This window comes from Ranitomeya imitator, chromosome 2 (assembly GCF_032444005.1).
Source record: "Ranitomeya imitator isolate aRanImi1 chromosome 2, aRanImi1.pri, whole genome shotgun sequence".
NCBI classification, from domain to species: domain Eukaryota; kingdom Metazoa; phylum Chordata; class Amphibia; order Anura; family Dendrobatidae; genus Ranitomeya; species Ranitomeya imitator.
This window is the reverse complement of record NC_091283.1, coordinates 507,264,685-507,553,042: the sequence shown is the minus strand read 5'-3', so window position 1 is coordinate 507,553,042 and position 288,358 is coordinate 507,264,685. Positions and strand designations below refer to the sequence as shown.

General features: G+C 44.4%; 1 protein-coding gene across 3 annotated transcripts; it reads left to right on the top strand.

Moving 5' to 3' along the window:
- The first annotated feature begins 140,015 nt into the window (after nucleotides 1-140,015).
- GRB7 (growth factor receptor bound protein 7) lies at nucleotides 140,016-284,038 on the top strand. Of its 3 annotated transcripts, XM_069751642.1 has the most exons (16): nucleotides 140,016-140,554; nucleotides 149,871-149,940; nucleotides 254,061-254,244; nucleotides 254,595-254,727; nucleotides 255,339-255,495; nucleotides 257,343-257,464; nucleotides 259,591-259,668; nucleotides 259,947-260,084; nucleotides 264,439-264,549; nucleotides 264,641-264,739; nucleotides 265,322-265,396; nucleotides 273,167-273,283; nucleotides 275,279-275,339; nucleotides 276,882-276,969; nucleotides 278,570-278,663; nucleotides 283,279-284,038. In XM_069751642.1, the coding sequence occupies exons 1-16, from the start codon at nucleotides 140,384-140,386 to the stop codon at nucleotides 283,423-283,425; spliced, it is 1,845 nt and encodes a 614-aa protein (XP_069607743.1). In that variant the 5' UTR covers nucleotides 140,016-140,383; the 3' UTR covers nucleotides 283,426-284,038. The 3 variants fall into 3 exon arrangements, with proteins under 3 accessions (XP_069607743.1, XP_069607746.1, XP_069607745.1); XM_069751645.1 differs by lacking the exons at nucleotides 140,016-140,554; nucleotides 149,871-149,940 and adding an exon at nucleotides 169,204-169,447; XM_069751644.1 differs by lacking the exons at nucleotides 140,016-140,554; nucleotides 149,871-149,940 and adding an exon at nucleotides 253,655-253,776.
- Nucleotides 284,039-288,358: the final 4,320 nt, after the last annotated feature.

The following is a 288,358-nucleotide window of genomic DNA, read 5'->3' as shown; positions in this document are numbered from 1 at the left end:
AGTCATGTAGTATATTGCCCAGTTATGTAGTATATTGCCGAGTGACGTAGTATACAGCACAGAGCCACGTAGTATATTGCACAGCAAAGTAGTATACAGCACAGAGCCACGTAGTATATTGGCCAGTCACGTAGTATATTGGCCAGTCACGTAGTATATTGCCCAGCCACGTTTGTCACAGGTTAAAAAAAAACAAAAAAACATATACTCACCTTTCCGAGGGCCCGTTGTAGTCCACGGCAGCTTCCGGTCCCAGGGTTGGTATGAGCGCAGGACCTGTGATGACGTCGCAGTCACATGACCGTGACGTCATGGCACGTCCTTCTCGCGCAGGGCCTGGGACACACAGGGTTACACAGGGATAATAGCGGCGGTAACGGAGTTACCGCCAGCATTAACCCTGTGTTAGCGGTGACTGGAGGGGAGTATGCAGGCGACAGGCACTGACTGCGGGGAGTAAGGAGCGACCATTTTCTTCCGGACTGTGCCCATCGCTGATTGGTCGTGGCAGCCATGACAGGCAGCTGGCGAGACCAATCAGCGAATGAATAACCGTGACAGAAAGACAGACAGACAGAAGGACAGACGGAAGTGACCCTTAGACAATTATATAGTAGATTGCTGCAAAGAAGCCAATCTTTACTATGGTTTGATAGCACAAAAAAAATTTACATTTTGACTTAACAGCCATGTCTTTATGACACACAGAGATAGTGTGTCATAAACACACTACGAAACACACAGAGATAGCATTCTCATGGTATGTTTATCCAGCCAGCTCTGCTGCTGTCTGTCTATGAAGTGCACATAATTACATCACCCAGCTTTCCACACAGACTTTCCTCTGCTCCTAGCATTCTCATGGTATGTTTATCCAGCCAGCTCTGCTGCTGTCTGTCTATGAAGTGCACATAATTACATCACCCAGCTTTCCACACAGACTTTCCTCTGCTCCTAGCATTCTCATGGTATGCTTTTCAGCTAACCCCAGCTTACCCTGTGATATTTATGACCTTGTTTACTCTGGCCTGATTGTATGCATCTGGTCCACTCTTAATTCTCTGACCAAGATGAGCAGAGATCACTCCCCTCTGCTTCACACCTGAACGCACTTAGTTTGCCATATATTGCATAGTAGAAGCCTGCATGGGCTTCAGTCTGCAGTGTGATCCCTTAGAAGTGTGTCCTTAAAAGTGTGGATTACAGTAGAATTAAAACCTGAATTGAACCTGAAGGGAACTGCAGGTAACTGGCCAGTCACTGCAAACAATGTTTCTGTTTGTTTTCACTTTCACCCCTATAATCTTTCACTTTCTGCTACCTCCCCCAATCCCCACACCAAGTAAGGAACTGTTCATCTCCTCTTCAATCCTCCCCATCCACCTCACCTCCTCCTCAGAACTGTTCCTTAACATACAATCCTCTGTCTCCAAGCACAGACAGCCCCCTCATGCCCTCTCCTGCTCCCACCTGCTAACACTTTCTCTGCTCCTTCTTACTGCTGGTGATATCTCTCCAAATCCTGGTCCTCCTCACCATATTCCCACAATCATTTCTACCTCCCACCCACGCTCTAGCACAAACTTCCGTAACCTCTCTAACCTTATACCCATTTGCCCAGCCCCCGCCTCCCCAGTCCCACTAACAGGAGCTCTGTGGAACGCCCGCTCTGTCTGCAACAAGCTCTCCTACATCCATGATCTCTTTGTTACTACCAAACTTTCCTTCCTCGCCATCACCGAAACCTGGCTCACCCCTTCTGACTCAGTCTCCCCTGCTGCACTCTCTTACGGTGGCTTCCACCTTTCCCACACACCCCGCCCCAGCAGCAAACATGGCGGAAGACTTGGTTTTCTCCTGTCAGATAACTGTTATGAAAGGTAATTCAGTACCACAATGGACATAGAGGTCAGCGCACACACAGTGACCTGGCAATAACCTAAAAAACAAGAACAAGCTCTGAGACGTGGGAACTCTGTTGACCGCAATCCCTAATCCTCTCAAACCACACTAAAGGCAGCCGTGGATTGCGCCTAACGCTCCCTATGCAACTCGGCACGGCCTGAGAAACTAGCTAGCCTGAAGATAGAAAATAAGCCTACCTTGCCTCAGAGAAATACCCCAAAGGAAAAGGCAGCCCCCACATATAATGACTGTGAGTTAAGATGAAAAGACAAACGTAGAGATGAAATAGATTTAGCAAAGTGAGGCCCAACTTTCTGAACAGAGCGAGGATAGGAAAGGTAACTTTGCGGTCAACACAAAACCCTACAAAAACCACGCAAAGGGGGCAAAAAGACCCTCCGTACCGAACTAACGGCACGGAGGTACACCCTCTGCGTCCCAGAGCTTCCAGCAAGCAGTAAAAAACAAATTGACATGCTGGACAGAAAAAAACAGCAAACAAATAGCAAAGAGGAACTTAGCTATGCAGAGCAGCAGGCCACAGGAACGATCCAGGAGGAAACAGGTCCAATACTAGAACATTGCTTGGAAGCCAGGATCAAAGCACTAGGTGGAGTTAAATAAAGCAGCACCTAACGACTGCACCACATCACCTGAGGAAGGAAACTCAGAAGCCGCAGTACCACTTTCCTCCACCAACGGAAGCTCACAGAGAGAACCAGCCGAAGTACCACTTGTGACCACAGGAGGGAGCTCTGCCACAGAATTCACAACAGTACCCCCCCCTTGAGGAGGGGTCACCGAACCCTCACCAGAGCTCCCAGGACGACCAGGATGAGCCATATGAAAGGCACGAACAAGATCGGGAGCATGGACATCAGAGGCAAAGACCCAGGAATTATCTTCCTGAGCATAACCCTTCCACTTAACCAGATACTGGAGTTTCCGCCTTGAAACACGAGAATCCAAAATCTTCTCCACAATATACTCCAACTCCCCCTTCACCAAAACCGGGGCAGGAAGATCAACAGATGGAACCATAGGTGCCACGTATCTCCGCAACAATGACCTATGGAATACGTTATGTATGGAAAAAGAATCTGGAAGGATCAGACGAAAAGACACAGGATTAAGAACCTCAGAAATCCTATACGGACCAATAAAACAAGGTTTAAACTTAGGAGAGGAAACCTTCATAGGAATATGACGAGAAGATAACCAAACCAAGTCCCCAACCCGAAGTCGGGGACCCACACCGCGTCTGCGATTAGCGAAACGTTGAGCCTTCTCCTGGGACAAAGTCAAATTGTCCACTACATGAGTCCAAATCTGCTGCAACCTGTCCACCACAGTATCCACACCAGGACAGTCCGAAGACTCAACCTGCCCTGAAGAGAAACGAGGATGGAACCCAGAGTTGCAGAAAAACGGTGAAACCAAGGTAGTCGAGCTGGCCTGATTATTAAGGGCGAACTCAGCCAAAGGCAAAAAGGACACCCAGTCATCCTGATCAGCAGAAACAAAGCATCTCAGATATGTTTCCAAGGTCTGATTGGTTCGTTCGGTCTGGCCATTAGTCTGAGGATGGAAAGCCGAGGAAAAAGACAAGTCAATGCCCATCCTACCACAAAAGGCTCGCCAAAACCTCGAAACAAACTGGGAACCTCTGTCAGAAACTATATTCTCTGGAATGCCATGTAAACGAACCACATGCTGGAAAAACAATGGCACCAAATCAGAGGAGGAAGGCAATTTAGACAAAGGTACCAAATGGACCATCTTAGAGAAGCGATCACAGACCACCCAAATGACTGACATCTTTTGAGAGACGGGAAGATCTGAAATAAAATCCATAGAGATATGTGTCCAAGGCCTCTTCGGGACCGGCAAGGGCAAAAGCAACCCACTGGCACGAGAACAGCAGGGCTTAGCCCGAGCACAAATCCCACAGGACTGCACAAAAGTACGCACATCCCGCGACAGAGATGGCCACCAAAAGGATCTAGCCACTAAATCTCTGGTACCAAAGATTCCAGGATGACCAGCCAACACCGAACAATGAACCTCAGAGATAACTTTATTCGTCCACCTATCAGGGACAAACAGTTTCTCCGCTGGGCAACGATCAGGTTTATTAGCCTGAAATTTTTGCAGCACCCGCCGCAAATCAGGGGAGATGGCAGACACAATTACTCCCTCTTTGAGGATACCCGCCGGCTCAGATACACCCGGAGAGTCGGGCACAAAACTCCTAGACAGAGCATCCGCCTTCACATTTTTAGAGCCCGGAAGGTATGAAATCACAAAGTCAAAACGGGCAAAAAACAACGACCAACGAGCTTGTCTAGGATTCAACCGCTTGGCGGACTCGAGATTAGTCAAGTTCTTATGATCAGTCAAGACCACCACGCGATGCTTAGCTCCTTCAAGCCAATGATGCCACTCCTCGAATGCCCACTTCATGGCCAGCAACTCTCGATTGCCCACATCATAATTTCGCTCAGCAGGCGAAAACTTCCTGGAAAAGAAGGCGCATGGTTTCATCACCGAGCAATCAAAACTTCTCTGCGACAAAACAGCCCCTGCTCCAATCTCAGAAGCATCAACCTCGACCTGGAACGGAAGCGAAACATCTGGTTGACACAACACAGGGGCAGAAGAAAAACGACGCTTCAACTCTTGAAAAGCTTCCACCGCAGCAGAAGACCAATTGACCACATCAGCACCTTTCTTGGTCAAATCGGTCAATGGTTTAGCAATACTAGAAAAATTGCAGATGAAGCGACGATAAAAATTAGCAAAGCCCAGGAACTTTTGCAGACTTTTCAGAGATGTCGGCTGAGTCCAATTATGGATGGCTTGGACCTTAACAGGGTCCATCTCGATAGTAGAAGGGGAAAAGATGAACCCCAAAAATGAAACCTTCTGAACACCAAAGAGACACTTTGATCCCTTCACAAACAAAGAATTAGCACGCAGGACCTGAAACACCGTTCTGACCTGCTTCACATGAGACTCCCAATCATCCGAGAAGATCAAAATGTCATCTAAGTACACAATCAGGAATTTATCCAGGTACTCTCGGAAGATGTCATTCATAAAGGACTGAAACACTGATGGAGCATTGGCAAGTCCGAATGGCATTACTAGATACTCAAAATGGCCCTCGGGCGTATTAAATGCAGTTTTCCACTCATCGCCTCGCTTAATACGCACAAGATTATACGCACCACGAAGATCTATCTTGGTGAACCAACTAGCCCCCTTAATCCGAGCAAACAAATCAGATAACAATGGCAAGGGGTACTGAAATTTAACCGTGATCTTATTTAGAAAGCGGTAATCTATACAAGGTCTCAGTGAACCATCCTTCTTGGCTACAAAAAAGAACCCTGCTCCTAATGGCGACGATGACGGGCGAATATGCCCCTTCTCCAAAGACTCCTTCACATAACTCCGCATAGCGGCGTGCTCAGGCACAGATAAATTAAACAGTCGACCTTTTGGGAATTTACTACCAGGAATCAAATCGATAGCACAATCACAATCCCTATGCAGAGGTAGGGTATCGGACTTGGGCTCATCAAATAAATCCCGGTAATTAGACAAGAACTCAGGAACCTCAGAAGGGGTGGATGACGAAATAGTCAGAAATGGGACATCACCATGTACCCCCTGACAACCCCAGCTGGACACAGACATGGATTTCCAATCTAATACTGGATTATGGACTTGTAGCCATGGCAACCCCAACACGACCACATCATGCAGATTATGCAACACCAGAAAGCGAATAACCTCCTGATGTGCAGGAGCCATGCACATGGTCAGCTGGGTCCAGTACTGAGGCTTATTCTTGGCCAAAGGCGTAGCATCAATTCCTCTCAATGGAATAGGACACTGCAAGGGCTCCAAGAAAAACCCACAACGCCTAGCATACTCGAAGTCCATCAGATTCAGAGCAGCGCCTGAGTCCACAAATGCCATGACAGAATACGATGACAAAGAGCAGATCAAGGTAACAGACAGAAGAAATTTTGACTGTACCGTACCAATGGTGGCAGACCTAGCGAACCGCTTAGTGCGCTTAGGACAATCAGAGATAGCATGAGTGGAATCACCACAGTAGAAACACAGCCCATTCAGACGTCTGTGTTCTTGCCGTTCAACTCTGGTCCAAGTCCTATCGCACTGCATAGGCTCAGGTTTAAGCTCAGGTAATACCGCCAAATGGTGCACAGATTTACGCTCGCGCAAGCGTCGACCGATCTGAATGGCCAAAGACATAGACTCATTCAGACCAGCAGGCATGGGAAATCCCACCATGACATCCTTAAGGGCTTCAGAGAGACCTTTTCTGAAAATAGCTGCGAGCGCACCTTCATTCCACTGAGTGAGTACGGACCACTTTCTAAATTTCTGACAATATACCTCTATTTCATCCTGACCCTGACACAGAGCCAGCAAATTCCTCTCTGCCTGATCCACAGAATTAGGCTCATCGTACAGCAATCCGAGCGCCAGGAAAAATGCATCGATATTACTTAATGCAGGATCTCCTGACGCAAGAGAAAATGCCCAGTCCTGAGGGTCGCCACGCAAAAAAGAAATAACGATCCTAACTTGTTGAACTGGGTCACCAGAGGAGGGAGGTTTCAAAGCCAGAAATAGTTTACAATTATTTTTGAAACTCAGAAATTTAGTTCTATCTCCAAAAAACAAATCAGGAATAGGAATTCTCGATTCTAACATAGAATTCTGAACCACAAAGTCTTGAATACTTTGTACTCTTGCAGTGAGCTGATCCACACATGAAGACAGACCTTTAATGTCCATTGCTACACCTGTGTCCTGAACCACCCAAATGTCTAGGGGAAAAAAAAGGCAAAACACAGTGCAAAGAAAAAAAAATGGTCTCAGAACTTCTTTTTTCCCTCTATTGGGAATCATTAGTACTTTTGGCTTCCAGTACTGTTATGAAAGGTAATTCAGTACCACAATGGACATAGAGGTCAGCGCACATAAAGTGACCTGGCAATAACCCAAAAAACAAGAACGAGCTCTGAGATGTGGGAACTCTGTTGACCGCAATCCCTAATCCTCTCAAACCACACTAAAGGCAGCCGTGGATTGCGCCTAACGCTCCCTATGCAACTCGGCACGGCCTGAGAAACTAGCTAGCCTGAAGATAGAAAATAAGCCTACCTTGCCTCAGAGAAATACCCCAAAGGAAAAGGCAGCCCCCACATATAATGACTGTGAGTTAAGATGAAAAGACAAACGTAGAGATGAAATAGATTTAGCAAAGTGAGGCCCAACTTTCTGAACAGAGCGAGGATAGGAAAGGTAACTTTGCGGTCAACACAAAACCCTACAAAAACCACGCAAAGGGGGCAAAAAGACCCTCCGTACCGAACTAACGGCACGGAGGTACACCCTCTGCGTCCCAGAGCTTCCAGCAAGCAGTAAAAAACAAATTGACAAGCTGGACAGAAAAAAACAGCAAACAAATAGCAAAGAGGAACTTAGCTATGCAGAGCAGCAGGCCACAGGAACGATCCAGGAGGAAACAGGTCCAATACTAGAACATTGACTGGAAGCCAGGATCAAAGCACTAGGTGGAGTTAAATAAAGCAGCACCTAACGACTTCACCACATCACCTGAGGAAGGAAACTCAGAAGCCGCAGTACCACTTTCCTCCACCAACGGAAGCTCACAGAGAGAACCAGCCGAAGTACCACTTGTGACCACAGGAGGGAGCTCTGCCACAGAATTCACAACAGATAACTGCTTCTTCACCCCAATCCCACTGCCACCCTCTGTTACCCTCCCTTCCTTTGAGGTGCACTCTGTGCGCATCTATTCCCCCACCAACCTCCAGCTGGCTGTCATTTACCACCCCCCAGGGCCAGCCACCATCTTCTTTGACCACTTCACCACCTGGCTACTTCATTTCCTTTCTGCGGACATCCCCACTATCATCATGGGCGACTTCAACATACCCATTGACACTTCCCTCTCAGCTGCCACTAAACTTCTAACTCTCACTTCCTCCTTCGGCCTCACTCAATGGTCTTCTGCAGCCACTCACAAAGACGGTCACACACTGGACCTCATCTTCACCCGCTTCTGCTCTCTATCTAACCTCTCTAACTCACCTCTTCCACTCTCTGACCACAACTTTCTCACATTCTCATCTCTCTCCACTCCATGTCTACAATCCCCACCCCACAAACTTTCACACCCTCGCAGAAATATTAAACATCTTGACCTACATTCATTCTCTGAATCCCTCCTCCCCCTCACAGGCATAAGTTCCATACACAATGCGGATGACGCTGCTGCTCTATATAACAAAACAATAGCTGTAGCTTTGGAATCTGCTGCCCCACTTACACATACCAAAGCTCGCAAAATCAACAGACAGCCCTGGCACACCAGCCTGACCAAAGAACTGAGGCGAGCTTCCAGGGCTGCTGAGCGCAGATGGAAAAGATCCCACTCCAACGAGCACTTCATCGCATTCAAACAGTCCCTCACTACTTTCAAGACCACACTCGCCACAGCTAAACAAACCTACTTCTCATCTCTCATATCCTCTCTCTCTCACAACCCTAAACAGTTATTCAACACCTTCAATTCTCTCCTCCGTCCCCCAGCACCTCCTCCCTCCCCACTTATCTCTGCTGAAGACTTTGCCTCATTTTTCAAGCAGAAGATTGATAGCATTAGAGACAGTTTTGGTCAACAACCCTCAGAGCTCTTCCTCCCGATTTCCCAGCCCTCCACCTCCAAAACCAACTTCTCCACCATTACAGAAGATCAACTCTCCACTCTACTCTCAAGATCACATCTCACCACCTGTGCACTTGACCCACTCCCATACCACCTCATCCCAAACCTCACCACAATCTTCATCCCAACCCTAACCCATCTCTACAACCTATCACTAATAACTGGTGTTTTCCCCTCAAGCTTTAAACATGCCTCCATCACACCTACCTCAAAAAGCCCTCTCTTGACCCATCCTCTGTATCTAGCTATCGCCCTATATCACTTCTCCCCTATGCCTCAAAACTACTGGAACAACACGTCTACCTTGAACTGTCCTCCCATCTCTCTTCATGCTCCCTCTTTGACGGCCTACAATCTGGCTTCCGGTCACACCATTCCACCGAAACTGCCCTAACTAAAGTCACCAATGACCTCTTAACCGCCAAGAGCAAGCGACACTACTTTGTCCTCCTCCTCCTCGACCTGTCGGCTGCCTTTGACACAGTGGACCATTCCCTATTATTACAAACCCTCTCATCCCATGGCATCGCAGACTTGGCCCTATCCTGGATCTCATCATACCTAACAGACCGGACATTCAGCGTCTCCCACTCACACACCACCTCCTCACCTCGCCCCCTATCTGTCGGAGTCCCACAAGGTTCAGTCCTTGGGCCCTTGCTCTTCTCCATTTACACCTTTGGCCTGGGACAGCTCATAGAATCTCATGGCTTTCAGTATCACCTCTATGCTGATGACACACAGATCTACATCTCTGGACCAGATATCACCTCCCTTCTAACCAGAATCCCTCAATGTCTGTCCACTATTTCATCCTTCTTCTCCGCTAGATTTCTGAAACTTAACATGGACAAAACAGAATTCATCATCTTTCCCCCATCTCACGCGACCCCCCCAACGAACCTATACATTACAGTAAATGGCTGCCCACTCTCCCCAGTCCCACAAGCTCGCTGCCTCGGGGTAATCCTTGACGCTGATCTCTCCTTCAAACCACATATCCAAGCCCTTTCCACTTCCTGCCGACTTCAACTCAAAAATATTTCACGAATCCGTTCATTCCTCAACCATGAATCTGCAAAAACCCTAGTCCATGCCCTCATCATCTCTCGCCTTGACTACTGCAACCTCCTGCTCTGTGGCCTCCCCTCCAACACTCTCGCACCCCTCCAATCTATTCTAAACTCTGCTGCCCGACTAATCCACCTGTCCCCCCACTATTCCCCGGCCTCTCCCCTCTGTCAATCCCTCCACTGGCTCCCCATTGCCCAGAGACTCCACTACAAAACCCTAACCATGACGTACAAAGCCATCCACAACCTGTCTCCTCCATACATCTGTGACCTCGTCTCCCGGTACTTACCTACCCGCAAACTCCGATCCTCACAAGATCTCCTACTCTACTCCCCTCTTATCTCCTCTTCGCACAATCGTATACAAGATTTCTCTCGCGTATCACCCCTACTCTGGAACCCTCTACCACCACACGTCAGACTCTCGCCTACCATCGAAACCTTCAAAAAGAACCTGAAGACCCACCTCTTCAGACAAGCCTACAACCTGCAGTTACCAACGATCGACCAAACCGCTGCATGACCATCTCTACCCTCACCTACTGTATTCTCACCCATCCCTTGTAGATTGTGAGCCTTCGTGGGCAGGGTCCTCATTCCTCCTGTACCAGTTATGACTTGTATTGTTTAAGATTATTGTACTTGTTTTCATTATGTATACCCCTCCTCACATGTAAAGCGCCATGGAACAAATGGCGCTATAACAATAAATAATAATAATAATAATAGTGAGAGGATAGTTTCTATATGTGTGCTCCCCAGGGTGAAGCATGGAGGGGGATGTGTGGTGGTGCTTTGCTGGTGTTGTGATTTATTCCAAATTTAAGGCTAGAGATAATTGACCAGCACTCTTTGTTTTTGGTAATGAATAGTGATGAGCGAGTGTACTCGTTGCTCGGTATTTGATTACATGTGAGGATTCCCTAGCAACCAGGCAACCCCCACATGTACTCAGGCTGGCTAACAGATGTAAATCATTCAGCTGTGACAATGAAAACTTAATCTCCGAACACTAACAAATACTCGGAGGACACCTGAGCGTGCTCGGGAAAGCCGAGCAACGAGTATATTTGCTCATCACTAGTAATGAAAGGTTCTTTATTTCGTGAAGACAAAAAAAATAAAGGTGGCTGTGAAATATGCGACAAAGTAAGGACGTTTCGACACCACCGGGGACTTTATCATAATGTCATTGCAAGAGAAGAAGACAGTATAAGTGAACATTATGATAGTGACAGGGCATAAATCAACGGTATATATTAGATATCCCATAAGATATAAAGGAATAAATAATGTGCTATACAGACGTATATTATATACAAGCAAAAATAACAGTCATGCAAACAAAGTAAAAATAAAAATATATTAAGCAAACAGGGTGACAAAGTCGGAGACATCACATGATAAGGCAATTAGCCTGAGGGGTTCAAATGGAGCATGACATATAGTGTCATAATGCTGTCATGTGCATATACATAGCATACAGATATAGCAATATTCAAGTATTTAAACCAGCCTCAGGTTAAGGGATTACACAGCAAAAAATGCAGGTAAATACAGTACAGACCAAACGTTTGTATACACAGTCATCAAAGCAAAAGGTGGCTACTTTGAAGAACCTAGAATATAAGACATAATTTCAGTTGTTTCACACTTTTTTGTTAAGTATATAATTCCACATGTGTTAATTCATAGTTTTGATGCCTTCAGTGTGAATTTACAATTTTCATAGTCATGAAAATACAGAAAAATCTTTAAATGAGAAGGTGTGTCCAAACTTTTGCTCTGTACTGTATACGAAGCTATGAAGAAGACTTACTTTGTAATAGAAGGGGTATGTTTGAAGAAGGTTGCAGTTAATGCTGTAAGGGAAGGACAATTTGTGAGACATGCATCAAGTTTTTGGCATCTCAGCTAATACTCAAACCGTCTTGCAGTACAGTAGTTACCTGCGTTGTCATGATTCCACGTGTTGCTCCCACGCCTACGTTTTCCTGCTGGGTGGTTGCCATTTGGGGCTGTATGGCCTGTTTAACCCCTTTCTGCCAGCTGACAGAATAGTACGTCAGCTTGCAGTATCCCCCGCTTTGAGGTGGGCTCCGGCGGTGAGGCCACCTCAAAGCCGCGACATGTTAGCTGTTTTCAACAGCTGACATGTGCCAGCAATGGGCGTGAGCTGAATCGCCTCATGTAGGATATTGAAGCATGCCAAAAAATTTAAAAAAATTGTTTAAAAATATAAAAAAACCTAAAAGTTCAAATCACCCCCCTTTTGCCCCAATCAAAATAAAACAATAAAAAATTCAAACATGCACATATTTGGTATCGCCGAGTACAGAATTGCCCGATCTATCAATAAGAAAAAGGATTAACCTGATCGCTAAACGGTGTAGCAAGAAAAAAAATCAAAACTCCAAAATTATGTTTTTTTGGCCGCCGCGACATTGCATTAAAATGCAATAACGTGCTGATACGTTCTTTTGATCGCCCAGTAGTGGTATAATTAAAAACGTCAGCTCGATACACAAAAAATAAGCCCTCACATAACCCCAGATCACAAAAATGGAGACGTTACCGGGATCGGAAAATTGCGCAATTTTTCTTTTCGCAAATTTTGGAATTTTTTTTACAACTTAGATAAAAGAGAACATATACATGTTTGGTGTCTATGAACTCATAATGACCTGGAGAATTATAATGGCAGGTCAGTTTTAGCATTTAGTGACCATGGTAAAAAAGCCAAACAAAAAACAAGTGTGGGATTGTACTTTTTTTTGCAATTTCATCGTGCTTGGAACATTTTTCCTGTTTTCTGTTACACGACATGGTAAAACCAATGGTATCGTTCAAAAGTACAACTCGTCCCACAAAAAATAAGCCCTCACATGGCCATATTGACAAAAAAATAAAAAAGTTATGGCTCTGGAAAGAAGGGGAGCGAAAAACGAAAAAAGCTCTGGGGGTTAAATATCAGTGTTGTAACGAATGGAAGCAGAGCCACAGGTGGTGAAGTTCACATTCGGTTTTTATTGATATTTTTGTGGAACCTCGGGACCACGGTCTGGGGGCTCCGAAGACGGCGTGACTATGTGAGCCCCAAACACCCATGGTAAGACCCCTCGTACAGGGTCGGAATGGAATGCCTGGGGGACACGGGTGGTACCTCCAGTTAGATCCCGGACACGTGGCAGCTGTCCCAGCGAGACAGCCGGACAAGCAGAGTTAACAGATGTCGTGGAGCTGACACAGGTGGTACTGGCATTGTCCAGAGGTGCAGATGGCTGAATGGCGGGACGTGATGGAACTGGCGTAGACAGAACGGTCGTCGTCCAGGATAGCCAGGCAACAGGTAGCTGATAGTCTGCTGAGACAAACAATGTAAGCGGAACACTGGGAGAACACTTCAGAAGCTAAAGCACACACTAGCCGAAACTGGAAGCTAGCAACAGAGGACACTTGTTGCTCCGGCACCCTCCCTATGGCGGAGGGGCTAGAAATAGTAATTACTAACACACCATTGGTCAGAAGTACTTTTGAAAAATGCGTGCTGCGTCTTTAAGAGACCGGGAGAGCTCGTGCATGACCTAAGCACTCTACCCGAGGACCTGCTGGCCGCGCCTCAGGAAGCAGGGGAAGAGAGGAAGCAGGGGCTGCAGCAGGACATCGCAGGGCCGGCACAGAGCGGGAGTCCCGTTGGGGATCCCGCAAAGGTACAGGACCGGGACTGGGTGTAACAAGTATGTACTGCTGGACTGGAAGTGCGTCACGGGGGTGTCGCCCACCAGAAGTGACATCAACCGCGGTGATGTGGTCTGATTGGATATATGTGTGTGCATGTTGCCATTGGACCATTCTATGGATTTTGTGTTTCTTCCTTTTTTTACGCCCACCCCCCCAACCTCACCAATTTTTCCCCATCCATTTGTGTCCTCTCTATGGAGATGCGATTCAATTTTAGCCCTGAGCATCTTGGGTATATTTCTTTATAAAACATTCATTGTTTTTTGCTGGATCCTAATAATCTCACATAATCACTTTACATGCCTAAATTCCTAGTAGCTATACTACGATCACTCTTACACTCAGATGGTTTATTTACATACATAGGAGTGCTGTGGCTCCCATAGCAATGGCCATATACAGACACATCAGATCTGCATTATGTGATCGCCAGTGATGCCATTTCCAACCCTGGGGAGCGTCTCTGCTCCCATGGCAACATGCACACACATATATCCAGTAATGTCGCATCACCAAGGGTGACTTCACCTCCGTTGGGAGTCACCCCCGTGACGCACTTCCGGTTCAATGATACACGCCGATATTTAACCCGTTAACCCCCAAGGGTGGTTTGCATGTTAATGACCAAGCCAATTTTTACAATTCTGACCACTGTCTCTTTATGAGGTTATAACTCTGGAACGCTTCAACGGATCCTGGAGGTTCTGACACTGTTTTCTCATGACATATTGTACTTCATGTTTGTGGTAAAATTTCCTTGACAATACTTGCGTTTATTTGTGAAAAAAATGGAAATTTGGCAAAAATTTTGAAAATTTCGCAATTTTCCAAATTTGAGTTTTCATGCCCTTAAATCACAGAGATACGTCAAACAAAATACTTAATAAGTAACATTTCCTACATGTCTACTTTACATCAGCACAATTTTGAACCAAAATTTTATTTGTTAGGGAGTTATAAGGGTTTAAAGTTGACCAGCAATTTCTCATTTTTACAACACCATTTTTTTTAGGGACCACATCACATTTGAAGTCACTTTGAGGGGTCTATATGATAGAAAATACCCAAGTGTGAACCCATTCTAAAAACTGCACCCCTCAAGGTGCTCAAAACCACATTCAAGAAGTTTATTAACCCTTCAGGTGCTTCACGGGAATTTTTGGAATGTTTTAAAATGTTTAGAATTGAGAGTCCTCAGTGGTTCATACCTTTTAATGGCTAACTGAAAAGATGGTAACAAATTGCAAGCTTTCGAGACTACACAGGTCTCTTCATCAGGCAAAGACTAAAAGAAATTCTGAAGAATCACATATTTATGCACATCATAGCACAGAAAAAAACCAAACAAAAAAAAACATGGATAAGACAGGTGACATGAAGCAGAATTACCATGAGTGATAAACAGTTATGTCCATAAATGTTGGACCAGTTCTTAGATAAGGAATGTTTTATTGTCCTCTGATTGGGGTCTGGTTCTGTTGTGATGACCCCTCATAGTCTGAGGGGCAAGTTCCGTAGTTGATGTAAAAAGACAAATCCATGCGACACATTAATTCCTGCACTAAGACTGTCAAAGATCGTCATCAGCTTATATTCCCATACTCTTCTTTCTCTTTTAGATTTGAAGCTACCTTTAAATACCTTCAAGTAATTTCATGTCCATAATGTTATGATTTGGAAGACAAAAATGTATTGCCACAGGTAGATCCATTCTTTTTTCTCTTATTGTGTGGCGTTGAGAATTCATTCTTGTTCTAAGCTTTTGCCCTGTCTCCCCCACATACAGACCCCCAGTTGGACATTTAGTACAAATAATTAGGTACACCACATTAGAAATGTCGCAGCTGAGAGTACCTGATATCTTGTAGTCCTGATGTGAATTGGGGATCTTTATCTTGCCCGTGGTCATAATAAATGGACAGGTTTTACATTTTTTCTGATTGCGAGGAAAGTTTCCTGCAGCTGTTGGAGAGGACAGGGAGCTCTTGGCAATGATGCTTCTTAGATTTGGGGGCTGCCTAAAACACAGTAGTGGGGGTCTGGGAAAATGGATTGTAATCGGGCATCTTTTTGCAGTAAAGGTTGTAATTTCTGTGCAGCTCCCCTTAGCACCTCCAGATTTGGATTGTAGGTAACTACTAGAGGCACCCAGTTATTGTCTTCTTTAGCTTTGTAATGTAGCAGGTGATTCCTTGATATTCTGGTGGCTCTTGTAATCTGGTTTTCAATTGTTCTTGGATGGTAGCCCTGATTCAAAAAGGTCTTTCTGAGGTGACCAAGGTGTTCATCCGTATCCATGGGGTGGGAACATATACGATTGTATCTGATGGCTTGGCTGTAGACAATGGAGTTTTTTATGTGTTTTGGATGGAAACTGTCCCATTTAAAGTATGTTGGATGGTCAATTAGCTTCTGATACAGGGATGTCTCTAATTTATTATTCTGCAGCTTAATGATGGTGTCCAAAAAGTTAATTTCAGTACAGGAGTAGTTGAGTGTCAAGTTGATGGTCAAGAACTCGTCCAATACTTATGGACATAACTGTTTATCACTCATGGTAATTCTGCTTCATGTCACCTGTCTTATCCATGTTTTTTTTTTTGTTTTTTTTTCTTTGCTATGTTGTGCATAAATATGTGATTCTTCAGAATTTCCTTTAGTATTTGCCTGATGAAGAGACCTGTGTAGTCTCGAAAGCTTGCAATTTGTTACCATCTTTTCAGTTAGCCATTAAAAGGTATCAACCACTGAGGACTCTCAATTCTAAATATTTTTCTATCTACTGGCTAACACGGTACCAAGATATATATCTTTCCTGTATGAAAAAAATGAACATTTAACTTTTTTTCACAAAAAATTTACTTCAGATCCAATTTGTTACATTTTGCCAAGGGTAACAGGAGAAACTGGACCTCAAAAGTTGTTGTACAATTTTTCCTGAGTACGCAGATACCCCAGAGCTCGGAAGGGAAGGAGCACCGTTTGACTTTCCAATGCGAAATTGACTGGAATTGAGATAGGAAGCCATGTCGCGTTTGGAGAGCCCCTGATGTGCCTAAACAGTGAAAGCCCCCATAAGTGACACCATTTTGGAAAGTAGACTCCCTAAGGAACTTATCTAGATGTGTGGTGAGCACTTTGAACCCCCAAGTGCTTCACAGAAGTTTATAATGTGGAGCCATAAAAATAAAAAATCATATTTTTCACAAAAATGATCTTTTCGCCCCCAATTTTTTATTTTCCTAAGGGTAACAGGAGAAATTAGACTTCAAAAGTTTTTGTGCAATTTGCCATGAGTATGCTGATACCCCATATGTGGGGGTAAACCACTGTTTGGGCGCACCGCAGAGCTTGGAAGTGAAGGAGCACCGTGTGACTTTTCAATGCAAAATTGACTGGAATTGAGTTAAGACGCCATGTTGCGTTTGCAGAGCCCCTGATGTGCCTAAACAGTGAAACCCCCCCACAAATGACACCATTTTGGAAAGTAGCCTCCCTATGGAACTTATCTAGATGTGTTGTGAGAACTTTGAACCCCCAAGTGTTTCACTACGGTTTATAACGCAGAGCCGTGAACATAAAAAATCTTTTTTTTCCACAAAAATTATATTTTAGCCCCCAGCTTTGTATTTTCACAAGGGTAACAGGAGAAATTGGACCCCAAAAGTTGTTGTCCAATTTGTCCTGAGTATGCTGATACCCCATATGTGGGAGAGAACCACCGTTTGGGCGCATGGCAGAGCTCGGAAGGGAAGGAGCGCCGTTTGGAATGCAGACTTAGATGAAATGGTCTGCGGGCATCACGTTGCGTTTGCAGAGCCCCTGATGTACCTAAACAGTAGAAACCTCCCACAAGTGACCCCACATTGGAAACTAGACCCCCCAATGAACTTATCTAGATGTGCTGTGAGAACTTTGAACCCTCAAGTGTTTCACTACAGTTTATAACGCAGAGCCGTGAAAATAAAAAATCTTTTTCCACAAACATAATTTTTTAGCACTCAAATTTTTATTTTCCCAATGGTAACAAGAGAAATTGGACCACAAAAGTTGTTGTCCAATTTATCATGAGTACGCTGATATCGCATATGTTGGGGTAAACCTCTGTTTGGGCGTACGGGAGAGCTCAGAAGGAGCACTGTTTTACTTTTGCAACGCAGAATTGGCTGGAATTGAGATCAGACACCATGTCGCATTTGGAGAGCCCCTGATGTGTTGTGAATTCTGTTGTCGGGCTCCCTCCTGTGGTCATGAATGGTACTTCGGCTGGTTCTGTCCATGGACTTCCTGTGGTGGGTGTTTCTGAGTTTCCTTCCTCAGGTGACGAGGTTAATTCGTTAGCTGGCTGCTCTATTTAACTCCACTTAGATCTTTGCTCTTAACCACCAGGTCCATTATTGTCCTGACCACCAGGTCATAACACTGATGTGTCCAAACAGTGGAAACCCCCCAATTCTAACTCCAACCCTAACTCCAATACACCCCTAACCCTAATCCCAACCCTAACCACACCTGTAACCCCAACACACCCCAACCCTAATCCCATCCCTAACCACACCCCTAACTCCAACACACCCCTAACCCTAATCCCAACCATAACCCTAACCACACCCCTAACCCTGACACACCCCTAACCTAATCCCAACCGTAAATGTAATCCAAACCCTAACCCTATCTTTAGCACCAACCCTAACCCTAACTTTAGCCTTAACCCTAACTGTAGCCCTAACCCTAACTTTAGCCCTAACCCTAATGGGAAAATAGAAATAAATACATTTTTTTCATTTGATTATTTTTCCCTAACTAAGGCGGTAATAAAGGTGGGTTTGATTTCCTATTTATAGGGGTTTTTTTATAGCAGGTTTTTATGTTCGGCAGCTGTCACACACTAAAAGACGCATTTTATTGCAAAAAATAGTTTTTGCGTTACCAAATTTTGAGAGCTATAATTTTTCCAGATTTTGGTCCACAGAGTCATGTGTTGTCTTGTTTTTTGCGGGATGAGTTGAGGTTTTTATTGGTACCATTTTTTGGCACATGTCATTTTTTGATTGCTTTTTATTCCGATTTTTGTTAGGCAGAATGAACATAAACCAGAAGAAATTCATGAATTTCTTTTTTTTTTTTTTTTGTGGGGGGGGGGGGGGGTAACGTTTATACCGTTCCGCGTTTGGCAAAATTGATAAAGCAGTTTTATTCTTCGGGTCAATACGATTACAGCGATACCTTACTTATATAATTTTTTATACAATAATAATAATTTTATAGAAAAATAATTATTTTTGCATCACTTTATTTTGAGAGCTGTAACTTTTTATTTTTTCACTGATGATGCTGTATGGCGGCTCGTATTTTGCGGGACAAGATGACGTTTTCAGTGGTACCATGTTTATTAATATCCGTCTTTTTGATCGCGTGTTATTCCACTTTTTGTTCGGCGGTATGATGATAAAGCATTGTTTTTTGCCTCGTTTTTTTTTACGGTGTTCACTGAAGGGGTTAACTAGTGGGACAGTTTTATAGGTAGGGCCATTACGGACGCGGCGATACTAAATATGTGTACTTTTATTGTTTTTTTCATTTACATAGAGAAATGTATTTATTAGAGCAATATATATATATATATATATATATATTTTTTTTTTTTTTTTTTTTCTTTATTTAGGAATTTTTTTTTACACATGTTAATTTTTTTTTTTTTTTTACTTTCTTACTTTGTCCCAGGGTGGACATCATTGTATAGTGTCAGATCGCTGATCTGAGGCCGGCGTCACACTCAGCGTAGGGAAATACGGTCCGTTTTTTACGGCCGTAATACACAGAAATGTTCCCAAAAAAGTGATCCATATGTCATCCGTAGGCAGGGTGTGGCAGCGTATTTTGCGCATGTCATCATCCGTATATGTAATCCGTATGGCATTTGTACTGCGAGAGTTTCTCGCCGGCTTGCAAAACGGACATATAATGGATCCATGGGCTCAAATATTCGTTAAAACATATATACTGTCTCTCTCTCTCTCTCTCTCTCTCTCTCTCTCACTCTATATATAATTCTAACGCATCGGGTATTCTAGAATATGCATGTCCACGTAGTATATTGCCCAGCCAACGTAGTATATTTCACTAACACGTAGTATATTGCCCAGTCACGTAGTATATTGCCCAGCTACGTAGTATATTGCCCAGTCACGTAGTATATTGCACATCCACGTAGTATATTGCCCAGTCACGTAGTATATTGCCCAGTCACGTAGTATATTGCCCAGTCACGTAGTATATTGCCCAGCTACGTAGTATATTGCCCAGTCATGTAGTATACAGCACAGACACGTAGCATATTGCCCAGCTACGTAGTATATTGCCCAGTGACGTAGTATACAGCACAGACACGTAGTATATTGCCCAGTCACGTAGTATATTGCCCAGTCACGTAGTATATTGCCCAGCGATGTAGTATACAGTACAGAGCCACGTAGTATACAGCACAGAGCCACGTAGTACATTGCCCAGTCACGTAGTATATTGCCCAGTCACGTAGTATATTGCCCAGCCACGTAGTATATTGCCCAGTCACGTAGTATATTGCCCAGTCACGTAGTATATTGCCCAGCTACGTAGTATACAGCACAGAGCTACATAGTATACAGCACAGAGCCACGTAGTATACTCCTCAGAGCCACGTAGTATACAGCACAGAGCCACGTAGTATATTGCCCAGCCAACGTAGTATATTTCACTAACACGTAGTATATTGCCCAGCTACGTAGTATATTGCCCAGTCACGTAGTATATTGCACATCCACGTAGTATATTGCCCAGTCACGTAGTATATTGCCCAGTCACGTAGTATATTGCCCAGTCACGTAGTATATTGCCCAGCTACGTAGTATATTGCCCAGTCATGTAGTATACAGCACAGACACGTAGCATATTGCCCAGCTACGTAGTATATTGCCCAGTGACGTAGTATACAGCACAGACACGTAGTATATTTCCCAGTCACGTAGTATATTGCCCAGTCACGTAGTATATTGCCCAGCGATGTAGTATACAGTACAGAGCCACGTAGTATACAGCACAGAGCCACGTAGTACATTGCCCAGTCATGTAGTATATTGCCCAGTCACATAGTATATTGCCCAGCCACGTAGTATATTGCCCAGTCACGTAGTATATTGCCCAGTCACGTAGTATATTGCCCAGCTACGTAGTATACAGCACAGAGCTACATAGTATACAGCACAGAGCCACGTAGTATACTGCTCAGAGCCACGTAGTATACAGCACAGAGCCACGTAGTATATTGCCCAGTCACGTAGTATATAGCACAGCCCACGCAGTATATAACAGTGGCCACGTAATATATAGCACAGCCCACGGAGTATATAACACTGCCTATGTAATATACAGCACAGAGCCACGCGGTATGTAACACAGCCCACGTAGTATACAGCAGTGTGTTATGATTAGGTAATTCAGAACCACAATGGACCTTGAAGTTCAGAGCACACAAAGTGACCTGACAATAACCAAAAGACATAGGACGAGCTCTGAGACGTGGGAACTCTGCTGACCGCAATCCCTAATCCTATCCAACCACACTAGAGGCAGCCGTGGATTGCGCCTAACGCTCCCTATGCAACTCGGCACAGCCTGAGAAACTAGCTAGGCCTAAGAAAGAAAAACAAGCCTACCTTGCCTCAGAGAAATACCCCAAAGGAAAAGGCAGCCCCCCACATATAATGACTGTGAGTAGAGGTGAAAATACAAACGCAGAGATGAAATAGATTTAGCAAAGTGAGGCCCAACTTACTGAACAGACCGAAGATAGGAAAGATAACTTTGCGGTCAACACAAAACCCTACAAACAACCACGCAGAGGGGCAAAAAGACCCTCCGCACCGACTAACGGTACGGAGGTGCTCCCTCTGCGTCCCAGAGCTTCCAGCAAGCAAGAAAAACCAATTAAGCAAGCTGGACAGAAAAAATAGCAAAACAAAAATAACACAAGCAAAACTTAGCTAATGCAGAGCAGACGGCCACAGGAACGATCCAGGATGAAGCAAGACCAACACTAGAACATTGACTGGAGGCCAGGAGCAAAGCACTAGGTGGAGTTAAATAGAGCAGCACCTAACGACTTCACCACATCACCTGAGGAAGGAAACTCAGAAGCCGCAGTACCACTCGTGACCACAGGAGGGAGCTCTGCCACAGAATTCACAACAGCAGTGTGGGCACCATATCCCTGTTAAAAAATAATTAAAATAAAAAATAGTTATATACTCACCTCCTGGGATAAAGCGGAGCTCCGGCGATATGCGCGCGGCTGCCGCCATGTTCCGTTCCCAGGATGCATTGTGAAATTGAGACCGCTAAGACTTCTGGGTAATTTTGCAATGCATCGCCGGGAACGGAAGATGGCGGCAGGCGCGAGCGGCTCATCGGACAACGGAGGGTGATAATAGCAGGTTTTTTTTATTATTATTATTATTTTTAATATTACATTTTTTTACTATTGATGCCGCATAGGAAGCATCAATAGTAAAAGGTTGGGGACACACAGGGTTAATAGCGGCGGTAGCAGAGTGCGTTGCCCGCGGCATAACGTGGTCCGTTACCGCCGGCATTAACCCTGTGTGAGCGGTGACCGAAGGGGAGTATGCGAGCGCCGGCCACTGACTGCGGGTAGTAAGGAGCGGCCATTTTCTTCCGGACTGTGCCCGTCGCTGATTGGTCGTGGCTGTTTTGCCGCGACCAATCAGTGACTTGGATTTCCAGGACAGACAGAGGCCGTGACCAATAAATATCCGTGACAGAACAGACAGAAAGACAGACAGAAAGACAGAAGTGACCCTTAGACAATTATATAGTAGACTAGATGGTGGCCCGATTCTAACACATCGGGTATTCTAGAATATGCATGTCCACGCAGCCACGTAGTATATTGCCCAGCGACGTAGTATATTGCCCAGCGACGTAGTATATTGCCCAGTAATGTAGTATATTGCCCAGCGATGTAGTATATTGCCCAGCCACGTAGTTTATTGCCCAGCCACGTAGTATATTGCCCAGCCACGTAGTATACAGCACAGAGCCACGTAGTATATTGCCCAGCCACATAGTATATTGCTCAGCCACGTAGTATATTGCCCAGCCATGTAGTATATTTCCCAGCCATGTAGTATATTGCCCAGCCACGTAGTATACAGCACACAGCCACGTAGTATATTGCCCAGCCACGTAGTATATTGCCCAACCATGTAGTATATTGCCCAGTCACGTAGTATATTGCCCATTCACGTAGTATATTGCCCAGCCACGTAGTATATTGCCCAGCCACATAGTATATTGCCCAGTGACGTAGTATATTGCCCAGCCACGTAGTATATTGCCCAGCCACGTAGTATATTGCCCAGCGACGTAGTATATTGCCCAGTAATGTAGTATATTGCCCAGCGATGTAGTATATTGCCCAGCCACGTAGTATACAGCACAGAGCCACATAGTATATTGCCGAGCCACATAGTATATTGCCTAGCCACGTATGTCACCGGTTAAAAAATAAAAAATAAACATACTCACCTTTCGATCCTAGGGCCCCTTGTAGTTCTGTCTCCTGTGCGAGGTACAGGCGGCAGCTTCCTTGCGCAGGCGTGTACTATGGAGGACAGAGAATGAACTTCAATCCAATATTGCAGCCAGCATGCAGCCGGCGGGTAAGGAAAGGGTGAATCAAACACCCGAAAACCCCGCCCTTATGGCTGAAGATTGTTCCCTCCAAATTCAGGTGACAGAGTCCCTTTAAGCCAGGTTAATAATGGAGAGGCGTCAATTATGACACCTATCCATTATTAATCCAAAAGTACGAAATGGTTAATAAAACACACACACATTATTGAAAAGTATTTTAACCCCTTTCTGACCTTAGACGTACTATCCCATCGAGGTGACCTGGGCCTATCTGACCCTCGACGGGATAGTATGTCATAGCGATCGGCCGCGCTCACAGGGGGAGCACGGCCGTTCGCGGCCGGGTGTCAGCTGCCTAACTGTTGTGAATTCTGTTTTTGGGCTCCCTCTGGTGGTTACTGATGGTACTGGGTGATTTGTGTTCTGCTGTCTCTGGTGTCCACCTGTTCTATTAGGATTTGGGAGTTTCCTATTTTACCGGGCTTTCTTGTCATTTCCCTGCCGGCTATCAAGGTTATCAGAGTGTTTTGTTACCTCAGCTTCTGGCTTCAGTAATCTTCAGGACAAGCTAAGTTTTTGATTTTCTTGTTCCACGTTTTGATTTATTTTTGTCTTGTCCAGCTTGCATATAATTGTTTCTTTGCTGCTGGTTGCTCTAGTGGGCTGTAATTGCTCCTCATGTTCCATGAGTTGGAACATGAGTTCAAGTAATTACAGGATGGGTTTTTGAAGGGTTTTTTGCTGACTGCGCAGTTTACTTTTGTATCCTCTGCTATCTAGTTTTAGCGGGCCTCATTTTGCTGAATCTGATTTCATACTATGTATGTGCCTTCCTCTCATTTCACCGTCATTATATGTGGGGGGCTGCTATTTCTGTGGGGTATTTCTCTGGAGGCAAGAGAGGTCTGTGTTTCTTCTAATAGGGGAAGTTAGATCTTCGGCTGGTGCGAGACGTCTAGGATCAACGTAGGCACGTTCCCCGGCTATTGTTATTTGTGTGTTCAGGTTTAGGGTCGCGGTCAGCTCAGGTTCCATCACCCTAGAGCTCGTTGGTGCTTGTCCTTTTGTGATTCCCTGCCATTGGAATCATGACAGTATAGCCGGCCACAAAATGTTTGGGCTGAAGTAGGAGGAAAAGTAGTCTGAGGAAGTTTTTTTTTTTTTTTTCTCCTCTGAGGTTGCTGCCTAGCCCTAATTGCAGCCTGGCTGATTTTTTTTTTTCCTCCTCTTAATCCTTGAATGGCTCTGACCTTAGCTGTTTATCATGGACGTCCAGAGTTTAGCTTCCAGCTTGAATAATCTTGCTGCTAAGGTTCAAAATATACAAGATTTTGTTGTACATGCTCCTATGTCTGAACCTAGAATTCCTATTCCAGAGTTCTTTGCTGGAGATAGATCTAGTTTTCTGAATTTTAGGAACAATTGCAAGCTGTTCCTTTCTTTGAAATCTCGCTCTTCTGGAGACCCTGCTCAGCAGGTTAAGATTATTATATCTTTCCTGCGGGGTGACCCTCAAAATTGGGCATTTGCATTGGCACCAGGGGATCCTGCGTTGCTTAATGTGGATGCGTTTTTTCTGGCATTGGGTTTGCTCTATGAGGAACCTAACCAAGAGATTCAGGCTGAAAAAGCTTTATTAGCTCTCTCTCAGGGACAAGATGAAGCTGAAATATATTGTCAAAAATTTCGGAAATGGTCAGTGCTTACTCAGTGGAATGAGTGCGCCCTGGCTGCAAAGTTTAGAGATGGCCTTTCTGAGGCCATTAAAGATGTTATGGTGGGGTTCCCTGCGCCTACGGGTCTGAATGAGTCTATGACTATGGCTATTCAGATTGATCGGCGTTTACGGGAGCGCAAACCTGTGCACCATTTGGCGGTGTCTTCTGAACAGGCACTTGAGACAATGCAATGTGATAGAGTTCAGTCTAGAAGTGAACGGCAAAACTATAGGCGGAAAAATGGGTTGTGCTTTTATTGTGGTGATTCAGCTCATGTTATATCAGCATGCTCTAAACGCACAAAAAAGGTTGATAAGTCTGTTGCCATTAGTACGTTACAGTCTAAGTTCATTCTGTCTGTGACTCTGATTTGCTCATTATCATCCATTTCCGTCGATGCCTATGTAGATTCAGGCGCTGCCCTGAGTCTTATGGATTGGTCATTTGCCAACCGCTGTGGGTTTAGTCTGGAGCCTCTGGAAGTCCCTATTCCTTTGAAGGGAATTGACTCTACACCTTTAGCTATGAATAAACCTCAGTACTGGACACAAGTGACCATGCGTATGACTCCCGTTCATCAGGAGGTGATTCGCTTCCTGGTATTGTATAATTTACATGATGTTCTAGTACTTGGTCTGCCATGGTTACAAACTCATAATCCAGTCCTTGACTGGAAAACAATGTCTGTGTTAAGCTGGGGATGTCAGGGGGTTCATGATGATGCACCTCCGATTTCTATCGCTTCATCTACTCCTTCTGAGGTTCCTGTATTTTTGTCGGATTATCGGGATGTTTTTGAGGAGCCTAAGCTCAGTTCGCTTCCTCCTCACAGGGATTGCGATTGTGCTATAGATTTAATTCCTGGTAGTAAATTTTCTAAAGGTCGTTTGTTCAATCTGTCAGTGCCAGAGCATACTGCTATGCGGGATTATGTTAAGGAGTCCTTGGAAAAGGGACATATCCGTCCATCTTCGTCCCCTTTGGGAGCAGGTTTTTTTTTCGTGGCCAAGAAAGATGGGTCCTTGAGGCCTTGTATAGATTATCGTCTTTTGAATAAGATTACCGTAAAATATCAGTATCCTTTGCCTTTGTTGACTGATTTGTTTGCTCGCATTAAGGGGGCTAAATGGTTCACTAAGATTGATCTCCGGGGTGCGTATAATCTTATACGAATAAAGCAAGGTGATGAGTGGAAAACCGCATTTAATACGCCTGAGGGCCATTTTGAGTATTTGGTAATGCCTTTCGGACTTTCTAATGCTCCTTCAGTCTTCCAGTCCTTTATGCACGATATTTTCCGTGAATATCTGGATAAATTTATGATTGTGTATTTGGATGATATTTTGGTTTTTTCTGATGACTGGGAGTCTCATGTTCAGCAGGTCAGGAAGGTGTTTCAGGTCCTGCGGGCTAATTCCTTGTTTGTAAAGGGCTCAAAGTGTCTCTTTGGAGTCCAGAAGATTTCTTTCTTGGGGTATAATTTTTCCCCTTCTACTATTGAGATGGATCCCGTTAAGGTTCGGGCTATTTGTGACTGGACGCAGCCTGCATCTCTTAAGAGTTTGCAGAAGTTCTTGGGCTTTGCTAATTTCTATCGTCGTTTTATAACTAATTTTTCTAGTGTTGTTAAGCCTTTGACGGATTTGACTAAGAAGGGTGCTGATGTTGCTGATTGGTCTCCTGCGGCTGTGGAGGCCTTTCAGGAACTTAAACGCCGGTTTTCTTCTGCTCCTGTGTTGCGTCAGCCTGATGTTTCGCTTCCTTTCCAAGTTGAGGTTGATGCTTCCGAGATTGGAGCGGGGGCGGTTTTGTCACAGAGAAGCTCCGATTGCTTGGTGATGAAGCCATGTACGTTCTTTTCTAGAAAATTTTCGCCCACTGAGCGGAATTATGATGTGGGTAATCGGGAACTTTTGGCCATGAAGTGGGCATTTGAGGAGTGGCGTCATTGGCTGGAGGGTGCTAGACATCGTGTGGTGGTCTTGACTGATCACAAAAATCTGATTTACCTTAAGTCTGCCAGGCGTCTGAATCCTAGACAGGCTCGTTGGTCACTGTTTTTCTCTCGTTTCAATTTTGTGGTTTCATACCTGCCAGGTTCAAAGAATGTGAAGGCGGATGCTCTTTCTAGGAGTTTTGTGCCTGACTCCCCTGGAAATTCTGAGCCCACTGGTATCCTTAGGGATGGGGTGATTTTGTCGTCCGTCTTCCCAGACTTGCGACGTGCTTTGCAGGAGTTTCAGGCGGGTAAACCTGATCGTTGTCCGCCTGAGAGACTGTTTGTTCCGGATAGTTGGACCAGTAGAGTCATCTCCGAGGTCCATTCTTCTGCGTTGGCAGGTCATCCTGGAATATTTGGTACTAGAGACTTGGTGGCCAGGTCTTTTTGGTGGCCTTCCTTGTCGAGGGATGTGCGTTCTTTTGTGCAGTCTTGTGAGGTTTGTGCTCGGGCTAAGCCTTGCTGTTCTCGAGCCAGTGGATTGTTGTCACCTTTGCCTATCCCGAAGAGGCCTTGGACGCACATTTCCATGGACTTTATTTCGGATCTCCCTGTCTCTCAAAAAATGTCCGTCATCTGGGTTGTGTGTGACCGCTTTTCTAAAATGGTTCATCTGGTACCTTTGCCTAAGTTGCCTTCCTCCTCTGAGTTGGTCCCTCTGTTTTTCCAGAACGTGGTTCGTTTGCATGGGATTCCGGAGAACATCGTTTCTGACGGGATCCCAGTTTGTGTCTAGATTTTGGCGGACGTTCTGTGCTAAGATGGGCATTGATTTGTCCTTTTCGTCTGCATTCCACCCTCAGACGAATGGCCAGACGGAGCGAACTAATCAGACCTTGGAAACTTATTTGAGGTGTTTTGTTTCTGCTGATCAGGATGACTGGGTTACCTTTTTGCCGCTGGCCGAGTTTGCCCTTAATAATCGGGCTAGTTCTGCTACCTTGCTTTCTCCTTTCTTTTGTAATTCGGGGTTTCATCCTCGTTTTTCCTCTGGTCAGGTGGAGCCTTCTGATTGTCCTGGAGTGGACATGGTGGTGGATAGGTTGCATCAGATTTGGAGTCATGTGGTGGACAATTTGAAGTTGTCCCAGGAGAAGGCTCAGCAGTTTGCTAATCGCCGTCGCCGCATGGGTCCTCGACTTCGTGTTGGGGACTTGGTGTGGTTGTCTTCTCATTTTGTTCCTATGAAGGTCTCTTCTCCTAAGTTCAAGCCTCGGTTCATCGGTCCTTATAGGATCTTGGGAATTCTTAACCCTGTGTCGTTTCGTTTGGATCTCCCGGAATCGTTTGCTATTCATAATGTGTTCCATCGGTCGTTGTTGCGGAGGTATGAGGTACCTGTTGTTCCTTCGCTTGAGCCTCCTGCTCCGGTGCTGGTGGAGGGAGAATTGGAGTATGTTGTGGAGAAGATCTTGGATTCTCGTGTTTCCAGACGGAAACTCCAATATTTGGTCAAGTGGAAGGGTTATGGTCAGGAGGATAATTCTTGGGTGGTTGCCTCTGATGTTCATGCTGATGATTTGGTCCGCGCTTTTCATAGGGCTCATCCTGGTCACCCTGGTGGTTCTCGTGAGGGTTCGGTGACCCCTCCTCAAGGGGGGGGTACTGTTGTGAGTTCTGTTTTTGGGCTCTCTCTGGTGGTTACTGATGGTACTGGGTGATTTGTGTTCTGCTGTCTCTGGTGTCCACCTGTTCTATTAGGATTTGGGAGTTTCCTATTTTACCGGGCTTTCTTGTCATTTCCCTGCCGGCTATCAAGGTTATCAGAGTGTTTTGTTACCTCAGCTTCTGGCTTCAGTAATCTTCAGGACAAGCTAAGTTTTTGATTTTCTTGTTCCACGTTTTGATTTATTTTTGTCTTGTCCAGCTTGCATATAATTGTTTCTTTGCTGCTGGTTGCTCTAGTGGGCTGTAATTGCTCCTCATGTTCCATGATCAAACATGATCGCAGTGTGCCGGCGGTATAGGGAAGCATCGCGCAGGGAGGGGGCTCCCTGTGGGCTTCCCTGAGACCCCCTGTTATGATCTGGTGGCCTAGGAGCAGCATGAGACGTACTCTGGAGAAGGTGGTACCTTTACTGACCGCAAACCCTGAACTAGCAGCGCAACTAGAAGTAGCCGTGTGGGGTACCTAACACTCCCTAGACCCCTCGACACAGCCTAAGAACTAACTACCCCTAAAGACAGAAACGGGAAAACTATCTTGCCTCAGAGAAAATCCCCAAAGGATAGACAGCCGCCCACAAATATTGACTGTGAAAGGAGAGGGAAATAACATACGCAGACATGAAATCAGGATTTAGCATAGGAGGCCATACTAGCTAAAAAGAAGAATAGGACAGAGTACTATGCGGTCAGTATTAAAACACTAGAAAATATCCACCACAGAAAATACAAAACACCACATCTGACTAAAGACATGGAGGGTATATCTGCATCTCCAGAGACAAAGCTAGGCTGCAAAAAATCCTTCACAGACAAAGCTGGACAAAACAAAACAAGAAAATGCACAGACTATAAGGTCCAGAGCAGGTGGACAGAAAAAACAAGGCCAGAACTTATCTTTGAAGAAATGAACAGCAGACCAGGAGAGACCAAGTATGGATGTGAATCCCTCAAAAACAATGGACAACTGGCACTGACTAAAGGATAAAGCAGGACTTAAATAGCCCAGCCCAAATTGCAAAAAATGGATACACCTGATACATGCTGCGATCCAACTACCGCAGCACTACCACTCATAACCACCGGAGGGAGCCCAAGAGCAGAGTTCCCTACCTCCTTGCAGGCCTGGATCCAAGATGGCTGCGGCATCTGGGTCCTGCAGGGAGGTGGCTTCACTGCGCCTGCTCAGAGTAGGCGCCTGGAAGCATAGGAAAAGTGCACGTCAGATCGCTGATCTGACACAGTGCACAGCAAAACCAGGGATTCAAGCTTGAGGAGGCTAATTTGCATATTCCAGGTGCCTTCTGGGAAAAGCGAAGAGTCTCCCTAAGTTAGAAGATCGTTGGGTACAGCCGGGACCAGCTGCTTGGAAAGAATCACCAAACCAGGGATTCAAGCTTGAGGAGGCTAATTTGCATATTCCAGGTGCCTTCTGGGAAAAGCGAAGAGTCTCCCTAAGCTAGAAGATCGTTGGGTACAGCCGGGACCAGCTGCTTGGAAAGCATCACCAATTTTTGCCTGTAGGACATTATTGCAAGAGAGCTTGGCTGAGTAGATTACACAAGAAGGAAAACACACAGCAAGTCAGCAGGATCTAGGAGCAACATGGCAGATGTGACAACCTACATGGTGAGCTGCAGCATGTGCTACATGTTCACAGATCGACCAGAAGAAGAATCAAATTTCACCTGTCAGAAGTGTAGACTAGTGGCCCTTTTAGAAGAAAAGGTGCGGGGTCTGGAAGAAAGAATAGCAACTTTGAAACTCATCAAAGAGAATGAAGACTTTCTAGACAGAACAGAAGCATCCCTACTGGTCACAGAAGGTGAAAAAAGTGTCAGAGAACCTCCAAAAGCAGATGAGTGGAAGCATGTGACCAAAAGAAGCAAGAAGACCATGGAGAAATCACCAACCACACAACTGAAGAACCGATATCAAATCTTTGTAGAGGATGAAGATGGCACACCTAAGGATGAAGCAATACCAGCAAGCAAAAAAGAAAAGGGCACACAGCAACAAGTGACAGCAAAAAGTACAGCCAAGAAGCAACGAAGAGTGGTGGTGGTGGGAGACTCACTACTGAGAGGCACAGAAGCAGCCATCTGCAGACCGGACATAACTGCAAGAGAAGTATGCTGCCTTCCAGGTGCGATGATCAAGGATGTGACCGATAGGATACCAAAGCTCTTCAACTCCAAGGACGTCCACCCATTTCTTCTGATACATGTTGGCACCAATGACACGGCAAGGAAGGACCTACCGACAATCTGCAAAGACTTTGAAGAGTTGGGGAAGAAAGTAAAGGAACTGGATGCACAGGTAGTTTTTTCTTCTATCCTTCCAGTAGACGGGCATGGCACCAGGAGATGGAACAGGATCCTTGATGCAAACAACTGGCTAAGACGATGGTGCAGACAACAAGGATTCGGATTCCTGGACCACGGTGTGAATTACTTGTACGATGGGCTCCTCGCCAGAGATGGACTACACCTCAACAAACCTGGGAAACACACATTCGCCAGAAGACTCGCTACACTCATCAGGAGGGCGTTAAACTAGAAGAAGAGGGGACGGGAAGAAAAACATTAGACTTGAACAAAGAAGATCCAGGAAAACATACTCAGAAGGGAGGTAAGAACATTTCTAAAACAATCCACAGCGAGGAGATTGGAACAAAACAAAATCCTCTAAACTGCATGCTCGCAAACGCCAGAAGCCTGACAAACAAGATGGAAGAACTAGAAGCAGAAATATCTACAGGTAACTTTGACATAGTGGGAATAACCGAGACATGGTTAGATGAAAGCTATGACTGGGCAGTTAACTTACAGGGTTACAGTCTGTTTAGGAAAGGATCGTAAAAATCGGAGAGGAGGAGGGGTTTGTCTCTATGTAAAGTCTTGTCTAAAGTCCACTTTAAGGGAGGATATTAGCGAAGGAAATGAGGATGTCGAGTCCATATGGGTCGAAATTCATGGAGGGAAAAATGGTAACAAAATTCTCATTGGGGTCTGTTACAAACCCCCAAATATAACAGAAACCATGGAAAGTCTACTTCTAAAGCAGATAGATGAAGCTGCAACCCATAAAGAGGTCCTGGTTATGGGGGACTTTAACTACCCGGATATTAACTGGGAAACAGAAACCTGTGAAACCCATAAAGGCAACAGGTTTCTGCTAATAACCAAGAAAAATTATCTTTCACAATTGGTGCAGAATCCAACCAGAGGAGCAGCACTATTAGACCTAATACTATCTAATAGACCTGACAGAATAACAAATCTGCAGGTGGTCGGGCATCTAGGAAATAGCGACCACAATATTGTGCAGTTTCACCTGTCTTTCACTAGGGGGACTTGTCAGGGAGTCACAAAAACACTGAACTTTAGGAAGGCAAAGTTTGACCAGCTTAGAGATGCCCTTAATCTGGTAGACTGGGACAATATCCTCAGAAATAAGAATACAGATAATAAATGGGAAATGTTTAAGAACATCCTAAATAGGCACTGTAAGCAGTTTATACCTTGTGGGAATAAAAGGACTAGAAATAGGAAAAACCCAATGTGGCTAAACAAAGAAGTAAGACAGGCAATTAACAGTAAAAAGAAAGCATTTGCACTACTAAAGCAGGATGGCACCATTGAAGCTCTAAAAAACTATAGGGAGAAAAATACTTTATCTAAAAAACTAATTAAAGCTGCCAAAAAGGAAACAGAGAAGCACATTGCTAAGGAGAGTAAAACTAATCCCAAACTGTTCTTCAACTATATCAATAGTAAAAGAATAAAAACTGAAAATGTAGGCCCCTTAAAAAATAGTGAGGAAAGAATGGTTGTAGATGACGAGGAAAAAGCTAACATATTAAACACCTTCTTCTCCACGGTATTCACGGTGGAAAATGAAATGCTAGGTGAAATCCCAAGAAACAATGAAAACCCTATATTAAGGGTCACCAATCTAACCCAAGAAGAGGTGCGAAACCGGCTAAATAAGATTAAAATAGATAAATCTCCGGGTCCGGATGGCATACACCCACGAGTACTAAGAGAACTAAGTAATGTAATAGATAAACCATTATTTCTTATTTTTAGGGACTCTATAGCGACAGGGTCTGTTCCGCAGGATTGGCGCATAGCAAATGTGGTGCCAATATTCAAAAAGGGCTCTAAAAGTGAACCTGGAAATTATAGGCCAGTAAGTCTAACCTCTATTGTTGGTAAAATATTTGAAGGGTTTCTGAGGGATGTTATTCTGGATTATCTCAATGAGAATAACTGTTTAACTCCATATCAGCATGGGTTTATGAGAAATCGCTCCTGTCAAACCAATCTAATCAGTTTTTATGAAGAGGTAAGCTATAGGCTGGACCACGGTGAGTCATTGGACGTGGTATATCTCAATTTTTCCAAAGCGTTTGATACCGTGCCGCACAAGAGGTTGGTACACAAAATGAGAATGCTTGGTCTGGGGGAAATTGTGTGTAAATGGGTTAGTAACTGGCTTAGTGATAGAAAGCAGAGGGTGGTTATAAATGGTATAGTCTCTAACTGGGTCGCTGTGACCAGTGGGGTACCGCAGGGGTCTGTATTGGGACCTGTTCTCTTCAACATATTCATTAATGATCTAGTAGAAGGTTTACACAGTAAAATATCAATATTTGCAGATGATACAAAACTATGTAAAGCAGTTAATACAAGAGAAGATAGTATTCTGCTACAGATGGATCTGGATAAGTTGGAAACTTGGGCTGAAAGGTGGCAGATGAGGTTTAACAATGATAAATGTAAGGTTATACACATGGGAAGAAGGAATCAATGTCACCATTACACACTGAACGGGAAACCACTGGGTAAATCTGACAGGGAGAAGGACTTGGGGATCCTAGTTAATGATAAACTTACCTGGAGCAGCCAGTGCCAGGCAGCAGCTGCCAAGGCAAACAGGATCATGGGGTGCATTAATAGATGTCTGGATACACATGATGAGAGCATTATACTGCCTCTGTACAAATCCCTAGTTAGACCGCACATGGAGTACTGTGTCCAGTTTTGGGCACCGGTGCTCAGGAAGGATATAATGGAACTAGAGAGAGTACAAAGGAGGGCAACAAAATTAATAAAGGGGATGGGAGAACTACAATACCCAGATAGATTAGCGAAATTAGGATTATTTAGTCTAGAAAAAAGACGACTGAGAGGCGATCTAATAACCATGTATAAGTATATAAGGGGACAATACAAATCTCTCGCTGAGGATCTGTTTATACCAAGGAAGGTGATGGGCACAAGGGGGCATTCTTTGCGTCTGGAGGAGAGAAGGTTTTTCCACCAACATAGAAGAGGATTCTTTACTGTTAGGGCAGTGAGAATCTGGAATTGCTTGCCTGAGGAGGTGGTGATGGCGAACTCAGTCGAGGGGTTCAAGAGAGGCCTGGATGTCTTCCTGGAGCAGAACAATATTGTATCATACAATTAGGTTCTGTAGAAGGACGTAGATCTGGGGATTTATTATGATGGAATATAGGCTGAACTGGATGGACAAATGTCTTTTTTCGGCCTTACTAACTATGTTACTATGTTACTATGTAAAGTGTCAGATGAGCGATCTTACACTATAACATGATGCCCCCCCCCCTGGAGCAATGTTATAGTGTAAAAAAAAATATTCCAATGTGTAAAAAAAATGTAAAAAAATTCCCCCCAAAAAAATATATTGTTCCTATAAATACATTTCTTTATCTAAATAATAAAAAAAAAAACAATAAAAGTACACATATTTAGTATCGCCGCGTCCGTAATGGCCCTACCTATAAAACTGTCCCACTAGTTAACCCCTTCAGTGAACACCATAAAAAAAGAGGCAAAAACAACGCTGTATCATCATACCGCCAAACAAAAAGTGGAATAACGTAATCAAAAAGACAAATATAAATAAACATGGTACCGCTGGAAACGTCATCTTGTCCCGCAAAAAACGAGCTGCAGTACAGCATCATCAGCAAAAAGATAAAAAAGTTATAGTCCTCAGAATAATGCGATGCAAAAATTATTATTTTTTCTATAAAATAGTTTTTATCGTATAAAAGCGCCAAAACATAAAAAATGATATAAATGAGGTATCGCTGTAATCGTACTGACCCGAAGAATAAAACTTCTTTATCAATTTTACCAAACGCGGAACGGTATAAACACCTCCCCCAAAAGAAATTCATGAATAGCTGGTTTTTGGTCATTCTGCCTCATGAAAATCGGAATAAAAAGCGATCAAAAAATGTCACGTGCTCGAAAATGTTACCAATAAAAACGTCAACTCGTCCCACAAAAAACAAGACCTCACATGACTCTGTGGACTCAAATATGGAAAAATTATAGCTCTCAAAATGTGGTAACGCAAAAAATATTTTTTGCAATAAAAAGCATCTTTCAGTGTGTTACGGCTGCCAATCATAAAAATCCGCTAAATAGCCCGCTATAAAAGTAAATCAAACCCCCCTTCATCGCCCCCTTAGGGAAAAATTAAAAAAATGTATTTATTTCCATTTTCCCATTAGGGTTAGGGCTAGGATTAGGGTTAGGGTTAGGACTAGAGTTAGGGTTAGGGTAAGGGTTAGGGCTAGGGTTAGGGCTAGGGTTAAGGCTACAGTTAGGGTTGGGGCTAACGTTAGGGTTAGGGTTGGGGCTTAGGGTTAGGGGTGTGTCTGGGTTAGAGGTGTGATCAGAGTTACCATTGGGATTAGGGTTAGGGGTGTGTTTGGATTAGGGTTTCAGTTATAATTGGGGGGTTTCCACTGTTTAGGCACATCAGGGGCTCTCCAAACGCGACATGGCGTCTGATCTCAATTCCAGCCAATTCTGCGTTGAAAAAGTAAAACAGTGCTCCTTCCCTTCCGAGCTCTTCCGTGTGCCCAAACAGGGGTTTGCCCCAACATATGAGGTATCAGCGTACTCAGGACGAATTGGACAACAACTTTTGGGGTCCAATTTATCCTGCTACCTTTGGGAAAATACAAAACTGGGGGCTAAAAAATAATTTTTGTGGGAAAAAAAGGATTTTTTATTTTGACGGCTCTGCGTTATAAACTGTAGTGAAACACTTGGGGGTTCAAAGTTCTCACAACACATCTAGATAAGTTCCTTGGGCAGTCTGGTTTCCAATATGGGGTCACTTGTGGGGGGTTTGTACTGTTTAGGTACATTATGGGCTCTGCAAATGCCATGTGACGCCTGTAGACCAATCCATCTAAGTCTGCATTCCAAATGATGCTCCTTCTCTTCCGAGCTCTGCTATGCGCACAAACGGTGGTTCCCCCCACATATCGGGTATCAGCGTACTCAGGACAAATTGGACAACAAAATTTAGGGTCCAATTTCTTCTGTTACCCTTGGAAAAATACAAAACTGGGGGCTAAAAAATAATTTTTGTGTAAAAAAAAATATATATATTTTTTATTTGCATGGCTCTGCGTTATAAACTGTAGTGAAACACTTGGGGGTTCAAAGCTCTCACAACACATCTAGATGAGTTCCTAAGGGGGTCTACTTTCCAAAATGGTATCACTTGTGGGGGGTTTCTACTGTTTAGGTACATTAGGGGCTCTGCAAACGCAATGTGACGCCTGCAGACCATTCCATCTAAGTCTGCATTCCAAATGGCGCTCCTTCCCTTCCGAGCCCTCCCATGCGCCCAAACGGTGGTTCACCCCCACATATGGGGTATCAGCGTACTCAGGACAAATTGGACAACAACTTCTGGGGTCCAATTTCTCCTGTTACCCTCGGGAAAATACAAAACTGGGGGCTAAAAAATAATTTTTGTGGGAAAAAATTTTTGTTTTATTTTTACGGCTCTGCATTATAAACTTCTGTGAAGCCCTTGGTGGGTTAAAGTGCTCACCACACATCTAGATAAGTTATTTAGGGGGTCTACTTTCCAAAATGGTGTCACTTGTGGGGGGTTTCAATGTTTAGGCACATCATTGGCTCTCCAAATGCAACATGGCGTCCCATCTCAATTCCTGTCAATTTTGCATTGAAAAGTCAATTGGCGCTCCTTCCCTTCCGAGCTCTCCCATGTGCCCAAACAGTGGTTTACCCCCACATATGGGGTATCAGCGTACTCAGGACAAATTGTACAACAACTTTTGGGGTCCAAGTTGTTCTCTTACCCTTGGGAAAATAAAAAATTGGGGGCAAAAAGATAATTTTTGTGAAAAAATATGATTTTTTATTTTTACGGTTCTGCATTATAAACTTCTGTGAAGCACTTGGTCTGTCAAAGTGCTCACCACACCTCTAGATAAGTTCCTTAGGGGGTCTACTTTCCAAAATGGTGTCACTTGTGGGGGGTTTCAGTGTTTAGGCACATCAGTGGCTCTCCAAATGCAACATGGCGTTCCATCTCAATTCCTGTCAATTTTGCATTGAAAAGTCAAATGTCGCTCCTTCGCTTCCGAGTTCTGTCATGCACCCAAACAGTAGTTTACCCCCACATATGGGGTATCGGCGTACTCAGGACAAATTGTTCAACAACTTTTGCGGTCCATTTTCTCCTGTTACCCTCGGTAAAATAAAACAAATTGGAGCTGAAATAAATTTTTTGTGAAAAAAAGTTAAATGTTCATTTTTATTTAAACATTCCAAAAATTCCTGTGAAACACCTGAAGGGTTAATAAACTTCTTGAATGTGGTTTTGAGCACCTTGAGGGGTGCAGTTTTTAGAATGGTGTCACACTTGGGTATTTTCTATCATATAGACCCCTCAAAATGGCTTCAAATGAGATGTGGTCCCTAAAAAAAAATGGTGTTGTAAAAATGAGAAATTGCTGGTCAACTTTTAACTCGAGTCACGGTGATGCACCCTCTGCTGGATGAACTCATATGAACTCGAGCCTAGGAACTTTTCAGAATATTTTCCCACGCTCGAGTTCATATGAGTTCATCCAGCAGAGGGAGCATCACCGCGATGCGAGGTAACTACAGGACATTCCCCTGCATTCCATTCATTCACCAAGTTTTACAGCTAGGAGCACAGCTGCATTAGCAGAGTTCCTGGGTGTAAAATGATTTAACCCCTTCAGATGGATTTACAGCATGGGACAAGACTGAACGACGGAAGGTATGGAATTTTGTTGTTTGTTTTTTTAACTTTGTTTCAGATGACAAGGGTCTTCAGGTGGATTAAGAGTATAATAAAATATTAAAGCACCATGTGTCTTTATTTCATTAAAATACTTTTTAATAATGTGTGTGTGTTTTATTAACCATTTCGTACTTTTGGATTAATAATGGATAGGTGTCATAATTGACGCCTCTCCATTATTAACCTGGCTTAATGTCACCTTACAATAGCAAGGTGACATTAACCCTTTGTTACCCCATATCCCACCGCTACACGGGAGTGGGAAAAGAGTGGCCAAGTGCCAGAATAATAATAATAATAATTTTTATTTATATAGCGCCAACATATTCCGCAGCGCTTTACAAATTATAGAGGGGACTTGTACAGACAATAGACATTACAGCATAACAGAAATACAGTTCAAAACAGATACCAGGAGGAATGAGGGCCCTGCTCGCAAGCTTACAAGCTATGAGGAAAAGGGGAGACACGAGAGGTGGATGGTAACAATTGCTTTAGTTATTCGGACCGGCCATAGTGTAAGGCTCGGGTGTTCATGTAATGCTGGATGAACCAGTTAACTGCCTAAGTATGTAGCAGTACATCTTACAGATGTGCCTTTTCTGGGGTGGCTGGGGGCAGATGTTTTTAGCCAGGGGGGGAGGCAATAACCATGGTCCCTCTCTAGGCTATTAATATCTGCCCTCAGTCACTGGCTTTACTATTCTGGCGGAAAAAAAATGCGCGGGAGCCCACGCCAGTTTTTTCCGCGATTTATTTTAACAGCTAGAGTCCCCAAATTTGGCACACATACACTTATAACATTAGTAGTGAGGAATATGTAAAAAAATGGGATATGAAATGGTTTACTGTATGTAAATCATGTCTCATATCCTGTCGAGTTTGGGAAGGAGATAGCAAAAGCCGGCAATTGAATTACCGGCTTTTCTGCTATCTAGCGCTGCATGAAATATACATATATACAGGTCCTTCTCAAAAAATTAGCATATAGTGTTAAATTTCATTATTTACCATAATGTAATGATTACAATTAAACTTTCATATATTATAGATTCATTATCCACCAACTGAAATTTGTCAGGTCTTTTATTGTTTTAATACTGATGATTTTGGCATACAACTCCTGATAACCCAAAAAACCTGTCTCAATAAATTAACATATCAAGAAAAGGTTCTCTAAACGACCTATTACCCTAATCTTCTGAATCAACTAATTAACTCTAAACACATGCAAAAGATACCTGAGGCTTTTATAAACTCCCTGTCTGGTTCATTACTCAAAACCCCCATCATGGGTAAGACTAGCGACCTGACAGATGTCAAGAAGGCCATCATTGACACCCTCAAGCAAGAGGGTAAGACCCAGAAAGAAATTTCTCAACAAATAGGCTGTTCCCAGAGTGCTGTATCAAGGCACCTCAATGGTAAGTCTGTTGGAAGGAAACAATGTGGCAGAAAACGCTGTACAACGAGAAGAGGAGACCGGACCCTGAGGAAGATTGTGGAGAAGGACCGATTCCAGACCTTGGGGAACCTGAGGAAGCAGTGGACTGAGTCTGGTGTGGAAACATCCAGAGCCACCGTGCACAGGCGTGTGCAGGAAATGGGCTACAGGTGCCGCATTCCCCAGGTAAAGCCACTTTTGAGCTACAGAGAAGCAGCACTGGACTGTTGCTAAGTGGTCCCAAGCACTTTTTTCTGATGAAAGCAAATTTTGCATGTCATTTGGAAATCAAGGTGCCAGAGTCTGGAGGAAGACTGGGGAGAAGGAAATGCCAAAATGCCTGAAGTCCAGTGTCAAGTACCCACAGTCAGTGATGGTGTGGGGTGCCATGTCAGCTGCTGGTGTTGGTCCACTGTGTTTCATCAAGGGCAGGGTCAATGCAGCTAGCTATCAGGAGATTTTGGAGCACTTCATGCTTCCATCGGCTGAAATGCTTTATGGAGATGAAGATTTCATTTTTCAGCACGACCTGGCACCTGCTCACAGTGCCAAAACCACTGGTAAATGGTTTACTGACCATGGTATTACTGTGCTCAATTGGCCTGCCAACTCTCCTGACCTGAACCCCATAGAGAATCTGTGGGATATTGTGAAGAGAAAGTTGAGAGACGCAAGACCCAACACTCTGGATGAGCTTAAGGCCGCTATTGAAGCATCCTGGGCCTCCATAACATCTCAGCAGTGTCACAGGCTGATTGCCTCCATGCCACGCCGCATTGAAGCAGTCATTTCTGCCAAAGGATTCCCGACCAAGTATTGAGTGCATAACTGAACATTATTATTTGTTGGTTTTTTTGTTTGTTATTAAAAAACACTTTTATTTGATTGGATGGGTGAAATATGCTAATTTATTGAGACAGGTTTTTTGGGTTATCAGGAGTTGTATGCCAAAATCATCAGTATTAAAACAATAAAAGACTTGACAAATTTCAGTTGGTGGATAATGAATCTATAATATATGAAAGTTTAATTGTAATCATTACATTATGGTAAATAATGAAATTTAACACTATATGCTAATTTTTTGAGAAGGACCTGTATATATACCATATATATATATATATATATATATATATATATATATATGTGTCTCACTGACATATATATGTATATATATATATATATACATACAGTATATATGTTTTAACGAATATTTGAGCCCATGGATCCATTGTATGTCCGTTTTGCAAGCCGGCGAAAAAATCTCGCAGTACGGATGCCATACAGATTACATACGGAGGATGACATGAGCAAAATACGCTGCCACACCCTGCCTACGGATGACATACGGATCACTATTTTGGGAACATTTCTGTGTATTACGGCCGTAAAGCACGGACCGTATTTCCCTACGCTGAGTGTGACGTCGGCCTAAAAGCCAGCAATGCCCTATCTAACAATTTGTGAACAGACATATATGCTGACAAGGGACAACTGAAGACTGGACTGGACGTGGCTGCTGACATTTGTGTCTGTGCAACTGCAGGTTGTTTGCAAGAGGCATCAGCGCCTCCTTCCTGGACAGCAAATTGGGAAGGGTGTAACACAGGGGAATTGAATTACTCCATGCATTTAAATCAGGTACATAAAGCAACCATCCGGAGTTACTTAATTGATGCCAGAAATGCAATTTGTAAAACAGTAACAGACCTACATAGTGTCCTGATGGTACCGAAAAATGCTATGCTGATGTGGTGCCCCTTAGGGTCCAGTCGCCACAGAGGCACTGCACCTCATTCAGAGGTGTGGTGCCCCAACCCTCTGGTAAGGAGGGGACACTGTTCAGAACCCTAACACTAGCTCCCAACACCAGACCTTCCCAGGTCAGGGAGGGATTAGGTAGAAGGTGTGGGTGGAGAGTGAGTTGTCATGGGAGACAGGAGGGAGGAATCAGTGAGTTGGTGAGAAGTAGAGCAGACATGTGGGTCTGAAGCTCCTGACAGTCTGAGTGAGAATTTGGAACAGGGGACTGGAGCTGTGAGGAGCTCGTCCCAGGTACACGTTCCCCATCCTGGTAAAAGTCCCCCATCCTTGTACATGTCCCCCATCCTGGTACATGACCCAACTCCTGGTATATGACCCCCATTATTTATTTATTTATTTATCATGCTTTGCTTATATAGCGCTATCATATTCCACAGCGCTTTACAGACATTATCATCGCTGTCCCCATTGGAGCTCACAATCTAGATTCCCTATCAGTATGTCTTTGGAGTGTGGGAGTAAACCGGAGTGCCCGGAGGAAATCCACGCAAACACGGGGAGAACATACAGATTCTTTGCAGATGTTGTCTTTAGTGGGATTTGAACCCAGGACCCCAGCGCTGCGAGTGTTTACCACTGAATCACCGTGCTGCCCTGTGGCTGGCGTTCATTGCAGATGATTATTTCTGCTTAAAAAAAGTTTTAAAAAATATTTTAAAAATTTAATAGATATAAAAGTTCATATCACCCCCCTTTTGCCAAATTTTCACAAGAAAACAAAATAAAAAATACACATTTGGTATCGCTGTGTTCAGAAAAACCCGATTTTGAAAATATAAAAAGAATTAATCCGATCAGGAAACAGCGTAATGAGAAAAAAAAATCAAAATGCCAGAATTAGTTTTTTGGATGCCGCAACTTTGCAATAAAATGCAATAGCAGATGATCAAAATAATGTATCTTCCCCAAAATGGTATAAAAATGTCAGCTTGCCGCACAAAAAATAAGCCCTCACCCAGCCCCAGGTCATGAAAAAGGGAGCAGCTATGGGTCTCAGAAAATGTACCTTTTTTTAAACAAAATTTGGAATTTTTGTTTTTCAACATTCAAGGGGTTTTTCCCCAAACAGAAATTAATTTTAATCAACAGCACTCTGAATAATCATAATTTCCACAATTGGATGTTTTTAAATCCCCTAGCCAGGAGCTGTGGTATGATCAGACCATGTCCCTGTACGGTCAGACACAGCAATTACACAGTACACAGCAACGGACATTTATAAGATTATCTCAGCACAGGAACATTTTATTTAAACACATCCAATTGGGGAAGTTATTATTATTCCAAGATCTATTGATTAAAATGAACTTTTGTTTGTGGGAAAACCCCTTTAAATAAATAGAACCTATACATTTTTGGACTTGTAATGACCTGGAGAATCATAATGGCTGGTCAGTTTTAGCATTTAGTGAACTTGGGAAACAAAAAAAAAAAAAAAACAGTTGTGGAATTGCACTTTTTTGCAATTTCATTTTTCCCTCGTTTTACAGTACACTAGATGGAAAAACCAATAGTGTCATTGAAAAGTACAACTCGTTCCGCAAAAACAAGCCGTCACATGGCCATATTGAAAGAAAAATAAAATAGTTATGGCTCTGCGAAGTGGAGCAAAAACGAAACTCAAAATCAGAAAATCCCAAGGTGGTGAAGGGGTTAAAGTCTCGCTCACACCAGCGTCTACATTGGACGAGTTCTACCAATTTTTTTATCGGATTCCATTTGGACCAATGTTATGTAATGTGGTAGCGCTGATGCCCGATTGTTTTCACTGGCAGAATATGCATGGGGCGATTTCACTCTGAAATCAGATGCCACTCACCCATTCAATCTATGAGTGCGTGGAAATCATAGGACTGTACTTGGATGACATCTGAGTGCAGAGTGATTTCCACAGACTCACACAATGGAGAAGATGGAGACATATTGCAATGTGAGAGAACCGGATCACACTATGCTAATACTCTGATCAAACTCGTATCAGAGTTTGATCAGAGTGTCAGTAACATCGACCCGATTCTCTTGGATGAGAAAATCTTCGCTCGCGTAACCCCAGCCTAATGGCTCGCTCCTACTTAATAATAATAATAATTTATTTTTATATAGCGCTAACATATTTCGCAGAGCTTTACAGGTTGCACACATTATCATCACTGTCCCCGATGGGGCTCACAATCTAAATTCCCTATCAGTATGTCTTTGGAATGTGGGAGAAAACCGGAGAACCCAGAGGAAACCAACGCAAACACGGGGAGAACATACAAACTCTTTGCAGATGTTGTCCTTGGTGGGGTTAGCACCTAGGACTCCAGCGCTGCAAGGCTGCTGTGCTAACCACTGCGCCACCGTGCCGCCCACACTACTTGCAATTAAATCGGACTAATGAATCCAATAAAAATCGGATTGTATTTGTACCAATTTAATCCTATGCCTCTGTTCTCAGTGGTGTTTTTTTTCTCCTGCTCCAATCAGATCACAATTGGACAGAAAAAAATTGCAACATGCTGTGATTGCATGCTGAATTTGGATCGTACGCACCCATATAAGTCTATGGGTGCATTTGAAACATCACACTGCACTGTGATATCACCCGAGTGCAGTGCGATTCCCGCCGGAAGCAGAGGAGATGGAGAGATAACTTTCTCTGTCTCCTCCGCAGATGTGCTGTGATTCTCTCATGCTAAAGGATCGGAGCACAGAGCACTGACACTCGGTTCAGGGTCGCAGCACAGCTGGTGTTCTGCCCATCTTGATGTGCAGAAAGTTAATTATCATGTTATTCAAGTTGTTGCCACTGGAGGTCATCAGTTGCCTACTTTTCATGTTGTTTACCAACCTTTCCCTCCTAAGAGCAATGTCTTATGGGTTAGTTCCGCCCACATTCTTCTTGTGAAGACAAGCTTCAGTAGCCATTTTTCCTCAGATCTGAACAGAGGCACACGTGCTCCTGTCTCGCTTACTTCCTTACCCCTGTCCTAACAGATCTCGGTACGTTTATAAAGGTTTAATGCATCTTATGTTTTGTGTTAGTATTTAAGCCTTATGCAGCTCCTATAGTCAGATATAGTTAGGCAGATGTGCTTTGCAGCTTGCAGTTAGGTTCAGGTGTACTCTGCATGTAGATAGATGCATTCTTGTATAGAATAGGGCAGTGCTGTTAGAGTTACTGTGTAATGCACTCTGTATAATTCTTGCTGTAATGTCCCAGTTATGTGATTGCACCCTGTATGTGCATATTCTGATATGCTGTTATTCTTTACAGTTTTTCACCAGTCATCCACTATGATCAGTCATCCACTATGATCAGTCATCCACTATGATCAGTCATCCACTATGATTAGTCATCCACTATGATTATTCACTGAACATCCACCTTGTACATCAACTGTTGTGAATTCTGTTTTCGGGCTCCCTCCTGTGGTCATGAATGGTACTTCGGCTGGTTCTGTCCATGGACTTTCTCTGGTGCCTGTGGGTGTTTCTGAGTTTCCTTCCACAGGTGGCGAGGCTAATTCGTTAGTGGGCTGCTCTATTTAACTCCGCTTGGATCTTTGCCCCATGCCAGCTGTCAATGTTGTAGCATTGGTCTAGTTCGCTCCTGGATCTTTCTGGTTACCTGCTGTTTCCTCCAGCAGAAGCTAAGTTTCGCTTTGCTTTTTTTTTGTTTGCTATTTTTTCTGTCCAGCATGCTTATGTGAATTTTGCCTTGCTTGCTGGAAGCTCTGGGACGCAGAGGGGCGCCTCCGCTCCGTTAGTCGGTGCGGAAGGTATTTTTCCCTGCACTCTCTGTGTGGTTTTTGTAGGGTTTTGTGCTGACTGCAAAGTGACCTTTCCTATTTTCTGTCAGTTTAGTAAGTCGGGCCTCTCTTTGCTAAATCTATTTCATCTCTGTGTTTGTGATTTCATCTTACTCACAGTCAATATATGTGGGGGGCTGCCTTTTCCTTTGGGGAATTTTCTCTGAGGCAAGATGGGCTTATTTTTCATATCTCTAAGGCTAGCTAGTTCTGAGGCTGTGACGAGGCGCCTAGGTCATGATAGCGAGCGCTCCACGGCTATTTCTAGTGTGCGTGATAGGATTAGGGATTGCGGTCAGCAGAGGTTCCACTTCCCAGAGCTTGTCCTGTGGTAATGTACTATCAGGTCTTTCCTGGTGCTCTAACTACCAGGTCCACTATTTGTCCTAACCACCAGATCATAACAGTACAGCTGGCCCAAAAGTATTGATGCATCTCAATAGAGGGATAAGTGAAGCTCTGAGACCATTTTTTTTTCTTTGCAGCGTGTTCTGTCTCACTTTTCCCCTTTACCTCTGGGTGGTTCTGAACACAGGTGTAGACATGGACATTCAAGGTCTGTCCTCTTGGATGGATAATCTCACTACAAGGGTACAAAACATTCAAGATTTTGTGGTTCAGAATCCGATGTCAGAGCCTAGGATTCCAATTCCTGATTTATTTTTTGGTGATAGATCTAAGTTCTTGAATTTCAAAAATAATTGTAAATTGTTTCTAGCTTTGAAACCTCGCTCCTCAGGTGATCCTGTTCAACAAGTAAGGATCATTATTTCTTTGTTACGTGGTGATCCTCAAGACTGGGCATTTTCCCTTGCGCCAGGAGATCCGGCATTGCGTGATGTGGATGCGTTTTTCCTGGTGCTCGGATTGCTTTATGACGAACCTAATTCAGTGGATCAGGCAGAGAAAATCTTGCTGGCTCTGTGTCAGGGTCAGGATGAAGCAGAGATATATTGTCAGAAGTTTAGAAAGTGGTCTGTGCTCACTCAGTGGAATGAATGTGCCCTGGCAGCAATCTTCAGAAAGGGTCTCTCTGAAGCCCTTAAAGATGTCATGGTGGGATTTCCCATGCCTGCTGGTCTGAATGAGTCTATGTCTTTGGCTATTTAGATCGATCGGCGCTTGCGTGAGCATAAAACTGTGCACCATTTGGCGGTACTATCTGAGCATGGGCCTGAGCCTATGCAGTGTGATAGGACTTTGACCAGAGCTGAACGGCAGGAACACAGACGTCGGAATGGGCTGTGTTTTTACTGTGGTGATTCCACTCATGCTATCTCCAATTGTCCTAAGCGCACTAAGCAGTTTGCTAGGTCTGCCACCATTGGTACGGTACAGTCAAAATTTCTGTTGTCCGTTACTCTGATTTGTTCTTTGCCTTCCTACTCTGTTATGGCATTTGTGGATTCAGGCGCTGCCCTGAATTTGATGGACTTGGAGTATGCTAGGCGCTGTGGTTTTTTCTTGGAGCCCTTGCAGCATCCTATTCCATTGAGAGGAATTGATGCTATGCCTTTGGCCAAGAATAAGCCTCAGTACTGGACCCAATTGATCATGTGCATGGCTCCTGCACATCAGGAGGATATCCGTTTTTTGGTGTTACATAATCTGCATGATGTGGTCGTTTTAGGGTTACCATGGCTACAGGTCCATAATCCAGTATTGGACTGGAAATCTATGTCTGTGTCCAGCTGGGGTTGCCAGGGGGTACATGGTGATGTTCCATTTTTGTCAATTTCGTCTTCTACTCCTTCTGAAGTTCCGGAGTTTTTGTCGGATTATCAGGATGTATTTGATGAGCCCAAAGCCAGTGCCCTACCTCCTCATAGGGATTGCGATTGTGCAATTAATTTGATTCCTGGTAGTAAGTTTCCTAAGGGCCAATTGTTCAATTTATCTGTGCCAGAACATGCCGCTATGCAGAGTTATATAAAGGAATCCTTGGAGAAAGGCCATATTCGCCCATCGTCATCACCGTTGGGAGCAGGGTTCTTTTTTGTGGCCAAGAAGGATGGTTCTTTGAGACCTTGTATTGATTACCGCCTTCTTAATAAAATTACTGTCAAATTTCAGTATACTTTGCCGTTGCTGTCCGACTTGTTTGCTCGTATTAAAGGGGCTAGTTGGTTTACCAAGATAGACCTTCGAGGGGCGTATAATCTTGTGCGTATTAAACGGGGCGATGAATGGAAAACAGCATTTAATACGCCCGAGGGTCATTTTGAGTACCTGGTGATGCCATTCGGGCTTTCCAATGCTCCATCAGTATTTCAGTCCTTTATGCATGACATCTTCCGAGAGTACCTGGATAAATTCCTGATTGTGTATTTGGATGATATTTTGGTCTTTTCGGATGATTGGGAGTCTCATGTGAAGCAGGTCAGAATGGTGTTCCAGGTCCTTCGTGCTAATTCCTTGTTTGTGAAGGGGTCAAAGTGTCTCTTTGGAGTTCAGAAGGTTTCATTTTTGGGGTTCATTTTTTCCCCTTCTACTGTCGAGATGGACCCTGTTAAAGTCCAGGCCATTCATGATTGGACTCCGCCGACATCTGTGAAGAGCCTGCAAAAGTTCCTGGGCTTTGCTAATTTTTATCGTCGCTTCATCGCTAATTTTTCTAGTGTTGCTAAACCGTTGACTGATTTGACCAAGAAGGGTGCTGATGTGGTCAATTGGTCTTCTGCGGCCGTGGATGCTTTTCAGGAATTGAAGCGTCGTTTTTCTTCTGCCCCTGTGTTGTGCCAGCCAGATGTTTCGCTCCCGTTTCAGGTTGAGGTTGATGCCTCTGAGATTGGAGCAGGGGCTGTTTTGTCGCAAAGAAGTTCTGATGGCTCGGGAATGAAGCCATGTGCTTTCTTTTCTAGAAAGTTTTCGCCTGCTGAGCGCAATTATGATGTTGGTAATCGAGAATTGTTGGCCATGAAGTGGGCATTCGAGGAGTGGCGTCATTGGCTTGAAGGAGCCAAGCATCGCGTGGTGGTCTTGACAGATCACAAAAATTTGACTTATCTTGAGTCTGCCAAACTGTGGAATCCGAGACAGGCTCGATGGGCGTTATTTTTCTCCCGTTTTGATTTTGTGGTTTCGTACCTTCCGGGCTCTAAGAATGTGAAGGCTGATGCCATGTACAGGAGTTTTGTGCCTGACTCTCCGGGTGTTTCTGAGCCGGCAGGTATTCTCAAAGAGGAGATAATTTTGTCTGCCATCTCCCCTGATTTGCGGCGGGTGCTGCAAAAATTTCAGGCTGATAGACCTGACCGTTGCCCAGCAGAGAAACTGTTTGTCCCTGATAAATGGACTAGCAGAGTTATCTCTGAGCTTCATTGTTCGGTGTTGGCTGGGCATCCTGGAATCTTTGGTACCAGAGATTTGGTGGCTAGATCCTTTTGGTGGCCTTCTTTGTCACGGGATGTGCGTTCTTTTGTGCAGTTCTGTGGGACTTGTGCTCGGGCTAAGCCCTGCTGTTCTCATGCTAGTGGGTTGCTTTTGCCCTTGCCGATCCCGAAGAGGACCTGGACGCATATTTCTATGGATTTTATTTCGGATCTCCCCGTCTCTCAAAAGATGTCAGTCATTTGGGTGGTTTGTGATCGCTTTTCTAAGATGGTCCATTTGGTACCCTTGTCTAAATTGCCTTCCTCCTCTGATTTGGTGCCATTGTTTTTCCAGCATGTGGTTCGTTTACATGGCATCCCGGAGAACATCATTTCGGACAGAGGTTCTCAGTTTGTTTCGAGGTTTTGGCGATCCTTTTGTGCTAGGATGGGCATTGATTTGTCTTTTTCCTCGGCTTTCCATCCTCAGACAAATGGCCAAGCCGAACGAACTAATCAGACGTTGGAAACATATCTGAGATGCTTTGTTTCTGCTGATCAGGATGATTGGGTGTCCATTTTGCCGTTTGCTGAGTTTGCCCTTAATAATCGGGCCAGCTCGGCTACTTTGGTTTCGCCGTTTTTCTGCAATTCTGGTTTCCATCCTCGTTTCTCTTCAGGGCAGGTTGAGTCTTCGGACTGTCCTGGTGTAGATACTGTGGTGAATAGATTGCAGCAGATTTGGACTCATGTGGTGGACAATTTGACATTGTCCCAGGAGAAGGCTCAACGTTTCGCTAACCGCCGGCGCTGTGTGGGTCCCCGACTTCGTGTTGGGGATTTAGTTTCGTTGTTTAGTTATGTTCCTATGAAGGTTTCCTCTCCTAAGTTTAAGCCTCGTTTCATTGGTCCGTATAAAATTTCTGAGGTTATCAATCCTGTGTCATTTCGTTTGGCCCTACCAGATTCTTTTGCCATCCATAATGTGTTCCATAGGTCGTTATTGCGGAGATACGTGGCGCCTGTGGTTCCATCCGTTGACCCTCCTGCTCCAGTGTTGGTTGAGGGGGAGTTGGAGTATGTGGTGGAGAAGATTTTGGATTCTCGTATTTCGAGACGGAAACTCCAGTACTTGGTCAAGTGGAAGGGTTATGGTCAGGAGGATAATTCCTGGGTTTTTGCCTCTGATGTTCATGCGGCCGATCTGGTTCGTGCCTTTCATTTGGCTCATCCTGGTCGGCCTGGGGGCTCTCGTGAGGGTTCGGTGACCCCTCCTCAAGGGGGGGGGGGTACTGTTGTGAATTCTGTTTTTGGGCTCCCTCCTGTGGTCATGAATGGTACTTCGGCTGGTTCTGTCCATGGACTTTCTCTGGTGCCTGTGGGTGTTTCTGAGTTTCCTTCCACAGGTGGCGAGGCTAATTCGTTAGTGGGCTGCTCTATTTAACTCCGCTTGGATCTTTGCCCCATGCCAGCTGTCAATGTTGTAGCATTGGTCTAGTTTGCTCCTGGATCTTTCTGGTTACCTGTTTCCTCCAGCAGAAGCTAAGTTTCGCTTTGCTTTTTTCTTGTTTGCTATTTTTTCTGTCCAGCATGCTTATGTGAATTTTGCCTTGCTTGCTGGAAGCTCTGGGACGCAGAGGGGCGCCTCCGCTCCGTTAGTCGGTGCGGAAGGTATTTTTCCCTGCACTCTCTGTGTGGCTTTGTAGGGTTTTGTGCTGACTGCAAAGTGACCTTTCCTATCTTCTGTCTGTTTAGTAAGTCGGGCCTCTCTTTGCTAAATCTATTTCATCTCTGTGTTTGTGATTTCATCTTACTCACAGTCAATATATGTGGGGGGCTGCCTTTTCCTTTGGGGAATTTTCTCTGAGGCAAGATGGGCTTATTTTTCCTATCTCTAGGGCTAGCTAGTTCTGAGGCTGTGACGAGGCGCCTAGGTCATGATAGGAGCGCTCCACGGCTATTTCTAGTGTGCGTGATAGGATTAGGGATTGCGGTCAGCAGAAGTTCCACTTCCCAGAGCTTGTTCTGTGGTAATGTACTATCAGGTCTTTCCTGATGCTCTAACTACCAGGTCCACTATTTGTCCTAACCACCAGATCATAACAATCAACATCATTCACTATTCGATCATCTACTATGAATACTGTCCACCATTGTTGTTCAACGTTATAGTTTTAGTTATCATCACCCTAATAAATAAGACTTAAGCATCAACACAGTCTGTTTACTGGGATGTGGATGAAGGTTTAGCCGTATGTTGGAATCCACACAGCATCCTACGTTGAGGAAGACAGAACAGTGAAAAACGAGACCGCCAGTCGCAGGCGGTGATTGTAAAGTAAGAACAGATTAGCTGCCTTCAGTGAAACTGATAGCCGGTCGCAGGCTGTAGTTGATCAGACTGTACGGAACCGCTAACACCCACACTGCTCTGCATTCGGGTATCACAGCAGCCGCCATACAGCCGCAGGACTATACTGCAGCCCGCCAAGAGGAGCTACATCATTCCCGCCACGCGGAAGCTCACCGCACATAGACTCAGTTTCCCGCCAAAACACTCAGCAGTACGCAGCTAAGCGCACAATGTCTCGAAACAGCACATCCTCACTCAAGACGAGGTCACGAGCAAGCTCGAGCAGGTCATCATTAGCAGAGCTGGCTGCTGTCGCTCGTGCTGAAGCTGAAGCAGCCAAATCGAGGTCTTCCTTCGCCGAGAAAGAAATGCATCTAAAGCTGAGACAAGCAGAGCATGAATCAGAAAATGCACGTTTGCGGGCAGAGCATGAAGCAGAAAATGCACGTTTGTGGGCAGAGCATGAAGCAGAAAATTCACGTTTGCAGGCTGAAACCGCACGTTTGCGGGCAGAGCAAGAAGCAGAAGGTGCGCGCCTGCAAGTGTCTCTAGAAAGACTTATGGTAGACAAAGAGGCAGCAGCTGCAATAGCTAAGGCAGAGTACTTGGAAGCCATGAAGGATCCTGATTATGAGGGACGCAGCAACGTTCTTGGAACAGATCTAGAGCAGCAAGGTATGGTGATGCACCACACACTAGACATGGCTATAACATACCGGCTCGTACCAACACTGATCAAGCCACCATAGACTTAGCAAAGTTCTTTGCCCGCCGAGAACTGGTAACAAAAGGACTTGTAAAGTTCACTGACAAAGCCGAAAACTACAGGTCGTGGCGAGCTTCGTTCCAGAACGCCATTCAGGGACTGGACCTTTCTAGTAGTGAGGAGTTAGATCTCCTGGTAAAGTGGCTTGGAACTGAATCGGTCGAGCATGCTAAAAGTCTAAGAGACATTAACATAGAATACCCACACATAGGTTTACGTAAAGTGTGGGAAAGACTTGACGAACGCTATGGGTCCGTAGAAGTAATAGAGAATGCTTTATTCAAAAGAATTGATGATTTCCCTAAAATAGGGCCCAAGGGTTATCAAAGACTTAGAGAATTGAGTGATTTATTGATAGAGTTACAGGTCGCCCAGAAGGAAGGTCACTTGGCTGGATTGGCATTCTTAGACACTGCTAGGGGTGTCAATCCAATAGTACAAAAACTTCCTTACAATCTTCAAGAAAGCCATACCACAAAAACCCACATAAATCCGGGGCATCTGAACTAGAAATACTATCACAACACTGAAAAAAACCAGTATACAATGCCAGTATCAAAAAACCTGAAATTTTATTAAACATAAATACAGATTAAAATCACAATTACAAAGCAAGGTAACTACAACGAAAGCAGGGATCAAGCCACTCTTGGTGTATAGCTAATACCAGGTCTAGTAAGGAGCCTACAATACTAATAGTTTACACAAGACTTGTGTCCGCAATGCTACAGACTATCCAGTGTAGGGGCACCATATATAGCCCTAGTAACCAACTAATAGCATTGACATAGACATAACACTCATAACATAAGTAGGCACTTACATGTAATCCTATCTTTGTGTGGCGTCCCTGCCGCCCCAACGCACGTTTCGCTTCTTCGTCAGGAGGCCTCCTGACGAAGAAGCGAAACGTGCGTTGGGGCGGCAGGGACGCCACACAAAGATAGGATTACATGTAAGTGCCTACTTATGTTATGAGTGTTATGTCTATGTCAATGCTATTAGTTGGTTACTAGGGCTATATATGGTGCCCCTACACTGGATAGTCTGTAGCATTGCGGACACAAGTCTTGTGTAAACTATTAGTATTGTAGGCTCCTTACTAGACCTGGTATTAGCTATACACCAAGAGTGGCTTGATCCCTGCTTTCGTTGTAGTTACCTTGCTTTGTAATTGTGATTTTAATCTGTATTTATGTTTAATAAAATTTCAGGTTTTTTGATACTGGCATTGTATACTGGTTTTTTTCAGTGTTGTGATAATCTTCAAGAAAGGTGGATTATACATGGTTCACGGTATAAACAAATTCATAACATACCATTCCCTCCTTTTACTGTATTTGTTGAGTTTGTCATTCAGCAAGCCAAGATCAGAAATGACCCTAGTTTTGATTTCACTCTGTCATGTTCCACTACCCCTGGTGTCAAACCCAGTAAGACACCCGTGGCAGTCCATAAAACTGATATTGATTCCACAGGTCCTCCACACAAGACAACTAAGCCCCCTACGGAAGAGAGCAAACCTCAGGATGTCAGTAAGCAGTGTCCTCTACACAGGAAACCACATCCTCTACTAAAGTGCAGAGCTTTCAGGGAGAAGATTTTAGAGGATTGCAAAGGTTTCCTCAAGGAAAACAACATCTGCTTCAAATGCTGTGCTACAACCTCTCACTTCGCCAGGAACTGTGGAGCAAGCGTGAAATGTGCAGAATGCAGCAGCACGGATCACAATACAGCCTTGCATCCTGGATCACCTCCAGGAGTGTTGTCACAAGCAGAGGAGCACGATGAGAAACAGAAGAACACCGACGAAGACACCCCTGCGGTCACCTCTCAATGTACGGAGATCTGTAAGGCTACGTTCACATTAGCGTCGCGTCGCCGTTGCGTCGGCGACGCAGCGGCGACGCACGGAAAAACGCGCGCAAACGCGCGCAAAAACGCGCGCGTTTTGCGACGCGTGCGTCGTTTTTGACGAAAATCGGACGCACAGAAAATGCTACATGTAGCGTTTTCTTGCGTCCGACGCTAGCGTCGGAAACGACGCACGTGGCGAAAAACGCCACCAAAACAACGCACGCGTCCCCTATGTTAAACATAGGGGCGCGTCGCCGCTGCGTCGCCGCTGCGTCGCCGACGCAACGGCGGCGCAACGCTAATGTGAACGTAGCCTAAGGGACTCAAGGGAGGAAGATCCTGCTCAAAAATCTGCCTTGTCCGAGTCTATCCAACAGGCCACAGAGACAAAGCGCTCAAGATATATGCAATCCTAGATGACCAAAGTAATAGGTCTTTAGCCAGGTCCATCTTCTTTGACAACTTCAACATTGTAGGCCCCGGTTCTCCCTACTCCCTTAGGACATGTTCAGGTACCGTCGAAACGGCGGGGAGGAAAGCAACCGGATACAAAGTGGAGTCCATAGATGGCCAGACCTGTCTGTCTCTACCGACCATCCTGGAGTGCAACCAGATTCCTGACAACAGGTCTGAGATACCTTCACCAGAGGTGGCAACGTATCACCCCCACCTGAAGCGTATAGCCCACCTGATACCTGAGTTGGAACCAGAAGCGCCAATAGCTTTACTTCTGGAAAGAGATATACTACGAGTCCACAAGACTAGAGAATATATCAACGGCTCACGGAATGCTCCATACGCGCACAGGCAAGACCTTGGATGGGTCATTGTAGGAGATGTCTGTCTAGGAGGAGCACACAAGCCGGTCTCAGTCAACAGTATGCTTACCAGCACACTAGAAAATGGATGTCCATCTTTCTTCCAGCCGTGTCACAATAGTCTGCTGGTAAAGGAACTACTGAGCAGCACTCCCCTACCTTGCCCTTTCTCAGTTCCTATCAACGAAGACCACGCCTGTGAAGGTGAACAAGACCACATAGGATGTACAGTCTTCCACAGGACGAAGGAAGACAACAAGGTAGCGATGTCTATAGAAAACAAGATATTCCTGGACATCATGGACGAACAAATAGTCAAGGATACGTCGAATAGTTGGGTCGCACCTCTACCATTTCGACCTCAGAGGAGATGCCTACCCAACAACAAGGAATTGGTCTACAGCAGATTCATCTCCCTAAGACACAAGCTTCAGAAGTCACCTGAGACGAAGGAACATTTCTTTACCTTCATGGGAAAGATATTCCAGAACAACCACGCAGAGATTGCACCTGCACTTCGACACGGAGAGGAGTGCTGGTACCTGCCCATCTTCAGAGTGTACCATCCTAAGAAGCCAGGTCAAATTAGAGTGGTATTCGACTCAAGTGCCAAATGCGAAGACGTGTCATTGAATGATGTCTTACTGTCGGGCCCAGACCTCAACAACAGACTTCTGGAAGTATTACTCTGTTTCCGTAGAGATTCAGTGGCATTTATGGCTGACATACAACAGATGTTCCACTGTTTTCTCGTCAAAGAGGAACACAGAAACTACTTGAGGTTCTTCTGGTACCGTGACAACGACCCGGACGAAGACATTGCAGAGTACCGGATGCGGGTACACATCTTTGGGAACAGTCCTTCCCCAGCGGTCGCAATCTACGGCCTCCGACATTCTGCCAAAAAGGGTGAAGAAGAGTATGGCTCGGACGTCAGGTCCTTTGTGGAAAAGGATTTTTACGTGGACGACTGTTTGAAGTCCACACCGACAAGTGAGGGCGCAATCAGTCTACTAAAGAGGACTCGTGACATGCTCGCTCAGTCTAACCTAAGGTTACACAAGATTTCTTCCAACAGCCGAGAGTTGATGGAAGCCTTTCCCTCTGAAGACTATTCCAGCGATCTAAAGGATTTAGACCTCAGCATCGACCCCCTTCCCATGCAGCGGAACCTTGGATTGCTGTGGGACCTGAAGACAGATACCTTCACCTTTCAGATCAGCAAGGATGAGAAACCCTTCACGCGCAGAGGAGTTCTTTCCTTCATGAATAGTTTATACGACCCCTTGGGGTTCGTAGCTCCAGCAACCATCCAAGGGAAGCTGATGCTCAGGGACTTCACCCAAGACACTACTGATTGGGATGATCCACTTCCAGCGGGAAAGGCTGACCTGTGGGCAGAGTGGAGGAAGTCTCTTGAAGCCCTGACCAACCTTCGTGTGAAACGACCGTATGCTCCTGTGCCATCCACAGAGGTCAAAACACAAAGACTTTGTATTTTCTGTGATGCATCAGTCAAAGCGATTGCAGCAGTAGCGTACCTCAAAACCATAGACGTAAGTGGACAATGCCATATCGGGTTCGTTATGAGCCGGACGAAATTGGCGCCACTTCGTGAACACACTATACCCAGACTGGAACTCTGTGCTGCTGTCCTTGCAGTTGAGTTGGCTGAACTGATCTCGGATGCGATGAGTCTGAAGATCAAGGATGCAGAGTTCTACACCGATAGCAAGGTGGTACTGGGGTACATCTGTAACGAGACACGACGCTTCTACGTCTACATCAGCAACCGGGTACTTCGGGTAAGAAGATCCACCGGCCCTAATCAGTGGCACTACGTACCTACTCACCACAATCCCGCAGACCACGCGACTAGATCCGTTGCTCCCAGTCATCTGAAGGACACTTCATGGTTCACAGGTCCTACCTCTTTGTACCGTTCGATGCCCCACATCAGCAGGCCTGAAACTTTCGAACTAGTGGGTCCAGACACAGACGAAGAGATCCGACCTCAAGTGTCTGCTCTACATACAGAGATTTTAAGCTGCCACCTCGAATCTCACCGGTTCAGCAGGTTCTCCACCTGGAAGTCACTTGTTCGAGCTATAGCTTGTCTATCTCATGTAACCAAGTCCTACAAGTCAGCACTACCTGATAGCCAGAGACCTTGTAAAGGTTGGCATCACTGCAGGCTTGCCTTTACTGCTCCCGACCTGGAAAGAGCCAAGGTTATAATACTTCGTGTCGTACAAAGAGAAACCTATGGCAGAACTTGTGTCCCGAAAGCTCCACTCGAAGAATTCAATGACAAAGACCTCTACAGACGACAATGGAGGCAAGTACAAAGCGTGTCCAACGTCTTCTGGGATAGATGGAGGAAACAGTATCTCTCCACTCTCCAAACCAGGACAAAGTGGCAGAAAGACCGTCCAAACATTCAATCTGGCGATGTTGTACTCGTCAAAGACAGTCAGTCACATTGGAACGAGTGGCCACTCGGCCTAGTCATTAAGACCCTTCCCAGTAAAGATGGGAAAGTGCGGAAAGTAGAGGTCAGAGTGTGCAAGCTTGGAGAAAACAAACTGTTCCTCAGGCCCGTTACCGAGCTTGTATTATTATTTTCCCCAAAAGAACCTAATTGTGGCATCTGTTGACGCCAAGTGGGGAGTGTTCTGCCCATCTTAATGTGCAGAAAGTTAATTATGTTATTCAAGTTGTTGCCACTGGAGGTTATCAGTTGCCTACTTTTCATGTTGCTTACCAACCTTTCCCTCCTAAGAGCAATGTCTTATGGGTTAGTTCCGCCCACATTCTTCTTGTGAAGACAAGCTTCAGTAGCCATTTTTCCTCAGATCTGAACAGAGGCACACGTGCTCCTGTCTCACTTACTTCCTTACCTCTGTCCTAACGGATCTCAGTATGTTTATAAAGGTTTAATGCATCTTATGTTTTGTGTTAGTATTTAAGCCTTATGCAGCTCCTATAGTCAGATATAGTTAGGCAGATGTGCTTTGCAGCTTGCAGTTAGGTTCAGGTGTACTCTGCATGTAGATAGATGCATTCTTGTATAGAATAGGGCAGTGCTGTTAGAGTTACTGTGTAATGCACTCTGTATAATTCTTGCTGTAATGTCCCAGTTATTTATGTGATTGCTATGATCAGTCATCCACTATGATCAGTCATCCACTATGATCAGTCATCCACTATGATTATTCACTGAACATCCACCTTGTACATCAACATCATTCACTATTCGATCATCTACTATGAATACTGTCCACCATTGTTGTTCAACGTTATAGTTTTGGTTATCATCACCCTAATAAATAAGACTTAAGCATCAACACAGTCTGTTTACTGGGATGTGGATGAAGGTTTAGCCGTATGTTGGAATCCACACAGCATCCTACGTGGAGGAAGACAGAACAGCTGGAGCTAACTATTTGCGCCAATTGTCATTTAAGGACATTATTTCACAAAACTGGCATAGTAGATTTATTTCTTCATGGGGGAAAATCACTGATGAAACTGGATGAAACACTGATGTGAAAACAGACACATTGACCCAATACTGAAGAAAGGAGTGCTCAACAGTTACGCCAAGCAGGTAGCACAAGAGCATTCAGCTAGAAGATTGACTGCAGCGGTCACGTTCAGTTGTTGTGATATCATCACCGATGCTGCCTGTCAACAAAGACCACGGGGCAGGGCTGGGGTGGAAGATGTAAGGGTATGTGTCCATGGGGCATATTGGCAGCGCTTTGGATGCAGCGGATACCCCGCTCTGCCCAAAGCCCTGCCCCCTTTTGTAAGCATGGTGATTCCGCATGTGTTCATTGAACACATATAGAATCACTGCATCGTATTCGTATTCACCGCAAGATAGACATGTTGCAGTCTATAAAGACGAGCCACATGTCAGTTTACGCAGGGTTGCGGGATACGGCCCTGCACGCCTAGTGAAGCAGGTTGAGGGGTTCATTAACAGGAATCAGGTTCTCCTCGCAGGGAGGAAGCAGTGGGAAATAACTAGCAATAAAACAGTGCAAAAATATGGGAGTCAAATGATGTAACAGAAGTAAGCAAGATTTCTTGAGAAACGAACACTTATCAGTCTGATGAGGACTTGCTTGAAGGGTCGTCTTCTCCAACGTAGGCGCCGAGAAACAGCGGCACTTGTCGTCCCTCTGTTGTCCGTGGGCTGAGTAGTCTCTAGGAGCCTGCTGCCTGGGGTTTTCGGGAGTTAATGTGGTATGCAGAGGCTCTGAGTCTTTAGCTTTTACAGCACAGCCAGGAATCAGGGGCTCTGCACTGTTAAGTCTCTGTACCAGGAATCACAGTCTCTGTACTGATACCGCGGAGACCAGCGGATAGAAGTCTCTTCTCTGTCTCCTGGAAGCTATGGGGTTAAGCATCTGCAGCCTGTTCTCCCTGTACAGCTGGAAGCAGGAAGTCACACAGCCACTCTGCTGGGATATCAGGCCGACAGTCTCTCTCTCTGCAGCACGAACACACACACACTGAGCAGTTTCCTTAGTCACACTCAGGGGTCCTGGCTTGTCAGTGCGGTAACTGGGGCTGTGCGCTCAGGTCACTGTAGGGGGGATATGTCGTCTCAGATTATGGAGGCTTACAAGTCCCTACTCTCACTCCAGCCTTAGTGCCCTCACGGGGAGCACTCTGTCATGGGGAGCGCGGCGCTGCAGCCTGCTTTCTCTCTGTGCAGCTGTCCCCTCTATCTGGCGCGCTCTGCTCTCCCGCACTTTTCTGATCACACCCCCGTCTCTTCCTCTCTGCCCCAGCCGTCCCATGGTCCCTTCTGTCCAGGGCAGAAAGTCTTCCCCCCGACAACCCAGCTGTCTGACTAAGTGGTTCCAGGTAAGGAGCAGGGAAAGCAACCTCCTTACATTGGGATTTCATAAAATCCCCTCCACTATGCTGTAACATCTGGACGCTACGGATTGGACACTGCGGCTGTACACAGCATCCAATCCGCAGCAAATCCTCAAGGTTTCCTGAATGTGGAAACGTACCCTAAGACTGGCTTGGTTATTTTTTTTAACAGAGCAAGTCAAATAAAATGACAGTGGATAACCCCTTCAATAGACATGTGTGGCAATTACCACTTCTATAATGAAATGATACCAACAAACTATATTATAGTATTTATATATCTTCCCATATAGGAAAGCACTATATAGCCCAACCCAACATGTACAAATCTCACCCACTCACCGCACATACAATAAGTAACGTTTCTCTTCATGCCCCACAACCCTTATCAACAACATTATAAACTACATATATATATATCGGCACCTCACAGATAAACTATATGTAAGCTGCAAAATGTATAAATGTCACATATGCAATATATACAGCACAGTATATAGAGTACACACCACAAGTATATACAGTACTACCACACAGTGTATATACAGTATATACACATACAGTAGTCTATACACTATATATACATACACACACAATGTATACATAACCCACACAGTATACAATATATATATATATATATATATATATATATATATATATACTGTATATATAAATATGTATACACAAATACAGTATATACACTATATACACACACAATGTATACATCACCCACCAGGTATATATATATCTATATACACACATACAGGATATACACTATATATATATATTTCATCACAATATATATATATATATAGTGTATATATTGTGTATATATATATATATATATATACACATACAATATATACAGCACCAACACAGTATATAAAGTACACACAGCAAGTATATTCAGCAAAGCCCACACAGTGTATATACAGTATATACACATACAGTCTATACACTATTTATATATACATGCACAATGTATACATCACCCACACAGTATATATACACACTGTATACACAAATGCAGTGTGTAGACACAGTATATACAATGCACACAGTATATATACACATATATATATAGCATACACAGTACACATATATACACATACAGTATACACAGTGTATAAATACACACATACACACTACAGTCACTCACACCTATAGGCCGCCACTTACCTCAGTACATCCAGCATCAGGTCCACTCCCCTTAGTGCATAGGCTCTGCCCCCAATGCTTAGGCCCCACCCCTCAGTGCTTAGGCCCCGACCCTCGTGAATCCGGAGGTTTCTCCACTGTCTGCATCTTTCCTGCAGCTTAGAGCAGAAGTGACGCAGGGCGTCCACCAGTCAGAGATGATGTCCTCCATGGCCCCACCATCCTCCTCACCTCCCTACTGCTCCTTGTTCAAAAGCTATTACCTGAGGGGAGGAGTGTGGAGCCGGAGGGAGGAGCCACCTGGGCACCCTATGTGCCTGCTCTGCCAAAGCCAGGCTGCCTGCGTGCAAGTTGTCCTGGTGCAATAAAGTTTGGGGTCCTGACTTATCTCTATGTGCCGGGGGTCCTGACTTATCTGTGTGTCGGGGGTCCTGACTGATCTCTGTGTGCCGGGGGTCCTGACTTATCTCTGTGTGCCGGGGCCCCTGGTGCTTTCAGAAGCTGATTTCTATATGCGGTGCCTTGGGCTGCGTTCACATTACGGTTCTGACACGTTTGTCACTGTATCGGGGGCTTATTTCTAAATCCCCGAAAAACAAATGGGAATGAAATCCTCGAAAGAGCCATTCACAGTGATGCGACAAATGGCCTTTCCAGCAGTGTCCATTTTTTATTTTTTTAGAAAGAAACAGCGTCTACGACTGTTAAGCATCTCTGCCCTGATGGAGCCACAAGCTGTGACAGGAAAGTATAATTATCCCAGCCTTATATAGCGTTTTTGAGCAGTGGGGTCACTTGATGCTTGTGAGCCTCAGTGCAAGATCTCCAACAGGACCCCCATCTATCATAGGGTTTTATTAACATTGGACTTATCATATAGGACAGAGAGTCTTTTTTGGGCCACCTAAGCTACAGGGCGCAGGAGTGGCTGCAACCCTGGATCTATTGTATTTACGCCCCTGTGTTTGAGATGTAAGGCGGCCAGGGTGGTAGTCGTGGCAACGGGCTGTAGTGTTCCCACACCCTGGGACCTTATAGATGAAATACAATGTTCTTTGTATTGTATATACAGCATGCACAGCAACACACTAACGGTTATTGTCATGTCGGCTCCGCATTCATGTGCTCCGCAAATCACTTCAGAGACGGGGTCTTTTTCCAACATTTTAACTTTACTATTCAGCAGGGCATTCAACACACTGGCAGCACAGGTTACACAAAGAGACATCTTCTGCGCTTTCCCTGCCTTCTAGCCGCTGTATCACTAGACAGTCCATGTCCCATCTGTGCCTTCAATGTCGCCAGCTCTCTGCCAGAACCTTGTCCGGTTCCAATAGGGAAAGGTGCCGGGAATGCCGTCTCAGCTACTCTCGCCGTGGTCGTAGACCCCGGATCCTTCTTGGGATGGTCTTTCTTAGCTGGTGCCCGCCTGCATAACTTTCCAGCCTGGGGCCCCTTCCTTCCGTAGCAGCTTTATCTCCACGGCCTGTGAACCGTCTGCTTCACTGCTCTCACACCTCGCTAGTGGGCAAGGCTGCCCCAGGCTCTGCTCTCTAATCAGGAAGTACCTCTATATCCCTGATACTCTGCCCTAACTTCTTCCCCCTGAACAACCCCATGCTGCCGCACATTACTTTCACTCCTATCCTACCTCTATGATGCCCCCTCTATTCTAATCCCCCTACGGTCCTATACTATCTAAGATACTCTTCTAGCCCTAAACTTCTACACAGTACATGACATAACAGTACATAAACATTACATTTCACATTAATAAACCATGTCATCATGTGAACAGCGTCCAGGGAAGAGGAGGCATGTGAGGGTCTCCACCACCTCCTTACGGAGACTTGGGTAAGTTTATACACATTTGCCCATGCCAACTGTTCTGAATATTCCCATACTGTCTCATGTCTTCGAGAATAATTCCTCCAGTAAATGTGTGGCTGTCTTAGGCCTAAAAGGGACAATGTTTATGTGAATCCCACCCCAAAGTGGGCAGATCCACAAAGCTTGCAGGGTATTCCCAGACTGAGGGAGGGCTCAGGCGTCCTTAAAGGGAATCTATTACCCCCTGGGACTGATATGACCTATTAATATGGGCATACAGGAAATAGAAATGTTACACTAGTCCTACCTGTATGCCACATATTAATGGTCTTGTTGTTGAGATCCTATATTCTGTCTTTATGCTAAACATTTCTTCCTTGAAATCCCTGCCTCCTCTCCTCATTACAATATTACCCCCCCCCCTCCCATCAGCTTTAGTTACGGCCCCGGAATCTCTCACCTGCACCTTGCACTCCCTCAAAAATCCATATCTTTCCTCCCTTATATGGGTGCTGCATTCAGGCATCTTCTGCGCAGGTGACTTCTGCATGTTTAAGGTTCTCTCCCCACTTCCACGTCATCGCTATTTACACATGGTTCCTAGCAATGACTATGCAGGGTAGAACTGAGGAGAGCAACTTATTAGCATGCACCCAGGCGGACACTGGAGCAGAAGTCGCTGGCGCCTGCGCAGAAGATCCTTGAATGCAGCGCCCATAGAAGGGAGGATGAAGTATGTATTTCTGAGGGAGTGAAGGGCCCATGCGTGGGATTCCGAGGCCATAACTGATGTGTATGGGAGGGGGTAGTATTACAATGATGACAGGAGGCAGGGATTTCTTCGAAGCACAGCACACCCCGGAGCCTGGAAGAAATCATTAGCAAAAAGACAGAATATAAAATTTCTCAGCAACAAGACCATTAGTATGAGGCATACAGGTAGGACTAGTGTAACATTTCTATCACCTGTATGTCCATATTAATAAGTCTTATACAGCCTGGGGGTGAAAGATTCCCTTTAAGGCCTCTTTCACACTTCTGCTTTTTGCTGTCCGTCGTTTTGGTAAAAAAAACGAATCCTGCAAATGTGCCCGCAGGATGCGTTTTTTTGCCATAGACTTTTATTGACGACGGATTGCGACGGATGGCCACACGTCGCATCCGTCGTGCAACGGATGCGTCATTTTTTTGCGGTCCGTCTTGACCCCGGACTTCATAATGGGCAGCGGATGCATCGGAAAACTGCATCCGCTGCCCACGTTGTGCACAATTTTGCACAACGTCCATCGGTACGTCAGGTCGACGGTTTGCGACCAACGAAAATGTGAGGCCTAATACATCGAAAGTAATGTTGGTAATTTCACTTTATAGCCTATTTTCTTGCCTTCTTTTGCATCCAATACTGATGACCTTCTGGGCCTCTTTATGTGGGTCACCCTTGTCCCTCCCTATTAGAAACCTGTCTTGCTCTCTTGAGTTCTTTCTTGTGATTTTTTGCAATCCAGTTTTGTTCAGTTTTTTTGACTGTACATAATATATTGACCACGTCTGGACTGTTGTAAGGAATGTCATATGTGATCCTGACAATACTTTGCATTTCTGGCAGGGCCTCCAGTCTGGGGCCTCTCTCATTACCTACCTGTGTAACAATAGATTGTGCCTTTAACAAAAGAGCAAAACTAAAGGTACCTTCACACATAACGATATTGTTAACGATATCGTTGCTATTTGTGACGTAGCAACGATATCGTTAATGAAATCGTTATGTGTGACAGCGACCAACGATCAGGCCCCTGCTGGGAGATCGTTGGTCGCTGAATAAAGTCCAGAACTTTATTTCGTCGCTGGATCTCCCGTGGACATCGCTGGATCGGCGTGTGTGACACCGATCCAGCGATGTCTTCACTGGTAACCAGGGTAAACATCGGGTAACTAAGCGCAGGGCCGCGCTTAGTAACCCGATGTTTACCCTGGTTACCATGCTAAAAGTAAAAAAAAACAAACACTAGATACTTACCTACCGCTGTCTGTCCTCCAGCGCTGTGCTCTGCACTCCTCCTGTACTGGCTGTGAGCCGGAAAGCAGAGCGGTGACGTCACCACTCTGCTTTCCGGCTCACAGACAGTACAGGAGGAGTGCAGAGAAGCAGAGCGCAGCGCTGGAGGACAGACGGCTGTAGGTAAGTATCTAGTGTTTGTTTTTTTTTACTTTTAGCATGGTAACCAGGGTAAACATCGGGTTACTAAGCGCGGCCCTGCGCTTAGTTACCCGATGTTTACCCTGGTTACCGGCATCGTTGGTCGCTGGAGAGCGGTCTGTGTGACAGCTCTCCAGCGACCAAACAGCGACGCTGCAGCGATCCGGATCGTTGTCGGTATCGCTGCAGCGTCGCTTAATGTGAAGGGGCCTTAAATGTAATTGTGTCCAACTGCTGGGGAAAAGTGATAACTATTGTTTGCACAGCTGCCCGTGGATTGCGATATAGAATGAATGGAGTATTTGTTGTGTAGCACACTTATACGTGGACGTGTCAGACATTACTCCAGGTGTCACAGGGAAATACAGGCATCTGATACTTTAAGTGAAAGGACTTGGGGAAAAAAAGATAAGCACATTTGTAAACCTGTCAAGGGTGTAAATTATCCATGCAGTGGTAATAAACCAGCACATTTGTGCATTATAGTTTATGCAGGAATAAAAGTCTTCCAGCTAAATATTATATAGTCATCACTGCATCTGCCCAACAGTAGCCATCAGAGATGGGTATAGGGAAACCCATTGAGTAATTGCAGAACTATCACCGTCACTGGTGCAAGTCTCTGAAATCCTTGTAGTGCTGTCAGTTAGTGAACTTAGGGTATGTGCACACTATGGGGACGATTCATTAAGGCTGGCATTGCACACACCAACCTTAATGAAGGGCTTCCAAATTCAAGGGACACACATCAGTTAATGAATTTGGTACATTTTCTCAATATCGTGTGTCTGTGGGTGCCGACAATTTTGCTGAATTTGGAGTAGCTCTGCCGTTTACCACCCGACTCCTCCCCAGCTCCACCTAATTATGAAGAGCTGCTTCAAACTGGTATAAAACCACCAAAAGATTCAACTCCTCGTTGCACAAAAATTTGCGACTTTTCAAAGTGTTATAATTTAGTTTTCTGGCTGAAACACTATGATTAACCATCAGTCTTTTTGTTGAGTTTCTAAGGTTTTGACAAGATGAATTTCTGGGGATAATTTGAAGAGTTTTTTTCTCCAAGTAAGGCCAGAGTGACACTAAACGTATGAAAAATCGGTCCGAGTCTCCCTGCCGAGAGTCGCACGAAGTGTTCTCCGTAAGGTCATCCGTGTGTAATGTGTTTGCAATGCGATTTTCTCCACCCATGTATCCGTAAGGCATCAGTATGACATCCGTATGACATGTGGCTTTATATTTCTCACTGGCTTTCCCCATTGAATTAAATTACTCAATGGGGTGAAATGAGGAAAATGTGTGTGTATTTGTCGCAAGCTAGACGGATGGCCCGTGTGGCGTCCGAGTTTTTCTTGCACCCATAGGCTTGCATTGATAAGTCTTGGACGATATACATGTACAATCGCAGAGTAACAAGGTGGCATGGGGTGGTAGTCTGTTGTGAATTTTGTGGCAGAGCTCCCTCCTGTGGTCACAAGTGGTACTTCGGCTGATTCTCTCTGTGAGCTTCCGTTGGTGGAGGAAAGTGGTACTGCGGCTTCTGAGTTTCCTTCCTCAGGTGATGTGGTGAAGTCGTTAGGTGCTGCTCTATTTAACTCCACCTAGTGCTTTGATCCTGGCCTCCAGTCAATGTTCTAGTATTGGACCTGTTTCCTCCTGGATCGTTCCTGTGGCCTGCTGCTCTGCATAGCTAAGTTCCTCTTTGCTATTTGTTTGCTGTTTTTTTCTGTCCAGCTTGTCAATTTGTTTTTTCCTGCTTGCTGGAAGCTCTGGGACGCAGAGGGTGTACCTCCGTGCCGTTAGTTCGGTACGGAGGGTCTTTTGCCCCCTTTGCGTGGTTTTTGTAGGGTTTTGTGTTGACCGCAAAGTTACCTTTCCTATCCTCGCTCTGTTCAGAAAGTTGGGCCTCACTTTGCTAAATCTAGTTCATCTCTACGTTTGTCTTTTCATCTTAACTCACAGTCATCATATGTGGGGGCTGCCTTTTCCTTTGGGGTATTTCTCTGAGGCAAGGTAGGCTTATTTTCTATCTTCAGGCTAGCTAGTTTCTCAGGCTGTGCCGAGTTGCATAGGGAGCGTTAGGAGCAATCCACGGCTGCCTTTAGTGTGGTTGGTGAGGATTAGGGATTGCGGTCAACAGAGTTCCCACGTCTCAGAGCTCGTTCTTGTTTTTTGGGTTATTGCCAGGTCGCTGTATGTGCGCTGACCTCTATGTCCATTGTGGTACTGAATTACCTTTCATAACAGTAGTCATAGCCAAGTCCACTAGGTCACACTCATTGAGCACCCCGGCCCCTTGCACATGAAATGGCAGATACAGTCAGTTACCTCTAGCACTTGGTTGCTCCCAACACTGGAACGGCATCCTCCGGATACACCACATGCCACGCTTCAGTTCCAACGTTAAACTTTTTAATAGGGATGGGGTAGATGAGGTAAATGAAATAAATGAAGTAACAATTCCTGAGCTGCCCCTATTCACAGATGCTGCTCCATCGGCAACAACAGCAGCAGAAGCATCAGCTCCCTATCGGCTCCCATGAGCTAATAGTCTGTTGGTGGGCACTCACACAGTCCTTGTACCCATTCCTACTGAACGGCAGTCCTTCGGCAGCACTGTTTCCCCTCCAGGGTTGTATTCTGCTCCTAGTAGTGGAGCACGTCCTGCCACGGCCTTGCCTGGCTGGGCTCTGCCTGTGGACAGGAACTTCCTGTTCCTGTGAGGCTGCTGACCCAGCTTACCAGGTTAACCCTTGCTATCACTAATGTATTTACAACACAGTATATACAATACAAGGACATGGGATAAAAGACCATCACACAACACATACAGCATTAATAAAATACTGAAATGTAGGCAAAACATCAGGGCACCGCTTGGGGGCACTCATGCCCACCATATAGGAGAGAGGGAGCACTGAGTTTCTCCGCCACCTCCTTACAGCAGCATGCTGCGATTTTATACGCACGTTGAATATGCCTGAGAAAGAAATACGGTGATGTGAGCTGTCCCATAGATTAATACTGGTCCGAGTGCTATGTAATATTTTCTCGCATAGCACTCGTCCGTATTCTACGGTAGTGTAACTCCGGCCTAAATGTTAAGTTAGTCAGAGAGTCTAATATTGGGAATCCTAACAGTGTGTAACGGGGAAATGAGAGAAACAGGAAGAGAAATAAGTTGACACGTGACTGTTAGGCAAATCGCATACGAGTCGTCACGTGACGACAAGAAGTCGAGTGACACAAGACTCTCAATGTAAGCCTCCTGCATCATTTTAAACTTCCCCAGAAAAACCCCAGTAAAAGCTACATGTCTTTCATGCAAAATCTGCAGAAAAACAAGATATCCTGCTCTCACACTCAAAACCAATAAAATAAAAAACACAAAAATTGAGCTTGGTTTAAGTTGGTATACATGCAGCACATAAACACATGTTCACATTGGCTATAAAGCATACAAAACCTACCAGAAACAAAATGAGCAAAAACCCTGCTGTAACTAAATAAGTACTGTATTTTTCGCTTTATAAGATGCACCTGATTATAAGACGCACCTAGATTTTAGAGAGGAAAATAAGAAAAAAAATATTTTAAGCCAAGTAGTGTGCAAAAACCTTTAATAGAATACAAAAATATTATGTGTGGACGTGTCTCTGTTATGGGGGATCTGTGAATAACAGTACAGTGCCTGCAGTATCGTATATTGTGACTACCACCCCCCTCATCCTCAGGAATACACCCACTTACTTTACACATGGATGTATTCTGAAAGGTGAGGGAGGGGTCATCACATTTGCAATAAACACTTTGGACACGACATTACAGTGTATATTTACACTAAATATGGCTAGAACCCCACCATCCTTCAGAATATACCCATTGTTACAGTATATTCTGAAGGATGATGGGGTTGTTTGCAAACCTTTCCTAAAAGGATCTTGGACTTGTGAGTACCGTAGTTGCAACATTAAATAGTGTGCAGGGACAGATATGTGATTGGTGGAGGCAGCTCAGCAACAGTTCCCTCCACCAATCACTATCCATCCCTGCAGAGGAGGACTATGTCCAGAACTGTGGAGGGTAAGACCTATTAGATAAAGTCAAGACGAAGCATGGTCCACAAGGACCCGAAAAAACGACCACTAAGTCCATATAAATAAGTACATATAAAAAAAATCTTTATTAATCGTTAAAACAATGTTTTTAAACAATACAGAACAGGTGGGATAGAATACCACATGGTGTACACAAATGCCTCACCGATGTATGAACCACCACAGACGCACGGAGCCAGGGAAAGAAAGCACCTACATATATATATATACAAACAGCTAACAAAAAAAGCTGAGACATACCACAGCCAAATATCAAATAGCATCTTAATCGGTATAGGTAGCGGTGCCAGTCTTTAGCAGAGGCAGAGATGCATAGTGCCTAAATATAGTTAATTAACCAAAGCCCTGCTTATGATATGGCAATCCAGCTACATAACTAGTGCACCGATAAACATTTGGAGTGGATCTTACCTCTAAGTAGAGAGCAGTGTGCTGGCTTCCCCCGGGTCCGTGTCCCCACCCCGACGCGTGTTTCGGTCGCTCAGGAAGAAGAAGAAGGTGTGCGACCGAAACGCACGTCGGGGTGGGCACACGGACCCGGGGGAAGCCAGCACACTGCTCTCTACTTTTGGAGGTAAGATCCACTCCAAATGTTTATCGGTGCACTAGTTAGGTAGCTGGATTGCCATATTATAAGCAGGGCTTTGGTTAATTAACTATATTTAGGCACTATGCATCTCTGCCTCTGCTAAAGACTGGCACCGCTACCTATACCGATTAAAAAATCTTTATTACTATAAACAAGTAAAAACAATCATTGAATGTCGGTAATTATACACAATAACCCACAACAAAGCACATGAAAGGGGGAAGAAACCCCCCCACACACAACTAACAACCCCCACCTACAGTACAAAATACTGTCTATGTAAAGAACGTCACACAATATATGTACTGGAAGTAAAAAGGAAAAAACAACCAAAACAGGGCCCAGAGAATGAATAATCAATAATGTCAGCAAGGATAGCCTCTGTAACCAAAATATACCCCCACCCAAGGCATATGCAGAACCTAATCAGCAGAATGGGGCAGGTAAAGAGTAACAGCCATAGTGGCCCCTATCTACCCCAAAGGAGTATAGCATGTCAGGAGCCCAACAGGATGGGGGAGCGATGGAAGAATGAAAGAGTCACAACAGGACAAACAATGTCCTGAACAGAGGTGTAAGCCAGCATGCGGTGTCGGCTGGGATAACCCCAGCAACCATAATATGGCCCAGAAATGATTGCTTACCCGTGCAGATGGAAGGGAGGAAGATGAGGGGGGGATCCCACCGGTGAAAGCGCTTCCTGGGGCCGACACCGCATGCTGGCTTACACCTCTGTTCAGGACATTGTTTGTCCTGTTGTGACTCTTTCATTCTTCCATCGCTCCCCCATCCTGTTGGGCTCCTGACATGCTATACTCCTTTGGGGTAGATAGGGGCCACTATGGCTGTTACTCTTTACCTGCCCCATTCTGCTGATTAGGTTCTGCATATGCCTTGGGTGGGGGTATATTTTGGTTACAGAGGCTATCCTTGCTGACATTATTGATTATTCATTCTCTGGGCCCTGTTTTGGTTGTTTTTTCCTTTTTACTTCCAGTACATATATTGTGTGACGTTCTTTACATAGACAGTATTTTGTACTGTAGGTGGGGGTTGTTAGTTGTGTGTGGGGGGGTTTCTTCCCCCTTTCATGTGCTTTGTTGTGGGTTATTGTGTATAATTACCGACATTCAATGATTGTTTTTACTTGTTTATAGTAATAAAGATTTTTTACTGATACCTTTACTATATGCTCCTTTGTTTTTCTCCTTGCTTTACAATTAGTTTTTGGAGCGGATATATAATCTGGGTGATTATTATAGTGACTATTTCTCCTCTTTCCCAGATTTTGTTATTATGTATTCAGAACTTTGGTTTATACTATACCGATTAAGATGCTATTTGATATTTGGCTGTGGTATGTTTCAGCTTTTTTTGTTAGCTGTTTGTATATATATATGCAGGTGCTTTCTTTCCCTGGCTCCATGCGCCTGTGGTGGTTCATACATCGGTGAGGCATTTGTGTACACCATGTGGTATTCTATCCCACCTGTTCTGTATTGTTTAAAAACATTGTTTTAACGATTAATAAAGATTTTTTTGATATGTACTTATTTATATGGACTTAGTAGTCATTTTTTCGGGTCCTTGTGGACCATGCTTCGTCTTGTGGTTATCAGCGACTAGTCCCTTTACAGTCCCCCTTTTTGGGTTCAGCCTATGATTTACATATGTGGTTCTAATTACATCTGAATATACATTTGAATGTATCATGCTGAGGTCTGTTGTGCTTTTGGTTAACTATTAGATAAAGTGGAGCTTTTCATGTCCTACTTCTGAATGTGGACATAGTAGAGTATAACTCCAGCTTTGTAATTGGGCCATATAGTTGCTTGTTACAGTTCTGCTACAGACCATGGTCAAACGTAAGGTTTGTGCGTTTGCTGCTGATATTTCTGTAGGGACTAGGAAGAACTAGTCAAGCATCAAGGATGAAAATTAAGAGAAATGTATACAAATATTACTAGAATACTGCTAACTGTAAGGTCACAATGTCTAATGTTTTAATCCAGGAAGAAAGTAAACACAAACAAACAAAATGAAATAAATGTGCAGGAGCAACTGCTGTAGACGAAATACAAAATCAAAAAAAGTGGCTGCAAAGTACATACAAATTATATATATATTTATTCTGAATTACCTTACTGCCATATTTACTATTCAATACCTATAAATATGAGGTTGTTGGCGCACATTTTTATTCAATTGTGCGAGCCCATCTGCCAACGACAAGGCGACCTCTTCAGATGGGACCTACACTAACACTACACTAACTGGTATTAATAAAGTCGCTATGTTTATTGTTGTTGATCCAGAAGAAGGCAAAAACCCTGGACACGTTCGGCCAATTTGTGACTCAGGGAAAAATTCCTTCTTGACCCCAAGAAAAGGTGATCAGTCCTAAAACCCTGGATCAAACCCTACGACTAATACTATGGTTATTACTATCCTCCTGCATTTATTATTATTTTGGTCATTTCTAAGTAATCTAATATGTCTACATTCTAATATCACAACTAAAATCATTACTATATGCTAAATATTATATTTGATTTCTCTTTTTTTCTAAAGTGGTTGACCTAGAAGAAGGAATATCTATCTAATAACATTAAAATACTTATTTAATAACAGCTAAAATTAGTTATTTTATGTTTGTCTTTTTTCTTCTTATAAATATTCTATCATTGCAGCTTTAAATATTTTTATGTTATTACTATAAACAGACTAGTGTAACTTTCCGCTATAAATATTACTACTGTACTATGTATATGCGGTTGATCCAGAAGAAGGCAAAAACCCTTGGACACTTTCAGCCAATCTGTGTCACAGGGAAATAATTCCTTCTCAACCCCGGGAAAAGGCGATCAGTCCTAGAACCCTGGATCAAGCACCCTAATTCTATTAAAATAAATCTAATGTAATATTATTATCTTATTAAAACTAACAATATTATCATAATATTATCAAAAATTACTACTTTTTGTTACTACTATAGCTAATATTACTGTTTTACCTACTAATATTAATATACTGCTGCAATAATAGTTTTATTCTGTTCTTATTATTACTATCATTTTTTTTCATACTTACGTCCCAGTATTTGCCGTATATGATGTTATCGGCTGGGAGGTGCTAGCAGGATTGTCCAGATGATGTTCCTCTTTCCTCTCAAATACTGGGTGATGAACAATGAGATGTTACACTGCCTGGCCCTGCTTCTTGTGACGCCTATTCTGGTGCTCCTCCTGGTGCTCCTCCTGGCCTTTTTTTCTGGTGCCGATCTTAATTCTGATCTTGATCTCTTTCTTTTCTCCCGTCTTGTCTTCTTTCTGTTCTTCCTCATCTTCATCCAGGTCCTTACACAGTTCTTTAGCCATCATTGCCCATGCTTCTTGTTTTGTGATCTGCATCTTCCTGGATGGTGTAGGCTGCTCTTCATATTCATGCCTTGGCACATATTTCTTCTGGGCTGTTGGGTTTGTCGGCATGAGGCGCTAAGAAGACAACAGATTAAGTTAGTGATGTAATAAGCCATTCCTATACACCCCTTCATCTTTAAAAATAATGGCAGTGGTATAGTCGTCTTCTCACTAACCTCCATCTTGTAGAGAGGTGACGGGAGAAGCTTCTCACAGAAGGCCAGTCTTCTTAGCGTCTCCTCCAGTGTGATATCAACTGAAGAAAAAACAACCAAACACTAGAATCAACCATAGCCGTACAAAGAGGATGTGACAGAGCGGCACTACTGACCCCAATATGAGAAATTATCCCACTAAGTACAAAGAGGGGAAATGGCAGTAAAAAGATGCTAGAAAAATGTGTTTTTTGTACATGCAGGATTCAAACATTCTGTGGACTTCATGGGCAGCAGTTTATTCCCCTCTCTACCTATGAAGCTCCTGTTATGTTCAGAGAGGCGCTGTGAACCTCTACTGGGGATCCGTTACGTTTTCTGGTATTTCTTACAGCAAACATCTGCAGTGCTATAGTTACCCCTCCCCCCCCCCCAAAATACTGGAAATTGGACACATCCCAAAGATAAATATTCATGAAGCCATTGGGAGCCATATGACCACAGTACAGAGAATGGTCGTCTACCACAGTGTGAGCAATCTCACCTGATCCAACACAGGCTTAATGGCCGCTCCACATGGTCTCCGCTGTAGTCTTCACTCATATTAAACTCCTATAAAATGGCCAGAACACTCAGATTAGCTTTTGGGGACTTGGTTCTGATTTCTTTGACTAGGGTTTACTGTTATTAGAAACTTTGGGGTCATTGCTGGGGCAAAGGCAACATTAGGAAAATGGACAGGATATTGACTGTTATATATAAAATATTTGCCCTCCCCCATTAATATGTGATGTATATGGAGCACTGTCTCTCGTGCAGGGATAGTAGGAATAATAGACTTCGGGCCGTTTTCCGCGCTGCCGGTGCCGATCCCTATGGAGGATGGAGCTGTTGTTAAATATTGGACTCCCATCACTGGATGCACCAATATGGAGGATGTGACAAGTGCTGAGAACTATCAGCCCCAGCCTCTTATCATGGACATGTCTCTATGGAAAGTATTGGGGGACATGAGAGCAATTAGTAACATAACGTCTTGGTTTCTTCTGTACGGACATGTGATGAGATAAATCAGCCGTCACATCTTATACCTGATATGTCGCTGTAGCCGCTGCTGTCTGTCTTCACTCACTGCTGAGATACAACAGACTGAAGATAACTGATTTTTTTCTTTTTCAAATTCAAATCCAGCAATCCTATTAGTTGTTTATTGCCATGGTAACAGAAGTTGCTGATAATTTAAAGGGACATGACGCTGTTATTGCCCTATAGTGAATTTTACTATATATTTCATATAATACTGGATACATGAACTTATAGACTGAGAAATAGTTTGTGGACATATACCTGTATAACTCTTCTTATTTTACATAGCAACATCTGTAGGAGCTGCAGCACTATTCCTGGGGTAAAATAATTAGTGTTGGCAAATAAAATGTATATTGTGAAGGTCTGTTATGTATCTGATGTTTTTTATATTGGTGTTTTATTTCCACTAGAAATCTTAATATTATTCAGAAGTCATTGCTTATCATTCAGGTCTGTGGAAGAGCAATCTCTGGAATTGATCTGGATAATGAAAGGACTGGGGTCTCTATTTTACTCCTGCACTGTAAAGCCCCTGTCACACTGAGCGAGGTCGCTAGCGAGATCGCTGCTGAGTCACAAGTTTTGTGACGCAACAGCGACCTCAGTAACGATCTCGCTATGTGTGACACGTAGCAGCGACCAGGCCCCTGCTGTGAGATCGCTGGTCGTGTCGGAATGGCCTGGACCGTTTTTTTTGTTCGTTGAGGTCCCGCTGGGTAGCACACATCGCTGTGTTTGACACCTTACCAACGACCTCGTTGACAGGACGTCCCATTGAATCGTCATGAAATAGCATCGTTGTACAGGTCGCCGCATCGCTGCTGCGTCGTTGGGGAGATCGCACTGTGTGACATCTCACCAGCGACCACATAGCGACGCAGCAACGATCCCTGACAGGTCGTATCGTTGTCGGGATCGCTTAAGCGTCGCTATGTGTGACGGGGCCTTAACTCCTCTTTGTACCATTTAAGTACATGGAGATGTGTTGTAATTCCCTGCACAGATAATAGAAGGAGCATCACTGAGCAGGTAAACTGTATGAAAGACCAATGTCCCCTCTATTCTCAGGATTGGTGTGGGTATGTTATTTACCCAAAACCCTTTAACTGCTTCTACTTCATGGTATTTTGTGTGGGCATCTTTGTCTAATATTTTCATTTGTTTGGTTATCTGAAATATTTAAATGTGATAAACATGCAAAACAATAGGGAATCAGGAAGGGGGCAAACACTTTTTCACACCACTGTATATAGCGCCTTCATATTCTGTAGCGCTTTGCAGACTTTATTATTCAAAATAGTAAATAACGTCAGCACTGTGGACCACTATTAAAGGGAACCTGTCACCCCCAAAATCGAAGGTGAGCTAAGCCCACCAGCATCAGGGGCTTATCTATAGCATTCTGTAATGCTGTAGATAAGCCCCAGATGTATCGTAAAAGATGAGAAAAAGAGGTTATATTATACTCACCCAGGGGCGTTCCTGCTGCGGTCCGGTCCAATGGACATCGCGGTCTGGTCCGGGGCCTCTCATCTTCTTACGATGACGTCCTCTTCTTGTCTTCACGCTGCAGCTGAGGCGCAGGCGTACTTTGTCTGCCCTGTTGAGGGCAGAGCAAAGTATTGAAGTGCGTAGGTGCCGGGCCTCTCTGACCTTTCCCGACACCTGCGCACTGCAGTACTTTGCTCTGCCCACTGCAGTACTTTGCTCTTCCCTCAACAGGGCAGACAAAGTACACCTGCCCTGGAGCCGTAGCGTGAATATAAGAAGAGGACGTCATCGTAAGAAGATGCGAGTCCCTGGACTGGACCGCAACGCCCATCGTACCGGGACCGCCCCTGGGTGAGTACAATCTAACCTCTTTTTCTCATATTTAAGGATATATTGGGGGCTTATCTACAGCATTACAGAATGCTGTAGATAAGCCCCTAATGACGGTGAGCTTAGCTCACCTTCGATTTTGGGGGTGACAGGTTCCCTTTAATTATAAGTACCCATGTTTCCCCAACCGAATAAAAATATAAATTAATTAGAAACTCTGCCCCCTCATCCCCAATTCATTATCAGTCCCTGTCCTGTGTCATTTTCCCAATTCATTGCAAGTTCCTGTTCTGAGTGGGTTATTTCTCCCCCAAACCCACCCCATGATGCTCTCCCCACTGTATAAAAACAATACTTTACCTGTCAAGAAGATCTTCTGCAGCGTCATTTTCCTCAACAGCATTGGCCTGTTCTGACCAGTTGCCTGTTAAATGACAAATGTGGCACAATCATGTCATCATGCCACTTGAGTCTTGGAGAAAGCGATGTGCAGGATCCCGAAAAAGGCTTCCTGCAGCTACAATGCTTATAAGGTTGTGTATAGAGGGGCTGCAAATAGAGGTTGTATATTCAAGAGTTGATGAACAATGTACTATATATGGAGGCTCTGTATGGAGGCTCTGTATGGAGGGGCTAAGTAATGATGTACTGCATAAGGAGGTTGTGTATTCCGGAGCTGAGGAATGATCTACTGCATATGGAGGCAGGGTATAGAGGGAATGAGGAGTGATGTACTGCAGATTGAAGCTGTGTATACAGGGACTGAGGAGTGATTTTCTGCACATAGCAGCTGTCTATAGAGAAGTTGAGGGGCAAAAGGGCTGAATATAGAGAGGCTGAAGAGCGATATACAGGGGGAAAAAAGGATTTAGTCAGCGACCAATTGTGCAAGTTCCCACTTAAAAAGATGAGAGAGGCCTGTAATTGACATCAAAGGTAGACCACAACTATGAGCGTCAAAATGAGAAAACAAATCCTGAAAATCACCTCGTCTGATTTGGCAAGATTTATTTTGCAAACTATGTTGGAAAATAAGTGTTTGGTCATTAACAAAAGTTCATCTCAATATTTTATTATATATCCTTTGTTGGCAAAGATTTTCTGTAAGTCTTCACATAGTTGGCACACACTGTTGTGTGGTATGTTGGCCCATTCCTCCTCTACAGCAGTGTTGTTTTGGATCTGTTGCTGTACCACACAGACTTTCAACTCCATCCAAAGGTTTTCTATGGGGTTGAGATCTGGAGACTGGCTAGGCCACTCCAGGACCTTCATATGCTTCTTACAAAGCCACTCCTTTGTTGCTCTGATGGTGTGCTTGGGATCACTAACATGCTGAAAGAGCCGTCACATCTCCCGATGTGACTGTTCTACACGTGAGATCGTCGTGGGACACTCGGTAATGGACTACATCGGACAGGGAGTACTATACGTATTATTTTATTTTTGTTTCAGAAGACAAGGTAGTCAGGGATTAGGTGTTCAGTAAGTATGGTAAATTAAGATTCAATAAAGGAGTCTGTGTGATTATTTCAAATAAAGGACTTCTAGCTGTGTCTAGCTGTGTCTTTATTTACCATATAACTATAGGATTAGTAATGGATAGGTGTCTTATAGACCCCTCTCCATTACTAAGCCATGGGCTTGATGTCACCTGACAATACAAAGGTGACATCAACCCTACAAATATGAACCCCACTTGCCACGGCTACAGGGCAAGTGGGAAGAGCGAGGCAACGTGCCAGAATTGTCGAAGATGCGCCATTTCTGGGACGGCTGAGAGCTTATGGCCCCTTCCTAGGCTATTAATATCAGCCTGAAGCTGTCTGTCTAGCCTTTGCTGGATCGATTTTAAAGGGAGACCCCATGTCAATTTCTTTCTGGGGTCCCCCTGTAAATTTGCCAATAAAGGCAAACAGCTGTGAGCTGATATTAGCCTGTCTGCGGGTGTCAGTGTGTGCATCTGTCTGCAGGTGTCCGTGTGTGCATCTGTCTGCGGGTGTCTGTGTGTGCATCTGTCTGTGTGTGTCCGTGGGTGTGTCTGCGGGTGTGTGTGTCCATCTGTCTGCGGGTGTCTGTGTGTGCATCTGTCTGCGTCTGTCGCAGACAGTGTGTGGGTGTGTGTCTGAGGGTGTCTGTTGTGAATTCTGCTCTTGGGTTCCCTCCAGTGGTTGTAGGTGGGAATGCAGTTGACTCTGAGTCTCTGAGTCAGTCTTGGCCAGGTGTATCTGCTAATTGCTGTTCGGACTGGGATATTTAAGTGTGCAGGATTCATTAGCCCTTGCCAGTTGTCAATGTTCCTTGTGAAGTGTTGGATCACTTTCTGGCTTCTCCTGCCTGCTGCCAAATTCTGCAAAGATAAGTGTTTGGTTCTTTGTATCTGTGGCACTCTGCTGTGTGCTGGTTTCAGTTTTATTCCTGCTCTGATTGTAGGATTCACTGGAGTTGCAGATTTACGCTCTTACATCTATTAGTTAGATGTAGGTAATTTTTGTTATTTCTGCAGTGGATGTTTTTGAAGGGTTTTTTACTGACCGCACAGAACTCTGTCCTATTCTGTCCTATTTAGCTAGTGTGGCCTCCAGTGCTAAATTATGTTTTCTGCCTGTGTGTGTTTTTTCCTCTCTGACTTACTGCCAATATTTGTGGGGGGCTGTCTATCCTTTGGAGATTTTCTCTGAGGCAAGATAGTATTCCTCTTTCCATCTTTAGGGGTAATTAGTCCTCCGGCTGTGACGAGGTGTCTAGGTGTGTTAGGTACACTCCATGGCTACTTCTAGTTGCGGTGTTAAGTTCAGGATTGCGGTCAGTACAGTGGCCACCATCTCCAGTGAAAGTTCTCATGCAGCTCCAAAGTCACCGGATCATAACAGTACAACTGGCCAACAATGAGTTAAATGCATCTCAGAAGAAGGGAAGGAAGCTCTTGAGCCATTTTTTTTTCTCCAGTCTATTTTGTGTTCTCCTCCCTCTTAATATCTGGGTGACTGAGGAGCCTGGTGCAAGCATGAATGTTCAGGATTTAGCTTCTCGTGTAGACAAGATTGCTGCTAAGGTGCAAGGTATTTGTGAGTATATTTTTCAGACTCCTGCTTTAGAACCAAAGATTCCTACTCCTGATTTATTTTCTGGTGACAGGTCTAAATTTTTGAGTTTCAAAAACAACTGTAAACTTTTTTTTGCCCTGAGACCTCGATCCTCTGGTGATTCCAGTCAGCAGGTAAAAATCGTTATTTCACTGCTGCGTGGCGATCCGCAGGAGTGGGCGTTTTCTCTGGAATCTGGAAATCCGGCTTTGCTTAATATTGATTCCTTTTTTCAGGCTTTAGGATTATTGTATGATGAGCCTAATTCTGTGGATCAAGCTGAGAAGACCTTGTTGGCCCTGTCTCAGGGTCAAGAGGCGGCAGAATTGTATTGTCAGAAATTCAGAAAATGGTCGGTGTTGACTAAATGGAATAATGACACTTTAGCGGCAATTTTCAGAAGGGGGCTTTCTGAATCCGTTAAAGATGTTATGGTGGGGTTTCCCTCGCCTTCCGGTCTGAGTGAATCTATGTCTATGGCAATTCAGATTGACCGACGCCTGTGGGAACGCAGAACTGTGCGCGCTGTGGCGTTATCTTCAGAGCAAATTCCTGAGCCTATGCAATGTGATAGATTTCTGTCTAGAACGGAACGACAAGGTTTCAGACGTCAAAATAGGTCGTGTTATTATTGTGGCGATGCTTCTCATGTCATTTCTGTCTGCCCTAAGCGGACTAAGAGGATCGCCAGTTCAATTACCATCAGTACTGTACAACCTAAATTTTTATTATCTGTGTCCTTGATCTGCTCATTGTCATCATTTTCTGTCATGGCGTTTGTGGATTCAGGCGCCGCCTTGAATTTAATGGATTTTGAATTTGCCAAGCGTTGTGGTTTTCCCTTGCAGCCTTTGCAGAACCCTATTCCTTTAAGGGGCATTGATGCTACACCCTTGGCTAAAAATAAGCCCCAGTTTTGGACACAGGTAACCATGCACATGGCGCCAGCCCATCAGGAAGATTGTCGATTTCTGGTATTGCATAACTTGCATGATGTTGTCGTGCTGGGTTTTCCGTGGTTGCAGGTACATAATCCTGTGTTGGACTGGAAATCCATGTCTGTGACTAGTTGGGGTTGTCAGGGGGTTCATAATGATGTTCCTTTGATGTCAATCTCCTCTTCTTCACCTTCTGAGATTCCAGAATTTTTGTCTGATTTTCAGGATTAATTCGATGAGCCCAAGTCTAGTTTTCTTCCACCACACAGGGATTGTTATTGTGCTATTGACTTGATTCCAGGCTGTAAGTTTCCTAAGGGTCGACTTTTCAACCTATCTGTGCCTGAACATACCGCCATGCGGAGCTATATTAAAGGGTCTTTGGAGAAAGGGCATATTCGACCATCTTCTTCACCGTTGGGAGCAGGGTTCTTTTTTGTTGCTAAAAAAGATGGTTCCTTGAGACCCTGTATAGATTATCGCCTCTTGAATAAAATCATGGTCAAGTTTCAATACCCTTTACCTTTGCTTTCCGATTTGTTTGCTAGGATTAAGGGAGCTAGTTGGTTTACTAAGATTGACCTTCGAGGGGCATATAATCTTGTTCGTATTAAGCATGGTGATGAATGGAAAACTGCGTTTAACACACCCGAAGGCCTTTTTGAATACCTTGTGATGCCATTCAGACTCTCTAATGCTCCATCTGTTTTTCAGTCCTTTATGTATGATATTTTTCAGACTTATCTTGATAAATTCTTGATTGTATATTTGGACAATATTTTGATTTTTTCCGATGACTGGGAGTCTCATGTGCAACAGGTCAGGATGGTATTTCAGATCCTTCGTGACAGTGCCCTGTTTGTGAAGGGGTCTAAGTGTCTCTTTGGGGTGGAGAAAGTCTCTTTTTTGGGCTTCATTTTTTCTCCCTCGTCTATAGAAATGGATCCGGTTAAGGTTCAGGCCATTCATGATTGGATTCAGCCCACATACGTGAAGAGCCTTCAGAAATTTTTGGGTTTTGCAAATTTTTATCGCCGTTTCATTGCTAATTTTTCTAGTGTGGTTAAACCCTTGACAGATTTGTTGAAGAAAGGTGCTGATGTGGCTAATTGGTCCTCTGCGGCTGTCTCTGCCTTTCAGGAGCTTAAACGTCGATTTACTTCTGCTCCTGTGTTGCGCCAACCGGATTTTTCTCTTCCGTTTCAGGTTGAGGTTGACGCTTCTGAGATTGGGGCAGGGGCCGTTTTGTCTCAGAGGGATCCTGTTGGTTCCTTAATGAAACCATGTGCCTTCTTTTCCCGTAAATTTTCGCCTGCTGAACGCAATTATGATGTCGGCAATCGGGAGTTGTTGGCTATGAAGTGGGCGTTTGAGGAGTGGCGACATTGGCTTGAAGGAGCTAAGCACCGTATTGTGGTCTTGACCGATCATAAGAATTTGATTTACCTCGAGTCTGCTAGACGGCTGAATCCTAGACAGGCTCGATGGTCCTTGTTTTTTTCCCGTTTTGATTTCGTGGTCTCGTACCTTCCGGGTTCTAAGAATATTAAGGCTGATGCCCTCTCTAGGAGTTTTTTGCCTGATTCTCCTGAGGTCTTGGAGCCGGTCGGTATTCTAAAAGAAGGGGTGGTCCTTTCTGCCATTTCCCCTGATTTACGACGGGTTCTTCAGGAATTTCAAGCTGATAAACCTGACCGCTGTCCTGTGGGGAACTGTTTGTTCCTGACAGATGGACTAGTAGAGTGATTTCTGAGGTTCACTGTTCCGTGTTGGCTGGTCATCCTGGCATATTTGGTACCAGAGATTTGGTTGGTAGGTCCTTTTGGTGGCCTTCATTGTCACGTGATATGCGTTCTTTTGTGCAGTCCTGTGGGACTTGTGCGCGGGCTAAGCCTTGTTGTTCCCGTGCTAGTGGGTTGCTTTTGCCATTGCCTATTCCTGAGAAGCCCTGGATGCATATTTCGATGGATTTTATTTCTGATCTTCCGGTCTCCCAGAAGATGTCTGTTATCTGGGTTGTTTGTGACCGGTTCTCTAAGATGGTTCATTTGGTGCCCTTGCCTAAATTGCCTTCCTCTTCAGATTTGGTTCCGTTGTTTTTTCAGCATGTGGTTCGTTTGCATGGTATTCTGGAAAATATTGTGTCCGTCAGAGGTTCCCAGTTTGTTTCTAGGTTTTGGCGGGCCTTTTGTGCCAGGCTGAGCATTGATTTGTCTTTTTCCTCTGCATTTCATCCTCAGACAAACGGCCAGACCAAGCAAACTAATCAGACTTTGGAGACTTATTTGAGATGCTTTGTGTCTGCTGATCAGGATGATTGGGTGGCTTTTTTGCCATTGGCCGAGTTTGCCCTTAATAATCGGGCTAGTTTGGCTACTTTGGTTTCGCCTTTCTTTTGTAATTTTGGTTTTCATCCTCGTTTTTCTTCTGGGCAGGTTGAGCCTTCTGACTGTCCTGGTGTGGATTCTGTGGTTGACAGGTTGCAGCAGATTTGGGCTCATGTGGTGGACAATTTGGTGTTGTCTCAGGAGGAGGCTCAGCGTTTTGCTAACCGTCGTCGGTGTGTTGGTTCCCGGCCCTCGGGTTGGGGATCTGGTCTGGTTGTCTTCCCGTCATGTTCCTATGAAGGTTTCTTCTCCTAAGTTTAAGCCTCGGTTTATTGGTCCTTATAGGATTTCTGAGATTATTAATCCGGTGTCTTTTCGACTGGTGCTTCCGGCCTCTTTTGCTATCCATAATGTCTTCCATAGATCTTTGTTGCGGAAATATGTGGAGCCCGTTGTTCCCTCTGTTGATCCTGTGTTGGTTGATGGGGAGTTGGAATATGTTGTTGAGAAGATTTTGGATTCCCGTTTTTCGAGGCGGAAGCTTCAGTACCTTGTCAAATGGAAGGGTTATGGCCAGGAGGATAATTCTTGGGTTTTTGCCTCTGATGTCCATGCTGCTGATTTGGTCCGTGCCTTTCATCTGGCTCATCCTGATCGTCCTGGAGGTCCTGGTGAGGGTTCGGTGACCCCTCCTCAAGGGGGGGGTACTGTTGTGAATTCTGCTCTTGGGTTCCCTCCAGTGGTTGTAGGTGGGAATGCAGTTGTCTCTGAGTCACAGTCTTGGCCAGGTGTATCTGCTAATTGCTGTTCGGACTGGGATATTTAAGTGTGCAGGATTCATTAGCCCTTGCCAGTTGTCAATGTTCCTTGTGAAGTGTTGGATCACTTTCTGGCTTCTCCTGCCTGCTGCCAAATTCTGCAAAGATAAGTGTTTGGTTCTTTGTATCTGTGGCACTCTGCTGTGTGCTGGTTTCAGTTTTATTCCTGCTCTGATTGTAGGATTCACTGGAGTTGCAGATTTACGCTCTTACATCTATTAGTTAGATGTAGGTAATTTTTGTTATTTCTGCAGTGGATGTTTTTGAAGGGTTTTTTTTTTTGTCCTATTCTGTCCTATTTAGCTAGTGTGGCCTCCTGTGCTAAATTCTGTTTTCTGCCTGTGTGTGTTTTTTCCTCTCCGACTCACCGCCAATATTTGTGGGGGGCTGCCTTGCGCAGGCGTGTACTATGGAGGACAGAGAATGAACTTCAATCCAATATTGCAGCCAGCATGCAGGTAGCGGGTAAGGAAAGGGTGAATCAAACACCCAAAAACCCCGCCTCCATGGCTGAAGATTGTTCCCTCCAAATTCAGGTGACAGTGTCCCTTTAATATATAGATCCAATAGGATTCTCTATTTAATAGCTTTTTTTTATAATTGCCTCCTCTCTGAGGGTTGGAAAGTTTCTCTATACCATAACATTTGAAATATATAGTATTTCCCGGCAAAATGCTTTGATGCGGCTGAAGTACCCACAGCTGCTGTATTAGTGAGAGATCGCGGCGAATGTGGGTTTTCACAGATCAGCTTATGCATCCTGTGTACTGCAATTTACATTGGGTTCATTCTATGACATATCTATATATATATAATTGTCTAAGGGTTACTTCCGTCTGTCTGTCTTTCTGTCGGCAACTTCCGTCACGGAAATCCCGCGTCGCTGATTGGTCTCGCCAGCTGCCTGTCATGGCTGCCGCGACCAATCAGTGATGGGCACAGTCCGATTAGTCCCTCCCTACTCCCCTGCAGTCAGGGCCCGACGCCCGCATACTCCTCTCCACTCACCGCTCACACAGGGCTAATGCCAGGGGTAACGGGCCGCGGGTACCGCACTCCGTTAACGCTGCTATTAACCCTGTGTGTCCCCAGATTTTTACTATTGATGCTGCCTATCAGTATCAATAGTAGAAAGATGTAATGTTAAAAATAAATAAAAAATAAAAAACCTGCTATGCTCACCTTCCGAAGTCCGACGATGCGCTCGTGGCTGCCGCCAGCTTCCGTTCCCAGAGTTGCTTTGCAAAATGACCCAGAAGACTTAGCGGTCTCGCGAGACCGCTAAGTCATCTGGGTAATTTCGCAATGCATTCTGGGAACGGAAGATGGCGGCAGCCGCGCGCATAGGGACAGCTTTGCTGGATCCCGGCGGGTGAGTATATAACTCTTTTTTTATTTTAATTACCTTTCTATAACACGGATATGTGCACACTCTCCTGGTTCTCCTCCTACCTTTCTGACCGCTCCTTCAGTGTTCTGTTCTCTGGCTCCACTTCATCTCCTCTTCCTCTCACTGCTGGGGTACCTCAGGGCTCAGTCCTTGGCCCCCTTCTGTTCTCTCTCTACACGGCCCCAATTGGACAGACCATCAGCAGATTTGGCTTTCAGTACCATCTTTATGCCGACGACACACAACTATATACGTCATCCCCTGACCTTACCCCCGCTGTACTACAGAACGCCACTGACTGTCTGTCCGCAGTCTCCAACATCATGTTCGCTCTCTATCTGAAACTCAACCTCTCCAAAACTGAACTTCTTCTGCTCCCACCATCTACTAACCTCCCTAAATCTGACATTTCCCTCTCCGTGGGTGGCACCATAATAACACCCCGGCAGCAGGCGCGCTGTCTGGGTGTTATGTTTGACTCCGATCTCTCCTTCACCTCCCATATACAATCTCTTGCCCGCTCGTGCCACTTACACCTAAAGAACATCTCTAGAATCCGCCCTTTTCTCACCATGGAGACAGCTAAAACCCTCACTGTCGCCCTGTCCACTCCCGCCTGGACTACTGTAACGCTCTATTAATTGGCCTCCCCCTCACTCGACTTTCCCCTCTCCAGTCCATCCTTAATGCAGCAGCCAGGGTCGTCCATCTGGCTAATCGTTACTCGGACGCGTCCGCTCTTCGCCAGTCGTTACACTGGCTACCCATTCATTACAGGATACAATTCAAAGTACTTGTTCTCACCCACAAAGCTCTCCACAGTGCGGCACCCCCTTACATCTCCTCCCTCATTTCTGTCTATCAGCCTAACAGACCACTGCGCTCTGCAAATGACTTTCGATTAACCTCTGCACTAATCCGTACCTCCCACTCCCGACTCCAAGACTTCTCCCGTGCTGCGCCAATCCTCTGGAATGCTCTACCCTAAGATATTAGGACCATCCATAATTTGCATAGTTTTAGGCGCTCGCTCAAAACACATTTGTTCAGAGCGGCCTATCACGTTCACTAATCAAAGTTATGTTATGTTTGTGTGTGTGTAGCCCATTCACTATCCCCATCTATTCCCCAACCCCTGAAGATGGCTGGACCATGATTGTAAATACATCATTGTAAATACACACCTGTGCTTTGCATCTCCCCCTCCTCATTGTAGATTGTAAGCTCTCACGAGCTGGGTCGTCTTATTTTGCTTTAATTATTGTATTGTTAACGTTGTTACTTATGACTTTTGTGTTTGAAACTGTTAAACTGTAAAGCGCTGCGGAATATGTTGGCGCTATATAAATAAAGATTATTATTATTATTATATACTACGTGGGCAGTGTTATATACCGCGTGGGCTGCGTTATATACTATGTGGTCAGTGTTATATACTATGTGGGCAGTGTTATTTACCGCGTGGGCAGTGTTATATACAGTGTGGCTGCGTTATAAACCGCATGGCTGCTATATACTACGTGGCCAGTGTTAGATACAATGTGGGCTGTGTTATGTACTGCGTGGCCTGTGCTATATATTACGTGGCCACTGTTATATACTGAATGGCCTGTGTTATATACTACGTCGCCTGTGTTATATACTGTGTGGCTGCTATATACTGCGTGGGCTGTGTTATATACTATTTGGGCTGTGTTATATACTGCGTGGCCTGTATTAACGCATTGGGTATTCTACAATATGTATGTATGTATATAGCAGCCACATAGTATATAGCACCGGCCACGTAGTATTTTTCTGCTATATACTACATGGCTCCTATATACTATGTGGCCTGTGCTATATACTATGTGGCTGCTATATACATACATTCATACATACATACATATTCTAGAATACCCGATGTGTTAGAATCGGGCTACCATCTAGTCTACTATATAATTGTCTAAGGGTCACTTCCGTCTGTCTTTCTGTCTGTCTGTTACGAATATTCATTGGTCACGGTCTCTGTCTGTCATGGAAATCCAAGTCGCTGATTGATCGTGGCAAAATGCCCATGACCATTGCCACGACCAATCAGCGACGGGCACAGTCCAGCGGCAAAATGGCCGCTCTTTCCTACCCGCAGTCAGTGCCCGCTCCATACTCCCTTCCAGTCATCCCTTACACAGGGTTAATGCCAGCATTACCGGAGCGCGGTGTAACGCACTCCGGTAATGCAGCTGTTAACCCTGTGTGACCAACTTTTTCCTATTGATGCTGCGTATGCAGCATCAATAGTAAAAAGATCTAATGTTACAAATAATAATAATAAAAAAAGGTTATTCTCACCCTCCGACGTCGCCCGCTGTCCTCGGCAGTGCAAGCGGCAGGTTCCGATGCCAAGGATGCTATGCGATAAGGACCTGCCATGACGTCACAGTCATGTGACCGCGACGTCACCACAGGTCCTGTGCTCATACCAACCCTGGGACGGTAACCGCTCCATGCATTGCGATCTTGCGAGATGATGACGTAGCTGTCTCGCGAGACCGCAATGCACTCTTGAGACCGGAGCACATGAGGAGCATCGGTAACCGCATCGATCCGGGGGCCAATGGAAGGTGAGTATATAGCTATTTTTTATTAATTCTTTTTTTTAACAGGGATATGATGCCCACATTGCTATATACTATGTGGGCTGTGCAATATCCTGCGTGGGCTGTGCAATATACTACATGGGCTGTGCAATATACTACGTGGGCTGTGCAATATACTGCGTGGGCTGTGCAATATACTGCATGGGCTGTGCAATATATTGCGTGGGCTGTGCTATATACTGCGTGGGCTGTGCTATATACTACGTGGGCTGTGCTATATACTACGTGGGCTGGGCAATATACTACTTGGGCTGTGCAATACTGCATGGGCTGTGCAATATACTACGTGGGCTGTGCAATATACTACGTGGGCTGTGCAATATACTACATGGGCGTGCAATGTACTACGTTGGCTGTGCAATATACTACGTTGGCTGTGCAATTTACTACATGGGCTGTGCAATGTACTACGTGGGCTGTGTTATACACTACGTGGCCTGTGTTATACACTACATGGCCTGTGTTATACACTACATGGCCTGTGTTATACACTACATGGCCTGTGTTATATACTGCGTGCGTGGCTGTTATATACTACGTGAGCTGTGTTATATGCTACTTGGGCTGTTATAAACTACATGGCTGTTTTATATGCTATGTGGGCTGTTATGCACTTGTGAGCTGTGCTATATACTATGTGGGCTGTGCTATATACTCCATGGGCTGTTCTATATACTACGTGGCTGTGCAATATACTACGTGGCTGTGCAATATACTACGTGGCTGTGCTATTTACTACGTGGGCTGTTATATGCTACGTGGCTGTGCAATATACTACGCGGCCGGCCGCGAACAATCAGCAACAGGCGCTAATTGGTCGTGGCCAGCCGAATCCTGTGTATTCAATGTATTATTCTAAAATCTTCATAAATAAACTACATACATATTCTAGAATACCCGATGTGTTAGAATCGGGCCACCATCTAGTACAACATAAGCTGTTACAATTTATATAGTCCTTAATTTGATGAGTTGATGAATTATGAAAAGAACTAAACTCTTTTGTTTTAATCGCATGTTCACATGTTGTCCAGCGATTTTCTCCGCATTTAAAGAACCCTTTATAGTTTAGCCATTTTTTTATTTTTGGATGTATGTTCCATTTGACAGGAGAATGAACTGGGGGATAAAATTGATCCCAATGTGGGTGGGGATAAAATTGATCCCAATATGGGTGCTTTTTTTGCTAACAAAGCGAATGTCATTTGTTATGATTTCTCTGAGTTTTTCATCTTGGTTCAACACTGGTATATATTTCTTTATAATATTAACTATTTCTTGGTATTGTAAACTATAATTAGTGGAAAATGTAATATTATTGTTATTTTGTGGTATTCTTTTTTTATCAGTCAATAAGTCCTTTCCATCAATATCAGAAACAAGTATTGTTAGCTTTCTTCAGTGACCATATGTGTCAAACCACAGTACCACCAAAATAAATAAATTAATGGCACAAGGAATGTAAAATCTAACAAATTTTATTATAATAAATCCACAATTGACAAGTATCATATATACCTAGGTACCTCAAACCACAACTAGAGGCCACTAGGAGTAAGGCACAAATCACCGCAGATGCTATACTTGTAAGTAACAGGCAAAAATATATATACAGCGTGGTACATCAAAAACACATAAAAACTCTCTATACCGCACTCAATTGAAGCCACTGGCACACGCCTAAGTGACACGAAAGACCAAGGGAACCTATCCATGTGTCTGATTCACTACCTGCATAATGCCTTAGCGTCCATATAGCAAGCATGTATCGGTATATTACCTGTGATGTGCCCACGTCCTAGTACGCGACCCACCCCGACGCGCGTTTCGCCAGTTCACGCCCCAGAAGAAGAACTGGCGAAACGCGCGTTGGGGTGGGTCGCGTACTAGGACGTGGGCACATCACAGGTAATATACCGATACATGCTTGCTATATGGACCCTAAGGCATTATGCAGGTAGTCACATGAAAGCCAGGAATAATTATTTTTCCAAACAAATTCATTAAAAATTGTAGTTATATATTTTGAGTCTCTTATATACAGTAGCTAGGGATTTTTGTACCAGCGGCTGCAAGTAATAATCCACCCATTTCCCTAATTTTTCCCCCAAAGAACCAATTCCTGACACTATTGGTCTTAAAGATGTGGAGAAACTGATTTTATGTATTTTCGGGAATGAGTGATATATAGGTATTACTAGATGTTCATTATATAGATATTCAGATATCTTTTTATTATTTAATTTATTAATTTAATTAATCAACCCCATAACTGTAACATATTCCACTGCAATAATTATTCCCCTTCACCTGGGATTATAATCACACACCTCCTGTACTATAATAATGAAAGAGTTATTTCCAAAAAATGAAATTATCCCCATATATAGGACAGAGGATACTATGCTGATCACTAGGAGTCCGACCACTGGGGGGTTCCTGAATCCCATCTTCAATAGAGTGTAGGCACACATATGCAGCCTCCACTCCATCCTTTGTCCATGGGTTTGTCAAATACAGTGCCCAGCGTTTCAGGTAGCCTGATGGCGATGAATGAAGTGGAGGCCTCTAATGTGCTTCATGCAGGATCACTAGAGGTCCTAATGGTCAGACCTCAGTGATCAGCAAGCTGTTTCCTCTTCTATGAATATTGGATAGTTTCATTTTTTGGGAATAACCCTTTATTCACCCACCACCACATAGTATGATGGAACACAGTGCACCCCTGTTTTATGAATATATACATTTCACCAAAATCAATCTCCATTCCTCCCATTCCAAAAGATCCAGAGCACAGCTGCACCACTTTGTTGCATTAAAAATGTAACCTGTTGAGCACTGCCGCCAGTGTGACATGACTAGATGCACACAGTGACCGAACTGACAGCAGCTATCAGCAACTGTATGAGTGATCAATCCCACGAGCGGTCACAGCCAGCATTAGCAATGGCGTCTCCCGGCAATGAAATACAGTCTTCCAGCAGGAAGCATTAAGAGTTATGCAGGGCCGGTTTAGACAAAGTGGGCCCCAAATGCTAACATATTGCACCTTCACACATAAACATTTCGGTTGTATTTACATGCGCTGAGTTGAGATCGTCAAATGAGCATCATCAATATTGAAGTTGTTTGGCGTTTGTTTCCCAGTCTTTACACTGGCTGAGGAAGAATGATGGGCACAGAACAATCACTAGTAGATCAATCTGTACACATATACATCATGTTATCAGCAGCACGTGCAGTTTACACAGAGCGATGTGCTGCTGAGAACAATTATTTTTGTTCTGGCATAAACAATCCAATCACCCAATGAATAAGCAGTATTTTGCTTGTTTAGTATAATGCACCTCATAGTGCTCCACATAGTCTAATGCACATCCTGTAGTCCTTCATACAATATAATACACTTTTAATAGTTATCCATATAATATCATACACTAGCTATAGTCCTCCATATATTATAATGCACCCTATAGTCCTCCATATAGTATAATGCATTCCACATTGTCCACCATACAGTATAATGCATTTTGCTTAATCCTCCATTTATTATAATGCATTCCCCATAGTCCTCCATACAGTATAATGCACCCCCCATAATCCTTGATGGGGTATAATGCAGCTCCCATATAGTATAATGCAGCCCCCTTATAGTACAATGTGGCCCCATAGAGTACAATGTGGCCCTATAGAGTATAATACAGCCCCGTAGAGAATAATGCCATTGGGTACAGCAGAGTAAAGTGAAGGTTCTGGAGTGGTCATCTCAGTCTCCTGACCTCAATATTATTGAGCCACTCTTGGAAATCTCAAGCGCAGTTCATGCTAGACAAGCCAGGTATTTACAGGAACTGGAGGCTTTTTGCCAAGAAGAGTGGACAGCTTTACAATCTGTGAAAATAAAAAACCTCATCTACAACTACCACAAAAGACTTCAAGCTGTCATTGATGTTAGAAGGGGCAATGCATGGTATTAAGAAACGTCTATTAAGAAATGGGGTATGTAAACTTTTGATCTGGGTCATTTGGATGTTTTGGGTTGTCATTATAATTAAAAAGACACAGCTAGAAGTCCTTTATTTGAAATAATCACACAGACTCCTTTATTGAATCTTAATTTACCATACAGTACTTACTGAACACCTAATCCGCGACTCCCTCGTCTCCTGAAACAAAAATAGAATAATAAACCAACGTATAGTATGCTCTGTCTAACGTAGTCCATTACAGAGTGTCACACGACGATCTCACGTGTAGAACAGTCACATCGGGAGATGTGACCGCTCTTTCAGCATGTTAATGATCCCAAGCACACCGACAGAGCAACAAAGGAGTGGCTTTGTAAGAAGCATATGAAGGTCCTGGAGTGGCCTAGCCAGTCTCCAGATCTCAACTCCATATAAAACCTTTGGACGGAGTTGAACGTCCGTGTTTTACAGCAACAGACCCAAAACATCACTGCTGTAGAGGAGATCTGCATGAAGGAATGGGCCAACATACCACCCAACAGAGTGCCAACCTTGTGAAGACTTACAGAAAACGTTTGACCACTGTCATTGCCAACAAAGGATATATAACAAAATATTGAGATGAACTTTTGTTAATGACCAAACACTTATTTTCCAACATAGTTTGCAAAATAAATCTTGCCAAATCAGACTGTAATGCTCGTGCCGAGACTGGTTGGCGCGGGCGTCTGGGGGTGTGGCCCCACTGCACCACAGACCAAACTTCCCTGGAAGGGGCATAACTAAGTAGCTTCCTAGGTGTTCGCTGGAGCCTCTGATGGTGAGGTCAGACTTGTGCAATAGGAAGCTACCAGGTGTCACTCCAGGGTGGAGTCGGACTGTGGATGCTGATCCCACCGGGGACGAGACACAGGCAGGCAGGCACAGCTGTGACACTGGCTGACGGATGGATACGGCAGAGGTCCTGACGGGCAGACTGGCTTGACGGAGATATAGGCAGACAGACGGGCACGGCTGGCACTCAGGCAGATGGGTGGGCACGGCTGGCACTCAGGCAGACAGGGTTGATACTCTGGTAGGAACTGGTATACAGGCGGGAGTATGGAAACAGGTAAGAACCTGTTCAGACTGGAGAGTATTTGGAAACAGGTAGGAACCTGTTCAGACTGGAGACTGGAGAGTATTTGGAAACAGGTAGGAACCTGTACGGCAAGTTGCTGAACAGAGGTAGAGCAAGAGCGGATGCAAAGCAGAACCACAGGAGGCGGAGTGAGAGCAGAGAAGGAGAAGGCAGAGCTAAGAGCAGAGAAGGAGAAGGCAGAGCTAAGAGCAGAGAAGGAGAAGGCAGAGCTAAGAGCAGAGAAGGAGAAGGCAGAGCTAAGATCAGAGAAGGAGAAGGCAGAGCTAAGAGCAGAGGAGAAGGCAGAGCTAAGAGCAGAGAAGGAGAAGGCAGAGCTAAGAGCAGAGAAGGAGAAGGCGGAGCTAAGGGCAGAGAAGGAGAAGGCAGAGCTAAGAGCAGAGAAGGAGAAGGCAGAGCTAAGAGCAGAGAAGGAGAAGGCAGAGCTAAGAGCAGAGAAGGAGAAGGCGGAGCTAAGAGCAGAGAAGGAGAAGGCAGAGCTAAGAGCAGAGAAGGAGAAGGCGGAGCTAAGAGCAGAGAAGGAGAAGGCAGAGCTAAGAGCAGACAAGGAGAAGGCAGAGCTAAGAGCAGAGAAGGAGAAGGCAGAGCCACGTGCTCTGATTTCTTTCTGCAAAGCACGTTGTTCACTGTGACCAGCTGTCTCTGCTACTTGCTGCAACAAGACAATAACTTCTGCATGACAATTTTCTATGACATTAGTACCGATGGTCATCATGGGGTAACGTGTTATGAAAGGTAATTCAGTACCACAATGAACATAGAGGTCAGCGCACATACAGTGACCTGGCAATAACCCAAAAAACAAGAACGAGCTCTGAGACGTGGGAACTCTGTTGACCGCAATCCCTAATCCTCTCCAAATCACACTAAAGGCAGCCGTGGATTGCGCCTAACGCTCCCTATGCAACTCGGCACGGCCTGAGAAACTAGCTAGCCTGAAGATAGAAAATAAGTCTACCTTGCCTCAGAGAAATACCCCAAAGGAAAAGGCAGCCCCCACATATAATGACTGTGAGTTAAGATGAAAAGACAAACGTAGAGATGAAATAGATTTAGCAAAGTGAGGCCCAACTTTATGAACAGAGCGAGGATAGGAAAGGTAACTTTGCGGTCAACACAAAACCCTACAAAAACCACGCAAAGGGGGCAAAAAGACCCTCTGTACCAAACTAACGGCACGGAGGTACACCCTCTGCGTCCCAGAGCTTCCAGCAAGCATTAAAAAAGAAATTGACAAGCTGGACAGAAAAAAACAGCAAACAAATAGCAAAGAGGAACTTAGCTATACAGAGTAGCAGGCCACAGGAATGATCCAGGAGGAAACAGGTCCAATACTAGAACATTGACTGGAGGCCAGGATCAAAGCACTAGGTGGAGTTAAATAGATCAGCACCTAACGACTTCACCACATCACCTGAGGAAGGAAACTCAGAAGCCGCAGTACCACTTTCCTCCACCAACAGAAGCTCACAGAGAGAACCAGCCAAAGTACCACTTGTGACCACAGGAGGGAGCTCTGCCACAGAATTCACAACAGTACCCCCCCCTTGAGGAGGGGTCACCGAACCCTCACCAGAGCTCCCAGGACGACCAGGATGAGCCATATGAAAGGCACGAACAAGATCGGGAGCATGGACATCAGAGGCAAAGACCCAGGAATTATCTTCCTGAGCATAACCCTTCCACTTAACCAGATACTGGAGTTTCCGCCTTGAAACACAAGAATCCAAAATCTTCTCCACAATATACTCCAACTCCCCCTCCACCAAAACCGGGGCAGGAGGATCAACAGATGGAACCACATAGGTGCCACATATCTCCGCAACAATGACCTATGGAATACGTTATGTATGGAAAAAGAATCTGGAAGGGTCAGACGAAAAGACACAGGATTAAGAACCTCAGAAATCCTATACGGACCAATAAAACGAGGTTTAAACTTAGGAGAGGAAACCTTCATAGGAATATGACGAGAAGATAACCAAACCAAGTCCCCAACCCGAAGTCGGGGACCCACACAGCGTCTGCGATTAGCGAAACGTTGAGCCTTCTTCTGGGACAAAGTCAAATTGTCCACTACATGAGTCCAAATCTGCTGCAACCTGTCCACCACAGTATCCACACCAGGACAGTCTGAAGACTCAACCTGCCCTGAAGAGAAACGAGGATGGAACCCAGAGTTGCAGAAAAACGGTGAAACCAAGGTAGCCGAGCTGGCCCGATTATTAAGGGCGAACTCAGCCAAAGGCAAAAAGGACACCCAGTCATCCTGATCAGCAGAAACAAAGCATCTCAGATATGTTTCCAAGGTCTGATTGGTTCGTTCGGTCTGGCCATTAGTCTGAGGATGGAAAGCCGAGGAAAAAGACAAGTCAATGCCCATCCTACCACAAAAGGCTCGCCAAAACCTCGAAACAAACTGGGAACCTCTGTCAGAAACGATATTCTCTGGAATGCCATGTAAACGAACCACATGCTGGAAAAACAATGGCACCAAATCAGAGGAGGAAGGCAATTTAGACAAGGGTACCAAATGGACCATCTTAGAGAAGCGATCACAGACCACCCAAATGACTGACATCTTTTGAGAGACGGGAAGATCTGAAATAAAATCCATAGAGATATGTGTCCAAGGCCTCTTCGGGACCGGCAAGGGCAAAAGCAACCCACTGGCACGAGAACAGCAGGGCTTAGCCCGAGCACAAATCCCACAGGACTGCACAAAAGTACGCACATCCCGCGACAGAGATGGCCACCAAAAGGATCTAGCCACTAACTCTCTGGTACCAAAGATTCCAGGATGACCAGCCAACACCAAACAATGAACCTCAGAGATAACTTTATTCGTCCACCTATCAGGGACAAACAGTTTCTCCGCTGGGCAACGATCAGGTTTATTAGCCTGAAATTTTTGCAGCACCCGCCGCAAATCAGGGGAGATGGCAGACACAATTACTCCCTCTTTGAGGATACCCGCCGGCTCAGATACACCCGGAGAGTCGGGCACAAAACTCCTAGACAGAGCATCCGCCTTCACATTTTTAGAGCCCGGAAGGTATGAAATCACAAAACAACGACCAACGAGCTTGTCTAGGATTCAACCGCTTGGCGGACTCGAGATAAGTCAAGTTCTTATGATCAGTCAAGACCACCACGCGATGCTTAGCTCCTTCAAGCCAATGACGCCACTCCTCGAATGCCCACTTCATGGCCAGCAACTCTCGATTGCCCACATCATAATTTCGCTCAGCAGGCGAAAACTTCCTGGAAAAGAAGGTGCATGGTTTCATCACCGAGCAATCAGAATTTCTCTGCGACAAAACAGCCCCTGCTCCAATCTCAGAAGCATCAACCTCGACCTGGAACGGAAGCGAAACATCTGGTTGACACAACACAGGGGCAGAAGAAAAACGACGCTTCAACTCTTGAAAAGCTTCCACCGCAGCAGAAGACCAATTGACCAAATCAGCACCTTTCTTGGTCAAATCGGTCAATGGTTTAGTAATACTAGAAAAATTGCAGATGAAGCGACGATAAAAATTAGCAAAGCCCAGGAACTTTTGCAGACTTTTCAGAGATGTCGGCTGAGTCCAATTATGGATGGCTTGGACCTTAACAGGATCCATCTCGATAGTAGAAGGGGAAAAGATGAACCCCAAAAATGAAACCTTCTGAACACCAAAGAGACACTTTGATCCCTTCACAAACACAAATAATTAGCACGCAGGACCTGAAACACCGTTCTGACCTGCTTCACATGAGACTCCCAATCATCCGAGAAGATCAAAATGTCATCTAAGTACACAATCAGGAATTTATCCAAGTAATCTCGGAAGATGTCATGCATAAAGGACTGAAACACTGATGGAGCATTGGCAAGTCCGAATGGCATTACTAGATACCCAAAATGGCCCTCGGGCGTATTAAATGCAGTTTTCCACTCATCGCCTCGCTTAATACGCACAAGATTATACGCACCACGAAGATCTATCTTGGTGAACCAACTAGCCCCCTTAATCCGAGCAAACAAATCAGATAACAATGGCAAGGGGTACTGAAATTAAACCGTGATCTTATTTAGAAGGCGGTAATCTATACAAGATCTCTGTGAATCATCCTTCTTGGCTACAAAAAAGAACCCTGCTCCCAATGGCGACGATGACGGGCGAATATGCCCCTTCTCCAAAGACTCCTTCACATAACTCCGCATAGCGGCGTGCTCAGGCACAGATAAATTAAACAGTCGACCTTTTGGGAATTTACTACCAGGAATCAAATCGATAGCACAATCACAATCCCTATGCGGAGGTAGGGTATCGGACTTGGGCTCATCAAATACATCCCGGTAATCAGACAAGAACTCAGGAACCTCAGAAGGGGTGGATGACGAAATAGTCAGAAATGGGACATCACCATGTACCCCCTTACAACCCCAGCTGGACACAGACATGGATTTCCAATCTAAAACTGGATTATGGACTTGTAGCCATGGCAACCCCAACACGACCACATCATGCAGATTATGCAACACCAGAAAGCGAATAACCTCCTGATGTGCAGGAGCCATGCACATGGTCAGCTGGGTCCAGTACTGAGGCTTATTCTTGGCCAAAGGCGTAGCATCAATTCCTCTCAATGGAATAGGACACTGCAAGGGCTCCAAGAAAAACCCACAACGCCTAGCATACTCCAAGTCCATCAAATTCAGAGCAGCGCCTGAGTCCACAAATGCCATGACAGAATATGATGACAAAGAGCAGATCAAGGTAACAGACAGAAGAAATTTTGACTGTACCATACCAATGGTGGCAGACCTAGCGAACCGCTTAGTGCGCTTAGGACAATCAGAGATAGCATGAGTGGAATCACCACAGTAGAAACACAGCCCATTCAGACGTCTGTGTTCTTGCCGTTCAACTCTGGTCAGAGTCCTATCGCACTGCATAGGCTCAGGTTTAAGCTCAGGTAATACCGCCAAATGGTGCACAGATTTACGCTCGCGCAAGCGTCGACCGATCTGAATGGCCAAAGACAGACTCATTCAGACCAGCAGGCATAGGAAATCCCACCATGACATCCTTAAGGGCTTCAGAGAGACCTTTTCTGAAAATAGCTGCGAGCGCACCTTCATGCCACTGAGTGAGTACGGACCACTTTCTAAATTTCTGACAATATACCTCTATTTCATCCTGACCCTGACACAGAGCCAGCAAATTCTTCTCTGCCTGATCCACAGAATTAGGCTCATCGTACAGCAATCCGAGCGCCAGGAAAAATGCATCGATATTACTTAATGCAGGATCCCCTGGCGCAAGGGAAAATGCCCAGTCCTGAGGATCGCCACGCAAAAAAGAAATAACGATCCTAACTTGTTGAACTGGGTCACCAGAGGAGCGAGGTTTCAAAGCCAGAAATAGTTTACAATTATTTTTGAAACTCAGAAATTTAGTTCCATCTCCAAAAAACAAATCAGGAATAGGGATTCTCGGTTCTAACATAGAATTCTGAACCACAAAGTCTTGAATACTTTGTACTCTTGCCGTGAGCTGATCCACACATGAAGACAGACCTTTAATGTCCATTGCTACACCTGTGTCCTGAACCACCCAAATGTCTAGGGGAAAAAAAAGGCAAAACACAGTGCAAAGAAAAAAAAATGGTCTCAGAACTTCTTTTTTCCCTCTATTAAGAATCATTAGTACTTTTGGCCTCCAGTACTGTTAGGAAAGGTAATTCAGTACCACAATGAACATAGAGGTCAGCGCACATACAGTGACCTGGCAATAACCAAAAAAACAAGAACGAGTTCTGAGACGTGGGAACTCTGTTGACCGCAATCCCTAATCCTCTCCAAATCACACTAAAGGCAGCCGTGGATTCGCCTAACGCCTATCGGCACGGCCTGAGAAACTAGCTAGCCTGAAGATAGAAAATAAGCCTACCTTGCCTCAGAGAAATACCCCAAAGGAAAAGGCAGCCCCCACATATAATGACTGTGAGTTAAGATGAAAAGACAAACGTAGAGATGAAATAGATTTAGCAAAGTGAGGCCCAACTTTCTGAACAGAGCGAGGATAGGAAAGGTAACTTTGCGGTCAACACAAAACCCTACAAAAACCACGCAAAGGGGGCAAAAAGACCCTCTGTACCGAACTAACGGCACGGAGGTACACCCTCTGCGTCCCAGAGCTTCCAGCAAGCAGTAAAAAACAAATTGACAAGCTGGACAGAAAAAAACAGCAAACAAATAGCAAAGAGGAACTTAGCTATGCAGAGTAGCAGGCCACAGGAACGATCCAGGAGGAAACAGGTCCAATACTAGAACATTGACTGGAGGCCAGGATCAAAGCACTAGGTGGAGTTAAATAGATCAGCACCTAACGACTTCACCACATCACCTGAGGAAGGAAACTCAGAAGCCGCAGTACCACTTTCCTCCACCAACGGAAGCTCACAGAGTGTTGTGAATTCCGTGGCAGAGCTCCCTCCTGTGGTCACAAGTGGTACTTCGGCTGATTCTCTCTGGGAGCTTCCGTTTGTGGAGGAAAGTGGTACTGCGGCTTCTGAGTTTCCTCCCTCAGGTGATCTGGTGAGGTCGTTAGGTGCTTCTCTACTTAACTCCACCTAATGCTTTGATCCAGGCTTCCTGTCAATGTTCCAGTGTTGGACTTGTTTTTCCCTGGATCATTCCTGTGGCCTGCTGCTCTGCATAGCTAAGTTCTTCTTTGCTATTTGTTTGCTATTTTTTCTGTCCAGCTTGTCTATTTGTTTTGCTGGAAGCTCTGGGACGCAAAGGGTGTACCTCCGTGCCGTTAGTTTGGTACGGAGGGTCTTTTTGCCCCCTTTGCGTGGTTTTTAGGGTTTTGTGTAGACCGCAAAGTTATCTTTCCTATCCTCGCTCTGTTAAGAAAGTCGGGCCTCACTTTGCTGAATCTATTTCATCCCTACGTTTGTCTTTTCATCTTAACTCACAGTCATTATATGTGGGGGGCTGCCTTTTCCTTTGGGGTATTTCTCTGAGGCAAGGTAGGCTTATTTTCTATCTTCAGGCTAGTTAGTTTCTCAGGCTGTGCCGAGTTGCATAGGCAGAGTTAGGCGCAATCCACGGCTGCCTCTAGTGTTGTTTGGAGAGGATTAGGGATTGCGATCTGCAGAGTTCCCACGTCTCAGAGCTCGTTCTATTATTTTGGGTTATTGTCAGATCACTGTATGTGCTCTGACCGCTATGTCCATTGTGATACTGAATTGCCTATCACAACACAGAGAGAACCAGCCGAAGTACCACTTGTGACAACAGGAGGGAGCTCTGCCACAGAATTCACAACAGTAACGTTCACGTCGGTCAATATCAATATCAACAATGACAATTCCTTGGGCCTCCAATTCTACCCGCCCCACCTTAATAGTGACCTTTTTATATCCCACTTGCGGCAGTGGCTGACCATTACTAGCTATTATGGTGAAATCATCATCAGGGGCACGGGTAATGTCAGTGTCCTCCCAATAACGCCTATAAAGAATGTAGGGCATAGTTGTCACCTGGAAACCGGTGTCCAGCAAAGCGTTCATGGGGATACCGTCGATCACGATGGGGAGAACAGGACGCTCCCCAACGTATTTGGCTCTCCAGTTTTGCGGGCCTGGGCATTCTACTCCTGGGGGTTGGCCCTTGGCCCTAGGGGTTGCTCATTTAACTGACAGTACCTTGCAAGATGGCCCACCTGGTGGCAGCGGCAGCAGATAGGTCGTCCATCCTGATGAATACGATCGTCGTCTCTGCCTCTGGTCGATGGAACCCTCCTTGGTCGTTGCCAGGGGACATCCTCCGGTCTGAAAGCCAGCTGGATCTTCTCCTTGGGAGCCTCCTGTAGGGACTGGACGGTCCGGGCTAGGGCAGCAACGCTCCTGGTCAGCTCCTGTATCTGGAGGCGCAGTCCTGCAGGGGAGTCGTCTTCCAGGTTCTGGGCATCGGCCTCGGCGGAGACAGGTGCGTCCGGCACCACCTCCTGGTGGTATGTGAGGGCTTGCCACCTGGGAAGTGTGGCACGGCTGGGTTGCCGCTCCGGTAGCGCCTGGATAGCTTTATCTTTGAATTGCGCGAAAGTCAGATCTGGATTCTGCATGGCCAGGAAGTGTAGCTGGGCCCTTTGGTTACTGCACAGGAGCCCTTCAACGAACCGCTCTTTCAGGAGTTTATCTTCATCTTGCATGCTGTTTGGGTCACTTTGCTTGATGGCCCGCAGCGCCTCCTGCAGATTAAGGGCATAGTCCCGTAAGCTATCCTGCGGCCGCTGCTTGCACCCATAGAACGTCAATTTAATTTCAGTAGCGGTGCGGGTGTCAAAGGTGGCTTTAAGCTTGGCAAATACTTGTTGCGCAGTTTTCTTGTCCGCAGCGGGCCAGGACTTTACTTCCCTCAATGCTGCTCCAAAGAGTTGGCAGATTATCATATGAACCTTCTGAGGCTCCGTCAAGGGATAAAACTCGAGCAGGCTACAAATCCCTTCTTTAAAGTCAGTTAACGTATGAGCTTCTCCAAAGTATCGCGGGAGCCAGGCGGCCCCTGGTAGGTACGGCATAGAGAAGGGCATTATTGCTGCTGTAGCGGCGGCAGTATCCGGCTGGTTGGTGGGAGCGGTAAGCCCCGCGGCCTTTAGGGTTGATACTGGGTTTGTGGCTGCGCTTACCGCGGAATCTGGAAGTGCTCCCGAGTCTGCAGCTGTGGCCGCCGCCTCCGCTCCTCCGGAATCCAACATGGCCGTTCCTCCCCCTTGCTAATCTGTCGGGATCGGGGTTCTCCTTCCCGGGTCGGCGTCTCACCGCGTATTCCGCTCCGTGCGCTTCTCCAGCCGGCTCCACCCACAAAGCTATGGCTCCTCCCTTCGCGCTCCACACGGCGCGGCAATGACGGATTTTTTTTGGCGGCAAATAGCAATACACAGTCTTTGCAATGAGTCACAGTTCAATCACAGTTCCAAGGCACACATGACCTGATTCCTCAGGCTTCAGTAGATCCTGTTCGTGACGCCAAGTTGGAACGCCCCCAGACACAGGGCCTCGGGTTACTCGGTACCGGTCCTCTGCTGGCTCAGTTCTGGGGATGTCACGGTGGCTGGACCCGGTCCGTGACCCTGCTAAGAGGCGCCCAATAAAGGGTGATGGTGCGTAGTGCGAGGAATAACGAGGACACAGGGTTCAGTTTCTTTACCTTTTACTGATGGTTTCAGGATCCTCAATCCAGGGCACTGTCAACAGGGCTGTCTGAGACCGGCCGGTCCGAAGGCACATCCAGAGTTCCCTTTGCAGGTGGAAATCAGTGTCTACCCACTAGCACCTGTGTGTTGTAGTGCTTCCCTGCTGAGCATTCAGGATAGTCCTCACAACTTCTGTTCTCGTTCTTTCTAGATCTTTCTCTTCTCCGTCCCCCAGGTATGTTATGGCTAGGACGCACCTTTATGACAGGTAGGCCTGGAGTTATTCTGGAACCCTAGTGTCGCCCCTCTCCCACGATTGCCTCCTATGTCCTTCTTAGGTGTTGTATGGTAGACAGCCAACCTGTAATTAACTGTCCTGCCGCTGTTTGAAGTAATGCGTGGAGACTGTTACTTCCTCGGGGCTCCGGCCACCGGCTATGCGCCTCAGTAGGATGTTGCCGTTCTCGGGGCACGACTCCTACTGAATCTCCTTTGTGCTGATCTCGTTTCTCACTGTTCCACAATATCCTTTGCTTCGTGTCTCTTTCTTAGGATACTGCCGCAAGGTAGTGCAGGTGCGGTTCCGTAACAATCTGTCCTTTCGCTAGGTACCTGCCAGATTTCCCAGTTCTGACAAGTCCTCCCTGGAGCTCTCCCAGGCTTCGTTCTGCCTAACTTCCTGTCCAACCCCTAGTTTTACCAATGTGAGGAGTGGCCCAATAAATAAAGCCTTTTACTCCCCCTAGTGGCCGGAGTGTGAAGTGTAGTGTGTGCTTGGTGATACCTGGTCAGTAGAACTCCTTTAGTGCAGTCAGACGTACCATCACTCCCCTTAGTGGCAGAGCGACGTTACTGCAATGACCAGATCTCTGGGGCGCTGCACTCCTTCTATTATCTGTGCAGGGAATTACAACACATCTCCATGTACTTAAATGGTACAAAGAGGAGTTACAGTGCAGGAGTAAAATAGAGACCCCAGTCCTTTTATTATCCAGATCAATTCCAGAGATTGCTCTTCCACAGACCTGAATGATAAGCAGACTATGACTTCTGAATAGTATTAAGATTTCTAGTGGAAATAAAACACCAATATAAAAAACATCAGATACATAACAGACCTTCACAATATACATTTTATTGCCAACACTAATTATTTTACCCCAGGAATAGTGCTGCAGCTCCTACAGATGATGTAAAATAAGAAGCGTTATACAAGTATATGTCCACAAACTATTTCTCAGTCTATAAGTTCATGTATCCAGTATTATATGAAATATATAGTAAAATTCACTATAGGGCAATAACAGCGCCATGTCCCTTTAAATTATCAGCAACTTCTGTTACCATGGCAATAAACAACTAATAGGATTGCTGGATTTGAATTTGAAAAAGAAAAAAATCAGTTATCTTCAGTCTGTTGTATCTCAGCAGTGAGTGAAGACAGACAGCAGCGGCTACAGCGGCATATCAGGTATAAGAGGTGACGGCTGATTTATCTCATCAGATGTCCGTACAGAAGAAACCAAGACGTTATGTTACTAATTGCTCTCATGTCCCCCAATACTTTCCATAGAGACATGTCCATGATAAGAGGCTGGGGCTGATAGTTCTCAGCACTTGTCACATCCTCCATATTGGTGCATCCAGTGATGGGAGTCCAATATTTAACAACAGCTCCATCCTCCATAGGGATCGGTGCCGGCAGCGCGGAAAACGGCCCGAAGTCTATTATTCCTACTATCCCTGCACGAGAGACAGTGCTCCATATACATCACATATTAATGGGGGAGGGCAAATATTTTATATATAACAGTCAATATCCTGTCCATTTTCCTAATGTTGCCTTTGCCCCAGCTATGACCCCAAAGTTTCTAATAACAGTACACCCTAGTCAAAGAAATCAAGACTGTTGTGAATTCTGCTTTTGGGTTCCTTCCGGTGGTTGTAGGTGGTAATGCAGTTGTCTCTGTGCTGCAGTCCTGGACAGGTGTATCTGCTGATTGCAATTCTGACTCGGGTATTTAGGTTTGCAGGACTTATTAGTCCTTGCCAGTTGTCAATGTTTCTTGGGAAGTGTTGGATCTCTGTCTGGCTTCTCCTGCTTAGCTGCCAATTCAGCAAAGATAAGTGTCAGTTTCTTTCTCTATGGCACACAAGCTGTGTGCTTGTTTTTTGATTGTATTCCTGCTCTGAGTTTAGTAGTCTCTGGAGTTGCAGATATACGTTCCACGTCTTTAGTTAGATGGAGGAATTTTTTGTATAACCTGCTGTGGATATTTTTGAAAGGGTTTTAATACTGACCGCACAGAACTCTGTCCTATCCTTTCCTATTTTAGCTAGAGTGGCCTCTTGTGCTAAATCCTGTTTTCTGACTGTGTGTGTCTTTCCTCTCCTACTCACAGCCAATATTTGTGGGGGGCTGCCTATCCTTTGGGGTTCTGCTCTGAGGCAAGGTAGTATTCCTATTTCCATCTTTAGGGGTATTTAGTCCTCCGGCTGTGACGAGGTGTCTAGGGCTTGTTAGGTACACCCCACGGCTACTTCTAGTTACGGTGTTAAGATCAGGATTTGCGGTCAGTATAGTTACCACCTACTCCAGTGATGTTTTCATGCTGCTCCAAGGTCACCAGATCATAACACAAGACCAAGTCCCCAAAAGCTAATCTGACTGTTCTGGCTGTTTTATAGGAGTTTAATACGAGTGAAGACTACAGCGGAGACCATGTGGAGCGGCCATTCAGCCTGCGTTGGATCAGGTGAGATTGCTCACACTGTGGTAGACGACCATTCTCTGTACTGTGGTCATATGGCTCCCAATGGCTTCATGAATATTTGTCTTTGGGATGTGTCCAATTTCCAGTATTTTGGGGGGGTAACTATAGCACTGCAGATGTTTGCTGTAAGAAATACCAGAAAACGTAACGGATCCCCAATAGAGGTTCACAGCACCTCTCTGAACATAACAGGAGCTTCATAGGTAGAGAGGGGAATAAACTGCTGCCCATGAAGTCCACAGAATGTTTGAATCCTGCATGTACGAAAAACACATTTTTCTAGCATCTTTTTACTGCCATTTCCCCTCTTTGTACTTAGTGGGATAATTTCTCATATTGGGGTCAGTATTGCCGCTCTGTCACATCCTCTTTGTACGGCTATGGTTGATTCTAGTGTTTGGTTATTTTCTCTTCAGTTGATATCACACTGGAGGAGACGCTAAGAAGACTGGCCTTCTGTGAGAAGCTTCTGCCGTCACCTCTCTACAAGATGGAGGTTAGTGAGAAGACGACTATACCACTGCCATTATTTTTAAAGATGAAGGGGTGTATAGGAATGGCTTATTACATCACTAACTTAATCTGTTGTCTTCTTAGCGCCTCATGCCGACAAACCCAACAGCCCAGAAGAAATATGTGCCAAGGCATGAATATGAAGAGCAGCCTACACCATCCAGGAAGATGCAGATCACAAAACAAGAAGCATGGGCAATGATGGCTAAAGAACTGTGTAAGGACCTGGATGAAGATGAGGAAGAACAGAAAGAAAACAAGACGAGAGAAAAGAAAGAGATCAAGATCTGAATTAAGATCGGCACCAGAAAAAAAGGCCTGGAGGAGCACCAGGAGGAGCACCAGAATAGGCGTCACAAGAAGCAGGACCAGGCAGTGTAACATTTCATCGTTCATCACCCAGAAAGGAAAGAGGAACATCATCTGGACAATCCTGCTAGCACCTCTCAGCCGATAACATCATATACGGCAAATACTGGGACGTAAGTATGAAAAAAAATGAGAGTAATAATAAGAACAGTATAAAACTCTTATTGCAGCAGTATATTAACCCCTTCCCGACCTGTGACACAGCGTATGCATCATGAAAGTCGGTGCCAATCCGACCTGTGACGCATATGCTGTGTCACAGAAAGATCGCGTCCCTGCAGATCGGGTGAAAGGGTTAACTCCAATTTCACCCGGCCTGCAGGGACAGGGGGAGTGGTAGTTTAGCCCAGGGGGGGGTGGCTTCACCCCCCCGTGGCTACGATCGCTCTGATTGGCTGTTGAAAGTGAAACTGCCAATCAGAGCGATTTGTAATATTTCACCTAAAAAACTGGTGAAATATTACAATCCAGCCATGGCCGATGCTGCAATATCATCGGCCATGGCTGGAAACACTTATGTGCACCCACCCCACCCCACCGATCGCCCCCCCAGCCCTCCGATCTGCGGTCCGCTCCCCTCCGTCCTGTGCTCCGCTCCCCCGTCCTCTCCCCCGTGCTCCAATCACACCCCCCGTGCTCCAATCAAACCCCCCCGCACTCCGTTCACCCCCCCGCACAGCGATCCCCCCCCGTGCTCCGATCCACCCCCCTGCACAGCGATCCCCCACTCCGTGCTCCAATCCACCCCCCCGTGTTCCGATCCACCCCCCCATGCTCCGATCCACCCCCCGTGCTCTGACGCCCCCCCGTGCCCTGATCTCCCCCCCCCCCCTTATACTTACCTAGCCTCCCGGGGTCCATCCGTCTTCTTTCCTGGGCGCCGCCATCTTCCAAAATGGCGGATGGGGGGCGCATGTGCAGTGCGCCCGCCGAATCTGCCGGCCGGCAGATTCGTTCCAAACTGAGTTTTGATCACTGAGATATAACCTATCTCAGTGATCAAAATAAAAAAATAGTAAATGCCCCCCCCCCCCCTTTGTCACCCCCATAGGTAGGGACAATAAAAAAAATAAATATTTTTTTTTCCACTAAGGTTGGGGTAGGGTTAGGGGTAGGGTTAGGGTTAGGGGTAGGGGTAGGGTTAGGGCTAGGGGTAGGGGTAGGGTTAGGGTTAGGGGTAGGGTTAGGGTTTTGGTATGTGCACACGTATTCTGTTCCTCTGCGGATTTTTCCGCTGCGGATTTGATAAATCCGCAGTGCTAAACCGCTGTGGATTTATCGCGGATTTACCGCGGTTTTTCTGCGCATTTCACTGCGGTTTTACAACTGCGATTTTCTATTGGAGCAGTTGTAAAACCGCTGCGGAATCCGCAGAAAGAAGTGACATGCTGCTGAATGTAAACCGCTGCGTTTCCGTGCAGTTTTTCTGCAGCATGTGTACAGCGATTTTTGTTTCCCATAGGTTTACATTGAACTGTAAACTCATGGGAAACTGCTGCGGATCCGCAGCGTTTTCCGCAGCGTGTGCACATACCTTTAGAATTAGGCTATGTGCACACGGTGCGGATTGGCCGCTGCGGATTCGCAGCAGTGTTCCATCAGGTTTACAGTTCCATGTAAACATATGGAAAACCAAATCCGCTGTGCCCATGGTGCGGAAAATACCACGCGGAAATGCTGCGTTGTATTTTCCGCAGCATGTCAATTCTTTGTGCGGATTCCGCAGCGTTTTACACCTGTTCCTCAATAGGAATCCACAGGTGAAATCCGCACAAAAAACACTGGAAATCCACGGTAAATCCGCAGGTAAAACGCAGTGCCCTTTACCCGCGGATTTTTCAAAAATGATGCTGAAAAATCTCACACGAATCCGCAACGTGGGCACATAGCCTTAGGGTTAGGGTTGGAATTAGGGTTGTGGTTAGGGGTGTGTTGGGTTTATGGCTACAGTTGGGATAAGAGTTAGGGGTGTGTTGGCGTTAGTGTTGGAGTTAGAATTGAGGGGTTTCCACTGTTTAGGCACATCAGGGGTCTCCAAACGCAACATGGCGCCACCATTGATTCCAGCCAATCTTGTATTCATAAAGTCAAATGGTGCTCCCTCACTTCCAAGCCCCGACGTGTGCCCAAACAGTGGTTTACCCCCACATATGGGGTACCAGCATACTCAGGACAAACTGCGCAACAATTACTGGGGTCCAATTTCTCCTGTTACCCTTGTGAAAATAAAAAAATGCTTGCTAAAACATCATTTTTGAGGAAAGAAAAATTATTTTTTATTTTCACGGCTCTGTGTTATAAACTTCTGTAAAGCACTTGGGGGTTGAAAGTGCTCACCACATATCTAGATAAGTTCCTTTGGGGGTCTAGTTTCCAAAATGGGGTCACTTGTGGGGGGTTTCTACTGATTAGGCACACCAGGGGCTCTGCAAACGCAACGTGACGCCCGCAGACCATTCCATCAAAGTCCGCATTTCAAAAGTCACTACTTCCCTTCTGAGCCCCGACGTGTGCCCAAACAATGGTTTACCCCCACACATGGGGTATCAGCTTACTCAGGAGAAACTGGACAACAACTTTTGGGGTCCAATTTCTCCTGTAACCCTTGGGAAAATAAAAAATTCTGGGCTAAAAAATTATTTTTGAGGAAAGAAAACGTATTTATTATTTTCACGGCTCTGTGTTATAAACTTCTGTAAAGCACTTGGGGGTTGAAAGTGCTCACCACATATCTAGATAAGTTCCTTTGGGGGTCTAGTTTCCAAAATGGGGTCACTTGTGGGGGGTTTCTACTGATTAGGCACACCAGGGGCTCTGCAAACGCAACGTGACGCCCGCAGACCATTCCATCAAAGTCCGCATTTCAAAAGTCACTACTTCCCTTCTGAGCCCCGACGTGTGCCCAAACAGTGGTTTACCCCCACACATGGGGTATCAGCTTACTCAGGAGAACCTGGACAACAACTTTTGAGGTCCAATTTCTCCTGTAACCCTTGGGAAAATCAAAAATTCTGGGCTAAATAATTATTTTTGAGGAAAGAAAACGTATTTATTATATTCACTGCTCTGTGTTATGAACTTCTGTGAAGCACTTGGGGGTTCAAAGTGCTCACCTCACATCTAGATAAGTTCCATTCGGGGTCTAGTTTCAAAAATGGGGTCACTTGTGGGGGGTTTCTACTGTTTAGCCACATCAGGGGCTCTGCAAACGCAACGTGACGCCCGCAGAGCATTCCATCAAAGTCTGCATTTCAAAACATCACTACTTCACTTCCGAGCCCCAGCATGTGCCTAAACAGTGGTTTACCCCCACATATGGAGTATCAGCGTACTCAGGAGAAACTGGACAACAACTTTTGGGGTCAAATTTCTCCTGTTACCCTTGGGAAAATAAAAAATTGCGGGCTAAAAAATCATTTTTGAGAAAAGAAATTTTTTTTTTAATTTTCATGGCTCTGCGTTATAAACTTCTGTGAAGCACTTGAGGGTTCAAAGTGCTCACCACACATCTAGATTAGTTCCTTTGGGGGTCTAGTTTCCAAAATGGGGTCATTTGTGGGGGATCTCCAATGTTTAGGCACACAGGGGCTCTCCAAACGCGACATGGTGTCCGCTAATGATTGGAGCTAATTTTCCATTTAAAAAGCCAAATGGCGTGCCTTCCCTTCTGAGCCCTGCCGTGCGCCCAAACAGTGGTTTACCCCCACATATGGGGTATCTGCGTACTCAGGACAAACTGGACAACAACATTTGTGGTCCAATTTCTCCTATTACCATTGGCAAAATAGGAAATTCCAGGCTAAAAAATCATTTTTGAGAAAATAAAAATTATTTTTTATTTTCATGGCTCTGCATTATAAACTTCTGTGAAGCACCTGGGGGTTTAAAGTGCTCAGTATGCATCTAGATAAGTTCCTTGGGGGGTCTAGTTTCCAAAATGGGGTCACTTGTGGGGGAGCTCCAATGCATAGGCACACAGGGGCTCTCCAAACGCGACATGGTGTCCGCTAACAATTGGAGCTAATTTTCCATTCAAAAAGTCAAAAGGCGCGCCTTCCCTTCCGAGCCCTGCCGTGTGCCGAAACAGTGGTTTACCCCCACATATGAGGTATCGGCGTACTCGGGAGAAATTGCTCAACAAATTTTAGGATCCATTTTATCCTATTGCCCATGTGAAAATGAAAAAATTGAGGCGAAAAGAAATTTTTTGTGAAAAAAAAGTACTATTTCATTTTTACAGATCAATTTGTGAAGCACCTGAGGGTTTAAAGTGCTCACTAGGCATCTAGATAAGTTCCTTGGGGGGTCCAGTTTCCAAAATGGGGTCACTTGTGGGGGAGCTCCAATGTTTAGGCACACAGGGTCTCTCCAAACGCGACATGGTGTCCGCTAACGATGGAGATAATTTTTCATTCAAAAAGTCAAATGGCGCTCCTTCCCTTCCGAGCCTTACCATGCGCCCAAACAGTGGTTTACCTCCACATGTGAGGTATGAGTGTACTCAGGAGAAATTGCCCAACAAATTTTAGGATCCATTTTATCCTGTTGTCCATGTGAAAATGAAAAAATTGAGGCTAAAAGAATTTTTTTGTGAAAAAAAAGTACTTTTTTCATTTTTACGGATCAATTTGTGAAGCACCTGGGGGTTTAAAGGGCTCACTATGCATGTAGATAAGTTCCTTGGGGCGTCTATTTTCCAAAATGGGGTCACTTGTGGGGGAGCTCCAATTTTTAGGCACACGGGGGCTCTCCAAACGTGACATGGTGTCCGCTAAAGAGTGCAGCCAATTTTTCATTCAAAAAGTCAAATGGCGCTCCTTCCCTTCCAAGCCCTGCCGTGCGCCCAAACAGTGGTTTACCCCCACATATGAGTTATCAGCGTACTCAGGACAAATTGGACAACAACTTTCGTGGTTCAGTTTCTCCTTTTACCATTGGGAAAATAAAAAAATTGTTGCTGAAAAATCATTTTTGTGACTAAAAAGTTAAATGTTCATTTTTTCCTTCCATGTTGCTTCTGCTGCTGTGAAGCACCTGAAGGGTTAATAAACTTCTTGAATGTGGTTTTGTGCACCTTGAGGGGTGCAGTTTTTAGAATGGTGTCACTTTTGGGTATTTTCAGCCATATAGACCCCTCAAACTGACTTCAAATGTGAGGTGGTCCCTAAAAAAAATGGTTTTGTAAATTTCGTTGTAAAAATGAGAAATCGCTGGTCAAATTTTAACCCTTATAACTTCCTAGCAAAAAAAAATTTTGTTTCCAAAATTGTGCTGATGTAAAGTAGACGTGTGGGAAATGTTATTTATTAACTATTTTGTGTCACATAACTCTCTGGTTTAACAGAATAAAAATTCAAAATGTGAAAATTGCGAAATTTTCAACATTTTCGCCAAATTTCCGTTTTTATCACAAATAAACACAGAATTTATTGACCTAAATTTACCACTAACATGAAGCCCAATATGTCACGAAAAAACAATCTCAGAACCGCTAGGATCCATTGAAGCATTCCTGAGTTATTACCTCATAAAGGGACACTGGTCAGAATTGCAAAAAACGGCAAGGTCTTTAAGGTCAAAATAGGCTGGGTCATGAAGGGGTTAATATTAGTAGGTAAAACAGTAATATTAGCTATCATAGTAGTAACAAAAAGTAGTAATTTTAGTAAATAAAAAATAGAATACAAATATAAAAATGGTAATATTGAAAGTTATAATAATATAATAATATTACATTAGACTTATTTTAATAGAATAAGGGTGCTTGATCCAGGGTTCTTCAGATCGCCTTTTCCCGGGGTTGAGAAGGAATTTTTCCCCTGTGACACAGATTGGCTGAAAGTGTCCAAGGGTTTTTGCCTTCTTCTGGATCAATCACATATACATAGCACAGCAGTAATATTTATAGCAGAAAGTTACACTAGTCTGTTTATAGTAATAGCATAACAATATTTAAAACTGCAATGATAGAATATTTATAATAAGAAAAAAGACAAACATCATAAAATAACTCATTTTAGCTGTTATTAAATACCGTAAGTATTTTAATGTTATTAGATAGATATTCCTTCTTCTAGGTCAACCACTTTAGAAAAAAAGAGAAATCAAATATAATATTTAGCATATAGTAATGATTTTAGTTGTAATATTAGAATGTAGACATATTAGATTACCTAGAAATGACCAAAGTATTAATAAATGGAGGAGGCTAATGATAACCATTGTATTAGTCGTAGGGTTTGATCCAGGGTTTTAGGTCTGATTGCCTTATCCCGGGGTCAAGAAGGAATTTTTCCCTGAGTCACAAATTGGTCGAATGTGTCCAGGGCTTTTGCCTTCTTCTGGATCACCAACAATAAACATAGCGACTTTATTATTACCAGTTAGTGTAGTGTTAGTGTAGTGTTAGTGTAGGTCCCATCTGAAGAGGTCGCCTTGTCGTTGGCAGATGGGCTCGCACAATTGAATAAAAATGTGCGCTAAGAACCTCACATTTATAGGTATTGAATAGTAAATATGGCAGTAAGGTAATTCAGAATTAATATATATAATTTGTATGTACTTTGCAGCCACTTTTTTGATTTTGTATTTTGTCTACAGCAGTTGCTCCTGCACATTTATTTCATTTTGTTTGTTTGTGTTTACTTTCTTCCTGGATTAACACCTTAGACATTGTGACCTTACAGTTAGGGTACCGTCACACTATACGATATACCTACGATCACGACCAGCGATATGACCTGGCCGTGATCGTAGGTAAATCGTAGTGTGGTCGCTGGGGAGCTGTCACACAGACAGCTCTCCAGCGACCAACGATGCCGAGGTCCCTGGGTAACCAGGGTAAACATCGGGTAACTAAGCGCAGGACCGCGCTTAGTAACCCGATGTTTACCCTGGTTACAAGCGTAAAACTAAAAAGAAACAAACAGCACATACTTACATTCTGGTGTCCGTCAGGTCTCTTGCCGTCTGCTTCCCGCACTCACTGACTGCCGGCCGTAAAGTGAAAGCACAGCTGCTGTGCTCTGCTTTCACTTTACGGCCGGCAGTCACAGTGCGGGAAGCAGACGGCAAGGGACCTGACGGACACCAGAATGTAAGTATGTGCTGTTTGTTTTCTTTTAGTTTTACGCTTGTAACCAGGGTAAACATCGGGTTACTAAGCGCGGCCCTGCGCTTAGTAACCTGATGTTTACCCTGGTTACAAGCGAACGCATCGCTGGATCGCATCGCTAGATCGCTAGATCGGTGTCACACACACCGATCTAGCGATGACAGCGGGAGATCCAGCGATGAAAGAAAGTTCTAAACGATCTGCTACGACGTACGATTCTCAGCAGGATCCCTGATCGCTGCTGCGTGTCAGACACAGCGATATCGTAACGATATCGCTGGAACGCCACGAATCGTACCGTCGTAGCGATCGAAATGGTATAGTGTGACGGTACCCTTAGTATTCTAGTAATATTTGTACACATTTCTCTTAATTTTCATCTTTGATGCTTGACTAGGTCTTCCTAGTCCCTACAGAAATGTCAGTAGCAAACGCACAAACCTTACGTTTGACCATGGTCTGTAGCAGAACTGTAACAAGCAACTATATGGCCCAATTACAAAGCTGGAGTTATAGTCTACAGCAGAGGTCTCCAACGTTTCTGACCTTGAGAGCCGCATTCAGCTCTGAGAGATATTCGCGAGCCACATTCAGCTCCCACCCCCTTACAATAGTAGCAACCAAAGCCCCCTTACAGGCATAATGGTAACCAAAGCTTTTCCACAAAAAAGCAATCACCCCAAAGCAGTATACAAAGATCCAGGGGTTCCTACAATACCCCCCAGGGCCGGCGTCAGCACCCGGCGTACCCGGGCAACTGCCGGGGCCCTGGCGAGACAGGGGGGCCCATTCAGAGCCGGCGTTAGGGGCAGGCAGCTGCTTAGGGCCCCCGCTTCCCCAGGGGCCCTCAGCTAGCAGCACATCAGCTGCCGCTATGGGGCCTCTGTGAGGCAGGGGGGCCCGCCTGTCGCCAGCGCCAACTCCCCAGCCGCCGCATTGAACTATACCGGCGATGTCTGCCGGTAAAGTTCAAAGCAAATGATGGAGGAGAGAGCGTCACCTGACGTTCCCTCTCCCATCATTCCCCACTCTGCCTCCGACACTGCCGCTGCAGGTGCGCGATGACGTCATCGCACACTCACTGTGTGTCAGGCAGTGCAGGGCCGCCGCCGAGACCGGAGCAGGGAGCAGCGCGGGCACGTTGAGAGGTGAGGAGTGGTTTTTTTTTGTAACTATAACAGTGAGTACTGGACTAAGGGGCCATTCTTGGGGGAAGGGGGGCTGTGCTGTATACTACATGTCTGTGCCATATACTACATGGCTGTGTTATATACTACGTGGGCTGTGCTATATACAGTACTATATGGGCTGTTATACACTACGTGGGCTGTGCTATATACTATATGGGCTGTTATATGCTACGTGTGCTGTGCTATATACTACATGGCTGTGCTATATGCTACATGGCTGTGTTATATACTACATGGGCTTTGCTATATACTATATGGGCTGTTATATGTTACGTGGGCTGTGCTGTATACTACATGTCTGTGCTATATACTACATGGCTGTATTATATACTACGTGGACTTTGCTATATACTACATGGCTGTTCTATATACTACATGGGCCGTGTTATATACTATGTGGCTGTGGTATATACTATATGGGCTGTTATATGCTACGTGGGCTGTGCTATACACTACATGGCTGTTCTATAAACTACGTGAGCCGTGTTATATACTACGTGGGCTGTGTTATTCAATATGTTGCTGTGCTATATACTATATGGGCTGTTATATGCTACGTGGGCTGTGCTATATACTGCGTGGGCTGTGTTATATACTACATGGTTGTGTTATATGCAATCATGAATCGTGGTATGTGTTAAAGGGGGGGCCCACTGAGACTCTTTCGCCCAGGGCCCTCAAAAACCTGGAGCCGGCCCTGATACCCCCCATTCAGCCCCCAATGCTATAAAGCATTCCCAAGACACTGTTACATCCAGCGTCAAACATCTCCTCTGACAGGTGGTGTCATCTTGTCTCCAGCGTACCATAATTAAATCATCTCAAAACCCCTAAGACTAGTAGATGTGTACCCAGATCTGCTCTTCTGTGCAGGGCTGCTCACAAAATTCACCATTTTCAGATGTGCCCTTCATATCTGTTTGCAAGAACTGGAGCTAATGCACCAAGCTGACAGACAGCCGTGAGCCACAATTCATGGGACCACGAGCCACATGTGTCTCCCGAGATACAGGTTGGGGATCCCTGCTCTACACTATGTCCACATTCAGAAGTAGGACATGAAAAGCTCCACTTTATCTAATAGGTCTTACCCTCCACAGTTCTGGACATAGTCCTCCTCTGCAGGGATGGATAGTGATTGGTGGAGGGAACTGTTGCTGAGCTGCCACCACCAATCACATATCTGTCGGTATATCAGAAGAAAAAATATGGCACTCACCCCTAGAAATGCTGTGATGAAGTCCTTTATTTGCTACAAACAGCAATCAGGTACACAGGGTTCCTGGACCCGTTGAAGCGCTTTGCGCGAAACGGCCGTAGTCCTTACCGGTTCCCCGCACCCTCTCCTGTTCACGTCCTGCCGCCTCTCCATGTGTACCTGATTGCTGTTTGTAGCAAATAAAGGACTTCATCACAGCATTTCTAGGGGTGAGTGCCATATTTTTTCTTCTGATATACCGTCAGTGAAGCCTTTGGTCCTCTGTGGATTGTTCTGTGAGCACCACCCTGAGCTGTTTTCTCTGGATAGTGTTGCAGCCGACGCTGCCGACGCTCATCCACACACCTGTGAAAAGTTGTGGTTCTAGTGCCGCACGGCTACCATTCTTTGGTTTGGTTCTAATCACATATCTGTCCCTGCACACTATTTAATGTTGCAACTACGGTACTCACAAGTCCGAGATCCTTTTAGGAAAGGTTTGCAAACAACCCCATCATCCTTCAGAATTTACTGTAACAATGGGTATATTCTGAAGGATGGTGGGGTTCTAGCCATATTTAGTGTAAATATACACTGTAATGTCGTGTCCAAAGTGTTTATTGCAAATGTGATGACCCCTCCCTCACCTTTTAGAATACGTCCATGTGTAAAGTAAGTGGGTATATTCCTGAGGATGAGGGGGGTGGTAGTCACAATATACGATACTGCAGGCATTGTACTGTAATTCACAGACCCCCCATAACAGAGACACATCCACAGATAATATTTTTGTATTTTATGAAAGGTTTTTGCACACTATTTGGCTCAAAATATTTTTTTTCTTATTTTCCGCTCTAAAATCTAGGTGCGTCTTATAATCAGGTGCATCTTATAAAGCGAAAAATACAGAACTTATTTAGTTCTACCAAAATATGAGTGCATAAAAGCGCTCACAGACCACTATAACACACAAAAATATAATAAAATCAATAAAGTTTATTGAAAAACAGTTTAAAACGATACAAAAAATACCAAGTGAGGATGTCAAAAAGACTCAGACAAAATTCCATATTCATGCAGCAAACAATGTACTTATGTATCTTATGGAAAGCATATTAGTACCATGTCAGTATAGACTTTAATCAAGCAAAGAAAGCTCGTTATAAATATCCTTTAAGGTCCTAATCTCATGTGTAAAAACCCGGATAATAAGAGCTCAATTTGTCTAGACACATATGGAGTAGTATTAAATAAATTCAATTTAATGCTTACCCATGATAAATATCGCTGCAGGAATGCCCCGACGCGCGTTTCGCCAATCCCCTTTCTCAAGGGGAGTGTGTACCTAACCCCCACCTTACCTCCTTAAATACCCCCCTGCATGTTCCGGTTAACCAATCATACGTCGCATGTGAGGACGCTCCACCAGGACGCCAGGTGCATCAAGTTCGGTACTCCAATCCGGCGCGCGTTAGAGGAAATACCTCATAGACGTCATTAAACGCGCGCCGGAAATTGCAGGAGACCTTCATTAATGCAACGGACCCGGTGCGCGAACACGCATGCGCACATCGGCGCCATTTTAAAGAAGCCCACAGGGAGCTACCATCTTTCCGTAAACTGCGCCTGCGCACCCAAGCACTATCTTACATGTGATACTACATAAAAAAATAACTAAGTGCACGTGCGTATGTCAGCGCCGTTTATATAAAATCTATCACCAAACTACACCATCCTTCACAAGGTCGTAATAGGAATTAAACAAGTGCGCTTTGCACATATATATGTGTTCTCAGGGGATGGTGTTACCTAATCAACAAAGAGGGAGGTGCGCAAACCCGCATGCGCATATCGGCACCATTATAAAGGAGCCCATAAAAATCTATCATCACCCCTTGTCCTGAACCGGTGAACTGCGCTTGCGCACCCAAACGCCATCTTACATGCGATACTTACAAAAAGATATAATAAATAGGTGCGCGTGCGTATCTCAGCGCCATTTGTATAAAGTCCACCAGAACACACCATCCTTCTAAGATCCTGAGGGTAATTAACAAAATGCGTTTTGCGTGTATATATGTGACCTTAGAGGATGTTATTACCTAATCCAAGGTGAAGAAAAGCTAGTAAACATAGATAAATATCTAAACATGTATCAAGCTATTGGGTAAAATACATACCAAATGCAATATATTATTTATATAATAACCCAAAAGGGGCATATATGGGAAATAAGTAGTACAGACTAATCCCCTGGTGCATAAGTGCCCAAGAGACATATAAAAGTGCAATATGCATAATATAGTACAAACTAGAACCAAAAACAAAAAATGTTATCATATAGAAAACACATAAAAGTGCAATATACATTATATATTATTAATACAACACTTATATTTGAAATATTAATTTTGTGCGTCAGCACCGTCCATATTAACCAACGGGTAGGTGTGTCATGTATGTTAAACATAAACATCCCTCCCGGGGTACACACAGACCGGGCCGGTAAGGTTCTAATACAAAAAATGTGACATATGAAATGTAAAAAAAGACACATAAAATATAAAACATTAAACAGGGGATTCCATCCTCGACAGAAGGACATCCAGATCTTCCATTCAGAGCGTCATCGGATCCTTAAGATGATCGCATAAGCATATAGAGTCCTTCAAAAATGTCCATACTATTTCCCATACACGATAATTGCCAAAGGCTTAAATCGAAACATAACCACGGGAGGTAGAGAGGTTGGGGGTAGATCTTCTTTGAGGTAGAAATAGGAACAAAAGTCGCCAAAATCTCGCAAAAGATGATATTAAGGCTAATAAAACATATGAAAAAAAAACAGGGATTACAAGAAAGGTACAAAGCTGATTTTTTCGTTTAACCCGTCTGGAGACATGGTCCCCAACTCAACAATCAACTTGGATTCCATTTGTGCAAGGGTTTGTTTGGTATTACCTCCCCTAATACCACAGTGAAGCCTGTCAATACCAATAACTTTGAAACCTCTTGGATCAGAGTTATGATAAACTCTGAAATGTTTCGGTATGGTCTTCAAAAATGAAAGGTCATCCACCTCTCCTGCCGCAACAATATCTCTCACATGCTCTCTGGTCCTGATACGCAGCTCTCTTGATGTTAGTCCGATATAGACCTTATGACAAGGGCAGACTGCATGAAATATGACATAGGTCGTACTACATGATATATAGCTGGTGACCGCAAAGGTTGAGATGAATCTACTAGGAAGGTAAAAGAGGAGGATTTTAAGACCAGATTCATCTCAACCTTCAATAGTCGTTGGCATTCTGTCCGACAAATCCTTACCAAGCATTGGCCAGTATTGATGACCGATCCAGTGTTACAAAAAGAGATCTCACCAGCTCCCCTGATGACAGCTAGACGCAGCAAAAATCTAAAAGATCATTTAGTTAGGAGCCATTATGCGGTGAAACCTAAAAATCCATTCGGGGCTGGGAAACAAAGATGGGGATGTTTTCCATGTGGCGATTGCCTTGCATGTAACAGGGGCAATATAGTGAGAGGGAGTTCCTTCTCTTCGGTTGATGGGACTCGTTCTTTTGCGGTCACCAGCTATATATCATGTAGTACGACCTATGTCATATATCATGCAGTCTGCCCTTGTCATAAGGTCTATATCGGACTAACATCAAGAGAGCTGCGTATCAGGACCAGAGAGCATGTGAGAGATATTGTTGGAGAGGTGGATGACCTTTCAGTTTTGAAGACCATACCGAAACATTTCAGAGTTTATCATAACTCTGATCCAAGAGTTTTCAAAGTTATTGGTATTGACAGGCTTCACTGTGGTATTAGGGGAGGTAATACCAAACAAATCCTTGCACAAATGGAATCCAAGTGGATTGTTGAGTTGGGGACCATGTCTCCAGACGGGTTAAACGAAAAAAATCAGCTATATGCTTATGCGAACATCTTAAGGATCCGATGACGCTCTGAATGGAAGATCTGGATGTCCTTCTGTCGAGGATGGAATCCCCTGTTTAATGTTTTATATTTTATGTGTCTTTTTTTACATTTCATATGTCACATTTTTTGTATTAGCACCTTACCGGCCCGGTCTGTGTGTACTCCGGGAGGGATGTTTATGTTTAACATACATGACACACCTACCCGTTGGTTAATATGGACGTTGCTGACGCACAAAATTAATATTTCAAATATAAGTGTTGTATTAATACTATATAATGTATATTGCACTTTTATGTGTTTTCTATATGATAACATTTTTTGTTTTTGGTTCTAGTTTGTACTATATTATGCATATTGCACTTTTATATGTCTCTTGGGCACTTATGCACCAGGGGATTAGTCTGTACTACTTATTTCCCATATATGCCCCTTTTGGGTTATTATATAAATAATATATTGCATTTGGTATGCATTTTTACCCAATAGCTTGATACATGTTTAGATATTTATCTATGTTTACTAGCTTTTCTTCACCTTGGATTAGGTAATAACATCCTCTAAGGTCACATATATACGCGCAAAACGCATTTTGTTAATTACCATCAGGATCTTAGAAGGATGGTGTGTTCTGGTGGACTTTATACAAATGGCGCTGAGATACGCACGCGCACCTATTTATTATATCTTTTTGTAAGTATCGCATGTAAGATGGCGTTTGGGTGCGCAAGCGCAGTTCACCGGTTCAGGACAAGGGGTGATGATAGATTTTTATGGGCTCCTTTATAATGGCGCCCATGACTTGCGCCATTATATGTTTTGGTTTTGTATTTACGTGAATAAAATTTATACATTTTTATACTTAATTGTTTGTCATGAACATTAATGGGGCATTATACTCTTGGTTGTTGATAGGACTCTATGTGTTTGGGAGTTTTGCCCCCTTTTCCCCTTGCTGGAGTGCAATGGGTATTTCCCGTAGAAGGATCTGTTATATGAGTAATTACATCCACAAGGTCGGTTTTTGTAAAAAATTGACACCTGGAGTAATGTCTGACACGTCCACATATAAGTGTGCTACACAACAAATCATTAATTCTATATCGCAATCCACCGGCAGCTGTGCAAACAATGGCTATCACTTTTCCTCATTGGACACAATTACATTTTGTTTTACTCTTTTGTTAAAGGCACAATCTATTGTTACACAGGTAGGAAATGAGAGAGGCCCCAGACTGGAGGCCCTGCCAGAAATGGAAAGTATTGTCAGGATCACATATGACAGTCCTTACAACAGTCCAGACGTGGTCAATATATTATGTACAGGCAAAAAAACTGAACAAAACTAGATTGCAAAAAATCACAAGAAAGAACTCAAGAGAGCAAGAGAGGCTTCTAATAGGGAGGGACAAGGGTGCCCACATAAAGAGGCCCAGAAGGTCATCAGTATTGGATGCAAAAGAAGGACAGAAAATAGGCTATAAAGTGAAATTACCAACATTACTTTTGATGTATTAAAGGGAATCTGTCACCCCCCAGGACGTATATGACTTATTAATATGGGCATACAGGTGATAGAAATGTTATACTAGTCCTACCTGTATGACTCATACTAATCGTCTTGTTGCTGAGAAATGTTATATTCTGTCTTTATGCTAATGATTTCTTCCAGGTTCCAGCGTGTGCTGTGCTTTGAAGAAATCCCTGCCTCCTGTCTTCATTGTAATACTACCCCCTCCCATACACATCAGTTATGGCCCCAGAATCCCGCGCATGCGCCCTTTACTACCTCAGAAATACTTACCTCATCCTCTCTTCTATGGGCGCTGCATTCAGGGATCTTCTGCGCAGGCGCCGGCAACTTCTGCTCCAGTGTCCGCCGGCGTGCACGCCGAGAAGATGCTCTCCCCACTTCCTCCCTGCATAGTCATCGCTAGGAACCATGTGTACATAGCGATGACGTGGGAGGAAGTGGGGAAAGAACCTTAAACATGCAGAAGTCACCTGCGCTGAAGATGCCTGAATGCAGCACCCATACGAGGAAAGGTATGGACTTTTGAGGGAGTGCAAGGCTCAGGTGCGAGATTCCGAGGCTGTAACTGATGCTGATGGGAGGGGGGGGGGTTTAATATTGTAATGAGGAGAGGAGGCAGGGATTTCAAGGAAGAAATGTTTAGCATAAAGACAGAATATAGGATCTCAACAACAAGACCATTAATATGTGGCATACAAGTAGGACTTGTGTAACATTTCTATTACCTGTATGCCCATATTAATAGGTCATATCAGTCCCAGGGGGGCAATAGATTCCCTTCAAGGATGTCTGAGCCCTCCCTCAGTCTGGGAATACCCTGCAAGCTTTGTGGATCTGCCCACTGTGGGATGGGATTCACATAAACAATGTCCCTTTTAGGTCTAAGACAGCCACACATTTACTGGAGGAATTATGGGGTTGTTCAGTGGGGACGAGTTAGCGCAGAGCATCAGGGATATAGAGGTGCTTCCTGATTAGAGAGCAGAGCCCGCGGCAGCCTTGCCCACTGGCGAGGTGTGAGAGCAGTGAAGCAGACGGTTCACAGGTTTTGGGGATAAAGCTGCTATGGCAGGAAGGGGCCTCAGGCTAGAGAATTATGCAGGTGGGCACCAGCTAAGAAAGACCATCTCAAGAAGGATCTGGGGTCTACGACTGGGGCGGGAGTAGCTGAGATGGCGTTCCCGGCACCTTTCCCTATTGGAACCGGACGAGGATCTGGCAAAGAGCTGGCACAGATTGAAGGCACAGATGGGACATGGACTGTCTAGTGATACAGTGGGGATTGCCGGGAGAAGGGAGACAAAGCTGATAGAAAGGATAGAGGCTGCCCGGAAGGCAGGGAAAGTGCAGTAGATGTCTCTTTGTGTAACCTGTGCTGCCAGTGTGTTGAATGCCCTGCTGAATAGTAAAGTTTAACTGTTGGAAAAAGACCCTGTCTCTGAAGTGAGTTGCGGAGCTCATGAATGCGGAGCCGACATGAAAATAACCGTTAGTGTGTTGCTGTGCATGCTGCATATACAGTACAAAGAACATTGTACTGTATTTCATCAATAGGTTCCCAGGGTGTGGGAACACTACAGCCTGTTGTCACGACTACCACCCTGGCCGCCTCACATCTCAAACACAGGGGCGGAAATACAATAGATCCAGGGTTGCAGCCACTCCTGCGCCCTGTAGCTTAGGTGGCCCAAAAAAGACTCTCTGTCCTATATGATAAGTCCAATGTTAATAAAAACCTATGATAGATGGGCGTCCTGTTGGAGATCTTGCACTGAGGCTCACAAGCATCAAGTGACCCCACTGCTCAAAAACGCTATATAAGGCTGGGATAATTATACTTTCCTGTCACAGCTTGTGGCTCCATTAGAGCAGAGATGCTTAACATCTTTCAAGGATTTCAACCCCATTTGTTTTTCGGGGATTAAGAAATAGGCCCCCGATACAGCGACAAACGTGTCAGAACCGTAATGTGAACGCAGCCCAAGTCACGCATACAGACATCAGCTTCTGAAAGCACCAGGGGCCCCGGCACACAGAGATAAGTCAGGACCCCAAACTTTATTGCACCAGCACAACTTGCACGCAGGCAGCCTGGCTTTGGCAGGGCAGGCACATAGGGTGCCCAGGTGGCTCCTCCCTCCGGCTCCACACTCCTCCCCTCAGGTAACAGCTTTTGAACAAGGAGCAGCAGGAAGGTGAGGATGGTGGGGCCATGGAGGACATCATCTCTGGCTGGTGGACGCCCTGCGTCATGTCGGCTCCAAGCTGCAGGAAAGCTGCAGACAGCGGAGAAACCTCTGGGTTCATGAGGGGCGGAGCCTAAGCATTGAGGGGCGGAGCCTAAACACTGAGGGGTGGGACCTAAGCATTGAAGGGCGGGGCCTGAGCCCTGAGGGGACCTGATGCTGGATGTACTGAGGTAAGTGGCGGCCTATAGGTGTGAGTGACTGTAGTGTGTATGTGTGTATTTATACACTGTGTATACTGTATGTGTATATATGTGTACTATGTATACTATATATATGTGTATATATACTGTGTGTATTGTATATACTGTATCTACACTCCATTTGTGTATACAGTGTGTATATATACTGTATGGGTGATGTATACATTGTGTGTGTGTATATATATATATATATAGTGTATAAACAGCATGTGTGTGTATATACACTGTGTGGGTTGTACTGAATATACTTACTGTGTGTCTGTGTGTGTGTATAGACAGATAGACAGATATATACAGGGAGGTCCAAAAGTAGGTGGACAGTATGTGTAATAGGGTTATGAAGGGGGAGATTTATCAAACACTAGATAGTGGCCCGATTCTAACGCATCGGGTATTCTAGAATATGCATGTCCACGTAGTATATTGCCCAGCCACGTAGTAATAATAATAATAATAATCTTTATATAGCGCTAACATATTCCGCAGCGCTTTACAGTTTTGCACACATTATCATCACTGTCCCCGATGGGGCTCACAATCTAGAATCCCTATCAGTATGTCTTTGGAATGTGGGAGGAAACCGGAGTGCCTGGAGGAAACCCACGCAAACACGGAGAGAACATACAAACTCTTTGCAGATGTTGTCCTGGGTGGGATTAGAACCCAGGACCCCAGCGCTGCAGTGCTAACCACTGTGCCACCGTGCTGCCCGTATATTGCCCAGCCACGTAGTATATTGCCCAGTCACGTAGTATATTGCCCAGCCACGTAGTATATTGCCCAGACATGTAGTATATTGCCCAGTGACGTAGTTTATTGCCCAGACACGTAGTATATTGCCCAGTCACGTAGCATATTTCCCAGCCACGTAGTATATTGCTCAGTGACGTAGTATATTGCCCAGCGACGTAGTATATTGCCCAGTTACGTAGTATATTGCCCAGTTGCGTAGTATATTGCCCAGTTACGTAGTATGTTGCCTAGTGACGTAGTATATTGCGCAGCCACGTAGTATATTGCCCAGTGACGTAGTATATTGCCCAGTGACGTAGTATACAGCACAGAGCCACGTAGTATATTGCCAAGTTACGTAGTATATTGCCCAGTGATGTAGTATAAAGCACAGAGCCACGTAGTATATTGCCCAGTTACGTAGTATATTGACCAGCGACGTAGTATACAGCACAGAGCCACATAGTATATTGGCCAGTCACGTAGTATATTGCCCAGTGACGTAGTATATTTCCCAGTGACGTAGTATACAGCACAGAGCCACGTAGTATATTGGCCAGTCACGTAGTATATTGCCCAGTGACGTAGTATATTTCCCAGTGACGTAGTATACAGCACAGAGCCACGTAGTATATTGGCCAGTCACGTAGTATATTGCCCAGTGATGTAGTATATTTCCCAGTGACATAGTATACAGCACAGAGCCACGTAGTATATTGGCCATTCACGTAGTATATTGCCCAGCCAGGTTTGTCACAGGTTAAAAAATAAAAAATAAACAAATACTCACCTTTCCGAGGGAGCCCTTGTAGTCCACGGCAGCTTCCTGCCCCAGGGTTGGTATCAGCGCAGGACCTGTGATGATGTCGCGGTCACATGACCGTGACGTCATGGCAGGTCCTTGTCGCGCAGGCGCGCAGGGCCTGTGTGACGTCGCGGTCACATGACCGTGACGTCATGGCAGGTCCTTCTGCCACCGGAACCTGCAACGGAGGATGGCGGCCGGCGCGAGCGGCAACGGAGGGTGAGTATAGCAGGTTTTTTTTAATTATTATTTTTGACATTACAATTTTTACTATTGATGCCGCGTAGGCAGCGTCAATAGTAAAAAGTTGGGGACACACAGGGTTATAGCGGCGGTAACCGAGTGCGTTACCCGCGGCATAACGCGGTCCGTTACCGCCGGCATTAACCCTGTGTTGGCAGTGACCGGAGGGGAGAATGCGGGCGACAGGCACTGACAGCGGGGAATAATTAGTAAAACACACTAATGTCAACAAGGTAAAAACAATTTACATGTATAAAATACAAAAGATAAGATGATTAACAATCCATATAGATGTATACCCTGAGAACACCCAGTGTGCAAGTGGTGTAGTGCAACACTACGTTAATTGGAAGGAGTCATGCTCACCACATAGAAAAAAACCCCAGAGCAATCACCACAGAGAATGTAATCATATAATATTTTATTTATTATTAATAGTGGACCATACAAAAAATAAAAACATCGATAATAAAAGGTAAAATATATATATATATATATATATATATATATGTGTGTAAAATTGTATATTAAAATATATGAATATAGTAGTGCCTGTGGCTATCTGATGGCCCAATAATATAAGTTAAGTGTCCATATAGTATTCCAAGCGGCCCTTTAGAATCAAACCAACTGTGCTGGTAAAATAAAAAGAGGGGCAAAAAAGGGGGGAAGTACGTGTGGGAATATTATAATATACTGTACTTATGTGCAATATAGGTAGGTGTATAACAAAGTGTGCACAAACCTAGATAATATAGAACCAAGTGAGGTAAAAGGGGGCCGATATAAGGACCATATAGGAGGACACTTACTTTGTATAAATGGTATATATAGTTCCGGGGACCACCAGCAGCTCTCCAGGGCACCCCGACGCGCGTTTCGGACGCACTGTTAATAAGTTTATTGATTTTAAACTGAAACCATTGGTTGAAGAATTGCCCTCGTTCGTGAAGGACACCAACGATTTCCTGAAAAAAATTGATGGACTCCACGTCGACAATGATACATTACTTGTGTCTTGCGATGTGGAGTCGCTATACACCAATATTCGCCATGATGACGGTCTAAAGGCTACACGGTATTTTTTAAATTCATCCATGATATCCAGTGATATGAGTAATTTCATTTTGGAACTTCTTCAATTTTCTTTGTCACACAATTTTTTTACTTTCAAGGGGTCCTTCTACCTGCAGCTCCAGGGCACCGCCATGGGTGCATCTTTTGCGCCGGCGTATGCAAATCTGTTCCTGGGGCTGTGGGAGAGGGACCTCCTTGCGTATGACCTTATGGCATCAATGGAGCGCATCCCTCTGTGGGTGCGCTTCATTGATGACATCTTTTTCATTTGGCAAGGATCCAGAGTGTTGCTTGATGAGTTTATGGGTCAGCTAAATCAGAATTCAAGCAACATACATCTAACTTTCAAGTGTGACCCTAATTGTATTGAGTTCCTGGATGTATGTGTTAAACGTGGAGAGAATAATTTTTTGGTCACCGACTTATACCGTAAACCTACATCCGTTAATTCATTTCTCCATGCCACGTCATCACACCCGAGTGCTATGATAAGAGCCATACCGATTGGACAATTCCTACGCTTGAGAAGAATATGTACTAACAAAGATGACTTTATGAAACAATCTGCCGACCTCAAAGCCAGATTTTTAGAACAGGGTTATAGCCATCGATCAATCAAAAAGGCATTTAATAGAGCTAAGCATACTACTAGACATCAGATCTTATACTCCACTGAAATAAAACCATCTATCCAACCAGTTAGATTTATTACCCAATTCCATGGCCAATCTGAACTGATGCGCCAGCTCCTTACGAAATCTTGGCCGATTCTCCAGAGCGATCCAATAGCACAGTATATTGGTGAGCTCCCTAATATAACATTCAGGAGATCACGGAATTTGAAAGATGCCCTGGTTAAAAGCCATTATGTTGGAGAACCGAAACCTTCTGTTTCCTTTTTAACTAAAATCAAACCTACACCGGGATGTAAACCGTGTGGGAATTGCGTAGCCTGCCCGAATATTAAGAGGACCCATACATTTATGAACGCTAAGGGTACAGCTACATACCAAATAAAACATGCTATCACGTGCACAACAAAAGCAGTAATCTATTTTGCCCAATGTCCCTGCTCCCTTATATATATTGGGATGACGACACGCCAACTAAAAGTTCGCATTCGCAAACATATTTTGGGAATACAGGCTGCCAAGGACATTGCCGATGTTAATTTACTGAAAACAATACCTAAACATTTTAAACTGTAGCATAATTGTGATGCATCCCTTTTGCATGTATTTGGGATTGATAAAATTGTTACCAATGAAGGGGGTGGTAAGATTAGTAAACCATTGTCACAACTTGAAACTAAATGGATTTGGGTATTAGGTACTGTGTCCCCCAACAGTTTAAATGAGAATTTGAGTTTCGCCCCGTTTTTATGAAAATCCACGTTTTGTTCTCTTTTAATTGTTCTCTCTTTTTTATTGCAATTTTCTTATGAAAATCCATGTTCTGTTCTCTTTTAATTCTTCTTTTTTTACAATTGTATATATATATGTATATATAATATATTTCTATAATAATATTTTTATCCATCTTAACGTTATAGTGGTTTTATGTATATAGTGATTGTGATATTAATTTTAATATTTTGTATACTGAAGGCCTTTATTATTTATGACACATACCTGTCATCTATCGTTGAGTGATGTGATCTGGTGACCTGGATGTTGATAGCGGTGTCCTCAATCTATGGATACCTGGAATTTGATGGAGGGACATAATCTTAGCGACCGCTATTGTTTTGATCACTTGAGATTTAGTGATCGTGGATTGGACCCTTACCACGTGATGACTTACATCATTTTTCTGGAGACTGCCACGGACCGCCAGGAATGATCTTTTTTCTTCTTTTTTTTTTTTTTTTTCTGTGGAATATAATAAGCAATTATTACTATTTTGTGTGAATTATAATTCAATTATCTCTTTTTATTACTCTATCTAGGATTTGTTATGATTTAATATAATATGTGTAGTTGTATATGCGAGTATATACATATATGTGCGTATGTGTTATGGCTGGCAATCAGGCAACACAGCGTGCAGTAATCAGCGCACATACAGAGATCTGGCAATAACCCAAAACAATAGGACGAGCTCTGAGACGTGGAATCTCTGTAGACTGCAGTACCTGAACTATCCTCACACAACTGTAAGCAGCAGTGGATTGCGCCTATCAACTACCTATGCAACTCGGCACTGCCTGAGGAGCTGACTAGCCTGAAGATAGAAATACAAGCCTGACTTACCTCAGAGAAATACCCCAAAGGAATAGGCAGCCCCCACATATAATGACTGTTAGCAAGATGAAAAGACAAACGTAGGAATGAAATAGATTCAGCAAAGTGAGGCCCGATATTCTAGACAGAGCGAGGATAGCAAAGAGAACTATGCAGTCTACAAAAAACCCTAAAACGAAAACCACGCAAAGGGGCAAAAAGACCCACCGTGCCGAACTAACAGCACAGCGGTGCACCCCTTTGCTTCTCAGAGCTTCCAGCAAAAGTTAATAGCAAGCTGGACAGAAAAAACAGAAAACAAACTAGAAGCACTTATCTAGCAGAGCAGCAGGCCCAAGGAAAGAAGCAGTAGCTCAGATCCAACACTGGAACATTGACAAGGAGCAAGGAAGACAGACTCAGGTGGAGCTAAATAGCAAGGCAGCCAACGAGCTCACCAAAACACCTGAGGGAGGAAGCCCAGAGACTGCAATACCACTTGTGACCACAGAAGTGAACTCAGCCACAGAATTCACAACACGTATGTATATGCATATATGATTTATATATAGGTATATATCCTTCTATCATATAAATTGTCTCCCCCTCTCTTTATCTCCCCCCCTTGTTTTTCACTATGTCATTACACTTGCTTACACTTATATATCAATCCGTATTACATATTGTTATATATATTGTCCCCAAGCACTGTCTGTGTTTATTCACATATAATACATCTCCTTTATCTTTTCCCTTTCGGTCCCGGTATGTGCCAATCAGTTCAGTATAATTAAACCCCACATTTTCATCCCTTATAGTTTTCAGCACGCACATCACTTCAGCACATATTATTTTATTGGCCTCAGGCACAGTTTGAGACTGTTTACATACATACCTTCCCTCACTTCCTCAGTTTCCGGTACGCCCCATACTATTTAGTGTAACTTATCTTCCCTTATGTTCACCGCTGGATTATTATCCAATCATTATACATTTACCTTTGTTCTATACGCCCATGGCGCATCCTCGGTGGTGCGCATGCATGGTTGGGGTCCGGCGATCACGTCGGGAGCGTCATTGTGGCCTTGGCAACGCCAGGAACTCACCCTGTGTGTCCGGTCACGTGACATCTCCGGCGTTGGTTTCCAGGTTCTCCGACGGCGCATGCGCCGCTCACGCTGCGGCTGCAGCCATTGGCGCCACATAACTACCGGCACACTATATAAAAAAACCCTAGTTTAGTTTAATGCTACCCCCTGACGAAGGAGACCCCCTGACGAAGGAACAGTGCGTCCGAAACGCGCGTCGGGGTGCCCTGGAGAGCTGCTGGTGGTCCCCGGAACTATACATACCATTAAAGTGTCCTCCTATATGGTCCTTATATCGGCCCCCTTTTACCTCACTTGGTTCTATATTATCTAGGTTTGTGCACACTTTGTTATACACCTACTTATATTGCACATAAGTATATTATAATATTCCCACACGTACTTCCCCCCTTTTTTGCCCCCCTTTTTATTTTACCAGCACAGTTGGTTTGATTCTAAAGGGCCGCTTGGAATACTATATGGACACTTAACTTATATTATTGGGCCATCAGATAGCCACAGGCACTACTATATTCATATATTTTAATATACAATTTTACACATATATATATATATATATATATATATATATATATATATATATATATATTTTTTACCTTTTATTATTGATGTTATTTTTTGTATGGTCTACTATTAATAATAAATAAAATATTACAGTTAGGTCGATATATATTTGGACAGAGACAACATTTTTCTAATTTTGGTTATAGACATTACCACAATGAATTTTAATCAAAACAATTCAGATGCAGTTGAAGTTCAGACCTTCAGCTTTCATTTGAGAGTATCCACATTAATATTGGATGAAGGGTTTAGGACTTTCAGCTCCTTAACATGTGCCACCCTGTTTTTAAAGGGACCAAAAGTAATTGGACAATTGACTCCAAGGCTGTTTCATGGACATGTGTGGGCAATCCCTTCGTTATGTCACTCAACTAAGCAGATAAAAGGCCTGGAGTTGATTTGAGCTGTGGTGCTTGCATTTGGAAGGTTTTGCTGTGAAGTAAACATGCGGTCAAAGGAGCTATGCATACAGGTGAAATAAGCCATCCTTAAGCTGCGAAAACAGAAAAAACCCATCCGAGAAATTGCTACAATATAAGGAGTGGCAAAATCTACAGTTTGGTACATCCTGAGAAAGAAAGAAAGCACTGGTGAACTCATCAATGCAAAAAGACCTAGGCGCCCACGGAAGACAACAGTGGTGGATGATCGCAGAATAATCTCCATGGTGAAGAGAAACCCCTTCAGAACAGCCAACCAAGTGAACAACACTCTCCAGGAGGTAGGCGTAGCAATATCCAAATCTACCATAAAGAGAAGACTGCATGAAAGTAAATACAGAGGGTTCACTGAACGGTGCAAGCCACTCATAAGCATCAAGAATAATAAGGCTAGACTGGACTTTGCTAAAAAAAACATCTAAAAAAGCCTGCACAGTTCTGGAAGAACATTCTTTGGACAGATGAAACCAAGATCAACCTCTACCAGAATGATGAAAAGAGAAAAGTATGGAGAAGGCGTGATACAGCTCATAATCCAAAGCATACCACATCATCTGTAAAACACGGCGGAGGCAGTGTGAAGGCTTGGGCATGCATGGCTGCCAGTGGCACTGGGTCACTAGTGTTTATTGATGATGTGACACAGGACAGAAGCAGCCGAATGAATTCTGAGGTTTTCAGAGCCATACTGTGCTCAGATCCAGCCAAAGGCAGCCAAACTGATTGGTCGTCGTTTCATACTACAGATGGACAATGACCCAAAATATAAAGCCAAAGCACCCAGGAGTTTATTAAAGCAAAGAAGTGGAATATTCTTGAATGGCCAAGTCAGTCACCTGATCTCAACCCAATTGAGCATGCATTTCACTTGTTAAAGTCTAAACTTCAGACAGAAAGGCCCACAAACAAACAGCAACTGAAAACCACCGCAGTGAAGGCCTGGAAGAGCATCAAAAAGGAAGAAACACAGCGTCTGGTGATGTCCATGAGTTCAAGACTTCGGGCAGTCATTGCCAACAAATGGTTTTCAACCAAGTACTAAAAATGAACATTTTATTTAAAATTATTGAATCTGTCCAATTACTTTTGGTCCCTTTAAAAACAGGGTGGCACATGTTAAGGAGCTGAAACTCCTAAACCCTTCATCCAATTTTAATGTGGATATCCTCAAATGAAAGCTGAAAGTCTGAACTTCAACTGCATCTGAATTGTTTTGTTTAAAATTCATTGTGGTAATGTCTATAACCAAAATTAGAAAAATGTTGTGTCTGTCCAAATATATATGGACCTAACTGTATATGATTACATTCTCTGTTGTGATTGCTCTGGGTTTTTTTTCTATGTGGTGAGCATGACTCCTTCCAACTGACAGCGGGGAGTAAGGAGCGTCCATTTTCTTCCGGACTGTGGCCGTCGCTGATTGGTCGCGGCAGCCATGACAGGCAGCTGGCGAGACCAGTCAGCGAATGAATAACCGTGACAGAAATACAGAAGGACAGACGGAAGTGACTTTTAGATAATTATATAGTAGATGGTGAACAGTGAAACTGACTCAGTTGCCCTTAGCAACCAATCAGACTGCACCTTTCATTTTCCAAAGAGTTTGTGAAGAATGAAAAGTGGAATCTGATTGTTTGCTAAGGGCATGTTTGATAAATCTCCCCCTTCATAACCCTATTACACATACTGTCCACCTACTTTTGGACCTCCCTGTATATATACTGTGCAAGTGATGTATATAGTGTGTATATATATAGAGAGAGTGTATACATTGTATGTATGTGACTGTATGTGTGTGTATATACTGTATATACACTGTGTGGTAGTACTGTATATACTTACTGTGCTGTGTGCTGTATATATTGCATATGTGACATTTATACATTTTGCACTTTACATATAGTTTATCTGTGAGGTGTCAGTATATATATGTGGTTTATATAATGTTGTTGATATGGGTTGTGGGGCATGAAGAGATATGTTACTTATTGTACGTGCGGTGAGTGGGTGAGATTTGTACATGTTGGGTTGGGCTATATAGTGTTTTCCTATATGGGAAGATATATAAATACTATAATATAGTTTGTTGGTATCATTTCATTATAGAAGTGGTAATTGCCACACATGTCTATTGAAGGGATTATCCACTGTCATTTTATTTGAATTGCACTGTTAAAAAAAAATAACCAAGTCAGTCTTAGGGTACGTTTCCACATTCAGGAAACCTTGAGGATTTGCTGCGGATTGGACGCTACGTACAGCCGCAGTGTCCAATCCATAGTGTCCAGATGTTACAGCATGGTGGAGGGGATTTTATGAAATCCCATCTCCACTAGGCGTGCAGGGCCATATCCCGCAGCCCTGCGTAAACGGACATGTGGTGCGTCTTTATAGACTGCAGCATGTCTATCTTGCGGTGAATACGAATAGGATGCAGTGATTCTGTATGTGTTCAATGAACACATGCGGAATCACCACGCGTACAAACGGGGGCGGGGCTTTGGGCAGAGCGGGGTATCCGCTGCATTCAAAGCGCTGCCAATACGCCCCATGCACACATACCCTTACACCTTCCACCCCAGCCCTGCCCCGTGGTCTTTGTTGACAGGCAGCATCGGTGATGATATCACAACAACTGAACGTGACCGCTGCAGTCAATCTTCTACCTGAATGCTCTTGTGCTACCTGCTTGGCGTAACTGTTAAGCACTCCTTTCTTCAGTATTGGGTCAATGTCTGTTTTCACCATCAGTGTTTCATCAGTGATTTTCCCCTATGAACAAATAAATCTACTATACCAGTTTTGTGGCATAATGTCCTTAAATGACAATTGGCGCAAATAGTTATTAAAGGCGTTGTCCATTTTCATTTGTTTCTTAAGGGACAGAATTCCTCTGTTAAAAAAAATAAAATCAGTATGAGGCCGGGGTCCCACTATCAAATCACATCAGATGTGATATGCTAATGACCCTCAGCTCCAGCTGTGCTGCGATCCTGAGCCGAGTATCAGTGCTCTGTGCACCGATCCTTTAGCATGAGAGAATCTCAACACATCTGCAGAGGAGACAGAGAAAGTTATTTCTCCATCTCCTCTGCTGCCGGCGGGAATCGCACTGCCAGTGGCGTATCTAGGGGGTGGCAGCCGGGGCATGTGCCCCGGGCGCAGCCGGAAGGGGGGCGCAGTCGGGCCGCCTAATGCGGAGGTCCGCAGTGTCTCCCCCGGCGGCTGCATTCTGCCGCCCCCTGCACTGGGAGTCAGCTGTTCTCTGTGCCGACTGTCAAGCTGACAGCCGGCACACAGAAGCTGCAGTGCGCCGGCTCCCAGTGTTCAATTGTACTGCATCTGAGTCGAGATGTGAGTGGGAATGGGGGGCATATATTGTGGGGGGATTTAATGTGAGTGGGAATGGGGGGGATTTATTGTGGGGGGAGATTTAATGTGAGTGGGGATTGTGGTATTTATTATTGGATGGGGGAGATTTAATATGAGTGGAGATGGGGGGATTTATTGTGGGGAAGGGATTTAATGTGAGTGGCGATGGGGGGATTTATTGTGTGTGAGGAGAATGTGAGTGGAGATGGGGGGATTGAATGTCTGTGGGGGAAGATTTGTCATGGGGATGGAGGTGTTTAATGTGTGGGGTGATATTTGTCATGGGGATGGGGGGATTTAATGTGTGGGGGTGATTTGTCATGGGGATGGGGGAGTTAATGTGTGGGGGAGATTTGTCATGGGGATGGGGGGATTTAATGTGTGGGGGAGATTTGTCATGGGGATGGGGGATTTAATGGGTGGGGGAGATTTGTCATGGGGATGGGGTGTTTAATGTGTGGGGGAGATTTGTCATGGGGATGGGGGATTTAATGTGTGGGGGAGATTTGTAATGTGTTGTGAATTCTGTGGTCAAGCTCCCTCCTGTGGTCATGAGTGGTACTTCGGCTGGTTCTGTCTATGAGCTTCCTCTGGTGGATGTGAGTGGGGCTGCGGCTTCTGAGTTTCCTTCTTCAGGTGACGAGGTTAAGTTGTTAGGTGCTGCTCTATTTAACTCCACCTAGTTCTTTGTTCCTGGCCTCCAGTCAATGTTCCAGTATTGGTCTTGCTTTCTCCTGGATCGTTCTTGTGGCCTGTCTGCCCTGCATAAGCTAAGTTTTGCTTGTGTTACTTTTGTTTGCTATATTTTCTGTCCAGCTTGCTATATTGGTTTTTCTTGCTTGCTGGAAGCTCTGAGACGCAGAGGGAGCACCTCCGTACCATTAGTCCGTGCGGAGGGTCTTTTTGCGCCCTCTGCGTGGTTGTGTGTAGGTTTTTGTGCTGACCGCAAAGCTATCTTTCCTATCCTCGGTCTATTCAGTGAGTCGGGCCTCACTTTGCTAAAATCTATTTCATCTCTATGTTTGTATTTTCATCTTTACTCACAGTCATTATATGTGGGGGGCTGCCTTTTTCCTTGGGGAATTTCTCTGAGGCAAGGTAGGCTTATTTTCCTATCTTCAGTGCTAGCTAGTTTCTCAGGTTGTGCCCAAGGCGCCTAGGTCTGGTCAGGAGCGCTCCACGGCTACCTCTAGTGTGGTATGATAGGATTAGGGATTACGGTCAGCAGAGTTCCCCCGTCTCAGAGCTCGTCCTATGTTATAGTAACTATCAGGTCACTTTGTGTGCTCTTAACCACTAGGTCCATTGTGGTTCTGAATCACCAGTTCATAACAGTAATGGGGATGGGGTGTTTAATGTGTGGGGGAGATTTGAGGACACAAAATGAAGAGCAAAGGGGGAGATGGGGGGGCATGTATGAGGAAACAATACCGGGGAATGGCGGGCATATATGAGGAAACAGTATGGGGGATGGGTGCAGACTGTTTGGGGAGCAAACAGGGGAATGTATGCAGACACAGTATGAGTAGCGATGTGAAAAACGTATCTGGACAGAGTACGGGGAGTGAGGGTGTTGGGATGTGTGCATGCGTAGCATGGGGGGACATTGTAAGGGCACAGCCAGGAGGGGACAGTATACCAAGGAGGGGGAGTGTGATGAGAGAGTACAGTATAAATACTGGGCCTCACAGTATGAGAGGACAGTGTGAAAATGGGGGCCGGTATGGAAAGGGGAGGTCCGTGTAAAGAGCATGTACCATAAGAGGGACAGTGTGGGGGTCATATTTTGTGTAGACAATATAGTGAGGGGCAATTTTTCATTCAGGAGCATTATAATGACACTTGTATCTTTAAGGGCACCATGTGGAGATTTTCTGCAAAAGAGCGGAGAAGATGGAAGTCTGCAGAGACGGCTGTGGATGAGAAAACTCATCATGGGGTCTGGACAAGATGAAGAAAAGGAGAACGGCTCGAGAGACGACGTCATCTATAAGGTACCTGGATGTAAATGTTTTTTGTGATACTGACTAACTCTCATGTTTTTATTTATGTTAGGAGCATTAAAGGGGATGTCTAGATTTGTAATGAGTCTGCAGTCATTCTTTGTGACTGCAGACTTCTGACTTCTCACAGTGCGCACTGCACACTGTCAGAATTCTCTCGTGCTGGCGATTTACATACATGTGGTCACGTGCCGACTAGACATGTGTGGCCTCGCTCAATGAAAATGAACTGAGTGAGGCCGGGCAAGTCTAGTCGGAATGTGGTCAGAAGCAGGTACGAACTGGTACCAGGGATTCAAGCTTCAGGAGGCTAATTTGCATATTCCAGGTGCCTTCTGGGAGAAGCGAAGTCTCCCTAAGCTAGAAGATCGTTGGGTACAGCCGGGACCAGCTGCTTCGAAAGCATCACCAAACCAGGGATTCAAGCTTCAGGAGGCTAATTTGCATATTCCAGGTGCCTTCTGGGAGAAGCGAAGTCTCCCTAAGCTAGAAGATCGTTGGGTACAGCCGGGACCAGCTGCTTCGAAAGCATCACCAAACCGCGCGCCTTATGGCGCGCGAATTTTTGCCTGTAGGACATTATTGCAAGAGAGCTTGGCTGAGTAGATTACACAAGAAGGAAAACACACAGCAAGTCAGCAGGATCTAGGAGCAACATGGCAGATGTGACAACCTACATGGTGAGCTGCAGCATGTGCTACATGTTCACAGATCGACCAGAAGAAGAATCCAATTTCACCTGTCAGAAGTGTAGACTAGTGGCCCTTTTAGAAGAAAAGGTGCGGGGTCTGGAAGAAAGAATGGCAACTTTGAAACTCATCAAAGAGAATGAAGACTTTCTAGACAGAACAGAAGCATCTCTACTGGTCACAGAAGGTGCAAAAAGTGTCAGAGAACCTCCAAAAGCAGATGAGTGGAAGCATGTGACCAAAAGAAGCAAGAAGACCATGGAGAAATCACCAACCACACAACTGAAGAACCGATATCAAATCTTTGTAGAGGATGAAGATGGCACACCTAAGAATGAAGCAATACCAGCAAGCAAAAAAGAAAAGGGCACACAGCAACAAGTGACAGCAAAAAGTACAGCCAAGAAGCAACGAAGAGTGGTGGTGGTGGGAGACTCACTACTGAGAGGCACCGAAGCAGCCATCTGCAGACCGGACATAACTGCAAGAGAAGTATGCTGCCTTCCAGGTGCGATGATCAAGGATGTGACCGATAGGATACCAAAGCTCTTCAGCTCCAAGGACGTCCACCCATTTCTTCTGATACATGTTGGCACCAATGACACGGCAAGGAAGGACCTACCGACAATCTGCAAGGACTTTGAAGAGTTGGGGAAGAAAGTAAAGGAACTGGATGCACAGGTAGTTTTTTCTTCTATCCTTCCAGTAGACAGGCATGGCACCAGGAGATGGAACAGGATCCTTGATGCAAACAACTGGCTAAGACGATGGTGCAGACAACAAGGATTTGGATTCCTGGACCACGGTGTGAATTACTGGTATGATGGACTCCTCGCCAGAGACGGACTACACCTCAACAAACCTGGGAAACACACATTCGCCAGAAGACTCGCTACACTCATCAGGAGGGCGTTAAACTAGAAGAAGAGGGGACGGGAAGAAAAACATTAGACTCGAACAAAGACGACCCAGGAAAACATACTCAGAAGGGAGGTAAGAACATTTCTAAAACAATCCACAGTGAGGAGATTGGAACAAAACAAAATCCTCTAAACTGCATGCTCGCAAACGCCAGAAGCCTGACAAACAAGATGGAAGAACTAGAAGCAGAAATATCTACAGGTAACTTTGACATAGTGGGAATAACCGAGACATGGTTAGATGAAAGCTATGACTGGGCAGTTAACTTACAGGGTTACAGTCTGTTTAGAAAGGATCGTAAAAATCGGAGAGGAGGAGGGGTTTGTCTCTATGTAAAGTCTTGTCTAAAGTCCACTTTAAGGGAGGATATTAGCGAAGGGAATGAGGATGTCGAATCCATATGGGTCGAAATTCATGGAGGGAAAAATGGTAACAAAATTCTCATTGGGGTCTGTTACAAACCCCCAAATATAACAGAAACCATGGAAAGTCTACTTCTAAAGCAGATAGATGAAGCTGCAACCCATAATGAGGTCCTGGTTATGGGGGACTTTAACTACCCGGATATTAACTGGGAAACAGAAACCTGTGAAACCCATAAAGGCAACAGGTTTCTGCTAATAACCAAGAAAAATTATCTTTCACAATTGGTGCAGAATCCAACCAGAGGAGCAGCACTTTTAGACCTAATACTATCTAATAGACCTGACAGAATAACAAATCTGCAGGTGGTTGGGCATTTAGGAAATAGCGACCACAATATTGTGCAGTTTCACCTGTTTTTCACTAGGGGGACTTGTCAGGGAGTCACAAAAACATTGAACTTTAGGAAGGCAAAGTTTGAACAGCTTAGAGATGCCCTTAATCTGGTAGACTGGGACAATATCCTCAGAAATGAGAATACAGATAATAAATGGGAAATGTTTAAGAACATCCTAAATAGGCAGTGTAAGCGGTTTATACCTTGTGGGAATAAAAGGACTAGAAATAGGAAAAACCCAATGTGGCTAAACAAAGAAGTAAGACAGGCAATTAACAGTAAAAAGAAAGCATTTGCACTACTAAAGCAGGATGGCACCATTGAAGCTCTAAAAAACTATAGGGAGAAAAATACTTTATCTAAAAAACTAATTAAAGCTGCCAAAAAGGAAACAGAGAAGCACATTGCTAAGGAGAGTAAAACTAATCCCAAACTGTTCTTCAACTATATCAATAGTAAAAGAATAAAAACTGAAAATGTAGGCCCCTTAAAAAATAGTGAGGAAAGAATGGTTGTAGATGACGAGGAAAAAGCTAACATATTAAACACCTTCTTCTCCACGGTATTCACGGTGGAAAATGAAATGCTAGGTGAAATCCCAAGAAACAATGAAAACCCTATATTAAGGGTCACCAATCTAACCCAAGAAGAGGTGCGAAACCGGCTAAATAAGATTAAAATAGATAAATCTCCGGGTCCGGATGGCATACACCCACGAGTACTAAGAGAACTAAGTAATGTAATAGATAAACCATTATTTCTTATTTTTAGGGACTCTATAGAGACAGGGTCTGTTCCGCAGGATTGGCGCATAGCAAATGTGGTGCCAATATTCAAAAAGGGCTCTAAAAGTGAACCTGGAAATTATAGGCCAGTAAGTCTAACCTCTATTGTTGGTAAAATATTTGAAGGGTTTCTGAGGGATGTTATTCTGGATTATCTCAATGAGAATAACTGTTTAACTCCATATCAGCATGGGTTTATGAGAAATCGCTCCTGTCAAACCAATCTAATCAGTTTTTATGAAGAGGTAAGCTATAGACTGGACCACGGTGAGTCATTGGACGTGGTATATCTCGATTTTTCCAAAGCGTTTGATACCGTGCCGCACAAGAGGTTGGTACACAAAATGAGAATGCTTGGTCTGGGGGAAAATGTGTGTAAATGGGTTAGTAACTGGCTTAGTGATAGAAAGCAGAGGGTGGTTATAAATGGTATAGTCTCTAACTGGGTCGCTGTGACCAGTGGGGTACCGCAGGGGTCAGTATTGGGACCTGTTCTCTTCAACATATTCATTAATGATCTGGTAGAAGGTTTACACAGTAAAATATCGATATTTGCAGATGATACAAAACTATGTAAAGCAGTTAATACAAGAGAAGATAGTATTCTGCTACAGATGGATCTGGATAAGTTGGAAACTTGGGCTGAAAGGTGGCAGATGAGGTTTAACAATGATAAATGTAAGGTTATACACATGGGAAGAGGGAATCAATATCACCATTACACACTGAACGGGAAACCACTGGGTAAATCTGACAGGGAGAAGGACTTGGGGATCCTAGTTAATGATAAACTTACCTGGAGCAGCCAGTGCCAGGCAGCAGCTGCCAAGGCAAACAGGATCATGGGGTGCATTAAAAGAGGTCTGGATACACATGATGAGAGCATTATACTGCCTCTGTACAAATCCCTAGTTAGACCGCACATGGAGTACTGTGTCCAGTTTTGGGCACCGGTGCTCAGGAAGGATATAATGGAACTAGAGAGAGTACAAAGGAGGGCAACAAAATTAATAAAGGGGATGGGAGAACTACAATACCCAGATAGATTAGCGAAATTAGGATTATTTAGTCTAGAAAAAAGACGACTGAGGGGCGATCTAATAACCATGTATAAGTATATAAGGGGACAATACAAATATCTCGCTGAGGATCTGTTTATACCAAGGAAGGTGACGGGCACAAGGGGGCATTCTTTGCGTCTGGAGGAGAGAAGGTTTTTCCACCAACATAGAAGAGGATTCTTTACTGTTAGGGCAGTGAGAATCTGGAATTGCTTGTCTGAGGAGGTGGTGATGGCGAACTCAGTCGAGGGGTTCAAGAGAGGCCTGGATGTCTTCCTGGAGCAGAACAATATTGTATCATACAATTATTAGGTTCTGTAGAAGGACGTAGATCTGGGGATTTATTATGATGGAATATAGGCTGAACTGGATGGACAAATGTCTTTTTTCGGCCTTACTAACTATGTTACTATGTTACTATGTTACTATGTAACTGGGGATGAAATTCAGCCCTGGCATTTGAAATTACATAGGTCCATGGTGTCCCCGTCCCCTAGAACCAGATGGGATATATCACTAATATTACCCTGGATGGAGGAAAGGAAGATTTACTACAAGACCAATATTTCTAATTGTACCACGGCATGCTGAGGTAAGTGACAGAGTGACCGGCTTTGTGCTCCGTCACAACTGTTAACAGTATGGGTGTCTTGAGAACATTGATTCTGTTAACAACATAGCAGACAAGGCAGCCCACAACCAGACCGGCCCTTCAGGCATTTTCCAGAATTGCCAAATGGCCAGTCCGGCCCTGGTCAGAAGTATACAAATCACATGCTTGTGCTGACATGACTGTCCACCGGTAAGGGAGAATCCTAAAAGTGTGCAGTGCATTAGTTGTGAGAATTCAGAAGCTGCGATGTCAGGATTCAGCTCTGCAGGTTCCAGTAGTCAACACATGGACACTTCACTCTTATGCGATTTTCATACTTATTGACCTGTGACAACGAGCTTCTCTTCCCGCTTCTCTCAGTTTTTCACTGAACATTGAGCGCATTAGGGAGAGGAGCTCGTCGGTACATGACTAAGTGTGCAAATCGCATATGTCCTGGGGGGCGCCAAAATTAATTCTTGCCCCGGGTGCCAGAAATCCTAGATACGCCTCTGCCCAGGCCACATGTCGCGCCAGTCATACTGCTAATGCATACCATACCGCCCTAGTCATATAGTCTATTGAAGATCACTAGAAAAGTTAGCAGAGCCAGCTATTAGGATGGTATTGTTACTGAGGGTGCTGCCAAGGTGGTTGGCACTGTGCAGGCAATTGGCAAGCAAAGTGCTCTCCCTCTAACAATACTATAGATAAGACGCTGATCCATAATGTCTGAAGATAACGCCGAGAGCACTTTGTACTATAACTGCACATTACGTTAGCAAAAAAAAAAAAACTGCAGATCTTTCCAGAGTTAAAGCTGGGGTCATTAGAAGTGTGCAGCCGTGATTCCAAGAGCTTGCAATCTAATTCTAAATCTGCTGTGGCCAAAATACTGTGACGGACGACTCCACGTGGAGAGCAGAATATTTTGGACTGTCTGGATTCTGTCTGCTATCACTTGATGTGTGTGATTTGTGTCAACAACTGAGAGTCGTCGTCACTGCAGAGTCCCCGGCGTATACAGGCTGGAGGGACAGAGATAGGAAGCTGTCAGATTTCTGGGTACAGCTCCTGGACGGCCTCCACATCTTGGTGATGCTTGGATACAGTGTCTGGAACCTCTAGGACTACTGACCCAGCAGCTTATTGCTTCCCGTCGTCACAGAAGACATGGAAAGCGAACAGGCACAAGCCTAATCTTTCTTGCATTTCTTTGGCTGCCAGACTCAGAGTGGTGCAGAGTGCCCTATGATTTTGGGCGAGGAGAGGAGAACTTCTCACCCAGTTGGGTGGCAGAGGAAAAAACGACTTTGTTGGAGGAATGTCCTGGAACAATTATTCTGTTGTTTTAAGAAAAGGAATGGGAAAAAGAGAGTCTCGAGTGAGAAGAGGGTTTGTGAGCTGCTCATTGAGAACAAGGTAAGAAATGACATGAACACGTGGGGAAGGGGCTCGCTGCTTGCTGCACGTCAGAAAACTTTCCAGAAAGTAGCCATATTGTAGATGAGCAAACAAGGCAGCTCTGAGTTCGCAGAGCTTTGTGGTATCCAAATGTAGCAGAGCTGAGATTGTCACACATAGCAGTGTGGAACTTCTCACTCGGCCAACAATATTAATATAATGTCTTATCTGCTATTTTACATAGGACTGCAGGTAAACCTACTTCATTATCTGAAAGAAATGTAGTCTTTTTAAACGGGGAGCCTATTAAATGCCTAATTTAAAGGGTGCAAATAGGCACTACTGCACCCACTCTCCTACTCCCATTGAGGGGTTTTTGTCAAAGATGAGCTCTATATATTATGCAGCACTTAACCCACTCATCTGATTGGCTGTGAGGTATCACATGGATAGCATACACTGCCTTTTGCCTTCCTCTGGATCAACATGTTAAGGCATGTTAGGTTAGGCTATGGGTTGAACTAGATGGACTTAAAGCCTTCCATCAACCTTAATAACTATGTTACTATGTTACTTCTATCTGTTAGGTAATTACAGTACATATATAGATGGGTCTGTACTAGAAAATATGAATGAGGCCTCTGAGAGAACCAGCGCATATTCTTCTTAAAGGGGTTGTCCATTTTTTTTTATCCTAAGGTCACAAATGTAAGATTTCTGTGAGTCTAATAACCAGCACCACACTGAACAACTTTTATCACCTCCGCCAGCAGCCCCATGTAAGTTTTGTATGGAGCGAAGCACCATAGTTATGTCATGCTGTCTAGTGGCCAATGCTAGGTACTGCAAGTCAGCTCTTATTGAAGAGAATAGGAGCTGATCTGCAGTACCGGGAGCGGCCACTAAACACTGTGCTGAGCTGCGGTGTTCTGTCCTGTACATTGTTTACATCCAGACGCTGCCAAAGGTGAGAACTGTAAATTCGGAGAGGGTGCTGTATATTGGTCCCCATAGATCTTATATTTATGACCTATGCTAAGGATAAATCATCGACATAAAAGTAGTGGACAACTAAAAGTAAAAGAAGGTGGCTTCAGCATCCAACTATGATCAATTGCCCCATTGTGTCCAAAGACCCAGACCTATACTATGGGTCAACACGGTGCTGCTGAAGCCGCCTTCTTTTACTTTTTTAAAAAGTTATTTTCAGTGTGGTATTGGAGCTTGATTCTGCCACTATTGTTAACCCCATTTAAAGAAAACCTGGCATCTCTCTTAAAAAATGTATATTTTTTTGTTAGTAATGGCTTAATATTCCCTATGAAATGACATAACTGGAACATCCTGAAGCTCAGTGTTCTGACAATTTAGTGTTACCATTGCCAAGAGGGAGTGTTCCTACACAAGCTAGCATTGTCCAATCAGATCTGATAGTATTAGACGGAGCAGGGACGAGCCTTTTTAAATAGGAGAATAATAATGCCATGATGTCAATTTCAGTTTATAATAATAATAGGGGAAAGTCAACATTCTGTGCTGTAAGAAAACCTGGGCTTGATATTTTATGACGAATACAAGTATCTACTAAAACAGACATGTCAGGAGGAGAGATTAGAGATCTTCCTTAGCACACCAGGCCTGCACTTTCACCTAGGGCTTACAAGTGTATCATTCAATAAAATATGACATATAAATGATCTATGGCTGCTATGGGACCTGTAGAGTGGGGAGCTCACAGATCAGGTTAACAGTTGCATTCTTTAAAGGGAATCTGTTGCGTCCAGAAACACTATTTATCTACAGATATAAGGTTAATCCACAGGTAAATAGTGTTTAAACCCTGTTTAGCCTGCTCTGCACACACTTATTAAGCAACAGATTGTCAATCAAAATACCGGAGAGTGTAATAACTCCCGGCACTGGCTCAATAACTGGAAGCAAGTGGCTGCAGAGAGGATAAAACCTCATTTTCTTCCTGTAGCCACTGTTCCAGTATGCCAGTTACACAGGATTTTACCTGCAGAACAACCCTATGGTTCCCTTCAGTCATTCATGGTGTGAACCTGTTCCAGTGACTGACCAGTGTCCGCCGATATCATATCATGCAGAGAGCAATAAGGAAAACAAGGTGCTTGTTTCAGGAAAACATGGTGCTTACAGAACAAGATGTAAAATGAACAAGATCAGGTTTACTGAGCTATTCGGTGTGCCTGCTGTGTGGGCACAAATGTGCGAGATGCTCTACATTCCGATCAACAGCTAGAGATTTACAGTAACACTGTTATTAAGCTCCACATATAATGACACAACCAGCGCTAATATACAGTGTATATATATATAGAAGTGTGAAAGTCTCTTTATAGAGAATTTCCGCCAAACATCAAAGTAGCACTAGCAATTTCTTAATGGGGTATTCCTATGATATACGGTAATTCTATGGCGTATTATTAGGCTATGCATTGTTTATATTTTGGGTTTCCGACCCTAATAATCCCCACCGAATCTGAGACGAAGAGGCAGTAGCGTAACTACTATCGATGGGCCCCAGTGCAAAATTTGGACCTGGGGCCCCCAATGCATGTTGGTCAGATCTAAGAGCCCTTGTAGCATTCCATATCCTATAAGAACATACATGTAGCCATTCTGGTATATATGTCCCACATCCTGTTATTTATGGCCGTCATCCTAGACCCATTCTGGTATATATGTCTCCCATCCTGGGCCCCCTCCTAGTATACAGTGGCATGTAAAAGTTTGGGCACTCCTTCTCAAAATTACAGTTATTTTGAACAGTTAAAGAAGTTGAAGATGAAATGACCTCTAAAGGCCTAAAGTTAAAGATGACACATTTCCTTTGTATTTTAGGCAAAAAAATATATATTTGTCTTTTTTTTTTCATTTTAAAAACTTCAAGAAGGGAAATGGGCCTATGCAAAAGTTTGTGCACCTTGGAGATTTGTATGCTCAAATAGCTTTGACAAAGGTTTCAGACCTTAATTAGCTTGTTAGGGTTATAGATTGTTCACGATCATCGTTACGAAGGGCCAGGTGATGCAAATTTAGAAAAACCCAGCCTCCTCTAACCTTATGCCAAAAACAGCCATGGGTTCTTATAAGCAGCTACCTAGCACTCTGAAAATGAAAATAGTGGAGGCCCACAAAGCAGGTGAAGGCTGCAAGAAGATAGCAAAGCACTTTCCAGTTACCCTTTCCTCAGTTCAAAATGTAATTAAGGAATGGCAGTTAACAGGAACAGTGGAGGTCAAGATAAGATTTGGAAGACCAAGCAAAATTTCAGTGAGAGGTGAAGATGCTCGTAGGATTGCTAGAGAGTAAAAATGAGCGAACATCGTCAGCTCCCTTTTTATTCGGCAAGCTATAGCGCTTACTGGAGACGCTGCATCGGGAACCCGGCTACCCGGAGTGCTCCCGATCATCAGCTATTAGGCACTGCAGCTTCATGTGTCGCGGCTGTGTGACACAACACACAGGCTGTCCATGCATGTGTTGTGACTGTCACACAGCCGCGACCAATGCAGCTGCGGTGCCGCACAGCTGATTATTGGGAGCCGGGTTCCCCATGCAGCTACTTCGGTAAGAGCTAGAGCTTGCCGAATAAGGAGGGAGCCGACAATGTTCGCTCATCTCTACTAGAGAGGCAAATCAGAACCCCTGCTTAGACTACAAAAGACCTTCAAAAAGATTCAGCAGACTTTGGAGTTGTAGGACATTGTTCTGCTTTTCACAGACACTTGCATAAATATGGCCTTCATGGAAGAGTCATCAGAAGAAAACCTCTCCTGCTTCCTCACAATAAAATTCAGCGTCAGAAGTATGCAAAATAACATCTAAGCAAGCCTAATGCACTGTATGTGTAGAGAAAAAAGGGCACATAATTTTAATCATGGGGGTGGATCTGTCATACTTTGGGGTTGTGTTGCAGCCAATGGCATAGGGAACATTTAATGGGTAGAGGGAAGAAGGGATTCAAGAAATTTCAACAAAACCTTGATGCAAACATACCACCATCTGTAAAAAAGCTGAAGTTGAAAAGGGGATGGCTTCTACTAATGGATAATGATCCTAAACACACATCAAAATCCACAATAGGCTACCTCAAAAAGCATAAGACAAAGGTTTTGCAATGACCCTCACAGTCCCCTGATCTGAACATCATTGAAAATATGTAGCTAGACCTCAAAATAGCAGTGCATAGCATGACACAGGAATCTTACAGAAGTGGAAGAATTTACCAAGGAAGAATGGATGAAAAAATCTATCAAACAAGAATTAAAAGACTCTTGACTGGCGTTTACAAGCTGTGATGCTTTCAAAAGGGGGTGCTACTAGGAACTAAACATGTAGGGTGCTCAAACTTTTGCATGAGCCCATTTTCCTTTTTGTCATATTTAAAATGTGAAAGATGTATTTTTTGCCTAAAATGCTAAAGAAATGTGTCATCTTTAATTTTAGGCCTTTTCGAGATGATTTCATCTTCAGCTTGCTTAACTGTTCACAATAACAGTAATTTTAACAATGGGTGCCCAAACTTTTACATGCCACTGTATTTTTCCCCCACTCCGGGCCCCTTCCTTGTATATATGTCCCCCTTCCTGGTATATATGTCCTCCATTCTGGTTTATACATCCCCTTCCTTGTATATATGTCCCCCATCTTGGTATATCTCTCTTCCATTCTGGCATATATGTTCCCCATCCTAGATCCATCCTAGTATATATATCCCCCATCCTGGGCCCCATTCTGGTATATATATCTCCCATTCTGGTATATTTGTCCCCCACTCTGGTCCTATTCAGGTACTGTCCCACATTCTGGTATATATGTTCCCCATCCTGGCCCCATCCAAGTATATATGTTCCCCATACTTAGCATCTTTCTAGTATATATTTCCCCCACCCTGGGCCCCATCCTGGTCTATATGTTCACATCCTGGACCCCTTCCTGGTATTTATGTCCCCCATCCTGTTATGTATGTCCCCTATCCTGGTCCCCTTCCTTGTATATATGTCCTCCATCCTGGTATATATGTTTACCATCTGGGCCCATTCTGGTATGTATCCCCCATCCTGGGCCACTTCTTTCTATATGTCCCCCATCCTGGTATATATAGCTCTGGCAAAAATTAAGAGACCACTGTAAATTTTTCAGTTTGTCTGATTTTTCTCTTTATCTGTATATTTTTGAGTAAAATGTAAATTGTTATTTTATTCTATAAACTTCTGACAACATGTTTCTGAATTTCCAAGCAATAAATTTTGTATTTTTTTCTGACAAAGAAAAATGGTCAAAATTAAAAAAAAACAACAACAGTGCTTTCAGACCTTAAATAATGCAAAGTAAACAAGTTCATAATAATTTAGGAACAACAATACTAATGTTTTAACTCAGCAAGAGTTCAGAAATCAATATTTTGTGGAATAACCATGATTTTTAATCACAGCTTTCATGTGTCTTGGCATGCTTTCCACCAGTCTTTCACACTGCTTCTGGCACAAAAATGGAAGCAGTTCTTCTTTGTGTGATGGCTTGTGACTATCCAACATCCTGTTGATTACGTTCCAGAGGTTTTCAGTGGGGATCAGGTCTGGAGATTGGGCTGCCCATGACAGGGTTTTGATGTGGTGGTCTCTAAATTTTTGCCAGAAGTGTATGTCCTGGTATATATGTCCCCCCCATCATGATATATATGTCTCCCATCCTGGTATATATGTCTCCTATCCTGGTATATATGACTCCCATCCTGGTATATATGTCTCCCATCCTGGTATATATGTCTCCTATCCTGGTATATATGACTCCCATCCTGGTATATATGTCTCCTATCCTGGTATATATGACTCCCATCCTGGTATATATGTCTCCTATCCTGGTATATATGACTCCCATCCTGGTATATGTCCCCCATTTTTCCACTGTTCTTTAACATATTAAAAAAATGTTTGTTCTCAACTTGCTCTCTCTCCAACGCCGTCCGGCGTCCTCTTTTGTCGCTGGCAACTGACTTCAGCGTGCAAGTGAAAGGCAGCGTCACTGTCCTCATCTTCGGAGGTATTGAACATCAGCAGGAAACCAGGGCTGCTACCACGCTCTGACTTCTCTTGATGTTCGATTTGTCTGAAAGCGGGGACAGTGACGCCAGGGCAGATTGGGTGTCATTCTCAGGTGAGCCCCGGGAAAGGATGTGAGTATAGATGTTTTTATTTTACCGGAGCCAAACATGAGGACTGAGAAGTGGTTGTCCTAGTAGTGGACAACCCCTTTAAAGACAATAGAAAGAGGAGACAAACATAAGAAAGTAACATATGGTTACAAAAGAATCATTTCCACATACTGTAAGTCTGCCTAGGAGTTGTACAAATGGTAGAATGTTTAAAAGATTAGTTACATATTTTCTTTTAGTTGAGATATATTAAAAAGAAAATAAAATAGTTTTGCAAAAATAACAAAATAGTTCGCAAAAGAATACACAGCTCATCTCTCAACCAACATTTCTTAGCAGCTTAGCCCATGATGAATATTGCCATCATCCAAGTTATTTGTTACTTGGGGTCATAATTGTCTTAAATAGGGTTAAACAACTCCATCTGTATGAAGTCAACTTGTCCCTGCAAAACCCAGAAGCGTTCTAAACAGGAACATCCATGATCTCAATTCGGACTAGTAAGGAAGTAGTTCTGACTAGGAAGGCGACGTATTTTGGGAATCCCAAAACTGAAGTGCTAATGCTTGTTGAATTACCAAAGGTCATTGCACTTTGCAATCATTTAGTCTTCCCCAGCATATGGTAAATCCATAGCCTTCTGTACTCATCACTATGAGCTATTAACTAAGTGCTCTCCAGGAACATATACAAATTCTTATGCAATTATGGTTGAGATTCGCCATTAAACCTATTAATATTCTGAGAGTGATTGTGGACCCAACTTGTGAATTCATGTACTAGGCATCAGGAGGAGATGACTACTGAGAAAATGCCAGCTACTCATGTTACGGGTCAAAGTATATCTTTCTTGACTATTTATGCATATAGCAATATACCGCATTGCACAATGTATCTCAGTGTATCCACAACACAGTAGTAGCAACAGACGCACCCCAGAAAAGTCAGTGGAAAGTGCTTATTAAAGGGGTGCTCTGGCAGATAAAATGTATTTCTAAGTATCTATCCTTACACCCTAACCACTGTAATTTGCTTTATTACACAGTACCTTACAATTTTACCTATCTACCTAATCTCTAAATGTGTTTTCTACTTTACTTTCTGTTATGTTTCATTTGAGTGGAGTCTCAAGTGTGACGTCACAGGAGGCTCGTTCCCTGCAGCTTCCATTTCCCTTCCTGTAAAAGGACATTATCCAGGGACATCACTGCAGTTACTCATTAGATTTTTGCATCACCACATCCTCTAAAGATGTCCTAGTTCCTGGGTGATAAACGCTGTGGGAGAGGCGAGTGCAGCACCAGCTCTCTGCCGTAGCTTCTGTGAAAAAAAGATGTAGTCAGGGAGCAGAGATTGAAACGGTGAGTTACTCCAGTGCCACCCCATAGATTCTAGCAATGCCCTCAAACAAGTCATCAGTAAAGGGCAATGATAGAAGCAGTGAGTGACACCAGCACTGCCCCCAATGACGATTTATTTGAGGGCAGTGCTGAAAGCTGTGGGACGGTGCTTGTGTCACTCACTGCTTCTATCTCCGCACCCTAACGAAGTCTTCTTTCACAGAAACAGTGGCGGAGACAGAAGCAGAGTGCCAGCACTGCACTCACATCTCCCACAGCGTCCATCACCCAGGACCCAAGACATCTTCAGAAGAGGCTGCAATGTTAGAAACTACTGAGTAACTGCAGCACTGCCCCGTGACATCTTGTTCCAGGTGGGGCAATGGATATGGGGAGTGATTATAGGCCCAGCCTACTGTGAGGTCACGTTTGAGACTATTCTGAAATGAAACATCACAGGAAGTACAGTAAAAAACATATTTAGAAATTAGCTAGATAGGGAGAAGTGTAGCTAAAGAGGTTAGGGTGTAAAGGTAGATAGAAAATACATGTTAGGTTCCAGATTACCCCTTTAATACAGGGATTTTCTGCAGAATTATACTTCTGGTTACTTTAATCAAACGCCATGGAAAACATAGGAGCTCCTCTATCTGTGTCTTCAGGCAGCAGGAATGTTGTCCTTTAAAGGGAATCTGTTACCAGGTACCTGCTGTCCCATATGAGAGCAGCATATAGGAACAGGGGCCTTCCTTACATTGATGTATCACTTACTTGTTGCTTTAGTTTTGATAAAACTACTGTTTTCTCTGCTGCAGATCTAGCAGTTCTCTAAATGCTGAGCTCTGTATAACCCCAACAACACCACTAATTGTCAGCTTTTTGTGTACGCTACACACTGCCAATCAGTGTTGGGGGCAAGGTTATACAAAGGTCATGTACATGGAGGACTACATTGCAGCAAGTTTACTAGTCCTCTAGTGATCTGCAAATGAAACAGTGATTTTATTAAAACTACAGCAAGCAGCCCAGTAAGGCTAGTTTCACACTAGCGTTTTGAGGAGCTGCGGACTTCCTCCTTGAAGCCCCGCCCTTGGCCGCCCTTCCGCCGCTAGCTCCGCCTACTTCTGCATGCGGCCTGCGTACCTATCTTTAACATTAGGTACGCAGGTCATGCGGCTGTATGCGGAGGCTTCCGCATGCGTCGTTTTGACGATGCAGAGAAAAAAAAGAAATTGCAACCAGCTGCATCCTACGCTGGCCGCCGCATCGTCAAAACGACGCATGCGGAAGCATCCGCATACAGCCGCACGACCTGCGTACCTAATGTTAAAGATAGGTACGCAGGCCGCATGCAGGCCACATGCAGGCCGCATGCAGAAGTAGGCGGAGCTAGCGGCAAAAGGCGGGGCTTCACGGAGGAAGTCCGCAGCTCCTCAAAACGCTAGTGTGAAACTAGCCTAAGTGATACATCGCTGAAGTTGGGGTCTCTGATCCCACTTTATGCTGCTATCAGATTAGGTGGCAAAAACCTAGTGACAGATTCCCTTAAACTCTAGTGTTTTACAGAGGATTTGGAGCCCTATCAGAAAAATTGGATGCTATGCATGCTATGACGATGTGTTAAAAAGTGAATTTTGGACTAAAAAACAAATGTTAAAAAGTTGAAATACGTTTAAAGTTCTATGAGTCGCCATGTAACTTTTTTACTTGGACCTAAGGCATGTGTTTGAAGTAGATATCAAACATTTTGGGATAGGGGGGTGGGGTAAAACCGCATAAAGCAATAATTAGATTTCAAAGTTGTCATTTTCAGGAGAATGGTGGAGGACGGGTGAGCTGTGAGACCACAGAGTGTGATGTAAATGAAGACAGCTTAGAAGACGGTAAGTGCCTCAATGTTCATATTGGCAAAGCATTTAGGACCTTTACTCTATTACGTCGCCTAGATTTTTCTTTGAATTGAACCTACATCTGTCAATATATTTCTTCTGCAAAAAAAAATAGAGAACCTAAAAAATGAACGCGCCTGTTGTGGACTGGAATCATGTCTTAAAGGTGCAGTCCTGGTACAGCTACTACCCAATGCTATGCCTAGTGCATTGCCAAAAGGCATGTAGCATGATATAAGGATTTTTGTCTGGTGTTCTTTGAATCCCTGCATTGCAATTTCTATTTCCAGGCCTGGCATTAGAATCGGGGCCCACTGGGCTTTTTAAGGGCCATGGCAATCTGAGTAGGCATGCGATATGCTTCCTTTATCACCTAAAGGCCTATGAAAGGCTACAGCCGGCCCTGTTCAACCAATCAATATTTATTTTGTATTTATTTTGCTAATTCCAAACCACACTTGCCATCTTCTTGAAATATATTTTCAGACAGACATTGATTATGAGAGAGCATCCATGAGATAGACATCTTTTCCAGGAGGTTCAGGAGATCTTCCTTTTTTTTTCCCTTCAGCCTCCAGGACATTCTGAGAGACGCAGTTGGCTTTTCCTTTTGTAACGTTTTTTTACTTTGTCAAATGTTTACATGCCACTATGTCTTCACCTATGGCCTGTTCATCATGAGAAATGATTGACATTATGTGCATATGTAACAGCAACTTGAGTCATTTGACTAGAAGGAATAGCAGACGTAAGATTGGAATCAAATCTAAATGCCCAGAGGGGCGAGTGAGTAGAGGATGATGTGTCGGCATATAATATGCTGCATAACAAGGATTCACAGCTAGAGTTACAGATAGTCTAATAAAAGCTTGGCTAGAGAATAAATTATTTCCTTGTGGCCCTTCAGCTTTACTGTGGACAGCTCAAGAGGAATTTACTAACCAAGAATCATTGGCTCCAATTTCTGAGTGTTTTGACCAGTTTTCTCAAAAGTTGTGGAAAAAGTTTGTAAATTTTCCTGTTTTTACGCCAGTCCCGGCCAGCTACTCCAAAATAGGTGTAGCATTGATGGTACGAGGCGTGGCTAAGCATTCCTGAAAATTGATGCCACTTGGTGGTGTATATTTTCTCAGAAATGTTCTCATTCCCTTACTGGAGTAACATTTCTGGTTGTGGCACATGCCAGTTGTATGGTGCGCCTAATTTGCTAAATGACGTGTGCCCTTTAGTGAGTTGGGCACATCTTGCTCCAGCTTCCCTGATCAATAAGACGGGTGCACAACAAAAGTGTCAATGAATCTGCCCCGTTATACCATTTCAGGGCCTATGTCCTACTATGTCCTGCTACCCAACTTGTTTTTCCTTTACATATTTATTCTATTTATTTAAAAAAAATGATGCATTGCTAAGAAAAAGAGGACACATATAAAATTGTATTCGTGATCTCTGACTGTATCCTCTTGACATACACCAACATGTTATGTTAGGGAAAAATGTGAGGGGCAAATGATCAGAACTGGTGCAAGGGGGTCTTACCCAGAGCCACCAGTCAGACTTCAGCTTTCATTCTACAAATGGACAACTGCTCTGCTTCTTCATTGCACAGGTTTTGATAGTCCTTCAGGGGATTTTATTTCTCTCGTTCACACTTTTCCTTCACACTACGTTTAGTTTTCTAATTTTTCACAATGTGAGAACTCACACTTAGAAATGAATGTGTCTTCTGGTTCAATCAGTGTAGTTATGACAAGTACAATTAAGTCTTGTTATACAATGAGTTAAACAAGTTGACCAAGATAAGAAAGAAAAATGTATTTTTTTGCTCCAAAACAGCTCCACACCAAACAACAGGTCCCATGTGGTATTGCAGTTTAGCGCATTTTGCTTCAGTGTACCTATAATGCAATATCAGACACAACCATTGACAGGAGTGGTGCCGTTTTTGCAGTCATGTAATCCTCTACAACCCCTTTAACATTCCTGTGCACGCTTTCATTTATGACCCACATGTCCGTCCTGTTTTTTCACCTGTACTGGGAGCGGCAGGGGAATTTGTCATTTTGTGGTGGTTATTAGGATGTCTCAATGAGATGAGTCACTGGTGCCGTCCATCACTTTTAGTATTATTTTTATTATTACATTATTGTATCCTGACAATCTTCTTTTAATGACTAAATATATAGCTACACGTTAAAGATATATTGCAGGTCTTACAGCACCAAAGACAGAATGGAGCTGAGAATGGGCTTCTAAGCAAAGTACACCGTAATCTAAAGGGAATCTCAGCCCAAACTGACAGTTTAACCAAAGCACACACAGTCATGTAGTGGATGTTTCCGGAGCCTAATACCTGACACCAAAACATTGTTTTTCATTTGTTCCCCAGTAATTATAGCTACCTCTTCTCTGCAGAAACTAAAGTGTAATCAAATATATTAAATGGGCTGCTCGGTGTTCACTTAGTGTGGCCAAGAAGCTCAGCACAGCGGTCCGCTAAATGGTTGTGCGTCTTTCGTCTTCCTCACTGGTTATTGACAGTGCTGGCTAGTCTGGATCATGCACTGTCTGCAGAGAAAGCTCAGGCAAGCCAGCGCTGTCAATCACCAGAGAGGGAGGCGGGGACGTGCAAAACTAGGGGGTGTAACGATGCACTGAGCATCTTGGCTACACTCAGGGTGCACAACCACCCTAATAAGCATAATTGATTAGACGTCAATTTCTTCAGAATAGAAGCAGTAACACATAGACCCTGATTCATTAAGACTGGCAATTTTCACATTGGGGGAGTCAGACGCTCCTGACTCATTAAGAGGTGCACACCTCTTAAAGGGGTTGTCCACTACTAGGACAACCTCTTCTCACTCTGAATGTTTCCCCCCCATTGAAATTCCAAAACTTACACTCACCTTCTGTGCCTGTGCTGTTCCAGCGGAGTCGGCACTCGCGTTCCTGGGGCACATGTCAGTTTAGGTCACATGAGCCATGCGTCCATTCAGCACCTGCTTTCACAGTCTTCGCCTTCGGACATATAAGTAATCAAGAGAAAGTGAACAGCCAGCCGCAGCTCTGACTTCCTGTTGATTACATTTACATCCAAAGATAAGGACAGTGATGTCAGCGCTGATTGGGCGCACGGCTCACGTGACGTAACAACTTCACCTCAGTCCCAGGAACGCGAGTGCCGACACCGCTGGAACGACCGGACGTGAGTGAAAGTATTTTTATTTTAACATGGGCAAACATTCAGAATGTGAGAAGAGTTTTTCCTAGTAGTGGGCAACCCCTTTATCAGGAGCATCTGACAAGTGGCTTGCGCCTATGTTTGCCATGCTTCAAATCTTACTCTGGTCCGGGACTAAAGTAAGATTTCCAAAGTAAGGAACGTCACTGCTTATCATAAAGTAGATCAGCAGTGGTGTGTTGCCCCGTTGCACCATTGTCCCAACCCTGCTTCTCCCGTTCTGGTGGAGCAGGGAGAAATCGGCCCCTAAAAATGGCTAAAATCACAAAATTTGCAAAACTCTTTGTTAAAAGTTGCTCGTTGCAAATGATTTAGGCTAAAACATCTGGATCAGAAAAAACACGCCCATAATGCAAAAAAAAAACATATTAAGCCAACTAAAGTTAACTTCAAAACAGTTGAAAATTAAATGAATAAAGCACAAGCATAAAAGTCACTATTAGGCCATGTTCACACGTTTAGTATTTGGTCAGTTTTTACCTCAGTATTTGTAAGCCAAAACCAGGAGTGGGTGATAAATACAGAAGTGGTGCATATGTTTCTATTATACTTTTCCTCTGATTGTCTCACTCCTGGTTACAAACACTGACCAAATACTGAATGTGTGAATGTGGCCTTAGAACCATTTTTGCTTCAGAAAAAAGGGTTGGAAATCAATGATGAATCGGGACCTACTGTATGTCCTAGTTAATACCATCAATTTGATCTGACATACTCCCTCTAAACCTATGAAGGCCTAAAGGACAATCTATATTGTGAATATATCGTTGCACAGCTGAAAAGTGGTGCACAAGTGGGAGCCCAACCGCATACACACAACAAGCGGTGGATGCCGCGTTGGAGAGATCGTCACGCCGCCCATTGAATCACCACTGGGCGAACCCGTTACATAGAGAAACCTTGGGGCCTTATAGCGTACATCTATACTCCCTAACAGACAGCTGGTGGGAGTGCACCCACTATTACACACGGAGGGAGCGCCTTCACCCAGGCACCAGATCTCTACCAGCTCTATACACGGTCACGGACACACTATAGTACTCGCAAGTACACAGTGGTTATTCCCACCATAGCAACGTTCCTGATGAAGGTCCGGCGAGGACCAAAACGTTTATTTTTGCTGGACTGCATTAACAAATCTTCAAATTAAACAAAAGTTGAGTGCCAAGTTATATATTTATAAAGCACAATCTATAACAGGATCCCGCCTAATACAATTCAAATTACCCACCCCTCCCACCGCAGAATAAATTCGGTTTATTGGCAAAATTGACAAATGTAATGGTTTGCAATTAAAAATAAAATCAAACTAAAACAATGCAAATAGCTCAACACAAGTAAGGTCACAAGTGCTTCTCCAAACTCAGTACAAAATGCCACTTTTCCTGACTACTGCATTATCACAACTAGAGTTGAACGACCTTGACCTTTTTAGAGTCGAGCCGGGTTTCGCGAAACCTGACTATCTCAAAAGTCGGGTCGAGTGAAATCGGCCGATTATGACGTAAAGTCGGGATCGACCGAAACACGAAACCCAATGCAAGTCAATGGGGCAGCATAGTCGGCAGTGAGTGGGGGCCAGGAAAACACCTAGAGTGCCCATTTTAATGTCAAAACCATCCATTCTTCTTAATGAAGCTTGTCAAGCGTAATTTACCTTATAATAATTGGAAGGCATTTGAAATTGGGGGTCATTTGGCTAAAGTTGTGGTGGGTAGGGCTGGTTCAAGTAATTAGTGGGCCCAGGAAATCTGGACCACGTCACGGCAGTGGAGCAGGGAGAGGTAAGTATTTCAACTTTGCAAGTGCTGTGAACCTGAGCAAGCAGGGGGGGCCCACTCGTTGGCATTGGCACTGGCACAGGGCCCCTCAAAGTACAGCGGTGTGTTTGCACGGCGGGGGCGCCTCCCACCGGCAGCAACACTTTTGCGTACCATGAGAGGCCCTGTGCCAGTGACGTCGCCAACTAGTATTCCTCCCCCACCTGATGAAGGAACCTGCACTTTCATCTGCACCTTCCTGTTTGTCCCCGTGTAAGGTGGTATGGTATGCGGGAAGGGGGACCTGACTTTCAGCAGGGTCACAATCTTGCAGTGTAGCGTGCACGGGAAATGTTGCGTTATGGGTCAATGTACCAGCAGACTCATCTATCACTGGCTGGGCAATGGGCAGGATGAGGAGGAAACACAGATATAGGCCCAAAGAATAAAGTGGGCTAAATGCAGTTCAAAATTGGTAACACAGGACTAATCAGGGGGCATTGCAGTGGAGGACAACTGGAATGAGAGGCAGACACAGAGAGTAGGCCCAAATCAGTAAGTAGTCGAAATGCAGTTCAAAATTGGCAACAGTAGTAAACAGGCGGCACAGCTTTGTTCAGTGGAGGAGAACAGCAAGGAGTGGCAGACACCGATAGTAGGCCCCAACCCAACTAGTAGGCCAAATGCAGTCTAACATTAACAACTACTTAACGAGCGCCTGAAAACGGAATTTCAGGACAGGAAACTAGGAGAACAGCAAGGAGCGGCAGACACCGATAGTAGGCCCCAAACCAACTAGTACGCCAAATGCAGTTGTTCCGTTTAACCACAATTTAATGAGAGCCTGAAGATAGAAGTTCAGGAAAGGCAACCTGGAGAACACCTTGGAGTGGAACACACCATCTCTCTACACCCCATACCCAATTTGTAGGTCTAATGCAGCGTAGTTTCCAACAACTACTAAACGAGAGCATGATGATCGAAGCATTGGCGAGGAAACCTGGGGAACACCTTGGAGTGGAACACACCATCTCTCTACACCCCATACCCAATTTGTAGGCCTAATGCAGCGTAGTTTCCAACAACTACTAAACGAGAGCATGATGATCGAAGCATTGGCGAGGAAACCTGGGGAACACCTTGGCGTGGAACACACCATCTCTCTACAGTGGAACACACCATCTCTCTACACCCCATACCCAATTTGTAGGCCTAATGCAGCGTAGTTTCCAACAACTACTAAACGAGAGCCGGAAGATCGAAGCTCAGGAAAGGCAACCTGGGGAACACCTTGGAGTGGAACACACCATCTCTCTACACCCCATACCCAATTTGTAGGCCCAATGCAGCGTAGTTTCCAACAACTACTAAACGAGAGCCGGAAGATCGAAGCTCAGGAAAGGCAACCTGGGGAACACCTTGGAGTGTAACAAACCCTCTCTCTACACCACGGAAGGGCTGATTCTTAGGAAGGAAGGCTGTCGGAAAGAAGCAGGGCGCGTCCGAGGGTGATTATATTCTTATTAGGTATATACTCACCCTCGGACGCGCCCTGCTTCTTTATTTGTAATGAATGTTTATTTGCAATGTGGTTTTGACTTACTCTATTTTTTTGGTAAATAATGATTTTATTATTTTCATTGTTTTGCATCTTCTTGGCAATAATATAAAGAAGACGCGACAGGACAACACTCGGTGGATGCCATATCTGTGTTTAAAATTGAAAAAAACTTTCAGTTAACTACTTGCAGGAGAAAGTTATTGTAGCTGGTGGCCATTTTTTAGTACTGTACCAGATTTTTGTTGTATGTGTTTGTTTTTAATGTTAAAATGTCTGCATTTGATATCTCTCCAGTATTTTCTTTTTTATAAGCAAAATACTTATTTTTATATTTTCTGATGTTGGTTCCAGGGGTACACGGGCAGCAGTGGTGTGGTCAGTGGAGGCCTAGTGGAAGGAGTGACCGCAGACAGGCATCGAAGGCCTAAAATAATAACACATGGCTGTAGGCAATTTTAAATTGGTTCCAGGGGTACACGGGCAGCAGTGGTGTGGTCAGTGGAGGCCTAGTGGAAGGAGTGACCGCAGACAGGCATCGAAGGCCTAAAATAATAACACATGGCTGTAGGCAATTTTAAATTGGTTCCAGGGGTACACGGGCAGCAGTGGTGTGGTCAGTGGAGGCCTAGTGGAAGGAGTGACCGCAGACAGGCATCGAAGGCCTAAAATAATAACACATGGCTGTAGGCAATTTTAAATTGGTTCCAGGGTTACACAGGCAGCGGTGGTGTGGTCAGTGGAGGCCTAGTGGAAGGAGTGACCGCAGACAGGCATCGAAGGCCTAAAATAATAACACATGGCTGTAGGCAATTTTAAATTGGTTCCAGGGGTACACGGGCAGCAGTGGTGTGGTCAGTGGAGGCCTAGTGGAAGGAGTGACCGCAGACAGGGATCGAAGGCCTAAAATAATAACACATGGCTGTAGGCAATTTTAAATTGGTTCCAGGGGTACACGGGCAGCAGTGGTGTGGTCAGTGGAGGCCTAGTGGAAGGAGTGACCGCAGACAGGCATCGAAGGCCTAAAATAATAACACATGGCTGTAGGCAATTTTAAATTGGTTCCAGGGGTACACGGGCAGCAGTGGTGTGGTCAGTGGAGGCCTAGTGGAAGGAGTGACCGCAGACAGGCATCGAAGGCCTAAAATAATAACACATGGCTGTAGGCAATTTTAAATTGGTTCCAGGGCTACACGGGCAGCAGTGGTGTGGTCAGTGGAGGCCTAGTGGAAGGAGTGACCGCAGACAGGCATCGAAGGCCTAAAATAATAACACATGGCTGTAGGCAATTTTAAATTGGTTCCAGGGGTATACGGGCAGCAGTGGTGTGGTCAGTGGAGGCCTAGTGGAAGGAGTGACCGCAGACAGGCATCGAAGGCCTAAAATAATAACACATGGCTGTAGGCAATTTTAAATTGGTTACAGGGGTACATGGGCAGCAGTGGTGTGGTCAGTGGAAGCCTAGTGGAAGGAGTCACCGCAGACAGGCATCGAAGGCCTAAAATAATAACACATGGCTGTAGGCAATTTTAAATTGGTTACAGGGGTACACGGGCAGCAGTGGTGTGGTCAGTGGAGGCCTAGTGGAAGGAGTGACCGCAGACAGGCATCGAAGGCCTAAAATAATAACACATGGCTGTAGGCAATTTTAAATTGGTTCCAGGGGTACACGGGCAGCAGTGGTGTGGTCAGTGGAGGCCTAGTGGAAGGAGTCACCACAGACAGGCATCGAAGGCCTAAAATAATAACACATGGCTGTAGGCAATTTTAAATTGGTTCCAGGGGTACACGGGCAGCAGTGGTGTGGTCAGTGGAGGCCTAGTGGAAGGAGTGACCGCAGACAGGCATCGAAGGCCTAAAATAATAACACATGGCTGTAGGCAATTTTAAATTTGTTCCAGGGGTACACGGGCAGCAGTGGTGTGGTCAGTGGAGGCCTAGTGGAAGGAGTGACCGCAGACAGGCATCGAAGGCCTAAAATAATAACACATGGCTGTAGGCAATTTTAAATTGGTTCCAGGGGTACACGGGCAGCAGTGGTGTGGTCAGTGGAGGCCTAGTGGAAGGAGTGACCGCAGACAGGCATCGAAGGCCTAAAATAATAACACATGGCTGTAGGCAATTTTAAATTGGTTCCAGGGGTACACGGGCAGCAGTGGTGTGGTCAGTGGAGGCCTAGTGGAAGGAGTGACCGCAGACAGGCATCGAAGGCCTAAAATAATAACACATGGCTGTAGGCAATTTTAAATTGGTTCCAGGGGTACACGGGCAGCAGTGGTGTGGTCAGTGGAGGCCTAGTGGAAGGAGTGACCGCAGACAGGCATCGAAGGCCTAAAATAATAACACATGGCTGTAGGCAATTTTAAATTGGTTACAGGGGTACACGGGCAGCAGTGGTGTGGTCAGTGGAGGCCTAGTGGAAGGAGTGACCGCAGACAGGCATCGAAGGCCTAAAATAATAACACATGGCTGTAGGCAATTTTAAATTGGTTACAGGGGTACACGGGCAGCAGTGGTGTGGTCAGTGGAGGCCTAGTGGAAGGAGTGACCGCAGACAGGCATCGAAGGCCTAAAATAATAACACATGGCTGTAGGCAATTTTAAATTGGTTCCAGGGGTACACGGGCAGCAGTGGTGTGGTCAGTGGAGGCCTAGTGGAAGGAGTGACCGCAGACAGGCATCGAAGGCCTAAAATAATAACACATGGCTGTAGGCAATTTTAAATTGGTTCCAGGGGTACACGGGCAGCAGTGGTGTGGTCAGTGGAGGCCTAGTGGAAGGAGTGACCGCAGACAGGCATCGAAGGCCTAAAATAATAACACATGGCTGTAGGCAATTTTAAATTGGTTCCAGGGGTACACGGGCAGCAGTGGTGTGGTCAGTGGAGGCCTAGTGGAAGGAGTCACCGCAGACAGGCATCGAAGGCCTAAAATAATAACACATGGCTGTAGGCAATTTTAAATTGGTTCCAGGGGTACACGGGCAGCAGTGGTGTGGTCAGTGGAGGCCTAGTGGAAGGAGTGACCGCAGACAGGCATAGAAGGCCTAAAATAATAACACATGGCTGTAGGCAATTTTAAATTGGTTACAGGGGTACACGGGCAGCAGTGGTGTGGTCAGTGGAGGCCTAGTGGAAGGAGTGACCACAGACAGGCATCGAAGGCCTAACATAACAAAAATGTCAATACAATGGTATTGTCAGTGGCAGGCATTGAAGGATGTCAGCGCATAGACTAAACATTGGTGGAGCTGTGAGATAATTTTGCAAGTGGTAGAGCACTGTTTGAGCTGGGGTGGGGGGAAACTGTCTTGTGGCCGGCGGTACAGGCCCAGGGCCCCTCATATTACAACGGTGTGTCTGACGTTGGGTGCGCACCACCACCGCCAGAGACACTTTATTGTACTAGGAGGGACCCAGTGGCAGTGCCGTCGACCAAAAGCGGGCTCACCCACCTCTTCAGACAAACTGCACTCTCACGGGTGCTGTCGCCAAGTGTCGATACCACGGCCCCGTGTGGGGAGTTTGGCCATTTAGTGAGGTGTAAACATGTCGTATGCTGGACAATCAGGTGCAGAAAATTACGAGATTGGAAAAGGCATTCAGAATAGTCCACAGGCAAGACCTTTTCATAGGAAAGCTAGGTGTCAGCCGGGCAAGGTGGGGCAAAAGATTTCGAAATCCAGTTGTGGTTCATTTTAATGAAGGTTAGATCATCTACATTTTGGGTAGCCAGACGAGTCCTTTTTTCTGTTAGTATTGAACCTGCAGCACTGAATACTCTTTCTGATAGGACACTAGCTGCCGGGCAAGCAAGCTCCTGCAATGCATATTCTGCCAATTCTGGTCAGGTGTCTAATTTTGATGCCCAGTAATCAAATGGGAATGACGGTTGAGGGAGAACATCGATAAGGGATGAAAAATAGTTTGTAACCATACTGGACAAATGTTGTCTCCTGTCACTTTGAATTGATGCTGCAGTACCTGTCCTGTCTGCGGTCATAGCAAAATCACTCCACAACCTGGTCAGAAAACCCCTCTGGCCAACGCCACTTCTGATTTCTGCCCCTCTAACTCCTCTGGTCTGCTGGCCCCTGCAGCTCGTGTGAGAACGATCACGGGCGCTGTGTGCAGGGAATGCCAGAAGCAAACGGTCAACAAGAGTTGATTGTTTGGTTGCTAATATTAGTTCCAAGTTCTCATGTGGCATTATATTTTGCAATTTGCCTTTATAGCGAGGATCAAGGAGGCAGGCCAACCAGTAATCGTCATCATTCATCATGTTAGTTATGCGTGTGTCCCTTTTGAGGATACGTAAGGCATAATCCGCCATGTGGGCCAAAGTTCCAGTTCTCAAATCTGCGGTTGTGCTTGGTTGAGGGGCAGTTTCAGGCAAATCCACGTCACTTGTGTCCCTCAAAAAACCAGAACCCGGCCTTGCCGCGCCACCAATTTCCAGTGGCCCCGGAAAAGCTTCCTCATTAAAAATATAATCATCCCCATCATCCTCCTCATCCTCCTCCTCCTCTTCGCCCGCTACCTCGTCCTGTACACTGCCCTGGCCAGGCAATGGCTGACTGTCATCAAGGCTTTCCTCTTCCTCAGCTGCAGACGCCTGATCCTTTATGTGCGTCAAACTTTGCATCAGCAGACGCATTAGGGGGATGCTCATGCTTATTATGGCGTTGTCTGCACTAACCAGCCGTGTGCATTCCTCAAAACACTGAAGGACTTGACACATGTCTTGAATCTTCGACCACTGCACACCTGACAACTCCATGTCTGCCATCCTACTGCCTGCCCGTGTATGTGTATCCTCCCACAAAAACATAACAGCCCGCCTCTGTTCACACAGTCTCTGAAGCATGTGCAGTGTTGAGTTCCACCTTGTTGCAACGTCTATGATTAGGCGATGCTGGGGAAGGTTCAAAGAACGCTGATAGGTCTGCATACGGCTGGAGTGTACGGGCGAACGGCGGATATGTGAGCAAAGTCCACGCACTTTGAGGAGCAGGTCGGATACCCCCGGATAACTTTTCAGGAAGCACTGCACCACCAGGTTTAAGGTGTGAGCCAGGCAAGGAATGTGTTTCAGTTGGGAAAGGGAGATGGCAGCCATGAAATTCCTTCCGTTATCACTCACTACCTTGCCTGCCTCAAGATCTACAGTGCCCAGCCACGACTGCGTTTCTTTCTGCAAGAACTCGGACAGAACTTCCGCGGTGTGTCTGTTGTCGCCCAAACACTTCATAGCCAATACAGCCTGCTGACGTTTGCCAGTAGCTGCCCCATAATGGGAGACCTGGTGTGCAACAGTGGCAGCTGCGGATGGAGTGGTTGTGCGACTGCGGTCTGTGGACGAGCTCTCGCTTCTGCAGGAGGACGAAGAGGAGGAGGAGGGGGTGCGAACGGCTACAGCCAATTGTTTCCTAGACCGTGGGCTAGGCAGAACTGTCCCAAACTTGCTGTCCCCTGTGGACCCGGCATCCACCACATTTACCCAGTGTGCCGTGATGGACACGTAACGTCCCTGGCCATGCCTACTGGTCCATGCATCTGTTGTCAGGTGCACCTTTGTGCTCACAGATTGCCTGAGTGCATGGACGATGCGCTCTTTAACATGCTGGTGGAGGGCTGGGATGGCTTTTCTGGAAAAAATGTGTCGACTGGGTAGCTCGTAGCGTGGTACAGCGTAGTCCATCAGGGCTTTGAAAGCTTCGCTTTCAACTAACCGGTAGGGCATCATCTCTAACGAGATTAGTCTAGCTATGTGTGCGTTCAAACCCTGTGTACGCGGATGCGAGGCTAAGTACTTCCTTTTTCTAACCATAGTCTCATGTAGGGTGAGCTGGACTGGAGAGCTGGAGATCGTGGAACTAGCGGGGGTGCCGGTGGACATGGCAGACTGAGAGACGGTGGGAGATGGTATTCTTGCCACCGGTGCCCTAGATGCAGTGTTTCCTACTACGAAACTGGTGATTCCCTGACCCTGACTGCTTTGGCCTGGCAAAGAAACCTGCACAGATACTGCAGGTGGTGCGGAAAATGGTGGCCCTACACTGCCGGAAGGGATGTTGCGTTGCTGACTAGCTTCATTGGCCGAGGGTGCTACAACCTTAAGGGACGTTTGGTAGTTAGTCCAGGCTTGCAAATGCATGGTGGTTAAATGTCTATGCATGCAACTTGTATTGAGACTTTTCAGATTCTGTCCTCTGCTTAAGGTAGTTGAACATTTTTGACAGATGACTTTGCGCTGATCAATTGGATGTTGTTTAAAAAAATGCCAGACTGCACTCTTTCTAGCATTGGATACCTTTTCAGGCATTGCAGACTGAGCTTTAACCGGATGGCCACGCTGTCCTCCAACAGGTTTTGGCTTTGCCACGCGTTTTGGGCAAGATACGGGCCCGGCAGATGGAACCTGTTGCGATGTTGATGCCTGCTGCGGCCCCTCCTCCTCCGCTTCAGAACTGCTGCCGCCTGCACCCTGTTCCCCCAATGGCTGCCAATCGGGGTCAAGAACTGGGTCATCTATTACCTCTTCTTGTAGCTCGTGTGCAACTTCGTCTGTGTCACCGTGTCGGTCGGTGGTATAGCGTTCGTGATGGGGCAACATAGTCTCATCAGGGTCTGATTCTTGATCAGCACCCTGCGAGGGCAATGTTGTGGTCTGAGTCAAAGGACCAGCATAGTAGTCTGGCTGTGGCTGTGCATCAGTGCACTCCATGTCAGATTCAACTTGTAATGGGCATGGACTGTTAACTGCTTCACTTTCTAAGCCAGGGACGGTATGTGTAAAGAGCTCCATGGAGTAACCCGTTGTGTCACCTGCTGCATTCTTCTCTGTTGTTGTTTTTGCTGAAGAGGACAAGGAAGCGACTTGTCCCTGACTGTGAACATCCACTAACGACGCGCTGCTTTGACATTTACCAGTTTCATGAGAGGAGGCAAAAGAGCTAGAGGCTGAGTCAGCAAGATAAGCCAAAACTTGCTCTTGCTGCTCCGGCTTTAAAAGCGGTTTTCCTACTCCCAGAAAAGGGAGCGTTCGAGGCCTTGTGTAGCCAGACGACGAACCTGGCTCCACAGCTCCAGACTTAGGTGCAATATTTTTTTTCCCACGACCAGCTGATGCTCCACCACTACCACTACCCTCATTACCAGCTGACAATGAACGCCCCCGGCCACGACCTCTTCCACCATACTTCCTCATTGTTTTAAAAACGTAAACAAACTAACGGTATTTGTTGCTGTCACACAAATTACACGGTGAGCTATAACTTCAGTATGATTTAGCTACCCCTTTAGAGGTGAGTGAGACCACAACGAAAATCAGGCACAATGTTACACACTCTGTTGTTGGTGGCAACAAATGAGAGAGATGCCACACACGCAGGACTGTCACTGAAGCACAAATGTAAATATTAATCTCCCACTGATTTGATTTTTTTTTTTTTTTTAAGGGAGACTTTAGGAAAAAAAATAATAAAATAAAATGATTTTTTCAGGAAGAATTTAGAAACCAAATAAAATAAAATGATTTTTTCAGGGAGAATTTAGAAAACAAATAAAACAAAAACAGGCTTTCTATGGCCCACTGAGTGAGAGATGACGCACACAGGAGTCAGGAGTGGCACACAAGCCCAGAGGCCAATATTTATCTCCCACTGATTGATGTAGTGATTTTTTCAGGTAGATTTTGGAACCCAAATCAAGCTAAAAAAAATAATAGGCTTTCTATGGCCCACAATTGGAGAGAGAGAGAGAGAGATGGCACACCCAGGAGTCAAGACTGGCACACAAGCAGAAAGGGCAATATTAATCTCCCACTGATTTGTTTATTTTTTTTTTTTTTTCAGGGAGACTTTAGGAAAAAAAAAAAGAATAAAATGATTTTTTCAGGAAGAATTTAGAAACCAAATAAAATAAAATGATTTTTTCAGGGAGAATTTAGAAAACAAATAAAACAAAAAAAGGCTTTCTATGGCCCACTGAGTGAGAGATGACGCACACAGGAGTCAGGAGTGGCACACAAGCCCAGACCAATATTTATCTCCCACTGATTGATGTAGTGATTTTTTCAGGTACATTTTGGAACCCAAATCAAGCTAAAAAAATAATAGGCTTTCTATGGCCCACAATTGGAGAGAGAGAGAGAGATGGCACACCCAGGAGTCAAGACTGGCACACAAGCAGAAAGGGCAATATTAATCTCCCACTGATTTGTTTTTTTTTTTTTTTTTCAGGGAGACTTTAGGAAAAAAAAAAAAAATAGAATAAAATGATTTTTTCAGGAAGAATTTAGAAACCAAAGAAAATAAAATGATTTTTTCAGGGAGAATTTAGAAAACAAATAAAACAAAAAAAGGCTTTCTATGGCCCACTGAGTGAGAGATGACGCACACAGGAGTCAGGAGTGGCACACAAGCCCAGAGGCCAATATTTATCTCCCACTGATTGATGTAGTGATTTTTTCAGGTAGATTTTGGAACCCAAATCAAGCTAAAAAATATAATAGGCTTTCTATGGCCCACAATTGGAGAGAGAGAGAGAGATGGCACACCCAGGAGTCAAGACTGGCACACAAGCAGAAAGGGCAATATTAATCTCCCACTGATTTGTTTTTTTTTTTTGTTTTTTTCAGGGAGACTTTAGGAAAAAAAAAATAGAATAGAATGATTTTTTCAGGAAGAATTTAGAAACCAAATAAAATAAAATGATTTTTTCAGGGAGAATTTAGAAAACAAATAAAACAAAAAAAGGCTTTCTATGGCCCACTGAGTGAGAGATGACGCACACAGGAGTCAGGAGTGGCACACAAGCCCAGAGGCCAATATTTATCTCCCACTGATTGATGTAGTGATTTTTTCAGGTAGATTTTGGAACCCAAATCAAGCTAAAAAAATAATAGGCTTTCTATGGCCCACAATTGGAGAGAGAGAGAGAGATGGCACACCCAGGAGTCAAGACTGGCACACAAGCAGAAAGGGCAATATTAATCTCCCACTGATTTGTTTTTGTTTTTGTTTTTTTTCAGGGAGACTTTAGGAAAAAAAAAAATAGAATAAAATGATTTTTTCAGGAAGAATTTAGAAACCAAAGAAAATAAAATGATTTTTTCAGGGAGAATTTAGAAAACAAATAAAACAAAAAAAGGCTTTCTATGGCCCACTGAGTGAGAGATGACGCACACAGGAGTCAGGAGTGGCACACAAGCCCAGAGGCCAATATTTATCTCCCACTGATTGATGTAGTGATTTTTTCAGGTAGATTTTGGAACCCAAATCAAGCTAAAAAAATAATAGGCTTTCTATGGCCAACAATTGGAGGGAGAGAGAGAGATGGCACACCCAGGAGTCAAGACTGGCACACAAGCAGAAAGGGCAATATTAATCTCCCACTGATTTGTTTTTTTTTTTTTTTTTTTCAGGGAGACTTTAGGAAAAAAAAAAAAATAGAATAAAATGATTTTTTCAGGAAGAATTTAGAAACCAAAGAAAATAAAATGATTTTTTCAGGGAGAATTTAGAAAACAAATAAAACAAAAAAAGGCTTTCTATGGCCCACTGAGAGAGATGACGCACACAGGAGTCAGGAGTGGCACACAAGCCCAGAGGCCAATATTTATCTCCCACTTTTTTTTTTTTGTTCCAGGGAAAATTTATAAACCCAATAAAAAAAATAATAAATAGGCTTTCTATGGCCCACTATCTGAGAGACAGAGAGAGATGGCACGCTTAGGACTGGCACACAAGCCCAAAGGCCAATATTAATCTCCCTTTTTTTTTTAAGGGAGAATTTATAAAACAAAAAAAATAAAAATAAATAGGCTTTCTATGGCCCACTATTTGTGAGAGAGATGGCACGCTCAGGACTGGCACACAAGCCCAGAGGCCAATATTAATCTCCCACTTTTTTTTTTTTTTCCAGGGAAAATTTATAAACCCAATAAAAAAAAAAATAATAAATAGGCTTTCTATGGCCCACTATCTGAGAGAGAGAGATGGCACGCTTAGGACTGGCACACAAGCCCAAAGGCCAATATTAATCTCCCACTGATTGATTTATTGATTTTTTCAGGTAGAATTTAGAACCCAAATAAAGCAAAAAAAAAAATAAAAAATGGGCTTTCTATGGCCCACTGAGTGAGTGATGATGCACACAGGAGTCAGGAGTGGCACACAAGCCCTGAGGCCAATATTTTTCTCCCACTGATTGATGTAGTGATTTTTTCAGGTAGATTTTAGAACCAAAATCAAGCAAAAAAATAAATAGGCTTTCTATGGCCCACTGAGTGAGAGATGACACAGACAGGGATGGCACTCTAGCAGAAATGTCAATCTTAATCTCCCACAAAAAAAAAAAAAAAAAAACAGGGAGTGTCCTTCAATTACTATCTCCCTGCAGTAATCTCAGCCAGGTATGGCAGGCAGCAATAAGGAGTGGACTGATGCACAAATTAAATAAAAAGTGTGTACAAACCAAAAAGATAGCTGTGCAGAAAGGAAGGAACAAGAGGATTTGTGCTTTGAAAAAAGCAGTTGGTTTGCACAGCGGCGTACACACAGCAATGCAGCTATCAGGGAGCCTTCTAGGGCAGCCCAATGAGCTACAGCGCTGAGGGGGAAAAAAAAAAAAATGTAGCTTCCACTGTCCCTGCACACCGAAGGTGGTGTTGGGCAGTGGAAATCGCTACAGCACAAGCGGTTTGGTGGTTAATGGACCCTGCCTAACGCTATCCCTGCTTCTGACGAAGCGGCAGCAACCTCTCCCTAAGCTCAGATCAGCAGCAGTAACATGGCGGTCGGCGGGAACTCCCCTTTATAGCCCCTGTGACGCCGCAGACAGCAAGCCAATCACTGCAATGCCCTTCTCTAAGATGGTGGGGACCAGGACCTATGTCATCACGCTGCCCACACTCTGCGTTTACCTTCATTGGCTGAGAAATGGCGCTTTTCGCGTCATTGAAACGCGACTTTGGCGCGAAAGTCGCGTACCGCATGGCCGACCCCGCACAGGGGTCGGATCGGGTTTCATGAAACCCGACTTTGCCAAAAGTCGGTGACTTTTGAAAATGAACGACCCGTTTCGCTCAACCCTAATCACAACTATTCAATGCCCACAATGAAATTGCTCATTACAAAGCAGTTGTTTTTTTCTCAAGTAATCGGAATTAATCAGCTGCATCAGGTATGCTTGAGATAAAATACATTAAATACCTGGACTGGCTGTTGGTTTGTTGACTGTGATGATTTATTGCATATGAGAAATATGGCTAATGATGGGTTTGTGCTATCCGACGTGCATCGTTAAACACCGCTGTTTGACAATCGGTGGTCATTTATTAGCCTGTTTAGACAGGCCGACCTCTTTCTCATGCTCGCAGAACGATCTGTGATAGATCAGTCTATGCAGATCGGCTGTCATTGTTCTCGGCAGCACATGTCCTCTTTACACAGCGCGATGTGCTCCGAAGTATGATGATTTATAAGCAAGCTTAAAAATAATTTCAACCGACAAATAAGCATTATGCCATTGTCGAGTGATTGGCAGCGTGTTTACACTGCCTGATTATAAGAAAACAAACGTTACTGGGAATGATCGTTTCCGATAATCGTATAATAATAAATAAGGCACAGACATTTTGGGATTCTGTTTTGACGTGCACTAAAACAAAACTCAAACTTTTCAGCGTTCTGTCCGGAGGAGCCTTAGTGATGCCCTGGGGCTGCTTTGCTTCCAATCGAGACCTTGTGGACCTTGCATGTGAAGGGCAAGATAGATTCAATCAAGTATCAGGAGTTGCTAGGCGGAAAACATGTCTTCTGAGAGAAATCTGAAGCTTGGCCACCATTGGACTTTCAAACAGGATGATGATCCCAAGCATACCTCACAGTCTACCTAGTCTGAGTTGCCATCACAGTCTCCTGACTTGAACTTCATAGAAAATCTTTGGGATTTGTAGAACGCAGTTCAAACCCAAGAATCTTAATGACCTGGAGGCCATTACTCATGAGGAATGAGCTAAAACTCATCAGGAACGCTGCCAGTAGCTGGTGTCTGGCCACTTACCACATCTGCAGCAGGTCAATAGCAGCCAGAGATGTTCTACCAAGTGCTGAAGATGCTTGTCATGAAGGGGTTGAATAATTATGAGTTGCATTTTCTATTGAATTTGGAGAAACCACTTGGAATATTAGTTGCGTTAAGCTATTTAAATGATTATTATTGGTTTGTTAAAAAAAAAAAAGCCGAATGTTTGCACACTTTGCTAATAAACCTAAATTGCAATGTGGGCAGAGTAATTTGGATGGCGACTGTAGGATATAGATGCTGTGCAAGTCATTCTACTTTTTTTAAGATATTCTGGACATCCTCTCTGGTACTTTTGAAAGCTGGTGCCATCCCTCACTCAACCTGTACCCTCCCATCTCTTAACGAAGAAGCTCAGCTACTAATTCCCTCCCAAGCAACAGACACAGGAGGGGAGGCTTATACATGGGCATTGGAGCCAGTCCAAGAGTTCGCCGAGCTGCTAAGCAGGGGATGCACAGTATGTACACACATGACATCGACCTCCCTAATACCTGCGTTTGTGTGCTGCAGAGATTGTACACGATTATTACACGTGCAGCAGAAAAGATAGCGTCTAAGTGCATAGCAACATGTGCCCGCCCAGACACCAGGCTGAGACGGCTCATCTGCTAACCCTGACAGCCGTCCACCTCACACAGAGGCAGCGGGTCTGGCTACTCAATAAGATGCCTCTGATTCATATTTCAGGAGGGCGGGAAAAGGGTTTCCAGGTGATGTCACCTGGGAGGAGTGCTCATGTAAATCAAGACAGGTAGATAAAGAGAGGAGGATAAACAGGAATTGCCAGTTCTCCGGTCGGTGAAGAGCCCCCCCGCCGCCCCCCTGGATCTCTGTACTGGTCATCGGTACAGGTAGGAAATTGTCACTTCTTATTATTACTAATAAGACCCCTCGGATAAAGGAGCAGGGGCAGCGACGTGACTTAATATGTGATTAGTGGGTGTACGTGTGTTATCAGCAGGAGTGCTACATGAGCAGATCTGGATGTATACAGGCTCCAGGAGGGATAAGCACAAGATACAAAGCCTCTATATATAGTCCGTATTCACTGTGGAATGGGATAAGAACGTGTACAGCTGCTGGGGGACTACAAGTTCAAGCAACATCTAGTTAAAGTTTTCCGCCCTAGTTTATAGCATAACTATCTTGGAGCGTTGAGTACAGACAGGTAGGGGTTAACAGCTGGATGCGTAGTCCTTAAAGGTCTCGGTGTGTGACATACAGTAGGCAACGGTGGAGCATATGGGATAATTGACCTGGAGTACCTATACTCATCCTATACATACAAGGCAAGGTATAGCAGCACATACCGCGCCATCGCGGTGCTGAATGGCATAGGTGCTGGCACTGTACTGCGGCAGTGCTACTGCTGGCATCTTATTTATTTAACCTCAGGGGCATTTTCTGTTACCGTTTTAATCCCAGGTGATTTCTTACTTTACTTCTTTACTCTGATTCTTTTAATCTCCTGAGGTAAATTCCGCCTGCCTTGCTGCTGCCTTGCACTTTCTGTAGCTGCAGATACGGCTGATCCTATATTTCCCGGGTTCTATCACAATGTCAGCATTAGTGCCCTGATACATAGTGGAATGTGCTGGCACTTAACACTAAATTTTGCAACATGTACAAGTATATAGTGCATTTAATGTGTACATTCCCGGAGCAGACTTGACATACTTAACATTGCTTTTCTGGCCTGAAATGTTACTCGGAGCTAGTGAGCTGCTGACATCATAAGTGGAGTCTGCGATGGGTGAGCAAGTTCATGGGCACACACCGCTTTCCCCCAATTTTAGGTTGTTTCTAATAATACTTACCAGATCTACTTATAGTTACATAGGTTGAAAAAAGGTCCATCAGGTTCATCCTTTCTCCACCAATTATACATTTTGTTACGAAATTATCTATGACCCGCAATGTTATGTATATTGGGGAAATCATCCAGCTCTTTCTAAAAGCTGTTATAGTGTCTGCCATTACTACCTTTTGCGGTAGGACATTCCACAGTCTGACTGCTCTAACTGTAAAGAACCCTTTCCTATGTAGCTGCCGGAATCACCTTTCTTCCACCGGTATTGAGTGTCCCCTGGTCCTTGGAAGGAATAAGTCATGTGCCAATCCTTTGTACTGGCCACATATATATTTATACATGTAAATGAGATCTCCTCCGAGGCGTCTTTTATTCTAAGCTAAGCAAGCCCAACTTTTCCAACCTCTCCTCATATGAGAGTCCTTCCATCCCTTGTAATAATCTAGTTTCCCGTCGTTGAACTGATTCTAACTTCTGAATGTCATTTTTAAAATGTGGAGCCCAAAACTGGATTCCGTATTCTAGATGTGGCCTCACCAGTGATTTATAAAGGGGTAACAATACATAGGGATCGCGAGATTTTATCTCTCTTTTTATACACTCTGTATATTTATGATGTTTCATATCACAGGTCAGAATAAGGCTATGTTCACACTTTTTGCTGCGTTCCCCCCCCCCCCTACCTCTTTTGGCAATAAAGAAGCTGCTTACAAAAAAATTGCAGGTTTTGCTGCATTTTTACTGCTTTTTTTATTGCTGCCTCTTGTGCATGGTCATAATGTTTAGTGGCCCCCAAAAAAGGCCTGATTTAACTTCCGTAGGATTTTGCCGCAAAAAACGATACCTGCAAATACGGTGTAAAAAACGTTGAAAGAAGTGACATGCTTCAGTTTTTAAAAAATGCTGCAGTTTTCTGAAATCTCATAGACTTTGCTGGTACTGTAAAATGCAGCTTAAAATTTGCATTAAAAAAGCAGGAAAAAACCCGCAATGTGTGAACATAGCCTAATAAGGCATTATTTCTGCAGGTAAAGGTTTTATATAAGATAGGAAATAAGAATAATAACCCAAAGTATTCATCAATTCATCTTGTAATTTCAAGGTCCCTAGTGGTCTGGCTTGTTGAAGGGGATAGTTGTAAACCAATTTGGACCACCAAGTTCCTAAGATGGTAGAGAGGTGAACTTTACATCATTCAAAGGGTGATTTAGGGAGATTAAGGATTAAATTGTAAATTTAGTTTGTTTCTGGGGAAGGAGGGTGGTTGTCTTCTGGGACCGCCTTGAATATTGCGGATTTGGCAAAGACTTCCACGACCTAAACCTGGCTAAACATTGCTCTGCTTCTAGACCGGGTAATAGGTGTTGGTGAGAGTTGGCATATAATTGGGTAGAACGTATAAAAATCAATATAGGGTTGCTTTACTGTAATGCTCCTCACAGTCATTTATATGATGATGATGATGTCATAAGTGGTGATGATGTCAATGTTGATGTATCCTAGTGAAAAAGCACGCAGGTAGAGAAGACCTAAGTCAATACTAGGTTCTGGAGGAGATCAGTGAATGCCACTTTGGCCTTCTGAAGAGGGCATTTAAAGCTAATACACCATGTCATGGAATCTGTGGCTGGTATTCTAGGGCTATTTGTGGGGGCTGTTTCATTGATTATGTGGGTCTATTTGAAGCTAATACACTTTTAGGACACCTGCAGCGATCCCAAAACTTTTAAGGGTTTATCCAATAAAAGAGGGGAAAGAAAAAATACAGGTATCTGGGTCTAATTTTTCCTACCACGCTATGTTCTCTAGGCAGGGGGCAGGTTGGGGGACCATTCATGGAGTTTTTGCACTGTGCACAACTATGTGTTAATAGACCTGATGCAATAAGATGTTAAATATAAATGGTCAGATGCAAGGGTGTGATTACTTCTGGCACTGCCCTTGTTCTCAGTGCTGTAGGCATGGGCAGGTATTGCTTGAATAGCAAACAAAACCTTTGGTAAGTATTTTTATATTACTTTGACATGTGCTGTTTGTCGCCAGTGATATCTCGCATATTGGAACTGTGTAATTTTCAGTATTTTTCTGTGAAAATGTTGGGAGACAACCACCCTTGATGTTTTGTTGGGAGCGGAGATAATTTTAGGGGGTAGAAAATTGGGCAATTGCCAAGGACTTGTATTTTCTAGGAGTCCTCGGAACTGGCCCCCCAGCAACTAACAGAGTGGGGGAGGAGGAGCATTTCTCAACTGTTTCGCCACTAGTCTGTAGAGCAGTTATTTATACGGAATGGTGTGCCCAACAATAGAGACAATGGTGTAGCTGTTGGTGGAATGAGATTGCTACTGTATGAGAGTGTTAATAAGATATGGTATGGCAACACGATTTGGACAGTGAATGATTTTATTTGTGCAGTATTGTGTTGTGTGATCAATATATGGCATGATAGAACTTTATTGTGGTTTTATATGGACATAGAATAGAGGTATTATGAAGGCATTGTATGGCAGTATTATTTTAGAAATAGTTGTTAAAGTGTCAGAACATTTTTCCCACTCCATCTCCTCCCCCTTTTAAAAATGTTTTCAACCTTGTTGTGGATGGACCCTAGTGATCTCCTTTACCATTTTAGACTTTAAATATCACATTGTTTTAGGCTACGTTCACATTTGCGGTGCGTCGGGCGCAACCGTGGCGACGCATGCGCCATGCGCCTCTATATTTAACATGGGGGGCGCATGGACATGCGTTTTGTTGCGTTTTGTGACGCATGCGTTTTTTGGGCGCAAGCGTCAGGGCGCAGAGGACACTGCTTGTTGCATTTTTTTTGCGCTATAAAAATGAACGCATGCGTCACAAAACGCAGCGTTTTGCTGCGTTTTGCATGCATATTGTTAAATGATCAAGACTCCTTCTCCAAAGTGGAAAACTACAAAGAAAAAAGTTCCCACGAGGTTACAATCTTAAAATAGAAGCCTGCAAATATGTAGAATACTGTGCACGCTATACATGTTTTGTGTATCACAGCTACTTTTCGATGACTTAACTGTAAAACTGGTTTTGGTTTTGTGATGCTCTATGGACAGATAGATAATTGTATTTATTACTAGGTAGGGCATGATTCAGCCGGTCACTCAGGAGGCTTCTATCTCATTGAAACCAATTGTTCCTGAAGAATCTAAAAGGGCTGTACAAGGTTAGAGAAGCCTTGAGAACTTGCCATCACACATGTCCATTGGATGTGCAGCTCAGCTATTTTTAAGTGATTTAGTCTGAGGTGCCATACCATATGCAACCTGTGGACATGTGTGGCACTGTTTTCTAAGGAAGTAGGACTGTTCTTTCATTCCTGGGTAACTCGTTTAACTGTTTTTTTCCCCGATTCAATACTTGTCTTTGAGTCCAGAGTTTGCTGTTCTAGTCTTGTATTCAGATACCCCAGTCAAGGCAGAAGGGAATCCATCCAAAACCAGCATCTTGGCCTCATTCCCTTCCAGTTCAGTCCTAGTTACGTAGGTGAGTACTGATTTTTTGGTTATTTTAGTCCAATTGATCATTCTTTTTTTTCAAGCTTTTGAGCAACCCTTTTACCCAAGTTCTTGAATTTTTCATGAATATTATAAGACATCTGCCACAGACATCACTGAAAATAAGGACTCATTTAACATAGAACTGATCCCGGCGTCACGGTGGTGAAATCTACACTATTAAATTGAAAGGGCATGGGTCAATAGGTTCAGCTGCACTCCCTGATGTTTACAAAGTATAGTTACTGTGAGTTAGACGCGGTGTGAAATGCCGTGTCGTTCTATTATGTCATGGCATGAATCAGTGGTGGAAAGTCCCATATTCCCAAGCCATTCTGTACTATACTGGCTCCAAGTGAAACTCTGTTTAGTTGTCCACATTACGAATAGGTGCAGAAGATGCGAAGAAAGGACCAGCCTAGTGCATACGGCAATTTTTTTTCCCCGCACGGACCATTGGTTCTACACACTGGCTGCCAGCCTGCCATGAAGAACACACTGTCTGAAAATACTGCCATCTGATTGAAGCATAAGACACAGTTTAGAAGGGCTAAAGACTCACTCTATTGTAGACTACAGGCGCAGCAACACCACCGGACTAGTAAATAAAGGCACAAGAAGGCCAAGTGTAGCACTGTTTTGGAGGAAAAGAGAACGAGGCTGCTGTTCCAATTTGTGAGAGTCCTAGAGGAGGGTTCAAGATTCGAGTAACTCTTTTAAGTCTTCCTGAGTCTCCATGTTGATTCTTTGCCCATTCTTCAGTGACAATTAAGAGGAAAGTTCCAGATTCGAGTAACTCTTTAAGTCTTTCTGATCATCTATGTTGATTCTATTCCCATTCTTCAGTGACAATTAAGATGGTATTCTAATTGTGAAGAGTCATCACCAATCTTTAAGTTATCCACTCAGGTCAAACTGATGGGCAGGAGATCACAAAGTTGTTGTGTGGTGCCCATTATCTTTGGCACTGTTGAATATAGCACTCGGAGTTGTATCACCCTTTGCTCCACCACTGCTCTGTACTTATATTGAATTTTAAACCCCTTAATTCTGTTTCTCTGCCAATTATCTTCTATCCATTGGATAGGTGAAAATTCTATACCGGCTAAATCTAATCTAACCAGATTGGTTGCTTTAGACATTCTGCCTGACAAATCAATAAAAAAGATTGATTAGGTAATGCATCCAGACAACATATATTCACCACAGTGCATGGATCTGCTTCCAACTATTGACAATATGACCACATATCATGACTGACACTACCAGCTCAGTATGAGACTACAATCTCTGCATTGAACTGCAGAATATGTTGGTGCTATTTTAGCAACAGATAAAAAAAAAAACAGAGCTCCCCTCCCACGCTGAATGGAGTACATGATGCATAAAAAATGTTGTCAGTGCATATTTGAGTGTAAAAATGGAAAAATACAATAATTTGTTAATGTGAAGCAAGCATGCACTATGTAAAAAAACAGCATGATGCAATATTTGTAATTGTTGACAGTAGAATGTGATTCCACTTGAAAATCATATGTTTTTACTTTTATCTGGAAGGTCTTCTACAAATGTAGATCTGGTATGACTTCCTAGCCTTGGTGGCACACAACAGCTGAAATGCCAAAGTTTGCCCTTTTTGCCCCTATGGCCGGAAAGGGGTGCTATGAATGGTAATCCCACCTCTGTAAAACACCTATAGCTTGAACTAGACTGGCTTACTAATGATAGATAATACACAGGTTGACTACATCTTGTTACCAGCCTATAGGCCAGTGAGCAGGAAGGATTAATGGGATTTATAAACTAGCCAAACATCATACACCCCCAAAAATGACTTATGCTACACTAATAGGTCCATATATGCAAGACATTCATAGAAAATGTAAGACTGATGTAGCTTTGAGGCTCACAGGTTAGATAACACTTGGGGCTCATTCAAATGTCAATTTTCCATTCGCCACGACAGCACCCACGAGAGAGGGGATCCGCCCCTAGGAACAGGAAACCTACAGAGAGATAAAAGGGGCGGCCCCCCCTCGCTCCTCAGTTGGTTTCCTGTTCCTAGAAGGGAACCCACAGAGAAGACTCTATGGAGTACAGAAGAGGAAAGAGTCCGCCTGAATGCCGCCTGTCCGTCTCTGCTGAGAGACAGGGGCTCCAGGACGGAGGGCAGAGTCGGGGGTTCCTGCTGGTTCCCCCCTCATCTGCTACAGCATGGAGCAACAATGTCCCTGCTGGGGCATCGTTGTAGATGGTGACCAAGGAAAGTACCTCAGGTAAGGGGCCTCTGATTTGTGTGCTGCCTGGCAAATCGGCGACGCTTCTCCGTTCCCTTGATGGCGGTGAAAGCGGCCGGCAAGTATCAGGGACGCCAGCACATGCGCAGTGCGGTGGCGCTCCCAGGGCTCTGAGGGTACAGTGTCACTTCCGGGACGGTGCTGCCTTGCGAGAGCGGCCGGCAATTGACAGGGACGCCGGCGCATGCGCGGTGCAGCGGCGCTCCCGAGGCTCCGAGGTCAGTGTAAGGGAAGGTCGGCGCTTAATGACAAAGCGGCCGGCAAGCTGCGGGGACGCCGGCGCGTGCGCAGTGCGGCGCTCCCTGAACTCCGGGGTCACGCTTTCGCTTCCGGGGGCGCCGCCATATTGAATATTAGGAAGCGATCCTCCCCCCTCCTGAACTACACTACGGCAAGGGTAAAAAAAAAAAAAAAAAAAAGAGGGAGGGGGAAGGAGTGAACTGGCGCTATAAATTACAGCTCAGCTGTGTAGGAAGTGCGTTTGGAAAGAGACGACATGTCGTCCCATGAGGAGATTTCTGAGCGCCCTATGGAGGAGTTAATTGTACCCAGTGAGAATGTCAGGAAAAGAAGTGGAAAAGTGAGCGACTCCACTGACAAGTCAGGGAGGAGGTCGTCCCGTGGCACACCCCAGGCCGAACAAAAGAGCCGAGACCCGGTATATACAGATACTGCGGGGTGAGTGTTTATTTAGCTTTATGAAAGCTTATGTTGGTCTCCTCTCCTTATGTATTTGTAGGGGAAGAGGACTGGAAAGACCAAGCACATGCAGTGTGCAATATGTACTGAGCCCTTACCTGATGCTTATAGTAAAAAATTGTGCCAAGCTTGTATAGATAGCACCCTGCGGCAGGAAGAGTCCGTTAAAATGAATGAGATACGTCTTATGATTCGGGAGGAGCTTCAGAGTTTACGAGGCAGTCCGTCTGTAAATATGGAGAGGAGAGTTAGCAGAGCATCCTCGCCTAAAGCTGACACGTCGGCAGAGAGTGGGGAGGTCGAGTCAGATGTCTCTCAGTTATCAGGTTCATCAGATGAAGAGGACTATGTCTGCTTTCCTACTGATGGCATAAATAACTTAATTAAATCCGTAAGGAGTACTATGGGGGTTTCTGAGTTAAAAGAGCCTCAAACTCAGCAGGAGGTGATGTTCGCGGGTCTTTCTCAGCGAAAGGGCCAGGTGTTTCCAGTGAACCAGGCTATAAAGGACCTGGTCAAAAAAGAATGCGGTAAGGGTCAAAAGGGGTTTGTGCCGGTGTCCTGTAAGAGACGCTACCCCTTTGATGACGAGGACTTGGCCACCTGGACTAAGGTACCGAAGGTTGATGCGGCTGTAGCATCTACCGCTCGCCGTTCCGCTTTACCGGTAGAAGATGCGGGTTCTTTGTCCGACCCAATGGACAGAAAATCTGATGCGCTTCTCAAAAAATCATGGGAAGCCTGTGTGACTGCATTTAAACCTGCAATCTCCGCTACATGTACTAGTAGATCCATGTTGGTCTGGCTAGAGCAGCTAGATCAGAACATCAGAAGTGGCGTGTCCAGGGAGAAGTTGCGAGCCTCCATTCCTTTGATCAAGGGGGCTGCGGCATTTATATCTGATGCCTCAATAGACTCTCTCCGCCTGGCAGCGAGATCAGCTAATCTCTCAAATACGGCCCGTCGAGCATTGTGGCTAAAGAACTGGAAGGGAGACGCCCAATCCAGAGCTAAGTTGTGTGCCATTCCCTGCCAGGGTGAGTACCTCTTTGGAGCTGTCCTGGATGACATTCTCACTAAGGCGGGCGAAAGGAAGAAGGGGTTTCCTAATCCCTTTATTCCTTCCTACAGAAGGGCGTTCAGGAAGCCACCATTTGGAAGGAAAGGAGGCTTTAAAGACCGCTGGAGTAACAGGGAGTTCAGGCAGAAGGGCAATTTGTTCAACAAGCGCCCCTTCAAACCAGCGGATAAGTTCCGTGAACCCAATTCCACCGGTGGGCGGTAGATTGCTGCAATTTGTTGGACAGTGGAAAGAGATAACGGCCAATACATGGGCCTTAAATTTAATTTCGTCAGGTCTCACCTTAGACCTCATCCGAATACCTCCGGATTCTTTTCTTCTTACCTCCCTAAAATCCAGGCTGCAGCAAGAAGCGCTGGAAACTGAAATCAAATCTCTTTTGTCCAAACAAGTATTAATAAAAGTTCCACCATCTGAAATAGGAAAGGGCTTTTATTCTCCCTTATTTCTGATAACTAAGCCTGATGGGTCCTTTAGGACTATATTTAATTTGAGGAAGTTAAACACCTTCATAAGACCTAAAGCCTTTAAAATGGAGTCCATTCGGTCAGCCATAAAATATTTATTTCCCAACTGTTACATGGTGGTACTGGATCTTAAGGATGCTTACTACCATCTGCCTATACACCGGTTACACCAGCAGTTTCTTAGAGTAGCTGTTGTAATAGATGGTCAGGTTTGTCATCTGCAGTACAGGGCAATGCCCTTTGGCCTATCTATGGCTCCGAGGGTGTTCACGAAATTGTTGTTGGAAGTAATGTCTTTTTTTTGCGGTTAAAAGACACACTAGTCATCCCGTATCTAGATGATCTACTAATAGTAGGAAAGGACTCCCTACAGTGTGAACAGAGATTGGAAGAGGTAGCCTTTTCATTGCAATCTCTTGGTTGGATTATTAATTGGGAGAAATCCAGACTCCGGCCTGTTACATGTCAGAAGTTCCTTGGCCTCCTTTTAGATTCAGTTGAGCAAATATGTTGCCTGCCAGATAGTAAAAAGACCTCCATAATTGATAAAGTGAACTTAGCAATCAATAGGCGTAGTATGACTTTGAGAAGTGCCATGTCATTGCTGGGGTCTTTAACTTCTTGTATTCCTGCAGTTGAGTGGGCTCAGTTTCATTCCAGGCAGCTGCAAAGATTTATATTACAGGAGAGTATTGAAAATCAGGGATGTCTAGATCAGATAGTTTTTCTTCCGTCAGAAGTGGTACACTCCCTCACTTGGTGGTTAGATTGGGGAAATCTGTCAAAGGGAGTCCTGTGGGTAATCACTCCTTCAAATATAGTTACCACAGATGCTAGTCCTGATGGTTGGGGAGCACATTTTCGGGATCAGATGGTCCAGGGTCTCTGGTCCAGATCAGAGTATAGTAATTCTTCTATTGTAAAAGAATTGAGAGCTGTATATTATTCCCTGCTCCACTTTCTTCCTCAGCTGCGAGGCTCTCACACAAGGGTCCTCTCCGACAACACCTCTGCGGTGGCCTATCTAAACCGTCAAGGAGGTACACGGTCAGACACTCTTATGGAGGTGGCGTCAGACATCATAAGGCTAGCCGAAGGTCATCTGTTGTCCTTGTCAGCGGTACACATAAGAGGGGTAGACAACTTTCAGGCCGATTTTCTCAGTCGTCATACTCTTCATCAGGGGGAATGGATGCTCAACAGGAAGATTTTCAGAATGATAACAACTCGATGGGGCATACCTCAAATAGACTTGTTCTCAACAAGATCCAATCGACAGGTCAGGATGTTTGCCTCCCTGTGCAGGTTGGACAATCCAGACATATTAGATGCCCTTCAGGTACCATGGACATTCGACCTGGCATACGCATTTCCACCATGGAATCTATTTCCCATGGTGATAAGGAAGATAAGAGAGGAAGGGGCAAGAGTTCTGCTAATAGCCCCCTTTTGGCCCAAGAGGCCATGGTTTTCATGGCTCAGAGCCATGTCGGTGACAGATCCGTGGATTCTGCCTCTGGCCGACAACATGCTGTCTCAAGGTCCGTTTTTCCATCCTCAGGTGAAGGGCATGAACTTAACTGCCTGGAATTTGAGAGGCAATTACTAAGCAGGAGAGGGTTTTCTAGTGGATTAATAGATACCCTTATGAAGAGTAGAAAGCCTTCTACCACCAAAATTTATGTTAGAGTCTGGAAAAAATTTCTTCAGTTTCACACTACACAAATTTCTTCAGAGGTGCCTATATTTTCAATACTGGAGTTTTTGCAAAAAGGACTAGAATTGGGACTTTCAGTCAATACTTTGAAAGTTCAGGTCTCAGCATTAGGAGCCCTCTTCAGTTATGATATCGCAGGTGATAGATGGATATCCCGTTTTATATCTGCATGTGAACGATCAAAACCAATAAATATCCCACAGGTGCCCCAGTGGGATCTATCTTTGGTTCTAGATGCATTGACACAAAGCCCGTTTGAGCCTATTCATGCAGCCTCATTAAAGAACATATCATTGAAAGAAATATTATTAGTAGCTTTGGTATCAGCTAGAAGAGTGAGTGATCTGCAGACGTTGTCAATCGATCCTCCATACCTATCTATAACACCTGATAGAATAATTTTGAAAACAGACCCATGTTACCTACCTAAGGTGGCCACTAGTTTTCATAGATCCCAGGAGATCGTATTACCTACTTTTTATAAGGACCACTCATCTCCAGAGGAAGTAAGACTTCATACCCTAGACGTAAAGAGGACTATTCTAGCCTATTTAGAGAGAACTAGGGACTGGAGGAAGAGTAGGGCCCTGTTTGTGTCTTTTCAGGGTATAACCAAAGGATCCAGAGTCACGAAGGGAACATTATCTTGTTGGATCAGAGAAGCTATAACCTTGGCTTACAGAACCAAAGGAAGAGATCCTCCAATGCATGTGGGGGCTCATTCCACAAGGGCCGTATCAACTTCCTGGGCAGAAAGGGCGAACGTGCCAATAGAACTTATATGTAAGGCCGCAACTTGGGCTTCACCGGGCACCTTCTATAGGCACTATAGATTGGACCTATCCGCGGCTTCTGATCTTACCTTTGGGGTTTCGGTTCTTGACTCAGTTAACCCACCCAATTTATAGTCTCTGAAATTCTCTCGTGGGTGCTGTCGTGGCGAATGGAAAATACCGGATTACTCACCGGTAATGCTCTTTTATAGAGCCCACGACAGCACCCATTCACATCCCTCCCTTTTCTTTGTATAGTTGCACGTGGTGCTTTTTTGGTGAGGTGTAAATATTAGAAAAATGTAGTATGAGGTTGTAAATATGTATATATGTATATACCTGAACCTGTTAACTAAAACCTGGCGGCGGTTCCTCCTATTCTCTGTAAAACAACTGAGGAGCGAGGGGGGGCCACCCCTTTTATCTCTCTGTAAGTTTCCTGTTCCTAGGGGCGGATCCCCTCTCTCGTGGGTGCTGTCGTGGGCTCTATAAAAGAGCATTACCGGTGAGTAATCCGGTATTTTTCATGTATGAGTTCAATTATAGTATGAGTTCAATTATAGTCCATAGGGCTTCTTACACATCTGTATATTAGTGTACTGGGTGGTCCACACAAAATCATGGAGACATGTCTGATTTCACAAGTCTATGGGTCCACAAAAAAAATCGGAATGTTGCTTGGAAGCCATCCATGTGCTGTCCATTTTTCACAGACTGATAGGAGAAACGTAAGAAACCTCCATCAGTTCTTTTTGTCATATGAAAAGACGTGATGAAACTAATGATAAAAACTTGGGTTTTTTTTACATTCAGAAAGCTGTTGAAATGCGTTGGTGAATAAAAAACCTCGTTTATACACTCCTGATCTAATCCTTTCTATGAGCACAGCCAGCACATTGTGATAATCTCCGCTTTGCCAAACTGTTATCTTGACGACACTCTTCTCCACCCCGGGGCTGCGGTTGTGGCACATAAGGCTTCTAAAGATGTTGTGTCCTTACACAACCCTTATAGTGGAGTGCTGCTATCAAGCTAACAAGAAGAGGTGCGAAACCGGCTAAATAAGATTAAAATAGATAAATCTCCGGGTCCGGATGGCATACACCCACGAGTACTAAGAGAACTAAGTAATGTAATAGATAAACCATTATTTCTTATTTTTAGGGACTCTATAGCGACAGGGTCTGTTCCGCAGGACTGGCGCATAGCAAATGTGGTGCCAATATTCAAAAAGGGCTCTAAAAGTGAACCTGGAAATTATAGGCCAGTAAGTCTAACCTCTATTGTTGGTAAAATATTTGAAGGGTTTCTGAGGGATGTTATTCTGGATTATCTCAATGAGAATAACTGTTTAACTCCATATCAGCATGGGTTTATGAGAAATCGCTCCTGTCAAACCAATCTAATCAGTTTTTATGAAGAGGTAAGCTATAGGCTGGACCACGGTGAGTCATTGGACGTGGTATATCTCGATTTTTCCAAAGCGTTTGATACCGTGCCGCACAAGAGGTTGGTACACAAAATGAGAATGCTTGGTCTGGGGGAAAATGTGTGTAAATGGGTTAGTAACTGGCTTTGTGGTAGAAAGCAGAGGGTGGTTATAAATGGTATAGTCTCTAACTGGGTCGCTGTGACCAGTGGGGTACCGCAGGGGTCAGTATTGGGACCTGTTCTCTTCAACATATTCATTAATGATCTGGTAGAAGGCTTACACAGTAAAATATCGATATTTGCAGATGATACAAAACTATGTAAAGCAGTTAATACAAGAGAAGATAGTATTCTGCTACAGATGGATCTGGATAAGTTGGAAACTTGGGCTGAAAGGTGGCAGATGAGGTTTAACAATGATAAATGTAAGGTTATACACATGGGAAGAAGGAATCAATATCACCATTACACACTGAATGGGAAACCACTGGGTAAATCTGACAGGGAGAAGGACTTGGGGATCCTAGTTAATGATAAACTTACCTGGAGCAGCCAGTGCCAGGCAGCAGCTGCCAAGGCAAACAGGATCATGGGGTGCATTAAAAGAGGTCTGGATACACATGATGAAAGCATTATACTGCCTGTGTACAAATCCCTAGTTAGACCGCACATGGAGTACTGTGTCCAGTTTTGGGCACCGGTGCTCAGGAAGGATATAATGGAACTAGAGAGAGTACAAAGGAGGGCAACAAAATTAATAAAGGGGATGGGAGAACTACAATACCCAGATAGATTAGTGAAATTAGGATTATTTAGTCTAGAAAAAAGATGACTGAGGGGCGATCTAATAACCATGCATAAGTATATAAGGGGACAATACAAATATCTCGCTGAGGATCTGTTTATACCAAGGAAGGTGACGAGCACAAGGGGGCATTCTTTGCGTCTGGAGGAGAGAAGGTTTTTCCACCAACATAGAAGAGGATTCTTTACTGTTAGGGCAGTGAGAATCTGGAATTGCTTGCCTGAGGAGGTGGTGATGGCGAACTCAGTCGAGGGGTTCAAGAGAGGCCTGGATGTCTTCCTGGAGCAGAACAATATTGTATCATACAATTATTAGGTTCTGTAGAAGGACGTAGATCTGGGGATTTATTATGATGGAATATAGGCTGAACTGGATGGACAAATGTCTTTTTTCGGCCTTACTAACTATGTTACTATGTTACTATGTTACTATCAACCTCACCCCCATCTTTCTCATTATGGTACTGCCCTATCTAGTTGTATTTGTCCCATAGAGATCTTCCCTGATAAAAAAACTGACACACTGACCAAACTGATAAATTCGGATCAAAGACGCTGATGAAACTCGGACCGCTGTTTTTTTTTTTTGTGAACGCGAAGAATTACAGACTTTTAAATGACCCCTTATCTTCAGCTCAGATATAGTTAAGACCTTTAGTATTTCAGTACTTGGACATATTGGCTAACCACAGTGGTTGAAAATCTACACGTACATTACCTTGTAGTTGGCAAGGCATTTTACTACGTGTAGTTCTCCAACGACATGATGCAAGATATATTGCCTAAGCATAGCCTAATAATTAACTTATGTATCCAAACTACTGCACGAAAAGCTAATCATTGGCTCTGGTCGTTAGAACGGAAGTCAACTTTTTGTACTAATCTAAAACCTAGACATGATGTAAGACTCTTATCTGCAGAATAAAACAATAGCGGTCTCTGGGGTATGCAGAACACAAAAGCTATTGTAGTTGTAGACTTGGTTTGGGAGGAAGTAAGTCTCCCCAAAAGAAGCACCTCACATCTAGATCTTAATGGTGATCTGCAGAAACATGATCCATGCTTGTCAAGTGTAGGGTACACGGAGGATTCACTGTGAATCTTTCCTCCAAGGGCCCAGATACACCTGGAGTCACTCATGGGTCAGTGGAATGGCAAGTATATAAACCTATCTCGCCGCATCATTATGTTACTTGTTTTATTGGACTTGTAGTTGGGTTCTGCTCCAATCTAAGCTGACGTTCTCTTTATTGTGCTCCCAAAAATAGCTGGAACAATGTCAGCGCTGTCTGCCAACATCTCTATGGCGTTAAACTGGGAGCATACAGTAGTTATATATTAAAGGAAGCTAACAATGAGGGGGATTGTAGAATAGTCTGGTGATAAAACTGCAGATATACACAAATGACAGGGTTTATATTCCTGAAATATGTTTATAGTGGCACATAACGTGCGATATTTTAACTCTTTCGGTATGTAGTCCCTCTTGTGTCTTCAAGGGTTATACCCATGTAGTGCATTTATGGCATATTCATGGGATATGACAAAAATGAATGATAGATGTAGGTTCCATCTCTAAAACGGGGGCTCAGTTAATTGCCACTGTCAAAGGTGGATGGCTTACATGTGCTCATCTCTTTATAGATTTCTATGGGAGTTTCGAAAAGGAGACCTGCTTCGTCAAGAAATGGATATACTCCTCTCTTGTCCTTTTTGGTTTTCTCCATACCTTCTGCATGGTGCACTACAAGTATCTGTGTGGCCAGTACCTTATACAAGCCTTATTCGTTTGTATATGCAATATTACGCCACCACTTCACCCCATGGTGGATATGTGTGTGAGTGGTTGTTTTTCAGTATTTTGCACCTGTGCCTCTGCCTCTCATCTTCTTTCTCTAACTTCTTCATTCGGCCTTTCACAGTTTACTAATTCTAATATGCATGAGGACGGGAATACTCTGGACCTGGTTTTCCCCCGTTCCGGCTTACTGCACGACTTTACTAACTCCTCTCTCCTGCTCTCGGACCACAACCTTCTTCTCTGTCTAGAATTGTCTCCTCACCCGGGACACCCCCACTTACCACACTTATCGGAATACACGCACCATTAATACCCAGCAGCTTATGGACAACCTCCACACATCTTTAGCCCCATCTCCTCCCTCTCCTGTCCAGACTTAGCATTGTCACACTTCAATAATGCACTGAAGAATGCCCTAGATGAAGCAGCACCTTCTACACGCAGAAAAGACCCGACACAGACAACGGCAGCCTTGGCACACAATGCAAACACGCTTTCTTCAGCGCTGCTCAAGGTGTGCAGAGCGGCAGTGGAGAAAATCTCTCTTAGCAGAAGACTTCATCCACTATAAGTTCTTGCTCAAAACCTATAACTCTGCCCTTCATCTGGCCAAACAATCCTACTTCACCACCCTTATCACCTCACTATCCAACAACCCAAAATGACTTTTTGAAACCTTAAACTCCCTCCTGAAACTTAAAGTACAGGCCCCCATCACCAACCTCAGCGGTGAGGATATGGCCACTTATTTCCTAGAAAAAATCAACCACATCCATCAGGATGTCTCAGCCCAATCTCCTCAGTGCCTGGATCCCCTTCCCTGCCGCACCTCAAGCTCACTAGACATCTTTGAGCCTGTTTCAGAAGAAGAAGTTTCCAAGCTCCTTGCTTCTGATCGGCCTACAACCTGCACAGTGACCCCATTCCTTCACATCTCCTGCAGTCTCTCTCACCAGTGGTCACCACTCACCTGACTAAAATATTTAACCTCTCTCTTTCTTCAGGTATCTTTCCCTCCTCATTTAAACATGCCATCATAACCCCTTTACTTAAAAAGCCATCCCTGGACCAGAACTGCACTGCTAACTACAGACCTGTCTCTAACCTTTCCTTCATCTCTAAACTCCTGGAACGCTTGGTCCACTCCCATCTAATCCGCTATCTCTCGGATAACTCTGTTCTCGACCCCTTACAATCTGGTTTCCGCTCTTTACACTCCACTGGAACTGCCTTCACTAAAGTCTCTAATGATCTAATAACAGCTAAATCCAAAGGTCATTGCTCTCTGCTGATTCTCCTGGATCTATCTGCCGCATTTGACACTGTGGATCACCAGCTCCTCCTCACTATGCTCCGCTCTATAGGCCTCAAGGACACAGCCCTCTCCTGGTTCTCCTCCTACCTCTCTGACCGCTCCTTCACTGTATCTTTTGCTGGCTCCTCCTCCTCTCCTTGTCCCGTTACTCTCGAGGTTCCGCAGGGCTCAGTTTTAGGCCCCCTCCTCTTCTCTCTATACACTGCCCCTATTGGACAAGCAATCAACAGATTTGGTTTCCAGTATCATCTCTATGCTGACGAGACCCAATTATACACTTCTTCCCCTGACATCACCCCTACCCCAATTCAAAATACCAAGGATTGTCAGTCTGCTGTCTCTAACATCATGTCCTCCCTCTATCTGAAACTAAATCTCTCCATAACGGAACTTTGTGTGTTTCTCCCTTCTACTAACCTCACTCTACCGAACATCGAAATTACCATGGAGAGTTCAACCATAACTCCCAAGCAGCATGCCTGCTGTCTTGGGGTCATATTCGATACCAAACTTTCCTTTACTCCCTATATCCGATCACTCACTCGCTCCTGCATCTTAAAAACATCTCCAGAATCCGACCTTTTCTCACCTTTGAAACTGCTAAGACTCTTACTGTCGCTCTTATTCATTCTCGTCTGGACTACTGCAACTCTCTTCTGATTGATCTCCCTCTTACCAAACTTTCTCCTCTCCAATCCATTTTGAATGCGGCAGCCAGGGTCATATTTCTGTCCAACCGCTTCACCGATGCCTCCATCTTGTGCCAGTCATTACACTGGCTACCCATTCGCTACAGGGTCCAGTATAAACTCATCTCTCTCACCCACAAAGCTCTCCACAGTTCTGCACCGCCTTATATCATCTCTCTCATCTCCGTCTATCGCCCTACACGTGCCCTCCGTTCTACAAATGACCTAAGACTAACATCCCCCGTAATCCGAACCTCGCACCTCCGTCTCCAAGACTTCTCTCCTGCTACGCAAGCTCTCTGGAATGCACTTCCCCAGACAATCAGACTGATACCTAGCCCCGACCTATTCAAGCGCGCTTTAAAAACCTCTTCAAACAAGCCTACCACATCAACTACTCAGTAAACTAACTTTGCCCTGTTCCCTCCTTCCAAATATTATTCTGAATCTGCACCCTACTATTCATCTGTCTCCACACCCTCCATGCACACGATAACTGCACTTGATACTTGACTATCGCACTTAAACACACGGGCTAATGACCGGATCATGCAGCTTTATATGAAAATCCCTATTTATTATAATTGCCAGACCTGATATAACAAGCACTTTTCACCTATTGTGTCCCCCCATTTCCTTGTAGATTGTAAGCTTGCGAGCAGGGACCTCACCCCTAATGTCACTGTTTAAATTGTCTTAACTTGTATTGAATTTATTGTCTGTACATGTCCCCGCTTAATTGTAAAGTGCTGCGGAATATGTTGGCGCTATATAAATAAAAATTATTATCATGCGGGCTTAATGCATCCTGCAGTACATTAGCATTGGCCACCAAGCTGTTTTTTCTATTATGCTTTTTCTATTTTATGTCTTAAGTAAATTCCATGCATTCTGCCCCTTTCGATTGCTGACCTATGGACAGTAGCAAAAATGGAAACCTGAAGAAATTAACACTGGCAGGCTCAGTTGATTTTTATTTAGTATTTATGGTCAATTTTGGTGAAATCTGCCAGCTTTTTAATGTATGTAGAGTCCTTTCCAAAAGACGTGATCATAGGAAGAAATAATCAGCATTTGAGATTTCAACATGCTGACGTGCCTGGCATGAGCTTATTAACATCTCTCCTCAGAAAGAAACATGCATGCTCAGCGAGGCATGCATGTTTATGGTACAGTCAGCAAGAAAAGCATTTGCCCAACCGCTACCTCATGGTTATGGCTAACGTAACATGACTCAAGGATTAGCCTGCACAGGGTTTATAATGTCTGTAACCATAAAGACACATACTTCTGTCTACCTGAAATGGTAAAATATTTCTAATCATGACAATCAAAAGACCTTTAAATTCCCTTTAAAAAGGTTTTCGAGAATTTTTCATTGATGACCTATCCTATTAGTGGGGATTGCCCTCCACAAAAACCACTAATAAGCAGAACAATGGGCACTTGTCTCGTAGAGAGAGGCCATTAATATAAAATCCCACTTCCACTAAGTGTGTTATTAGCCTGAAAAAAAACCCAATAAAGCTGAGGTGCAAGAAAGCGGCGGTAGGACTCACTTATTTTTTATGACAGATCATTGTAGTCATTACACATTATTCAAATAAGTCTTCTCACATTTGTAACTTAAGCTCTTTTCTGAGAATATGGGGATTTTACTCAGATCAAAAAGAATTATTCAACAGCCTGTAAACCTGACATTTGATGAATGCGTCAGAAGACAACTTCTAATTTCTTAAGTCAGCAATCCTCTGTAGCTCTTAAGACGTACCCTAACTAGGAAATCCTTTTGCTGAAAATGCATTTAGTGAAGAGTTTATATTGAATGATTTATTGTCCTAGGACATTATAGGATCTAGTGAGATCTGTAAGGCATGTTCTACTGAAACTGTGCAAACAACAGACATCAGTAGTGCAACTTACACATTTAAAGGGGAAATCCATTTAAAAAGGATTTTTAATGTAATATTGGCAATATATTAGTAAATACAAAGTAATTGCTCATGTATTATTAGTATAGTTACTCTAGTTACGGAAATATTGGCATTTTTCTGTATTGATGTAGCGGCCATTTTTTGCAAAAGGAAAAACAGGAAGTCCGGCCAGTTTTTATACTAATAGTTATACTATCATTTTGTTATTGATACAGCTTACTAAATAATAGTATGCGATCGGGACTAAACATGAAAGTATACAAAATTACCAGATTTTCATGGGGGCTATAAGGGGAGGTGAGTGCTTACTCTTAATATTGGATAACAGAAACTGTACATTTTATTTTCCACAAAAATCTAATTACGTCGAACCAACATAGCTGAAAATAGTACAAGTTAACATTTTGTAAATCTATGTTTTTGGAGGAAGATTGAGTTACACCTACAGACTCAAGTCAAGACTGCAGTCATTGGAAACAGTCAACAAGTGTGTTATCAGTTAAGGTACCTTCACACATAACGATTTTGTTAACGATATCGTTGCTTTTTGTGATGTAGCAACGATATCGTTAACGAAATCGTTATGCGTGACAGCGACCAACGATCAGGCCCCTGCTGGGAGATCGTTGGTCGCTGCGAATGATCAGGACCTTTATTTGGTCGCTGATCACCCGCTGTCATCGCTGGATCGGTGTGTGTGACGCCGATCCAGCGATGTGTTCACTGGTAACCAGGGTAAATATCGGGTTACTAAGCTCAGGGCCGCGCTTAGTAACCCGATGTTTACCCTGGTTACCATTGTAAATGTAAAAAAAAAAAAAACACTACATACTTACATTCCGATGTCTGTCACGTCCCCCGGCGTCAGCTTCCCTGCACTGTGTCAGCGCCGGCCGGCCGTAAAGCAGAGCACAGCAGTGACATCACCACTTTGCTTTACGGCCGGCGCTTACACAGTGCAGGGAAGCTGACGCCGGGGGACGCGACAGACACCGGAATGTGAGTATGTAGCGGTTTTTTTTTTTCCATTTACAATGGTAACCAGGGTAAACATCGGGTTACTAAGCGCGGCCCTGCGCTTAGTAACCCGATGTTTACCCTGGTTACCCGGGGACTTCGGCATCGTTGGTCGCTGGAGAGCTGTCTGTGTGACAGCTCCCCAGCGACCACACAACGACTTACCAACGATCACGGCCAGGTCGTATCACTGGTCGTGATCGTTGGTAAATCGTTTAGTGTAACGGTACCTTTAGTTTTTCCCTATGGCACTCACAGTACATTGACAGGTGTAAAAATGATTCTACCTATCTTACAAAAAGTATCCAGATTACTCTCTCTGTATACATTGACTCAACAAGGCATGATGGGAGATTTAAACTCTGAGGGTTACAGAATTTTTAATTCATTTTTGGATTACGATATAGACAGATCAGTACAAGATAAGTTATGTACTTAATTGTATATGTACAATATTTATACTATTAAATTGGATTTAGAGATGAACATAGACATTCTTTGATCCGCATTTTCTTACTAGTATGGACACTTTGTACTGTTATTTCCCTGAGAATGAATGTTGTTTTCTAGGGTTTTTGGAATGGGAACTATGACACAGAAGCACAGATGTTGGGAGAACATTGTTCTGCCAGCCTGATAACAACCACTTTAGATGGTTTGTTTAACCTTTTTAGCTGGGAGCCTGCAGCAGTAATGCACTTCTGGTTGTACAGAACCCCTACGTCCTGTCTAGATGTTAGATATAAGATAAGTATAATGACAGGTGAGATATCTCATTTGTCACATTACCCATTAAGACAACCATTAAGACCAAACTTTGTTAAGGTTCTTAGGCCCTAATTGAATAAATTGATGGGATTTTTCTATACTCAGACAACCTCTTCTGAATCTCTATGTTTACTCCCAGTAAAATAATAAACGTATACTCACCTCTGAGTGGTGTCGGCACTGACGCTCCCAAGGATCACGTCACATTGCTGTGTCACGCAATCACTGCAGCCAACCAACATTGGCTTCACTCTCCTCTCCTATGGACATAATAATAATAATCTTTACTTATACAGCGCCAACATATTCAACAGCGCTTTATAATTCAACAGTTCATATACAACAGTCATATTCAACAGCGCTTTATAATTCAACAGTTCATATACAACAGTCATAAGTAACAAAGTTAAAGATAATATAATAATTAAAGCAAAGATAATGATGACCCCGCTCGTAAAAGCTTACAATTAGTGATGAGCGAGTATTCTTGTTACTCGAGATTTCCCGTGAAAAAAAACAGGAAAAAAGAAAACATATTAAAATTGTTATATAATATTGTCATTTGGGTCGTCTTTATATAATTATTCACTATGGAACCAGTGGTGTGTCGGTTGTATTTTAATATGTTTTTATCTTTATTGGCTTCTCTGTTTTGCCTTCAATAAAATTTTGTATTTTCGTAACTTTATTGTATTTTTCTGGGTGTGCGCTCTGTTTGCATAGTTTTCTTTTTTCTTGTTTTTTTCACATGGTTCCTTGCTATGCATTGAGTGGCACCCCTGATTATATTTGTTGCTTTGAGCATTATTGGCTTTTTGCCCAACAGTGGTGCTCCCTGGCCTAAACTCTTTTCATACATGTTACTCGAGATTTCCCAAGCACGTTCAGGTGTCCTCCGAGTATTTGTTAGGGCTCGGAGATTTAGTTTTCATCGCCACAGCTGAATGATTTACATCTGTTAGCCAACTTGATTACATGTGGGGATTCCCTAGCAACCAGGCAACCCCCACATGTACTTATGCTGGCTAACAGATGTAAATCATTCAGCTGCGGCAAGAAAAACTAAATCTCCGAGCACTTACAAATACTCGGAGACCCCCCCGAGCATGCTCGGGAAATCTGGAGCAACGAGTATACTCGCTCATCACTACTTACAATCTATGATGAAGTGAGGAGACCCAAAGTACCGGTGCTTATTTACAATGATGGTGTTAGGAGTCGAGTTTCCTCTGCTGCACAGGGGGAATCTCGATCCGTGTCTGCTGCGGTCTCCCATTCTGCTTCGGCCGCAGTGGGCTCTGCTCAGCGGAGGTGTCGCTCCCAGCGTCTCGCTGGGACTGATTCTGTGCAAAGGGTTACTGCTGCCTTTTCCGGCTCTCCTGTTGTACCCTGCACTGATCTGCGGCGAGCGGGCTTCCCTGGGACTAAGTCCTTATTTGCACACACTGAGCATGCCCAGGACAGGATCTCCCATTGGAGATCGAGGGTCACATGCTCAGGTGCTGCAGCACATCCCATTGGTCCTCTTGGCAGGTCCTGAAAGGGCAAAACCTCTGTAGCAGCTTCCTGTGCTGCAACTATATAAACTGCGCATGACCGCACGGCCATGCGCTAGTATTGTCTTGATAATATGTGTGTGTGTTGTGAGTGAAAGTCGCTCTTTAAAATACCCTCCCTATTGGATGACTGTTCGCGGAAGGTGTATGTTTGCTATCTAGCGCCCGACTTATCCAACAGCACGTTACACACATAACAGCGTCTAGTTGCTGTGACCGCCTGTACGGCAACGTGCGCTTCCTCTGTGCTTTCCTTGCCCAAGCCTGGGTGGTTAGTGGCATCCGTCAGTGCGGCACTGCATGCACTATCATGCCTTTATATATTATTTTAATAGTTTCCTTACACACCCAGTTGCGGTGTTGTGCCAGCAAGTGGTCTAATCGGACTTCAATCCTGTGTTGGGGTTGTGTTCGCTGACTTCTTGCTCGCGCTCTATGTGCGGTACCGCGGTCCTGTGACTCAACAGGATCGCTTCCTTCACGCAGGGTGAAGTTAACCCGTGCGTGTATACTTATAGTACCGCCATATAGTCCGTCTTACTAGCAGCAGGGTTTTTACCTGCACAGTGGACCTCGGACTGCGAACGCACCTAGTTTCATATCATCTATAATTGGTGCGTTCCGCCAGTCCTTAACATAATACTAGCGCCAAGGTCTGGCTAGTAATGACGGACGATCAGCGTTTACAGCGGTACATCCAGCAGCTGGAGGGAAGGTTGGCGGCTCTAGAGCGCTCAACCTCAGCTGTGGATGTTACTGCTGTCGCTGTTCAGGCTGCAAGTGTGGCTGCAGCTACCTTGTCCACTGCCGCCCCTGTACCGACGCTATCTCGCCTCCCGCTACCAGAGAAATTTTCTGGTGACAGTAAGTCCTGTAGGGGTTTCGTGAGTCAGTGCTCAATACATCTCGAGCTTCTGGCCTCTCGTTTCCCTACAGAGCAGGCTAAGGTGGGCTTTATCATATCCTTATTGTCGGACAGGGCGTTGCAGTGGGCTACGCCGCTGTGGGAGCGTGGCGATCATGTGGTGCAGACTGCTCCGTTATTCCTGAGCACTCTGAAACAGGTCTTTTTAGGACCTCGTGTCACCCATGATACGGCGCTCCAACTGTTGGCATTGACTCAGGGCTTGTCCATGGTCAGCCTTTTTGCCGTCCACTTCCGCACTCTAGCATCTGAGCTGGAGTGGTCGGATAAAGCCCTTATCCCTATATTTTGGAGGGGGCTGGCTGACCACGTTAAGGACGCCCTGGCCACTAGGGAGATTCCTGCCACACTGGAAGAATTAATAACTGTATCTACTCGTACTGACCTCCGTTTTCACGAGCGGAGGTTAGAGCGAGCCCAGTGTAGGTAGAGGTTGCGGCTGGCTCCCACCTTCGCCAAACCTTTGGAATCTCCAGTCCAGGCTCCTGAGCCCCATGAACCTAAGGTAGTGTCACGAGCGGGATCTAAGTCCCGGACCGCTCGTGCACCCCAGGTTTGCCATGTATGCCAACAGTCAGGACATCTTGCCACCAGATGTCATCAGCGGTCGAGGAAACGTCAGCGTCTAGTGGTAGTAGGTGGAGGTGCACTAGACACTGCGATGTTTGCCTCCAAATTGTCCTTTAAGGGGACAATTACTTTTGGCTCATCCTCCCACTCGGTAGAGCTCTGCGTGGATTCTGGGGCGGAGGGCAATTTTATGTCTTCTGCTTTCGCCCAACGTCACGCAATACCCCTGGTTATGCTACCTCAACCAGTAACGGTACGAGTGGTGAATGGGTCGACACTCCCCGCACAGATAACACATCAGACCATCCCTTTTACTCTGTCCATGTCACCATCCCATCAGGAGATTATATCTCTGCTCATCATTCCTGAGGGGATTGATGAGGTCCTGTTGGGATACCTTGGTTACGGTACCACTCTCCTCACATCGAGTGGTCCTCAGGCAGAATTCTGGGATGGGGTGAATCATGTGGGGGTAGGTGTCACCGAGAGTGCGTTCAGGTTGCTACTACTGAGGTACCCGCAGATCTATCCTCTCTCCCCAAGCAATACTGGTCTTACGCAGACGTGTTCTTCAAAAAGGCGGCGGAGACCCTTCCGCCCCATCGCCCCTATGACTGTCCTATCGATCTCTTGCCTGGTGCGGAGCCTCCCCGGGGTCGAGTTTATCCATTATCTCTCCCGGAGACGGAGGCCATGTCTCAGTACATTCAAGAGAATCTGGCAAGAGGGTTTATCAGGAAGTCAGTGTCACCTGCTGGGGATGGGTTCTTCTTCGTGCAGAAGAACAATGGGGAACTACGTCCATGCATAGACTACAGGGGTCTTAACGCTATCACCGTTAAGAACAAGTATCCTTTGCCCTTGATATCCGAGCTCTTCGATAGGCTTCGGGGAGCTAGAGTGTTTACTAAATTAGATCTGCGGGGTGCTTATAACCTGATTCGCATCCGTGAAGGGGACGAATGGAAAACGGCGTTTAACACCAGAGATGGGCACTATGAGTATTTGGTGATGCCCTTCGGGCTCTGTAATGCCCCAGCCATTTTCCAAGACTTTGTCAACGACATCTTCCGGGATATGCTTTCCACCTCAGTTGTAGTCTATCTGGATGATATTCTCATCTTTTCTCCAGATATAGACTCCCACCGGAGAGATGTTGGCAGAGTCTTCGACCTCCTACGGGCAAACTCTCTTTATGCTAAGTTGGAGAAGTGTATGTTTGAGCAGGAGTCTTTACCGTTCCTGGGCTATATCATCTCCGCCCAGGGATTGGCTATGGATCCTGCCAAACTACAGGCTGTGATGGACTGGCAAGAGCCCCATTCTCTTAAAGCGGTGGAGCGCTTTATGGGGTTCATTAACTATTACCGCCAGTTCATTCCCCACTTCTCAACTCTGGTAGCTCCCTTGGTAGCCCTCACCAAGAAGGGAGCGAATCCCAAATTGTGGTCGGAAGAGGTCTCCAAGGCCTTCACTTCTATTAAGTCCCACTTTGCTAGCGCTCCCATCTTACATCGTCCCGATGTGGATAAGCCATTCCTAATGGAGGTGGATGCCTCATCCGTTGGTGCTGGAGCAGTCCTCTATCAAAAGGATGCTCAAGGTCGGAAGCATCCATGCTTCTTCTTCTCTAAGACCTTCACGCCAGCGGAGAGAAACTACTCCATCGGGGATAGGGAGTTGCTAGCAATGAAATTGGCCTTTTCAGAGTGGAGACACCTTCTGGAAGGTGCGCGGTTTCCCTTCCAAGTTTACACGGACCACAAAAATTTGGTCTACTTGCAAACAGCCCAGCGGCTAAATTCTCGCCAAGCCAGATGGTCCTTGTTCTTTTCCCGGTTCCACTTTTCCCTTCATTTTCTCGCCGGGGAGAAAAATATTCGTGCTGACGCTCTCTCTCGCTCCCTTATGTCAACTGAAGAGGAGGAAGAGGAGCCTCGGCTTATTGTCCCTTCTGAGAGCCTGAGAACCGTAGCGCCGGTTTCGCTGGAGTCTGTGCCTCCGGGCAAGACTTTTGTGCCCATTAATTTGCGACCGGAGGTTCTCTCTTGGGCTCATTCGTCCAGGGTGGGTGGACACTTTGGGACAAAGAGGACATCTGAGCTACTGGCGAGGACGTACTGGTGGCCACATATGGTCCGGGATGTCAGGGATTATACTCTGGCGTGTGTCTCCTGCGCCAAAAATAAATCTCCGCGGCAAAGGCCAGCTGGGTTGCTCTATCCCTTGCCGGTGGCAGATAGGCCCTGGGAGATGGTCGGGATGGACTTTGTCGTGGGTTTACCGAAATTTCGGTTTCTCAGTATTGAGTTGAATCTCTCTTCCGCTTATCATCCCAAGACGAATGGGTTGGTAGAGAGGGCCAACCAGACCTTGGTCACATACCTGCGACATTTTGTTTCAGCCAGGCAGGATGACTGGGCATCCTTGCTATCGTGGGCAGAGATTGCGCTGAACAACGCCGTAGCCGACTCCACTGGACAAACCCCATTCCTCCTCAACTATGGTCAGCATCCACGGGTACCTGTGCCTATACCCGTGTCTTCCGCAGACTCCAGGGTGGCAGACTAGGCTGTGGAGGCACGGGATATTTGGGACCACACTCAGGATGCCATTCGGGCCTCTAAGGAGAGAATGAGGTCCTCCGCCGATGCTCATCGGCGCCCCGCTCCGACCTTTGCTCCTGGCGACTTGGTGTGGCTCTCCGCCCGTAACATCAGGCTACGAGTTGAGTCCACTAAGTTTGCTCCTCGCTATTTGGGTCCCTTCAAGGTCCTCGGACAGGTTAATCCTGTGGTCTACCGTCTGGCCCTTCCTCCACGCCTTGGTATCACCGACACCTTTCATGTGTCCCCCCTTAAGGCCGTATACATGTCCCGGTTTTCTGAGTCATCTGCCGAGATATCGGGTTCGTCTACGGACGATTTCGAGGTGAACGCTATCTTGGGGTGCAAGGTGGTACGTGGCAAAAAATTTTTTTGGGTGGACTGGAAGGGTTACGGCCCTGAGGATAGGTCCTGGGAGCCTGCTGAGCACATTCGGGCTCCGCAGCTTATTGCTGCCTTCAAACGTAGTGAGGCCAAAGGAGGGGGGGCCCTAGGAGGGGGGGTAATGTTAGGAGTCGAGTTTCCTCTGCTGCACAGGGGGAATCTCGGTCCGTGTCTGCTGCGGTCTCCCATTCTGCTTCGGCCACAGTGGGCTCTGCTCAGCGGAGGCGTCGCTCCCAGCGTCTCGCTGGGACTGATTCTGTGCAAAGGGTTACTGCTGCCTTTTCCGGCCCTCCTGTTGTACCCTGCACTGATCTGCGGCGAGCGGGCTTCCCTGGGACTAAGTCCTTATTTGCACACACTGAGCATGCCCAGGACAGGATCTCCCATTGGAGATCGAGGGTGCTGCAGCACATCCCATTGGTCCTCTTGGCAGGTCCTGAAAGGGCAAAACTTCTGTAGCAGCTTCCTGTGCTGCAACTATATAAACTGCGCATGACCGCACGGCCATGCGCTAGTATTGTCTTGATAATATGTGTGTGTGTTGTGAGTGAAAGTCGCTCTTTAAAATACCCTCCCTATTGGATGACTGTTCGCGGAAGGTGTATGTTTGCTATCTAGCGCCCGACTTATCCAACAGCACGTTACACACATAACAGCGTCTAGTTGCTGTGACCACCTGTACGGCGCCGTGCGCTTCCTCTGCGCTTTCCTTACCCAAGTAAGGGGGTGGTTAGTGGCGTCCGTCAGTGCGGCAGTGCATGCACTCTCGTGCCTTTATATATTATTTTAATAGTTTCCTTACACACCCAGTTGCGGTGTTGTGCCAGCAAGTGGTCTAATCGGACTTCAATCCTGTGTTGGGGTTGTGTTCGCTGACTTCTTGCTCGCGCTCTATGTGCGGTACCGCGGTCCTGTGACTCAACAGGATCGCTTCCTTCACGCAGGGTGAAGTTAACCCGTGCGTGTATACTTATAGTACCGCCATATAGTCCATCTTACTAGCAGCAGGGTTTTTACCTGCACGGTGGACCTCGGACTGCGAACGCACCTAGTTTCATATCATCTATACTTGGTGCGTTCCGCCAGTCCTTAACAGATGGTCCAGCCATCTTGAGGAAATGGGGGTAGATAAAGGCTGCATGAGCTGCTCACCAGACAGCATTTGTAGTGCTTTTGGGAGTGGTGGAGTTTGATGGAGGAATATGTTCAAGGAAATAGTGGGGAACGTGATAGGCCGTCCTAAACAGATGTGTTTTTAGGGAGCACTTAAAACTCTGTAAGTTGTGGTTAGTCTTAATTTATTGGGGTAGAGCATTGCAGACTATTGACGCAACTCGGGAGAAGTCTTGGGGCAGGGAGAGGTACGGATTAGTGTGGATGTCAGTCGAAAGTCGCTTGCAGAGAGTAACGAGTGAGTAGGCCGATAAACAGAAATGAGGGAGAAGATCGTACTGAAAGCCAAATTTGCTGATGGTCTGTCCAATTGGGGCCGAGTAGAGAGAGAAGAGAATAGGGCCAAGGACTGAACCCTGAGAGAATAGTGAGAGGAAGAGGAGGAGATGTGGGGCCAGGAAACGATACACTGAAGGAGCAGTAAGAAAGATAGAAAGTGAACCAGGAGAGGGTATTGTCCTTTATGCCTATTGATTGAAGCATATAGAGAAGGAGGTGGTGGGCTACAGTGTCGAAAGCTGCAAAGAGATCAAGAAGAATGAGCAGAGGGTAGTCACTGTTACGTTTTACTGTCAAAAGGTAATTGACATCTGGAGGAAATATAAGGTGCGGCTGCTCTCACTTCCCTTGGATGTCTTGATTTGTCTGGAGGGGAGAGCGAAGCCAGCGCTGATTGGTAGCAGGGATTGTGTGACATAACAATGTCACACAATCCCCAGGAGAGCCAGTGCCGACACTGCTGCAACGGCATTGGATGTGACTGTAAGTTTATAAGTGGAGGGAAACTAAAGGATTCAGAAGGGGTTGTGTCATGACTAGCCATCCAACATGTGACCTTCGGAGGTGTGTGGAACAGACACAAACATACATGACCTGGCTTTAGCCGCTTTATCTTTTATTAAAGGGGTTGCCCAAATGTTGTTCAATCACTGGCCTTAGTTGTGGAGGTAGCACAACTGGCATATAATCACTAAGACCAAGGTCGGAATGTCATCACTGCAGGAAAGGGTAGACAAGTAGGGAAATAATCAAGTGAATTTAAATTATTTAGGGTTTCTGTCCATCACGTGATAATTATTAGTTTTCAGGTGTCCAAGGCTAAGCCCCTTACAAGGCAGTAAAAAAAATAGTTGTAGACATCTTAGTCTGACAGGTGTAGGTCAGGAAAACAATGTTTTCCCTATTCGCTTGGACATTGCTATAGGAGATCAGGGCAGTCACAGTTGTGACTAGGCCCTAAAGGCTAGGGGACCCTCTGGTTTCCTGCTATATTAAACCCTGCACCTAGAGGAATATTAGCTACTTTGAAGCTCATAGATATTTAAAGAGTACCGATTGTGAGGTCAAATGTGTCTAGTTTCCTCTCTTTATTCCTGCTGTTCCCCTGAGTATTCCGTTGTTTAAGATCCACCATACAGTTCCAGAAATATGGTATTTTTTTATTTTATGCAAATTTTTATGTTCTTTACAAAGGGATGTGTCTCACACGGCAATAATACAGAGGAGCCTAAACACCCCCCACCCAAACAATGCCTATAAACAGTGCCTCTAGTGAAGAATATCAAAATTATCACTGAGTAAAAAGGCTCTTATCAACAGAATCGTATGGTGGATTTTTTTTGTTTGACAGACCCTCTTTAATGGATCCCCCACTCACAAACGTCTTCAAATGGCCCTCAGGACGATGTATGTGGCAGTCTATACAGGGTGCTGATGGTGAGAGCTGCATTGATTTTGGGCCCCATCAGGATTCACCATTTTTCCACCTTGCTCTGTTTATCGGGTCATCCTGATACTTGTACTTTCCCAGTATTTTTTCCCAATGTGATTTAACCCTAATATTTACAAGACTCTGACAAATACCAAGTGAGCGATACCCATGAAACGTTTACTATGAGCCCCAGCACTTTCTAGTTATGCCCCTGGAGAATCCCTGTCTCTGAAGGACCTAACATTCATTTGATTGAGTGCTCTGCGATGCCTATCTCCCTGAGTGGCAGGGTTGCCAACTTAACTTTTTATTTTTACTGGACAGCCTATCAAAAAATCATGGATAGGCCGTATTTTTTACGGACCCATTGGAAATGTATAATAAATTATTATGTTTATAAGTGGTACATGTCCGCAGTCCATAATTCTGATGTGAAGACATCAGCTGCATCCACTGTAAACCGTAAAATGATGATAATTATAGTCAAGAAAATCTGTATACATTTCTCCAGCTTCCAAAAGATCACGGATGCCTTAAAAAAAAATGTTTACAGTTAGGACTAAAAAGTGTCCTATTGTTATTGACTGTCCTGGAATTTTTGGATGGTTGGCAACTCTGCTCAGTTGTGGCGCGGCAGAGAAATGCAACATTACCCGCTATGTTGCTCCACAGCAGATCTCCAGTGATCCCGGGCAGCATGACATTATATGAGTAGAGTATTTCTGGGGAAAGCAAACAGACAAGGATTTTCAGCCGATATCCCATTTTAAAGACCATTTTAAGGAGTTACTATGTTCTAACCACCATTAAATGCAGTTAAGTGTATTGCAAGTATCATGATGTAACAATTTCTGGATATTTTGTGGCTGCAAATGTTGTTGCGGAGCTGGGTAAAATCAGGACAGAAGTAAAGAGCTCCAAATGAGTGAAACCGGAGCTGCCCAGACTAGACACATTTGCTTTGTTTACTCATTATATAATACATGTTGCAATATCTCATAGAATGTCAACTTCTTAGTTACTGAATTAGTCACTAGGCCCCTCCTTACCGTCTGTCTTGCAACACAAGATTGCCCTGAAAAGGCTTATGACATGCAAATCTTCCCTATTTAGCCATTAGTGGACTACAGATGCTGTCCAGTATAATGTTTTCTGATGCCTTCTGCCTCACGGGAGCTGGCAGCTTGGAGGTGATGGGGGGATTGCTGGCCCTACAGGATGCTGATGGGGAAGGGCAGTGTACGTGCCCTCCAGTACTGGCTCTGTTACAATCCGTAACCCAACTCCGTTATGAGCGTCTACCTCTGTTTGGAATGTATGTTGTGAAATCAAAGCTGTTGCAGTGTCATGCCAACAGCTAAATATATAGCCCTAGAAAGGGGGCATGGGGGCAGTGAGTCGTCTGCCTCCGCCAAAGCCGATGTCTCATGCTGAGACATACCAAGACCAGTAGTTCTTTGTATCACATTGCTGTCGAAATATTTCACATATGCTAAACGTATGATCCACCTATGATTAATATTGGTTTTATATTCAGCATATTAAGGATACAAAAACGTTTTTTTGTTTCACCTATTTTTACGATGATCAGATCCAGGCATTTATGCTAATGCCATATTTTACAGTTCCTCTAATATTAGAGAGGTTTTAAAAGTTATTCTTGGGCCCAGGGTGGCGTAATAAATAAAATAAAATACTATATTCACCTATTGGACCAGCGCCCTTTCTCCACACTCACTTTTGTGACTGTTGCCTGTCTCAGGGCATCAGCATCCAAAGGTGGCACCATGTGACCACTGCGGCCAATTAGCAACTGCTGATGAGCTACAGTCTTCACACTCGAGTATTGAAAGAAGCGGATGAGAAAGTGGTCGGCACATGACGGCAGGTATGTAATTCTCATAGGTACACTCCAAGACATACTGATAGGGAGTTTAGATTGAGAGCCCCATTGGGGACACCAATAATAATCTATGTAAAGCGCTGCGGAATAGGATGGTGCCATATAAGCAATGCATAGTAAATAAAGAAGAAAGCCATTTTTGAAAGCAAGCCATAAGAAGTCTCGTTCGCAGTTTGAAAGAATCCATGTAACAGTTAATGTGGAAAGAGGTGCTCTGGTCAGATGAGACCAAAGTAGAACTTTGTGTGCTAAATGCAAAACGGAGACTGTGGCTGAAAACTAATACTGCACATTACCCTATGCAAAGCTGTTAGAGACATACTTCAAACAAAGTATTGATTATGGAAGGCTAAACACAAATGCATGTCACAATTTTCAGATTTATATTTTTAAAATATTTAGAAAACCACGTACAGGTGCTTCTCACAAAATTAGAATATCATCAAAAACTTAATTTATTTCAGTTCTTGAATACAAAAAGTGAAACTCATATATTATATAGAGTCATTACAGAGTGATCTATTTCATGTGTTTATTTCTGTTAATGTTGATGATTATGGCTTACAGCCAATGAAAACCCAAAATTAATTATCTCAGTAAATTAGAGTAATTAACAAAAAAACACCTGCAAAGGCTTCCTAAGCGTTTATAAAGGTCCCTTAGTCTGTTTCAGTGAGCTCCACAATCATGGGGAAGACTTACTGACTTGACAGATGTCCAGAAAGCAGTCATTGGCACACTCCACAAGGAGGGTAAGCCACAAAAGGTCATTGCTACAGAAGCTGACTGTTCAGAGCGCTGTATCCAAGTATATTGATGAAAGTTGAGTGGAAGGAAAAAGTGTGGTAGAAAAAGGTGCACAAGCAACCGGGATAACCGCAGCCTTGGAAGGATTGTTAAGAAAAGGCCATTCAAAAATTTGGGGGAGATTCTCAAGTAGTGAACAGGTGCTGGAGTCATTGCTTCAAGAACACCACACACAGACGTATCCAGGCCATGGGCTACAAGTGCCGCATTCCTTGTGTCAAGCCACTCATGACCAATAGACAACGCCAGAAGCGTCTTACCTGGGCCAAGGAGAAAAAAACTGGACTGTTGCTTAGTGGTCCAAGGATGAAACTAAATTTTGCATTTTATTTATTTATTTATCCCAGAGCGTAGAGGAAGAGTGGAGAGGCCACAATCCAAGCTGCTTGAGGTCTAGTGTGAAGTTTCCACAATCAGTGATGGTTTGGGAATCCATGTCATCTGCTGGTGTAGATCCACTGTGTTTTATTAAGACCAAAGTCAGCGCAGGAAACCAGGAAATTGCCTTGCGCAGGCGTGTACTACGGAGGACATAGAATGAACTTCAATCCAATATTGCGGCCAGCATGCAGCCAGTGGGTAAGGAAAGGGTGAATCAAACATCTGAAAACTCCGCCCATATGACCAAAAACCGGCCCCGCCAAATTCAGGTGACAGGTTCCCTTTAACAAAGCCCTGAATCAATGTTACACCTGCAGCTGCAAAAAAAAAACCCAAAAAAACAAAAAACTACCATTTCTGACGTAAGGTCTTAAATTTTTGGTCGAAGGGTTGTGTGAGAACTTATTTTTGCCCCCAGAGCTGACATTTTTACTGAACCAATATGATGTTTTGATTGCATATTATTGCATATTATTGCAGTATTGTGGTGGCTGAAAAAAACATATTTTTTTTCCCATTATGCTACCAATCGGGTCAACTAATTTTATATTTTGATGGATTGGGTTTTTATGCGCATAACACAGTATTGATGTATATAGCAAAAATCATGGTCTCCTATGAACACCAGCCAGAATCTGGCGTACAGAAGAATGCCATCATGACAGGCGCAGGGATCATCAGCAGACCCCTGACCATCAAGGCAACTAATCAGCGCCCCACATTCATGTTATAAGGGTGCCGATGGGCACATGAAATAAAGCACACCCCTATCGGCACTTTAAATGTCATTGTTTCAGGAAACAATACCTGTACAAAGATAAATGTGAGGTGAGCGGTAGGGGGGTCAGCTGTAATATCGCCTATTATGATTGGTAAGTCCTGTGTTATCACCTGTGTGTAGAGTGTGACCTGTGTTGGTAATCCTGCCTTCTGATGATAAGGATTTGAGGATGATAAACAACAGAGTAGCAATGGGCGCCACACGGGGCGGTTTTATATCATAATGTTTAGTCCTCCCAAAATCCTTATCCTCCCATGTGGTATCGATATCTACTCAGTTTATTTCTATCCTCAAATTCTCGTACTACAAAGTGGAATACCACGACCGGATCCCCTTCTGAGGTGGAGCTGCTGCAATCAGTCTTTAATGATGCTGGTATAGTTGTGGAGCTGTGCCTGCCCAGGTGAGCAAAAACCCTCTCACCCTTCTCACTCAAATATCACCTAGTACACACTACTTTAGAGGAATGCCGCTGTTTTTTCTTTTCTCTCACAGACTGTCTGATGATAAAGATCCTGCTGTAAACTCTTTTTAAACGGACAGGGAGAACAAGTCTAAAAAATAAACCAAGTGTTAAAATTGCATGATTACTATATAATTTTTTTACAAAAAAATCATAATATGAAAAAAATATATATATTTTTCAAATACATGTAAGACAAAAAAATAGGTAATTTTCTAATGATTGCTTCCCCTTAAAGGTTTGCTCACACAACCATCGAGTCTCTCAAGAGAATCAGGATGATTATGCAAAGGACACTGATCAAATTCTGATCCGAGTTTGATTAGTGTCGGCATAGTGTGGTCTGATGCTGTCAGATAAGAGAATTGGAGCACACTGCGAGGAGAAGATGGAGAACAAAATTTCTCCATCTTCATTCTGTGAGTCCATAGAAATCAGACTGCACTCGGATGTCATTTGAGTGCAGTCCAATGTTTTTCCACGCACTCATAGACTTGAATGGCAAAGTGTCTTTCGATTTCAAAGTGAAATCTCAGCATGTTGCTCTTTTTTTCTGCTGAAAGATTCTGTCAGTGAAAAAAACATGAATCAGCACTGCCCATTGAGTAACATTGGTCCGAGTACTATCCAATAAAAAAATAGGATATCACTCATCGTATGTATATGCTCGTGTGAGCAATCCCTAAATGTCATCCACAGGGCCACCTCAAATGTAATCCCCAGCTCGACTTCTCAAGTGTCATCTTCGGCCACAGTGAAATTATTGTAATGCTATTGCCGGTGCCTCTGCGTGGTTCCCCTTCCCCTGCCATGCAGGGACACTGGCATACTCACTGCCCCGGTCGCATGGTGCCTCTGCGTGGTTGCCCTTCCCTTGCCATTCAGGGATACCGGCATACTAATCGCACCGGTAGCATGGTGTGGTCCCTGGCATACGCCGTCTCCTGGAGTTATGCATGCCGAAGGTCCCGGCGGTGCACACGCGCTCCCCTGTTCTTAAAGGGGCAGCTGCCACATATAGTTAAATGCCCCTAGCTAATGGCTGGGAGGAATTTAGTATAAAAGTACATCTGCAAGATGGCCTTTCAGCCAATTGCTGGGAGGCATCTTGTGTAAAAGGCACCATCCCCAATAGGTAGGTGCCAAGCAACCGTGAATCATTAGGTAGTGTGGAAGTTTACTAATGAGTTGTAAGGTCCACTGGTCCCGGTGTGGCCAGTGTCCTGAACCCATAGTCCCTGGTCCTTGTGCCACCAGTCCTGAACCCGAAGTCCCTGGTCTGTGAGTGACCAGTTCGTGAATCAGTATCCGAGAGCTTTGCGTCATTCTTAACATGTTCCTATCCGAGTATTCCATGTATCTGCACTTTCCTAATAGTCTGCACATCAGCCCTGTCTAAGACTCCATGTCAGTAACTGTTCTACCCATGGATCCTGAACCTAGTAGGCTGAATGGGCCCTAATCTTATCCGTGTCTGCGTACCTGACCTCTGATGTCCCCTTTTGTCACGTCATAAACAAGGTAGGCAGCTTACAGACATCATCACTTTTACTGTAAGTAGGATCTGGATTGACATCCAACTTCTCCCTGATTCTCTGAAACGGCTTTAACTTTAACAACCAATTTGGGAGAACCGGGAAAATCAGCTGGATCCTACTACTGGAACTACATTTTTATCAAGTAATGGTAAAGGAATTAGTCCTGTGTAAAGATTCTAGTGGCAAGTGGTCCCCTCCTATTTTGACAGTAATTGCGATTGCGATGTCTGCCCGGGTCTACCAACACATTATTCTGGTGGGGCAGTCCAAGTATTCATATACAGTACTGGTAAAAGTAATGGGTGAATATAGGCTATATGCAAAATAATAATGTTATGAATTTAGATCTTCCTGCATCATAAAGTAGTAGGTGCTGAACTGACTAATATATAGTTTTGTGCAAATTGATTCCCCATATTTTGTAATATATTGCTTGAAATCCCAGCTCTTTTTTTGCTTGATAGTCTAATGGTCGGCCTGTCTTACTCAATGCCTGTCAGCTTTCACTTTTTGAGCATGGACACAGATGGCTGTCAATCACTGGTTGGGACCACCCACTGGACTCCTAAGTCTAGAATGAGCACAGATATGAATTAATAAAATACAAGGTACACTGATATGACTGAAAGTCTGTGATCTCCTGTGGATAAGGGATAACTTTTGAATCTGGCAATAACCCTTTAAACCTCTTCGGCACTGATCAGGGATTTTTGTTACTGTAAATCCGATCTACCATTCTAAACAAAGGGTGAGATGACTGGAGTTTCCCTTTAAGAGATATGCAAGAGATGAGGATAGCAGTGTATTAAAAAAAATAGTAAGACTATAAAATGATTAGAGAGGAGAAGCAAGGAAAATAATATGAGTGGGGCACGGGGAGAAAAAGGTGTGTAAGAAGGGGGATTATGAAGGGAATGAGGATCAATAAAAGCAGTATAGGACGGAACTGAGCAGTGTAAAAGGCATATCAGAATCCAAGAGAATTATGCAAAAGTCTGATCCGGGCACAAAAGTTGCAATTAGATGAATGTAAAGAATGTAGGAGGTGTAACGCCACAGGGCGCTAGTAAAAAGCAGCCACTTCTTCAAGACCAGTAGACCTAAATGCAACACAACAAGGATTTTACCTTCGAGGAATCTGCTTTTTCTAGAGAGTCAAGGACGCTTATAGAAGGTATTTTTCATAAAAGCTCTGTCATAAAACACAATTGTAGATCTGGTTAAAGAATGTATATAATTTGCAAACAAGGGCCTGACAAACCTTCTCCCTGGTCTGCCATATTTTAACTCTTATCATGCCCTGTCAGAGGACCAGTCAAGAACGGTGCCTGACAAACAGATGTATTGTCACGTACTATATAAGCGACCAGAGAAGTGCATTAGTCCAATAGTGGACTAAACATGTTGACATAAAGATCAATAAATATTTTTTGAAAACGAACGTGTGTATGTATATATATAGATATATATACATATATATATATATATATATAAAATTTTTCCCTATTAAAAAGTCTTTTTTTTATCTCGAGCAATATCTGTACACTTCTGGTATTGCATCCCAAATAAAAGCAATTATTTAGTGACCAGTGGAAAAAGTAATGATTTTGATGGTGTTTTTCCTTAATCTCAAAGAAATCAACATTAAATAATGATCAATGATATAAGGATTTTAAGGCATACTGTATGTGCCTCAAAACCACTTTGGTAAAAACTACATCTAGTCATGCAAAGGATAAACCTTGATGACTGAAAATGAAAGAATATTGTAGTGTGGTCCATAAGGGTGTGAAAACATTTGACAGGGAAAAATTATTTTTATATACGTTAAAAATTAGATTGTAGTCAGTGAGCAGCAAAATACTTCCGGGACATAGTGCGCCGGCGCATGCGCACTAATGGTTTTCGGCTTTGCCCGCAGTTGGGCAAAGCATACTGCGCGCGCGCAAGGCAAGATTGCTTTGCGCATGCGTTAACTAGGGAGGAAAGCGAATCAACAGCAAGTCAATTTCACGACCAGCGTGCGGCCAGTGGGAAAAAAATCTTTATTCATTACATAGTGGAATGTGTTGAGAACAATAAAAGCTAAAAATGATCAACGTAAATCAAAACTAATATCCCACAGAGGTCTGGATTTTGAATGATACTCAAAATCAAAGTGGAAAATGAAGTTACAGGCTGATCCAACTTCAGTGGAAATGCCTCAAGACAAGGAAATGATGCTCAGTAGTGTGTGGCCTCAACGTGCTTGTATGACCTCCCTACAACGCCTCGGCATGCTCCTTATGAGGTGGTGGATGGTCTCCTGAGGGATCTCCTCCCAGACCAGGACTAAAGCATCCGCCTACTCCTGGACAGTCTGTGGTGCAATGTGACATTGGTGGATGGTGTGAGACATGATGTCCCAGATGTGTTCAATCAGATTCAGGTCTGGGGAATGGGCGGGCCAGTCCATAGCTTCAATGCCTTCATCTTGCAGGAACTGCTAACACGCTCCAGCCACATGAGGTCTGGCATTGTCCTGCATTAGCAGGGCCAACCGCACCAGCATATGGTCTCACAAGGGGTTTGAGGATCTCATCTCGGAACCTAATGGCAGTCAGGCTACCTCTGGCGAGCACATGGAGGGCTGTGCGGCCTTTCCAAAAAAGTCACCCCACACCATTACTGACCCACTGCCAAATCGGTCATGCTGAAGGATGTTGCAGGCAGCAGATCTCTCTCCATGGCGTCTCCAGACTCTGTCACGTCTGTCACATGTGCTCAGTGTGAACCTGCTTTTATCTGTGAAGAGCACAGGGTGCCAGTGGCGAATTTGCCAATTCTGGTGTTCTGTGGCAAATGCCAAGCGTCCTTCACGGTGTTGGGCTGTGAGCACAACCCCCATCTGTGGACGTCGGGCACTCAGACCATCCTCATGGAGTCGGTTTCTAACTGTTTGTGCAGACACAGGCACATTTGTGGCTTGCTGGAGGTCATTTTGCAGGGCTCTGGCAGTGCTCCTCTTGTTCCTCCTTGCACAAAGGCTGAGGTAGCGGTCCTGCTGCTGAATTGTTGCCCTCTTAAGGCCCCCTCCACCTCTCCTGGTGTAGTGGCCTGTCTCCTGGTAACGGCTCCAGCCTTTGGACACTACGCTGACAGACACAGCAAACCTTCTTGCCACAGCTTGCATTGATGTGGCATCCTGGATGAGCTGCACTACCTGAGCCACTTGTGTGGGTTGTAGAATCCATCTCATGCTACAACGAGTGTGAAAGCATAACTAACATTCAAAAGTGACCAAAACATCAGCCAGAAAGCTTTGGTACTGAGATGTGGTCTGTGGTCCCCACCTGCAGAACCACTCCTTAATTGCTAATAATTTCCATCTGTTGTCTATTCTGTTTGCCAACAGCATGTGAAATTGATTGTCAAACAGTGTTGCTTCCTAAGTGGACAGTTTGATTTCACAGAAGTTTGATTTACTTGGAGTTATATTCTGTTGTTTAAGTGTTCCCTTTGTTTTTTTGAACAGGATATATTACTCACCCAAAAGTAGGCATTCTGTGTGGTTCTGAGTGTTCTGAGAGGGCTGAGGTGCAGTTTTGGGTTGGGACTTTAACTCCTTCAGAAATATTAGCAGCTATTATGTTAAATGGCATACATTTTTTTTCTTATGGATACTACTTAGAAAGCTGCTTAATTTTGCTTTTATGAAGCAAATGAACAAAAAATTGTGAAAAAGTATACGTGGCCTTTAAGACTAAACCTGTAATTGAAAGGTTGGTAACCATAGACATTTATTCATGCAAACTTCTTTTGCTACAGTTGAATTTGCTTTAGAAAAATATTCTGAGTCTTGGAAATTCTTGGCCAATTGTTATGCTGAGTACAGTAATAAATCAGATATTTCCTCAAAAAAACAGGAAACCTGTCTTACAAGGTGGTTATAATAAAAGCACAAGCAGACAAAGCGCCTTTTCAGTAAATGAACATATTGATGCACATGTCTATTGACAAATCACTACAGTGGCTATAAAATATTTCTGAGCAAATAAGCTATCAAAGACGTGGTTTGCCTAAGTCAATGCACAATGCATTCTACATCCTCTTCCCCTACATGTGTGTGTAGGTTATAAGAACCAAAGTAAATTGATCCTTTGACTAAATTAAAATGCTAATTTGTTTCAGAGAAATCCACTTTGGAAGTGACATGCAAATGAGGCTGGGAGTGCTCTGGGCAGGACGAACTGCCTTGGCTCCAGCCTCCATTCTCAGCCTAACCCCACCTTCCACTGTGTGACTGACATGCTGCAGGAGTGCTAAATGACAGTTATCTAGTACAGGCTGGTGATAGGCTGAGAACCAAGATAGTCGAAGCACTTCATCCGACCCAGAACACTTACATCCTGATTTTCATACTAGTTCTAAGGGCATTTTCTTTGCAACAGAGCAGTATTTTTCAATCACCGGATGTTTTCTCAATATCTGAAAGGTCCCTTAAAGGGGAGGTCTGAAGCTGAAAGTAGATTTTATCTAACGCCCTATCTATTTGATGCCGTAATCTAAGCTATTTTCTAATATACTTGCGTTAGAAATTTCTTACCGTTCCCTAACTACATTATGTAACTTCCTATCTGAGAGCGATTCAATTGAGAGCCCTCAGTGCATCCTGGGATACCAAAACAAAGTGTCATCAGAGCAGGGGGAAGAGTTTCCAGCCACTGTCAATGCCCATGACCTCTCCCTGAAACAAAGCCTCATCAGAGGCGCTCGTTTCAGGGGCATGCTAGTCACTGCGCTGTGCATTGTGTGATGTGCACAGTGACAGCGCCTACTCTTTTGTTTGCACAGTGACAGCGCCCACTCTTGCTTGCTCATATCTGCAGTAATTAGTCGCAAACACAGCAGTGTTACAGTACCTGGCAGAGACCAGTGAGGTTATCCTCAGGGGCGGTGCTGAAATGTTTAGTGTTTTACTGTCACTGAAGCGACCGTGAAGACAACAGTTATTCTATTTGCTTGTTGAGGTGCTATGTTTGGGAAAGTTTGAAAAACTTTTGTCTTGTAACAAATGGTTTCCTGTCTAATATTAAGCTGAGGAATATGAAAATTAGGATGGAACACCTACCCAGATATCACTGTCAACTGGGATGTTCTATGGACATAGGAAATGGGTGATAAAAACATTACAGTACATGGTTATTCATTCTCCTACTGCTTTTGTATTGTAGTCTGTAGACGTCTTTGTTGTTCTATTAAAGAGGAATTTTGCACAAAATCTGGATTCCACTCTGGTAATGTTGTGGTGAACCAAGATCTTTAGAAATCACTTGTCCACCAGGAGTAGCTAGATGTTTATAATTAATGTTTGTTCCCTTAGGGGGTAATTCAGTGCAGTGGTTTTGTTTCTCGGGATCTACAATCTTTGTGACTGACTGAACTCATGTCAATATCAAGTTCTACATGAATTATATAGAATTTGTGGTTTAATTTTTGTGGAACGGGGTGGAGGGTTATTTATGATAAAGCTTTTCACCTGGATCTTATGCTTCCAGGTTCTCAAGTCCTTTTTGCACCTTTTATATTTTTTTTAAGTGCTTATTTTTACATTTACATTTATTAAAACAATTACTGATTGTTTTGACCAGAGGGATAGCTAGAAGTTCCTTGGTCTCAATTCAAAATCAATAAAAAAATCCCCGCTTTCTATGTTCATTCTATGATACTGGGGTCCTCGCTTATTGTACTGGGGCCCTTAAGGCACCTAGACTTATTTGTGTCTGTTACCCCTCCATGGCTGTGTCCTTGGTTTTGACAGTGCAAGATTATTATTATCTGTACTGAAAATTGACTCTTTTAGAACAAGTTCTGGAAGCACTGAACTTTTGCTGATGAGGGCGCATGGTTGAAAGACACCATGGTCCTCTTTAAACCTTTATACATCTATTTTAAAAGAATCATCAAGGATTGTAAACTGATACTGAGAATTTTCTTCTATCCCGTGTTAATCAATGGACATGGCACTAACATCTTCCTGAATTTTGCCCTTGGATGGTCTTTGTCAGGGAAAATTTCCAAAACGCGCGTCGGGGTGCGCTAACACAGGACGTGGCGGCTTATTCAGGCAGATATCAAGTAATTCCCCACCTCCCCCCTCAGTTTGCACTTAGCACTTTTTTTGGTCATTTAAAGACCTGCTATATATTGAGGCAGCGCCACTTTACACTTTGCATTTGATTGATTGCTACATTTTGATTGCTTTTGGCACTTACAACTATATGAATTTTATAGTTTTATACTCACACCAGTTTCAGATATGAATTGCTGCTTTGCACATTGCACTTTTTTGGTCTTTTCTGCCACTTTTTGCACTATTTACACCTGAGGGACATATACATATATGAATTTGGTCGACCAGTAATATCTTAATTGTGAAACAACGATACTCGTATGTTGTTTTTTATCTTGTGATGCGCACAGATACGTGTTGTTTTATTGTAGTTTCTGCCATCTTAATTAAATAAAGGCATTTTTATAATCTATTCCTGTGTGGTGCCTCCCTGGCAATCCGTAGATTGGTTGTTGTGTTGTTCTTCTAATCTAAGAGCAGCATGATCATTCCAGCAATGTGTTACTTTCTAGGCTGCTTGTTATAGATTTGATGATTAAAATTCTGGTTTATCAGCAGGAGATTATCACTAGAAGACTAACAAACCAGTTGCAATGGAGTCCTCCATATTCGTTAGCTCTGTATAACTCTGCCCCCATCACAGATTGCCAGCTTACTGCCTATGCACAGTGTACACTGAAAGCTTACCAATCAGTGGTGTTGACAGAGTTATACAGAGGTTAGCATTCAGAGATCTAGGAGATCTGCAGCAGAAAAAAACTGGGATTTTGCCGATACTATAACAAGCAGACCATTAAGTGATACATCGCTGGAATCAGGATCTCTGCACCTACATTACACTGACAGATTCCCTCCAAGTGATGCATTTGTGATGTCACATTGTCTCATTTTGACCTTGGGGGTTAAGTGAGAACGTTGTGAGTATGAGTAGACACATCAGACATGGCCTTCTGGGATCATGAATGGTAAAAAGCTCCTGGACTTTAATGCAAGAATATATTTAGAAGGGTGGAATGAAAATAACAGAATTTGCCATAAGAAAGCAAAACTGATCCAACAGTATTGCAGTGTTAAGCTTATGATTAAATCCAGCTTTACTTCTTTGTGTTAAGCCTTTAGCCCTCCTTAATGCCCCGTAACAAGACCCTAATGGAGACTGTTATCCCATTTCACCATGGGAAAGTGTACACAGGATTATAGAATAGCAGAAAGACGCGGAACAGACATTGCTAAGTGCTGAACCTGTCAGGATGAATCTGCTGCAAGAATGAACTGAATACTGAAGGAGAAACAAGTAAATGGAATTTGCATAACTGCTAGGTGAAGGGTGGGTGGCATTGGAATGGCACTGGCCACAGCACCCACCCATCGCCTTCCCTATAGATAGACTTTGGATCAGTCGCTTCACTGATTGCTGCCTTCCCTACCTCCCTCTGCTGTGGCTTACAGAATAACAAGAGGTCATTTCACGCATGAGGAATATCAAGTCAATTATTAACTCCTCACACAAGTTTAAAGACAAGAGAAGCCAAACTTAACAATTAACCCATTTTTTTCCTAGAGGGCTGTAATGCCAGCACATAGGGGTTAAACACTGTGTGGCCTTTACCTCTGCTTTCTATTAGTTGCTGGGTAATCATTGATAGTCTCATAGTCCACAGCTTTCAGGATTTGTGTACTCTTGTACGTGGCATAAGTAGGCAAAAACAAACAGACCGGAGATTGCACACATTACACTGAATGTATATATGAATCCGCCTCTCTGACATCATGGCGTAGACAGGATTCATATATATTATGCCACGACTACAAAGACCGGAATCTAACTACTAAAAGACCAGTAGCGTAGAGCGAGAGACTTCATACAACCATAAAAATCTTTTGCAGTGCTGCTTGACTCCACAATACTGCTTGACTCCACAATACTGCTTGACTCCACAATACTGCTTGACTCCACAATACTGCTTGACTCCACAGTACTGCTTGACTCCACAGTACTGCTTGACTCCACAATACTGCTTGACTCCACAATACTGCTTGACTCCACAATACTGCTTGACTCCACAATACTGCTTGACTCCACAATACTGCTTGACTCCACAGTACTGCTTGACTCCACAGTACTGCTTGACTCCACAATACTGCTTGACTCCACAATACTGCTTGACTCCACAATACTGCTTGACTCCACAGTACTGCTTGACTCCACAATACTGCTTGACTCCACAGTACTGCTTGACTCCACAATACTGCTTGACTCCACAGTACTGCTTGACTCCACAGTACTGCTTGACTCCACAATACTGCTTGACTCCACAATACTGCTTGACTCCACAATACTGCTTGACTCCACAATACTGCTTGACTCCACAGTACTGCTTGACTCCACAGTACTGCTTGACTCCACAGTACTGCTTGACTCCACAATACTGCTTGACTCCACAATACTGCTTGACTCCACAGTACTGCTTGACTCCACAGTACTGCTTGACTCCACAGTACTGCTTGACTCCACAATACTGCTTGACTCCACAATACTTCTTGACTCCACAGTACTGCTTGACTCCACAGTACTGCTTGACTCCACAGTACTGCTTGACTCCACAATACTGCTTGACTCCACAATACTGCTTGACTCCACAATACTACTTGACTCCACAATACTGATTACCACCCGTGAAGAACATCTTGGTGCTCCCATCTCCTTTTCATGATTTCAATACAGTTCCAAACTACTAAAAGACCAGTAGCGTAGAGCGAGAGACTTCATACAACCATAAAAATCTTTTGCAGTGCTGCTTGACTCCACAATACTACTTGACTCCACAATACTGCTTGACTCCACAATACTGCTTGACTCCACAATACTGCTTGACTCCACAGTACTGCTTGACTCCACAGTACTGCTTGACTCCACAGTACTGCTTGACTCCACAGTACTGCTTGACTCCACAGTACTGCTTGACTCCACAATACTGCTTGACTCCACAATATTGCTTGACTTCACAATACTGATTACCACCCGTGAAGAACATCCTGGTGCTCCCATCTCCTTTTCATGATTTCAATACAGTTCCAAACTACTAAAAGACCAGTAGCGTAGAGCGAGAGACTTCATACAACCATAAAAATCTTTTGCAGTGCTGCTTGACTCCACAATACTGCTTGACTCCACAATACTGCTTGACTCCACAATACTGCTTGACTCCACAGTACTGCTTGACTCCACAATACTGCTTGACTCCACAGTACTGCTTGACTCCACAATACTGCTTGACTCCACAGTACTGCTTGACTCCACAGTACTTCTTGACTCCACAGTACTTCTTGACTCCACAATATTGCTTGACTCCACAGTACTGCTTGACTCCACAGTACTGCTTGACTCCACGATACTGCTTGACTCCACAGTACTGCTTGACTCCACAATACTGCTTGACTCCACAATACTGCTTGACTCCACAATACTGCTTGACTCCACAGTACTGCTTGACTCCACAATACTGCTTGACTCCACAATACTGCTTGACTCCACAGTACTGCTTGACTCCACAGTACTGCTTGACTCCTCAATACTTCTTGACTCTACAGTACTTCTTGACTCCACAGTACTTCTTGACTCCACAATACTGCTTGACTCCACAATACTGCTTGACTCCACAATACTGATTACCACCCGTGAAGAACATCCTGGTGCTCCCATCTCCTTTTCATGATTTCAATACAGTTCCAAACTGTTTGTTAACATTACTTACAACCCCAATGAATACCCCATTACATTGAGGGTAATACCAACTTGGAAGGGGCCATCTTCCTCCAGTAGCCCAATAGTTACAATAGGAGCAAATACAGACAGAAGAACTTTATATAGGCAGTCCAATATCTCATCAAAAGGCTAAATTCCACCTGCCTTAGAGGTAGAAGTGGACCCCCTTTCCTCTTGGGCTCCTATGTAGCTGCACTGGTTGCATCAATTAGTATGTCCATCCCTGAGCTGTTACATGGACCCTTGCTTCAGACGTTTGCAAAAGTTTGTAATTATGCATTTTCATTGGATGCATATAAATGATGAATATATCAACTAGTATGTAAGGGAATCTGTCACCAGGTTTTTGCCACCTAATCTGACAGCAACATAATGTAGAGGCAGAGACATTGATTCCAGCGGAGTATCAATTACTGGGTTGCTTGCTGTAATTCTTATAAAATCACTGTATTATCAGCAAGAGATTATTGTTAGTGGACTAGTAAATCTGCTGCCTTGTAGTCAAGCATATTCATGAGCTCTATATAACCCCACCATTGATTGGCAGCTTTCTGTGCGCAAGGGCAGAAAGCTGCCAATCAGAGGGGTGGGCAGGGTTTTACATTGTGTCTCTTAGCGCTCCCGGAAGAAGCTAGGCAAAAGGGCGACGGGGTAGTGGGACACTGTGCCTGGAATCTCATCGGTAACGCATTCATTACACGTAATGTTACCTTCTTATATTTAAGAGGTGTACTGTGTTGAAGAACCAGATGTGTTGTTCACTTGGAGATCACACTTGGTTAAGCGCCATGGGTAGGAATAAATGTACCCTGTACTGAAGCTAAGCACTTGCACTTTATGGCTCAATACCCTTGGCTATTTTTCCTTCTGGACACTTTCATTATATTGTTAGTTCCCCAGGCATTTTCTTTGTCCTTTTTGAGTCTTTCACTGTCTTTTTATATTATTCTTTATTATTATATTATTATTTTTTTAGTTATTATGGTTTGAATCTCTGTTTATCCTGGGATATTATCATTTGGGGTATATACAGTGCCTTGCAAAAGTATTTGGCTCCCTGGAACTTTTCAACCTTTTCCCACATATCATGGTTCAAACATAAAGATACCAAATGTAATTTTTTGGTGAAGAATCAGCAACAAGTGGAACACAATTGTGAAGTTGAACGAAATGTATTGGTTATTTAAAAATTTTTGGGAAATTCAAAAACTGAAAAGTGGGGCGTGCGATATTATTCAGCCCCTTTAACTTAATACTTTGTTGTGCCACCTTTTGCTGCGATTACAACTGCAAGTCGCTTGGGGTATATCTCTATCAGTTTTGCACACCGAGAGACTGAATTTCTTACCCATTCTTCCTTGGCAAACAGCTCGAGCTCAGTGAGGTTTGATGGAGATCGCTTGTGAACAGCAGTTTTCAGCTCTTTCCACAGTTTCTCGATTGGATTGAGGTCTGGACTTTGACTTGGCCATTCTAACACCTGGACACGTTTATTTGTGAACCATTCCACTGTAGATTTTGCTTTGTTTGGGATCATTGTCTTGTTGGAAGACAAATCTCCGTCCCAGTCTCAGGCATTTTGCAGACTCCAACAGGTTTTCTTCAAGAATGGTTCTGTATTTGACTCCATCCATCTTCCCATCAATTTTAACCATCTCACCTGTCCCTGCTGAAGAAAAGCAGGCCCAAACCATGATGCTGCCACCACCATGTTTGACAGTGGGGATGGTGTGTTCAGGGTGATGAGCTGTGTTGCCTTTAAGCCAAACATATCGTTTTGCATTGTTGCCAGAAAGTTTGATTTTGGTTTCATCTGACCAGAGCACCTTCTTCCACATGTTTGGTGTGTCTCACAGGTGGCTTGTTGCAAACTTTACACGACACTTTATATAGATATATTTGAGAAATGGCTTTCTTCTTGCCACTCTTCTATAAAGGCCAGATTTGTGCAGTGTACGACTGATTGTTGTCCTATGGACAGACTGTCCCACCTCAGCTGTAGATCTCTGCAGTTCATCCAGAGTGATCATGGGCCTCTTGGCTGCATCTCTGATCAGTCTTCTCCTTGTTTGAGATGAAAGTTTAGAGGGACGGCCGGGTCTTGGTAGATTTGCAGTGGTATGATACTCCTTCCATTTCAATATGATCGCTTGCACAGTGCTGCCTGGGATGTTTAAAGTTTTGGAAATCATTTTGTATCCAAATCAGGCTTTAAACCTCTCCCCAACAGTATCACGGACCTGCTTGTTGTGTTCCTTGGTCTTCATGATGCTCTCTGTGCTTCAAACAGAACCCTGAGACTACCACAGAGCAGGTGCATTTATACGGAGACTTGATTACACACAGGTGGATTATATTTATCATCATTAGGCATTTAGGACAACATTGGATCATTCAGAGATCCACAATGAACTTCTGGAGTGAGTTTGCAGCACTGAAGGTAAAGGGGCCGAATAATATTGCACGCCCCACTTTTCAGTTTTTGAATTTCCACAAAAATGTAAAATAACCAATAAATTTCATTCAACTTCACAATTGTGTTCCACTTGTTGTTGACTCTCCACAACAAATTTGCATTTGGTATCTTTATGTTTGAAGCATGATATGTGGGAAAAGGTTGAAAAGTTCCAGGGGGCCGAATACTTTCGCAAGGCACTGTATTGGGTATATATTTACTATTGGTTATGTAGTAAGTAAATCCATTGTCTTTTTACCAACCATCATCCAAACAATTATCGCTTTCACTGCTTTTATATTGCAGAGTAAAAAATGTGATCACTGATGTTAACTGAACTGCCCTTTGCTAATGCCCCTGTATTTTGTGCCTTAAGTGTATACTGATTGTGCCCTTTTGTACATGGCATGTAGATTTGATCACAGCCTTATTATCTGAAGACTTCTTGGATGTTAAAGAATCTGAATGGTGTATGGATGGTATATATAGAACAAAGCTGAAGTTTTCATAAGACCCAGCCTATAAAAAAGTATGACCCCTAATGTTCTTCTGCATGACTTTAGAGGCTAATATGGTACTAAGTATGCAAGTCCTACTGAGGAGACTGTTTGCTTCCCTGACTGTACAGAACATTCCCTCTACTGTGTAATTTCCTGTCTACTTGCAAGAACATACCCATGAAACTACAGTATCATTTGTCTGCCGCTATAGAACATACCAAGGATTCTGGAGACACAGAATTTACCGTAAATCTAGGCCTCCCTGAGGTGCTATCTCCTTCTCCTCCCATCATAAAAAATAACACACAGGCGGGTGCTTTTTTTATGGACTTGCATATCTCTGATGTACGGTATTAGCGCTATGGGCATAAACCTCCTTGCTGTTTGACTATTGCATCTTAAGACCAAAAAGGAGGCGCTCATGAAGAATTCACATGGAAGACGCTACTAAACGCTTTGCCAACTATTGGAAACGGGAGGAAGACAAATGTGAGAAATATAATGCCTTAGGGTATGTGCACACGTTCAGGATTGCATCAGGATTTGGTCAGTATTTTTCATCAGTATTTGTAGCCAAAACCAGGAGTGGGTGATAAATACAGAAGTGGTTCATATGTTTCTATTATACTTTTCCTCTAATTGTTCCACTCCTGGTTTTGGCTACAAATACTGATGAAAAATCCTGACCAAATCCTGATGCAATCCTGAACGACTCCAGATTTGCAGTGGCGCCCTGTAGTTGACGTGGCCCTTACAAACTGCGCTGTTAGTGAGAAATCAGATTATTTGTGCTGCAGTTCATATGATGGGGCCAGTCACAGCTGCCAACAGTGAATCATTCTTGTATAAATCTGGATGTTTTGGCACTTTGCAAGGAAAGACACACCTATCCCTGTGGCTGTGTGGGGTGTTCTGTATACCTGGGGCAATGGCACTCCCTCGAAAAGCTCTGGCGACAAATCGGTATTGTTCCTCTCAGACACTATTATATGACATATTTTCTTCCTTCTTAACCTTTTGGTTGCTGGGCCATAAAGTGTACTATGCACAGCTTATCACAGGACAATTCCCTTCCTATGACAGGTTTGAGGTGAAGGATATTTCTGGAACTGCTCAAATGCAGTATGTTGTGAGTAAGGTACAAGGTCGAGGTATATAGATAATCTATATATATAATTGCCTAAGGGTTTTTCCGTCTGTCTGTCTGTCTGTCCTGGAAATCCCGGCTCTCTGATTGGTCGAGGCCGCCAGGCCTCGACCAATCAGCAACGGGCACAGCGACGATGATGTCATAAAGGACGTAGACATCTCACGTTTCTGATTCAGCGACGGGCACAGTATCGACGTAGATGTCATAATGGTTGCCATGGCGACGATGATGTCATAAAGGTTGCCTCGACCAATCAGCGACGGGCACAGTCTGCTGCGAATTCTGGAATCATCATTGTCCATATACTACGGGGACATGCATATTCTAGAATACCCGATGCGTTAGAATCGGGCCACAATCTAGTATATATATAATACTTTTCTTATATTCAGTCCTCGGGAACATCCTTAATTGAGTTGAAGGATTTTACTAGAAAACCTCTAAACTAAACATTAGCATCTAACCTAAAAGGATTGTACCAGGCTTCATATTTATCACCTATGGGATTTGCAGAGCCTCCTGTAAATGGAGTGACAGTTGTGCGTGTCTATCACTGCTCCATTTAATCTGTATTTCATTGCTGGAGATCTCCTGTAGCCCCATAGACAATGAATAGAGGGCACGTTGGTGAACATACTTGACTGCCACTCCATTCAGAAGGGTCACTGAAGTTCTCAGAATCAATATGGGCCCCAGCAGTGGGACCGCCAGTAATTAACAACTTATCACTTATCTTGTGAAGAGCTGATGACTTTTATATTTTCACATTTGGTACAGACCCTTCAAGTCAAGGTCATGCTAAGTGGCTTGCTAGATGATTCAAAGAAAAGAGGGGTCAAAATAAAGGCTAGCGTCCATGTATGCCTACATATGGTGAGGTTGGCGTCATTTACATAAGTTGTGTCATAAAGGATACTGTTCCTGGTACATTGGACAGTCTTTGGTCAGGAAATCATGTTGTGCAGAAGACCTCTATAAAGAGTTAAAGTCTAGCACACAGTCAGAGCAAGCATCAGTGCCTGGCCCGCTGGGGCTTACTGGGCTCCTTACTGGGGGTCCACTGGTAAACAAGCCTTTCACTTGTCATGTCTGGGATGGAATAGATTAGTGGCAAATATTTTATACCATGTCAGGGTTACCAACCGTCAAGAAATTCTAGGACAGTTCGGAAAAATAAGGCACTTTTTTTGACCAGTCCATTAAAAAAATTTAACGTGTTCGTGATTTTTTTTTTTAAGCTGAAGAAACCTAAACAGATTATTTTGACTAATTTTCATAATCATTTTACAGATTACAGTCATCAGAATTATGTGCTGTAGACATGTATCACTTATCACAATGATTTACTGTGGTTTTCTAATGTGTCCATAAAAAATATTGTCTGTCCTTGATTTTTTGAAAAGCTGTCCAGAAAACTTAAAAGGCAACGCTGGCCTATGGACATTTATATGCCTGCTCAGACCTACTCATAGCAAACCCCATATATCCAATATCCAGCCTGCCTTCTCCTCTTGCTACCGAGTTTCAGGCAACCTTCTATACAGAGTGGTCAATTACCTCTTGGATGAAGTAATTTAAAATTGAGTCAAGATGCTTGGACCACCACTGATCCAATAGGTCTGGGCAGACAAGCAATGTAAAATGTATAGACAGTTTTAATGAATTTTGTTATGTACCCTCCATATCATTCCTGGGTTGGATACATACTAAAGTAAGGTATTTTTTCACTGGTAACTCCTTTACTGGAAATAGTCTTTAGAGAGACTCGGAAGGAAGATATAGAAACTTGAAGCAATGGTATCAATGGAAAAATATGCAAACATCTCAAGAAGGAAGAAAACTTCTGTACATATAAGGTGATATTTTCATCAATACCCTGTAATTGAAGGTCTCAGTCAGGAAGGAGTCTTACAACATGGCACACGTAGACTCTAACCAAAGACATTCGTCTGATGACTTGGTCTTTGTCTCTTGAAATGGGTGTCTTTCTTTAGCTACTACTCAAGATATTTCCGTTTTTTCTTTTTTAATAAACTTGCAAAAATGTCTACATTTCTGGGGGGGTTTCAGTAAAGATGGGGTGCAGAGTGAGGAAAAAAAATAACTTTTTTGAATTTACCAAATGGCTGCAATGAAACAAAGTGAAAAATTTAAAGGGGTCTGAATACTTTCTGTACCCACTGTATGCTAAGAGTTGGGATGATAAATAAAGGGATAGTTTAGTGGGAAAAATGTTTTCACAAAGAGCTCAAAGGTGTTTAAAAAATAAGACTGAACCATCCAACCCAATCCCTGCCACTCTTGTTCTGACACTTACCAGTCATCCAGTGGTCTCTACTTTTTTGTTCCATCTTGACACACAGAAATTGCCAGGAAATACCTGCTCAGCCTGTTACTAGCCACAGTGTGACCCGATAATGATTGGCAATGCGACAATTTCACGGCATTTCTTATGTGTCAAGACAAGAACAGGACAGTAAGAGGACTGTGACCCAAAAAGCATCAGAATAGGGGTTGCAGGTGATCTGTATGGGTCCTTATTGGTTCGCTTCTTTTTTTTTCAAACCAATATGAGCCCTTTACAAAACCATTTTTCTTCCTTGGACAACCAGAGTAGCCAGACAAACTGCTAGTTTTTTCTTGTGAAAAGGGCTAGATGCAAGAACTCTAGCCTACACGTAGCAGAGTTGCTCTCCAGTTGCAAATTGTAGTCATTACTAGTGATGAGCGAGTATACTCGTTGCTCGGGTTTCTCCGAGCATGCTCGGGTGGTCTCCGAGTATTTGTGACTGCTTGGAGATTTAGTTTGTATTGTCGCAACTGCATGATTTACAGCTGCTAGACCGCTTGAATACATGTGGAGAGTCCCTAGCAACCGGGCAACCCCCACATGTACTCAGCCTGTCTAGCAGCGGTAAATCATGCAGCTGCATGGACAAAAACTAAATCTCTGAGCACTAACAAATACTCGGAGACCACCCGAGCGAGCTCTGGAAAACCAAGCAATGAGTATACTCACTCATCATTAGTTATTACCTTTAAAAATGTATTGCCCATGCAGACTATGGTAAAATACAGGACTGAATTATAGCGTGACTAAAGGGGAAAATGCCTTGATGCCATGTAACAGTCCGCATTCTACCATTTTCTCCTAAGTATATGTGCACAGGCTTTGGCTCCAAAACCCGCCTAAAAAGCGCATAAAAAAATGCTAAAAAAAATTAACGAGCACTGCCATGTCAAAAACGACTTGCTGTACATATGCTTGTTTTTTGAGCTTCTTATAACCGATTCAAGCATCAAAAGCTGCCAAGTGCTTGACCTGACCATTCTTCAGGCGACTTCTGCTTGGAATCTGCTTGCCATTGTATAGATAATATTACAAAAAATTCTGGTGGCAGGGCTGCTACAAAAAAAGACAACAAAAAAGATGCTTCTCAGAAATACAGCCAGCATTTTCCTGAAGCGTTCCCCTTCATGCAGGTGTCATGTCCACATACTTTAAAGGGAATCTGACAGGCGTATTTTTGCTACGTAATCTGAAGACAGTGAGAAATAGAGGCTGAGACACAGAATTAATGGATGTGTCACTTGTCTATGTGCGTGCTGTTTACTATCTGTGAAAGATTTATCACTAACAGTGATGAACGAGTGTGCTCGTTACTTGAGTTTTTGGAGCATGCTCGGGTGTTCTCCAAGTATCTTGGGCGTGCTCGTAGATTATGTTTGAGTCCCCGCAGCTGAATGAGTTGCGACTGTAGACAACCTGAATACATGCAAGGATTGACTGTTTGTGAGGGAATCCCCACATGCATTCAGGCTGTCTAGCAGCCACAAATCATGCAGCGGCGGGGACTCAAACATAATCTACCAGCACGCTCAAAATACTAGAAGAACATCAGAGCATACTCGGAAAACTCAAGCTCATCACTAATCACTAAGAGTTAACATTTGGAACTCTCTGGAGGGATGTACAGTGGGGCAAAAAAGTATTTAGTCAGTCAGCAATAGTGCAAGTTCCACCACTTAAAAAGATGAGAGGCGTCTGTAATTTACATCATAGGTAGACCTCAACTGTGGGAGACAAACTGAGAAAAAAAAATCCAGAAAATCACATTGTCTGTTTTTTTTTAACATTTTATTTGCATATTATGGTGGAAAATAAGTATTTGGTCAGAAATAAAATTTCCTCTCAATACTTTGTAATATATCCTTTGTTGGCAATGACAGAGGTCAAACGTTTTCTGTAAGTCTTAACAAGGTTGCCACACACTGTTGTTGGTATGTTGGCCCATTCCTCCATGCAGATCTCCTCTAGAGCAGTGATGTTTTTGGCTTTTCGCTTGGAAACACGGACTTTCAACTCCCTCCAAAGGTTTTCTATAGGGTTGAGATCTGGAGACTGGCTAGGCCACTCCAGGACCTTGAAATGCTTCTTAAGAAGCCACTCCTTCGTTGCCCTGGCGGTGTGCTTTGGATCATTGTCATGTTGAAAGACCCAGCCACGTTTCATCTTCAATGCCCTTGCTGATGGAAGGAGGTTTGCACTCAAAATCTCACGATACATGGCCCCATTCATTCTTTCATGTACCCGGATCAGTCGTCCTGGCCCCTTTGCAGAGAAACAGCCCGAAAGCATGATGTTTCCACCACCATGCTTTACAGTAGGTATGGTGTTTGATGGATGCAACTCAGTATTCTTTTTCCTCCAAACACGGCAAGTTGTGTTTCTACCAAACAGTTCCAGTTTGGTTTCATCAGACCATAGGACATTCTCCCAAAACTCCTCTGGATCATCCAAATGCTCTCTAGCAAACTTCAGACGGGCCCGGACATGTACTGGCTTAAGCAGTGGGACACGTCTGGCACTGCAGGATCTGAGTCCATGGTGGCATAGTGTGTTACTTATGGTAGGCCTTGTTACATTGGTCCCAGCTCTCTGCAGTTCATTCACTAGGTCCCCCCGCTTGGTTCTGGGATTTTTGCTCACCATTCTTGTGATCATTCTGACCCCACGGGGTGGGATTTTGCGTGGAGCCCCAGATCGAGGTAGATTATCAGTGGTCTTGTATGTCTTCCATTTTCTAATTATTGCTCCCACTGTTGATTTCTTCACTCCAAGCTGGTTGGCTATTGCAGATTCAGTCTTCCCAGCCTGGTGCAGGGCTACAATTTTGTTTCTGGTGTCCTTTGACAGCTCTTTGGTCTTCACCATAGTGGAGTTTGGAGTCAGACTGTTTGAGGGTGTGCACAGGTGTCTTTTTATACTGATAACAAGTTTAAATAGGTGCCGTTACTACAGGTAATGAGTGGAGGAAAGAGGAGACTCTTAAAGAAGAAGTTACAGGTCTGTGAGAGCCAGACATCTTGATTGTTTGTTTCTGACCAAATACTTATTTTCCACCATAATATGCAAATAAAATGTTAAAAAAACAGACAATGTGATTTTCTGGATTTTTTTTCTCAGTTTGTCTCCCATAGTTGAGGTCTACCTATGATGTAAATTACAGACGCCTCTCATCTTTTTAAGTGGTGGAACTTGCACTATTGCTGACTGACTAAATACTTTTTTGCCCCACTGTATAAGCGATCACTTAAAGACATGATAGGTGTTATATTCCATATTGGGCAGCTTTAGACACATATAAAACTGTTCTAAATCAAGATTTAGATTCCCCATTAATACTGTTACGATAGTGATTATTCATATTGTAAAATTTCTGATCTGCTGTGGACAGAACTGTGAAACATTTATCTCAAAATATTATGTTTAAAAGGGTGACATGTTGTGGGGGGGAGATAGAAGAGGAACTGGGTCCCTTTCTTGGTTGAGTTGTTGTTTTTTACTGTTGTGTTGCAAAAAGGTATTTTAATAATAAAAAATATTTAATTAAAAAAAAAGAGTTAACATTGCCGGCAACTAAGCACCTCACTGTCTATGGACATTCTATATACAGGGCCTGGTAGGGGCGGGGGCAGCGTTCTCTGTGTGGGCAGGGCTAGCTTTCGCAGCTCTGCTTCATTCTAAATCTAAAAGCTCTGATTGTGTCAGAACAGCTGCACTCAGTAATCTAAGTGATACATTGTTGGATTCAGTTTCTTTTTGCCTTCAATACGCTTCTCTCAGATAAGATAGCAAAAATCTCCTGACAGATTCCCTTTAAGAAAAATAAGCATTATATGGCTATATTATGTGATCATGGTTTTTATTGCACATTTAATTTTTTTCTGGTGGTTTTATTTACCGTAATAATTTTTTTTTTGGAACGTACAATTTTTGGAGAAGTATTATTGTAGCTTAACTCATCATTTTACCTATTTATCAGCACAAATAATAATCTACTATCTGAAGAGCCCAGCGTTGCCTGGGCATAGTAAATATCTGTGGTTATAGCACCTCACTTCTCTTATTTTCCCATCACGCCTCTCATTTTCCCCCTCACATCTCTCATTTTCCCCCTCACACCTCTCATTCCCCCCTAACACTTGTCATTTCGACCTCACATCTGTCATTTTCCAATCACTCCACTATTTTCCCTCACTTTTCTCATTTTGCACTCATACCTTTTCATTTTCACCTCACACCCCTAATTTTCACCTCACACCTCTCATTTTCCCCTCAGTATATACATGTTTGTCATCTTCCTTAGATATAGTATACACCTGTATGTCATCTCCTGTATATAGTATATACCTGTATGTCATCTCCCCTGTAAATAGTATATACCTGCTGTATGTCAACTCCTCCTGTATATTGTATATACCTATGTGTCATCTCCTCCTGTATATAGTATATACCTGTATGTCATCTCTTCTGTATATACGTATATACTATATACCTGTATGTCATCTCCTCCTATATATATGGTATATACCTGTATGTCATCTCCTGCATATAGTATATACCTGTATGTCATCTCCCCTGTATATAGTATATACCTGATGTATGTCATCTCCTCCTCTATATACCTATGTGTCATCTCCTCTTTTATATAGTATATACCTGTATGTCATCTCCTCCTGTATATTGTATATACGTGTGTCATCTCCTCCTGTATATAGTATATACCTGTAAGTCATCTCCTCCTGTATATAGTATATACCTGTGTGTCATCTGCTCCTGTATATAGTATATACCTGTGTGTCATCTCCTCCTGTATATAGTATGTACCTGTATGTCATCTCCTCCTGTATATAGTATATACCTGTGTGTCATCTCCTCCTATATATAGTATATACCTGTGTGTCATCTGCTCCTGTATATAGTATATATCTGTGTGTCATCTCCTCCTGTATATAGTATATACCTGTAAGTCATCTCCTCCTGTATATAGTATATACCTGTGTGTCATCTGCTCCTGTATATAGTATATACCTGTGTGTCATCTCCTCCTGTATATAGTATGTACCTGTATGTCATCTCCTCCTGTATATAGTATATACCTGTGTGTCATCTCCTCCTATATATAGTATATACCTGTGTGTCATCTGCTCCTGTATATAGTATATATCTGTGTGTCATCTCCTCCTGTATATAGTATATATGTGTGTCATCTCCCCTGTATGTAGTATATACCTTTGTGTCATCTCCTCCTGTATATAGTATATACCTGTGTGTCATCTCCTCCTGTATATAGTATATACCTGTGTGTCATCTCCTCCTGTATATAGTATATATCTGTGTGTCATCTCCTCCTGTATATAGTATGCACCTATATGTCATCTCCTCCTGTATATAGTATATACCTGTGTGTCATCTCCCCTGTATATAGTATATACCTGTGTGTCATCTCCTCTGTATATAGTATATACCTGTATGTCATCTCCTCCTGTATATAGTATATACCTGTGTGTCATCTCCCCTGTATATAGTATATATGGGTGTGTCATCTCTCCTGTATATAGTATATACCTGTGTGTCATCTCCCCTGTATATAGTATGTACCTGTATGTCATCTCCTCCTGTATTAGACCTCTGTTATGGACCTGGTGGTTAGGAACACTCGGCACGACCTGACAGTTAAACTGACACAAAACAAGCTCTGGGATGTGGGAGCTCTGCTGACCGCAACCCCTAATCCTATCACAACAACTAGAAATAGCCGTGGAGCGTTCCTGACTCTCCCTAGACACCTCTTCACAGCCTAAGAGCTAGCTAGCCCTAAAGATAGAAAATAAAGCCTACCTTGCCTCAGAGAAATTCCCCAAAGGAAAAGGCAGCCCCCCACATATATTGACTGTGAGTAAAGATGAAAGTCACAAACGCAGAAATGAAACAGGTTTCAGCAAAGGGAGGCCAGACTTACTAAACAGACAGAGGATAGGAAAAGTATCTTTGCCTTCAGCACAAAAAACTACAAAAGACCACGCAGAGTGTGCAAAAAGACCTCCGCACCGACTAACGGTGCGGAGATGCCACTCTGCATCCCAGAGCTTCCAGCTACTAAGGCAAAATCATGATATCCAGCTGGACAAGGCAACAATGAACAAATAATAACTGGCAGGAACTGAGCTTCTGCTGGAGTAGACAGGTCACCAGAAAGATCCAAGAGTGAACTGAACAAATGCAGGAACATTGACAGCTGGCATGGAGTAACGATCTGAGTGGAGTTAAATAGATCAGCCAACCAAAGGATAAATCACGTCACCTGTGGAAGGAACCTCAGAAGCAGCAGCTCCACTCACAGCCACCAGAGGGACTCCATGGACAGAACTCGCCGAAGTACCATTCACGACCACAGGAGGGAGTTCAACAACAGAATTCACAACAGACCTCGTTCACACATTATTTGCTCAGTATTTTTACCTCATTATTTGTAAACTAAATTGGCAGCCTGATCAATCCCCAGCCAACAGGAAGCCCTCCTCCCTGGCAGTATATATTAGCTCACATATACACATAATAGACCGGTCATGTGACTGACAGCTGCCGTATTTCCTATATGGTACATTTGTTGCTCTTGTAGTTTGTCTGCTTATTAATCAGATTTTTATTTTTGAAGGATAATACCAGACTTGTGTGTTTTTTAGAGCGAATTTCAGGTGTCAAGTTGTGTGTGTTGAGTTGCATGTGGCGGCATGCATGTAGCGACTTTTGTGAGATGAGTTTTGTGTGGCGACATGCGTGTAGCAACTTTTTGTGTGTCGAGTTACATGTGACAGGTTAGTGTAGCAAGTTGTGTGCAGCAAGTTTTGCGCATGGCGAGTTTTGCGCGTGGCGAGTTTTGTGTGGTGCGTTTTGAGTATGTGTAAGTTTTGTGTGAGGCAACTTTTGCATGTGTTGCAATTTTTGTGCATGTGGCAATTTTTCCGCATGTGCAAGTTTTGCATGTGGCGAGTTTTCCATGAGGTGAGTTTTGCACGTGTGGCTAGTTTTGCGTGTGGCGAGTTTTCCATGAGGTGAGTTTTGCACATGTGGCGAGTGTTGCGTGAGCCTAGTTTTGCATGTGGCGAGTTTTGCGCGTGGCGAGTTTTGAGCGGCAACTTTTGTGTTTTGACTTTTATGTGGCGAGGTTGGTGTATGTGTGGTGAAATGTCTGCTGAGGGTGGTATATGTGTTCAAGCACGTGGTAGTGTGTGGCGCATTTTGTGTGTGTGTTCATATCCCCGTGTGTGGTGAGTATCCCATGTCGGGGCCCCACCGTAGCAACTGTACGGTATATACTCTTTGGCACCATCGCTCTCATTCTTTAAGTCCCCCTTGTTCACATCCGGCAGCTGTCAATTTGCCTCCAACACTTTTCCTTTCACTTTTTCCTCATTATGTAGATAGGCGCAAAATTGTTTGGTGAATTGGAACGTGCGGGGTTAAGATTTCGCCTCACAACATAGCCTATGACGCTCTCGGGGTCCAGACGTGTGACTGTGCAAAATTTTGTGGCTGTAGCTGCGATGGTGCAGATGCCAATCCCGGACACACACACACACATTCAGCTTTATATATTAGATATACCGTACTATATATCATGTATCTGTTCAGTTTTTCCGGGGGTGTTAGTAAGTCTCCTTTAAATGAATAACAATGTGTTCATTTGTGATAACCCAGAAATGTGCTAAAAATAAATGTTATTAACTTGTAAAGTAAAAATTAAAGAGAGTCTGTCAATACAAAATGAATGTTAAAACCAAGCACAGCACAGTGTAGGGGACAAAGTCCTAATAAATATTGTTAGTGTCTAAATCCATTGCTGCGTTTGCCAGACATTGTTTTTTATTCATATATGTTAATGAGGTGCTTGGTGCACCCTTGATTGCTGGATCACAAGAAAAAAAATTCAAGAAGCCTTGCCTTATACTAAAGCTATAATTCCCCAATTACGCGGTGCTGGTATTATATAGCAGTTATAAATGTTTTATCAGGATGAGTGTATTATTGTTTAAATGTAACTACATAGTTACATAGTCGTTGAGATTTATGTCCATCAAGTTCAACGTTTACCAGCCTTAATAATTGTAACTTTTCCTTGGATCAGCCATTAAAATGAATTTTTCATTATACAGCAAGTTCTTCTGCTACTTAGAGCACAACTGTGCATTTACATAATATTATTTCCAGATTGGGTCACTATGATGCCAATGGGATTCTCCGCTCCTAGAATTTGGATCATTTGTACTCAAGGTAGTCCCTTGGAAACACACTGATCCCAAAGATTCCATCTGATATGACCCTGAGTATTCAGTAATTATTTTTGATAAACTCTGTAATAAGTGATCAATTTTCTTACAGCGCTTCCAGTGTTAGAGACACTCTTTATAACCACTTTTGAAACAAAAAATATAAACAGATGATAATTTTATTTACTCAAAAATTCCAAAATGGGGCATGTAAATATATATATATATATATATATATATATATATATATATTTTTTTTTTTTCTTTAAAGGACAATCCCTTTCAGTGTATGTTCAGGTATAGCATGGACAATCAGATAGATTCTAGGATTGTGAAAACTATAGTGTTTGAGTGTAATCAGGTGGTCCCATTAAAAGGATTCCTACTACCTGTGGTCTGTTTTGTGGGGGACATCACACTTAAAGTGTAAAATATGTTGTGATTAAATGGAATTTACAATTGTCGGTAGATATTTCAGGCTTGGGGAAAGGTTCTTCAATAAAAATTACTTTAAAAAGTCTTGAAAAAAAACTATATTCTCCAAAGATGTTTACTCTAAAATATGTCTAGTTTTGAGAAACTGATGAAACTGAATTAGGGCAGAAGGCTCATTACTAGCCACAGCCAAGTTTTCTTGGTATCTACAGAACATAATCTTGGGTTGATCAGTCAAGTCACATCAGAGTTGATGGCACATATAAACTAAGGTATGATTTATTATACTTTATAAGAGTCACAGACTTCTGTTTGGATTGCATAATAATCTATGACAATGACTTATCTTACATTTTTATCTACATGTTTCCTCATAGACTACAATGAAGTGTTTCAGGTAAATACCTAAGGTATTACTTTCTCATGCAATAGAAACCAGACATCAACTGTAAGGATCTGGAGTAGAAAAGTATTGGCAACCATATAGTTGCCGTCGGAAGCTTTACAGATTACTTTGAAGATAACCCTACATCTTGAATTGACAAGCTCTGTAGTGCAACATTCCCATACACTAAACATACAGTTTTCACTATAAGAATCAGATTTCAATGCATATTTTCATAGATTTGTATACAATTCTAAAAAAGTCTAAAACAGTGAACATGGAAGAATGGTTACAAATTGAGTATGAGTACTGAAAATCAGGAATATTTATTTTTCCTTAATTTACTTTACTCGCTTATTTAGCGCCATCATATTCCACAGCGCTTTAAAGAAATCATCATCACTGTCCCCATTGGGGCTCACAATCTAAATTCCCAATCTGTATGTTCTCCCTGTGTCTGTGTGGGTTTCCTCGGCCCAAACATCCAGTGTTTGCCATGCTGTCATGTGCATGACAGCGCCGCTAATACCGCATCTGATCAGCGGTAAAATCATTACCGCTAGTCAGACAGCCACGGTTCCCACGCTATCAGATGACAGCGTGATCACGCAGCTGTGATTGGAGGTATAAAGTTTACCTTTGGTCACTGGTGTAAGCTGATGGGATTACTGCACACCTTACCAGCCTGAGAATACCAAACCTCAGCTGTCAGCGTTAGCAAGGCTGGATATGAAGAATAGAGGGGTCTCCACGTTGTTTTTTTAATTATTTAAACAATTTAAAAAATGGCATGGGTTTCCCCCCATTTTTTAAAACAAGCCTTGCTGGGGGCCCCCAGCCTAAAAATAGCAGCCCACAGCCTTCCAGAAAAGGCACATCTATTAGATGCACCAATTCTGGTGCTTTGCCCAGCTCTTTCCACTTGCCCTGTAGCGGTGGCAAGTGGGGTTCATATTTGTGGGGTTGATGTCACCTTTGTATTGTCCGGTGACATCAAGCCCACGGATTAGTAAAAGACACCTATCCATTACTAATCCTATAGTTATAAGGTGGAGGCAAATAAGGTGGGGGTATGTTTTGTATGGCTGGACCCTCATAGTTAGACATTTTTTCCTGGTGAGCCACAAATGTCAGATCATTCATATATATTCTGATATTATTTCAAAAAGAGGATTCTTTGTACACAATCATCCTTAATTGCTAAGTTTAGGTAGCTGCTCTTGTGTAGCCACCCTTCATTAAAGTCCATAAGAGTCGATTTTTTTTTCCCCTAATTGTCAATTTTAGCCTGACTCCTGGAACCTTTATGATCCTGATAGTGATCTGCTGACACTATTGTCAGTAGAAAGGATATGATCCAACATGCTCTATACTTCTCCCCTTTGACATCAAAGTTGTGAAGTCCCCATACACATTATATGGTTGGCCGATCTTACCGGAAATGGTGTGCTCATACGGTATTATCCTAGTGTGGAGTCTTTAGTGGCAGCATACTGCTAAGGCCGGTTTCATACATCCGACATTCATGGTCTGAGTATGAACAACGTTGCCTGAGTAGGCAACGTGTCTCCTAACCCAAACTCAACAGCCTCTCATATGCATGTCAGGACGTCTAGGTCTGTACTTGGACCATGAATATTTTATGAGTAACGTCAGACTAAAGCTGACCCTAACGCCACACATTCATTTCTTATGACATATCTAATTGATATGCTACAAACATGCATCATGAGAAAACAAATTTTCAATTTTTTGGTAGCTATGCTATTGAATCAAGTGCTTAATTGGTTTCCTTAGGTTATATAAGAGCCTTGCTAGCTGTAGTTTATTGGTGCTTGCTTGGTTGCAGATTAAGGGGAATAATATTTGCATAGTGCCTCAATAATTTTATTAGGAAAAACAAGCCCTGGAAATGAAGAGATGGCAGTAAAATGATTTTCCATGCAATCCGATTAAAGGTCTTAATAAGGGATGCAAGAAATTGTAGTAAGCCTTTCTGTGGGTAGTTACACGCTCTTAATTGCTCCACATATCACGAATCCTTGCAGGGAGTAAAGCAGCAGATGAGAGTCTTGCCTGTTGTAAATTAAATATTTGCTTTAAATTATTTCAATAGTTTAAAAAAGGTCATGTTTAACCCAAGTCATGCGTGTCAAGCTTTACTTGTTTAAATGGACCACTGCAAGCAAGGAGCATGCCTTGCCCGGAATAGCTCACCGTGTTAAATTAACCAGGCAAATGACACAATGGACAGATTGACAGAGAATGGCACCTTGAGCACTGTGACAAGCTCACAGCAAATAAGACACTTGGTAAAACAACAATAACTTACGACTAAAACTTGGATTTTCATTGTTCAGAAATTATGCAGGTGCACTACGTATCATTTTTCCCAGGTTTAGCTTGGATGGGGTTAAACAGGATTGACAACTGCATACACTTCAAGTTCCACAAGAGGACCAAGAAATAAAAAAAAATCCAAACTGTCTCGTTTCCTTTGTGTGGGAACCAGCAGAGCATTTGGGTCACATATTTCTATTAACCTCTGTTGCTTTAAAGCCCAACTTAAAAAAAATTCCATAGTCTTATCTCCATTCACTAAAGTGTAAGAAGATATTCCAGCTACACTTTTAGAGGAACCTGTCATTTTTTAGCTTCCATGTTGTTACCGGCTCAAGATGAGAGGGCTAAGATTGGTTACCTTCTTAATACGAAAATGTACATTCCTGCATCTTTAACCATATTTGACCCAGACACTTGGGGAACATGCCTGAGATCTCCCTGATGAAGCTGTGAGTGAAACACGCGTAGGGGTTTCTTGACCAGGTCACATATATCCCCCTCTTGACACATTATCAGATATAAGTAGAATCCTCCTAAATAGGTAGACTATTTTTGATAGTCTAGGTACATATCCTATAGATTTGGGGATCTAGTACCATATAATTGGTCTATTTCAATATACAATGTGTGTATTGGTTCTTTTTATAGAGGATGTTCTGTCTTTTTTTAAAATTTGATACTAAATTTTTCCTATTTATTAATAAAGATTTATGATTTATGCGTCTTGGTTGCACCTAGTTTGTCCTTGTGTTGGTATTGTAGACATAATCGGCCACGTTCAATACTAGTGAATTCAGCAAGGCTGCAGATGTCTAGTAGGAATGTGGCTGGAAGTACTTGCTGTGATGTGACCGCCCAGTCTGCCCGCCGATACCAGAAAATCCGGACAGCTTTGTGGTGCGCACACTGTGAGAATTCAGAGGTCTGTAGTAGCATAGAATGACTGCAACCTATTACCAAGAGACCTGGCAACCATTTTAAATTGTATTCATTCTATAGGACATCTTATATTGGCTGGTTAATGGGTGAACTACAATGGAAAACATGTCTGCCCTCCTGAGAACACAGAGAGAGGGTAAACCTTTCTCAGTTAACTGATGCAACTCCATTTTCATAATACCCCTATACTGGGATGACTGGTTTACTGTTGCCTAATAGACAATGTCCAATGGCATGAATGAATCCATTTCTATAGTTTTCTGTGCAAACTGCCAGTGCTATATAAATAAAAGGGAATAATAACAATAATCTAGCATTCCTTAGAGTTTCGAGGATTACTTGAACTGGCTGCTCTACCTGTTCTATTTATGTGTGAATAAGCTATTTTTTCAAGCTGACAGTCCAGGATTTCTCCAAATCATAATCAAATTCCACTCCTTAAAGCGACCTCCACCCCGGGACTGAAAAGTGACTATAGATTTCTCATGTATAGACTCTCTACCTGCTGTCTTCCACTTGTCTTCCGCTTCTCCCTCTGCTCAGATCCCTTCTTTGTAATAGCAAGATGGCTGCTATAGTTGCATGGGGAGCCCAGTGATAAGTCTAAACCACCTCTTGCATGCCTTTCCTACCCCGCAACACAGGGAATGTGTGGTTTAGACTTATCACTTCACTCCCCAGGCCACTGCATTGGCCATCTTCGAAGCAGGAGGAATTGGATGCCGATTAGAGCAGAGAGGGGCAGTTGGAGGCAAACGGTGGGCACCAGGAAGGGTGACTATACATGAGAAAGGTCTGGTCACTTTTCAGTCCCAGGATGGATGGTTGGTGTAACGGGGTCCACTGTGCTGTAGTACCTCTTTCAGCACCCCCCGTGTTTCAGGAAGTCCACTCTGCTTTTGCTGGATTCTGAATGAAGGACGCTGGCTGGAATTCCTTGATTACGTGAGAGCATATAAAAGCTGACTGCTACTCCACATATTTCCAGTCTAAAAGAACACACTTTATTCACAGCACACAGAATATATAACACAGATACACAGGGCAGGCCAATGGAAAAAGCAGGCCAGACATACATTACAATAGTCGCAGGGGGCCGGAGCCTGCTGATATTTACTGTGGGAATAACAAAGGTGGGGGAGGACAGAAGGGGGATATCGCGTCCTCTCTGCCCAGGGGCGCAGCCTGTGGACTGATGCATTTCACATGGAACCTATTATACATAATATATACTGCATAACATATTCTTGGTGCTGGGGGTTCTGTAACACGGCTCCCCTTTTCAGCGACGCGATCAGCATACACAGTCTGATCCTTAACGGATCGGTTTGGGGATGACCGAAGTTTATGGGGTTGGTACAAATTCCATTTGTCGACTTAGCCCATCGGCATTACCGTTTTGTTTGCCGGGTCTCTAGTGGATGGTGAAGTCCAGAGGTTGAAGGGCTAAACTCCACCGCAGTAATCTGGCGTTGTCTCTGGAGACCCGATTAAGCCAGACTAGGGGATTATGGTCTGTTAGGAGGGAAAACTGTCGTCCATACAAATATGGTTGTAACTTTTTGAGTGCCCATACTATTGCCAGGCACTCCTTCTCGATGGCCGCATAGCTCACTTCACGGGACAGTAGTTTCTGACTCAGGTAAGCTACCGGGTGTTCTTGGCCGTCCGGCCCAACTTGGCTTAGTACTGCCCCCAATCCAAACATAGAAGCGTCTGTGTGAACAAGGAAACGTTTAGTTGGATCGGGTGCGGCCAATACAGGGGTATTGTTGAGGGCGTCCTTTAGCTGGCGGAAGGCTTCCTCACACTCTGGGGTCCAGGTTACCTGGCGGGGTTGGTTCTTATGGGTCAGATCAGTGAGGGGCTTGGCCACGCTGCTGTAATTGGGAACGAATTTCCTGTAATACCCCGCTGTCCCTAGAAACGCCATGACCTGGGTTTTAGTGCGTGGGGTGGGCCATTTGGCTATGGCCTCAATCTTGGCTGGTTCTGGTCTCTGTTTCCCACTTCCCACCCAATGCCCTAAATACTGAACCTCTGCTTTGCCCACGTGACACTTGTTTGGGTTCAGGGTGATTCCGGCATTGTGGATCCTGTCTAATACTGTCTCTAGGTGATTTAGATGCTCTTCCCATGTCGCACTGTAGATGGCGATGTCATCCAGGTAGGCACACGCATAGTCCTGGAGACCATCCAGAAGCCGAGACCATCCAGAAGCCGGTCAGCCAGCCTCTGGAAGGTCGCCGGGGCAGTCTTCATCCCGAATGGCATAACTCGAAACTGGAGTAAGCCAAACGGGGTGACAAATGCCAACTTGGGAATAGCATCCAGACTAAGGGGATATCTGCCAGTAGCCTTTGCATAGCTCGATGGTGGTCAAATACTTTGCCCCTGCCAGCCGGTCTAACAAGTCATCCACACGCGGCATGGGATACGCATCCGTCACTGTTTTCTCATTGAGCTTACGATAGTCTACACAAAACCGTGTAGTCCCATCCTTCTTGGGCACTAACACTACGGGGGATGCCCAGGGACTATCTGACTCTTCAATGACCCCTAAACGCAACATCTCTTGTATCTCTTGTCGCATCCCTTCTCTTACAGACTCAGGGACGCGGAAGGGGGGTTGTCGCAGGGGGGTCTGATCCTGGGTCTCAACCTTGTGTTGTGCCAGGTGAGTGTACCCGGGTTTCCCCGAAAACATCCTCTGTCGCTGCCTCAACAACTCCTCCGCCTGCTGTCTCTCCCGGGGACCTAAGTCTTCACCCCAGTGTACCTGGTCCCATGTTTTAGACTGAGTCCTCTCCCCTAAGACATCAGGCAAGGGAAATCCGGCTAAATCCTCTGCTTCAGGTGCACAGATGGCCACTACCTCTTCAGGGCGCTCCCGATAGGGCTTCAGCATATTCACGTGGAATATGCGGATAACCCTGGGGTCGTCACAATCGGCGACATTATAGGTGGTGTCGGCTATTTTCCCCACTACCTGGTAGGGCCCCTGCCATGCAGCTTGGAACTTGTTCTGCCTAGTGGGCTCTAACACCAGGACCTTCTGCCCTATTTCCAAGGTGCGCTCTCTGGCCCTCCGATCGTACTATACGCGCTGGTGCCGCTGGCCCACCTGCATGTTCCCACGTACAGCCTGGGTCAGCTCCTGTAGGCGGTCCCGGAATTCCAGCACATAGGGTACAATAGGTACCCCTTCTATGATGCCCTCCCCTTCCCTGTGTTCTTGCACTAAGTCTAGGGGTCCCCTTACCCGTCTCCCGTATACCAGTTTGAATGGGGAGAACCCCGTGGATTCTTGGGGCACCTCTCGATAGGCAAATAGCAGGTGAGGCAAGAATTTCTCCCAGTCCCTGTAGGTCCTGGTAAAAGTCCCAATGAGTTGTTTTAACGTCTCGTTAAAGCGTTCACACAACCCATTGGTTTGTGGGTGGTACGGGGCGCTTCTAATGGACTTTACGCCGCACAGCTTCCACAGTTGGTTGGTCACCTCTGCTGTAAACTGGGTACCCTGGTCTGAGATAATCTCCCGGGGAAATCCAACCCGTGAGAAAACCTGGAGCAGGGCAGCTGCCACTGTCTCTGCTAGTATGTTAGGTAACGCAACCGCCTCTGGATACCGTGTGGCATAATCTACCACTGTCAATATATACCTTTTCCCTAACTGACTGGGTTTGGCTAACGGCCCTATCAGATCGACCGCTACTCGGCTAAATGGTTCCTCCACAATGGGGAGGGGGCGTAATTTGGCCTTGCATCGATCTCCCCTCTTGCCAATGCGCTGGCAACTGTCACAGGTCTGGCAGTATTGACGAACATCATAGGTTACCCCCGGCCAAAAGAAGTTTTGTGTCAGACGATGCCTGGTGCTAGTGACGCCGAAGTGCCCGGCCAAGGGTATGTCATGAGAGATTTGCAGTAACTCCTGCCTATACTTCTTGGGAACTACCAGCTGTCATTTTATAGTGGGGCTCGTCCCTGTGTGGTGCTGCTCTGTGATCCAGTAGAGGAGTCCCTGCTTCTATATAAACTGTTCCCCTTCCAGTACCCCTCTCTCCTCCTGTGCCTTCCCACGATATCCCTCCAATGAAGGATCCTCAAGTAACTCCCTCTTAAATTCATCTGGGGTGGCCCAAGAAATGTGTCTGGCTATGGGAATACGTGTAGGGCTGGGATGTCTTACCTGGGCCTCCTCTGAGTGTGATTCCGCCTCCGCAGCTCGAGCTTGTCTCCGGATGGTCACAGGATATGTCTCAGCCAGAGGGGTAACCGAGAAGGCAGACAACATGGGTCCCAAGTTATTTCCCAGCAAAACGTCTGCAGGCAAATCCTCCATCAAGCCGACCTCAACAAGGCCATCCCCAACTCCCCAGTTCAGGTGAATCCTGGCAGTGGGTAGTCGATGTATGGCTCCCCCTGCTACACGGACTGCCACTGTCCGGTCCGTCTTCTCTTGGTCCCGGATGAGATGAGGCTTCACAAGGGTCAAAGTTGCTCCAGAATCTCTTAGTCCCTGCATGCATTTCCCATTAACCCACACGACCTGTCGATGCTGTTGTCGATTATCTGCCCAGGCTGCCTGCACGGGGTCTACTTCATGCAGCACTTCCTCCATGTCTTCCACCCCTTGGTTAGTTGTAGCCCCCAATGCCGGGTCAGCTTCACCTTGGTAGCAGTGTACAGCGGCCCAGCGGAAGGTAGCTGTTCCCGCCTTTGGCCACTGGGTATGCCGAGTCTGGTTGGGACATTGTCTTTGCAGGTGGCATAGCTGACGGCAGGTGTGGCATCGCGCCCCAGGGGAACTGTGGTAGGCCGGGTTTCTAGCTGGTCCCCCTACAATCTTTGGTGGTTTGGGGCCCTCCAGGTCCATGGGCGGACCCCTAGTGACCATCTTTGATCCGGACAACTGAGGCCTCCTGGCGTCATGATGTTCATCAGCCAGACGAGCGGCTTCCTCAAGAGTCATTGGCCACCTGTCCCGAAGCCATTCCTGTGTCTCGGGTTTTAGTCCATTAAAGAATCGTTCTAACAAGAAGAGCTGGAGGACGTCCTCCTTAGTGGTTGCTTGGCTCACTTGTACCCACTGTAGCAGTGACCGCCGTAATTTACAGGCACATTCAGCATGGGTATCGGTTACTCATTTTATAAGTCCGCAGAACTTTTGGCGGTATGCCTCTGGTGTCAGTGCATACCGTGCCAAGATCACTTCTTTGATCCGCTCATAGTCCATACAGTCCTCATCAGGTACCGTGTGATAGGCATCCGCTGCCCGGCCTGTCAGCTTGCTGGCCAGAATCTGAACGCGTTCCTCCGGCTTCACTTGATGAAGGGCACACTGCCGCTCAAAGTCCTGCAGAAACCATCAATGTCTTCCTCTGCCTCCCCCAACTGTCGGAAGGCATTATACTGGATCTTTTTGTGGCTTACTGTTGAAGGTACCTGGGCGGAGGCCAGAGCTCCCCTTGCTCGCTGACTGTCCTCTCTCTGCTCTGCCATCTCCATCTTGGCCAGCTCCACTTTGGTCCGCTCTGCCATCTCCATCTTGGTTAGCTCTATTCTGGGCCGCTCGGCCATCTCTTCCTTCAGATCAGTACGCACATCAGCCATCACCTCTCGTGTGATCTTTACTGCAGGGTTTGGGCCATAGAATGCCAGTCTGTTCTTTACCTCCCTCTGGAATTCAGTCTCCTCCACGTTCACATTGGGGGGCGGTGCACTGTCGTGTTCCATGATGGCTGCTATCAAATCCACTTTTGTTTTGTTGCTGGCGATTAAACCTCGGGCTTCCACCAGATCTTTTAATGTAGTCCTCTTTAACTTCTGGTAGTTGTCTTCCATTCATTCCTTTCCTCCTGTAGAAGGGGTATCACATCCCGCTGTCTGCCACCAGTGTAACGGGGTCCACTGTGCTGTAGTACCTCTTTCAGCACCTCCCGTGTTTCAGGAGGTCCACTCTGTTTTTGCTGGATTCTGAATGAAGGACGCTGGCTGGAATTCCTTGATTACGTGAGAGCATATAAAAGCTGACTGCTACTCCACGTATTTCCAGTCTAAAAGAACACACTTTATTCACAGCACACAGAATATATAACACAGATACACAGGGCAGGCCAATAGAAAAAGCAGGCCAGACATAAATTACAATAGCTGCAGGGGGCCGGAGCCTGCTGATATTTGCTGTGGGAATTACAAAGGTGGGGGAGGACAGAAGGGGGATATCGTGTCCTCTCTGCCCAGGGACGCAGCCTGTGGACTGATGCATTTCACATGGAACCTATTATACATAATATATACTGCATAACATATTCTTGGTGCTGGGGGTTCTGTAACAGTTGGTTTAAAGGGAAGATTCACGAGGACAACCAGCAGAGGGCGCATCTTATGAACTCGAGCCTAGGAGCTTTCTAGGAAAGTTCCCTGTTGTGAATTCTGTGGTCAAGCTCCCTCCTGTGGTCATGAGTGGTACTTCGGCTGGTTCTGTCCATGAGCTTCCTTTGGTGGATGTGAGTGGGGCTGCGGCTTCTGAGTTTCCTTCCTCAGGTGACGAGGTTAAGTCGTTAGGTGCTGCTCTATTTAACTCCACCTAGTTCTTTGTTCCTGGCCTCCAGTCAATGTTCCAGTATTGGTCTTGCTCTCTCCTGGATCATTCTTGTGGCCTGTCTGCCCTGCATAAGCTAAGTTCTGCTTGTGTTACTTGTTTGCTATTTTTTCTGTCCAGCTTGCTATATTGGTTTGTCTTGCTTGCTGGAAGCTCTGGGACGCAGAGTGTCATGATCCCAATGGCAGGGAATCACAAAAAGGACAAGCACAGATACAAACAAGCTCTAGGGCGATGGAACCTGAGCTGACCGCGACCCTGAACCTAACACACAAATAAAAGTAGCCGGGGAACGTGCCTACGATGATCCTAGACGTCTCGCTCCAGCCGAAGATCTAACTTCCCCTATCAGAAGAAACACAGACCTCTCTTGCCTCCAGAGAAATACCCCACAGCAAATAGCAGCCCCCCACATATAATGACGGTGAAATGAGAGGAAAGCACATACGTAGTATGAAAACAGTTTCAGCAAAATGAGGCCCGCTAAAGCTAGATAGCAGAGGATACAAAAGTGAACTGCGCGGTCAGCGAAAAACCCTTCAAAAAACCATCCTGAAATTACTTGAACTCATGTGCCAACTCATGGTACATGAAAAGCAATTTCAGCCCACTAGAGCAACCAGCAGCAGAGAATCACAAATCTGCAGGCTGGACTAAAAACCAAATTAAGCAAAACACAAAACAGGAAAATCCAAACTTAGCTTGTCCAGAAGGTTCTAGGAGCAGGGAGCAGAGGTAACAAGACACACTGGATACATTGATAACCGGCGAGGAAATGCCAGCAAAGCCAGGTTAAATAGGAAACTCCCATATGCTGATGGAACAGGTGGAACCCAGAAACCCAGGAAAGACAAGTCACCCAGTACCATCAGTAACCACCAGAGGGAGCCCAAAAACAGAACTCACAACAGTACCCCCCCCTTGAGGAGGGGTCACCGAACCCTCACGAGAACCACCAGGGCGACCAGGATGAGCCCTATGAAAAGCGCAAACCAAATCATCAGCATGAACATCCGAGGCAACCACCCAAGAATTATCCTCCTGACCATAACCCTTCCACTTGACCAAATACTGGAGTTTCCGTCTGGAAACACGAGAATCCAAGATCTTCTCCACAACATACTCCAATTCTCCCTCCACCAGCACTGGAGCAGGAGGCTCAAGAGAAGGAACAACAGGTACCTCATACTTCCGCAACAACGACCGATGAAACACATTATGAATAGCAAACGATGCCGGGAGATCCAAACGAAACGACACAGGGTTAAGAATTTCCAAGATCCTATAGGGACCGATGAACCGAGGCTTGAACTTAGGAGAAGAGACCTTCATAGGAACAAAACGAGAAGACAACCACACCAAGTCACCAACAAGAAGTCGAGGACCCACGCGGCGACGGCGATTAGCAAACTGCTGAGCCTTCTCCTGGGACAACTTCAAATTGTCCACCACATGACTCCAAATCCGATGCAACCTATCCACCACCATGTCCACTCCAGGACAATCAGAAGGTTCCACCTGACCAGAGGAAAAACGAGGATGAAACCCCGAATTACAAAAGAAAGGAGAAACCAAGGTAGCAGAACTAGCCCGATTATTAAGCGCAAACTCGGCCAGCGGCAAAAAGGTAACCCAGTCATCCTGATCAGCAGAAACAAAACACCTTAAATAAGTTTCCAAGGTCTGATTAGTTCGTTCAGTCTGGCCATTCGTCTGAGGATGGAATGCAGACGAAAAGGACAAATCAATGCCCATCTTAGCACAGAAAGTCCGCCAAAATCTAGACACAAACTGGGATCCCCTGTCAGAAACGATGTTCTCAGGAATCCCATGCAAACGAACCACATTCTGAAAAAACAGAGGGACCAACTCAGAGGAGGAAGGCAACTTAGGCAAGGGTACCAGATGAACCATTTTAGAAAAGCGATCACACACAACCCAGATGACGGACATTTTTTGAGAGACAGGGAGATCCGAAATAAAGTCCATGGAAATGTGCGTCCAAGGCCTCTTCGGGATAGGCAAAGGTGACAACAATCCACTGGCCCGAGAACAGCAAGGCTTAGCCCGAGCACAAACCTCACAAGACTGCACAAAAGAACGCACATCCCTCGACAAGGAAGGCCACCAAAAAGACCTGGCCACCAAGTCTCTAGTACCAAATATTCCAGGATGACCTGCCAACGCAGAAGAATGGACCTCGGAGATGACTCTACTGGTCCAATTATCCGGAACAAACAGTCTCTCAGGCGGACAACGATCAGGTTTAGCCACCTGAAACTCCTGCAAAGCACGTCGCAAGTCTGGGGAGACAGCAGACAAAATCACCCCATCCCTAAGGATACCAGAGGGCTCAGAATTTCCAAGGGGGTCAGGCACAAAACTCCTAGAAAGAGCATCCGCCTTCACATTCTTTGAACCTGGCAGGTATGAAACCACAAAATTGAAACGAGAGAAAAACAGTGACCAACGAGCCTGTCTAGGATTCAGACGCCTGGCAGACTCAAGGTAAATCAAATTTTTGTGATCAGTCAAGACCACCACACGATGTCTAGCACCCTCTAGCCAATGACGCCACTCCTCAAATGCCCACTTCATGGCCAAAAGTTCCCGATTACCAACATCATAATTCCGCTCAGCCGGCGAAAACTTTCTAGAAAAAAACGCGCATGGCTTCATCACTGAGCCATCGGAGCTTCTCTGTGACAAAACCGCCCCCGCTCCAATCTCGGAAGCATCAACCTCAACCTGAAAAGGGAGCGAAACATCTGGCTGACGCAACACAGGAGCAGAAGAAAACCGGCGCTTAAGTTCCTGAAAGGCCTCCACAGCCGCAGGAGACCAATTAGCAACATCAGCACCCTTCTTAGTCAAATCCGTCAAAGGCTTAACAACACTAGAAAAATTAGTTATAAAACGACGATAGAAATTAGCAAAGCCCAAGAACTTCTGTAGACTCTTAAGAGATGTAGGCTGCGTCCAGTCACAAATAGCCTGAACCTTGACGGGATCCATCTCAATAGTAGAAGGGGAAAAAATATACCCCAAGAAAGAAATCTTCTGGACTCCAAAGAGACACTTTGAGCCTTTTACAAACAAGGAATTGGCCCGCAGGACCTGAAACACCTTCCTGACCTGCTGAACATGAGACTCCCAGTCATCAGAAAAAACCAAAATATCATCCAAATACACAATCATAAATTTATCCAGATATTCACGGAAAATATCGTGCATAAAGGACTGGAAGACTGAAGGAGCATTAGAAAGTCCAAAAGGCATTACCAAATATTCAAAATGGCCCTCAGGCGTATTAAATGCGGTTTTCCACTCATCACCTTGCTTTATTCGTATAAGATTATACGCACCCCGAAGATCAATCTTAGTGAACCATTTAGCCCCCTTAATGCGAGCAAACAAATCAGTCAACAATGGCAAAGGATACTGATATTTTACGGTAATCTTATTCAAAAGACGATAATCTATACAAGGCCTCAAGGAACCATCTTTCTTGGCCACGAAAAAAAAACCTGCTCCCAAAGGGGACAAAGATGGACGGATATGTCCCTTTTCCAAGGACTCCTTAACATAATCCCGCATAGCAGTATGCTCTGGCACTGACAGATTGAACAAACGACCTTTAGGAAATTTACTGCCCGGAATTAAATTTATAGCACAATCGCAATCCCTGTGAGGAGGAAGCGAACTGAGCTTAGGCTCCTCAAAAACATCCCGATAGTCAGACAAAAACACAGGAATCTCAGAAGGAGTAGATGAAGCGATAGAAATCGGAGGTGCATCATCATGAACCCCCTGACAACCCCAGCTTAACACAGACACTGATTTCCAGTCAAGGACTGGATTATGAGTTTGTAACCATGGCAGACCAAGTACTAGAACATCATGCAAATTATACAGTACCAGGAAGCGAATCACCTCCTGATGAACGGGAGTCATACGCATGGTCACTTGTGTCCAGTACTGAGGTTTATTCATAGCCAAAGGTGTAGAGTCAATTCCCTTCAAAGGAATAGGGACTTCCAGAGGCTCCAGACTAAACCCACAGCGATTGGCAAATGACCAATCCATAAGACTCAGGGCAGCGCCTGAATCCACATAGGCATCGACGGAAATGGATGATAATGAACAAATCAGAGTCACAGACAGAATTAACTTAGACTGTAAAGTACTAATGGCAACAGACTTATCAACCTTTTTTGTGCGTTTAGAGCATGCTGATATAACATGAGCTGAATCACCACAATAAAAGCACAACCCTTTTTTCCGCCTATACTTTTGCCGTTCACTTCTGGACTGAATTCTATCACATTGCATTATCTCAGGTGACGGTTCAGACGACACCGCCAAATGATGCACAGGTTTGCGCTCCCGTAAACGCCGATCAATCTGAACAGCCATAGTCATAGACTCATTCAGACCAGCAGGCGCAGGGAACCCCACCATAACATCTTTAATGGCCTCAGAAAGGCCATCTCTAAACTTTGCAGCCAGAGCGCACTCATTCCACTGAGTAAGTACCGACCACTTCCGAAATTTTTGACAATAAATTTCTGCTTCATCTTGCCCCTGAGAGAGGGCCAACAAAGCTTTTTCAGCCTGAATCTCTTGGTTAGGTTCCTCATAGAGCAAACCCAATGCCAGAAAAAACGCATCTGCATTAAGCAACGCAGGGTCCCCTGGTGCCAATGCAAATGCCCAATCCTGAGGGTCACCCCGCAGGAAAGATATAATTATCTTGACTTGCTGAGCAGGGTCTCCAGAGGAGCGAGATTTCAAAGAAAGAAACAACTTGCAATTGTTCCTAAAATTCAGAAAACGAGATCTATCTCCAGAAAAAAACTCTGGGACAGGAATTCTAGGTTCAGACATAGGAGCATGTACAACAAAATCCTGTATATTTTGAACCTTAGTGGCAAGATTATTCAGGCTGGAAGCCAAACTCTGGACGTCCATGATAAACAGCTGAGATCAGAGCCATTCAAAGATTAAGAGGAGGAGGAAGTAGCCAGGCTGCAATAAGGCTAGGCAGCAAACTCTGAGGGGAAAAAAAAAAACTTCCTCAGACTACTTATCCTCCTACTTCAGCCAATACAATTAACACTTTGTAGGCCGGTTATACTGTCATGATCCCAATGGCAGGGAATCACAAAAAGGACAAGCACAGATACAAACAAGCTCTAGGGCGATGGAACCTGAGCTGACCGCGACCCTGAACCTAACACACAAATAAAAGTAGCCGGGGAACGTGCCTACGATGATCCTAGACGTCTCGCTCCAGCCGAAGATCTAACTTCCCCTATCAGAAGAAACACAGACCTCTCTTGCCTCCAGAGAAATACCCCACAGCAAATAGCAGCCCCCCACATATAATGACGGTGAAATGAGAGGAAAGCACATACGTAGTATGAAAACAGTTTCAGCAAAATGAGGCCCGCTAAAGCTAGATAGCAGAGGATACAAAAGTGAACTGCGCGGTCAGCGAAAAACCCTTCAAAAAACCATCCTGAAATTACTTGAACTCATGTGCCAACTCATGGTACATGAAAAGCAATTTCAGCCCACTAGAGCAACCAGCAGCAGAGAATCACAAATCTGCAGGCTGGACTAAAAACCAAATTAAGCAAAACACAAAACAGGAAAATCCAAACTTAGCTTGTCCAGAAGGTTCTAGGAGCAGGGAGCAGAGGTAACAAGACACACTGGATACATTGATAACCGGCGAGGAAATGCCAGCAAAGCCAGGTTAAATAGGAAACTCCCATATGCTGATGGAACAGGTGGAACCCAGAAACCCAGGAAAGACAAGTCACCCAGTACCATCAGTAACCACCAGAGGGAGCCCAAAAACAGAACTCACAACAGCAGAGGAAGCACCTCCGTACCGTTAGTCGGTGCGGAGGGTCTTTTTGCGCCCTCTGCGTGGTTGTTTGTAGGTTTTTGTGCTGACCGCAAAGCTATCTTTCCTATCCTCAGTCTATTTAGTAAGTCGGGCCTCACTTTGCTAAAATCTATTTCATCTCTGTGTTTGTGTTTTCATCTTTGCTCACAGTCATTATATGTGGGGGCTGCCTTTTCCTTTGGGGAATTTCTCTGAGGCAAGGTAGGCTTATTTTTCTATCTTCAGGGCTAGCTAGTTTCTCAGGCTGTGCCCGAGGCGCCTAGGTCTGGTCAGGAGCGCTCCACGGCTACCTCTAGTGTGGTGTGATAGGATTAGGGATTGCGGTCAGCAGAGTTTCCACGTCTCAGAGCTCGTCCTATGTGATTAGCAACTATCAGGTCATTTTCTGTGCTCGTATCCACCAGGTCCATTGTGGTTCTGAATCACCTGTTCATAACAGTACTGGAGGCCCAAAGTACTAATGCTTCTCAATAGAGGGAAAAGAGAAGTTCTGAGACCATTTTTTTTTCTTTGCACTGTGTTTTGTCTTTCTTTTCCCCTTTACATCAGGGTGGTTCAGAACACAGGTGTAGACATGGACATTCAAGGTCTGTCCTATTTGATGGATAATCTCGCTATAAGTGTACAGAACATTCAAGATTTAGTGGTTCAGAATCCTATGTTAGAACCTAAAATTCCTATTCCTGAGTTATTTTCTGGAGATAGAGCTAAGTTTCTGAATTTCAAAAATAATTGTAAACTATTTCTGGCTTTGAAACCCCGCTCCTCTGGTGACCCAGTTCAACAAGTAAAGATCATTATTTCTTTATTACGTGGCGACCCTCAAGACTGGGCATTTTCCCTTGCGCCAGGAGATCCTGCATTATGTGATATTGATGCGTTTTTTCTGGCGCTCGGGTTGCTTTATGATGAACCTAATTCAGTGGATCAGGCAGAGAAAATCTTGCTGGCTCTGTGTCAGGGTCAGGATGAGGTAGAGATATATTGTCAGAAATTTAGGAAGTGGTCTGTGCTCACTCAATGGAATGAATGTGCTCTGGCAGCAATTTTCAGAAAGGGTCTCTCTGAAGCCCTTAAGGATGTCATGGTGGGATTTCCTATGCCTGCTGGTCTGAATGAGTCTATGTCTTTGGCCATTCAGATCGATCGACGCTTGCGTGAGCGTAAAACTGTGCACCATTTGGCGGTATTACCTGAGCATAAACCTGAGCCTATGCAATGTAATAGGACTTTGACCAGAGCTGAACGGCAAGAACACAGACGATGGAATGGGCTGTGTTTTTACTGTGGTGATTCCACTCATGCTATCTCTGATTGTCCTAAGCGCATTAAGCGTTTCGCTAGGTCTGCCACCATTGGTACGGTACAGTCAAAATTTCTTTTGTCCGTTACTTTGATCTGCTCTTTGTTATCCTTTTCTGTCATGGCATTTGTGGATTCAGGCGCTGTCCTGAATTTGATGGACTTGGAGTTTGCTAGGCGCTGTGGGTTTTTCTTGGAGCCCTTGCAGCATTCTATTCCATTGAGAGGAATTGATGCTACGCCTTTGGCCAAGAATAAGCCTCAGTATTGGACCCAACTGACCATGTGCATGGCTCCTGCGCTTCAGGAGGATATTCGCTATTTGGTGTTGCAGAATCTGCATGATGTGGTCGTGTTGGGGTTGCCATGGCTACAAGTCCATAACCCAGTATTGGATTGGAAATCAATGTCTGTGTCCAGCTGGGGTTGTCAGGGGGTACATGGTAATGTTCCATTTCTGTCTATTTCATCATCCACCCCTTCTGAGGTCCCAGAGTTCTTGTCGGATTACCGGGATGTATTTGATGAGCCCAAGTCCAGTGCCCTACCTCCGCATAGGGATTGCAATTGTGCTATCGATTTGATTCCTGGTAGTAAGTTTCCTAAAGGTCGACTGTTTAATTTGTCTGTACCTGAGCACGCCGCTATGCAGAGTTACGTAAAGGAATCCTTGGAGAAGGGTCATATTCGCCCCTCGTCGTCGCCATTGGGGGCAGGGTTCTTTTTTGTGGCCAAGAAGGATGGTTCGTTGAAACCTTGTATTGATTACCGCCTTCTAAATAAAATCACAGTCAAATTTCAGTACCCCTTGCCGCTGCTGTCTGATTTGTTTGCTCGGATTAAGGGGGCTAGTTGGTACCAAGATAGATCTTCGTGGTGCGTATAATCTTGTGCGTATTAAACAGGGCGATGAATGGAAAATAGCATTTAATGCGCCCGAGGGCCATTTTGAGTACCTGGTTATGCCATTCGGGCTTTCCAATGCTCCATCTGTATTTCAGTCCTTTATGCATGACATCTTCCGAGAGTACCTGGATAAATTCCTGATTGTGTACTTGGATGATATTTTGGTCTTCTCGGATGATTGGGAGTCGCACGTGAAGCAGGTTAGAATGGTGTTCCAGGTCCTGCATGCGAATTATTTGTTTGTGAAGGGGTCAAAGTGTCTCCTTGGTGTTCAGAAGGTTTCATTTTTGGGTTTTTTTTTCTCCCCTTCTAATATCGAGATGGACCCTGTCAAAGTTCAGGCCATTTATGATTGGACTCAGCCGACATCTCTGAAGAGTTTGCAAAAGTTCCTGGGCTTTGCTAATTTTTATCGTCGCTTCATCAATAATTTTTCTAGTATTGCTAAACCGTTGACTGATTTAACCAAGAAGGGGGCTGATGTGGTCAATTGGTCTTCTGCTGCTGTGGAAGCTTTTCAGGAGTTGAAGCATCGTTTTTCTTCTGCCCCTGTGTTGTGCCAGCCAGATGTTTCGCTCCCGTTCCAGGTCGAGGTTGATGCTTCTGAGATTGGAGCAGGGGCTGTTTTGTCGCAAAGAAGTTCCGATGGCTCGGTGATGAAACCATGTGCCTTCTTTTCCAGGAAGTTTTCGCCTGCTGAGCATAATTATGATGTTGGCAATCGAGAGTTGCTGGCCATGAAGTGGGCATTCGAGGAGTGGCGTCATTGGCTTGAAGGAGCTAAGCATCGAGTGGTGGTCTTGACTGATCACAAGAACTTGACTTATCTCGAGTCTGCCAAGCGGTTGAATCCTAGACAGGCTCGTTGGTCGCTGTTTTTCTCCCGTTTTGACTTTGTGGTTTCGTACCTTCCGGGCTCTAAAAATGTGAAGGCGGATGCCCTGTCTAGGAGTTTTGTGCCCGACTCTCCGGGTTTGCCTAAGCCAGCGGGTATTCTCAAAGAGGGGGTAATTTTGTCTGCCATCTCCCCTGATTTGCGGCGGGTGCTGCAAAAATTTCAGGCTAATAGACCTGACCGTTGCCCGACGGAGAAACTGTTTGTCCCGGATAGATGGACGAGTAGAGTTATCTCTGAGGTTCATTGTTCGGTGTTGGCTGGTCATCCTGGAATCTTTGGTACCAGAGATTTGGTGGCTAGATCCTTTTGGTGGCCGTCTCTGTCGCAGGATGTGCGTTCGTTTGTGCAGTCCTGTGGGATTTGTGCTCGGGCTAAGCCCTGCTGTTCTCGTGCCAGTGGGTTGCTTTTGCCCTTGCCGGTTCCGAAGAGGCCCTGGACACATATCTCTATGGATTTTATTTCGGATCTCCCCATCTCTCAAAAGATGTCGGTCATTTGGGTGGTTTGTGATTGCTTCTCTAAGATGGTCCATTTGGTACCCTTGTCTAAATTGCCCTCCTCCTCTGATTTGGTGCCATTGTTTTTCCAGCATGTGGTTCGTTTACATGGCATTCCGGAGAACATCGTTTCTGACAGAGGTTCCAAGTTTGTTTCGAGGTTTTGGCGAGCCTTTTGTGCTAGGATGGGCATTGATTTGTCTTTTTCCTCGGCTTTCCATCCTCAGACAAATGGCCAAACTGAACGAACCAATCAGACCTTGGAAACATATCTGAGATGTTTTGTTTCTGCTGATCAGGATGATTGGGTGTCCTTTTTGCTTTGGCTGAGTTCGCCCTTAATAATCGGGCCAGTTCGGCTACTTTGGTTTCACCGTTTTTCTGCAATTCTGGTTTCCATCCTCGTTTATCTTCGGGGCAGGTTGAGTCTTCGGACTGTCCTGGTCTGGATACTGTGGTGGATAGGTTGCAGCAGATTTGGACTCATGTAGTGGACAATTTGACATTGTCCCAGGAGAAGGCTCAACGTTTCGCTAACCGCAGGCGCTGTGTGGGTCCCCGACTTTGTGTTGGGAATTTGGTTTGGTTGTCGTCTCGTTATATTCCTATGAAAGTTTCCTCTCCTAAGTTTAAGCCTCGTTTCATTGGTCCGTATAGGATTTCTGAGGTTCTTAATCCTGTGTCTTTTCGTTTGACCCTTCCAGCTTCTTTTTCCATCCATAATGTATTCCATAGGTCATTGTTGCGGAGATACGTGGCACCTGTGGTTCCATCCGTTGATCCTCCTGCCCCGGTCTTGGTTGAGGGGGAGTTGGAGTATATAGTGGAGAAGATTTTGGATTCTCGTATTTCTGTGCTCGTATCCACCAGGTCCATTGTGGTTCTGAATCACCTGTTCATAACAGTTCCCACGATCTAGGAACAACCAGCAGAGGGCGCCTCACCGCAAATGAAGGTAAATATACCGTAGGTCATTGACCTACTTTACCTTCATTCCCCGGGGTTTTGCAGTCACGAACAACGTTGCATTAGCAAAGCTCGTGGCTGCAAAATATTTTAACCCCTTCAGATGGATTTACATCGTTGGACTTTACAGATCTTCGGAAGGTAAGGATATTGTTGTTGTTTTTTTTTTTTGTTACAGATCGAGGGTCTTCAGTGATTGGATTGAGCGTAGAATAAATTATTACAACAACCTTTGTTTTTATTTCATTAAAATAATTTTTAATAATGTGTTTGTGTATTTTTTAACCCTTTACTACTATTGGAATAATAATGGATAGGTGTCATAATTGACGCCTCTCCATTATTAATTTGGCTTAATGTCACCTTACAATAGCACCTTCCCATATCCCACCGCTACACGGGAATGGGAAGAGAGTGGCCAAGTGCCAGAATAGGCGCATCTTCCAGATGTGCCTTTTCTGGGGTGGCTGGGGGCAGATGTTTTTAGCCAGGGGGGGCCAATAACCATGGACCCTCTCCAGGCTATTAATATCTGCCCTCAGTCACTGGCTTTACTACTCTGGCGGAGAAAATTGCGCGGGAGCCCACGCCAATTTTTTCCGCCATTTAACCCTTTCATTTAGTAGATAGAACGGCCAAATTTTGCATATACACACTACTAACATTAGTAGTGTGGAATATGCAAAAAAAAAGGTGATATGAGATGGTTTACTGTATGTAAACCATGTCTCATATTATGTTGGGTTTAGGAAGGAGATAGCAAAAGCCAGTAATTGAATTACCGGATTTAAAGCTATCTAGCGCTGTATGAAGTAATAATATATATACATATATATGTCTAATGACACATATATATATATATATAGACAGTATATATATATATATATTTTTTTTAACACATGGATCCCTTGTATAGCCGTGTGTTGGTTTTGCAAGCCTGCGAGAAAAACACGCAGTACGGATGCCATACGGATTACATACGGAGGATGCCATGCGCAAAATACGCTGACACACCCTGCCTACGGAGGAGCTACGGACCACTTTTTTGGGGACTTTTCAGCGTATTACGGCCGTAATATACGGACCGTATTGTCATACGCTGAGTGTGACGCCGGCCTAAGATTTGTAATGAAGCGGAGATTCACACCCCTTCCTGCCTCAATTGATTTATTAAGGGGTGTACTCCACTAAATGAATCGAGCTTCTCACCCTCCACCACCCCCCTCCTCAAGATCGGCATGAAAAACACCAGTCTTGATGAACCAGGGTCATGGTCGTCTAATGGCCATACAGTGGATTGCTTGTCATGCTAATTGTCTTGTCATCCATTGCGGCAGGAACATTCATAAAGCCTGCCTACAGCAAAGGTTCCTCTGGATCAACATGTTGGGCTATGCGTTGAACTAGATGGACTTGAAGTCTTCCTTCAACCTTAAATACTATGTTACTATGTTACTATGCTTGTTGATGGATGATATCAGCACAGTATTTCCCAGTGAGTAGGGGGGTGAGCCAGCGCATTAGTAATCGTTACAGCATTCACCAATGTTCTCTCATGCTAGACATGTAACAATATGGCACCATATTAGCTAACTGCGCCCACAGGCTTGTCCTGTGGACTCTTTTTTTTTGTACAGTGGGTGCATTGCTCTAGTAACGACGGTCACTTTACAGTACTGCTGTAAAGCTAGTGCCTCTTTGCAGACTTACATGTGGTGCTGCAGTGAAGCAAAACTGACACATTTGGGAGAAGGCAACATACTGTATGTAATTTGTTCTTGCAACAGAATGAGACTTGGTTGTTACTTTATCACTATCAGTATCTTATGTCTGGACCACACACATAGGACAATCACTGCTCATTAACCCCTCATATACCTCTACCAGCTTGTATGTAAAACGGAAAAGTGTCTTTTATTCTCGTAAGCTGATGCAGATGAGCCTGACGGTTTGCATTTAAATGTTTAACAACTACAAGTTCCAGCAAGACAGTAATGGGGCTTGTAGTCTCCCCACTTTACAAGCCATATGTTGCAGGTCCCAATCTTTGTAAGCACCTTTGCCTGTTGAACTGAAGTATATTAATCCAGTTACTCCCTGCCACACCTTAGGCCGAGCCATGGCGTGTGTGCGGAGGCTGCTGGCTGTGCCGAACGTGTTAATAATACAGGTATCACAAGGGCCTGCCTCCCTTATAGTTACATTTTAAATCCAGAAGGAGGAGCGATTCAGGTCGGGTGCAGGTCAGAGCGAGGAAAGAAAATTAGCTGAAGAAGCAGAATCCATGCCAACAGCAAAAGCCAAATAGCAACCTTACGGCTTAAAGACACAGCACACATGGAAATTGTCCATCTGTCACATCGTCACAGACTGCAATCACTTTCTAAAGATTCATCAGTCAATCTGAGCCAATTATGTGTCCCAAAGTGAATGGAGGATCTGTACCCATGGGTCTCCTAGGTCAGCTGCTGCCTTCTGTCCATATGGTCTACTGCAAAACTTTGTTTTGGAGCTGATAACAAATTCTGCATGTTATCTATACTCTTAATAGTTAGGAAAAATCTTATGTCATTTGGTATGGGAACAGAGTGAGGTTTTGGTGGACAGTGACTCCTCAGACCTAACCAGATAACTTATTTTGACTTGTCTTAATAGCTACAAAGCTTGGTGTCTAGATCAAGGAAGATGAGATAAATCAGAGGTCTTTGGGGAAATTATTTAACTTCTCTCTCTTTTCTTTCAAGGGGGCAGTATGGACTTGGAGGCTTTGGAGAGCAGTCATAGTCCTGCACCAGACAACCCATATGAAAGGGAAGGGAGCACAAGCCGTGGCCTGACACTGCACAAGGGGCTTCCAGAAAAGGCTGACCTGCTATCTTTAGAAGTCAAAAGGTCACAACCACTGTTAATACAGAGCGGAAGATGGGGGTAAGTTATGATGGGGCATTGGAAAGGTGCTTGTTGATTTTCAGATTTGAACCAAAGGTTTCTTGGCTTGATCTTTCTCTGTAGAAAGAGAGCTATGTTCCTATATTATTAATCTTGTCAATATCAGGGGTGGCAGGGGTTGCAGACACACCAAGGCCCTGGAACCTGTGGGCCCATATCAGAAGACTAATACTAGTATAGAGCTGTAATAATTGAGGAAACTTGCATTGGTACCCATGAGCTTCAAGTTCTACCACCTGTCAATATCAACTGTGAAGTATTGTTGCGTCTATGAGCCATTTATTATGGAATCTCCATATGTCTCTTACTGAATACTCTCTTTATTATAGGCGATTACGAGATGAGGAGCCAAGATCATCATCCCTTCCTGACATCCCAAATCCATTCCCAGAACTCTGCAATTCTTCCCCAATCCTTAGCAACACACCCAACAGCAGTTCCCCTTTGGAAGGGGGTCCTCATGTGAGTGTCATACTGGCTCATCCCATACAAGGCGACAGATTAGAGTTGGTGCTAGTCGATTCTCAGGACCTTGATCAGCCGCCACGTCAGTGATCTGTGGCCACCATCTGCTGCTCTTTTTGTTATCTATCGTTGCTATGTGTCACGTGTGTCAAGCAGTAATGATGTACTAGTGACATTCTGGCTAATCAAAAGAGTAGCTTGGGATACCGGCAGATAAGAGGATGTCCAGGGCTCCTGTCCAGTGTCCACAGATTGCTAACATGGCCGCTGGACCAAGTTCTGTGAGTCGATCTGTACTACTGATATTATTATAGCAACATTATAACGTAATGGTTTAGCCCTGGATGATGGCTGCATCACCTAAAAATTACAATTTACTAAAAGCCATTCTTGTTAACTAAAATATGTCATGCACAAATTAGTATTAATTGTCATGGTGTATAGTACCCATGTTAAAATTTAGGGGATCACTACTCAGACTGAACAGCAATAATAAAATTCAGTGATGTGTAAGATAGTGCTAGATAGAATATTGGGTCATCGTATCATGTGGTTTAGCTATGGGCATAAGCATTGATATAAATAATGTCTTCTGTCTGTAAGAGCAGATGGTGAAAGTATACAGCGAGGATGGTACATGTCGATCACTAGAAGTGACAGCGGGAGCCACAGCACGGCATCTATGTGATATGCTGGTAGAGAGGGCACACTGCCTAAGTGACGAAAGCTGGTCATTAGTGGAGCTTCATCCACATCTGGGGCTCGGTGAGTACAACAGATATTTATGATAGAATGACACAGAATCTTCAACAGGGTTCTGGTTTCTCATCCTTTCTAGTTTTGTATCTATTTGTTGTTTTATGCTTATTGCAAAACAAAAATTGACAAGCGAGCCACTGTACATATCTATATACAGTTCCCTAATATGCAGCATGGTTGCTCAGTGGTTGTTCAAATCCCACCAAAGACAACATCTGGCAGGAGTTTGCACACTCTCCCCGCTTTTGTGTCGGTTTTCTCTGGGTACTCTGGTTTCACTCCACTCTCCAAAGACATACTGATAGGGAATTTAGATTGTGAACCCCATTGGGGACAGAGATGATAATGTCTGTAAAGTGCTGTGGAATATAATGGCTCTATATAAGCAATGCATAATAAATATAGATCAGGAGAGGACATACCATTGATGCAACCGCACAGGGACCTAAGAGGTAAGGTGGCCACTTCTAGCTTCAAAGCAGGTGGAATTTAATTGTACATCATGAGTTACTGGACTGCAAAGAGCCCATTATTATTATTATTATTATTAATATTATACATTTTATAGCGCCATTTATTTCATGGCGCTTTACATGTGAACAGGGCAAATATAGACAAGTACAATAAACATGAGTAAAACAAGGCACACACAAGTACACGAGGAGAGAGGACCCTGACCACGAGGGCTCACAGTCTACAGGGGATGGTGAGGATACACTAGGATAGGGTAGAGTTGGTCGAGCGGCGGTTCAGCAGACAGAGGATCGCTGCAGGTTGTAGGCTTGTTGGAAGAGATGGGTCTTCAGGCACATATATTCTCACAGCGGGGCCCTCTGCTATCTGTTGCCGCCCCTGTCACAATTTTGTATCACTTTTAAAAGTGTACAGAGCCACAGAGAGGTTGTTACAGATAAATATGGAAACCATGAGAAGGAAATCATGTTATTTTGCAATGTATGTGGTATTACTGAGGTATTCTCCCCTAGAAATATTAATTATAATGGAGAATTAGGTGCTTCATGGTGGCCAAAAGAAAAAGGGGCCAGCTCAACTATACTTGTAAAGCAGGTGCACGGAACTTCATTGTGATGAGACGTCAATAATGAATACAGAAGACAGATGATCCCGCGCCTTAAGAATAAAATTGTAAATTATTTAATTAGTCCATCTTTGAAACATTACATTCTTCAGAACACTCTGATAGACAAAGGAAAAGCGACTTGTTTCAATTTCCGCAGCAATCTTTGTCAAAGCCTTTGACAAAGAATTAAATTAATTAAATTTAATTTACAATTTTATTCTTATGGAGCTGGAGCATCTATTTTCTTTATTCGCTTCATGGTGGCACCATACATCAGCATACATGCTTATGGATATGACCATAGGGACTTTGTCTATAACTTTGTATCTGGATTAGCCATTTGTGCTAACTACTCACTTTTAGGTGTCATTGACATCTGCATCATGGCTTTAGTTTATTATGGAAGCCACAGTACTCTGCTATATCCTTTGTACGATACTAACAGTTCCAGTGGTCTATTAATGTCAATTTGATGGGAATAATACCTTTATGGGTACGTTCCCACAATCTGGCACGCAGCCTAAAGGGTGCACAGAGCCCCCGACAGATGCAAGTAGAGCCTAACCCAGGCAGTAAAATGGCGATAAATTAAATAACTCTGCACAAGGCACTGTGCACACAGTCATATTGCTTGCTTGCTTTAACCTTTACTGTGTGTAGATTTCTTGGAACTTCAGGAATGGCTTCTATTAGTGATTGTCACCCCACAACAAAACACCAAAGTATCTAAAAAAAATCCCCATATTAAAAAATGCTCTCCTCTGTCCTGCAGAACGATGCCTTGAAGATCACGAGTCCGTGGTGGAAGTGCAGGCCATGTGGCCTGCTGGAGGAGACAGCAAGTTCATTTTTCGCAAGAATTTTGCCAAGTATGAACTATTTAGAGGATCTCCGGTGAGTACAAAGGATTTTATGTCTACAAGAAAACAGATAAATGGTTGTGGCAGAGCCTGTTCTGATAATTGCATGTTCTTCTCTGGCCTGCCATTCAACTTTGTTCTGGTCAGACTCCTCTACATTACCGAATATTTTTAGTCATTGTGCTCTGCTTCAGTGATCATGAGAAGCGGAGGACAGTACCTGCTGAACCTCCTGTAACTAGCCCTAGTAGCAAACTACCATTTCTAACTTTTCCCGACACACCGCTCGACATACGCAGATGTAGAACCATAGTAGCATGATCATCAATCACTGTGAAGCTATTACTACCCTGCCTTTAGTATTGTGTACTACTGTGTTCAAATGTTTTTTTTTCATTCACTATATACTCCAAAACATGATGGCAGCTTCAGAGTAACACTGAGGCTGATTTCACATTTGCGTAGGGCAGAGCTGCGGAGGGCTGCGTACTTCCTCCTTTAAGCCGTGCCCACTACTGCACCTCTTCCATTCAACTCCACCTACGTTGGCATGCGTACTGCATACCTATCTTTAATATTGGGTACACAGGCCTTGCGAATGTATGCGGATGCCTCTGAAAGCCTCATGTTGATGCTGCACGACCGCAACAAAATGCAACATGTTGCATTTGGCGCAGCGCCAAAATGACGCATGCGGAGGCATCCGCATACATTCGCATGGCCTGCATACCCGATGTTAAAGATAGGTAAGCAGGACGCATGCTGACGTAGGCGGAGCTGAATGGAAGAGGTGCGGTAGTGGGCAGGGCTTAGAGGAGGAAGTAAGCAGCCCTCCGCAGCTCTGCCCTACACAAATATGGAACCAGCCTTAGTACAAGAGATGTACTCCAGCCAGTGGTGTAATTTATCATGAACTGTATAGGCGGCATTCAAGTTGCTCCACATCCGTCCCCAGCTCTGTCCATTTTGGGGAAGTTGGCTGGGAATGGTGTAAAAACACACAAAAAAAATTGCTAAATTATTGCGCAACTTCTTGATGCAAAAAAGTAGCAATTTTGTTAAAGTGAATCTGTCATCAAGATTTCGCATGTAGCTCTTTCCAATACAAGTCCAGCAATACCTTTACCTAGACAGTCTGTTCCTCAGTTACAGAGAAATCAGTGCTTGAATTGATATGTAAATGAGTCTGAAAATCTGAAACATTTGTCACTCCAGCTCTATTCCCTGTTCAGCGCCACCTCCTCCTGCTTGAGTGGCAGTCTCTAGGCTGTGTGACTTCAGGCAAAGGTGGTGGCACTCGGTGGAGAATAGAGATGGAATGATAGAGGCTTCAGATCTACAGTACATTTCAATTCAATTGTTGGATTCTCAGTAACACAGGAACGGACTGGACATTTCAAGGAACTGTTGAACATGTCTTTGAAATGGCTAAATGCACATATAAATAGTTTGGGGATGGGGTGAGATACTGCTGAAAGATTCAATTCAGGATGTTTTACTCCAGAATTCTGTTTAAACACCTTACTGAATCAGGCCCTAGTTGTCTAGCATCATGACCAAGAAAAAATACAGGCAGCGGTTCATCATTTGCGTTTTTTAAGTCACTTTCCTTTATAGTTTTGCGGTATTAATTGTTTGACGTCAAGTTCATCAAAATTGCACACATGATTCATGAATTTGGTGCAATGTAAAATGAATGGTCTCCTTTCGTTTCTTGAACTGGTTTTGCGACATTTAGTGCCAAAAGTTGCAAAAATTGTGCCAAAAGGTTGGTGTACTCACAAATACACCAAGGTGGGACAGAAGTGACGTTTTTCCAGATTTTGAAACTTTGTAAAAAGTCACAATTGATGAATTGGGCTAAAACTTCTGAAATTACTAGACTCTATCCACAAAGCGAAAAGCAAAAAAAGAACAGGTGAGCACATAAAAAATAGATGTAAAAAAAGGCAGAAAATAGAACAATGAATTGGTGCAAACAAAAAAGGCACAAAACACACAAAACCAGACAGAAGTTAATAATGAATCAGTGATTTAGTGTAGAGTTTAAAAAGAATATAATTCAGGAGAGCGAGCTGAAAATTTTGTTTCCATCTCATATTCAGAGGGGAATATATTCTTGCTATCGATATAAATGTTGTCCTATATTTTCTCTTGTAGTATGCCTTATTCCCAGAGGAAATGATTGCTGGTAATTTAGAAGCTCACAAAGGACTGTCTCACTCAGAGCTAATACAGGTGGGTAATTAAGAAGTAGAAACAAGGAGCTTGACCTACTATGTCCAGGACATCTCAGATGCTTAAAATCTGGATTTCTCAGCTCTTCGTGATAGCGTGACAGTGTCCTGGACATTCTGTACAGTGACTGGACAGTTTAGAGAAGGCTGAAGCAAGCATCAGCCAGTTTAGGATTACAGAGACTTGACAACTCAAGCAAGTCTGGGCTGCTAATGGAAAGACACCCAAGATCACTTTATGTAACCTGGCTGAAACTTGATGATTATTCTCCCTGACAGAACTTCCTCAACTCAGGCAGCTGGCCCGAGATCCAAGGCTACTTACATATGAAGGAGAGTGGTCGAAAAGTATGGAAACGCTTCTTTTTTTTCCTTCGGCGCTCTGGCCTCTATTACTCTGCAAAGGGGACATCCAAGGTAATTCTACTTTGCATCCTTTGTATATAAAGTAACTAGCTATTGAACCCATTCTACGCCCGTGTAGCGAGCATTTATATTGGTATATGGTCTCCATCCTGTCATGTGCTGCTCCATCCTGCGTCCCCATCCTGTCATGTGCTGCTCCATCCTGCGTCCCCATCCTGTCATGTGCTGCTCCATCCTGCGTCCCCATCCTGTCATGTGCTGCTCCATGCTGTGTCCCCATCCTGTCATGTGCTGCTCCATCCTGCGTCCCCATCCTGTCATGAGCTGCTTCATCCTGCGCCCCCATCCTGTCATGTGCTGCTCCCATCCTGCGCCCTCATTCTGACATGTGCTGCTCCCATCCTGTGCCCCCATTCTGACATGTGCTGCTCCCATCCTGCGCCCCCATTCTGACATGTGCTGCACCCATCCTGCGCCTCCATTCTGACATGTGCTGCACCCATCCTGCGCCTCCATTCTGACATGTGCTGCACCCATCCAGCGCCCCCGTTCTGTCATGTGCTGCTGCCATCCTGCACCCCCGTTCTGTCATATGCTGCCCTATTCTGTCATGTGCTGCTCCCATCCTGCGCCCCCATTCTGTCATGTGCTGCTCCCATCCTGTGCCCCCATTCTGACATGTGCTGCTCCCATCCTGCGCCCCCATTCTGACATGTGCTGCACCCATCCTGCGCCTCCATTCTGACATGTGCTGCACCCATCCTGCGCCTCCATTCTGACATGTGCTGCACCCACCCAGCGCCCCCGTTCTGTCATGTGCTGCTGCCATCCTGCACCCCCGTTCTGTCATATGCTGCCCTATTCTGTCATGTGCTGCTCCCATCCTGCGCCCCCATTCTGTCATGTGCTGCTCCCATCCTGCGCCCTGTTCTGTCATGTGCTGCTCCCATCCTACGCCCCCGTTCTGTCATGTGCTCCCATCCTGCGCCACCGTTCTGTAATTTGCTGCTCCCATCCATATGCCCCGTACACTGCTCCATACAGGTTTATGGCCCCCATAAGATGCTCCATAGTATATGCCCCGTACACTGCTCCATAAAGGTTTATGGCCCCCATAAGATGCTCCATAGTATATGCCCCGTACACTGCTCCATAAAGGTTTATGGCCCCCATAAGATGCTCCATACTATATGCCCCGTATGCTGCTCCATAAAGGTTGATGGCCCCATAACATGCTCCATAGTATTATATGCCCCGTATGCTGCTGCGATATATATAAAAAAAAAATAGCATACTCACCTATCATCGCTGGGCGCCGAGTGCTGGGGGCCTGAGCAGGCGGGGACACCGGCGCGCTGTGGGGGTCAGGTGCCGGAGTCGCCGCTAGTTCAGGCCCCCGACACTTGCTATAGTCACCTGGCCCTGATCCAGTGCTGCATGCCGCTTCTTCCGGGTCCTCTGGCTGTGACTGTTCAGTCAGAGGGCGGCGCGCATTAAGCGCGTCATCACGCCCTCTGAACTGTGAACGTCACAGGCAGAGGACCCGGTACACGGAGCCGCACGCAGCGCTGGAACGGGGGACAGGTGAATATAGCTTATACTTACCCTCCTGGCGCGTCCCTGCCTCTCCGTTGGAGATCGCGGTGTGCGTTCAGTGTTTACGCATACCGCGATCTCCTGGGAGCGTCACTCTATGGGGTCCAGACTGCGCCGGCGCTTGCGCAGTCTATAAAGGCTTCGGACAGAGTGACGCTCCCAGCGTTATATTATAGATTACTGTAAGTAGAACATCTGGGGGTGTATAGTGAATAATATGGATACCATTACTTGGGGTGTTGGTTGCCAATTTACATATAAACTCTAATTTGGTTTTACCAATCATTTACCAATCATCTAAAATGAGAGAAAAAGAGAAAGTATCAAATCTTCAAGACCACACATAGGGCTCTATATGACGGGTGGTCTTGTTGAATCAGCAGTCAAAGTTTAACCCAACAATAACCTGATAATTTGTCTCCTAAAATGTTTGGTGATCAGCTGACATCACCAGGGAAAACAACCATACTGTCTCTGCTGGGGGAAATTTAGCCTTACTCTTTGACAATGCAAACTAATCAAAGACACGGCTGGACAGAGTCCACCAGAGTAGAAGTTAAGGTACCGTCACTAAGCGACGCTGCAGCGATACCGACAACGATGTCGATCGCTGCAGCGTCGCTGTTTGGTTGCTGGAGAGCTGTCACACAGACAGCTCTCCAGCGACCAACGATGCCGGTAACCAGGGTAAACATCGGGTTACTAAGCGCAGGGACGCGCTTAGTAACCCGATGTTTACCCTGGTTACCATCGTAAAAGTAAAAAAAAGAAACACTACATACTTACCTTCCGCTGTCTGTCCCCGGTGCTGTGCTTTCCTGCACTGGCTGTGAGCACAGCGGCCGGAAAGCAGAGCGGTGACGTCACCGCTGTGCTTTCCGGCTGGCCGGCGCTCACAGCCAGGGCAGGAAAGCACAGCGGGGGACAGACAGCGGAAGGTAAGTATGTACTGTTTGTTTTTTTTACTTTTACGCTGGTAACCAGGGTAAACATCGGGTTACTAAGCGCGGCCCTGCGCCTAGTAACCCGATGTTTACCCTGGTTACCAGTGAAGACATCGCTGAATCGGCGTCACACACGCCGATTCAGCGATGTCTGCAGGAGGTCCAGCGACTAAATAAAGTGCTGGACTTTCTGCAGCGACCAACGACATCACAGCAGGATCCTGATCGCTGCTGCCTGTCAAACTCAACGATATCACTAGCCAGGACGCTGCAGCGTCACGGATCGCTAGCGATATCGTTCAGTGTGACGGTACCTTTACTCTATATATAAAGTCTATGCTCTGACTAAGAAGGCCCTCAGGCATGGAAGGTGCCTGCATGATGTGTATACACCCTAATAAATGTCTTTATAAGAAGCCTTTTTAATGATAATCTTTTTTCCAGGAACATTCCTATCTGTGATTGTTAAGTAAATGGCCAACTTAAAGACCAACCATCTCTTGGTGCATTATTTTAGATGCAAGATGATTGGAGACATTGCTCTCGATTCGGCTGCTATACTTTTGGAGTTAGGAGTTACATGCTTTTTCAGATTTTTCCTTGGTGTGTATCCTAATCACAACAGATAATTTATATAGATTTTACACCAACTTACAATATGTATAAAAATACTAGTACAACTGGTACACCAAATTCCTATGTATGAAGAGGCTCATACAAAATCGGTGTGGGGCACTTGCAAATTATATCTTCCAATACTCAACATTACCATCCTAATTTTTTTTCAGAATATCAAAAGTGGCTTACCTCAGTGTTAAGTTGGTGTATATAGTACATTTGTTAGTAACATAGGTTAGTAGTCTTGAACCAATAGATGCCCAATAATACTATGCGTTTAACCTTGTGTTAGGTGTCGAGTTCCCACCTCTGCACGGGGGGGAATCTCGAACCACCTCCGCTGCGGTCTCCCATTCTTCTCCAGCCGCAGTGGAGCCTGCTCAGACGTCGGTCCCAGCGTCTAGCTCAGGCTGATATAGGGCGACTGGTTACTACTGTTCTTCCAGGCTCTGCCTTTGTAGCCAGTACTGGTCAGCGGCAAGCAGACGTCTCTGGGACTAAGTCCTGCTTTTCCCCTTTTGAGCATGCCAGGGTAAGACCTCTCATTGGAGATTGGGGGTCACATGCTCAGATACTGAAGCAGCTCCCATTGGTCCTCTAGGAATGTCCTGAAGTTGCTACAGCTATAAAAGTTTTGCATGGCTGCACAGCGATGCGCTAGTATCAAAACAATGTCTATGAGCTCAGCACCAGTGTGGTCACGTCTGGATGCGGTTAGGGTTTGGCTGAAATAAGCCCCTAGAATACCGGCACCTCCGGTGAGGAGTTTGTATGAGTGTATTCAGGGCCTTGGCTGAAACAAGCGCTAGAATACCGACACCTCCGGTGAGGAGTTGTTTGTCTGTTTTCTCTGACTGCATGACCACAGTTTGCTCTGGTTGGTAGCTGTGTACTTCTGTGAGGTTAACCGGGCACAGCATCTTGTTCCTAGCGACTCTGTGGAGTTAACAGAGTTCACTTATACCTCCATATAGCGCTGCCATTTGCCAGCAGCAGGTTCCTTTCCTGCACGGTGGACCCTGGGTTGCGAACGCACCTAATAATACATATATATATACTCGGTGCAATTCCGCCAAGCCTAACACCCTGTGAGGATCATACGTTTATCAAATCGAACTGGTTTCAGTTTACAACTATGAGAGAAATATGTCCTTTGGTCCTCAAAGGGTTAAACACAGAATGAAATGTTGTGGCCATACATGTATCCGAATAATTTTTCCTATTGTTGCTGTTATCTCACTTCTCAGGACCCTCGCCACTTACAGTATTTTGCTGATGTGAATGAATCTAATGCCTATTGCCTGACACAAGGAAAGAAGCTCTATAGCGCTCCTACAGAATTTGGTTTCTGCCTGAAGGTAAGTGCTTTGGCATTTATCAGCTTCCTTATTTCCAAACTCTTTTTCTGGGTCATATCTGTTTTAACAATGTTTTACTGAATCCTTTCAGCCATACAAGATGCGGAGTGGCACTAAGGGGCTTAAGATTTTGTGCAGCGAAGACGAACCATCTCGTACTTGCTGGCTTACTGCTATCCGTCTGTTTAAGGTGAACCCAAAAGTTATATCCCAAGGTTGTCCAGGAAGCTATTTCTTTTAGTTTTCCATGAAGCCATTTCCTGTGGTACTGCAGTTAGCCATGCTCTGTGGTTTTTCAAGGAGCCACAACTTTATGTTGTACAGAAAGATCTGCCCAGTGGTTTTAGTTGTCAAGAACATCATGCCCTGTGATTGTCCATGAAGCAATGTTTTGTGGCTGTCCAGGGAGCCATGTCTTGCAGTTACCCAGGAAACTATGTTTTAAGAAGCTATGCAATTGTCCAAGATGACCTGTCCTGTGACTTTTCAGCAAGTCATTTCCTGTGGTTGTCCAGGAAGAACTGTCCAGTGGGTTTCAAGGAAGCGACGTCATGTAGTTGTCAAGAAAGTCATGACTCATGACCTGTGATTGTCCATGAAGCCATAACTTGTGGTTTTCTAGGAAGCTATGTCCTGCAGTTGTCAAGGAAACCATGTTTTCCCTGAAGCCACGTCTTGCGTTGTTCAGGAATCCATGCATACTGATTTTGATTTTGTTAAGTCTTTAGACTGGAACAAGATCATTTTCACTATCTTTCTCTCTTTCTTGCAGTATGGAGCACAGCTGTATAAAAACTACCAGCTCTCCAGGCGCAGTCCGCAGTCTTGGACAGACCTTAAAAAACAGGTATTATAGGAATAATGTGGTGATGGCACAACATGGGATATGAGAAGAGACATATATTGAGAAAACAATACCCATATAAACAGTCAAAATTAGGCCCTTCAACTCATGCTGTCTCTTGTCAAAGCACTCTATGGACAGTTCTAAAGTTCACCATACACCATTTCTATAGCAGGCTCTTTGGCTTCTTTTGGCATTCTATGGTCTGTACAAAGTTGCTCAGGTCATTGCCTACAACATAATCAGCCCACTCATCTGCTGATATCATAACCTTGATGAATGGGCTCACATTGCATAATAGCAATCATTAAAGCAGGAGAAGGGAAAATATAATGAGGTGCCAGAGACTAAGTAAAATACTCCAATAACAGCTTCTGGTTACACATCTGTTCAGTAGTAAAGCTGCACAGTATTACACTGCTACTGTTCACGTAGCTCAAACTCTAATTTATTGATCCACAAGGATATTGGTCATACACAAAAGTACACAGTATAAGTTCATGTCAATTTTACAGCTCACAGCAACCATTGGATTTATTAAGTTATGTCTTTTATGCAAGACATATGTCTCCTTCACATCATGGCACATATTATAATGCTATGTATATCAGCAAGTGGACAATCATTGTATGAGAATTAAATATATCTTTATGTACCTCAGCTTAACATAAGTTATTTCTCCATCTTTTCATGGAGACCTATTTTATCTTGGAATATTAAGATATTGGTAATCTTTTAAAAGTTGGCCAAACATTAAGAATTTCAGAAGGCCGTTTTCTGAACATCATGAAGCTTGTTGTCTTGGATGACATTGCTATGTGTTAAACAACCACAAATCTAACCAAAGTACCAATCATTTATCTGCCAATATCTGTGGGTACAACTGGGTTTCCATTGATGAAATTTAGATGTGACGTTCAGCATAAATAATGTTCTAACTGCAACGTTTCGAAAGTCACCTGAATTCAGTTGGTAACTGTCATGCTCATTCGTAGCTTAAAAACACAGCATTCAGCAGTAAATGGTCTAAATCAAAATTTTTTTTAAGGGGACAAGATTTCTAGTGTAATGCCACTGTAAATTAAGTTTTTGTATACCGATAATTTTTTAGCGAAGGACTTCTGATGTATTTTGAACTATGTGGACACCTTCTTTATGACATTCATAGACATGCAAAATAAAACCTGATATAAGAAATGTTTATAGTTTACAAATTTAAGTTCTTATTGGAACTTGAAAGTTCTCAAAACAATGGCTACCAACATGGAAAAAAGATATAACATCATGATAAATTAATTACAAGAAAAGAGTGTGAAGAACCAAGGGGGAACCCCACTAGGTAGTTATGGGATTTGGATAGAGGTTAATTGAGGATGCAGAGTCTGAGGGATTATCTTTATATCCACAAGGGGATCCCAGGTTACTGTTGCGTCAATAGTCTCCAGAGTTGACCTGAAGTGACATATCAGTGGTATAGTACAGCTGACGGTGTTATAGTCAGGCAAAGCCGCCATGTCAAGGTGGGTTGTAGAGAGGTATGAATCAAGACAGGCAGGCGGCATTTATTCACAGGAGACACAGGTCTGGGCAGGTTGGGAACAGTTACAACTGAGGCACATGTTGGACTTTTTTTGAGGACAAGTGTTTAAGTTTGTTGTCAAATTTACACATGTATCATAGATATATCATCAAATTTTTGTCTTCAGCCAGATGGGCAAGAGACCTGTTACTAGGCTGAGTAACAGATATGACAGCCATTATCTACATGGGGCACAATGGCTCTGTCATCATTGTAAAGACAGGCTGGAGCGAGCCGCCCGCCCCTCCCCCCCCGGGCGGCGTAAGTGGAAGCCGCCATGACAGGGGGTTTGGAGCAGGGGACAAGGGGTGGGGGCGTGTCGTTCGTTCCAGGGGGAGGGGTCGTGGTGGTGAAGGGGATGATGGGAGCGGGGGGTGGAGCGGGTCACTTCCCGCTCTACAGAATCTGGAGCAGGAGGGAGCATCGTTACCTCCTGCAATGGCGGCCATAGAGCGAGTGCTTTCTCAGTTGCGGGCGGCGGCGGCGTCGCAGCCGCCCGGCTGGCTGGAGGCACAGTTAGCAGGGGTATCGAGCGGTTCCAGCGGTGGCGGCGGCAGCGGCGCTGATCCCTCAGCGGCTGGGCCTGGTGAGCGGCGGTCCAGGCGCGTACGCCCCCCTCAGCGGCTATCCCCCGATGCTGCCCCGACTCCCCAGCAAAGGCGCAGGAGCCCCTCTCGGGACCCTCCGGGCCGCGCACCTGCGTGTAAGCGTTCCAGCAGGCCGCGGTCCGGGAGGAATCCACCTGCTGCGCTGGGGCCTGCGGCGGCAGTTGGGCCCTCTCCCTCATCCACTGGGGGGTCTGGTCCCACGCGCGCCAGAGCGCCTGCTGGACGTGGTATTGGCACGGCGGGCCGCGGCGGTTACGCCTGTCCCGGGCGGCCTGGTTCCGGCGGCGCCACGAGACAGCGGGGGAGCATCCCAGTTGCAAGCGGCGCCCCAGACTCGGCGGGGCTGCCAGACTCAGCCGGGGCACGCCATTCCCCCCATGCACCTGCGATCGGGCCCGCACCACTCTATGGGATGGCGGCAGGTGGCAGCGCTGTGGTCAGCGGGTCCGGGTCTGGGCTCGACGGATTCCTGGCGGCCTCCTGGAGTGACGGAGTCGGCTCTGTCCCCTCTGCTGGGGGCGGAGCAGCTGGATCGGTGAGGAGCGAGGTCCACGTCCGGGTGGACGCACAGACGGCTTCGCAGGCAAGAGACGGCGGGACGGCGACGACGTCTGCGGCTGGGGGGACTGCAGCTCCCCTGCAGCCTGGTGAGAACCATTCTATGTTTTGTTTGTCCCCGGCGTTGTCGACGCCGATTTTGACTTCGGTGGATCGGGTTGGGGGGTGTGTGGAGCGCGGTGAGGGAGTCGCGGTGCGTGTGGATACGAGTCGGGAAGGAGTGGGTGAGTTGTTGTCGGGGGTGCGGGAGTTGTTGTCACGGTTGAACAGTGGTAGGGCAGGGCCGTCCCCTTTGTCAGCTTGGGTCGGATCGTCCGATTCGGGGTTAACGTTGTTAGGCAGCGGTTCGGGTGACCAGGGTAGGTCGGCCGAGCCGGTCTCGGTGTCAGTACAGACGGAGAAGGAGAAGGAAGGGGGTATTCGGCTGGATGATAAGGCACGGGGTGAGGTGTATGTGTGCTTTGAAGGGCCGTTGGGGGCGCATTTGAAGAAAGAAGTGCGCGAGAAGATTTGGAAAGATGAGTACGTGGAGATATTTTCACTGTTACCACTGGAGAAATTTAACTTGGACAAGAATAAAAAAGAGGATAGTAAGAAAGAGGATGAGGAAAAGCGGCTTTGGCGACTTATTCCTCAGACGTTTGTGAACTGGCTTCAGGCATTTGCGATTTTGGCAAGTGTTATTGGCGAAAAGGCTCCTGAGAATTGCTCAGCCTTGTTTTGTTATATGGATTCCATAGGGGAGGCACATAGGGTTTATGGTGGTCAAGCATGGTCAAGGTATGATGAGCAGTTCCGGCAGCGGAAGGCGGTTCGTCCAGCGATCAGATGGGATCAGAAGGACATCGGTTTGTGGTTACGCGTAATGGCGCCGACGAAGTTTGGTCAATCCTTTCAAGGGGGGGCCGGAACTTCCGGCCAAGGCTTTGGACAGGGTTCCTCTGCGGGAGCCGGGGGTCAGGCGGGTCAATCCGGAAGTCAGAAGCATGGCGTGTGTTGGCAGTTCAACGAGGGCCAATGTAAGTTCGGGGCGACTTGCAAGTTCAAGCATTTGTGCTCGCACTGCAATGGCGCCTCCCACGGAGCCTCCAAATGTTTTAAGAAGAAAGGGAGGCCAGAGGGTAATCCCAAAGGGGGCGACTCCGGTGAGGTTGGACGCGATGGCCCCCTATCTAAGTAGGTATCCCGATAGGGGGGGGCAGAGTTGCTCCGGGCTGGGTTTGATGTTGGTTTTTCTATACCGGCTCCGGGTTTTGCGATACCGCCGACGCTGAAGAACCTGAAATCGGCCGGGTTGCACGCTTCGGTGGTGTCTGAAAAGTTGGGCAAAGAGGTGGCGTTGGGTAGGATGTCTGGTCCGTTTCTTACTCCCCCTTTGGATGATTTGGTTGTGTCACCCCTGGGCGTGGTGCCCAAGAAAGAGCCGAATAAGTTCCGGCTCATTCAGCATTTGTCATACCCGAAGGGGAGGTCGGTTAACGATGGGATTGATCCGGAGCTTTGTTCGGTGGTTTATACTTCGTTTGATGAGGCAGCCAGGTGGGTGCGCATTTGCGGTAAGGGAGCGTTGTTGGCCAAGACTGATATTGAGTCGGCCTTTCGTTTGTTGCCCGTTCATCCCGATAGCGTGAGGTTGTTAGGTTGTTATTGGGACGGTGCGTTCTACGTTGATCGATGTTTGCCGATGGGCTGTTCACTGTCGTGTGCTTATTTCGAGGCTTTCAGTTCCTTTCTGGAGTGGGCGGTGCGGGATGTGTCTGGTTTAGACTCGGTAATTCATTATTTGGATGACTTCTTGTGTATAGGCTCTGAGCAGTCTCAATGTTGTGAGGTCCTGTTAAGGACAGTTGTTTGGGTAGCGGAGCGCTTCGGGGTCCCGTTGGCTCCGGGCAAGACTGAGGGCCCGTGTACGAGCTTGTCTTTTTTGGGTATTGTCATCGATTCTGAGAAGTGGAAGTTTAGGTTGCCGGTGGACAAGGTTTTGGGATTGAGGGACGAGGTGGCGCGAGCTAGGCGTGTGAAAAAATTGCCACTGCGTGAGGTGCAGTCGCTTTTGGGGAAGTTGAATTTTGCGTGTCGAATTATTCCCATGGGGAGAATTTTTTCACGTAGATTGGCCAGTGCTACGGCCGGGGTCACCGCCCCGCATCATTTTGTGCGTTTGTCAGCTGAGCATAAGGCTGACTTGGAGGTTTGGGACCGTTTTTTGTCTTGTTACAACGGGCGTTCATTGATGATGGAGGAGGCAGTGGGCAATGCTGATTTAGACTTGTTCACTGACGCTTCAGGCGGTATTGGTTTTGGGGCCTTTTTTGGGGGCCGTTGGTGTGCGGCCAGGTGGCCAGAAGCCTGGGTTGAAACAGGTTTGGTGCGGAACATCACGTTGTTGGAAATTTTTCCGATTTTGATGGCGGTGCAGATTTGGGGCGACGAATTTCGGAACAAAAGGGTGCGCTTTAACTGTGATAATATGGCTGTGGTGTGCGCCATTAACAGTTTGACGACGGCGTCTCCCCCGGTGATCAGAGTGCTTCGGCAGTTGGTTTTGTCTTGTTTACACCTGAATGCTTATTTCACAGCTTCGCATGTGCCTGGTGTTAATAATTGCATTGCCGATTCTTTGTCTCGTTTCCAGTGGGAGCGTTTCCGGTCGCTGGCGCCGGATGCCGAGGAGACGGGCCTGGAATGCCCGGCGGAACTCTGGAACGTGGTGTCCGGGCTGCAGAGCCTTTAATTCAAGCGTCCTTAGCCCCGAGTACGTGGTCGGTTTATCAGGCGGTATGGAACAGTTGGGAGAGTTGGCTGGCGGCTTGCGGTGTCGGGAGTACGGGTTTTGATCAGGTGGGGGCATTGTTGCTGTGGTTGAGACATGGGGCGGATCAGGGATGGTCGGCTGCAAAGGTGGATAGGACGATTGCGGCTTTAGCCTTTGGTTTCAGGCTTCGGGGTTTTCAGGATGTGACAAAGTCCTTTCTGGTAAAGCAGGCTGCGAAGGGGCTGAGAAGATCAGGCAGCCGAGGAGATTGTAGGCGCCCGATGTCCTTTGAAATGTTGGAGCGGTTGGGGGCACGTTTGAGTGACGTATGCGTTTCCAGCTTCGAGGTTGCGCTTTTTCGCTTAGCTTTTTCTTTGGCCTTTTACGGAGCGTTGAGGATTAGGGAATTGGTGTCGCCCACTACGGTTCGTCAAGGGGGCCTGTGGGCGGTGGACGTTTTTGTTTCCGAAGGGTCAATGCAGTTTTGGATTCGGAAGTCTAAGACAGATCAGATGGGGCGGGGTAAAAAAGTTGTTTTGGGTGCAGTTCCTGGTTCTGTGATGTGTCCTATTCGTTGCTGGCAGGCTTTTGTTAGGTTGCATCCGCGTGGTGACGGGCCGTTGTTGTGTCACGAGGATGGGTCTTTCCTGTCCAAATATCAGTTTGTAGCGGTTTTTCGGCAGTGTTTAAAGGCCATCGGGGTAGATGCGGCCAGGTTCGCCTCCCATTCTTTCCGGATTGGGGCTGCCACCGAGGCGGCGCGAAACGGATTGGCTCCGGAGGTGGTGCAAAGGATTGGGCGGTGGGAATCCGGCCGCTATCGGAGTTATGTGAGGCCTTGAGCATCTGGGAACGGTTGATATTTTGTGTGTGTGGGCTTTTGTCTAAGTTGTTTATGTTTTTCAGGTCCATCCTCGTTGTTGGTGTGGATCGTCGGCCACTCATATGTGTACTGGGGCGCGAGACGGGCTGACGTCAGGCAGGATGGAAGACAGCTCGGGTTTTCCAGGGACATGGCCGTCATCAGGTGGTTGGGGTTTCGGGGTTTAAGTTGGAACAGAGTCCTGGAGGAGGTACACAATGGCATTCGTCTGGATAGGCCTCCTGACATTTTGGTTCTGCACGTTGGGGGAAACGACCTGGGAATTCGTCCTTGTCGAGAGTTAATACGGGACATAAAACACGACATGCTCCGGTTATGGGTTTCGTTTCGGGAGATGTCGATCGTGTGGTCCGAGATTGTTCCTCGTACATCTTGGAGGCACGCCAGGTCGGTGGACAAGATAAATAGAGCCCGGATTAAGGTGAACCGGGCCGTGTCGGGTTTTGTTGTGCGAAACGAAGGTATGGCCATGCGCCATTTTGAGTTGGAGCGTGGTGGTGACCAATTTCTTTTGGGAGACGGGGTCCATCTAAACGCGGTGGGCATGGATTTGTGGGCTCTGGGGTTGCAGTCGGGAATTGAGCGGGCCATAGCGGTTAAGGTTGGTGGGGTTTCGGTTACTTGAGGGGGTGAAGTATCCTCATGGTGGCGGGGGGAGGGGTCCTTGGAGTTGGTGCTAAATTGGCCTGGGGGGTCCGTCGGGATACGGACTCTCCAGTTGGTTTAAGTTTTGGTTGCGGGTTTGGTGATCTGGGGGAATCTTGGTAATGGTGGGCCAGATTCCTAAGTTGGAAGTGGACAATGGTAACCCTTCGGGGTATTTTGGTGCTCTCGAGCCTGTGGGGTAACGGCTGAGAGTAATCTACGGTTGGTCTCTTGTCCACTTGTTCATACTATGGGTGACACCAGATTTTAGCTTCAAGGACCCCTTCCCAGCTGTTTATGGTTATATGTTTTGTTTGTAATAATAAAGGCCGCTGTGGCCAATTATATCCAACTTGAGACTCATGTCGTTATTCGGAGGTTGGGAAGGAAAAGGGGATTGGTGATCCCTTGGGAAGGCACTTAATAAGGGGGTAGTCGACAATACCAATGTCATGAGCATTTCATTCTTTGATATGACAAGTTCACATTAAATGCGCATTTTCACATTACTTAACATTTGTAAAATTGAAGAAAAACATGGATGATTTTTTTTTCCATAAACTCATGGCCACTGTTGAATTGAAAAAGGCTGAGTTGCAATATCAGATACCCCAACAGACAAAACTGGTGGTGTTTCAGTAAGAAAGCAGTCATTTTTTGAGCCACATTGAACCTTCTATTAGCATATTAATATTGAGCCTTTTGGTTTATCAAAATTTGTCACTAACTATTTTGTTCTTCATAGCGCAGTGTATCTGATAGCACTTTGGTTCCTATGGATTTTTCGGGGTGTACTGGTCGAGTAATAGAGAATCCTCTTGAAGCACTTTCAGTGGCCCTTGAAGAGGCCCAGTCCTGGAGGGTAGGTATTATCAATTATACTGAATATCTATATCTGCAGATTAGAAGAATATATTTATGGATATATAGTAACATATAATATCACATAAAAATAAGGTGTGAGCTATATATGCTTAAAGGGATCCTTTAAATAGAAAAACTGACCAGCACTTCCAAACAGAAAAAGAAAAATGTGAACAGATGCAAGCTAAGAGAGCCACTTTATGTAATTAAAAAAAATAAAGCTGCAATCTGAAATGCTATAGCATGAAAACATTCAATATATGAAATCAGAACAGCATTATTGCTGTAGAAAACATGTTAAAAAATGTAGGTACTTAGCGCATAATTTGGCCATTTCGTGTGAGCCCAAAAGCCAGTTCCAGTTTCATATATTCAATGTTCATATACCATAGCATTTCAGAGTTAGGCTAGGTTCACATCGTGCTAACGCTGATGCCCAAAATTGCTTTTTTGCTACAACCATGCTAACGTATGCGCTAACGCATGGTACCATTGTGTTGGCATGCGTTAGCAACAGAAGTCTATGCACAGCGAACGCTGTGCGTTAGACCTAATGTACCCGATAACGCGGTAAATGGCGTTCGAGGGTGCGTCACAAAGTAACGCATGCCGATTTTGACATGCATTAGGATGCGTTACGATAATGTAAATCTATGGGCACGTTAACGGATCTGTTACATTGCGTTAGTGCCACTAAGTAACGGATCCATTAAACGGATCGCCCTAACACAATGTGAACCTAGCCTTATATAGACTGTCTCTCTTATCTTGCACCTGTTCACTCTTACCTTTCTCTGTTTGGCAGTGACGGTCAGTTTTTTTATGTTTAATAATAATCTTTATTTTTATATAGCGCTAACATATTCCGCAGCGCTTTACAGTTTGCACACATTATCACTCACAATCTAAATTCCCTATCAGTATGTATTTAGAATGTGGGAGGAAACTCACGCAAACACGGAGAGGACATACAAACTCTTTGCAGATGTTGTCCTTGGTAGGATTTGAACCCAGGACTCCAACGCTGCAAGGCTGCTGTGCTAATCACTGAGCCACCGTGTTTGTAGTACAATCCCTCTGTCTGAGCACTCCTCCCATCAGCCTAAGGCGTTTTTAAATAGAGCTTTATCCTATCTGCCCATATAATTGTAGGTTTTTAGTCCGAGAGAGGTATATTAGATTTAGGGTCCCAACAAACGAGTACACCTTGTCGCTGGCTGTTGGGCTCTCACAAATTAGCCAATTTGTGCATTAAGTACCTTCATTTTTTAACATGTTTTCTACAGCAGTAATGCAGTTCCATTTTCATATATTGAATGTTTACATACTATAGCATTTCAGAGTGTGGCTTTAACTTAATGGGAACCTGTCATCATGAATCAGAGTCTGGGGTTTCAGAGAATATATATTTTAAAGATCTTGCTCGGGATGGGACCATAGATATAGACGTCTGGCGCTACAACCTGCGAACTCTTCCAAGCAATGATGCTCACTCCCATAGCGTGAGACCTGTAAATCACCTAAAAGGACCCTGGGGAGAGCTAATCAGGTGTAGTCCTGAACTAGTCTTGTCTTTTATTATGGTCCCTGAGCAGATTTTTAATTCAAGCTTTTTTTTTTTTAAAATGCCAGAGCATTTTAGAGAAAGACATACCTGGCTGCAATTGTGCAGGCTCGGATTCATGCTGTCCACAGTTTTAGCTGCATGAATCAGATGACAAGTAGAGCAACCTCTACCACAATTAGTAATAATAAAATAGGGCTCCCCCAGACAGCAGTGACTGATTAATGTCATCATATGTTGCAATATCATATATAGTATAACTCTGTAGATTGTTGATCTTGTATGTTATTTTTTATTAGATTTTTCTGTTACCTTTGAGCAGCTAAGCAATTTTTCCTCACACCATTATGATACAAATTCTGTTCCTGTCTGACAATAAGTGTTATCACATAAAATTCTATGTGTATAATGCTGTCTATTCTCCTACAGAAAAAAACAACTCACCGGTATAGTCTACCCACACCGTGCCAGACAACGCCAAGTAGTGCAGGTCTGTTCAACAGGATGAGAATACACTGTTACCAATTACCAGTTACCAATTACACTGTAAAAACAGCACATAAGGACTGTAAGGACTGTATGTGCATTTCTCCACTGTCAATGTAAATGTAATTTTTCTGTAAAATTCTCATCTCATGTAGCCATATGACATAACTTTTTTATTTTAACGCCAACATTACATGGGATATTACACAAGGCCAGATATGGGTTGAAACTGTTTGCAGCAACTTCATGTGCACGGACGACCAGATCAATGCAATTCTTGCAAGAAAAAAATCACTGTGAAGGGCGTATTCTACCTCTACATTACCTATATCTATTACCATGACCACAGACAAAATGTGGTCACACAACACTAACATCAGAATACCGTAAAGGTGTTGACATAAGTATTACAGGTTCTCTTCCTGCACTTGATGCTGAAGACCTCCTTACAGAGTGCATAGCTCTGCTGTTCTCATCATGGCTGCTGACGGAAGACCAGACCTGTCCATTAGCCACCTCCAAACCACTGAACATGGGAAACCTGTTTTTCAATTGCAGAAGGCAGATGGACAAGTCTTACTGCGTGCTCCTCCACCAGTAGCCATGATGGGAACAATAAATCTTTTAGATTGAACTTGGAAAGTTGGATTTTTCCTTCCTTTATCTGGAGCAGTGGAAACATGTTCTCTATCTTGCAGTGTGATGGAGAAGGGATAATAATATGGGTTGTTTCTCAGGAATTGGTCCCCTTTTGTTCTTAATCTTGTGGACAATTCTGGCTCCCAACTTCGTGAAAACAGTTTTGAGAAAGCCATTTTCTGTTCCAGGCCCAGCGCACAAAGGGAGGTCTATAAAATCATGGTTGGATGTATTTAGTGTAGAAGAACATGATTGGCCAAGTAGAGCCCTGACCTCAATCCCATCCAACACAAGTGGGCTGAACTAGATCAGAGATTGTGAACCAGGTCACATCAGTGTTTGACCTCACAAATGCACTTCTGGATAAAATGGTCAAAAATTCGAACAAAAACTTCCCAGAAAAGGAAAAGCTTTAGTGATGACGGAGTGTACTCGTTGCTCGGGTGACCTCCGAGTACTTGTAATTGCTCAGAGATTTAGTTTTCATCCCCGCAGCTGAATGATTTCCAGCTACTACCCAGGCTGAGTACATGTGGGGGTTCCCTGTTTGCTAGGGAATCCTCACATGTAATCAAGCAGGCTAGTAGCTGCAAATAATTCAGCTGCTGCAAGGAAAACTAAATATCCCAGCAGTCATAAATACTCGAAGGACACTCGAGCAACGAGTACACTCGCTCATCACTAATAAGCTTTTATACAGTAACTACACAGAGGGGACCAACTCCATAATAATACCTATGAATTTAGAATGGCACATTATAAATGCTCCTGTAGGTGTAATACATAGGGTGCAAGATACTTTTGTCCATATAGAGTATGTTTATTACATGATTTTGTTTGTCTCCAGTTGTATAAGCTGCCATACAGTTCATCCGTAGTTACACCCATTGTATTTGCATTCTGTCAGTGATACACAAGACTCAGCCATGGTATCATGGGCGTCTGTCCCGAGATGAGACTCAACGCCTCATAACACAACAAGGAATGGTGGACGGGTAAGATCCATGTAATCATATTTTCATCAGCTTCAGAGATTAATTAAGTACTTTTCTCAGAAATTGAATGGCAGCTATTAAATATCTGTCCTCTTATGGCATCGTTATCCTGTTTATTGTAAACAGTTTGTTCTCTAGAAGCTCCTGATTTGCTCTGACGTAATGTAGACCTGTCATCAGGACACATTATTATACCCTGCCTTGCCTAACCACTCACTATAAATCACACTTCACAAGTCTAAAACTGAGTCATTAATCTGTGTACACTTTGCTATTATCCCTCAATTATTTTTTTTTAGCTCTATGACACTGATTTGTCCAAATAACCACAGCTTTTCGTCTTCAGGTCCATTTACAATGCAAAAGTATGTTTTATTCCTATGATTGTGCATTAACGATAATCATGCAGTGCAAATGCACTATAAATTGGTTGTGCCAAGCTTGAAAGTAATACCTTTATATAGGATTGGGGATATCTTCCCGGTCGCTGGGGTCCTGACCTCTGGGAAGTACAGAAGACTAGTCAAGAGTAGCTCTTGGCTATCTCTGATGGGTCTATTAGGAATGAATGGGTTGGCAGTGCTCGTTAGTAACCAGTTTTCCATGCATATGGGGGCTCTTCAAAGCCCGGTTCTTGAGATCACTGGGGGTTTCCCTATAAGCTACTACCAGACACCACCGGACGAAAAAACAAAAAGATTGAGTGTTTACATTAAAAATGCCTTTTCTCTTCTTACATCATCTTGCTGCAGAAAGTAAGTCAGTAGGCTCACTTACACATTAGATGGAGGGCTCCAATACATGTTTTGGAAAATGGTAAAGGCTTAGTGACACGATGTGTTTAAATTGCCTCTTTGCTGTAATATTCATATAAAATCCAACCATTTTGAGAGGTTCTCTTGGTAGTTTTTTTCCAGGGCATGGCAACCAAAGAATTTTAGTAGGATAAGATTATGATGGTGGTGGTCTGAATTCTGGCACAATCTTGAGAAGTGAGAACTAAGTGATTGAGGTCTCTTCCACTAATTTCTGCACAGTGGTCCTCCCAGCTAGCCACTGTGCAGAGAACTTCAACGCAGAGAGTGAGGCTGTGTAATAGCTAATGGCCATTGATGTTCATGTAAAGTCAATGTAAGAGCATCCATAAACTAGCTCTGCTTCTCTCATTCTGAGATGTATGGGCGTCCCACTAGACAGTCCTTCCCCAATCAGTAAATGATTGAATATTCAATTGTACCGTGTGAATACCATTTAAGCCCTTGTTTTTCCTTCCCCCCCCCCCCCCCCCGCCGAGAACGGATTGCTTCACTCTGATATGGAAATTGCCTTCTGACTGAGGAAGAGGACTCTAGTGCTCTAGTGCCACCTATTGGATGTGGTAATCCTAAAAGACAATATCGACCCTTTAATGAATCTTGCCACATGACATACGATAAGAAACCAAAAAGACCCTCCATTTTCAGACACATGTTTTAGAATGTTTGCCCCTCATCAGTGCAAAGTCGGGGATCTGATTTGGATAGGCGAGAGGCCTCCGACTGAAGGTCTTAGGGGAAACTGAAGTCACTCTTATGAACACTCTTTCTTTGTCTCTTTGCAGAGTTTTCCTAGTGCGAGAAAGCACAAGAAACCCCAAAGGATTTGTCCTGTCATTGTGTCACTTACAGAAGATCAAGCACTACCTCATCTTACCGGTATGTGACTGCAAAAGGAGAACATTGACGGCAGCTCTGCAATGCGTCCAGCAATTATGACTGTGAAGCAGCAGAGTTTAATGAGCTTGTTCAACTATCGGCCTCAGATTGATAACGTGACAGCCATTAATTCTGTCCCAACTGTCAGATAAGCCCGTTAAAATGATTGCAGCATATTTTATTACAAGCCTTTTGACCGGTTTATCTTTCACAGAATCTCATTATTCTGCTCTTGAATTCCTTGCACCTGTCTGTTCTGGCACTCCATCCATTTCACACCCATAAATATCTTTTGACCAGCATTTTTAATGAATAACCTTGTTTTTTTCTGATATACATATGCACATACAATGGTCTCTAAGCCTTGAAAATCTTCTGTAGGGTAGCAAAGCCTGCTGGGGGTTGTGGTTTTGCAACAGATGGAGAGCCACGGCTTATAGTGCACCCATTACTTACACATAGTAAAGATCATAACAAGAGATTAGAGGTGTTAGCCCCATGTCTGTATTCTGAGGCTTTGTTATAATGACCTGAGTTCATTTATGATCCGTCTACCATTCTTAAGATGACATAATAGCCTACCTCTTCATTTATACGGGCAGCATTACACCACCTGACTTGCGGTGAAATGATCTCAGATCAACTACTTGTTTGCTGCTTGGCAGTCATATAAAGGGAATCTGACATCTGACACATGGTGCCCGATCCACAGGCAGCATGTGTCAGCCACTCACAGGCAGCATGTGTCAGCCACTGTCTGCATGATTTCAGCCAGGTATGTTTGACTCTACTACTTGAAAAATATACTTTAAATGTCGCCCGGGACTGAGCAGCATGGCATACTAGTTGAACAGGCAGGTCCACAAGGTTTGTCTCTTTTAGTCTCTAGGCCCAACATACACTTCCCCAAAATTGAAACTGCAACACCAATATGGCAAAGTTATGGAATTATGGAAATCACTGGATGGGTAGACCTGTTAATGCAAATTATGAAAAAAATGGAAACAAAGTTTTCAAAACATCTCCAATTACATAGTACCGAGTATGAGCGCATAAATACTTGAACTTACACACCTCAGCATGTTATCAGTCATGTTATTAATAGTCATCTGAAGAAAGTTCTGCCACACCGCTTGCACCTGGGGTCACAAATCGTCAAGATCTGCTGCCGGCAGCTCCCTAAGAAGTTGACAAACAATGGCATCCCAGATGTGCTTAATGGGAGACAAGCCCGGAGACATTGTAGACCATGGATATATGTTTAGACTATACAGACTAATAAGAGTAGCATGAGCAACATGTGGCCTGGCGCTGTCATGTTGAAAAATGACTCTTGAGGATACTTCAGAGAAAAGGTCGTACCAGTAGTTGCATGACCAAATCCATTCAACACCAAGCTGTTAGTGTACCTGAAATAAAGACTAGATGGATCTGACTACCGTACATTATAACACCACACACCATAATCGGGAGTAGGACATCTTCTTGGAGTTGTCAGCATGGTCTGCAGATGGACACTGAAGCCTGGGATAAAGCAATGGAGGAATATCCTCTTGAGTGATGAGTCCCACTTTTAATTTGAAGAAAATGATAGCTTGAGGATGGTCTGGAGAAATGGTTATATCACTGGTTGCCCTTGTGGTCTCCAAAGTGTTCCCACAAGTCGTTTTTCAAGGTGAACATGCCAAAGCTGCACATTGCTTGTGCTACTGTAAGCAGTCTGTATGGCCTAAACATGCTACCATGGTCTACAGCGTCCCTGCCTTGTCTCTTATCGAGCACATCTAGAACATCATTGGTTGGCAACTGCAAAGGGAGCTGCCAGTAGTGCTTGATGATTTGTTTGATTCCTCAGACAATGATTAATAGCCTCATTGATAACAACCAAGGAGTGTAAGCAAGAGCATTATTGAGCATGACGCTCGTACTCAAGAATGAAAAAATCAAGAGGTTTTGACAATTTTGTCTCCATTTTTTCATCATTTGCAAATCACTAAGATGTCTAACAATCCTGTAATTTCCATAATTCCTTTTCCTTCATAGTCCTGAGGAGTGCATATAGATCAGAAACGCCTTTCTAGGACCACAAACATCAAGGGTAACAATGAAAACTATGAGGTGAACTAAGGTAGTGTTATTTTTGCCCTTACCTCATTTTGGCATTTTTTTATAGTTTGTTTATGTATTCATTTTAGTTTTCTACACCCATTATTAGTTGCTTATACACCAACTGGCAAACGAGTGTGTGTCATGAGCAAATAAGCCCATTAACCCACAGCAATAGAATAAAAGTTCTGTGGTCCAACCTGCTTTTAGGTAATGACTGTTAGTAGCTGTGAATGACCATTTGCACAAAATATTTGGACATAAATTAGATTAGATTGAAACAGTTAAAATGTATTATGAACATAAGATATAATCTAATTAAGTGTGAAGAATTAAAAATAAGACAGATGCATGTCTCATAATGCGGTGGATTGCATTACTTTTTGGGAATGTGGAATTATTGGTGACAATGCGCCTCTGGCAACTTCTACATTTTTTTATTACATGAGCCCTGATGACAGGCCATCACATATTCCTGACTTACCAAACTACATTTTTTTTTTATATGCCTTCAGCTCACATTTGAACTCGTAAATAACATGTTTAGATTTTTTTCTAACTGAAACTTTTCCGATGGGTTCAATAAGTTAGTGGAATCATTCTGAGCGATTGCATTAATTCTTCTACTTAAAATGATCTGCCAAAACATAAGGCAATAAACATTACGTGAAAGTAGTGAGGCTCTTATAAATGACCAATCAGCACCACTCTTGTCCATTGGTTGTGTATGGTCTTTGCCATGTATTTAAATCATGAATCTCAATGTTGTGTCCTACCAACACCACCAAGTCAGCAACGTTTGCCATGCAATCCCAGAATCATGGACTCTTATTACTTTAGGTTGTCCCTTTAGATGGTCATAAAAGGGATTTCAACACTTGTATCATAGGTGCATGATAATTACACCATAATGCAACTTTTAAAGGCAAACTGTCAGTGCAGTACCTGAGAGGAAATGAATGTTATTTTTCATGGGAGTCACCAGCTTTCAGTCATGGAGGTGTGCCCAGAGCAATTACAGTCATGCATCCTAACCCATGAGAGCGGCGGCTGTAACCACGCCCCAGCACAGATTTACAGCCGGATCCGCACTTATGCAATGTTGAGCTGGCTATCATGGCCTGGGCATGCTTGCAGCTGCTCTCAGTGCTGAGAATGGTGGCTGCATGACTGAAAGCCGGTGGCTTTCAACATTTATTTTCTCCCAGGTACTGCACTTTCAGTACAGTGGCCATGCACCTCCATAATGCTACTATCCTGCAGATTAACTCTATATCTGCAGGTTAATTGCTTTATAGGACCTCACAAGTTCCCTTTAAACATAATAATAGGCAGTGAATGTCACGCTGTGACAATCTTCAGGGAGGAATAAACTAAATGGGAAAAGGGACCAGTAGATAAACATACACGTACAACAGCAAACTACAAAACAGCACAACTCCATCTCCAAACTTCACCTACTTAGCTTTAGCACACAGCACAGCGTCCCTAAGTGCAAGGAAGCAGAGCTTTCACTGGCATGACAAAGAGAATCTGGACAGGTTCTATAGGAAACCTTAACAACCAGATCAGAAGCAGATGTAATGGAGCTGCATGTTTCTGACCAGCATAGAAAGGGTTGTTAACCTTTTCACCACCAAGGGAAACTAAATTCATTCAGTATGGGATCCAAATACACAGGCTAAATGAAAGATCTGCAATTCACAATACTCAGTGATCTTCTACCCCTTGATCTCAAAGGTTGTCATGAAACACTTGTGACAGTGAGCATCATAAGTGTTTGCCTAGCCCTTCACATGATTTTAGGTATTGCTAGAAATGTTCTAGAAATTATTGGATAAAAATCCACTTTGAAGTTGTCTAGCATACAGAATAGTGGGTTGCCCTAGCATTACAACTTTTTTAGAAAATGAAGCCAGCCTGACGATCAACAGGTCCAGCTTCTGATACCCTTCGTGATCAGCTGTCATTATCAGGGAAAGTAGGAGCTGTCTTTTTGGGACATCCTCTTTACACTGGCCAATTATTGTCACAATTTTCCACCCTGAAAAAAATGACTTTTATATGCAGCAAATAAATTAGGATGATTTCCATGTCAATATTACCAATAAGCATTGCCAGCTAGGTCTCAGCTTGTGTAGCAGGCTCCTACCATAGTTTAATTGGAAATAAAAATAAATGTGAGACAATGCATGAATATGTGCAATAAGAAGAAAAATAATAGCACCAGTCAAAATAAAAACTGTTTGTTTATTTAACAATTGTTAAAAACATGGATGCAGGAGGGTGGAGGTGCGAAAAGACGGACGATGGCTGTTTCACACACAATGGCGCTTCAGCGGGTCCAATACATGAATACATCAAAATTTGATAACAATATGGGTTTATTTCTCATCTACCAGTTGAGTTGACCAGCTTTACGCTACATGTGTATGCATTGCTCTATACAACACCGTATATCGTAGGATTATACTGAACACATATTTGACTACTTTTTATCTCATTTTAGTGTGAGGAAGATGCCAAGCCTTTTTACTCAATGGATGACGGACAAACCAAATTTGTAGACCTTATTCAGCTGGTTGAGTTCCACCAGATCAACAGGGGTATCCTACCATGCACCCTGAAGCACTACTGCACTTCTGTAGCCCTGTAAAAGGATCTTGATTACCACAAAGCAAGGATGGAAGAGACCTCTTAAAGAAAAAAAAATACAATTTAAGACCGATGTTTCCATAAGGTGATTGGTGCGCCACTATGTGAAAGATCGCTCAAGTTCTCTGCTGGGATTTGTAAATTATTACTAGATTGATACTGTGTGGATCCAAACCCTCACCTTAGTGGTTGAAGATGTATCAGGAAGCACATAGCTAATAAGCTAAACTTTTTATTTTCCTTGTGATGCTACAATCATCTCTGCAAGACTGTCAGGTGACAGCAGAATGACATTTGGTGGCTAAATTCCAGTGGAAGACATGCTTTCCATAGTCTCCTATGCCCTCTGAGAGATGGCAGGAGAAGGGCACCCTAACTGTGTCTGGGAAGGAATGTTAAACTGTGCATCTGTTCCTGAGGGCACTATACTGTAAATATCTACAAGGCCAGTTCATTGTCAAATATTTTATATATGAAATCGTAAAGGATATTATATTTTTTCCTCTATTTTCTCTTATTTTGTACAGAAATCTTTAAACACAATCTACATATGAAGACGAACAGTTTATTTATATGTATCCAAAAGTGTCACAATAATAAAAAAATGTTCACTACCCTAGTTTACTCTGATTTCAGGGGTCAGTACTAGATTAGTCTCTTTTCACACCAGCATTATGGCTTCTATTTATTATGACACAATCGAATATATACCAATCCATTGACTTAAAGGGAACCTGTCAGCAGGATTGTGCACAGTAACCTACAGACAGTGTCAGGTCGGCGCTGTTATACTGATTACAATGATACCTTGGTTGATGAAATCCGTCTTGTGATTGTTGTTTAATCTTTATTTTCAGTTTTGAGTTAATGATATGCTCATGCTCCAGGGCGGCCTGTGGGGGTCTTCATGTGGTGCTCTGATTAGGTGTTCATCAGTATGGCTTCTGACAGGTCACTGATCCCTCACTCACCTGCCCCCTAGTTTGCATAATAAATACCATCACATACTGACTAAAAAAAAAACGCTTCTGCAGGCAGGTGCCGGCCGTGGCCCCTACACTGCAGCATAATCGCATGGTTACTGTGCACTTAATCCATTTTGCTGATTTAATTGAACGAGAGGGAAAAAAAGTCAATTTGAAAATGGCACCCGCTGCCCCTGCGCAGTAGGAGCTCTCAGAGATCGCTGATAGCTGCTATTGCGCAGGCACAAGTGATGCCATCTTGGAGGAGGAAATTGTTTTTTTCTTCACCAGCAAGGTGATGCCGCCTGCTCAATAGCAGCTGTCGGATCTCTATACACACCGATAGCTGCAACTGTGCAGGTGCGGCGGGCGCCATTTTCAAATTGACTTTTTTTTCCCCTCGCTCAATTAACCCCTTTCTGGCATTAGACGTACTATCCCATCCATGTGGGGTGGGCCCTACTTCCCAAAGACGGAATAGTACGTCATAGGCGATCGGCCGCGCTCACTATGTGCCAGGAGCGGTCACGGACCGCCCCCGACACATTAACCCCCGGCACACCGCGATCAAACATGATCGCGATGTGCCGGCGGTGCAGGGAAGCATCGCGCAGGGAGGGGGCTCCCTGCGGGCTTCCCTGAGACCCCCGCAGCAACGCGATGTGATCGCGTTGCTCCGGGGGTCTCCTACCTTCCTCCCTGCAGCAAATCTGGGATCCAAGATGGCCGCGGATCCGGGTCCTACAGGGAGGGAGGTGGCTTACCAAGTGCCTGCTCAGAGCAGGCACTTGGTAACGCTGCAGCGCTCTGAGACAGATCAGTGATCTGCCAGAGTGCTGTGCAAACTGGCAGATCACCGATCTGTATTGTCCCCCCCTGGGATAAAGTAAAAAAGTTAAAAAAATTTTTTTACAAGTGTGTAAAAAAAAAAAATCCTAAATAATGAAAAAAAAATAAAAAATTATTATTCCCATAAATACATTTCTTTATCTAAATAAAAAAAAAACAATAAAAGTGCACATATTTAGTATCGCCGCGTCCGTAACGACCCGACCTATAAAACTGTCCCACTAGTTAACCCCTTCAGTAAACACAATAAGAAAAGAAAAAAAAAAACGAGGCAAAAAACAACACTTTATTATCATACCGCCGAACAAAAAGTGGAATAACACGCGATCAAAAAGACGGATATAAATAACCATGGTACCGCTGAAAGCGTCATCTTGTCCCGCAAAAAACGAGCCACCATACAACAACATCAGCAAAAAAGTAAAAAAGTTATAGTCCTCAGAATAAAGCGATGCAAAAATAATTATTTTTTCTATAAAATAGTTTTTATCGTATAAAAGCGCCAAAACATTAAAAAAATGATATAAATGAGGTGTCGCTGTAATCGTACTGACCCGAAGAATAAAACTGCTTTATCAATTTTACCAAACGCGGAACGGTATAAACGCCTCCCCCAAAAGAAATTAATGAAAAGCTGGTTTTTGGTAATTCTGCCTCACAAAAATCGGAATAAAAAGCGATAAAAAAATGTCACGTGCCCGAAAATGTTACCAATAAAAACGTCAACTCGTCCCGCAAAAAACAAGACCTCACATGACTCTGTGGACTCAAATATGGAAAAATTATAGCTCTCAAAATGTGGTAACGCAAAAAATATTTTTTGCAATAAAAAGCGTCTTTCAGTGTGTGACGGCTGCCAATCATAAAAATCCGCTAAAAAACCCGCTATAAAAGTAAATCAAACCCCCCTTCATCACCCCCTTAGTTAGGGAAAAATAAAAAAATTTAAAAAATGTATTTATTTCCATTTTCCCATTAGGGTTAGGGTTAGGGTTAGGGCTAGGGTTAGGGCTAGGGTTAGGGTTAGGGCTAGGGTTAGGGTTAGGGCTAGGGTTAGGGTTAGGGTTAGGGCTAGGGTTAGGGCTAGGGTTAGGGTTAGGGCTAGGGTTAGGGTTAGGGCTACGGTTGGGGCTAGGGTTATGGTTAGGGCTAGGGTTAGGGCTAGGGTTAAGGCTACAGTTAGGGTTAAGGCTACAGTTAGGGTTGGGGCTAAAGTTAGGGTTAGGGTTTGGATTACATTTGCGGTTGGGAATAGGGTTGGGATTAGGGTTAGGGGTGTTTCTGGGTTAGAGGTGTGGTTAGGGTTACCGTTGGAATTGGGGTTAGGGGTGTGTTTGGATTAGGGTTTCAGTTACAATTGGGGGTTTCCACTGTTTAGACACATCAGGGGCTCTCCAAACGCGACATGGCGTCCGATCTCAATTCCAGCCAATTCTGCGTTGAAAAAGTAAAACAGTGCTCCTTCCCTTCCGAGCTCTCCCGTGTGCCCAAACAGGGGTTTACCCCAACATATGGGGTATCAGCGTACTCAGGACAAATTGGACAACAACTTTTGGGGTCCAATTTCTCCTGTTACCCTTGGGAAAATACAAAACTGGGGGCTAAAAAATAATTTTTGTGGAAAAAAAAAGATTTTTTATTTTCACAGCTCTGCGTTATAAACTGTAGTGAAACACTTGGGGGCTCAAAGTTCTCACAACCACATCTAGATAAGTTCGTGGGGGGGTCTAGTTTCCAATATGGGGTCACTTGTGGGGGGTTTCTACTGTTTAGGTACATTAGAGGTTCTGCAAACGCAATATGACGCCTGCAGACCATTCCATCTAAGTCTGCATTCCAAATGGCGCTCCTTCCCTTCCGAGCCCTCCCATGCGCCCAAACGGTGGTTCCCCCCACATATGGGGTATCAGCGCACTCAGGACAAATTGCACAACAACTTTTGGAGTCCAATTTCTCCTGTTACTCTCGGGAAAATACAAAACTGGGGGCTAAAAAATAATTTTTGTTTGAAAAAAATTTTAGTTTTATTTTTACGGCTCTGCATTATAAACTTCTGTGAAGCTCTTGGTGGGTCAAAGTGCTCACCACACATCTAGATAAGTTCCTTAGGGGGTCTACTTTCCAAAATGGTGTCACTTGTGGGGGGTTTCAATGTTTAGGCACATCAGTGGCTCTCCAAACGCAACATGGCGTCCCATCTCAATTCCTGTGAATTTTGCATTGAAAAGTCAAACGGCACTCCTTCCCTTCCGAGCTCTCCTATGCGCCCAAACAGTGGTTTACCCCCACATATGGGGTATCAGCGTACTCAGGACAAATTGTACAACAACTTTTTGGTTCCAATTTCTTCTCTTACCATTGGGAAAATAAAAAATTGGGGGCGAAAAGATAATTTTTGTGAAAAAAAAATGATTTTTTATTTTTACGGTTCTGCATTATAAACTTCTGTGAAGCACTTGGTGGGTCAAAGTGCTCACCACACCTCTAGATAAGTTCCTTAGGGGGTCTACTTTCCAAAATGGTGTCACTTGTGGGGGGTTTCAATGTTTAGGCACATCAGTGGCTCTCCAAACGCAACATGGCGTCCCATCTCAATTCCAGTCAATTTTGCATTGAAAAGTCAAATGGCACTCCTTCGCTTCCAAGCTCTGTCATGCGCCCAAACAGTGGTTTACCTCCACATATGGGGTATCGGCGTACTCAGGACAAATTGTACATCAAGGTTTGGGGTCCATTGTCTCCTGTAACCCTTGGTAAAATAAAACAAATTGGAGCTGAAGTAAATTTTTTGTGAAAAAAAGTTAAATGTTAATTTTTATTTAAACATTCCAAAAATTCCTGTGAAACACCTGAAGGGTTAATAAACTTCTTGAATGTGGTTTTGAGAACCTTGAGGGGTGCAGTTTTTAGAATGGTGTCACACTTGGGTATTTTCTATCATATTCACCCCTCAAAATGACTTCAAATGAGATGTGGTCCCTAAAATAAAATGGTGTTGTAAAAATGAGAAATTGCTGGTCAACTTTTAACCCTTATAACTCCCTAACAAAAAAAAATTTTGGTTCCAAAATTGTGCTGATGCAAAGTAGACATGTGGGAAATGTTACTTATTAAGTATTT

What these genes read in the sequence shown, in the direction of transcription:
- GRB7 (XM_069751642.1), top strand. Translation starts at nt 140,384, where the DNA reads ATGATTTTGGGCGAGGAGAGGAGAACTTCTCACCCAGTTGGGTGGCAG. An exon ending in TGAAGACAGCTTAGAAGACG is followed by an intron (nt 149,941 to 254,060) that starts GTAAGTGCCTCA and finishes TTTTCTTTCAAG; the next exon opens with GGGGCAGTATGGACTTGGAG. An exon ending in AAGAGGCCCAGTCCTGGAGG is followed by an intron (nt 273,284 to 275,278) that starts GTAGGTATTATC and finishes ATTCTCCTACAG; the next exon opens with AAAAAAACAACTCACCGGTA.